The 204,615-nt window shown below is 37.9% G+C and overlaps 1 protein-coding gene and 2 pseudogenes across 1 annotated transcript; all 3 read right to left on the bottom strand.

The window, feature by feature from the left end:
* Positions 1-4,631: 4,631 nt before the first annotated feature.
* On the bottom strand, positions 4,632-185,554 carry BRAF (B-Raf proto-oncogene, serine/threonine kinase). The gene is made up of 19 exons (XM_046020461.1): positions 185,235-185,554; positions 102,580-102,681; positions 89,844-90,107; positions 73,156-73,259; positions 72,194-72,296; positions 67,606-67,754; positions 66,565-66,684; positions 61,637-61,796; positions 53,566-53,602; positions 49,820-49,956; positions 49,446-49,563; positions 46,655-46,739; positions 45,370-45,546; positions 27,636-27,682; positions 26,727-26,845; positions 22,902-23,033; positions 14,301-14,435; positions 10,588-10,741; positions 4,632-4,799 (listed from the first exon to the last, which is right to left on the bottom strand). Exons 1-19 carry the CDS (start codon positions 185,364-185,366, stop codon positions 4,777-4,779), a joined length of 2,298 nt encoding a protein of 765 aa, XP_045876417.1. The 5' UTR covers positions 185,367-185,554; the 3' UTR covers positions 4,632-4,776.
* Positions 150,784-150,967, bottom strand: LOC123952331 (annotated as a pseudogene).
* LOC123952436 lies at positions 153,626-153,720 on the bottom strand (annotated as a pseudogene).
* Positions 185,555-204,615: the final 19,061 nt, after the last annotated feature.

Genomic DNA, 204,615 nt, shown 5'->3' with positions numbered 1-204,615 from the left:
CCAGGTCACACCCACCGGCCACGTCATTAACTATTCCAACGCTCCCCCACCCCGCCAAAGGGGGCCCCAGAGACCCCGTCTGGTTTCCAGAGCACCCTGAACAGCATTAGCAGGACAGTCCCACTTATTTTGTAAACACGTCCTGGGAGGCAAGTTTACATTTTAGACTCTGAAAAATCACTGTTGAGGTTCGCAGCAGTACTCTTGAAACTGATAAACTCCAATTCTGTCCTCTACATTAGTTTCTTCCTTCTCATTCTTAAGAAGTATTTGCTGCCCAGCATATAGTACTTCTGACCCCCCAAACTACAGCAATTCTTTAAAATGTCTGTCAAACATGTCTGTTATATAAAAGTTCCATGCTTTGAAGAACCTATTGGAGTAGAAAAAGTTTCTCTAGAAATGTCACTGATCTGTAATTTTCAACCTAGTTGCTCTATGTGATAAATACATCTGACTCTACTAGGGATTATGTGCTTTAAAAAAATAATTTTGTTCACTGAAAATTTACTTGTGTGTTTGCTCATTTTTTTAAATGTGATTTTGGCTATAAACCCTTTAGTGCATTTGTCTCTGCAGTCTAAATTGCACTCTAAAAAATATTAACACAGCTGAGTTCGACCAGAGTGGCTGCTCTCTTTGCAAATCACTGATTTCTGCTAAAATTTAAGCTTTTTTTTTTTTATTGCATCTTGAAGGCACAGTAAAGATCATTTGGCAAATTGTCAAGGTATTTTTCTAGAGCCTCACCTATACATGTCAATGTATGACCTGTAAGTGATTTGCTGTTTATGCTCACAGTAAACGTTCCATGTCAGGTTACTCTTTTTTTTTTTTTTTTTTAATAGCCTAATGGTTGGAATCCGCTAGTCCCAAGGTGCTGATTTTCTAGTGCTAACAATGCCAACTTGGACGAAGAAGAGAATCATGTGGAATCATTCTACCCTCTTAGCTGGGCAGGCTCTCGATAGGAGTGTCTGTGCACGTGATGGAGCTACAACTAACTCATCATGAAGATGGTCCTGCCAAGCCTACTGAAGACTAAAATTCTATCACTGTTAGTGAACTGTTACTGTAACTACTTAATTCCATGCAGCTGACTTAAGGTGAAGATTCTGAGACGCACCCAGAAACAGATGCTGGCACCACTTGCAAGAACATTCAGAAACTCAAGAGCTCCATCTTTCGGTACTACTGCTGAAATGCATGATGCCCTTTAAGACAAAATAAGAGGGCTCAAGTACAAGTAGACATCAAAGTTAACATCTTAAATCATCTTCATATTCTAGTGCTCCTGACTTTTCCTATTTTAAAATAAATAACTATTCATTACCTCATTCTGAGGAGGTAGTATTTTGAAGAGGTCACCTGAACCCTGCAATGTGCTTCCAACTAAAGCCAGATGGGGTTGGCACAGGGCTGGGGAGTGAGTGCACAGGAGGGGCAGGTGAGGTCCTGGGAGCGGGGGCAGCAGCTCCAGCACCGGCTGCTGACTGAAAGGGAACACCGGGTGCCGAGAGGGCTAGGACTGCACCGGAGGAGAATCTGGGAAGTATTTACAGAGTTTCCGGTGGACAGTGCTGAAGTCCTGACTGCCTCTTTATAACTGTGTAATGCTCTTTCTCTCCCAATACCAACATACATATAACATATAACATGTATGTTATATGGCATTTTATCTTTTAGGCTGCCCCAGTATATCCTACAAGATCGTTAAGTGCAAGCGGGGACTGGATGTTCAGGAACCAGAATTTGACAGCTAGACAGAACCTTCTTTTAAGGTGCATAGAAGTACAAATGAGCACACTGGATTTTCTATTCACAACCTCTTTATAAACTACTTTTTGGTCCATGTTATTTCAGTGGCAAAAGTACTAGACCGTAAACTCCAGTTTGATGACAAAAAAGCCCACTGGGAATACTACATATTTTGAGACAATCTTTTACGTCTGCTCTCAAATTTTTCAGAAGGCTTCGCCTCTTCTTACCCAAAAGAAAACACACTATAGAAGGCACTGCAGCCACTTTAAGGAAAAGACAGGGAACTCCAACCTTACAGGATCGTCCACGAAGCAGCCGCGCACTATCTGTACAAATTATTCATAAAGTGCTTTGCACAAACAAGGAGTTCTTCCTTGTACCTTCTAGGAGCTCAAGTCTATCTGTAGTCTAAGCATCAAAACGTAAGAGGAAACCCCTTGATCATGTCATTTGTAAACTAGAGAAAAAACTATTTGATGGAAAAAAGGGATGAGAAATACAAGAATTTTATTTTTATTTTTTAAGGGCTCTATAAAAATCTCCCAAGACGACCCTGAGCCTGGCTTCTGACTGGGCACAGCTTCATCTGAGACCAAGTCTGTTCCCCCTTTTCAAGTGAGACAGCAACCTATTCTGAAGAGGCTGGAAGCGGACAGTATGTGGCCCTTCGGGTGCTAAGCCTCCTCCATCACTGGCACCCTGCGGTCTCCTGCCCCTCCACCCCGCCCCAGGCGGCCCCGAGGTCGTCCTGCAGCCAAGCCGCCCAACGAGCCGCCAGCATCGGCAGGCGCCACCTACTCTGCACGATCTGCCTCCTGCTCAAACCGAGACTGGAGTCTCAATCTCGGCGAGGGGAATACAAAAGCCAGTTGAAAGGCATGTCTGGGAATGTATTTAAAAAGAAAACTGATGCTTTTAAAAGAGAAGCAGCATTAAGCACACAAGATGCTCTTCAATCAGCATGAATCTTCGCAATTTCTGAATTTTGTTAAGACGCCGCTCTGCTCACATGGGACTTCAGAACACACTGGTTTTCAAACTCATTAACTTCAGGGTATTTTCCATTTTACGAGGACAACCTTTCCCAGGGCTTTGGAATTTTCAGTAGGCCTTCCTCTGAATACAGGTATTTTAGCAAAAAGCATGGAATGGCAGTGAGCGTAAGAGGCTGACAGACGGTGGGATCAATTACAATTTGAAATCTTTAAATAACAGCTTCTAATTCCCTGATTTATTTTATGGGCCCTAATTTCTTTAAGGTCTTGGCTACATAGCTTGGTTGGGCTAAGTACATTTGATTTGATTCACATCCCTAAATCCTGGCAAGAGATGCTAAGCCTCATGATAAGGGAGGTATTTGTCATTAATACGTCCAGAGTCACTTTGTTACTACTGCAATTTATGCCACCCTTTAGTAAAGGCCAAAGGAAGCTACGACTGGGTTCTATCTTCCACTTATGCAAAGATAAAGAATGATGTTTCTAATACCACAGCAACTCCTTCTATAGAAACAACTGATGTTAGGCTTCACACACCATCCGTTGGTCCCAATACACCTACAATTGCTCTATTCTCTACCTGGGGAACTCAGCTGCCAAATTACCCAACCTTTTGAAGACCAGGCTTGGGAAAAAAGGAAGAAGGAGAATGAATGGAGACACCACCATTTTTATTTTAGGTTGCATATTCTAGATAAAAGACTGGAAAGAGGATGGAGGATGTAGTGTAGAGTAAGTTGGAGGAAAACATGAGATATTAGCAAAGATGTTAGTGTGGATCCAGCAAGTACCATTAATTTAAAAATTATAAATATCTGTCATTATGCTAAGACTCCCCATATTTAGGTAGAGAAAAGGATAATGATCTTTCTTTAAAAGTTGTTTATATAACAAAAATACAATTTTCCAGGATATATAATTCTGGTGGGAAGTATTCTTTTATTCCAATTCAATTAAATCTGAAAATTATTTTCTTTTTAATAAAAATATAATAGAAGAAAACTCAGAAATTAAGACTTGTACCTTACATTTAAATTACATAAATGTCTCACACATTCAAAACTGTTATCAAGCAGTTTTGTAGGCTCTGAATCAGATACTGCCATGGCATTCTGCGCCCTGGACAAAGTAGCCATGTAAGTACTTGATGACTGGAAGAGCTTAGGAGGAAGATATCAACTGTATTTTCCTGAGAACTTGCTACATTGTGGAGGAAAAAAAAAAATCCCCAACACTTGTCTTCATTGCTGGACCCAGTGAGAAAGGAAGGCAATGTGCGCCAGCACTTTCCAGCCTGCTTGGTTAGGCAGACACCCTCAGTGAGCAAGGAAACAAAGGCCAGAAACCCAGTAGGTCAGGAAAAAGATGCAGCATTCCCTTTTCCTCTACACCAAATCGTATCTCCTCCTTGCCCCTCATTCTCCATTTAAATAAAAGAGCTTCACTTGATAGGGATTGGTCAAAGACTGGACATGCACCACACAGAAAGGCCATGCTGCATTTTTGTTCCATCCCTCAGAAATGAACCGGTGGTGACTAGGGAAAAGAGCTCCACGACAGAATCCCAGAACAGGAAAGAGAACGATGCTTGGCGACCGCAGCTGCCCCGCCAGGTGACCAGCCGCACACTGATCTGGCGGTTAGAAGGGCAGAGCTGACTGGCAGGCTCTCCACAGCCAATCTCCCAAGCTGTAGCAGCAGTTTCTTTCCATCATGCCTGACCATCAAAAGGTCAGAACTCAGGCTCTCTCCTCTTCCTTCCTGGGAGTGGGCAGACTTGTATGCACGTGGTATTTGTGTCGAAGAAGAAACACTGGCAGCAGAGAATTCTGGTTCCTAAAACATTCTTCCCTCTTTTGGTGGATGGGAAATTCCATTCTGTTCCACACCAGCTTATGCATTGAAAATTCTGTATCTTTAAAAAAAGATTTGAGGAACAGAACTGTGTTTTGATGTTAACAAATTGTACGAACACAAGACTTAAGAAATAAGAGTAGATGTTGCCATGGTGGTGTGGCTACTTGAAGGCTGCAAATTCTCCTGTAGAGGGAGGACAAGAGCTAATTTTAAAAAAGTTATCTCAAATAACCTAGAGACCTAGACAAGCCTCACTGAAACCTCACTGAAAGGTGACTCGCTATCATTACAAATCTAGTGACACCATCACTAATTTAAAAGCAAAAATGGCTGAAATACATACTTGATAATATGTAGAATATGCTTCAGTTCTATCAATTAAATACCGAGTCTGCAGGTAATTTCCCAGTTGGATTTTACATGCTATGCTGAAAACCATTCCAATGAATAAAATTTCTCAAAAACAGATTGTAAAATAGTAAGGTTGATTTGAATACTTAACCCCCAGTTATCAACTCATTTCCGTTATTATAATGCCACTAATAGAAAGGAAGAAGCAGGAATTATCCCCTATTTGCAGAAGATAAAATTAAGAGGTCAAATGATTTGTCCACATCACGCATTTGATTGAAGGAAAGAAAATCCAGACTATCCATTTTCTAGTTCACTTCCCCTTTCAAACCACCAAACAATTACATGGGGGTATGTGTCGTTGAACTTTCCTGAATTTGAGGGCTTTGTGCCATTATGTTTCACCCAGCATTTTGTTCATACCTTCTATTTGTGACTATAGGCTGGCTCCTCCCCTTACATGCACTCTAGCTGATTTCTGGGGGTTGGCTAGTAACCTACAACTATCAGAATGTAGCCGCCTTAACATTCATTTTCCGTAATAAGAGCCTGTGATGTGGGTCCAGTCACTGACACGAACAGACTCTTTCATCTAGGAGTGACCTGTCCACTCTGCCAGTAGAGTCCAACTGACTCCTAGAGGACACTGGTGTGTCCCAACAAACAGATTACTAATGACGGGCTGACAGAACCCTCAGATCGCAGGCTGATAATATTAGTGACTATCTGAATGCCTGCTACGCGCCAGATGCCTCACTGAGTGCTTTATATATGTTTCCGTCTAAGCCTCACAGTAACTGTAAGGCAGGTACTATTACTTTTCTTAATTTATGGAGGAGCAAGCTGGGAGTTTAGAATGGTGAGGTAATTTGCCTGTTATCTCACAGCTAGAAAAAGGCACTGTTAAAATGCAAGTTCAGGGGCGCCTGGGTGGCTCAGTTGGTTAAAGCCTCTGCCTTCGGCTCCGGTCATGATCCCAGAGTCCTGGGATCGAGCCCCGCATCGGGCTCTCTGCTCTGCAGGGAGCCTGCTTCCTCCTCTCTCTCTGCCTGCCTCTCTGCCTACTTGTGATCTCTCTCTCTGTCAAATAAATAAATAAAATCTTTAAAAAAAAAATAAAATAAAATAAAATAAAATGCAAGTTCAGGGGTGGGGGTCCTCAACAATGAATACATCCCTAAATAATTTTCAATAATTACCCATTTGTTTTCCCATTCCGGATATTATTACTAACTGGACTGCAGATAGTGATACTATCTCTTTCTATCTAAAGTATTCCTTCTACTAAGCAAGGAACCATGGTATTGTGAGTCAAAAGATCAAAGAAGGGCAAAAGAATTATTCTCATATTTAAAAATTAAAAAGACTGTGAAGGGAGTATGGCATTGATGGAAAAAAAATAGCCACATTACTAAGACCTCAGAGAGCCAAACATGAAGCACAAAACCACAGAAAGCTATTATGTTAGCAAAGACTCTAGAAATCTATAAACATTTATACTACCTTTGCTTATGGTTTGAAGGTTGCTATTTTTTCCACTATTTCAATACATTTCTTTAGAGCAATTTTCAGCATTCTAATTAGCAGTCACTGAATCTCGCAGAATCTAAATCTCATTAAAGGAAGCCAATGTGAAAATAGGATTTACTGAGAAATCTTTATTTTAAAAAATGGCTATTCTGTTGAATGAGAATATCAAAATCTTCATAATCTATTAACTGAGAATATCAAAAGTGATAAAATTCTAAGTTAAATCTTATATGCCACACGAAAAAATAACTTTAAAAAATCTTCAGATGTTCCTCACTAGTTATGATAATTAGACACTCCTCACCTTGTTGTAGTGTTCTACTCTATAAACTTAAATGTTAGCCTTAAAAAAAAATCACAAAACAACCTCCCAAAGTATAAACTCTTACCAAGAAACCCCAAATCAGACACCAATAAAGCCAACCCTGAAGATCACCCTACTATTGTCTACTGCTTCTAAAGGAAAGCAGTTATTTCCTAAAGAGACTGAAGGTCCAGGAATAAAAAAAGACAAAAAGAACTCAAAAGTTTATAGATCAATAAAATTAAACTCTTTCTATATATGTCCCTGAAATCATGGAGAAATTTAAGTAAAGATGGGGATAACAGGTAATGGATCTGCTTTTGGGGAAAAAACATATTCCTTCTTGCATATCTGAAAATTATCTATTATCATGCTACCTCCTATCCAATTTTATTTGAGGTAAGAATTATTTGAGGTGGAACATCCAGAATACTACATGACTTTGGAAATCTCGGTATTATTAATTTAATTATTGCCTGAAAAAAATCAAAGGCCAAAATGAAACTTTTTTTTTTCACTTGCCTCGTTGAGAATAACCTAAGTTCTATTTTTCATTTGACTTTATTTAAGATTAAGGTAGAGGATATGTGGGAAGGACCTGTGATTTCAGATACCTCAAATATCAAGATCTGTTTATTTGAAAGCTAAGGATTTTATTAACTAGTTTTAAAATACTACATTATTATCTTTTATTCCCAAATTGAATGTATTTCAGTGGCTGTTGATACATATAATTTGCTATATACTTCTTAAAGATTAAAATATGCTACAAAAAATCGATTTGCACAGAAATCAACCACCATTTTAGATGTGGGAGGCAGTCATTTGAAACCAGAGTAAGTCTCATTCTTTCTTTGTGGTGTCCTTTCAGGAAGTTTCAAAAGTATGATAAACATTCTGGCACAGACACACTGGATTTGTCAAATTCTTAAGAGAAATTACCATAGGAGAGATGAAATATTGAGTAAAATTTAAAAAGTGCTCTAGAAATGCTTAATAATTCTCAATCTGATAAGACTGTAACTAACAAAATGTTTTAGTCATGAAGTGCCCATTTCATAATATTAAAAAAAGCAGCTCATTTCCTTAAATTGAGGGACTCACTTGAGACAGCCATTTAAGCTGGCTGTGTTAAATGGTCACTATTTAAAGAGGAAAAGTTAACTAATGTTTTAGTATGTCAATGACTAGTACAATATTTAATATCTGAAAATAAAAAACCTAAAGCATTTGATTAAATGCTGTGATTCCGAACTACTTAAAATCAAGAAGAAAAATCGTAGTCCTCATCACTGACCAGTAAAAATTCTAAAATGTAAAACAAATTTTACAAAAACGGTTCCTGCTGAAAAAGGAAATCAACTTTAATAAAAATATCTGGGGGCTGACGTTTTAGGAGTAAAAGCGGTCAGTCACAAGAGAATGAACGTCCTTCTGTTTTAATTATCTAGTTAGAGAGGTTAACTCTACATACAGTTAGAAAATGTTTTTCTTTCTTTGAAGAATATATCTAAAATGCAGTATAAAAAAACAACAGAAAGGGAGACTACCATACGTCTTCTAATGTTCCCTACTTCTCCGCATCCGCGCTACCTAAACATCTCGCCCTGCCAGACTGTTCGTGTTCTTCCACCAACCTTCCAGTGGGCCCAGTTTGGCCAGAAAACTACTAGGTGATCCTCTGGAGGCACACTGGAACATGTGAGATGGCATAAATGACTTTCTGAGCAGTTCTAAGAGCTCAGCAATGCCCTCCGGCAAAGGAGAAGGAAAGGAGTCAAATGCAGATAGTGGGGGGCTGGCCAGTGGTCAGTGTGGGGAGTTGGGGGGGGTGCAAAAGGGGAGTAAGTCCAGAAAGGACAATCTGAGTGAAACAAGTACACTGGGGAACTACAGAAGAGCTGTATCAAGAAAAAGATCCTCTGACTGTTGTGCCTTAAAATGTCCAAACCTTTCGGCATTCCACAGACCGATGTAAGAACTCTGTTAGCTACATGCTTGCTATCAGTTCGTGATAAATAAAACCCCATTTAGTAATTACTAATAATCCTATCTTTAATATCACTAGAGGATTTGGAAATCCATCACTTTAATGTTTTCCAGTATGTTCCATTCTTTCATGCCTTTCTCATTCTTATTTTTGAAAATGCGAGACGGGTTCTTTTCCATTACTCTTGCCTAATTGAAAGGCGCGAATCAATTTTGAAGAACATGAATGGCATTACTTACTTCAAACTACTCAAACGAGGGGCAAAAGGTATGTCATGCTTCCTACTGAGAAGTTTTCCTGGATGAAATCTCATCCATTCCAATTAATCAAGTATTTCAGAAATTTACCTATGGCCCTTAAAAACTAAATTATCATTAAGGTCTTCCCAATTTTCTTCTTTATTGGCTTCTAAGGATGGTTTTTACACAGATGTCTGTGTGCCTGAATAACCCCAAACTGTCAGTTACATTTAAAAATCACCACAGTTCCAAACTGAGTGAAAATGTATCTACAAGGCTGGCTCTTGCTACCACCTTTGACGTGGAGATGGTCATTTCTTTGACGAGATGGCACTGAACTGTTTCTTTCATTTCTGATCCCCAGTAAGATTCTGGCTCACAGTAAGAACACACTGACTGCCACAGTACAATCATCTTCTACACAAGAAAATTTAAGTATCAGAAAGCACGACCAAATATTTCATACTGTGGGCTACAAGATCAAAAACAAAACCAGAAAAGAAAAAAAAAAGAAAAAAGAAAAAAGAAAATTAGCCTTCACTCCTAATAAGAACCTTGCTGGGCAAGGAACAGAAGGAGCACAGAAATTTTATGACACATGGATAACATGATTGTTAAAAGAGGCATCATGAGAGGTAAGTATAATCTAAAGTAATAATGATTTTTAAGAAGTCCATTACCTGGTTGTTTGGCAACTAAAGATATCTAAACAAACAAAGCCAAAACTTCTCACAGAATTCTGTGAAGCTTTTGTAGGGGAGGAGGAAATAATGCATTTGTAAGAAATTCAACTTCTATGTCTGTAAGACATCCTTGATATGTGGGGAAGTGTTATTTACAAGGAACTTCGGTTTTTAACACTTACCCACTAAAAACCTCAAGTTCAACGTTATCACTCATGTCAAACATGCCACTCCTCAGCAATACCTTTGGTTACCTGCACCCACAGCTTATAAAAAGAAAGTCAGTCTATTGCTTTGAGGGAATAAAGGACACCCATATATTCCAAATTATAGTACAAAATAGTTACAGAAAAAATATTTAGAATAAAAGTGACTTATTCAACCCACGTGACTTCTTAAATTAGATCTGTTTGGCTTGCCTTGCCTACACAGGCTAATCTACTGTCACCTTCCACCTGCAAGTCCATGCACGGGGATGTGCTGCTCCTGGGAGTCCCTGATGGACATGTGATAGCTAGTAACAAAAGGTGCATGAGAAAAGTTTAAATGAAGTTTAAAAATTAGAATAAGCCAGTAAACAAATCTGGAACAGGAAGGAAGCCCTCTGCAAGAGGCACTGCAAATGTTTAGCAATGTCTGTGCATTTTATAAAATGCATGGATGTTAAAAATCATATGCTAAGTTTACATTTTAGATTGAGAAATAATTTTATCTAGTTTTTAAAAACCTACATTCTCTGGTTCATCTTTTTTTAAAAAAAAAAGATCTTATTCAATTTAGCAAATATATAAGCAAACATATTTTCACTTCCTTGGTCCCTACTCCCCTCTACTGGCACACTCATTTAATTTCTTTCAGTGGACAGGAAACGCACCATATCCCCCTGCCTGGATGGGTGTTTTTGGAGAAGCACAAGCATATAGACTAAAATCTTCTGTTTGGAAGCCAGCCCGATTCAAGGAGGGTTCTGATGCACTGCGGTGAATTTTTGGCAATGAGCGGGCCAGCAGCTCAATAGAGGCGAGAATCTGAAAAAAAGAAAAAAAAAAAGAAAAAGAAAGTAGAATGAAAATCTAGGTGGTATTAATTTTTAAAATTCTCATCATACTTTATAAGAAAGCACCTGAAATCTTACACTTTGGTATTATCCTAAATGTCTAAAAACATACTGAATAAACTGGTATTTTTTCCTTACAAAGGAAATGATCAAACTCTCAGAGCTTTAATCTCTGTAAAATGAATGGGGAAAGTAACCTATAGTTAGCTTTTGTTTACATTTGAGATCATTTGCCAGCCTTGGAACAATAAATGATAAAAAATTTTAAACCAATGATATGCCTCTCACAGACCATAGTCCTTTTGGGGAAGAAGATGGAGTGTCTATCAGTTAAGCACTAATGACTTCACACAGAATCATCAGAGCAACTCATTCTTTAAGAACCTTAGTAATGGGAAACGTCTTCCACATACATGATTAAAAGTAGGACCCCAATGACCCAGGCTGCTAGTGACACAGGAGTGAGAAGTGACAGGTGACAATTCAAGAGTGGAGAAGACAGGCAAACTACAAAGAGACACCAGTACACAAAATGTAGAAACTGCATAGTGTAAGGTACAGAGAAATGGGTTATGACTCTTGAAGGCAGACAGTATGATAATGGACATTCACAATCATAAGACATACATGTAAAAGGCTTGGCACAATGCCGGGCATATATTAAGTACTCAATACAACTTTAGCAGCCATTACTATTATTATTTTTCTGAGCTATGAAAACTTTTTAAACAGTTAAACTGTAATCTGTATGATTAGTATAAGGCAAAGAAGCAATGTTACAAAACATTTTAAATTACAAGCATAACACACAAATAAAAATTCAAATAATACAGAAAAAGTTTAAGTCCTACCTTCCAGGGGTAACCACTGTTAAAGAGTCTATACTTTCTTCTGGACCTTTCCTATGCATAAACATGCACATATGAAAACAGAGCCCATCCCCACCCTCGTCACCATTTAAAGTGGTATCATACTACACATATTTTTCTGCATTGCTTTTCCTTCCCCTCACTAACATCCATGCCATCTAGATAGCTACCCTGATCTCTGTATCTTTAATTTTTCCTATTATGGTAAGTCTTTTTTTTTTTTTTAATATATATATCTGAGCACTTGTGGAAGCAGATTCTATAGCATACATTTTTAGGAGTGGAATTGCCAGAGCAAAAAGTATATATATTTCAAGTTTATGAATTCTACCAAGTCCTTAAAGGCCAAACTAATTTACATGCCCAACAACACTGTTAAAAAATTTATAAGGAGGGCTCTTCCTTACTTCCCAACACTGTTCCCAATGCTGGATATTGCCAATCTGAGAGAGAAAATAAAAATGTATTTCACTGTTACTATACATTTTACAGACTGTCACAGAGCTTTAAACATCCTAAATTTATTCAGCATTTATATTTCTTTGTGAATCACCAGGTCATATCCTTTGCTCATTTTCTATTATTATTTTTTACTTATTGATTTGTAGGAGGTCTTTGGATAATATCAATATTTATATTTTGTTATACATGCTGCAATTATTTTTCGTGTTTACCTTACAATATTATTTTTATTATACAGAAGTTTAAAAACTTTTAATGTAGTCACACTTACTATCTTTTCCTTTATTACTTCTGGATTTAGTCTCTGCTTATTAGGAAAGCCTTTCTTACCTCAAAGTTATAAAAATGACTTCCTATTTTTCAGTTTAGTTTTTTACATATAAATCTTTAGCCATCTGAAATTTGTGTTTAGCATGTGAAATGTGTATACAGTGTGAAAAAGAGATTTTATAATGAAAAATTAAAAATAATACTTAAAAGGAGTAGCCTTCAATAATCTCAAAAATGCAGATATGCATTTCATTTTCTGATACCATGCAAGGAATAAAATGTTACATACATTTAGAAATATGAACATTTTAACCCCTTTGATACCACTTAAAAAGTGGGCTTATCGGGGCATCTGGCTGGCTCAGTTGGTAGAGTATGCAAATCTTATCTCGGGGTTCTAAGTCTGAGCCCTACGTTGGGTGTAGAGATTACTTAAAAAAATAAAATCTTAAAAAAAAAAAGTGGGCCTATGGATATAACTTGCATTATTAATGTACATCAAGCAGGTTAAACAGGAAACTCTAGTACCTGGACTATAAAGAAGAGAACGTGGTACAGGGTCCTGCTAATATTGGCCAACACTACCTGTCCTTTTCCTTCGATAGTTTTAAGCCAGTGGTTTTCTGGGTTAAAAAAAAAACTACTCTTCCTCAAAGAAGTAGTAACTTAGAATTCCAATATGTAAAACATGTATCTACCCACCCTGAAAAAGCCTATGAGAGACTTGTTAAAATTATAAATTCTATCTTTAATTCTTCAGACAGGAATAAAAGATTCACTCATTCCTGTAGCAGTGACTTCTGTATAAAAGAGCCAGCTCGGAGGGGGTATTCAAAGGCATTAATAAGGTCCACAAAAGACCAACTCAGTAATTATGGGAGCTGAGTAATTACCAGAGGCAGCTCTTCCCACCTGAAAGCTGTACTAATTCATCAAGATCCACTTATGTAGAGCTCTCCACAACTTCATGAGCGTTATAAAAAATTGAATTTCTATTACAATATCTACAGAATCCAAACTTTCTAAGCTTGTTCAGATATTTAGTTTCAGTTCCTGAGGCTTATGAAAGATTGTTAACTTAAGGGCTTTGGCATTATACCATGAAAAGATAAAAAGCAATGGTAATTTTCCAATAATCAGAGAAAGGCAGACAGTACCAACAGGTGCCCTTTCTTTTTATAGAAAATATAAAGATCTGTTTGGCTCCTCCAAAAGACCTGGTATTAAAGGGACGCTTGGAATTTGTTTGTTTTACCACCAGGAAGAATTAAGGCAGCAGTTCTCAAAGTGTAGTCTGTGGAAAAACTATTTTCATAGTAACACTAAGGTATTATTTGCCTTTTTTATGGTCAGTATTCTACAAGTGTTAAGTGGAGTTTTCAGAGGCTAAATGATGTAAAATATTGCACTGCAACATAATGAATGCAGAGAATCCAGATGTCTTCTTTTTGCAGAGATTTGCAAAAAATGTAAAACAATGCCATTCTTTTCACTAATTCTGTTATCTGGGAAAATACTGTTCTTTTTAAAAAAAGTTAACATGTAATGATTTTATTATGTTTAAATAAACTAATAAGTATTTTTATAACTTAGTTTTAATTTCTAAAATGGCAATTATTACTTAAATAAAACAAAAGCTCTTTGGGGGCCTTCAATAACTTTTAAGTGTATAAAAGGGCATGAGACCAAAAAGTCTGAGAATGGCTAGACAAAAGCAAAGTCTTTTTGAATATTTTGTTCTGAGTTTTTAGATATCCTACCATACAACCTTTATATAATTATCTTTATGTGATTACTTATCTGCTGCCTGCACATAATCACATGAAATCCAAATCCACAAAGTACAAACTGTGTCCTCTAGAAACTATTTAAAAATCTGCATCTGAGTATTAGTCTGTCTCTTAAGTAACACATAAAGCTGCTTCTTACTTGGGGAAAGAGTGGCCTCTCATCTCTTTTCTTTTTTAGGCACTCTGCCATCAATCTCTTCATGGCTTTTGGACAGTTACTCCGTACCTTACTGAGATCTGGAGAAAGATATCCTCGTCCAACCATAAAAATAATCTGGGAAGAGAAAAAAACCAAATATACAACCTTATTGATAAGCCGAAAAACACATAAACATTGATAATTCAACAAGCTGTGTGCATTTATGGGTATTTTTCTGCATTACACTGTATGTCAAAAAAAGTTAAGAAACACAATGTCAGTATTCTGATTCCTATGTATCATATCGGGGGGAACCAATACTTAATGGGCTGTAAGCTGAAATCTTCCAGACCTGTGGAGTATTGTAAAGGTCTCCTAATTGCTCCCCAGGCTTCCAGCCTCTCCTCACGCAATCCATTTTCCATTGCCAGGGTAATCATGAGACACATTGGATTGTACCTCTTTTTCTACTTAAAAAGTAATTTACTGAGTACTTGCTGGGCATCACACTAAGCCCTTTATATATGTGTAGCAGGAACCAAAAAAGTTAACCTTTTCGCAGTTGTTTTGGCATCTGCATTTTATTTTTAAAGATTTTATTTATTTGACAGATAGAGATCACAAGTAGGCAGAGAAGCAGGCAGAGAGAGAGAGAGAGAGAGAGGAGGAAGCAGGCTTCCAGCTGAGCAGAGAGCCCGATGTGGGGCTCGATCCCAGGACCCTGGGATCATGACCTGAGCCAAAGGCAGAGGCTTTAACCCACTAAGCCACCCAGGCGCCCAGCATCTGCATTTTAAATTTGTTTGTTCAGGGCATGGAAGAAATGGGGCATTTAGTTATATAGGTCTGAGAAACAGAGCCTCCTCTGAAAAAAAAAGAAGGTAAACCACTTGGGAATTAAATTTTCTCTTTCATAAAGTAAAAAGGCTTGTCTTCTCTGGGTGCAGAGAGATACACTTTTTATGATTTTTTTTTAAATTTTATTTATTTATTTGACAGAGAGAGATCACAAGTAGGCAGAGAGGCAGGCAGAGAGAGAGGGGAAGCAGGCTCCCACTGAGCAGAGAGCCCGATGCGGGACTTGTTCCCAGGACCCTGAGATCATGACCTTAGCCGAAGGCAGCGGCTTAAACCACTGAGCCACCCAGGCGCCCCTTTTTATGATTTCTTAATTTTCTTAATTTTTGGCTCTTCTGAGAATGGAGAGAGACAGACTTTAGGAGTCTTGGGACTCTTTTGTAAAGAGAGAGGGATTTTGATCTTAGAGGGAACAAGTCAAACATGCACAGACCAGAGGCTGGGTGGAGAGAGCCAGTAAGAGATCCCCCGTTACAGACAGGGCAGAGCTTATAAACTTTAGGAACATTCAAGTCTGAAAACCTAACTTTACATTATTTCCTGTTTGGTGCCATAGTAACTGTTGTTGAACTATACGCTGATTTGCCCGAGCTTCACTAAAGCGGAGGTGTAAAGCTTATCCTCCTTTCCCATTGCCCCTGTCAGAATCACCCTTCTCCTACTTTATAAAAGGCTCACCTTCTCACCCACATGAAATTTAACAATAGTACACACTGCGCCAAGGTGTAAAACTGCTGGGGTACCAATGGGACACTTTCACATATTGGTATTTAACTAGGCTGTAATGAACGGGTGACAAATTCCTTTGCAAGACAGCTGGTTTCCAGTTCTTTGCTTTCAGCTAATTGTAAAATTTACTGATAAATTATTATATAATTTTTGGCACATTACAGAAATTAGTTCAAATTAACGGAGTGATACATTAATGGTAAAGAATTAATCTTGCCCAGAGAGAGGGCTGGCCTTTGCCTTTGCCTTGTGGGAGGTAATCCCTAAACCTCTGGCAGGTCCTGCCTGATAATAGTCCTTCTGTTTACCTGGGGGCCTTAGGCTGTGCCAGATGGTCTATGCTATCGAACTGATTTATAGAAGGGATGCTGAGTCAAGCAGTATCAGCTAAAACTAAGGTCAGCCACAGAGGTGGTCAACCACACTCACTCAGCCCGAGCCCTGGTGATAACTCTGGCAATACTTGCATGTTGTCACACACTGCCACCAGGAGAATCCAGTGCTATCCACAGTGACACTGGGAGAAGACAACCAGGACCTCCACATGTGGAACTCTCCTGGATTCTGCCCTTGTGCCTCTTCCCTTGGCTGCTGTAATGAATAGTAACTCTAAGTACCAGCAACCTGGAGGGCATTCTGAGACTTACTGGAAGGCTGAATCCGAGCGTGGTCTAGGGGATCACTGATCTGTGCAGATGAGTACAACAAACACCTGAATTTTCCATCTTTGTATCTACTTGAACAAGAGTTCCTGGGTGGCTCAGTGGGTTAAAGCCTTTGCCTTCGCCTCAGGTCATGATCTCAGGGTCCTGGGATCGAGCCCCACATGGGGCTCTCTGATCTGTGGGGAGCCTGCTTCCTCCTGTCTCTCTGCCTGCCTCTCTGCCTGCTTGTGATCTCTGTCAAATAAATAAAATCTTAAAAAATAAATAAATAAATAAAACAAAGGGACGCCTGGATGGCTCAGTTGGTTGGGCGGCTGCCTTCGACTCAGGTCATGATCCTAGCGGCCTGGGATCGAGTCCCACATTGGGCTCCTTGCTCGGCAGGGAGCCTGCTTCTCCCTCTGCCTCCGCCTGCCACTCTGTCTGCCTGTGCTCGCTCGCTCTCTCTCCTTCTCTCTCTCTGACAAATAAGTAAATAAAATCTTAAAAAATAAATAAAACAAAGAAAGGAACTGATGCTAAGTCCTACCTCATTTAGCAAAAGCCTATTTATCTACAAATGTATGAATGAACTGAAAAGAAAAGCCCTGTTCATTAAGACACACATTTCCAGTAAAATATTCCTTCTATGTTTCTACATATCAACACCTGCATTTTCATCAGTTATATGTTAACAATTATTAACAGCGGTATAATTCAGAATTTTAAAAATTAATATTCAAAGACTAAAGTCACAGGAAAAGATTTTTTCAAACTCTAAATGTAAATACATATTTTTGTTGCAAAGATGTGACTTGAACGGCCAGTAAGAAAAAGGCTTGAAAGCATAAAAAAATGTTAAAAATGTTTCTTCAAAGAGAAAAACTTCCAAAAATTAATGAATCTATTTTTTAAGCAAGTGATGGTAGGTATCAAGTCAGAATGGCTTTTAGATTTCACTGGATACACTGAAAAGGACATAATGGCTTTATTTTGAAATGTTAATATAATACAAAGGAAATCACATTCTTAAAAATTATTTAAACTTGAAGGGAAGACTTACCTGGATAATTCATGTACAGAAGATTTAAGTGTCACAGTTTAAGACACAATACAATCAGTAGTTCCATTTGAAATTCTGGGACTGACTACCTTCCTTCTCAAACCACACTCAGCCCTCCCGGTATCTCTGCCCCTTCATTCACTCCTCTGTGTGACTGGAGCAGCCTCTGCTCATCACCCTGTGCTGCCTCAGCAGACTAACAACTAACAGCAGCCTGTGCTTTATTCATCTTTGTATCCCTCTATATTCCACAGTGCTTCGCATACAGTAGTTTTGAAAAAAAAAAAAATTTTTTTTTTTAAAGATTTTATTTATTTATTTGAAAGAGAGAGACAACAAGAGAGGGAGCACAAGCAGGGGGAACACAAGTGGGAGAGGGAGAAGCAAGCCTCCCAGTGAACAGGAGCCTGGTATGGAGCTGGATCCCAGGACCCTGAGATTATGACCTGAGCTGAAGGCAGATGATTAATGCAGGCGCCCCTGAAAAATTTTTATTAAAATAACTTGTGTGTTGATAAGACACTTATCATTTCCTATCTCTTGTTTCCTGAGGTCTTATGCTTAGAACCCAGCCACCAGGGGGAAAAATAAAAAATAAAGAACCTAGCAACCATGCTGTACCAAGTCCATGCTTTCTACAAAGTACTCCCCACAGAAAGGCCCAGGTGGAGAAGAACTGAAGCCCCCAGCCCTTGGCCCTGACTGAGCTTCCAGTGGACAGCTAGCACGACACCTTGTAGGATGTGTGAATGAGTCATTTTGGAAGTGGATCCTTTAACACCCAACAAATGTACCCGAGGTGATACCACGTGACACAGAAACAAACCTTCCTTACTGAAGGCAGCCCAATCTGCAGATTCATAATTTGCTTCAGCCACTACACTTTGGGTGGTTTATTATACAGTAACAGTCACTGAAATATACTTAAAATAAGACCGAAGTTATCTGTTATTTTTTTCTAAGATGACAGAGCACTTCTGCTCCAAGAAAAGAAAGAGGACAGAGTGTCAATACACCTCGCTCAAATGAGTGCATTACTAATCCCAACTTAGAGAAGCTGCATTGAAGAGTGTGATTAGTGTGATCAGCAAGTGAAAGAGAAGGATCAAGAGGGGAATAAATGACAGCAATTTCTCAGACTTCAGCACTAGAGTAAGGAAAACAAAAGCCAATGTTATTCTGCAAAGTAACATAGAGATGGCCATCCCCTGAGGAGCTAAGAGATGTGCTTGAGGAAAGAATCTGATTTTTATACCGATAAGGAATTCTTTGGTTGAATTTCTTATTTTTATTAAAAAGAAAAAAGAGGGGCGGCTGGGTGGCTCAGTGGGTTAAATCCTCTGACTTCGGCTCAGGTCACGATCCCAGGGTCCTGGGATTGAGCTCCGCATCGAGTTCTCTGCTCAGCGGGGAGCCTGCTTCCTCCTCTCTCTCTGCCTGCCTCTCTACCTACTTGAGATCTCTGTCTGTCAAATAAATAAATAGAATTAAAAAAAAAAAAAAAGAAAAAAGACACCAGAAGAGGTAAAGTGACCAGGTCATGCAGGCCATGAGTAGTTCAAGGTCATTCTTTATACCGAGCTGCTTAATCAGAGTCCTGCTTTAAATTCGCTGGGAAAAGCCGCCATCTCAGACTATGGTGCGGGGAGCGTGTACAGGAATGGCTCCTACAGTGCACAGTAAAGACACAGTTGTCCTATCTCCTACAAAAAAGAATATTCCTAAATTTTCACAAAGAAGTCCAATCTGAGAGCCACAGAGATCATAGTAAGAAAAAGAATCAAATCAAGGGGGATAGATGGAGCAAAGCTTGGAACTACTTCACTGAAGGGTTACTGATTCCCAAGAGGAAATCCCACGGAAAGCGCCATTTGAGGAAAGCAGACCAAGAAGTAACGAAGTAGACCGGGGATGATGAGAAGAGTATATAACTCTTCTACCTCTTTTTTCTCATCAAACACCCAACGTGGCTTCAGACTGGCAAATTCCAGAAGGCTCTACCTATATTACCAGGAAGAATTAACTAGTAAAGGCCTTACCCTTCTGTTGGACACTCACTCACTTTTCCCATGGAGAGTAAGCCCTTGCCACATCATTTATTATATTCCCATGGAAGAAAAAAGCACTCAAAATGCCAAGAAGTGGATGATCGTACAACTCTGGGATGCTTTTATCCACATTTTGGAAATAATAATACCTGCTTCCACAATATAATTTTATTTCATTAAAACAAACGTATTCACTGGATTTCATCAAGATCTTAGATTCATAAAATTTTATTTGTAGTCTCTATAATAAATCAACTAAAACTAAATTAGAATTCCCTAGATTCCTATAAAAAAGTAATATGCAGGGTGCCTGGGTGGCTCAGTCGGTTAAGTGTCCAACTTCATTTCGGCTCAGGGCACCATCTCAGGGTCGTGGGATTGAGCCCCGAATCAGGCTCTGTGGTGAGCAGGGAGTCTGCTTGAGTCTCTCTCTTCCTCCCCCTCTGCCCTTCCACTCCTGTTCACGCTCTTGCTCTTTCTAAAAATAAATAAATAAATCTTAAAAAAAAAAAAAGGGGGAAGTACTATGCAAAAGAAAAGTAAACATGGCACAGGGTATGATGTTATATGGTTGAGTTAATGAGACTATAAAAGGCAGAGCACAGGAAACTTGCAAATTAGAAACAACCGTCCTGGGGCGCCTGGGTGGCTCAGTGGGTTAAAGCCTCTGCCTTCTGCTCAGGTCATGATCCCAGGGTCCTGGGATCGAGCCCTGCATTGGGCTCTCTGTTCAGCAGGGAGCCTGCTTCCTCCCTGCCCCCCCTGCCAGGTTCTCCCCCTACTTGTAATCTCTGTCTGTCAAATAAATAAATACAATCTTAAAAAATAGTAATTTAAAAAAAAGAAACAACCTTGCTATTCAGACTGCCATCATCAAATCAATCATCCCAGTTACCTAGGATGTCTCAAGTCCAATAGGTGCAAGGTTTCCATTATGTTCCTTAGCTAGCAGTTTGGTCTATCTTCAATCTAAGTTTCATGTAGGTTTAAAATACCAGGTAATTAGAAACCAGGTCACAGATTTTTTTAACACTCAAAAGTAGGATTCCACATTATAAAGTAGGATACAACATTCTAAAGTACATAGTGGTTAGAAAGACCAAACAGAAACTAAACAATTAGCTTTGTGCTGACTTGTGTAGAAACATACTTATTTATTTCTTTATTTATTTTTTAAAGATTTTATTCATTTATTTGAGAGAGACAGAGACAGTGATAGAGAGCTGAGAGGAGGTGGAGAAGCAGGCTCCCCTCTGAGCTAGGAGAACACTGGGCTTGATTCCAAGACCCTGGGACCATAACCTGAGCCAAAGTCAGATGTTTAACTGACTAAGCCACTCAGGTACCCCGGAACATAGTCATTTAAAAAAAATTCTTGAGAGGCGCCTGTGTGGCTCAGTTGGTAAGTGCCTGCTTTTGGTTCAGGTCATAATCCCAGAGTCCTGGCATCATGCCCCACATTGGGCTCCCTGCTCAACGGGAAGCAGCCTGCTTCTCCCTCTCTCACTCCCCCTGCTTGTGTTCCATCTCTTGCTTTCTCTCTCTGTCAAATAAATAAATAAAATCTTTAAAAAAAAATTAAAAAATTCTTGAACTATAAAATCAGGACCCTCTAGGTAAGAGGCCATATGGTGATTCAGTAAATACACACAAAGTACATGACAACTGAGATTACTTCTCTGAAACTACATGATAATTGAAGTTCTTCGTTAAGGAAGATACTCAGAGCTATTACCAAAAAGATAAGAGAGTTGAGCTGATGACCAAAATACATATACTACTTAAATGAAGTAACACATTTATACATTAAAAACCATCATTTCATTAGATTCAGAGGTTAAGACAAAACACGTAAAACATTCACACTTTTGGGGCACCTGGGCAGCTCAGCTGGTTAAGTGCCTGCCTTTGGCCCAGGTCATAATCCCAGGGTTCTGGGATCAAGCTCCACACTGGGCTCCCTGCTTGGTGAGGAGCCTGCTTCTCCTTTCCCCTCTCCCTACTGCTCCCTTTGCTTGTGCTTGCTCTCCCTCTGTCAAATAACTAAAATATTTTTAAAAATTCACTTAAAAAAATTTTTTTTTGGATTGGTGATTCTCAACTTTGGTATATATCAAAATCATCTGGGAAAGTTATTAAAAATGTAAGTACTCTGATCCTACCCATGGAATTAGAATCTGCTCCAATATCTCCATTTTTATTTTTTTTCTGAAAGAGGGAGAGAGAGAGAGCGAACGCACATGCACGAGAGCAAGCCCTTGGAAGGGGGAAGATGGCGGCGGGGATGGGGGAGGGGAACAAATGGAAAGGGAGAGAGAGAATCCCAAGCAGATTCCATGTCCAGTGTGGAGCCCTGTGTGGGGCTCCATCTCGTGATCCTGAGATCATGACCTGAGCCAAAATCAACGGTCAGATGTTTAACAGACTGATCCACCCAGGCGCCCCAGTATCTCTATTTTTAAACAATTACCCACGTAACTCTGACGCAACCCACAGCATAAAACATAAATATTATTTAACCACAGTTTATATCGTCAATCATCATCTTCTAATATATTAACAGCGGAATAGCTTCAATCTCTCTACACACGCACATGTGCACACACACACACATTTTTAAAATCATGATGTGTACAATGTAAAAACATCAGTAAAGACAATTCCTTTTTTTTGGTCAGTGTTAAAGTCCTGGTGACTCGAATGTGGCTGGGATGGAAAAGGCAAAGAGGTACTGTTCGGGACTCTGGGGAAGGACAGAGAACAGGAACTTAGGAAGAAAGAAGTAAAAAAAAATTCCCTCCTATTAAAATCCTCATTATAGAAAAATGAAAGCATGATACATTAGTCTTTCAAAAAAGGAGAAACCTCACTAATTTCAAAAGAACTGGCCACAAAGAAGCACACAGCCGAGTGCCTGCTCAGCACGACCAACAACAGAAGGCGAAAAGCCCAGACGCCGCCGCAGCAGAGCCCTTCCTTCTGCTTTGTGTGGTCAAGAGACGTGAGCGATCTCCACGGTGGCAGCTCTAGTTTCTAGCCAGAACATCAGGAGCCGCACTCCGTGACCACGCTTGGCACTGACATTTCAAGGAAGGCCTTACATGCTGTCACTGCCAACGGCCCACCAAAGGTTTCCACAACTGGCAACAAAGATCAAGATAACCTTCCTTCATGTCCACTCAGGACTCAACACTTCTACACCAAACTGCAGTCTTTATACAAACAGTAAAATAAACCCCAAGAGACCATAAATATTTACCTGGTCCCTGTTGTTGATGTTTGAATAAGGTAACTGTCCGGTCATCAATTCATACAGAACAATCCCAAATGCATAGACATCTGACTGAAAGCTGTATGGGTTTTTATCTTGCATTCGGATCACTTCTGGTGCCTGTTAGAACACAAAAAGAAAAAAATATTCTTGTTTATTCTTCAACTAAAAAGACTGAAAAGCAAATTATTGCAATTCCCAGAACAATGCTTTTGTCATTAAATAATCCATCTAATATGCAGTCCATTCTCTTATTAATGGGCAAAGAAATAAAAATTATTAAGAAAAAAGATGCTCAGTGAGCTCTGCAAGAGGCAGTATTACCTGGGATTCCATATGTTATTACTAAGACTTTATAATTTTATCAGCCATCCTCCTTCTGCACAAAACACTGTCACAAAATATTGTGCAAAATACTGCACAAAAATTGCTATCTGAATCCATCCCAGGACTAGCCCTGTCAATCAGTTCCCGTTTCCCATTCCTGATTCAATAAAGAAATACCAGACCTGTGTTCCTAATGGGTTTGGGAGTAGCACAACCACTACGCTGCCGGCCTTAGAATTTAAGTTTTCCCATTGGTACAATGGTTCTCGTCTCGGGGAACCTTCAAGACTGCCAAACTCAAACCTCTTTCCTCGTTCCAAAAGCATTATCAACATGAATGCTTTATTAACAAAAGTGAGAGACAGGAGGTCAATTTAGAAGTTGGTATAAAGATCCTGGCCTCTTGCTTCTTGGGCAAAGATACAGACCAAACCATAGTTGCTACATTTTTTACACACTTTAATTTCTTCTTGGCTGGGTTCATGAACTACAGCAAATGGTTGGCTAAATATAAACTTAAAAGAGTTCTTTCACCTTGCATCTTCTGTACTGTTCCATTTGGAAGAACTGGTTCACTAGAGAAATTGCAGAGGGTTAAGTAAAAGCTCTGTGAAAGCCCTGATACTTAAGCCTGAATTAACCGCATAAACGGCTGGAGGACGTGGGACAAGATTCCTGGTCACTGGTCAGACTATCTCACAAGGCAGGCAATGGCGCTCAGCCTCACCTGCAAATCACAATCACCTGCGTGCTCTTTAACCTCTCAGTGTCCAGACTACATTCCAGCCCAATAACGTAACAACATTACATCTGTTGCTGGGATCCAAGCACTGCTGATTTTTACAGCTCCCAGATGATTTTAATGTCCAACTGAGGTTGAGCACCACTGACAGAAATGTGTGGGCGATCCTGATGAAGGTCTACTTACTTTTGTCAAACATTTTATTGCTGACTGCTTTTAGTAATAAGGTACAAAATAAACCACATATAACTGTGATGTAATGAACAAGTCAGAATACTGAGAGGCTGGTTATGATACAGGCATCATTTTAAAAGCCAGAACACAGTTTTGAGAGGAACAGAGTAATAAATGAAATTTAATAAATAAAAAGAACTAAACGGCTTTTTAAAATTTAGTTTTATCTCTACTGTTGTTGGTAGATGGCTTGATGAAAAGTTGCATGTCATCTATTTATAAGACATGCATGACTGATCCTCAATTAATTTAGTGATTTAATTTGTCAAAAATTTCATAAAGATTTCTTTCCCCTCTAAGGTAAATAAAAAAGGTTGAGAAGAATTCAGATAATTACATAACCTTAGTTCTGACTAAACTGCTCTTTACTAGTCTATGGATGCTCCATATTTGTTTCTGAAGGCAGTATAAACCCAAAAGTTGAGTGTACAACCCAACAGTTAAGTGTACTACTGGTTAATCTCTTGTATTAAAGCTCAGCTTGCTTGAACAAAGGATGAACCAATTGACCTAGGTATCAACAAAATAGAAATCAGAAGAGAAAATACACAACTTTATGTGTAATAATCTGCTAACTGTATAAACTAAGATTTTTGAAAAAGAACAAATCTGGAGACTAACTGAGCCTCTCTCCCACACTAGTTAAAATAAACACACTTTAAAACATGTATTAATCGTTTCTTCTTAATTTTAGATTTTACAATTTCAGTACTTAAACTTTGCCAGTCTGGTCCTTCCTGGGATACACTGCTATCTTGTAACAAGATGTGTGCCTTAAAGGTGCATGAGATCCAGACTACAATGATTAATTAGCCTCTTGTTTATAAAATGATTTACTAAAACAATTAAAATTTATTAAAGAAACAAATCTAGCTAGTTCTAATTACTGAATCTTAGAAACAAAAAAGGCATTAAAAATCCATTAGTCCAACCAACATTAAAGATGGAGAGACGTGGAGGAGGTTAAGAAATGCACAGGTTGAGAGTCAAACAGAACACTAGAGTACAGATCGCCTAACTCTAGGTCCAATGTACCCCTTCCACCTTGTTATTTGCCTTCACTCCAGTTAATTTTTTTTTTTAATTTAAATTCAATTAGCCAAGGTATACAACATCATTGGTTTTTGATATACTGTTCAATGATTCATCAAGCTGGGTGATGGGCATTAAGGAGGACACATAATGTGATAAGCACTGGGCATTACACTCCATTTATTATTACAAGAAAGCATAGCTGAATTTAACCCTATGTTTACTTGACTAATTCAGATGTCTATCTTGCAATTCCCCTCTGGGAGACTGCTACAGATTCAGGGAATTTATGCAAATGCGGCTTCAAGAGCCCTTGCAGCTTCCCTGTTTCCAGATTCAATCATTTAAAGTTTCAAGTTTGGGGGACATTCTATATTTAACTAAGCGCAGTGGTTCTCAAACTTTTTGGTCTCAGAACTCTTTCAGTCTTGAAATTTACTGAGGACCCTAAGGAACTTTATGTGGATGATATCTATGGGTACTTAATTTATTTAAACATAAGTGGGAAACTTAAAATATTTAGTAATTTCATAAATAATAAAACAACAGCCATTAGATGTTAACACACATCACCCGTTTTTAATGAAAAGTGTTTTCAAAACTAAAAAAAGTTCAGAGAGAACAACAATACTGCAATTCTCTTTGACTGGTTTAACAGCAGCCAGCTATGGTCACATATGTGCTTCTGCATTCCATCTGTTGTGATATGTCATTCTAGTTGAAGAATATGAAGAAACATCTGGTCTCACACAGAGATGCTTGGGGACCTCCAAAAGGGCCTTAGGGCCCCTTTTGAGAACTGCTGTCTTAGAGGGTGATTCCTATACCTGCCCTTTTCACAGCCTGCTGAAAGTAATTGCACAAACGTCTTCATTCCCTTCTTTTCCACACAGCAGAAACAGGAATAAAGAAAAAGAAAGCTATGCAGGGCAGTACAAGGCTGACAGTGCTAAAATTCTTTTTTTTTTTTGGTCTTTCCTCTCCCAGCTGCCCCATAATTATAGGTTCTTTCTAGTCTAAAGGAAGTAACTTTCCAATTGAGGCTTAAATAAGACTGTGAAACAGCCTCTCTCTTAAAAGGAGTAGTTCTCTTAGTAAAAACCTTAATAATTGCTGCAGATCATACCTGCTGAAATTGCACACTCATTTTTTTTTTTTTTTTAATTTTGGAAACGGTACACAGAACATTTTGAACATAAAATATTTTAAGGAGACAATTCTGGATAAAATTTAAACAGTGTTTATAAAATACATATTTTCTTGTTTGAAATATAATGAAACTGGTTTCATAATACTCTTTTTAAAGATAAAGAAAAAATTAAAATATATTTACATAAAAAATAAGATCTACATTGATTTCTGTGAATACTGGGAATTATGAAAATACTACAGTTGAAACCTTCAAAGATCCTCTAGTAACTCAGCAGCATCTCAGGGTCCAAAAATTTAATTAATGGAGAAATAGCCTCAATTCTTACCATCCACAAAATGGATCCAGACAACTGTTCAAACTGATGGGACCCACTCCATCGAGATTTCACTGTGGCTAGACCAAAATCACCTATTTTTACTGTGAGGTCTTCATGAAGAAAAATATCTGAGGGGTAGTAAGTAAAGGAAAACAATAGATCCCATTTTCCTAGCAAAGCAAGCATTATAGAAATTTTAGGTTAAGTGATCTAATTTCTAGAATTCTGTAATATGATTTTCTTATTTTTGGTAAAACTGATACTCCTTTAAAAAGTACAGTACTTCATATTTCCTTTTAATGAATACGTTTTTTGTAAAATATGGTTCTATTTGGCCTATGTGACCTGCTTTTACGATTTTTAGGGCTAGAATGTGGTAGGATGAGGTGAGATGCTTTCCTACCTACATTTATGGGAAACCCTGAAACTTCCCACTAGATTTTAGTAGCATAGACCCAGATACACTTTTGGCACTGCTGGGAAAGCTACAAAGGTTCTTCACTGGAATGAAGTCAGCTGGTAGACAGGGTCTTGATCTGGGTTTATGGAAGAAGAAGAAACATTATGGTTTTCTCACCTCATTGTAAGTAAGAACCTTCAGGTACATCTCAACTACCGCAGAGCAGCATCAGAGCACTGAAAGAAACGAGTTGGTGCTGACGAATGTAAGCACACAATCCTAAGAGTCCTACTATTAGAAAGACTTGGCAGATTTTTTGGTAATGCTCCAATGTTCAGAAACCACAAGCATGTTGTAGTACCCTGCTTTACTATGCTCTCATGCAAACCCGCTCAGTAATTCCCTTTACGTTATATTGAACTTAGCATGAAAACTGTTTTTACATAATGTGAAGACAAAATGCAGAAGAAAAAGTCAGGATGTTTTCAAACTTCGCAGACAAATTTCAGGAAGGATACTATTACTCTTGAGGTCTCTGTGGATGATTGACTTGGCGTGTAAGTAACTGAAAAACAAAACATCATTTTAACCTGAGTAGGGGTAAAGACTCTGGCCTCAAAATCTATAGAACATATTTAGGGGTGTAAATAAAGACTTAATCAAAATCATGACACAATTGCAAACTGTACATTGTGATAACCCCTTTACATAAGAAATCTTAAAATAAACTATAAATGAATTTAGGATTATAGGAACATATTACTATTATGGTACAGCCCAAATCTTGTACTCTATTAAAAGACTGCTTTATCTTTTACTATTTACCAATACAAACCTTTCACTCCAGTCAAGCCTATTTATCCATGCTCTTTAAATATACCTTGATATTTAATCCCACCTCTGCGATCAATGCTCCCTTCCCAAACCCAACCCCAAATCAGCTTTCATTCTATTCTCCACCTATTCATACTTATTTTTTAAGATTGAACACATGTTTTAACTCCTGAATGAGGCTTTGCCATGACTAACTCAACTGAAAGTGATCTTTCACTGTTGAGTTATATTGTAATTTTTAATCAGCTTGATTCATGTATTTTTTCCCCCTCTATGGTCCATTTTCTTTTCAGAACGTAGATTCCATTAGAATATGAAAATCTGATCAATAATTTTAAAGGTAGTAATTATACATTCTTAAAATAACTTCTTAAAAATATGGAGGAGCTTTACCACACATGGTAATCATTCAATTAGTCTTACAATTAGTTACTAATGGCCACAGTAAATAACCCTGTTGTTAATTAGTCTAAAAATAGAGTAGAATAAGAGAAAATTAAATAATGCAGAATAACATGAATTTTCAAAACAAGCAAACAGAAACAGTGAGGAGCAAACCTGCTACATAATGTCTAGAGTGATCTATCTTAAAGTCAATGGTAAGTTTAAATTATCTAGGTTATCCCTAAAAACTGCTTTAGTTGAGTTCACTGAGGGTAAGAGTTGTGCCTAGTTTTTTGTTTAACCTCCACCTAACACAGTGCCTGGCATGTGGTAAGTATTCAACATGTCTGTTGAATCAACTACAATGAAGTGCACATAATATCCTAGTCAAAGTGATTTTTCTTCATTTAATACTGGAAAGGACAGATATATGAGACATCTAAAATTTGACAATGACCATTAGGAAATAAATTTTGCTTTAAAATGAGACTTTAAAGTTCAAATGGTATATAATCAAAATTATGTAATGAACACTTAAAAATTGAAGAATCATAATAATTAAGCTTTATTTATGCTTTCTCATCTTCATGTAAAGTTCCCATTCTCCCAAAGATCAAGGTTTTAAAACTTTCTTCTCAGATAAAATTTTCATTTCAAATGACTACTGATACAAAGGAACCCCTTCTCCTCCAATTACTCTCCTACATCACTGTGTACGTCCTCCACAGCATTTACCACTGTTGTCATGACTTCTTAAGCTCAGTCTTGCCTCACACTACAGCACATGGTCTCTCTGAAGTTGGAAGAAAATAAGGTATCAGTTATAGGTTTCATTTGCTTAAAAAGTTCTGCAGTGACACAGAATGGTACAGATGGAGAAACAGGGGCCTCAATCACAAGCTTTTTCAAGATGGGGAGACCATGTCCCAGTCTCCGTTAGCAAGAAAGGGGAGCAAGTGGTCACAGTATTCAGTGGTGGAGCTCAGTGCTTTGTCAGAGATCTGGTCTTTAGTGCATGGAAGAGGTGTTGGTCTTTGAATGGAGATTCTGTCTCCTATGAAATTAAAAACAGCAACAAATGGGTGGTAGATATGAATATGTGGAGGCATGATGAAGTTATAAGGGGAGATAAAGGTGTTCTTGATGGTGTCAATCTTTTCCGCAAGTCTGATACAAAGAAATAGAGCAAGAGTAAGATAGGTAGCAATTAACTAGAGGGTTGAGGAGAAAAATTTTCTGACCAGGAAAATACTAGATAATTAGCAAGATATGAATATGACTACTGAGCTAGTGATATAACCTTAGTAGAAGCTGGACAGCATAAATCTATTACAGACTAAAGTTGTATATAGCTGTAACTTGAAACAGCGCCACCTTATTCTTGTGTAATCCTTTATTGTTTATGAACTACTTTTCTTTTATATCACTTAATTCTCTTTCCGTAACACCTCTGCAAGAAAAGCAGTGAATAAGCAGAAATCCAGATCTATCTAATGGATGGTTCGAAAGAAAAGGTACTTAAATTCCCTAGATGGGAAAATGGAATGAGTATCATACCCCATCCCTGTGCATAATACAGTGTTCCAGCGTAATTACTACCCTATAGAATTCTATAAAGGCTGACACTAAAACATCATTTTGTAAGTACCAACCAGTTATAATGAAAGCTGACAAAGGAAAAATAACTGGTTGAGGGTACGGAAGGGAACAAGAAGAAATTAATTTTACTACAGATGACAAAGAAGTGTATCTATTATTTAGGGGAATTAAACTGGAGGCCCTTCTTAACTTTTCTAAGAGGTTAAAGAGAACCTTACAGGTTTATAAAAGCAGCAGGAAAGAAAAAGCATCCTATAAACCAAATGAATATCATATCCTTTCGAAAGGCTTCTCTTAGGAGTTTCTTTCCTTGAAAAAAAGAAGTATCCACATACAGAATCATTTAATCTGAAAGCTGGGCAATCGTCTAGTAAAATTTGTTCTTTCTACTTCTTTTAAGTTATTATCCAAGAATCAGTTTTCTAACATTCTTTTTATAGCTTAATATGATGCCCCAAGAGTAAATACAATACTCTGAGATTTGATCTGATGAACATAAACTAGAGTGACTCTCATCTTCATTTTCTCCTTGAACGTAAAACCTGAAACCATGAAACTCCTAGGAAAAAAACACAGCTAGCAAGCTCTTTGACAATGGTTTTGGTAGTGATTTTTTTGGATTTGATACCAAAAGCAAAGGCAACAAAAGCAAAAATAAGTGGGACTACATCGAACTTAAAGAGCTTCTGCACAGCAAAAGACACAAACTACCAACAAAATGAAAAGGCAACCTACCAAATAGAGAAAATATTTGCAAAATCATATATCTAATAAGGACATATCCCCAAAATACAAAGAACATGTACAACTCACTAGCAAAACACCCAATCTGGTTAAAACACAGACATTTTCCCAAAGAACACAGACAGATGGCCAAAAGGTGTCCAGCATCTCTATGTATCAGAGTAATGCGAATCAAAACCACAATGAGATATCACCCCACACCTGTCACATGGCTATTATCAAAAAGACAAGAAATAGCAAGCAGTGGCAAGAATGCAGAAAAACAGGAACTCCTGTGCACTGATGAAGGGAACACAATTGGTGCAGCCACTATGGAAAACAGTGTGAAAGTTCCTCAAAAAACTTAAAAACAGGATTATCATATGATCCAGCAATCCCAATTCTGGATATATATCCAAAAGGACTTAAATCAGGATCTTAAAGAGACATTTGCATCCTCATGTTTATTGCAGTATTACTCAGAATAATAGTGCCCACGAATGAATAAAGAAAATGTCACTCACACACACAAATACTAGGCGGCCACAAAAAAAGGATATCCTACTACTGGCAACAACATGTACGGACCCCAAGAGCATTACGCATCATCAAATAAGTCAGAGAAATACAAATACCACGTGATCACACTTATATGTGGAATCTAAAAACAAAACAAAATTCAGATTCACCTTCACCTTCCTTATGGTGGGTTAAAAACATTTTATCAGCCATTGTTGTGATTATTATGGCAGCCAGAGTCACTGTACTGACTCCTATTCAAATTACATTCAGTTACAACCCTACGGAGCTGCTGTTCCTGCCCTGCTCCTACAAGACAGTTTCCCCATCCTATATTGGTATGTATCTCTCTCTCTTTTGGAATTGGATGCTGTATTCTGTAGACATGGCCTATAATTCCAGCTTATTAAAATTTTAGTTCTCACTAAAAAATAAGTTTTAAAAGACCAGTGTGTTAATGAAGCCCTCATCTAAGTTCTCTGTAAATGTGCTAGTCATAGTCAAGAAAGAAATGAAACGAAAATCTCCTTCTAGCTTAGTAGTTTCAGGTATGATCATTATACAGTTCTGAATCCAGTTGAATTCTCCATGCATGTTGCATCTCTTGATCATATGTGCAACAGTATCATAAGAAATAACATTCAAAAACCTTGCTATAATTCAAATACTACGGCTATATGTGCCATAGTATTTGCCCGCTTTATCAGTCTATTTACAACAGCCAAGTGTCTCTCACTTAAGTTTACTGTTATTTTCTTCTATTTTCAACTGTCTTTCAACCAAAGAACTGGTCCACGAAACATCAGCATTTCAGTCCTCTTTCACTAATATTACACGGTTTCAAAAAGTACATCAGACTTCCCACAGCAAGCTCGCTCTCTCCTCAGCTAGTTACAGAGAACTCAGCAGCCGACTGGACTCGGATGCATGATGGTGGTGACAAGATGATATCTGATCCAAGCTGTTTCAATCACAGTCTCCCTCCTACTTTGATGCCCTCTAACTCCCCTCATAATCACAATGCGGAAAGTGAGCAAGACTGCAGGGAATGATATTCTGCTACTCCTCTGTAGTCAATAATCATTTAGAACGGTTAAAATCCCTAAGAAGTGAAGTTCACACATTTTTCTAACTGTGATCCAAAGTGGTCTAAATTCTGTTTTTAGAGTTTTCAGTTTCTTTTACTTTAAAAAAAAAAAACCAGATTTGAGGTACAACTTGTATACAACACAAAATGCATCCAATTTTATGTAGAGTTTGAGTTTTGACAACTGTATGCACTTGTATAATGACACAATCAACATGAAGAATATCCATCACCCCCCAAACTTTCATGAACTTCTGCAATGAAACGCACCTCAGTTCAGGCAACCACTGCTAGTGATTTCTGTTACGAGAGATTAGTTTTGTCTTTCCTAGAATTTCATATAAACAAAATCCATGGCTTCTTTGGATCAGCATAATGATTCGAAGATTCGCACACTGGCTGCACGCGGCATTACAGGGTATGGATATACCACAACTTAACCACGGACCTGTTGGACATCTGGGTTGTTCATTTTTTGGCAATTTTGAGTAAGATACTACAAACATTCAAGTACAAGTCTTTGTTGTTGACTTATGTTTTCACTTTTGGGTAAATAAGTAAGATTAGAATTGCTCATGCTGCAATTTTAACTTTAAAAGAAACTGCCAAAGTGGCTTTCCCATTTAAGATCCTTACCAAGAATGTGTAAGAGTTCTGGTTGCTCTGTATCCTTGCCAATACTGGGTATAGCTGCTTTTGATTATAAGCATTCTCGTGGGTGTGCAGCGGTGTCTTATAGTTTTAATTTGCCCTTCCCTAATGTCTAATGATGGTGAACATCTTTACATGTGCTCATTTCCCATTCTTATGCCTTTTTAATAAAGAACCCCAATCTTCTGTCCATTTTCTTGTTAGACAGTTTTTATTACTGAGTTGTAAGAGTTCTTATATGGTTCAGATACAAGTCTTTTAATTAGATAAAGTATCTTGCAAACATTTTCTTCAAATCTGTAGCTCATCTTTTCATTTTTTTAAAAACAGTGTCTATCTTTCAAAAGGCAAGTTTCAAATTTTGATTAAATCCCATTTATTAATTTTTTCTCATATGATCCTTACTTTTGTGTCTTAAGAAATCTTTGCCCTTCTTTAGACTACAAAGATTTTCTCCTATGTTTCTTTTAGACGTTTTAGATTTAGACGTTTTAGATTTTCAGCTTTTAGTCTTTGATCCATCTCAAGTAAATATTAATGTCTTATGTCCAGCAAGGGGAAGTGATTTATTCATTTATTCTATATGGATGTCCAGTTGTTCCAGTAATATTTGTTGAAAGGATTGTCTTTTCCACATGAATTGTGCCTTAGTGCCTTGTGAAAAAAAAAAATCAACTAACTCCTCTCTTCCTCCCAAAACAACTGACCATAGACCTATGGATATATTTCTAGGCTTTCTATTCTGTTTTTTGATTTATATGTTTATTCTTATGCCAGTATCACATGGTCTTGACTACAGTGGCTTTATACAAACTTTTGAAATCTAACATGAAATGTCCTTCAACTTTTTCAAAATTGTTTTGACTCTTCTAGCCATTGCATTTCCTTATACATTTTATGATCAACTGGTCAATTCCTGCAAAAAAAGCCTGCTTAGATTTTGACTGGAATTACAATGAGTCTACAGATGAATTTGGGAAGGATAACATCTTAATGATATTGAATTTCCTAACTCATGAACACAATGTTTCTATGTCTTTTTTGTTTCCTAGCTGGGACCTACATTAGAGAGGGTATAATCCCCCTTTGGAAAATCAGACCTTCTAAAGTAAAACCCTGGTCTAAAAAAACATAAAAGAGAATCCATTATAAACACGCAATATAAAAAACCATGTTGGGTGCCTGCGTGGCTCAGTCAGTTAGGCATCTGCCTTTTTGGCCCAGGTCATGATCCCAGCTGGGGTCCTTGATTGAGCCCCACATGGTGCTCCCTGCTCAGTGGGGAGTCTGCTTCTCCCTCTCCCTCTCCCCCTACTCATGCTCTCTCTCTCCCTCCCCCTTGCTTGCTCAAATAAATAAATCCTTTAAAAAAACCACATTACTCTTTGAAAAATTCATCTCAAACAAACACAAGTCCGAAATCAGAAGCACAGTGTGTGTGTGTGTGTGTGTGTGTGAGTGTGTATTTATAAGAGCAGGGTAGCTCAATGGAGGAAAGGACAGTCATTTCAATAAATACTGCTGGGATATTTGTATGGGGAGAAAAGTCTTTAACTGTTACCTCATACCAAACCCCAAAACCAATCTGAAGTGGATTTAAGACCTAAAACCAAAAGTAAAAACTATGAAACTTCTAAAAGAAAACAATTTCCACCACCCTCATGTACCCATATAGCATTTTAAAGTTTTCAGGATAGTTTTGCATCATTAAGTTTCATAACCTTCATGTTTCTTTGTGAGGTAAGCAAAAAGGCAATAATTCTACTTATGTTGATGGGAAAACCAGAGCCAAGAAGATTTAAATGACATAAAACCAGAGGGTTGTAGGGGAAAGGGCACGGGTTTTGAGCACACAAGACTTGGGTTCAAATTCTAACTACATCACTTACTAGCCATATGACCGTGGGTACATTACAAAATCCCTCTTAGCTTCAGATTCCTAACCGAAGAAATGGAGGTAATAATGATCTTGAAGGAGTTCTTTCTTTTAACACATGTTTAGTGAAAGCCCCATGAGTGCTAAGCAACAGCTGTTCTAATCTTGGAGATAAAGCAGAAAATTCCCACCCCAAGGTGCTTACATTTTAGTACAGAGACAGAAAAGAAAAAAGATGCATTAGTAGAATATACAGTATCCTCTTAGTGGGGAAATGCTGAGTTGCAGGGGTTGTAATTCTAGGGGAGGGAGGGCCTCTTTTCAAAGGACTTTTTGATTAAAACTGGAAGGAGAGGAGGGAAAGAGTCATGCTGATACGGGACAATAGTACAGCAGGCAAAGGAACCAGCAAGGGCAAGACCCTAAAGCAGGGCCCATGTTCTAGTAATGGCAAGAGGGCAAAGAGAAGTCAATGAATGGAGAGAGGTAATAAGAAAGCAGGGGGTTGTGGTGGCGGTTATTTTGAGGATAAGGACTTTGACTTTCTTTGAGTGAAATGTGAGGCACTGGAAGGGGAGAGGAGCAACGTAATCCGAGCTAAGTCCCGAAAAGACCATTCTGGGTGATGTGCTGAGAACCAACTGAAGGCAGGCGAGGGAGGAAGCAGAGCACTAATCCAGGGAAGAGGTAATGGTGGCTTCTGTCAGGGTGAAGAGCAGAAGGGTGATGCAAACTTGTGAGATTCTAGATACACTTTACAGAACGGAGTGAGGGGTGCGTGGTGGCTCAGTTGATTAGGTGCCTGCCTTTGGCTCAGATCATGATCGAGCACCATGTCAGGCTCGCCTCTCAGCGGGGAGCTTGCTTCTCCTCCTCTCTCTTCCTGTTGCTCCCCCTGCTCACTGTTGCTGTCAAGTAAATAAAAAAAATCTTGGGCGGGGCGGGGGAGGGAAGAAAAAGCACGGACAGGAGTTTATTTTATTTTTTAAAAAAGATTTTATTTATTTGAGAGAGAGAGAGAATGAGAGAGAGAGAGAGTGAGCTTGAGACGAGAAAGGTCAGCAAGAGAAGCAGACTCCCTGCCAAGCAGGAAGCCCGATGTGGGACTTGATCCTGGGACTCCAGGATCATGACCTGAGTCGAAGGCAGATGCTTAACCAATTGAGCCACCCAGGGGCCCCAGGACAGGAGTTTATAATAAATTGGTTGTATGGTGTGAGAAAAAGAGAGGAGGTCAATGGTAACTACAAAATGTAGACATTAGCAGCTGATAGAAAAGAGTTGCCAGTTACTGAGATGAAAGGAATGCAGGAAGGGCAGGTTTGAGGGAAAAGGTCAGGTCCTCAGTAGGAGACATACTAAATTTGAGATATCCATCAGATAATCAAGAGATGTGGAGGAGACAGTTTGGAGTTCAGAGGAAATGAAGGGGCTGGAGACTGGCATACAAATGGTAATTAAATGGTATTTCAAGCCATGTAACTGGATGAGATCACCAAGGGAACGGAGATTCCTGGAGGGTTCCAGTACTTAGAGAGGTTGAGGAGTTGAGGGAGGGCTAGCTGAAAAGGAGCAGTGAGTAGAAAGAAAACCAAGAGAATATATTTTAAAGCAGTGCTTCTCAAATTTTATCATGCATACAAACCATTTAGGGATTTTGTTAAAATACAGTCTCCAATTCAGTCGATCTGGGGTGGCACCTGAAACTCAGCATTTCTAAAAGCTCCCAGGTGGTACAGATGCCACTCAGACCAGATCCTGAGCAGTAGAGGATGAAAGATGGGTTTCACTAGAGAAGGGTGTGATCAGCCGTAGCACAAACAGATGGAGGGCTGTGCATCTAACCACTGATCTACTGAGAGGTCTTTCGTTGGAGTATTGGGGTAAAAGCCTGACTGCAGTGGCGTCCAAGATAAAAGGGGAGAAGAGAAATTATAGAGTGAATATCAACAACTCTCCTGAAAAGTTTTACTGTTTCAAGAAAAGAATGAGCTGATAGCTTGAGTGGGAACTGGAACAAGGAGCCTCCACAACTTTTTTATTATGAGCTTTTTAAGAACAAAGATGGAAAACAGTGTAATAATCACCCTACGATCACCGCCTAGATTCAACAGTCAAATGCGCATTTTAAGAGAGATTTTTTTTTTGAAGATTTTATTTATTTATTTGACAGAGAGAAGAGATAGCGAGAGAAGGAACACAAGCAGGAGGAGTGGGAGAGGGGGAAGCAGGCTCCCCACTGAGCAGGGAGCCCGATGTGGGGCTTGATCCTAGGACCCTGGGATCATGACCTGAGCCGAAGGCAGACACTTAATGACTGAGTCACCCAGGCGCCATGTAAGAAAGACTTTTATTTTATGTTTTAAAAGTGTTTATTTATTCATTTATTTAAGTAATCTCTACACCCAACATGAGGTTTGAACTCATGACCCTGAGATCAAGAGTTGCATGCACTTCTGACTGAGCCAGCCACACATGCCAAGAAAGATTTTTTTAAATAGGAGAAAATCCAGTAGATAAGGAAAAGCTGAAGATGAATAGGGGAGATTTACTCAAAAGATATTAGTGAGTAAGGGAAAGAGGGTGGGGATCTATCTAGCTCACTAAATGCAAGGGATGGCTTTCACTCTTACTAATAAGCCAGAAACTGAGCATGAATATAGGCGGGTGGGTAGATGTGGTGTGTGTGGCTGCTTTTCTTAATGAAAAGGCAAGCAAGGTCACCAGCTGACTGTTCTTGGCGGAGAGGTGTTGAAGGTTTGAGGACAGAGAAGGTAGGACATCATCTAGGAGAGAGGAAGAACAATCTAAAAAAAAAAAAAAAGAAGTGTGGTTGCTGTATTACATTAAAGGCCCACTTGAGGTGTTGAAAGGACTGACTAAAATAGAGAAGCAGCGAGGTGTAGACGAGTATACCCTGGAGCTGAAGTGTCTGGAGCAAGTTACATGATCTCTCTAAACCTTAGCTGCTTCGTAAGTAAATGGAGATATTAACAGGATGTACCTCACAAGACCGCTGAGGGCTGCATGAGTTAGTGTACATAAAAGACACACAACAATGTCTGGCCCATAGTTAAGTACCTGCTAAATTCCTTACCACATATGTTAAAAAAAAAAACAACAAAGACACAGTTGGTATCAAAAAACCAGAGGGAGAGTTTAATTTACTAGTATGTAGCAGAGATGGGGTCACAACATACTTATTGACTAGTAAAGATATATTTTCTGAGTGTTCTACAGTGACTATGTATAAAATAACTAAAGTAAAATAACTTTTACTTTAAAATTAAGAAAAACTGTACCAAAGGCAATCACTGTAGCAATCACTCATATTTCTCACCATAATCAATCCTGTTAAAATTTTTACACGTCAGCCTTTCTTCAAAGTTTATACTTATAAAAAACTTATCAAAGTAAAATACAACATGGAGTCTTTTTTAATTAAAAGACAGAAACAATCAGAATATTCTAGGTAAAGCTTTTAAAAAGCCCTTCTCTCCTTGATAGCTGCCCCCTTCCGCCATTCTTGTAGACAACTACTCCCGAATCTAGTGTGTGTCTACTAATCCCTATTTTAATACTTTTTTAAAAAAAGATTTTATTTATTTATTTGACAGACAGAGATCACAAGTAGGCAGAAAGGCAGGCAGAGAGAGAGGAGGAAGCAGGTTCCCCGCGGAGCAGAGAGCCCGATGTGGGGCTCGATCCCAGGACCCTGGGATCATGACCTGAGCTGAAGGCAGAGGCCCCAACCCACTGAGACACCAGGCACCCCTATTTTAGTACTTTTGTATGCACACACACACACACACGTGTGTGTGTATACCCGGTACTCCTAAAAAAATTATACATGTACATTTATGTTTTGTTTTTAAAATTTTAAGTGGTCTCATGCTTTAGCTTGCTTTTCTCACTTGACACTATATATTTTTTAAATTTTTAAAATAGATTTTTTTTATTTATTTGAGAGAGAGCAAGAGAGTGTGAGCGAGAGAGATCACAACAGAGAGAGAGAGATCACAACAGAGAGAGAGAGAGCAAGCACAGAGGGAGAGGGAGAAGCAGACTCCCCACTGGGCAGGGAGCCCAATTCAGGACTCGATACCAGAGCCCTGGGACCACGACCCGAGCTGAAGGCAGACACTTAATGACTGAGCCACCCAGGTGCCCTATATTTTAAAGCTGATACTGATACACACGTAATTCATTTCTGCTGTATTCATTTCTGCAATATTTTATTTATCCAAGTCCTCTGATGGACATTTATGTTTCTAATTGTTCACTTTTACATATTTACCTGTGACACATCTCTTTCTACACACATCTTTTTTAGAACAAAACCTGGTAATTCTTGGGGGTAGGTCAGGGATTTCCCATTTGAACAGAGACTTCCGAAGCGCCCCCAGCATGGCTGGCTGCATTAGGTGTGCGCCAGTCAGCAATTCCCCCCAGGTTTACCGACATGTGATTTTGTCAGAATTTAGGTATTTTGCCAATTCCAATGGGCAAAAAATAGTACTTCTTTGTTTTAGTTTGTATTTATCTTTCCTTTTTTTTTTTTTTAAAGACTTTATTTATTTGATAGATATACAGTGAGAAAGAGAACACAAGCAGGGGGAGCAGGAAAGGGAGAAGCAGGCTCCCCACTGAGCAGGGAGCCTGACACAGGGCTCGATCCCAGGACCCCATGATCATGACCTGAGCCGAAGGCAGATGCTTAATGACTGAGCCACCCAGGCACCCTTAGTTTGTATTTTTCTGATTACCAGTATCCTCTTTTCTGTTACTGTTCTTTTTTTTTTTTTTCTGTTACTGTTCTTATCCACTAGAAAATCATGTTCACTATAATTATTCTTTGATCAACTGGAATTGTTTTCAATCATAAATACACGTTCACCAATCTTTTCAGCTTTAATCTACCCTTCTATCTTTTTTTCAGTTAGGTTTATTTTTAAATAAGGAAGGCATGCTCTTCATTATTAAAAAATAAATAAATAAACCGTGAGAATTTGTCCCCAAATTATTTTTTATTATCTTTCTTCAGAATATAACACTTTTGTGTATAACAAGAGACCACAGCTTTGTCTTGATTTAAAATTTAGTAAATTTTCTGACAGAGCTAAATTAAAAATTATAGCATAAATATTATACAAAATTAAAAGTCCTGCAAAGAAATGGCATGACAAATTGACCATTCTTGAAATTTTTTTGGTAACAATATTCTTAAAATACCTTAGCCCTTAGGCTGAATCAATGACTGTCAGGTGAGAAGATGATAAACATACTGTACTGACCCTGATTCCTAGAGTGGGACTGTCACTCTCTACCCTAAGAACAGCTCTGCTTTCTACAGGGAAACCGAGGAACCAGAAATGATCCTTCACTGATAAAGACAACACAACCACAAAGAAAAAATGTCCCCCATCTGCTTATATCCTTTAATCCAATAAAGGTGACACACTTGAAACTCCCAATGATTCAACTTTCCTAATTACTGAAGGTTTTATATGATGACCGACTGTAACCCCAGCACCTCATACAATGACTTAGTATGCTCCTTAATCTGCTATATCCTCTGACTTCAAAATACATTTCAGAAAGGAGTCACAAAAGATCAACAACATCTGCAAAACACTCAGGGGGCAGACTCTTTTAAATGAGGGCTTTGCAGAGAAGTTATTATTATTATTATTATTATTATTAGGCAGCTATTTAAATAGTCTGTGGACTGATCGGTTAGCTACATTTAGCTTGCTCTGTCCTTTGTGAAATGATGCTGGAGGACAGGGAAGGAGGGATCAGACATTTAAAAGTTTAAATAACTGCAAAGCATATAATTTGCACTGGACTAGGATATTAACATTTAAACATTGTTGTTGTTGTTGTTATTATCCAAATGTTCCTTATAAACCATCTGTTCTTGCTTTCTGAATAAAAATTCTTCTTTTATCTCTGAGGAAATGGATAGATTTTGGGGGGAGAGGGGCATCTCTGCTCCTTTATTGTGTTTGTTTATCCCCAGTTGCCTTTTTATTTTAAGATTTTATTTATTTATTTGACGGAGAGATCACAAGCAGGCAGAGAGGCAGGAAGGGGGGAAGCAGGCTCCCTGCTGAGCAGAAAGCCCGATGTGGGGCTCGATCCCAGGACCCTGAGATCCTGATCTGAGCTGAAGGCAGAGGCTTAACCCACTGAGCCACCCAGGCACCCCGCCTTTTTATTTATTTTTATTTTTATTTTATTTTTTTTGACAGAGAGAGAGATCACAAGTAGGCAGAGAGGCAGGCAGAGAGAGGAGGAAGCAGGAGCTTCCCTGCGGAGCAGAGAGCCCGATGCGGGGCTCGATCCCAGGACCCTGAGATCATGACCTGAGCTGAAGGCAGCGGCTTAATCCACTGAGTCACCCAGGCGCCCCCGCCTTTTTATTTTTTTAAGATTTTTATTTATTTATTTGAGAGAGAGAGAGCATGAGAAGGGGGACAGAGGGAGAGAGAGGAAAGGGAGAAGCAGACTCCCCATTGAGCAGAGAGCCCAAAGTGGGGCTCAATGCCAGGACCCTAGGATCACGACCTGAACTGAAGGCAGATGCTTAACCAACTGAATCACCCAGGTGCCCCCCTCATTGCCTTTTTAACTCCCATTTGTTTTGGTCTCTGTCACTGGCATTCAACACTTTAACACCTGATGTTTGAGAGGCAGAGATCATATCTTATTCAGACTGAGTGAAGGTCCAACGAACTGCCTGAAAGGTTTGAGTGTACAGATGGGCTTCTTCTTTTCGAACTTTCCTGTACTGGTCTAGTGGAATGTCTGATGTCACTACCTCTGGGTTTGTCCTCTTGGCTGGTAAGTTTCTTCAGAGAAGACTCTCCCAATCTTCTGCCTGAAGGGGCAGGTTTCACTGCCAGCATTCCGGGAATCACCGAAAAGAGAGTGCTGGGGGACTCTCCATTCATCCTTCAGAAATCAGTCACTCAATCCTCCTGTTGCTGGCAAAGTACCCAAGTCCCTGTCCCCAGTCCAGACATAACTGGTTTTCCTTTCTCCATAAAAGTCTACTGTCAGGGAAGGCATGAGGCAGTCACCCAGTGTCACACAGTGGGAGACGGGATTCAGAGAAGACTGCTTTCTCACTTATGTGCTGTCCCTCTTCTGAAGATACCTGACATTGCCAATTCCTGAGACTTCTGAGGGATCCCTGGTATAAATAAGGCTGGTTTTCATTTCCCCACTAACAACTAGGGATTTAGCTTTTTTAGGTGTATTAAATCCATTACCACTTCTCTGTCTACTTTCTGGCTTTCAAAACTCTGTTTTTGTTTCCTTCCTCTCTGTTGTCTCCTTTCTTGTATGTTCAGGCTTAAAACAATTCCTTGATTATAGTTTCAGTGGAGTTTCAAGAGACAGCAAAAATTTGTCACCTTAACTAAAAACCCACATCTGCCAAAGCCTTTGGAAACTAAAGATGTGTTAGTATATTTAACTACAGTTGCGTGTTACTGTCTTATTAAGAATGGGAAGGAAAAACAGGAACTATATCTTCTTTGGTTAAAGCTGGTAATAAAACCACTCTTGCTAGAAGGCTTAAAATTTACAATTCATACTTTTTTAGCTATTAAAACTGGGATAAACTGATAGGACAATCTGCATTCATAACCAGGTATACTCATTATATAGTTGGTTACCAAGTACTTCAGAGTAGACAGAAGTCAAGGTTATGCTTATAAAACTCAGACTGTACAGCAATGGGAACATATTGCCTCTTCAGTGACTATTCCCCAAACTACAGAACTACTCCATTTTGATAATGTTATATCTGTGGTCACTTGTCTTTATCCCAACTGGCAGTTCACTGCCCCATCACAATTTCTCTTGTGTTTTTTGTTTGTTTGTTTGTTTTGTTTTTTTTAAGATTTTATTTATTTATTTGACAGAAAGAGACAGTGAGAGAGGAACACAAGCAGGGGGAGTTGGAGAGGGAGAAGCAGGCTTCCTGCTGAGCAGGGAGTTCAATGTGGGGTGCGATCCCAAGAGTCTGGGATCATGAGCTGAGCCGAAGGCAGATGCTTAACGCCTGAGCCACCCAGGTGCCCCCATCACAATTTTTTTTCTTTTTTAAGATTTTATTTCTTTTTTTGACAGAGAGAGAAATCACAAGCAGGCAGAGAGGCATGCAGAGAGAAAGGAGGAAAGCAGGCTCCACGCTGAGCAGAGAGCCTGATGCGGGGCTCCATCCCAGGACCCTGAGACCATGACGTGAGCCAAAGACAGAGGCTTTAAGCCAATGAGCCACCCAGGCACCCCCCACCTAACATCACAATTTCTAATACGATTCTTTGTTGCTTCTGTGTATAGCAAAAGCCTTTCCCTTTGTTATTCTTTTATTACTCTTTGGCTATTTTCCCTTTCCTTGTTTTTTTTTTTTTTTTAAATTTTAAGATTTGATAGAGATCGAGCATGAGTAGGGGCAGGAGCAGAGGGAGAAGCAGACTCCCCGTTGAGCAGGGAGCCCAACACGGGGCTCAATCCCACATGATGCGTCAAAGGCAGATACTTAACCAAATGAGCCACACGGGAGCCCTAACACTTCCGTTTTGATAGAGAAAGATTTGGCTTCTCTCTCCCAGAAGGTAAACCTATCAATAATATGTGCAATCATTCTTTCATTTTTTCATTTAACAAATATGTATTGAGTATCTATTATAGGCCAGGCCCTGTCCTAGGCATTAGGGATAAAACAATGAGCAAAACAAAGTCCCTCATCTCATACAGCTTGTATTCTAGTGGGGGTGACAGACAATAAACAACTATGTCATATAGAGCTAGGCCGTAAAACAAAAAGGGAAGAAGTAAAAAAATGACATAGGTGGGGCAGGAACACTAGTTACATAAGATGATGACACAAGGCTTCTTTTATTTTTTTATTTTTTAAAGTAGACTCCTCGCCCAGCATGGAGCCCAACACAGGGCTTGAACTGAAGACTCTGAGGTCAAGAGCTGAGCTGAGATCAAGAGTAAGATGTTTCACCAGCTGAACCACCCAGGGGCCCTGAGAAATCTTCTTTTAAAAGGTGCTATTTGAATAGAGACAGAAGGGAGAACCTCTATGGATATTTGTGGACTAAGTATCCCAAAGAGCAAAATAACAGGTACAAAGGCTATAAGGAGGCAGCAGGCTTGGCTTGCTAAAGAAACAGCAAAGGGACTGTTGGGATGGGAGCAGAATAAGCCTTTTTTTCTATCAATGTTTACTATTTTTGCCAGGGTTTACTCTCTACAAGAGTTGAATATACCTTTCAGATTTGAACAGACTCAGATTCTAACTTATATGAGAGGCTGAAATTGTTTTAAGTCTAGTGGATAAGTGGGACTGTTACTGAATAGGTAATCATTTGCTGCAATAAGCATTTTGGCTGAACACAGGCTTGTAAACAATCCAAATTATAGATATACTGCCTAGTTTGGACACAAAGAGGGTGACAGTTCAGCGGGAAGATGTAAAAGCCAGATCTGATTTTGAGTCCTGGTCTTATGCTTACTTGCTCTGTGATCTTGAGTCATGGCCCTAGTAGCAGAACACAGATACACTTTCACCCTTTTATTCTAATTTTAAAATGTAAAAGAAGCATAGTGAATATGGGGAAATAATAATGGCTTGGGAGTAGGAATTTGAATTAAACACCTTTACTGCTGCTTATTAAATGCGTAGCCTTAGACAGTCATTTAAAAGCCCAAATTTCCTTATCTATAGAAGCAAATAAAAATATGTACTTTATAAAAGCATTATAAAGATTAAATGACATAATGACCTATGCACGTGAAAGCCATTTGTATACTATAAAATGTAAATTTAAGATACATACATACTTTTAAACTACTCATAGAGCTTTCAAACTTGTATCTTACCCATTTAAAATTCATCTAAATGCTTTCAAAATTTATTAAGTTTTACTTGATTTATCTTTTCATTTGTACTTCAGAGTTGCATGCAAAATTTATCCTTCCCAGTTGGTTCCCTATTTTGACGGATGATAAATTCTATTCAAATAACCTTTGATTTTTTAAATTACATAGCAAAATTCAATGGATATGAACAACTCAGCTTGAAATCCCCAAAAAGGGTCAGAATGCAGATTTTCATTTAAATTTATTTCACTCAGATGGCCATTTTGTAATAATAAATATGGGTACATGGTGAAAATAATTTGAAAGGATAACTTAACAATCATTTTGTACACTTCAGTAACTATTAATGACTTTTCAGTAGGGCTTTTTTGTTTTGTCTTTGGTTTTTTTGACCTGTTTTCTGTTCTGAACCTCCACTGCTAAACCACTGCATGCTAAACATAAACTTGCAGTCATGTATTTGTTATCAAATACTTGATATACATTTTTGAAGACTGTACAAGAGGTACTATTTTATTTCTTAATATCACATGATTAGACATTAGATAAAAGTGTCCATTTGTTACCAGACGTAATTTAAAAAGCAACCCAAAAGAGTATTAGCTAAAACCTTTAAAATACCATCAGTGGTCTCAAAAATATTTTACAAGAGTTTTAACAGAATGGAACTTACTCCATGCCCTGTGCAGTCTGTCGTGCAATATCTATAAGTTTGATCATCTCAAATTTGGTCTCGATGATGTGGAGATGGTGATATAAGCTGGAGCCCTCACACCACTGGGTAACAATAGCTAGTTGGGGCTTTGTTGAATAGCCCATGAAAAGTAGGATATTCACATGTCGAGTTTTCCTGTAAAAGGAAAAATGTCAGTAAATACTAAAGGTTGATAAACTTCAGGAAATCTTTAAAAAGTCCCAAAACAGACTAATTATCAGTAAGATGATGTTAGAAAAAAGTATTTTAAAAAAGACAACAGAGGGGTGCATGGGTAGCTCAGTCGGTTAAGCATTCGACTCTTGGTTTTGGCCCAGGTCATGATCTCAGGGTGGTGAGATGGAGCCCTGCCTCCTGCTCTATGCTCAGTGGACTCCTCGCTCAGTGGGAAGTCTGCTTGAGATTCTCTCCCTCTGCCCCTCCTTCCACTCGTGTGTGTGCACACACTCTCTAAAATAAATAAATAAATCTAAAAAAAAAAAAAAAAAGGACAATGGGAGGATAAATTAAGAAATGACTTTAGGAATTGTCTAGTCTAACATCCTACCCCTTTCAGAAAGGCCTTAAATTTCAATATACTTCAGATATGCAACTGGAGGTTGCTTAAATACCTTCAGTTATGTGAAGTTCATCCCTGAGATTGTAGCTTATTTCCCTCACCCCCCCCTTTTTTTTGTTTCTTAAGTGATTCTAATCTTTGAATTCTTTGGGGTTGAGAAAAAATCATTTCCCTACAACTTCTAGCACTGGCTTTCCTTTTCTGTTCTCTGGAATAAAATAGAGTAAGTTTGTATCCTCTTGAAAATAATGGCTTTCAATGGACCCCAATACCCTGAGTTCTGTTAACTGTTTTTCCCCTAAGTTACAGTATTAGAATACCCCTCGTCTCAGTTGTCCTTGCCTAGATATACTTTAGTTTCTTAATGATCAAGTTCCAGGGCTTGATACAATCTTTAAATGTGTTCTATAAATTTAGAATTTTGAGAGTATTATTTTGCTAAGTGGTGGTATGCTTTCCCATGAACAGAATATTTTATTTCTATTAATTCAGTCTAGAATTAATTTTTCCATCATTTATACCATAGAACACTGTATACCACTTGAAGAATATAAAGACAAAATATACTCATACAAACTCGATTTTACTCACTTCTGGTAAAACTGTAAAGCCACCATCAGCTGTCACTGGGAAAGAGAAGATGAAGGTAACTTCTCTGGAAAAGAGTAATTCGCACATGCTCACCTGAGTACTCCTACTTCATTTTTGAAGGCCTGTAACTGCTGAGGTGTGGGTGCTGTCACATTCAACATTTTCACTGCCACATCACCTAAAAAAGAATTGTCATTCCGAATGTCACTCCATTTTTTCAAACTTAAAAAATATTAAAAAAACCCTGTTGGTTATTTTCTACTAATTACCATGGCCTAATTTCCATACTATTATTAAAGAGTAAACAATGATATCTCAATTTCCCAAAATGCATTACTTTTCTAAGGATAAAAACTAAGGGAACGAGGGGCGCCTGGGTGGCTCAGTGGGTTAAGCTGCTGCCTTCGGCTCAGGTCATGATCTCAGGGTCCTGGGATCGAGTCCCGCATCGGGCTCTCTGCTCAGCAGGGAGCCTGCTTCCCTCTCTCTCTCTCTGCCTGCCTCTCTATCTACTTGTGATCTCTCTCTGTCAAGTAAATAAATAAAACATTAAAAAAAAAAAGTTTAAAAGAAAAAAAAACAAAACTAAGGGAACGAAATTCCTATATTAGTATTTCAAAAAACCAATGCAGGGGTGCCTGGGTGGCTCCCGGCTCGGCAGGAAGACTGCTTCTCCCTCTCTCACTCCCTCTGCTTGTGTTCCTTCTCTCACTCTCTCTCTCTCTGTGTCAAATAAATAAATAAAATCTTTAAAAAACAAACAAACAAAAAATCAATCCAAAAAAAGGGCCAACATTGTTTTTCCCCTGGAAATTTAGTTTAACCAATTAAGTACCCATGGTATTTTCCTAGTTATTTCACAATATTAAACTAGATGCTTTTATTAACTGAATGTTGAAACTACCGATGACAGTCCCAGTGAAGCTTGCCTGAAAGAGAAAACCGCAAAATTTCCTTATCAGAGTACTTAACATGTTTTTCAAATCCACAGATCGCATTCTTTTGCTTAGGAAAATTATTTAAATTATAATTTAAAAAAATTTCATGTGAAACAGGTAGAACTCTTACACATTGCCAGTGGATGTGTAAAATGGTACAACCACTTGAAACATCTACGAAAATTGAACATATGTATATCCAGTGGTCCCACAATTCTTTCCTAGGTATACACCCAGCAAAAATGAAACATCTGTTCACCAAACAATATGTACTAAGAATATTCACAGCAGCAGTACTCGTAATAGCCCCAAACTGGAAACTATTCAAATGCTCATCATACAGTAGAGTTCGAAAAAAAACAAACAAATCACAGTTATAGGCACATAATCAATACTACACAGAGGGTGGCTTACGACCACACACAATAATACAGATGAATCTTGCACTGTTTTGCAGATATACTATACTCTGATGTAATTATTGATTTTTCCTGATTACCAAAGTAATATAGTGAAAAAAATTTTTTTAAAAGACTGTATTTATTTGACAGAAAGAGACAAAGAGAGAGAGGGAACACAAGCAGGGGGAGTGGGAAAGTGAGAGGCAGGCTCCCCACTGAGCAGGCAGCCTGATGCAGGACTTGATCCCAGGACCCTGGGACCATGACCCGAGCCAAAGGCAGATGCTTAACAACTGAGCTACCCAGGTCGCCCGTGAAAAAATATTTTGAAAACATAAAAAAATTAAAATCTCTGATAATCTGTTACTCAGAAATGATCTTTGTTAACATACTGATATATATCATATTAGGCTTTTATATGTATGCAATGTGAACATTTATGAATACATATGAAAAGATAACCTAAAAAGACACATACTAAAATACTGATGATCTTTTTTTTTTTTTTTTAAGATTTTACTTATTTATTTGACAGACAGAGATGATAAGTAGGCAGAGAGGCAGGCAGAGAGAGAGGGGGAAGCAGGCTCCCTGCTGTGCAGAGAGCCCGATGCGGGGCTCGATCCCAGGACCCTGGGACCATGACCTGAGCCGAAGGCAGAGGTTTTAACCCACTGAGCCACCCAGGTGCCCCTGATGGTCATTTTTAATTTTACGTTATATTTATTGGTAGGCAGTATCATAATATGAAGTATTATACATGCTGCTTTGTAAAATTCAATATACCATGGATACCTTTCTGAATCAACAAATATAGATCACACTGTTTCATGCTTATATAATCATATCTGGAGATTATCAATTCATCCTGTCCTCTATTAATAAACAGGTAAGTTTATTTCCATTTTTCATTAATATTAAATCTCTAATGAATATACTTGCACATACATTTGTTTGTTTCTGTTCAATTAGTTGTAGTTCTAAACATGGAATTGTTGGCTCAACACAAATATGACAAACTGCCCTCCAGAAAATTTGTAACAATTTATCTTCCTACTAGCAGTGCCACAATCACAGCAATAAACATGATCAAAAAAAAAAAAAAAAAAAAACAAACAATCTGTTCACTTGAGAAGCAAATAATGATTTCTGGTTTTTGATTTTTTAATTCTTTGATAACTAAAGAGGCTAAACATTTTTATATGTTTACTGGCTATTTCCTCCTTTGGAAAGTATGCTTTTAATGTTTATTTGTGATTTATAATACAAAGAAAACCAGCAAAAAGACTTCAAAAAGAAAAAAATCTCGAGGAACAGCTCTCCTAGAGAATTGTCATCTTTAAAAATTATTATTCTAATGAGTCCTGGTTGCTGTGAATCCAGTTTTTATTTCCCATAGTTTTTTAAGAAACCCTTTGGAGGACTCTTGAATCTGAATAAAAGAGCTTAATGTTGCAACCAGTAAATATTCCCTTTGATATTTTTCTATTGAAATTGTTAAACATGTCCTATTTTAACTTGTGTGCAACTGTGTTAGATACATACCATGCCACTTTCCCTTGTAGACTGTCCCAAATGACCCGGATCCAATTCTCTGTCCCACTGTGATCTGCCCATCAGGAATCTCCCAATCATCACTTGAATCCCGTCTACCAAGTGTTTTCTTGATAAAATTTGAGCAGAAGTCAACCCAAAGCAAACAAAAAAGAGAACAACAATCAGTGTATAGGAATCCTTTAAGCAGAAAACTTAAAGGATTATATATAATAATTATATTTATTTCATTAAGGGAATTCTGTGTCACATATTGACATATATCATACATCATTATACATCATATAGTCTAAAAGGTGGTATTACATTTAGCTATGACTTGTAAAACAAAAGAACTTAAAGGAAAAAAAGATATATATTCTTACCATTCGATTCCTATCTTCTGAGGATGAAGATGATTTCCTTTCCCGCTGAGGTCCTGGAGATTTCTGTAATGCTTTCACATTAGTGAGTGAGCCAGGTAATGAGGCAGGGGGGGTGGCAGACAAACCTGTGGTTGATCCTAAGTTAGTGAAACGAAAAATACATATATTAAAGGAGGATCAAGTATATTAATTTATTGGGGGCCGAGGGTGGGAAGAAATTTAGACTTCTTTTAAAAATGCAGATAGCTTTAAATACATACCTTTTGGAAATGACGGCCAAAAAAGAGCCTCATTTGGTAATTTGCACTACCATTTCTTTAAGTTTTCTGGCTAATTTAATGACTTTTTTTCTTAATTTAATGACTCTTAAAACATCTGATTACAGATACAAACTTTGTTTATTGGTACAGAGTCCAGAAAAAAAAAACCTTCTAAAATAAGAGTTCAATACTACAACAATACTCCCAAGTTTTGGTTTCTTTGATGATTAAAAAAGTAAAATCAATTTAAAAGCTTATATATATGTAAAACTCTGTAACTATTTTATGTTACCCTTTATACCTAATAAATATAAAAACAGATGGAAACTCCCAAAAGGAAATATACTATAATAATGGCCTTAATGTTAAGAATATCTGGCTCTATCATTTTAGTCACTAAAACTTTAAAAATCCTATACTGTTTAACTATACTATTTAACTCTTAAATAGTTGTAAATATTGGTCAGTTCATTGGTTCCTGGATTCCTTTTCTACTAAACAAAGATCCTTTGTTACCCGCTTAACAAACTAATATAAACTAATTAATTAATTAATGTAAACAAACCCAAACAGGTTTCTCAAGATTTTCTGAAAAATTGCTACCTGTACAGAGTGAGAACAAAGTGCATGCTATGGCCTCTTGGCCAAGTTGCTACAAATGGAAATATCCTATCAACCAAGTGAGCCCAGCAGATACACTGAAAGTAGACTCAGGGGGCAGGGCCACAACCTTTTCCAAATGCAAAGCAAAAATCCCAAGTTCATCTACTGGGTTTAGAGGGGTTCAGGCCAATGACTCCTAGCAGGGCCTGAGTATAGCTAAGTAGAACTGAGATGTCCCATAATATTTGCATATATAGAACAAAAAGATCTCCAGAGAATCTTTTCTTTCTTTTTCTTTTTTTTTTTTCTCTTAAGAAAATTACTGTTTGGAGGTAGGGAGGTGTCACTATCTTTCAAAGACTAAGGATACACCAATGCATACATCTCAATCTTAAAACTACAGAATTTTATCATTACTACATCACACATGTCATCACATAGAATTTCCATGATGTAACTTGCAATTTTTTAAAAGAAAATGGCATCTGGAATGTCTGTAACTAGAGGATAATCCATTTTCACTGACAACTTTCAACATCCTAAAGCCTTAACTGCCTGCTCAGGCCTCACATTCCTATCTACTGAGGATGGCACTCACTCCTCAGCACTCAAGATTTCTAGCCCATTCTGTGGATTTTATGAGCAAGAGGTGGGCCAAGAGAGCAAAAATCTGAGACACCACCACTAAATTCAGAATAAGTAACCAAAAGTAGCAACGGCAGTAAATGGAATTCTTTAAAAATATCTACAGCAAGATATGTCTGAATTTTGACTTAAATCTTTAAAAATCAAGAGTAAAATTATACTATTAACTTTCTCCCTCATATTAGGGCATAAGTGAGAGCATCAATCCTCAAATTTTCTAAAGCATGCTAAAGTACCCCAAATATATTATAGACCTTTTTTAAGGCTCCCTACCTTTGATTTAATATAAAATGTACATGTCCTACATTTAAAAAAAGAATACTGCTCTTACAGAAAAATAAAGCCAAAAGTCTAGCAAAATCTCATAATAGGAATTTCCATTTTTACTTTAAAAACCACACAAATCGATAACAAACATTAACAGTCATGAAGGCTACTGCCTAAATGGATTAAAATAAAAGTAATTCAAACTGAAGGACACCCCCGCCCCAACATACATTATTTATTGCCACCCACTGAGTTTAAGAAGTTATCAAGAGCAAAAAGTAAGTGATATAAACAAAAAACAAGATGGACATCTCAGCACAGAATTTTCTTGCTTTTAGAAATTTATGACGGATAGCATACAGAAAGCTCGTGGTAGTGAGTTATGTGTGAGGCACATTCAGAGCATTCCAGCCAGGCCAAGCAGAAATTTAGTACTGAAAACTCTCACACTTACAAACACACGCCGTGAGGGTGAGGCACAAACAGTGTCTGTAGTTTATATTTAGTTTGCTTTGGGTGAAAACAAGAAAGAAGAGCCCAACTACCTCTGAACACTGGGCCAGGCTCAAAATCAAACACTATTTCACTGGGGACAGAATGTAGGAGGGGACTGGGAGTCCGGGATTGGCATTTCCGAAGACAGCGCATCAGCTCGTTCAAAGGGGCTGTTAGAAGAGAAAGAGAGGGGCAGGCAAACACAGGAAGACAGACACAAAGAAGAAATGAAAGAAGTCATGGGAATAAATGAGCTGAAGCCTGCTTCACAAAGTAATTCTGGATGTCTAAAAATTTCTGCTTGTTTTCATAAAATCCCAATGACTTTTTATAAAGTGACTCATAACAAGGACAAGAAATGCCATTTGATTTTTGCTACTAGGCAGGCAGTTTGTATGACTAAGTTAACTCTGTGATGCTAACATGATGGCAACATTTAAATGCTGGATGTATTGGGCAAAATTATCAAAAGCCACAGTCATTAAGACATATGAAAGTCAAACTTGCAGCAACATTAATTGGCAGGTTCACGGAATAACAAATGGAAAAAAACCACAACTTTTTTATACAACATTTATTCAATATAAAGTATCTTTAAGTCTGGGCTTAGATATTTTCAAGATAAAGCAGGCCACAGTGAAGAGACTGACTCTCAACAAGATAAACAGGTTTGCCAAGTCTTCCTTATTAGACAGAAGACAGCTGAAAAAGCAAGCATGGAGGACCACCTGAAGAAATCTTTATGACAGTTTCAAATATCATTTTTGGGAAAACCTTAGATGGGGCAAAATCTTACTTTAAAAGTACTTTCTTAAGCAATGTTTTATGTCCCCAATTTTCACAGAGTGCTAGAGTAAATATTCGATGAAAATTCTGCTAAGAAATTTCAACTCAAATTCTCATCTTATTTACTGGACGAATAAGAGGACAACAGGATTTCTCTTAGGGTTCATTCTATATTAAGTACATTTTGAATCCTTCTAGAAACCTGAAGAGTAGACACTGACAATTCTATCAAACTGAGAAGTTGTGACAGGCAACCTAAGGGATTCTCCCTAAGAATGATTAAGGAAAATCAAGTTTTAACTGATTCTAAGCTCAATCATTAACAAGTAGAGGTATTAGCGGAGGCTCCCACAGGAAATTTAGCATCTCGAGTTTTGGAGATGGTTAGAACCCAGTAGTGGTTAAAATAGTTAAGGCCCTCTCTTTGATGATTTTAAAATTGTGGATAATATATTTAAGACTCCCTTTTATGTCCTCTTTTTCTCTACTCATCTTATAAATCAGTTAATATTGTATTAGGTATAAATGACAAATAATAAAGTAAAGCAAAAAATATTTGAGGGTTTCTCTACACATTTTTCTCTGTGTCTGTGTTTCATGATAGAAGCAAATATAAAGGAGACAAGCAGCAAAGCAATCGCATTTTTCCCTGAGTTTTTTTTTTTTTTTTAAATGGAAATCACTACTTACCTCCGTCACTACGAAACCCTTGGTCTCTAATCAAGTCCTACAAATAAACAGTAATGGATATTTATTCAAAGCATATGGTAAGAAAGTAATAGCAACACTCAACTTTTCACTAACCATTAATAGAAAGGTTAATTCAAAATAATACCTATCTTATAATGACTTCACAAAACAGAAAGAATATGAAATTAGCTGGTGAACCTGATTAACATTTGGAAGCGCCTACCAAACTAACCCTATATTGAAGGGATTATTAGTCCTGATCAAATGCTGAAATCCAGTTCAGGCTATTCAAAACCAATGGCTGTGTCACTTCTTAAAAAAAATTCTAACGGCACATGTTAAGAGCCATAAAATGTTCATACCCTTTGATCCTGTAATTCCACTTCTGGGAATTTTTCCTAAGGAAATAATTCAGAAGAAAAAATGATATGCACAAGGATGTCCAGTGCAGCATTATCCATCATACTAAAAAAATCAGAAATAATTATTTCCCTATTATAGACATACCAACATTTGGGTTGAGTAAATTATGGCACATCAATTTAGTAAGTATTACGCAGCTACTGAAATAATTATGAAGCTTGTATCATGAAACGTGTTTACAATATGATAAAAAAATAAATGTACATTGATCACAATTATAAAAATACAGATGTGTAAGGAAACATGAGAAGGGAGAAAATAAAAATGGCTCAAACAAGGGTTTTGTTAAAACCTGTCTTTTTTTTTTTTTTTTTTTAATATTTTATTTATTTGAGAGAGACAGTGAGAGAGAGCATGAACGACGCGAAGGTCAGAGAGAGAAGCAGACTCCCTGTGGAGCTGGGAGCCCGATGCGGGACTCGATCCTGGCACTCCGGGATCATGACCTGAGCCGAAGGCAGTGGTCCAACCAACTGAGCCACCCAGGCGTCCCTAAAACCTGTCTTTATGATTAAAACACAGCTTTTCACAACAGACAATATTGGGGGTGGGGAGCGAAAAGTTTACTGGCATTGCTTGGACCTTCACAGGCAGAACCTCATTTTTTATCCAGTTTAACTGACATATGAAGGATCGAATAGCCCCAAATGTCTCTAAACAGGCTCAAAGGCTCTTTGCAAAGAGGTGGCTTTTTGTTTATATATTAAGACCTACAGTAAATTCTACAGAAGCGTTTCTATCATGTATTACATAAAGCCATCAACATCTTCTACAGAATAACCAACAGATATTTCTGTATCTGGCAAACAAGGTGCTAGGCATTAGGGGTTGTGTGGCTACCAATAAATACAAAACCTGAGTGGTGTCACTCACTCTGTGTTCTTTTTTTTTTTTTTTTTAAAGATTTTATTTATTTATTTGACAGACAGAAATCACAAGCAGGCAGAGAGAGAGGAAGGGAAGCAGGCTCCCCGCTAAGCAGAGAGCTCGATGCGAGGCTCGATCCCAGGACCCTGAGACCATGACCTGAGCCGAAGGCAGCGGCCTAACCCACTGAGCCACCCAGGCGCCCCTCACTCTGTGTTCTTGAGAGAGTTTGTAATCTAAGTGGAAGAAAGACATGCAAACATGGAAGTTAAATAATAAATGAATAGCTTAAGAAACTAAAGAGGTGCCAAAGAGGCTTAGTTAACTGCCAAATAAATAGTATGAGTGAAAGAATTTTTTTTTTTAAAGATTCTACTTATGTATTTGACAGAGAGAGAGCACAAGCAATGGGGAGCAGCAGGCAGAGGGAGAGGGAAAAGCAGGCTTCCCGTGGAGCGGAGAGCCCGAAAGGGCTAGATCCAAGGACCCTGGGATCATGACCTGCGCCCAAGGCAGATGCTTAACCGACTGAGCTACCCAGGTGGCTCAGTGCTATACAAGTTCAAAGGATAAATAACTGTAAGACCTTATCACTAGTGAAGCATTTCAAGAGATGAGCTATTATTTGGGGTCTGAGGGATAGACAGGAATGTAGGGAGGCGGGAACCAGAGGACCCGTTGGACAGAAAGAATGAGACAAAGGCAGAAAGGCCACATTGCTTTCCTTTTTGCTACACCAGCCTTGTGGCTCCCCATAACCAGGATCAGCCAATTTTGGCTTTTTCCACTCTTCCTGCACCATAAGCTTCCACTTTTAAATCTGTTCTTAAAGTTCTTTGACAACCTTTTTATTTGTTCTAGGTCAAAGAGGATCTTTTATTATTCCAATACTAGCTATCTCAAACTCTTTCTCATCTCCTGTAGTTCCTTTCTTATTATTTTTTCCCTTGAGCATGATAGAGAAAACAGAAGCCATCAGAGAACATTCTGTTTTGTCCCTATATTTATGAATATTTGCATGGTAATGTTAGCTACAGTTTCTGAATTCTTACTATGTGCAAGGCACAATAAGAATTTTCAATCCACTCTAAGAGGTAGAAATTGCTAGCTTCAAGGTTAAGTCATGTGCCCAAGATCATATAGCCTATAAAGAGCTACAGAGCTCTAGCTATGTCCATCTTTGATTCCTCATAGCCTCTGAGGAACATTGTTTCCACATTAAAGGAACTTTACTATATCAATTATTCCATAGCTTGTTATTTTCAATCTCTCACTTCACTTGCTTCTTTCCCTCAAGTTACAAATATGCATTAAGACTCTCACATTAAGGGGCACCTGGGTGGCTCAGTTGTTAAGTGTCTGCCTTAGGCTCAGGTCATGATCCCAGGGTCCTGGGATCCAGCCCTGCACCGGGCTCCCTCCTCGGTGGGAGGCCTGCTTCTGCCTCTCCCGCTCCCCATGCTTGTATTCCCTCTCTCGCTGTGTCTCTGTCAAATAAATAAATAAAATCTTCAAAAGAAAGATTCTCACATTAAAAACAACTGTCCCTCAACCCTGCTTCAATCTACGGCCCCTTTGTTATTCCTTTACAGCCAAGCTTCTCAAAACTGACACTTAACTCACATCTTGGCCTGCCTTGCTCTCCCCCATCAGTCCTCTAAAACAGTTCTCAATGAAGTAAAAATGACAGAGTGCAATAGGCATTTTCAGTCCTTCTCACATTTGAGTCTCACTAGCAACTAACATCAGCTACTTCAACATTCTTGAAGTCCCTTTTCTCCCTTTGGCTTCTGCAACACTACTTTCTCTTACTCATATTAAGTTAGAATTAGGAAGAGCAGCCCACAAAAGAGACACAGAACGACAGTCTCTGCCTGGACCTCAAATGTTAATAATATTCAATGGGGCCACATATTCTATCCTTTTGGCAATTTACATATACTCTTTGAGTAATAGTTACACTCATGGTTTTAACTGACAAATATGCTAATTACTCCAAAATCTGTATCTCTACTCAAGGTCTTTATATTTAACTGCTACTGGACTTCTAAACCAGTGAAGTCCCTCAGACATCTTAATAGTTACCATTTTCATTTCTACAAGTCCTGTTCTTTTTCCTTTGGTATTTCCTATCCTAATGAATGGAATGAATATCATCTATTCACCCAAGCCAGAGAAATCTCGGCATTATCTTCTACCTTTCATCTCTTTCACCTCTTTCTTCTATTATTCACTTCTATTCTTCACTTCTTTCTTCTATTACTTTACAGAACAGTGGTTAAGCATAAGCAGGAAAGAGCAGGTTTTATACCCCATTTCAATAATTTATCAGTGATGTGATCTTGAGACGTTTCTTAACCTCCCCAAATCTAATTTTCTCAACAGTAAAATAAGAATAAAAATAGTACTTAATCCATGAGTATTTATGGGGACAGAATAAGAAAATTTATGTAAAGCACTTAGTACACTGCTTGCCATAAAGTAAGCATTCATAACAGTAGGCATTTTCAATATCATTCCTAACAGTCTTGCCTACAAATCTCTCATGAATTCAAAAGATTCTTCCAGAATAGAGCTGAGCACTTTCTCTCCCACTCAAAATTTTTCGAACTCCCTACTACTAACTCCTACAGAGACCTTAAAGTAAGACACAACGCCTTTCAGTATGGACTCTACCTACCTAGTTTCTAGTCTTCTACCATTCCCCACCCTTCTCCTGAGCCCTAAACTCCTACAATATCAACTATTAATTACATCCCATGCAAAGATACTTCCATACTTTCACACGTATCATGTCCTTAACAACCGTCCTTTCTTCTAAAACCCCCACCAAGTGTCCTTAATCAACTCCGACACACTCACCTTTTACAATGTGATCTAAGTGTTATGCTTTCTCTGTTAAATACTCCTATATACAAGGTAGAGTTTACCCTCTTCTTCATGTCTCTTTATTTATATGTCTGATTCACCCATTAGAATGTAACCTCTCTGAGGTCAAAGACTGTGTGCTAATTCATCCTTAATTCCCAATTCTGTCATACTGCCTCTCTCAGAGTCAGTACTGTCAAGTATGTCAAAACAAGTCAAAACAATCTTGTTTAGTAGAATGATAAATGATAAATGATGATTGGAGCTGAATGAAATGACTTGAATTGAATGAAAATGCTAAAGAATTTATACATTATCTTATAATCAGTGCAAAGTCAATAACGTTTTGGAACAAGGAAACAGAGGATGACAGAGGTGTAAAAAAGTCCAGAGGGTAATAGTCTAAAAGGATGTTAGTACTGAAAGTAAAAATGACTGTAATTTTCAACATCATGAGAACAGACCTAACTGAGAAGATTTTATTTTATTTGTTTTAAAGACTTTATTTGACAGAGAGAGAAAGAGACAGCAAGAGGGAACACAAGCAGGGGGAGTGGGGGAGGGACCAGGACTCCCCTTGAGCAGGGAGCCTGAGGCAGGGCTTGATCCTCTGGGATCAAGACCTGAGCCACAGGCAGATGCTTAATGACTGAGCCATCCAGGTGCCCCAAGATTTGATTTCTTATTTCACAATCTCATTATTCCCATACTTCCTTCTCCTACTTTTTTCTTCCTTTGTATTCAGGTCTAGCTAGATAAAGGAAGACCTTATTAGTTGAGAAAAATCGGTATTAGGAAAAGGCCACTTAAAATGAATCCAATAAAAATAGAGAAAAAATTTGAAAGTAAAAAGTGGGAGGGGAGCCTTGGTGGCTCAGTTGGTTAAGCCTCTGCCTTCAGCTCAGGTCATGATCTCAGGGTCCTGGGATCAAGTCCCGCATTGGGCTCTCTGCTTAGCAAGGAGCTGCTTCCCCCCCTCTCTCTGCCTGCCTTTCTGCCTATGTGATCTCTCTCTCTGTCAAATAAATAAATGAAATCTTAAAAAAAAAAAAAAGTGGGAAAAAAGTCCAGAATTTAGAAATTTATCTTGAAAAATGAAATTAAAATCTATAATAAAGTTTTACTTTTACATTTAGTAAATTTTTTTTTTTTTTTTTTTAAAGATTTATTTATTTATTTGAGAGAAAGGGGGTGGGGGAAAGGAAGAGGGACAGAGAGAATCCTGAAGCAGAATCTACATTGAGTACTGAGCCCGATGCAGGGCTTGATCCCAGGACACTGAGATCACGACCTGAGCTGAAATCAAGAGTCGTCCATGCAACTAACTGAGCCACCCAGGTACCTCAGTAAACTTTAAGTTATAATTTCAAATGCTAATTCTTAGACTTTTTTTGTTGTTGTTCTTAATACAAAAGTTGTGATAGTACAAACTAAAATCCTCAATTTCATATTCATCTTTTACATCACAGGCATAATCATTTTTATAAAAATTGTAGGCACACCTGGGTGACTCAGTCAGTTAAACGGCTAACTCTTGGTTTTGGCTCAGGTTATGATCTCAGAGTCCTGATATGGAGCCCTGTGTTGGGCTCTGCACTCAGCAGGCAATTTGCTTGAGGGTTCTCTCCCTCTGCCTCTGCCCCTCCACCTGCTCATGCTCTCTCTTTCTCTAAAATAAATAAATAAATCTTTATAAAAATTTTAGAGGGCTTCATCAATTCCCTGAAGGGTCTCTATCAATCCTTTGATACTTAAATCATTTTCATTTGAAGAGCATATTATATTGTCATTTCTCTGCATCTTTTCTATTGTTAAGTGGACTAATTTATTTCTACCGAATTTCTTATTTCTCAGTGGCTTTTTGTAATTTCAGTAGTTCTTCAAAGTCCTTTTTTACTGTCTTCATAAAAGCTTTAAAATCTTTCCTTTTTGTGGGGGGGGCAGATTTGCAATCAATTTGCACTATGTTTTCACTGAAATGTTGGATAATAATGTAAAGGGACTGGAATGCCAACTGGTATTAGATGGGGAGGGATGTTTGTGGGGGAACTAATATTAAAGTAGTCTGTTACTAAGTGAATATTTTCCTGTTAGGACAATTTTTTGCTTCTCCACTCAACCTCATAACTATGAGGACTCACATAAGGAATACCTGTAAAATGAGAAAAATTCCCATCTTCTAACACACTAGTAATCACCTCACTAATTCTAATACCCTGTTTACCTGGGGAAACAGTTTTAACTTCCTTTTTATTTTTATTATTTATTTTAACTTCCCTTTTATTTTTATTTCTTTTATTTTTTATGATTTTTTATTTAGTTATTTGAGAGAGAGACAGGGAGAGAAAGCATGAGGAGAAGGTCAGAGGGAGAAGCAGACTCCCCATGAAGCAGGGAGCCTGATGTAGGACTCGATCCCAGGACTCTAGGATCATGACCTGAGCCCAAGGCAGTCGCCCAACCAGCTGAGCCACCCAGGTGCCCCATTAACTTCCTTTTTAAATACAAATTACTTTCCAAGGCAAACAAACTTGATGGGTTTTCTGTTTTGTTGCTTATTACAGAGATTAAGGATAACCAACACTCTTTCTATGAAAGCACAAATTCTGGGAGAAGAGACTCCTAATTCTTTTTTTTTTTTTTTTTAAGATTTTTATTTATTTATTTGACAGAGAGAGATCACAAGTAGGCAGAGAGGCAGGCAGAGAGAGAGAGAGAGAGAGAGGAGGAAGCAGGCTCCCTGCTGAGCAGAGAGCCCGACGTGGGACTCGATCCCAGGACCCTGAGATCATGACCTGAGCCGAAGGCAGAGGCTTAACCCACTGAGCCACCCAGGCGCCCGAGACTCCTAATTCTAAGACCAGGATCCTCAGCCCACTACAGCTCAGGTAGCAAGGGCAACTTATTATCTTCTGTAACTCAATTATCGGATTATCCTATAAAGAAAGTTTTGTGGAAATGAAGCCACACCCATTTGTTTCTAATGTATTTTATCTGGCAGCTCTCACACTACAATGACAAAATTCAACAGCTGTCATTAGAGACCATATGACCCATAAGCTAAAGTATTTACTATTTAGCCATTTAAGAAAAAGTTTGTCGATCCCTGGTCTAAAATATGGGAAATTTCCTGTTTCATACTCTAACCCTTTTACTGAAACAATCATTTTTTTTGATGATCATTTATGCATTTAGTTCTAAGATGGGCCAAGTGAACTAATATTAGGAATGGTTTCTGCTGCCAAGAAGATTTAATTGAAGAAGCAACTAAGGTAAGTTATAGTGTGCAAGATAAAACTGGAAAAGTAAAAACATTGAGAGTGACCAGCCAGAGGGTGGTTAAAATAACTGATATAATGATTACACAAGAGAAGATACATTTTTAAAAATGAAAGATTAAAACCTAATGAGAAACTTTACCCCCAAAATGCAAATATTCATGATATATAGAGAGATGGAATACAATGGTATAGTCAAAAAATAAGGAAGTAAAAGGTAGTTTTTTGTGTCTTGTACATAAAGTAATGATTAGTTCTTAAGGGTTATTAAACTCAAAGTTGTACTTTTAGAAATTTAGATAAAGATCTCAAATTGATCTTAATAGAAAATCTGCAGCTGTATTCCTATTTTGTTACCATAAAATGGCCAAGGGACTATCTGTTAAACAAATGAAGATAAGATTTTTGCAGAAACAATGTCATAAGGAAAAAATCAGAACAACTCCATAATTCGGCACCAGTTAAGTATTTAATACCATCAGAGAAGATGACAAAGCTTTTCCGATCAGTAATTCATGAAAAGTCTATCAGTAATAATAACTGACATACATTTCTGATCTATATTATAAGCATAGCACCAAAATAAAGAAATACACTCGAATTTTTTTTAGTTCTAACAATGCTGGATTACTTACATCAATATTGACAGGTTCTATTGTGTTTATATGCACATTTGGAGCTGATGAGGACCGGTCTCGTTGTCCAAATTGATTTCGATGATCTTCATCTGCTGGTCGGAAAGGCTGTGGAATTGGAATGGATTTTGAAGGAGACGGACTGGTGAGGATTTGGGGCCTGGAAAAATCAAGTCATTGAAAGATAAGATTCAGAGCAACTTTACAGAGATAATAACATTAAAAAAATGGATGATATAAAGATTTCCTTGTAAAGCATTAAAAACCTAGCAGTAATTGGGTTAAAAAAACTAATATATGCCTACAGCTAATACTGACAAAGCTGCTTTTGCTCAAGCAGATCCTCCAGGGACTATGAGTGGTAACTGATTCCTTTTTTTTTTTTTTAAGATTTATTTATTTGACAGAGAGAGATCACAAGTAAGCAGAGAGGCAGGCAGAGAGAGAGGAGGAAGCAGGCTCCCCGCTGAGCAGAGAGCCTGATGTGGGGCTCGATCCAAGGACCCTGAGATCATGACCTGAGCCGAAGGCAGAGGCTTAACCCACTGAGCCACCCAGGTGCCCCTTCTTATCCAAAAAACTCCAGGGCAATCTACAAAGGGTGAGAAATTACCTGTGGTTACTCAGCTAAAGGAACACTCTAAAGTTACACAAAAATCTCTGAATAGTATCTGCTATTTTATTCTACGTTTATCTTTTCCTGACAGCCGAAGTTACTAAAGTGAGATTTTTATGCAAAGTATTAGGAAATTATGAATATTTTGAAAATACACCTGTGGATTTCAGGGCCTGAAAGATGTATCTGTTGCTTTACATAGCATTGAATTAAAATCTTGAACAACAGCAAAAGACCATTTGCAAATCCAAAAGATGACCCTTATAGTGTTATCTCTCATATTTTAAACTTTTTACCATGTCCAATAACTGAGCAACAAAAAGAATCATATGTTAAGCATTAAAGCAAATCTTTTTAAAAAATTGCTTTTTGATGAGATCATCAAAATAGGTAACAGAATGATCTATTTTGGTACTGTAGATAAATAACAAATTCTATGATATCTCCTGGCCCACAAATGAACCTGGCACTCACAGAGCACACTGAAGTTTTGTGAAGAGACTGTAAACATCAGTGAGGAGTCTAGGTCCCTCAGAAGGGATAGCCAAGGAATTGGGAAGGGGGTATCACGTGATAGAGGAGGTACGGTTGTCTCAGTGAGCTCCATCAAGACCAATGAATGACACAATGCTAACAGCCTCTCCATAGAGATTGGTTATCATTCCATCCCATTTTATGCAATCTCTGTAATAAGTGGTTATTAAGACATAGCCAGAAAGACAATGTGGAGGAATACAAAGACATTTTATGAGTGGACAGGGTTTAGAGAGGAATTGGAAGAAAATATAGTACAAAAGGAATAGACAGAGGTTTGAAGGGCCAAAGAAGCCAAACAATGACAAAAAGTTTTTTGTTTTTTCTTAAAGGTTCTGAATAGGGGTGCCTGGGTGGCTCAGTGGGTTAAGCCTCTGCCTTTGGCTCAGGTCATGATCCCAGAGTCCTGGGATGGAGCCCAGCATTGGGCCCTCTGCTCAGCAGAGAGCCTGCTTCCCTTTCTTTGCCTGCCGCTCTGCCTACTTGTGATCTCTCTCTCTCCCTCTCTCTCTGTTAAATAAATAAATAAAATCTTTAAAAGGTTCTGAATAAAGCATGTTAACAAAACCTGAACCACACCAGTTTACAGTTTGACTCTCTGAAGAGAGAGGGCAGAGAAGGAAATTTTGAGTTTATCTGTTCTTATAAATGGAGTCCACTTAGAACTGAAATAAAATAAAAGATTATGTACTTTAAAAAATTAGTATCACCCAATGAGAATTACAGGCTAAAACTGATGGATCTGGCCTTTAGAAAAATTACCATGCTCCACTTGTCCTTTTTACTTTATTAATTATTGAGAAATTTTTAGTTTTTGACAGGGCTCTCTTTTGTTTTAGGCAGCCAATATATGCCTTGTGCTGAGGTATTTTGGGAACAGGTAAAAGAATGTAAAAATGACAAAACTTTTTTTTTTTTTTTTTAAGTTTTGGAAAATGCACCTACTTTGAAAAACCATAGCTGATTTAAAGTCTCAAGTCAATAGCATAGTTAGTTTAAGTTAGGACTTAAAAGTGGAAAGAGCTTGAATTAACTACGGTTGTAGAAGGAGTCTAATTAATATAACTGACGTAGCACAGGCCTAAATGACAGCAAGTCAGCAAGTTAGACAGCAAGTTACTAAATTAAGATTTTTGACTTCAATGTATAGTTTTATAAAAAGCAGAACAAGTATTCAAAGGGCACTGGTCCAGAAGTAGGAAAAGCAAAAACCTGGATTTAATATGAGAGATTTTATTACCTAAAGAGAAGAACAGATATACAAGAAAGAGATGATATCTTGCATACTACACAAACTCAGAAAGAGTCTATTTGGCAGTTGGTATCTACCACCACCCAGTCGAAGGCATATACAGTCAATCTACCTAGCCCTGACAGCAACTATATAACTCTGGATAAAACTGCAAGTATCTATGTCCCGGTACCATTAAACATCTGAGTCATGTACTAATCCCATGCTTAACAAAAGCAATCTTTGGATTATAATTTGGTTTGTCATAAATATCTTCTAAAAGCAGACAGAGTGCTGGTCCATCCAACATACGAACTTTGGTCTATACACAGCTTTATTTCTCATGGAAATGAATTTACCTGGAATTCTGATTTAGTCTTTTCTAATTCCAGTCACTGTAAACCAGTTTATCTCTAATAATTCTCATCATTTGTGGGAACTGATAAAATTCAGTTTCCATACTGGGATGTCTTTACCTGGACCAAGACCATTTACACCCTATGAAATATGTTGGGAGCCAGCAAACTGGTTTTCTCCCAACACCTCTATCTATTTTCCTGCAAACCTCTTCGAAGCAGTATTACATTAAAAAGAGAAAAAAATTTTACCTTTAAAACCCTTCAGCAAATTACCAGTTAGTTTATATCTCATTTTCAATCTAGAATATTAAGTTTTTTTAAGAGTATTAAAAGTTTTGAAGCAAAGTGACTACTGTTCAGCAATATGCAAATTTTAAAATACTGACTTTTCAAATACTCAAACACCCCATAGCATTTTTAAAAAGCAGAAAAGGAGGTACAAACTGGCCAATGTATCACTTCAATATGTCTTGGTTGCATCCATTATTATATGTATTTCATGAGCACTATAGTTGTTATAAGTACTATTAACAAAATGCAAAGGAACAGCAGTATAGACAGGACTGGCTTCTATCTTTTCATAGGCACATACAGACACTTGTGACATAAAAGCATCAGGAAAACGAAAGTTAGAACACCTTTCCTATCATTTGCTCAAGACCAGAATGTACTTCAGTTTAGTTATAAATAAAATACTCGTGGCATAAGCAAATGGTTCTCAGTTTTAAGACAGCAAACTTTTAGTGGAAGGTAACTGTCTGGATTAGTACCAATATAAACCTTCAGAAAGAACATGTTAATTTCATTGTGGTGTTCTGTAACTCTGCTCACAGAACTGGGACCTGCCAGGAGTAAATGCCATAGCCAAAATATTAATTAAAAACCAGAACAAACAATAACAACACTTTGATCTAAGAAAGACCCAGGTACTATAAAACTAATCATAGAGACAGTAGTGCATAAAAGGACTCCAACAGACCAGGTAACTGTTACAACCTGACCCAAAAAAAAAAAAAAAAAAGCCTGCATTTTCTAGTGTTCCAAAGTAGATAAAAACATCCAGTCTTTAATATAAATCTTTTGCTAACTTTTCCAGCCTATGAAACCTTTAGAAAGGTTGGCTTTGTAAAATTACAGGTCTCAGGATAGTCCACTTATTTTTTTCTGTCTTTAGGCAGAAAAGATAGCATTACATTGTAAAGAGAGGAAGGAAGTAGGGTTCAAACTGACAATAAATATTCATGATCTTAACTAATTATCTCTGGAATATTATAGAACAGAATGGCATGTGGGGACATTTTTTTAAACATATGCTTCCAAATACAGCATAATTTATTCTGTCTCAAATCCAAAGGTAAAGAGAATGCAGACCTATGTAAGAAATTCTCCAAAACACTAATATCTGTTACTCATCATCATCTTTTTTCCCCTCTTTGAAGCTTGAATATATGATGCAATTATATCATCTTTAAAGTCAGTTTTACCTTTATTTTATATTATATATATATAATATATATATATTATATATATATAATATATAATATATATTATATATTATATATTAATATTTTTCTTTACACATATCCATCCCTTCTCCCCATTCCCTTTGTTTATGCTATTTCTCCCCTACCAACCCACCACCATGCTTTTTATTCCCTGGATTCATTCAAATTCTAGAATTCTTCAAAGTTCAGTTCAAATCCCATTTCTTCATTAAATATTTTTGACTTCTCTCGCTTTTCTCCTGTTTATGGGAAACATGATCATATTTATGTCCTCACATTGTTTAAAATATCATATCATCTGAGAAACTGTAGACTATAATCATATACAATTTTTAAATTGTTTGCCATTGTCTCACTGGTCAATGCTACTTTTCTAAACTGGAATCATATACTTCTATATTTAATATTACCTAATAAAGTGATGAGCACAAGGCAGGAACTCTAAATGATCTGTTACTTGATTTTTTTCCAAGACTGGTCCTGAAACAGTCTATGTCAGTTTTAACCACATGTTTCTTAACAAATGCATGTACGAATTTGCCTGATGTGATAAAGTAAGTCACCTGAAGAAAAATCCTTAATTTAACAATCCAAGTAGTTGGAAAGGTTTATAATTAACCAAAAGATCCAAAAGAAACCAGCTCAAATAGCACTGTCATTGAACAGCAGGAGTCAAGTCATACCCAGTAGAATCGGAGGGGGGAGCGGAAGGGGATGATCCAGATGTAAGGGCAGTCTCTGCTATGGAGGCCTCCTCCTGTGGTATTGGGTGGTGTTCAAAGAACTTGGAGACAAACAGCAAACTGTGAGGCAAAAACAGAAACAAAACAAAACAAACCTAACTTGTGCAAAACCCAGAAGCTTTATACACCAGAATACATTACAGAGTTAACAGAAATATTTGGATCAAATTCTACTTTCAGAAATGACTGTTAAATTCAGTTAGTTGTGTTTTTGCCTGAAGGCTTATTTTTTAAAAAATTACATTGTACTTTGAGAAGCAAGCTTATAATCTAAAACTAATTGCTCTATACAGCGAATTTCTATATATTAGAGGGGAAAAATCATGCTGTATGGTTAAGGAATTAGAAGAAAATATATCTACCCTCTCAGATTACATCATTATAACATACTTTATAGAGCTGAATTCTCTTTGCTCAAGTGACTGAGAAAAGTAAAAAGACCTTAGCAGCAGTAGCAGCAACAACAAAAAAGATTACAATAGACTTAGTCTAGTCTATTACAGAAACTCTGGCATAAAGCAAATAGAAATTTTAGAAAGAGATACACTGGGTACAAAGATTTTATATCTTACTTTTAAATAAACTGGGCAGGGGAGGTTGAAGGAGAGAAAGAGACAGAGAGAGAAAGAGAGAGAATACATATAATTTATAAAATAGTGACAGAACCAGAACCCCGATCTGTGATCCAAAAATACAATGGTTAACTTAATTGAAATCACACCCACTCTCCTCCCAAAAACCATCTAAAAATGATGCCTATGGGCAAGGGATCTTTATTAATTAAAAGAGGGTATAAGACATAAATGAGATGTATAGCTTAATCAGAATTACAATTCAGGAGAGCAGTATTGGCTATACTACAGCATATTCTCCAGGCATCCTTTTTAAATTACCCATAACTCTACTGGACAGAAAGATACACTAATTTCACATAAAGAAAAGTAAAATGTCGGTAGAAAAGAGATTTTTTTGATTACTTACTCAAGTTGGTCATAATTAACACACATCAGTGGAACCTCTGTACTACAACGCTGGTGAAATTTATAACCGCATGTTTGACAGCGAAAACCCTGGAAAAGCAGCTTTCGACAAAAGTCACAAAATGCTAAGGTGAAAAAAGTTTTCCGTACCTGCAAAGTAAAAAACACCATAGAGAATTTCAAAACATGCAAGAATCTTCTCAGAAATCAACTTATTTATTCTCTTGCTTAAAATAACAAATCTTTAATATGTTCATATCATGAGAGTGCCTTACATAAGAAGATATTAAAATGAAAACCGGGGGAGGGGTTCAAGAAAACAGATGGACTATATGTATTTATCTCCATCCAATATACTATTATAAAACTCAGAAGTCGAGAAGATGTAAAGTGAGTAAAAGACTGGAAACTATTTTCAAGTTTGACTCCATCAAAGTCAAACAGAGATGATAAATAGAAGGAGGGATCAGGGATGAAAGGAAGGGTAAGGGCACACTTTAGTAATTGTACAAAGAAAGGAGTTAAGAGATGCTTACTGGTGCTGACAGAACAAGAAACAATGGTATCCTTCTATTACTTAAAGTGACAAAGGTATCCAATAGAGGAAGGAACCTGCCCAAAAAACCAATCAACCAACACAACCAACCAACCAACCAACCAACCAACCAACCAACCACCACCACCACCACCAACAACAAATCACACTGCAGAAGGGGAAGAATGAAGAAGAAATGTAATGCTACAAATGAACTAATTCCCTTTGGAATCAATAAATGGTGGCTGAAGTTGGTAAAGCAAGGACTATGGCTTAAAAGTAACTACTTAGTGATGGGAAGATAATCACTCAAAGAGCTTTCAAAACAGAAACTAACAAGGCTACAGGACAGGAAAATCACCTAAAAGACAGTAAGAACCACTTCTAACTAATTATCGGTTTGTTAGAGGATTAGAACACCTAAATTTGTGAACACTCCTCTCCAGGAAACTTAAAAGGCAACATGGAAGAACTCCATGTCAGAAGGCAAATGACATACACAGAGGTCACATAAAAGAATTGTGTTAGGGAGGCTCTACTGTGATAACTACTGAAGCCAGAAATTATTTTTAGAGTATCTGTTTTGGGTATAGAATAAGCAGAAAACATAAGAGAAACACCAAAATGTTAACAGAGGCTACTTCAGAGTGGTGAGAGCATGGGTGATTCTATTTTGTCCTTTGTCTTTGCTGTGTGTGTATATATATATATATATTTAAAGATTTTATTTATTTATTTGACAGACAGATACCAGTAGGCAGAGAGAGAGGAGGAAGCAGGCTTCCTGCTGAGCAGATAGCCCAATGCAGGGCTGGATTCCAGGACCCTGAGATCATGACCTGAGCTGAAGGCAGAGGTTTAACCCACTGAGCCACCCAGGCACCCCTGCTCTGTGTATTCTTTATTCACCTTTTCCTCAGATAGTTTTCATCACTAACAATAATAAGAAACACATTTTACATCATGACCCAGGACACCCATATATTCAGACACTAGTATTTACCCTGACTATATATAATATACATCAGGACTTCCTATTATATGGGAATGTTTTTTCTGATCCATTAAGTTGATTTCAATACCCACAGTTTACCAAATTTTTTTCAGTAAACATGCATTTAACAGGATAAAAAGTTTTCAAAAATAATGTCTCATCAAGAAAATGACAGCATATCAGGCACTCAAGGCTTTTTGAGAACATTCAGGTAATTTTAAGAGTGCCTCTTGTTTTCTTTACCTTTTGGTTTATGTATCACTTTCTAGGGGATACAAAGGCAACTGCTTGTTTTTAGTTTTGTTACTGTTCTGTTTGTCTCTGGATATAAAAGAAATTAGAAAATCTTTAACATTTATGTGGCTAATATTTGCCAAAACAAGTGTTTTTTTTGTATTTTTGCAGAATTTCGGAAAATAGAGCACAGAAAAATACAAGACATGTTCCCAGGAATCAGCATTTTACAGTCTTCTGATCCTCTCCTATCCTCTCCATTTCTCACTCACCTAATAATCTGTTAAGTTTCATGAAGGTCTAATTTCTCTTTTCATTAATCTACTCGCTTGCAGTCTTTCTTCCAGCTACTGATTCTACTTGAAAACTATGTGTACCAGACTATTTGTGTATGTGAAGAAAACCAAACAGGGCAGGAGGGGAGGAGAGAAGAAAGCAGAGAGAAGCGGAAATGAGGAGAAGCAAATGTGGGAATGCATTTGAGTACAAATTGTGACATATAATTGGACCTGGGAATATACCTTTATCAATAAAAGTGATTACAGGAAGGTGCATTTTCTTGTTTTTCTACCTCTCCTGCTGCCTCCACCCTGGCAGTTCCCAGGGACTCCTGAAATGTAGGCAAAAACCATAGGAACTGCTTTTATACCGGACTCTAGGAAACCGGGAGGCATAAGCAACATTCCTTGAGTTGCCAGGAAATCCAGCACAGAGAAGCAAATGAATTCTCTCTCTTAAGTAGAACACTTGCTTTTACTCTTGCCTCTACATGACACTCAGTGCAACTGTTCTAAAGCACAAATCCAATCATGTCTCCCTTGCTCACAATCAATTTCCAATTATTTTAAAGGGGTGGGTAACTCTTTAATGTGCCTTACAAGGACTGCTAGGAGCTGGATTCTTCTTACTCTGCTGGTAACTCCTGCTACACTGTAACCAGCCCCTCTCCAACTTGACACCATTCCCCCTGAACTTCTTTCAAGACTGAGAAGTCCCATGCTTTCTTCCTGTTTTCCTTTGGTGAGAGTGCTCTTCCCTTCCCTCCATCTGTTATTCCCTTATCTCTCGGGCCTTAGCTTAGAGAGTTCTTCCTTTGGGAAACTTTCCTCACTCCCCAAAGGCTAAGTTGGGAGTCTACTCTGTGCATCTACTGTACTTTATACATACACAGTAATTAAGAGTGTTTATGAAATGTTCTTATCAAAACATCTTTCTGTCTACTCGAAGGTAGGGATATTGTTTGTTCTTATTCATTGTCAGAGTCCCAGATCAGACACCGTGTTGGCAAATGGAAAGTTCTTAATAAATATTTAGTGGCAGGGCTTCAACTGTGTTGTGAGAATTTCCATATTCTGGAACTGGGCTACAGCTTGCTTTCATTATCCTCTTGCAGCAAGATCTTCCTGAGGCACCACTTTATAACACCATTTTATGGTTAACGACTTAGGTCTCTTACCTCCCAACTACTGTCTAGCCAAGAAAAATAATTAGGAAAAAGGGTAGCAATCTTCATGAAATGTAACCTCTACTGTTTTTGGATTCCTAAAAACTTAAAATATCTTCAGATTTATCCACTTGAAATTCTACAAATTAAAAAAAAATCAATTGTAATGAACTTGCCAGGTCATCATTACAAATCTATTCGCTACATAGTAAATCTGACTGACAACACTCATTGAAAAGATGCCTTATTGAAGCACGAATTATTCATCATTATTCACCACTAATGGAGCCCTGAAAACACAAATCCCCAGGGAAATCAGCTCATTACTTGTCTGCTTTAGGAGTCCAGCTATACTGATCACCAAAGCACATGGGAAAGCACTTGAGGCCGAAAGGGAAGCAATAACTAGCTATCTATCCACCTAGAAAAAATACACTATGCTCAAAATTCCAATAGGAAGTAAGAAAAGCATTCCTGCCTTATAGATCATTCTACTCCTGCCTTATCCTTTCAGAGGGTAGGTTCTCAAGCTCTGGGCACTATATCCTCATCTCTAAGGTGGAGATGCCCCACATTCCAAGTACCATGCTGGTGACACTTAGCTTAGGCTAGATTCCAGCAAATGCAAACACCAGATGAAGGGAGAGGTCTTCAAGGAGAGCTAGTCCGTTTCCATTAACTCACCCTTCAGAAACATTTACACAAGTGTATCAAGATGTATGCAAAAAGATTCTGTTTAGCCCTGTACAAAACAGATTTTTAAAAAAACCTTAAATGTCTATTAATAGAGGATGGTTAAATATGAATATACTGAATTCATATTCTTATGGACTATTATGCAATCGCTATAAACATAAAGCCAAGTGTACTGATGTGGAAAGACATCCACAATGGACTGTTTAATCTTTTTTTTTTTTTTTTTTGGTTAAGGTGAAGACTATCACACAGAACAGGACTCCGTTTTTAGTTTTAGGAAATAAATGGAAATGAAGGGAAGGGAGAAAAAAAGAGAACGGAGAGAACTTTGGGCTCTCAAAGTATAAGCACATGTTTGTACAAGCAGAAAGTCTGGAAGACTACACAATAATTAACAAGTGTCTACCCTGTTAGGTATTTTCCTTTTCTCGTCTGATATACTTTGTACCATTCAGATTTTCTTTTCAGCTCTTTTTATTGAAAGACATCTATTACTTTTTCAAATTAAAAAGAAAATAAAACTCTTTAGTTTAAATACACATTTTTTAAAGAACAGAACTGATTTTCAACTTAGGTAAAATACCAGTCTCAAAATTATGCATCCATATTTCATATTCCCTAAACAAAAATTCATACGCAAGAACCTGAATGCTTTTGACATTTGGAAAAAATGTGAAAGTACATACAAAGTTGTGTGTGGTGAGCGGGACATTTTCCAACACTTCGACATGTAGCTCCTCTCCAGTGAGCCAGGAAATATCAGTGTCCCAGCCAATCGGTTTCTTCTCTCTGAAAAGTGTAGACACAGCTCTTCTTGGTTATCATATCTAAAAATCTTCATATACCTCATGCTGAAGACATGAAAATTGGTTATTGAGGGGCTAGTAATGGTGAGGGAGATTTGGCTCCCTGGTCTTCCATCGTTAGAAATTTAAATGGCAATAAATTAATTTTTAAGTTTACCCCAAATAAATGTATCACTCTTGGACAAACAGCAGGGTAAAGAGATGTACTCTTTTCTTCAAGCCAGCTCCAGAAAAGACCTACAACAGCAGAAAATTGATTGTTCCTAGGGTCCCCTCCTCAAAAAAATAAAATAAAATAAAATAAAATAAAAAACCAGAGGTACGGATTTATCTATCCATTAAAAAAAAAAAAAAAAAAAAAAAAAAGAGCACTCAAGGGACAACATGCCCCCAAAAGGATATATATGTATTTTTTTTAGATAGGATTCACGATTTGGCGGGGGGACGGGGGAGATATTGGCACAATTTTAGATACTTTTCTGAAAGAAAAATAGTTTAAATATAAAACGTTAATTTTGATAAGCCTTTTGTGAAACTATGAGTGTATATTAAAAAGAGGGGAATGGGGAAAAGTCCATTATTTAAATAAGCCACACTGAATCTCACACTCCAAATAAAGTCATTTGATCAGAGTAACAAACACTATCATCACACAAAATAGCTAATGTTAACTCCTCAAAAGGCCTGCAAGTTTTCTTAAGGCTAACTTAATATTTTTTTTCCAAAGTTAAATTTCAATACCCTAGGTTTGGGTAAAGCTGCTACAGAAAACCTGGAAGTTTAATGTGTGAGGTTTTCTTTTTCCTTTTTAAAGAAAATTTCACATCACATACAAACCATACCCATCCTGAATTCTGTAAACAGCACAGCACTCTGGGATTAGACCTCTCATCATCAGAGCTTTCTTTAGACTGTCTCGGACTGTAACTCCACATCTTGCAGGTACCTATGGTATCATAAATATACGGTATGAGGTAAAGGGAATAAATCATACATTTTTTCGCATCATTTTAAAAAGCTCAATACTTTACCTTTATAACATCTTTAAAATATCATATGGATTAGTATGTCAGATACAACATCATTTGTAACGCTAACTTGCTATTAAAGAAAAATTATGACTCAAGTATCTACTTTCACCAACTTTTAAAGCAAAATTGAATTTGCTTTTTATTAAAATGAAGTATTTTAACATATAAAAAGAGAACAAAATATAACAGATTCCTATGGACCCATCACTGAGAAATAACATGTCAACATTTAAAGCAAAAGCAATTAAAATTATAATTTGAATATAGTTGACACACATTGTATCAGTTTTAGGTGTATGGCACAGTGATTCAACTTCTCTACACATTATGCTATACTCACAAGTGTAACTACTATCCATCACCATACGACACTATAATATCATTGACTATATTCCCTAAGCCTTTCATCCCCATGACTTATTAACTGCATGACTGGAAGCCTGGATCTCCTATTTCCCTTTATCTGTTTTGCCTATCCCTGTATTCTCCTGTCGTTTAGCAGCCATCACTTTGTTCTCTGATTCTGCTTTTTGTTTGTATTTCTATTTTCATTTTTATTGTTTTTCAGGACCCTCCATACTGTTTCTCAGTGGCTGTGCCAAATTACATTTTCATCAACAGCATATGAGAGTTTTTTTCCTCTACGTTCTATATCCTAACACTTCTTTCAATTTTAGTGATTCTGACAGGTGTAAGGTGTTATCTCCTTGGGTTTTGTTTTTGGTTTTTTTTTTAAGATTTTAAGTAATCTCTACACCCAACACGGGGCTCAAAATGATGACCCCAAGATCAAGAGTCGCATATTCTACTGACTGAGCCAGCTAGGCAGCCCCCTCATTGTGGTTTTGATTTGCATTTCTCTGATGATTAGTGATGGTGAGCATCTTTTCCTGTGTCTGTTGGCCATCTGTAGGTCTTCCTTGGAAAAATATCTATTCAGGTCCTCGCTTATTTTTTAATCAGGTTATTTGGAATTTTTGGTGTTGAGTTCTATGTTCTTTACAAATTTTGAATATTAACCCCTTATCAGATATATCATTCACAAATATCTTCTCTCATTCAGTAGGTCACCTTGTTCTTTTGTTGGTGGTTTCCTTCGCTAGGCAAAAGCTTTTTATTTTGGTATAGTCTCAATAATTTATTTTTGCTTTTATTTCCCTTGCTTAAGGAGACATACCTAGAAAAATGTTGCTAAGGGTGATATCAAAGAGATTACTGCCTATGTTTTTTCTGGGAGTTTTACGGTTTCAGGTCTTACATTTAGGTCTCTAATCCATTTTGAGTTTATTTTTGCAGATGGTATAAATAGTCCAGTTTTTCCAACACCATTTATTAAAGAGACTGTCTTTTCCCCATTGTTTATTCTTGCATCCTTTGCCATAGGTTAATCGACCGTAAACCGTGGGTTTATTTCTGGGCCCTCTGTTCTGCTCCATTCAACTATATGTCGATTTTTTGCCAGTGCCACATACTTGGTATGACCACTACAGCTTTGTAGTATATCCTGAATTCTAGAATTGTGGTATTTCCAGCTTTGTTGTTCTTTCTCAAGATTCCTTTAGCTATTTCCGTGGTTCCATACAAATTTTAGGATTCTTTGTTCTAGTTCTGTGAAAAATGTTGGTATTTTGATAGGGATTACATTCAATCTATAGATTGCTTTGGGTAGTATGGACATCTTAACCAAATCAATTTCTCCAAACTATAAGCATGGAATATCTTACCATTTGTTTGTGTCACCTTTAATTTCTTTCATTAATGTTTATAGTTTTCAAAGTATGGGTCTTTTACCTCTTCGGTTAAGTTTATTCCTAGGTATTTTATTCTTTTTGGTGTAACTATAAATGGAATTGTTTTCTTAATTTCCCTTTCTGCCACTTCATTACCAGCACATGGAAATGCTCCTGACTTCTGCGTATTAATTTTATATCCTGCAACTTTACTGAATTTATTTATTACTTCTGGTAGCTTTTTTTGTTTTGTTTTTTGGTGGGTCTTTATGGTTTTCTATGTACAGCATCATGTCATCTGCAAATAGACAGGTGAACTTCTTCCTTACCAATATGGATGCCCCATTTCTTTTTCTGGTCTGATTGCTGTGGATAGGATAGGACTTCCAGTACTATGTTGAATAAAAGTGGTGAGAATGGACATCACTGATTTGTTCCTGATCTTAGGGTGAAGGCTCTCTTTTTCACCATTGACAATGATGTTAGCTCTGAGTTTTTCAGTATCTTTCCTCAAACCAACTTTTTTGAGTTTTTATCCCAAACAAATGTCAAATTTTGTCAAATGCTTTTTCTTCACCTATTTAGATAATCATATTATTTTTATCCTTCACTTTGTTGATGTAGTGTATTATGTTGATTGTCTGTGAATAATGAGGCACCCTTGCATCCCTGGAATAAATCCCACTTAATCATGGTGACTGATCCTTCTAATATATTGTTGAATATGTTTTGCTCATATATTGTTGAGGATTTAAAGCAAAATCAATGTAATCCTTCAATCACACTAATGGTCCTTAAAAGATGTCTTGCTATTCTTAAACATGGTAGGAATAAAATACTTATCTTAGTATGTGTAATTGGTATTGTTGTTTACTTGCCTAACATCCCTATGTTTTCTGGGAGCCTGCCCTTCACTAAAAAGCCACATGACACCAGTAAGCATATTAATCAAGGGTCACTGCTTTTCTGGCTACACGAGACACAAGCTGGGAAATCAGTTTCCCATATCCTTGGCACAAGCTACTGATCCAGGGCGAGATATATGACCCAAACAGAGTTTGTCCCTAAACTGACTAAGCATACTGGCTGAGAAAGTTTCTGTTTTGACTATAGTTACAGTGTGCCAACAGGACAGAAATCTGGAGCTGTCCGTGGCCATCCTCCCTACTACACTGAGAAAATCTAGTTACAGAATGAAGCTAACCAAGGGAGAAGCAGAAGTAACATCAGGAGTGTGGAGTGAAAAGGCATTGGAAAGAGATAAAAATTATTTTTCTGTATATCCTGTCTTTTCCACACATGTCCCATCCTTCCAGATGAATCTGAATAATTTACAACTGAAAAAGACTGACAAATACAGTATCCACTCAAATGAGGCAGTGGGAATTCAGGTTGGTCAGTTTTTAAGGGGGAAGGGGAGTGGAAAGAGAGGTGATGTGTTAGTTACTAACAAGAAAATTCAAGGGTCCACTCTTAAATCACTAAAGTACTTAGCAAACCATAAGTTGCCAAAGAAATTGAAAATCTTTGGGCTACAGGGGAAAAACTGTAAAGGTGAATATAAGACTGGACCTAAACAGTACACTGAAGAAGGAACAATTCAGAAATCCACATTAGGACCTACAATTAGAAAAAAGAGGAGACAGATTTTAGTTTAATATAACCACCATTCAAACCATCCAGCAAGAGAAATTTTGGAGAAGACATGAGGGAACAGTCTCATCACTAGAAGTACTCAAGAGCCTGGACTGGTACAGTTGATTCTCTTTATTTGTGGATTCCATATATGCAAATTTGTCTCCTTTTTTTGTGTTCTCAAAACCAATATGTGCAGTGCTTATACAGACATGCACAGAGCAGTGAAAAATCTAAGTTGCCCAATGCACACCTTCCCATCTGAGGATGAACAGGAGATACCCTGCCTGCCTGTTCTCACTGTCAGACTGTAAACAAGTGCCCTATGCCAGGAGGCTTTTAAGCTAATGGACCCTAGCCAGCTGTGAAGAAATAAATAACCTAGGGGCCAATATACAAATGTCATTTTGGCTCATTTATATAATAGTAACCCTTTATTTCCCTTAGAAGCAATGGTCTAATATTCTTTAATTCTGTGTTTCTGGTGAATTTATAGACCATAACTACTACAAATATTAAAAACTGGCTGTACCTTCCAGAAATAATGAACAGAGAGAAAGTTCACTTTTACCCTTTGCTACTCATATTCTGTATACTTCATGCAAAAACCTCTTTATTAGCAACCCTATCTCTAGTTTTAAGCCCTATCCCATGTCACCAGAGGAATCTTTCTAAAGAAGGTATTCTTTTTTTTTTTTTTTAAAGATTTTATTTATTTATTTGACAGACAGAGATCACAGCTAAGCAGAGAGGCAGGCAGAGAGAGAGGAAGGAAAGCAGGCTCCCCGCGGAGCAGAGAGCCCGATGTGGGGCTCGATCCCAGGACCCTGGGATCATGACCTGAGCCGAAGGCAGGGGCTTTAACCCACTGAGCCACCCAGGTGCCCCCTAAAGAAGGTATTCTTAACTTGTGCGTGTGTCAAAGACTTCTGAGAATCTGGAGCGCCTGGGTGGCTCAGTCAGTTAAGCTTCTGAGTCTTGACTGTGGCTCAGGTCATGATCTCAGGGTCATTAGACCGAGCTGCAAACATCAGGTTCTGTGCTGGGCACAGAGTCTGCTTCAAATTCTCTCTCTCCCTCTGCCCCTCCCCTGCCTCTTAAAAAAAAAAAAAAAGACTTCTGAGAATCTGAAGAAAGTCTTAGATGCTCTCTCTGAAATGTAAAATTTCAGAAGGCTCACCGAACCTGAAGCTCATGTATCAACTGTTGATAGGCTCAATGAACTGAGATTTAGAACTCCATTCTAAAATGTCATTTTATTTTTCAGTAGACTGCTCAAATTTTTCAGTTATTTATAGGGCAAAATTCAAATACTCCTCAAAATCTTCCAGTTCCTTACAGGGAAAATTTAAAATTCTATAACATGGCATATAAGGTCATGAGTGAACCGTGGCTATTTACCACACCTCTCAGTTCCCTTGGTAATTTCCCTCATGCACTCCTGTCATGTATCTTCTAATATAGGTATGCTTAATTCCAAAGAGTATGTATATTTCATCAGCAGACAAAATACCTTCTACTCTCATTAATAAGGGAAAGTCACAGTCAGTCCTTCATTCCACTACTGTAGGCTGGTTTTTAAAAACTATTTGCTCCTTCATTGATAGTGCCAGTTCAACAGACTGACAGACCAATGGAACAGACCAAAATAAACTCTAATATATAAAGGAAATTAAAATAAAGGTAGTGTCTGAAATAGGGTAAAAACGTCCACGTTGAGACAGTTGAACTAGTTTAGGAAAAAGGTTCATCCGTACTTCATACTGTATACTAGGGTAAACTAAATGAATCAAAGACTTATTAAGTGTTGAAAAGAAGGAAGGAAGGAATGAACCATAAAAGTACTGGAAGAAAACATGGCAAAATCCTTTATAACCTCAAGTTAAGAAGGCCTTTATAATTATGATGCAAAATCTGCAAAAAAAAAAAAAATGGTTAAGTTCAACTACATAAAACTAAGAGCTTTTTTATAAGGCAAAACAAACTATAAGCAGTCTAAAGACAAATATAAACCATGAAGAAATATATTTGTAACCTAAAAGCAGTCATAAGGCAAAAGCAAAGTGATAAAAACTATCTGCACTCACTTAACATTAATGTAATCCTCCTAATATGCAGAGAGCTGAAAATTTGAGATTTAGACTAGCAACCAATTAAAAAAATGGGCAAAGTATATGAAATACAGTCTATACAAACAGAAGCAGAAATGGCGTTCAAACATGAAAAGGTGGTCAACCTCATGAGGAGCGAAGCAAACTCAAACTTGTCAAAATATTTTTTCACTTATCAGAGTGGCAAAAGTCCAAAAGCTTGCTAACATGTTCTGTCGATTAGGCTATGGTAAATACGCATCTCACACACTGCCAGGGGCAGCGCAAAATTAAGCAAGACCTACAAAGTGAAATTTTGAAGTATCTATCAGAAATACACACATAAATTTCCTTTTGATCCAGGCAAGCATACTTTTAATATAACTATAGTATTCTGGGAAACTAGAGTATATCTATACATTGAAATCTATAGGTATAAAAAGAGTATTTAAAAGTTCTCTATATATGGAAATGGAACATTTCCAGGGTGGTCTACATAAACATTAAGATACAGAATGATATATATGGTAGGATGGCTTGTGTACACAAAGAGGAGTGTGGAAATGAGAAAAAAAATATTTTTGTATTTGCCTGTAGCTACATTTTAAAAAACCCCAGATAATATACATACACACCCCAAAGAAAACTAGTGACCTAAAAAGTTCATGGAACCTAGATGTATAGAATATAGAAACAGGGTAGAAACAAAATTTCTTTATCTAAATACCACATGAAAGAATTACCTGATTGAAAAGAAAAAGGGGAAGAGAGGTTTGTCTCATATTTACAGGCTGAAAAGATACTTTCAAAAGAACCAGGTTTATGCACCTTCTCCAGATTCTAAAATTAAATGTCCTTGATTAGGCTATCAAAGCAGGAACAATTTTTCTCTATCGACTTTTTAAAAATAAGCACCCTATCTTAGTAAAAAGCTAGAGTCAATGAAATTGCCTAAATATTTTTGCAAAGGATAATTTAGACCAAAACAAAATACATTAGTCTAAACTTTCACATCAGTTTTTTAAAGTGAATATAAACCATCTTTTATCAATGGGTTCATGGGACTCACTACACTACTCTACTTTGTATATGCTTAAAATTTTCCATAATAAAACGTTTTCTTGGGGCACCTGGGTGGCTCAGTGGGTTAAGGTCTCTGCCTTCAGCTCAGGTCATGATCCCAGGGTCATGGGATCGAGCCCCGCATCAGGCTCCCTGCTCAGGCAGGGAGCGTGCTTCCCCCAATCTCTCTGCTTGCCTCTCTTTTTTCTTAAAAAAAAAAAAAAAAAAGATTTCAGTAAAGTTTAAAAAATAAAAGGTTTTCTTAAAACTTGAAGACCTTCTTAAAGGAGTGGCCATCAAAATTCAGGAGGCCACCAATATTATTACATATTATTTCAGCTAGTAGATTAATTTGGTAGTTTAAATTCTTTGTAATGCAGACTTTACTATATTCTTTAAGTAAACTTCATGATACCTTGAGATCTTGTATAAACTGGCACACATTTGCGCGCACGCATGTGTGTGTGTAGTGTATAACAAAACTCCTGCTTGTTCATTGGAGGCGACTAAACACAGATTTTAATATACTGTCCTTTATACTTTTCCATATGAATATATTTTCTAAATACGAAATTTTAAAAAACCTTATGAACATTCTTTTCTAAATGTTAAATTGGTGATTTGGTCACCAATTTTTAATCATGGTTTTTTGTTTAGTACTGGTTTACAGCCATAAAAGAAAACTTCTAGTAGCTAGCTACTATCACATTCCTAGTATTATAATCCTTTCATTTAGTCTACCTTACTTTTACTTCCCAATCTCAGACTTACTATAGTAAGAGAACTATAGTTCTCTTTTCAGACCCAAAATGCATTCCATTTTATTCCTATAATCTCTACTTTTCTTTCTCCTTCTAAAATATATATATATCTAATCTTAGAACATGCACCTTTTGCTATCTCTACAAGAAATAATCCTGGCTATTCTCTCTTTTTTGTCCAATTTCTATTATTAGAACATTGCTCATCAACTCTGGTAATTATTCTTATCTCAAATCTATGGTATTTTATTTTGCCCCAGCATGCCATGTACAACTATTTATAAAAAGAAATTCTTTCTCCAAAAAAGATATATGAAAGCCAATAAGCACATGAAAAGATGCTTGATATCATTAGCCATCAGGGAAATGCAAATCAAAAGCACAATGAGACACCACTTCACACACACTAGAACAGCTAAAATCAAAAAGACAGTAAATGTGCGGGTGAGGAGGTGGGAGAAACCAAAAACCTCATTCAGTAATGGTGAGAAGTAAAATGCTACAGCTGTTTTGGAATATATTTTGGCTATTCCCCAAAAGATTATTATATCCAACAAAAATGAAACACACACCCAACAAAATGAAAACATATGTCCACACAAAAACTTGTACATGCATGTTCACAGCAGCATTATTCACAATAGCCAAAAAGTGGAAACAACACTCAGAATGGGTAAATAAAATGGGGTATATACAAACAACAGGATATCATTAGGCCATAAAAGGGCATGAAGGACTGAATCACACTACAACATGGATGGACACTGGAAACATGCTAAGTAAAAGAAGCCAGTAACAAAAGAGCACATGTTCCATGATTCCATTTACATGGAACGTCCAGAATAGAAAAATCTATAGAGATAAAAGGAAGTAAGTTCTTGCCTAGGCCTGGGAAGACTGGGGAGAAATAGTAAGTGACAACTAATGCATATAGGGTTTCTTTTTTGGAGTCCTGAAAAAGTTCTTAAATTGACTGTGGTGACATTTGTGTGACTCTGTGAATAGACTAAAAATCACTGGATTGCACCCTTTGCATAAGTGAATTGTATAATATGCGACTGAAGTCTTAATCTATAAAAAAAATTCTTTAAAGTTGTGAATTCTAAAAGGCATGCTTAGGACAAGCCGTGTTTCAGGGTAATTGGGTGAGTCTAATACTTTGTTAACCTTTTGTTGTTGAATGATGTATGTATTGAAAAGTTTATATTGGGGCACCTGGGTGGCTCAGTCGTTGAGCGTCTGCTTTCAGCTCAGGTCATGATCCCAGGGTCCTGGGGTTGAGCCCCACATCAGGCTCAGCGGGAAGCCTGCTTCTCCCTCTCTCCCTCCCCCTGCTTATGTTCCCTCTCTCGCTGTCTCTCTCTCTGCCAAATAAATAAATAAAATCTTAAAAAAAAATAAAGAAAAGAAAAGTTTATATGAATGAGGGTATCCCAGGCTTAAAATACTTTAAATTTTATTAGATCAATAATAGTATCTTCTAAATTTTAACATTCAGTGTTGGCCAGAGTCTCATGGTAAAAGTAAGTCTCACATACTATTAAAAATGTATGCTAGTTGGGGTGCCTGGGTGGCTCAGTGGGTTAAAGCCTCTGCTTTTGGCTCAGGTCGTGGTCCCAGGGTCCTAGGATCAAGCCCCGCGCATCTCTGCTCTGCAGGGAGCCTGCTTCCCTTCCTCTCTCTTTGCCTGTATCTCTGCCTACTTGTGACCTCTGTCTGTCAAATAAATAAATAAAATCTTAAAAAAAAAAAGTGTATGCTAGTGCATACATTATTCAATAATTATTTCTAGGTATCTCTTTTTTTTAAGTTTAAAAAAAATTGTATTTATTTATTTGACACGGAGAGAGAGAGAGATCACAAGTAAGCAGAGCAGCAGGCAGAGAGAGAGAGAGAGAGAGAGGGAGGGGAAAGCAGACTCCCCACCGAGCAGAGAGCCTGATGTGGGGCTCGATCTGAGCCAAAGGCAGAGACTTAACCTACTGAGCCACCTGGGCGCCCCTTATTTCTAGGTACCTAACATAAAAATACTCCAACAGTGTTTAAGGACACAGGTATTTAAATGTATATTACAGTATTACTTAATTATCCAACATGAAAAATGGCTAAATAAGTTATATATAATCACTCTAAACAATAATTTTAAACATAAGAAAGAAACAGCTCTGTGAAAAAAATATTTAAGTATAAGGTAAAAGGTTAGTCTTTTTCTCTTGCCAGACCATGACCCTCCTCATCCTTAACACTTTTTTCTCTCTTTAAAGTCTATTTCATACAATACTTAGATAGCACTACCAGTTTTCTTTTGGTTACTAACAGCTCTTCTTTTTTTTTTTAAAGATTTTATTTATTTATTTGACAGAGAGAGATCACAAGTAGGCAGAGAGGCAGGCAGAGAGAGTGAGAGGGAAGCAGGCTCCCTGCAGAGCAGAGAGCCCGATGCGGGACTCGATCCCAGGACCCTGAGATCATGACCTGAGCCGAAGGCAGCAGCTTAAACCACTGAGCCACCCAGGCGCCCATCTTCTTTTTTTTTTTTTAAGTTTTATTTATTTAAGTAATCTCTACATCCAAGTGGGGCTCGAACTCATGACACTGACAGCAAGAATCACATGTTCTTCCAACTGAGGCAGTTAGGTGCCCCGTTTCTTTTTTTTTTTTCTTTCTTTTTTTTATTTTTACAAAACAGATCTGAGGTTTAACTACCTACAATAAACTACATTAAGTATATTGTTTGATACATTCTGACATTATGAATATGCCCATATAATCATCACCACATTCAAGATAATGTACCCCAATACACCTTCTCAACGTTTTCTTGCACTCCTATGTAATTCCTCCCTCTTGCCCCAGGCCCAGATCCAGGCAAATACTGATCTAACACTGTCACTATAGAACAGTTTGCATTTTCTAGACTTTTATGTAAGTGTAAAATGCATATTCATTTTTATCTGGCTACTTTCACTTAGCATGGTTATTGTTAGATTTATCTATGTTGTTGCATCTACCAGCAGTGTATTCCTGTGTACCACATGGTACTCCATTTTATGGATATACCACAACTTGCTTAACCATCTGTTGATGAGTATTTGGGGCTAAGAACAACTCTGTACAACTCTGTGTATGGACATATGCTTTATTTTCTCTTGGGTAAATACTTAGAAGTAGAATGGCTGGATCATACACTAGGTGTATGCTTAACTTTTTACAAAATTGCCAAACTCATTTTTTTAAATTGTGGTAAAATACATATAACATAAAATTTAGCACCTTAACTATTTTTTAAGTACACAGTTAGCTGTGGTAAGCACTTTCACACTGCTGTGTAACCAAAAGCCATGACTCATTTCATTCTGAAAAATTCCAACTCTATAACCATGAAAGAACAACTCCCCACGTCCCCTACCCTCACCCCTTGCAACCACAATCCCATTTTCCCTTTCTATGAATTTGGCTACAGATTTGACTATGAATTTGACTAGGTAACTCAAATAAGTGGAATACTACAGTATTTGTCTTTATGACTGACTCATGATTCATCAATGCTATACAATGTGCCAGAATTTCATTCCTTTTAGGGTTCAATAATATTCCGTTGTATGCATACATCACATTTTGTTTATTCATGCATCTGCTGATTGACACTTGGGTTGATTACACATTTTTGGTTATTATGAATAATGTTGCTATAAATATGGGTGTACAAATAATCTCTTTAAAACCCCTCCAACTGGGCGCCTGGGTGGCTCAGTAGGTTAAGCCTCTGCCTTAGGCTCAGGTCATGATCTCATGGTCCAGGGATTGAGTCCCGCATCGGGCTCTCTGCTCAGCAGGGAGCCTGCTTCGCTCACATGCTCTCTCTCTGCCTACTTGTGATCTCTCTCTGTCAAATAAATAAATAAAATCTTAAAAAAAACCAAAACCCTTCCAACTCCTTTGGGTATATATTCAGAAGCAGAACTGCAGGAAATATGGTAATTCTATTCTTAGTTTTTCGAGGCACCATCACACTGTTTTCCATCGTGGTCACACCACTTTACATTCTCACTAGCAATGCACAAGGGTTTCAATTTCTCTACATTCTTGCCAACGTGCTATTCACTCTTTTCTCTTTCCTCCTCCTTCTTTGTCTTTTCTTTCCTCCCTCCCTCCTTCCGTTCTAGATAGTAGCTAATCTAATGGGTGTGAGGTGGCAGCTCATGTGGATTTGATTTGCGTATTTCTAATGACTACTGTTAAGCATCTTTTCATGTGTTTGTTAGGTATTTGTAGATCGTCTTTGGAGAAATGTCTATTCAAGTCCTCTCTCTTTTTCTTAATTGGGTTGTTTAGGGGTGTGTGTGTGTGTTTGAGTTGTATGAGTTTTTAAAAAATACGTTCTGAATATTAACCCTTCATCATAGATATGATTCACAAATATTTCCTCCCATTCTATAAGCTGTCTTTTCACTCAGATGATTGTATTCTTTTTCTTTTCTTTTTAAAATTTATGTCAGAGAGAGAGAGAGAGAGACCACAACCAGGGGGAGCGGCAGACAGAGCAGGCAGAGGGAGAAGCAGGCTCCCCACTGAGCAAGGAACCCAATGCAGGACCTGATCCCAGGACCCTGAGATCATGACCTGAGCTAAAGGCAGATGCTTAACCAACTGAGCCACCCAGGAGTCCTGATTATGTTCTTTGAAGCACATAGTTTCTAATTATGAAATAGTCCTATTTCTCTATTTTTATGTATGTTGCCTGTGCTTTTGGTATCATATCTAAGAAACTACTGCCAAATCCAGCATTGTGAGGCTTTTCCTCTCTTTTATTCTAAGGGTTTTGTAGTTTCAGCTCTTAGTTTATATCTTTGACCCATTTTGAGAGAACCTTGCATGTAATGTAAGGTAAGGGTTCAACTTCATTGTTCTGCATATGCACTATCCAGTTTTCCCAGCGTCATTTGCTGAAGAGACTGTCCTTTCCCCCAATGAGGGGTTGTGGTGTCTGTCAAAGATCCTTAGACCATATACATAAGAATTTATTTCTAGACTCATTATTTCACTGATCTATATGCCTCTATGTCTATGCTATTCTGTGGGTTTGTACTAAGTTTTGAGATCAGAAGTGTGTGACCTCCAACTTTGCTCTTTTCCAAGACTGCTGGCCCTTCAGGACTCCTTAAGCCTCCACATTAAGTTCGGGATGGATGTTTCTATTTCTGCAAAAAAAAGCTGTTGGGATTTTAAAAGAAACTGTATTAAATAAAAGGAACTATATTAAGTAAACTGTATCAAATAAAACTGACATGTTTTACAAAGTGACTGTACCATTATATATTCCCACCAGCAGTGAAAGAAAATTCCAGTCATGCCACATTCTTGCCAATAAGTTGGTATGACTACTCTTTCATTTTAGCCATTCTAGTAGGTGTATGGTATTATCTTGAGTCTTTAATTTGCATTTCTCCAGTGAGATGTTGAGCATCTTCTCATGTATTTACCTACTATCTACCTATCTTCTTTGGTGAAGTTATCTGTTCAAATCTTTTGCCTATTTTCTGAGTTATTTGCTTTCTTATTATTAAGTTCTAAGAGCTCTTTGTATACTCTGGATACACATCCTTAATCAAGCATGTTTTTTGCAAAGACTAGTCTGTGGTTTGTCTTTTTACTTTCTTAACACTGTCGTGCTCGCTTCGGCAGCACATATACTTTCTTAACACTGTCTTCTGAAGAGCCTAAGTTTTTAACTACAATGAAGTCCAATTTATGAATATGTTACTTTTCATTCCTCCCTTTGTTTTCAACTTTATTTCTAAATTAATTTTTGGGTAGTTCTTTCCAGCAAAGCCTGGGAAAGGTAAATTCACATCTAGAAAGGCCTTTATTGTACTTTCAACTCATACTTAGCTAAGCAACTTACAGCATTCTAAATATACTAGTCTATTGTCTTCTGGCTTCCATAGCTGCTATAATGAACATTTTTTGATAATCTTGAGATTTTTTTAAAGATAATTTTTTTTCCTGAATGGGTTTAAAATACTATCCTATCCTTTCATTTTATTGTATCTAGGGCCTTTGTTTACCAAATCTTTAGATTTTTATCTTTCACAAATGATAGCCATCATTTCTTTGAATTTTGCTCTACTCCTTTCTTTCTTTTTTCTTTTAAGGTTTTATTTATTTATTTGACAGAGAGAGATCACAAGCAGGCAGAGAGGCTGGCCCGGGGTGGGGGGGGGAAGCAGGCTCTCCGCTGAGCAGGGAGCCCAATGTGGGGCTCGATCCCAGGACCCTAAGATCATGACCCGAGATGAAGGCGAGTCCTAACCCACTGAGCCACCCAGGCGCCCCTTTTTTTTTCTTTTGAAGATTTTATTTATTTATTTGACAGAGAGAGAGAGAGAGAGAGAGAGAGAGCGAGCGCACAAGCAGGTAGAATGATAGGCAGAAGAAGAGAGAGAAGCAGGCTCCCTGCTGAGCAAGGAGCCCTATGTGGGACTCGATCCCGGGACCCTGGGATCCTGACCTGAGCCGAAAGCCGCCGTTTAACCAATTGAGTCACCCAGGCATCCCATATTTCTATTCTCACTTTCCGGAACTCCTCTGAGGCATATAATGAAACTGTTCACTCCATCTTTCATATATATCTCTTATCCTCTCTGTTAAAGTTTTTTGTTTTTTTTTTTTTTTACTCTCCTTCCTTGCTTTTTAGAGCTTACTAATTTTCCCTTTCATCTACTTTTACCTCATGTACTTAGTTTTTTAAAATATTCTGATTTTTACTTAGCATTTTGATACTTCTTCTGTAATACGCTGTAATTACTTGACATACTGAGATTTCATTTAAAGTTACCTTGCTACTTCCTTTTCCCCTAGTGACAACCGTTTCTTTTGAACTTTGTTTTTCCTTTGGTCTAAGTTGTTTGAATTTTCCCAATTCAATTACGAAAAATTTCTCTCACAGAAAATTAGAAGGAATGATAAAAATTGACATCCAAATTCTACTTAGATTCTGAATTTTTTTTCTTATTTATTTTCTCTAACGCTTCACTTTCCATCTTACCATTTGAAATGGAGTTCCAAATTGATTGAGATAGGAGTAAGAATAGTGATGACTCCTGAAGGTGATTACTGAATTGGCGGGGGCATGGGAGAACCCTTCTCAAGCACTAGAAATGTTCACTATCTTGATGTCTGCAGCAGTTAAATATGTAGAAGGTAACTCAACTGTATACTTGACATTTGTATACTTTACTGTAAGCTGTATTTCAAAAAAGAAGGTGGAAAAAGTCGTAGGTGTCATGACAATTCACCCCTAAATACTGAAAAATATATTTCCTAAGAATAAAGACATTTCCCAGGGCGCCTTGCTGGCTCAGTGGGTTAAAGCCTCTGCCTTTGGCACAGGTCATGATCTCAGGGTTCTGGGATGGAGCCCCGCATCGGGCTCTCTGCTCTGCAGGGAGCCTGCTTCCCTTCCTCTCTCTGCCTGCTTGTGATCTCTGTCTGTCAAATAAATAAATAAATAAAATCTTTAAAAAAAAAAAAAAAGAATAAAGACATTTCCCTACATAATCACATAACCTGTTATCACACTCAAGAAAATTAATAATTTCATAATAATGTATTTAATCAATGTTCACCATTTCCCAATACAAAATGCCTTTTATAGTAGCTCTTTCCCATCCTAGCTGAAGCTAGAATCACAAACTGCATTTGCTTACAACTCTTCAATCTTGTTTAGTGTAGAATAATCTCCAATCTTTTCTGTCCTCTGTGACACTGAGTCCAGGCCATCTGTCTTATAGAATGTCCAAATACTGAACCTGTCTGTTTCTTCACGGCACTTAACTTTTTCCTTTATCCCCTGTATTTCTTGTAAAATGGAAGGTTCAGAAGCTTAACAACAGTCATCTTTAGCTAGAATACTTCACAGATGATAAGTCATTCACTGAGTTTAAAATTTTAGGACCACCTTGAAGTTCTATTTGGTTCTTTCTTTAGAGCCCTGTTGTTCTTGAGTCTTCTAATGCACTGATAAACTCTTTCCCTGTGTATCTTATAACATGGGATTTTGAGCTTATCAGTGGGCATTATCTATGTGGATTCCATAAGCCCCAGATAGGCCAAAGAGATTTTGCATTTACTTCTGTCTACTGCCTGACTGCTATTACTTCTCCAGGACCAGTTGTTGGGTTGAAAGCTCCTGGACAGCACCCATAAGTATGAATATGAACCCCACACCATGATGAGGACAGGCCTGTAATTAAGAATTAAAGGGAAACTTTAACCTTTATCTGGACTGCCAGTGAAGACAGACAAGTTTCATTGTTATTAATGTATACTGAGTAAGTAGATTTTCTTCTAGTTCACCCTTTTGCTGAAGGTAAAGCTCTTCAAAGGCTCAACTTTATGTGAGGATCCGCATTCCAACTACCCTTTGTGACACTAGTTGAAGGCCTAGTCTTGCATCCCCACACACCGACACTCGCATCCCTTTGCTGCACAAGGTGACAAACTGACCTCACTGGAGGCCACTGTAGCATTTTTTCCATGAAAATCAAGCATTACTACTAAGAGGGAAAAAATTAAAACTACTTTGATTTCACTTGATTTGGAAATGAAAAGGTTTTTTATTAGTTTCAAAAATAATCACATACATTTTTAAAAAGTAGTGATGTATACAGGTGCATTATTATTAAATCTAATGACAGTACTTGTTGCACTCAAGGATTATAGACCACCCATAAAATTGTGCAGATTTCCCTGCTTTAAATGTTACTTAGAATACTCTGTTCCAATGGTAATACTTATCAACAGAAGTTATGTAAACAAAAAAAATATCAAGCACACTAAAAATCCAACATTTGATCGTAAGTCCAAATAGGGATTTCTCAAGGGCAAAGAACAAAGCTTACCTGACATATGTTAGACAACAAACAAGATCAAGTCTTGAAATTCTTTTTGATTCTACACTCATACTAGACTTGAGTGTGGTTCAAGTTTGGTAGACAGGTTAAAATGTTAAATCAGACACTAAACACAATACTATTTGTTCCAGTTAAGAAACACAGACAGTGGCACCAAATAATTATGTTTCTTTAACTCCTGCTTGAAATGGATGCTTCCATTTGCATGACCACGGAGTATGGTGTGGTAACGTATTTCAGTTTCAACAACTACTCTTTCTGAAAAACATAAAGAAAAAGCAATGATGATATTAAAAGTTGACTCACCACTGTCCTCTGTTTATTGGGCAGGAAGACTCTAACGATAGGTTTTTGTGGTGACTTTGGATTGCTCCGTGATACATCTGTGGGATTTTGAAAAACTGAAAGAGATGAAGGCAGCACTGAAAGGCTAGAGGAGGAAGAAGATGTAACGGTGTCTGTTGATGCAGAGCTAGAAACAGAAAAATCAGTTCCATTCCCCAGGGATTCCAATAACTGTTGTTCTCGCTGTTGGAGGGCATCTAGCTTGCTGGTGTATTCTTCATAGGCCTATAAAATAAAGCAGACTTACGTTGAATCTGGACTTTGTCCTGACAATAACAAAAGGAAGTAAGAAATTTAAGCCTGATTTATAATCTCTTTATAATCTAGCTAACAGGGTTTTAAGTTAGAAGTTACAAAATAAATGCTAAAAGTACTATAGTACTTAATACTTCCACTTTTAATATTTATAAATCTTTTGTGATATTACATTGCATTGAGAAACTGAAAAAAAAATCAATATCTAGAATAGCCATGAATATTAATTTAAAAAACGCAGTCTTTACAAATTCTGGTCATACTGCAATTTACCTTCCACACCACGTATCTAACATAAGATAAAATACTATATATATATATATATATATATATATATACTACATCAAGGGTTAAGTACAATCTCTCTTAAAAATTTATTTTTTTCCAGAAAAGTTGTAGGCATATAAAGTTTCATACCTTTCTCCCTTTCAAAGAACAGAAGCAGAGGTTGAAAAGATGAGGTCTTAGAAGAGATTTATCAAAAAATAAGACTCTGGTAGGTAGAGTGTCAGATCTCCCCATTACCACCAAAAACTCAATAGGACTTAAAAGATGTGTAACTGCCACCTTCTTTCTGAAAGAGCTGTTAGTTAAAATACTTTATTCTCCTCACTATGGATCTCTGATGATCCCATCAAATACTGCTTAGAGAATAAAATTCTATCTAAAAAGATGGTTTACATCCTGCAGTCAAGAAAGTCTGGGGCCATTATCCATCAGGGTTTCTTTCTACAAGTTTCATTTGACTAAAGCTATAAAGTCAAATGACTACATAAGATATCATATTCTAAAAGTAACAAGAATTTTGAAAACAGTTAATATTGAAAGTAAAGAGATGGAATGAATTGGAATATATCTATATCTATATCTATATCTATATCTATATCTATATCTATGGTTCTTTAAAGCAGTGGTAATCACTCTCCCCCCCACCATAGTCCACCATTTCTGTCTACCACCATACATAGATGAGTAACTACAAACATTTATAAAAGGCTACAAAGGAGAATCAAAGATTTTAAAATGGCATTTCCTATCCCTCAAAAAGTTTATTTTTGGGCTGCAGAGAAGCAGGTGGATGTATTTTCATTTAAGTGCTGTACATGAGAAAAAAAACATTTCTGATACAAGGTGAGAATGAGGAAGGAAGGAGCCTCAAAATGTTAGGAATTAAGTGGAGTTAAGTGGGGAGAAGAGAGTACTGCGTACAGGAGAAATCTGCCATAAAGTAAACAGGCAGGAAATTCTGTGGTGGCTGCGTGGCTCAGTGGTTAAGTTACCAACTCTTGATTTTGGCTCAGGTCATGACCTCAGGGTCCTGGGAAGAAGTCCTCTGTCCAGCTCCATTGTTCGTGCATAGTCTGTCCCTCTCCCTCGGCTCCTCTCCCCCCACCTCCTGCTCTCAAACAAGTAAAATCTTAAAACAAAACAAAGAGGTAGGAAATTTTAAGGCACAGAGAGAGAAGTACAGACTAGTCCTTTTAATATCTGGGAAATAGTAATGGATCAATATATGCTTGTGGTATTTAAAAAAAACAGCAAGAGAGGGAAGCAAATAGTTATGACTGGGAAAACGGGTAAAGGACTAGCTTGTAGAGGGTGTATATACCATGCTATGAAGCCTGAACTTCACTCCACAAGCAAGGGAGAATTATCAAAGGTAGAAGGGAATGAAGGAGAATTTTATTTCAACAAAGACCACTGCACTTACTATGCTAGCTCTTAAAATATAATTTTCAAGAAAAAAAGAGGAAAAATACTAACCTGAGCCACTGAGGTAAAGGGGCCTAAAGTACATCAAAATGCCCTCTCCTTCAGCCTACTGGATGCCCTATCCTGATTCCACACATGTTTCAAAGCATTTCAGGACATTATAACCAAATAAATTCAAAATTTTCTAAGCTATATTTTGATTTAGCTTTCAGTTGCAAGATGTAATTACTTAAGGGCATCTCTTTCAATATGATCCACTTTTTGAGCCTTTAAAATCAGTCAATTAAGGGCTGCCTGGGTGGCTCAGTCAGGTAAGTGTCCACTCTTTTTTTTTTTTAAGATTTTATTTATTTATTTGACAAAGAGACAGACATTGAAACAGGGAATATAAGCAGGTTGAATGGGAGAGGGAGAACCAGGCTTCCCACTGAGCAGAGAGCCCGATGCAGGGCTTGATGCCAGGACTCTGGGAACATGACCCGAGCTGAAGGCAGAGGCTTAACAAATGAGCCACCCAGGTGCCCCCCAAGCGTCCACTCTTGATTTATGTTCAGGTCAAAGATTTCTACTCAGGATTCTCTCTCCCTCTCCCTCTGCCCTCTCCCCTGACACTCATTCTCTCTTCCTCTCTCAAAACAAACAAACAAAAAACAAAAACAAAAAAACCCCAAAAAGCAGAAAGAACAACAAAAAACCCCAGTCAATTAATAACAGTGAACATACATGTGCCTGGCACTGTTTGGGGCTCAAACTACAAAAATAAAGACTGACAGAATTCCTAACCTTGGAAGAACACACACAAGTAGTCTACGTGATAAAATGATCTCCTGTGTAGATCAAATCTTATTTACTATCATCTGGACAAGTACATTTACTACACAAAGTTAGCCTTAGGAAAAGTAATAAATGTAAACAATAAATTCTTAGGATGTTACTTATCAAAATGTTAGTCTTAGTTTTTGAAAATATACTGTTCCCTCCATTATGGATTACAAACTATTTCATTGCACTTATCAACAGCTCTTCCTCTTCTCAAGTATAAAGCATTTACTTATTCCACCTACCTCATCCTCATAGCCAAAATCTATCAAGGCACTTGTACCTGTACCTGGCTTGGCTCGTTTCTTCCCATTACTCCCGCTGCATTCAGTGTGGATTACTCTTTTAATGCTCCTGCCTTGAAGTTATCTAAATATCTTATCTCTAAACGTATTTATTTTCACTCTACCTTCCAGATCCACGAGTTCCAAACGATGACAAGATCTCAATTTGTAACTTACCTTGTCTCTGAGCACACCTTCTTAAGTTTCCATCTCACTAATACATTAATCTGTTCAGTTTCTTTGAGTGGGGCCTTCCTTGTCTTAATTCCCCTTCTTTGTGGATCACTATTTCAATAATGCCACCAGTAACATCTCTGATTCTCTGGCTATTTCTTATTCTTTTACCAACATTTTTTTAAACAAAATTTTATTTATTTATTTGACAGAAATCACAAGTAGGCAGAGAGGCAGGTGGAGGCGGGGTGGGGGGAAGCAGACTCCTCACTGAGCAGAGAGCCCGATGCGGGGCTTGATCCCAGGACCGTGGGATTATGACCTGAGCTGAAGGCAGAAGCTTTAACCCACTGAGCCACCCAGGCACCCCTCTTTTACCAACCTGCTTGTCAAATACAAATATTAAGTAAATCCTACTTGAATTAAATTATGCCTTTCTTTTTCTCGGGTTACTACACACTGCTAAAGAAGACAGTAATAAGACAAAGCCAATTATTTCCATAATCAATTCATGGAATTAGTCCTTCACATGACTATCTGAAAATTTTTCCTTATTTTTAGTATCATCATATTATGTTTTTCACAATACTTACTCCAACCTTTTCTAAGCTTCCTTGATTCCTTACCTTCATCCCTCAATCTTTAATTCACTCAGAAAAAAAGCATTCAAATTTACTCTAAAGATCAAAGCCATCAAATAAAAGCTTCCTCTTCTTTCTTTGTCTAAGCAATTCCCCACACCTTTCCCAATCCCTCTTCTGTTCTCAATTTAGTGTTGGCACTGAGCGTTTAGGGTCTCAGGCCCTGGTACACTGTAATCCCTATTCTCTCTTACATCTTCCAACCTCTTCCTCTGTTTCCTTACCCAGCAAATGTGAACACGTCTTCCCACATAAATGCACACCTCAGCCACCAACACTGCTACCAATAAAATTCTTGTGGTTCTTCAAGATGTTGCAGATCTAGATACTTTTTCAGAATGCAGCTTGCCCCAAACCCTCTATCTCATCAAAATCCTACTTATTTTTCAAGGTGCCTGGGTGGCTCAGTCAATTAAGCATCAAGACTCCTGGTTTCAGCTGACATCATGATGTTATAGTTCTTGGGATTGAGCCCCATGTCAGGCTCCACGCTCAGCGGGGAGTCTGTTTGAAGATTCTCTCCCTCTGCTCGTCCCCCCATGCAGATTCTCTTGTGAGCTCTATCTCAAATAAATAAATAAATCTTAAAAAACAAATCCTATTTATTTTTCAAAGTCCAATTCAAAGCTCTGCTTGATAAAACCCAAGAGGTATTGTCTTTACCTCCTTCAGAGTATTACCACGTTCTTCTTTATATGACTATTTCTTTCTCATGTATGAAAAAACTTTGTGAGGTTTAAATGAGATAATACAAGTAAAAGAAGACTATTACAGAGACTACCATATAGCAAAAACCCAATAAATATTCTTATTAGTAATAATAAGAAGTACTGGTAATTCCTGTTGTGTTTATTATTGTTATCACTATATTACTTAACTATGTGAACATGATTCTACTAAATTATAAGCTAGTTGAAGGCACAGATCATGTCAGATGTTTTTGAATTAAATAAAAGGGTACAGGGGTGCCTGGGTGGCTCAGTGGTTTAAGAGCTGGACTCTTGATTTCAGCGCAGGTCATGATCTCAGGGTTGTGAGACTGAGCCCTGTGTCCAGCTCCATGCTCGATGTGGAGACTACTTAAGATTCTCTCCCCCACTCTCTCTGTCCCTCATGCCCAACCCTGCTCATGCTCTTTTTCTCTCTCAAATAAACAAACTAATTAAATAATAAAAAAGACAAGAACACTTAATATCATTAAGGTAACAATATTCCCCCAAACTGATTTACAGATTCACTGCCGTCCTTATCAAAATCCCAGTGGCTTTTCTGCATAAATGGACAAGCTGATCTTAAAATTCTTATGTAAGTGCAAGGTACTCAGAATACCCAAAGTAATTTTGAAAAAGAACAAAATTGGAGGATTCACATTTCTTCATTTCAAAAGTTACAATAAAGCTACAGTAATCAAGACATGTATATTGGAATAAGGATACACATATAGAACAACATGAGAGAAATGAGAGTCTACAAGCAAAGCCTCACATTTATGGGTAACTGATTTTCAACAATGGTGCTGGTACCACTGAATATCGACATGCCCAAGAATGAAGCTGGACTACTACCTAACATTGCATTAAAAAATTAACTCAAAATGGATTAATCATATGCATAAAATTTACAGCTAAAACTACAAAGCTCTTAGAAGAAAACATAGAAGTAAACCATCATGATGCCAGATTAGGCAATAATTTCTTAGATATGATACACTAAAAGCATAGCAACAAAAGAAAAAATAGACAAACTACACTTCTCAAAATTAAAACTTCTGTACTTCAAAAGACACTACCAAAAGAATGAAAAATATATCCTACAGAATAAAAGAAAATATTTACAAATCATATCTGATAAAGATCTATTATCCAGAATATACAAAGAACTCCCACAACTCAACAATAACCCAGTTTAAAAAATGGGCAAAAAATATGAATTCAGATTTTTCCCAAGAAGATACAGAAATAGCTAACAAGCACGGGAAAAAGATGTTTAAAGGGATCTCTGGGTTATGAGACAGCCCCACATGGAGCTCTGTGCTGGGAGTGGAGCCTGCTTAAGATTTTCTCTCTCCAGGACGGCTGGGTGGCTCAGCCTTTTAAGCGTCTGCCTTTTTGGGTCAGGTCATGATCCCAGGGTCCTGGGGTCAAGTCCCACATCAGGTTCCCTGCTCAGCAGGAAGTATGCTTCTCCCTCTGCCTGCTGCTCCCCCTGCTTGTGCTCTTACCCTCTCATGCTCTCTGGCAAATAAAGAAAGAAAATCTTAAAAAAAAGAAAAAAAAAGATGCATAACATCTTTAGTCATCAGGGAACTGCAAATCAAAACCACAATGAGACACCAATTCACAACTACCAGCATGACTATTCAAAAAACAAACAAATAAAAAAATGAAGCAGAAAATAAGTGTTGGTACTGATGTGGAGAAAGTGAAACCCTCATGCACTGCTGATGGGAATGTAAAATGAAGCAGCCACTTTGGAATATAAGTCTGGCAGTTCCTCAAAAAGTTAAAAACATCAAGTTAGCACAGGACACAGCAATTCAATCCTTAGGCATATAACCAAGACAACTGAATACATATGTTACACAAAAACCTTATATATGAATGTTCATAATAGCTTTATTCATGACAGCCAAAAAGAAGAAACCCAAATGTCCAACAACTGATAAATGGATAAATAAAATGTGTATATCCATATGATGGAATAAAAAGGAATGAATGCTACACTGATTGCTACATGCTACAACAGGGATGAATTCTGAAAACATTACACTAAGTGAAAGCAGCCTGTCACAAAATGCCACGTCACATATGATCCCATTACATAAAGTATCCAAAAAGGCAAATCTATAGAAATACAAAGCAGATTAGTTGTTGCTAGGGGGCTGAAGGAAATGACTGCTAATGGGTAAAAGATTTCCTTTTCAGGTGATGAAAATATTCTGGAATTAGTGATAGAATTGATGATGATTGCACAACTTTGTGCATATACTAAAAAACCACTGAGTGGTACACTTTAAAATAAAAAAGCAAATCTTATAGTATGCGAATCATTTCTCAATTAAAAATGGGAGGAAAACTATCTATGGATTTACTTTAGACAAACAGGAAAAGCAGTGAGATAAAATTTTTATTTTAAAGATTTTATTTGAAAAGAGAAAGATCACAAGCAGGGGGAATGGGCAGAGGGAGAAGCAGACTCCCTGCTGAGGAGGGTGCTAGACCTGGGACTCAATCCCAGGGTCCGTGGATCATGACCCGAGCCAAAGGCAGACACTTAACCAACGGAGCCACCTAGGCACCCTGAAATTTTTTTGTCATTAGTTCACTAAATTTATTCTTACTAAACTTCATTTTAAAAGATACAATGAATCTTGAAGACCATTAAATTCCAGGTGGTATTTAATGAGCCACTCTTGCATTCCACAGGCAGCACCTTGCTTCCAGTATTTTCAATTGTTTTAATAAAATTTCTCTGCATTATCCTGGATTCTACTAAAAAGATTCAGACTAAAGTTCAAAAAGGCTGTCAGCATCATTATAATGATAGAGCAGTTAAGAGTAGAATCTGAATTCAGAATGTCTAGATTCAAAGCTTGGCTATACCATTTACTAATTGTGTAGCCTTAACCATGTTATTAAACTTCTCTGTGCTTGAGTTTCATCTTTATAAAATGAAAATGAGAACAGGAAGTATAACTCATAGGGTATATTGAGGAGTAAATATTCTACTATATGCATGGAACAGTGCCTGGCACACAGCAAGTACTCAATGAATGTTAGGAGCTACTACTGTTATCACCTATCTGTCTGCAGGGAACCCTAGCATATATGTAAATTCTGTGGTAGCTAGGACTTAGTTTTTAACTCTAGATAAGTAGGGTGATTCCAGAAACACCATTCCTTCACTTCTGGAATCCAATATATATCAGGTCCAAAAAGAAGAATCCACTACTGGAAGAACATCTAGCATTATATCTTATACACAGAAGGCATTCAAATGATTTGGTGGGTAAGTGAAGAGAAAAAAACTGGGAGAAAAAGAAAAAATCCTGGGAAATGACTTATCTTTTCTTCCTCTGGACGATGATTTAAAAAGGGAACCAAAGATTAAAAAGACAAATTTAAAATTCTTGAGAGTACTATAGCTCATTTCACTATAGTTATCATCAAAGGAATCAGCAGAATTTTTATTCACCAGTAAGAGAAAATCTAAAACTTAAAAGCTTAAATAAACACATTAAAAGTTTTAAAATAAATTACAAGAAAAAAGATAAGAGGATTTCTGATGATAATATAACCGAATTCACTCTGTTCTGCTACAAGAAGAAACATGGGGATAGCTAAAGATGTTTCCTACAGAAACATCAAACATACAGGAAACATTATTTCCTACGTTGAAATGGTATGGATTGACATAACTAGCGTAACTTCTACTTGCCAGTCTCAAACTAATCTAAAGCCAAATTGTGAAAAGGGAAAAAAGTCACTTTTTAGCCTCTTATTTGAAGAAATGTAAACATAGTCCTGGTATAGGGATATATGTGACCCCATTCCACCTGATGAGATGTAAAGGAAAAGACTTGTAGGGGATTTGAAGGGAAATTTTTCTTCCTTGAAAGAACTCAGCACACAAGAGAGCCTCTATGATCCCAGCTTCCTCTCTGAGGTGTCCTATGAGAACACACAAATCTGCTGCAGTCATGACCGAAAAACCAAAGGACTATAGAGATCCACCCCAGCATCTGACAACTTCGAGCTGTAAAACCAATGTTAAAATAGTTTACTTTCATGCTTCTTGTTATTGGAGGGGAAAATAAAACTCCTATTTGTTTGTGAAACTTGTGACTAAGTGGTTTTTTGTGTTTCTATAGCTAAAAGCATTTGTAATTTTTACAGATCTCCTAGAGTTACTCTCTAATTTTTCTCATCTTACCTTTAATATCTTCCATCTTTGTTTTTATTCTGCTTTCTAGAGATTTCCTTAACTTTATCTTACAACATTTATTTATATGCCCAGAGACATACAAACACAGATATATTTACATTTTTTGCTATTATACTATTTTAATTATTTTGATAGCAAGAGTTCTTTCTTGTGCTTTATTAAGACTTGTTTTAGAACAGCCATGAAACAAGAATGGACTGTCTTCTCTTACCTCTGATGTTAATTATAGTTATTTTCAGGTTTTCATCTGCTCTATGCACTGTTTCTGAGTTCCTTTTGGTCATTTTTGCTATTAGCTTTCCTGTTAAAAGTCTTCTTCCAATATCTGGTTATTCTTAGCTATCCATTTATATTTAAGACTTAAGAGCTCTTAAGATGCCAATACTACCCAAAGCAATTTCTGAATTCAATGCAATCCCTATCAAAATCCCAATGTGTTTCAGAAACAGAAAAATCTACCCTGAAGTTCATATGAATCTCAAAAAATACTGAATAGCCAAAACAACCCTGAAAAGGAAAACAAAGCTGGAGGTCTCACACTTCCTGATTTCAAAACTTATTACAAAACTATAGTAATAAAATCAGTATAGTATAAACTGGCATAAAGTTCGACATAAATACCAGTGGAAAAGAAAAGAGAGCCCAGAAATTAATTCTTACATACATGGTCAAATGATTTTTGACAAGGGCACATGTCAAACCTATACAATGAGAAATGACAGTCTTAACAAATGGGGCTGGGAAACTGGATATACACATGCTAAAGACTGAAGCTGAACTCTTACCTTATACCATACAGAAAAACTAACTCAAAATGGATCAAAGACCTCAACATAAGGGCTAAAGCTGTAACTATGTATCTTAGAAGATGGCAGAAAAAAAGCTTTATGACACTGGGTCTGGTAATGATTTCTTGGATGTAACACCGAAGGCACAGACAATAAGAGGAAAAATAGGTAAGTTAGACGTCATCAAAATAAAAAAAAAACTTATGCGCAAAGGACATAATCAATAGAGTGAAAAGGGAACCCATGGATTAGAAGAAAATATCCGCAAATCATGTGTCCAATTAGGACTGATACTCAGAATATATAAAGAATTCCTAAAACTCGGGGCGCCTGGGTGGCTCAGTGGGTTAAAGCCTCTGCCTTCGGTTCAGGTCATGATCCCAGGGTCCTGGGATCAAGCCCCGCATCGGGCTCTCTGCTCAGTGGGAAGCCTGCTTCCTCCTCTCTCTCTGCCTGCTGCTCTGCCTATTTGTGATCTCTGTCTGTCAAATAAATAAAATCTTAAAAAAAAAACTTAAAAAAAAAAAAGAATTCCTACAACTCAACAACAAAGTAAATAACTCCACTAAAAAATGGGTGAAAGACAGACATTTATTTCTCCACAGAAGAAATACAAATGGCCAATAAGCACATGAAAGATGCTCAACATCATTAGTCATCAGGGAAATGCAAATCAAAACCATGAGATACCACTTCATACTCATTAGGATGGCCATTATACACATACACAAACACACACACACACATACAGAAAGTAAGTGTTGGCAAGAATGTGGCGTAATGGGAGCTCTTGTATGTATTGCTAATAGGAATGAAAAAGGCAGCTGCTGTGGAAAACAATATAGTAATTCTTTAAAAAATTAAATACAGAATTGCCACATGATTCAGTAACTCCTCTTCTGGGTATATAGTCAAAAGGAGTAAAATCAGCATTACTTATGACAACAAAAAGTTAGAAACGACCAACCACTAGTGGTATCCATTGATGATGAATGGATTAAAAAAAAGTGCAGTATTATTTAGCCTTAATTAGAAAAGAAATTTCAACCCATGCTACAACACAGATGGACCTTGAAGACATTATGCTAAAGGAAACAAGTTAGTCACAAAAGGACAAACACTGTACAATTCTATTTATCTGAGTAGTCAAATTCATAAAGAAACCAGAATGGTGGATCTCAGTGGATAACTAGGAGACTTGGTTTTTCACTGAAGGGCCTTCACATATCAGTACCCAGAGACCTTTTCCCTGGGCCTTGTCAACTTTCCTTAGGGAAAAATACTGTCATCTCCAGGCAGGCTCCTCTTCATAGTATTTCAAGTAGTGTAAGTTCCATGTTTATTGTTTGTAATCCCATCCCCTGAGAAAAATACAAGCTGCATGAAGACAAATATTTTTTTTTCTATATCCCCAGAGCCTAGAAAAGCATAAAAATAAACAGGCACCCAATAAATGCCTGCTGAATGAATGAGTCAAAAATTTATGGAGCACTCCATATGTATCAAGAATGATGCTATTTTGTAATTATAAACTTAATGAAACCTTCAACTACCACTGTGTGATAGTACTCCCATTTTACCAACGAGATGAGGTATAGGAAGGTTGGGTAACCTAACTGCAGAAACTAAGACACCGCTAAGATTCAACCAAAGGGCCTGTGTGACTCCAAGGTTCATTTAACCACGACATTATAGTGCTTTCTACACAGAAATTGTGTAGTGTTTGTCCCTGTAAATAAGAATCTACATGCTAATGATATAATCTATGAGGTATGCTCTGCTGTGTATTATCCTAGTTAGATGTAATTTGAACAGTAAAAAGCCCAAGAGTGTGAGTGTGGAGGAGGCAGTGAACCCCGCTATACTCAAACACGGTTATTGATATAAATGTATCACAACTAAGTGTGGGGGGAAGTCTCCCAAGACACTAAGTGGCTGGCAGAAAAACTGCTGGTTAAGTTGTCTAGTTCTAATTAACAAAGAATTACTTTTTTCACCAGATCTGTGTCCTTACAACTCCTGTTCTTGTCCTTCTCAGACATAAAAGTAAATCAGAACAGGATATTAGAAAGTACACTAACTAGTCTTCAGAGGTATGAATTCTAGTCCTAGTACTAGTATCTGGCAGTGTGCTCTGGGATAAGCCATATGAAGAAGACAACAAACAGTTTATTAGTGGTTATTTCTAAACTTCCAAATTTATTTTAGAAATGCAAACTTAACTTAGATTTAATGTGCCCTTTACAAGCAATTAGATTACTAAAGTAGAAATTTAGTTTAGGAGTCTATCAATCCATGCCTAAAAATCTCTGGCATCTGAAGGCAAATGGTAATCTGACCATTTGTAATTTAGGGTTATAGTCCTGTATGACTAGCAATTACAGTTGGAGCTGGCTTTCACAGACAGGCAGCAGGAGCAATGGTGAGCAGTGTGGGCTATGAAGCCCCACTACCTGGATTTCCTAACAGCATGCTTATCATGGAACCCAAGTGACTTACAGAAGGAAGCAATCCCAAGACAGTTTATCTGTGATTGTAATAGTAACTACACCTCAAAGGATTAAGAACAATGACTAACTACTCTATAAATTTACAGTGATGCTCAAAGCTTGATACAAAAGCCTAACATCACTATTAAACAGTAAAGCTAGGCAATTTTGCTATTTAAATACTATATATTTTACTTATTAAGAAAGGAAAAACCAATTTGGGGAGAGATTTGTTCTGGAAAAAAGATATTTTACCAGGAAAAAAGGTATTTTACAAAATTTGCCCCATTTCCTATGGGGCAACCTCTATGCTTTCCCTCTCTCTCTTTTTTAAATAAATTTTTCACCAGGGTAATATTTTTAAGCTTGTACATGACTTCTCCTTTAGTGTTGACGTTTTCCAAATTACAAAATATTGCATATGATTGTAACAAGTGAAAAAAGATTAAGTTTAAGAAAGATGAAGGTAATTCACCTTCCCCTTTCTCATCTCATCCCCTAAGAGAGACAATATTACCAGTACAAATGCTTGTGATAAGTTCATGGTTTTATTTTCAAAATTACAACAGATAGGATACTCAATAGCTTACCTCCAGATATATTGATGGAGGATTATGCTCCCCACCAAATTTGTCCAATAGGGCTTCTATATGTTCCTGTGTTAACTTAATCATTTGTTTGATATTCCACACCTGCAAAATATTTTAAAAGAATGTAAGTAAAAATCATTTAGGATATGAATTAGATATTTTAATCAAAATACTGTAGTAACTGCCAGTGTTCTTTGAAATTTAGGGCTTAGAGACCTGTTTAATATAGCAATTTTCCCCATTTATTATTAAACATCTTGGGCGCCTGGGTGGCTCTGTGGGTTAAAGCCTCTGCTTTCCGCTCAGGTCATGATCTCAGGGTCCTGGAAGCACCGCATCGGGCTCTCTGCTCAGCAGGGAGCCTGCTTCTCCCTCTCTCTCTGTCTGCCTCTATGCCTACTTGTAATCGCCGTCTGTCAAATAAATAAAATCTTAAAAAAAAAATCTTAAAACTCCTTTCTACACTAGTAATACAATAAACTCTCAACTGTAAAAGATTCAAGTAATACATAAGTATTCAGAATAAATGATGAAAATCATTTTCACCTTCCCAAAAACATTAAGTACAATTTACAGTTTATTATGTATCCTTTCCACATCTCCTTTTTATTCAAGTAAATATCATAATATATACACATACAAAATATACAAATACGTAAGTATATATATAAAATATTATTTTTAACACTTTTTTCACTGAACAGCATGCCTCAAAATTCTTTCTATGTCAAGACATACAATCTCACTTCTTTAAAACTGTTAAGTATAGATACATTCATTTTGTAATATTACAACACTGCTTATCTCAATGGGGTCAAACTTCAACAGCAACCTAAGAGTGAGCAGACATAGGTGATTTTAGGAGAAACAATTTCCACATCTTTGACGTCTACATGTACTCTTTCTAACTGAACTGTTTTGAGAACCATTTCTCCTTTTTTCCTCTCCATTTAAAACCACCACATTGTAATTCTCCACTCTATAAAAGAAAGGCAAAATTCTTATCCATCTTGAATCCTATTAAGGTGCATTAAGCACTATTCTGAGCTGTAAAAACTTCGAAGTAACTAACAAACAAGAGGTAAAAATCCCTTGAGGGACAGCAAGTTGTGGGGGGTTGATTAAAATCAGGCCTTTATCAATTAAATAAATTCTTGGCAGGGTTCTAAGCCTTATTCATTTAGCCAGCCTGCCAGCCAGCCAGCCAGCCTAAAATTTAGAAGTCAGGTGGTTATACTACATGCACATATTACATGTTTAAGATAAGGAAGTCAGTTCTTTTTCCTTGATGAAGAACGAGTCCAATTTATTTGGGGAGAGAACGTGCTTCGCAAATTATACTATATGCTAGGTACTCTATGAGTTTTATGATCTAAATCTGGAATTCTAAGGTGTGACTAAATATGAACAACACAAATACAATACACACTAGAAGTTACGGCCTTTTAAACAACTGCTATAATTTTAAAATGTGAGATAAATAAAAATGTCCAAGAGGGAATGGACAGATAAACAAGGGGCTTTTAGGACAGATGGTTTATTTAATAATTCCTGTACTAGAGGACATTTAGATTATTCCACTTTTCTCAACTTTAAACAATGCTTCAATGAATAGTTCTGAGCTGCCTTTCTGGGAAAATGTACACGTTTCCCTTTTAGATATCACAGCACAGGATTCCTGAATTGAAAGTTATGTGCATTAAAAAATTTAATAAATGTGTCAAATGGCTTCTAAAAGAAAAAAGGTACTAAGTCATAGCCTCATTAGGAGGGTCTAAGTCCCCTCCTAAGTTCCCCCATAATCTCATCAACACTGGGTATTATCAAACTCTGAAACTTCTGCCAATCTGAAGAAGTTGCTTCAACTTCTTTTTCCCAGAAAACTGAACATTTTTCATGATCATTGGACATTTACATTTCTTTTTGGTAAATTCCCTATCCATATTTTTTTTAATTCTATTTTTCCTTGTTGATATATAGATACCCTTTAGTCTAGATATTTTATATATTAATCCTTATCCTCCTCCAAATGCAGTCCAAATTTAAAATCCAGCTCTGTCCCCCCAACTCCAGACTCTTTTTGTCCAACTGCCTACTGACCATCTCTACTAAGAGAACGAACAGACATCTTAAAATTAACATATTCAAAGACTAACTTCTGATCTAACCCACAACCCTCCCCAAATTTCTTTTTCCTACTGTCTCTTCATCTCAGAAAATGGTAATCTCCTTCTATGATGAGTTCATTGACCACCCAGGCAGAACAGCTTTATGATCAGAATTTCAGATCCTAAAACTGATTATGTTTTTCATGTCTACTAGCTGCTCTGAGATCAGAAACATGTTCTATTCATCTTTTGACTCATCACTAATCTTGAGTCATAGTCATAAACAGGTATTCAATTAGTACTAAAATTCAAGCTGTCTTTAGAATGCAGGAAGAGAGAAAAAATTAATCCTGCTTCAGTGATTCTTTCCAGTCCAGCAAACTGAAGACTTTATAACCCACAGCAACCTGCCCCCCCCTTAAAAACTCCATAGATAAAACTCATATGCAGTTAGGGTAAAGAACCACTCCCCCAAGGGATGGGAGAAAGGGAAAAAAATGGATTAGCAAAGGAGAATGAGTATGAGGAAAATGAGGGAATAGAGCTGATTAAAACTAATTAGAATAAATATTTTTTGCTGGGCAGTAGAAAATGACTGGTTTGGTGACAGAGGGCAGGGCCAGACCATGAATGTCCAGATATAAGATTTCTTATCTCCTCAAACAAAAGTAATTTTATATCAAAAAAAATGAAGAAAAATCACTATAAGCCCTACTTGAAATTAGATTCTTTCAGATTTCCCCAGAAGAGTAAGAGAAAGAACTTGGATGATAGTTATAAAATAAAAATATATTTAAAAGTAGAATAAGGAAGGGCGCCCGGGTGGCTCAGTCATTAGGCATCTGCTTTCGGCTCAGGTTGTGATCCCAGGGTCTTGGGATCGAGCCCCACATTGGGCTCCCTGCTCCGCAGGGAGTCTGCTTCTCCCTCTCCCACTCCCCCTGCTTGTGTTCCCTTTCTCACTCATGCTCTGTCAAATAAATAAATAAATAAAATCTTAAAAAAAAAAAAGGTAGAATAAGGGGAGCCTAGGTGGCTGAGTTGGTTGAGCATCTGACTCTTGACTTTTGGCTCAGGTCATGATCTCAGGGTCCTGAGATCAAGCCCTGCAACCGGCTCTGTGCTCAGTGAGGGGGTTCTGCTTGGGATTCTCTCTCTCCCTCTGCGCCCCCCATCCCTTGCCACATATGTGTGTGCGCATCCGTGTGCTTTCTCTATTTTTTAAAAAGTAGAATAAGATATTGTAAAACTAAAAGGAGATAAAGTTTTGGCCTTAATATGCCTTCTTAGAAAAAAATGAAGGAAATCTGTTTCAACAATCCTAAAAGGAAAATGTAAGAATTAAAAACAAAAACAAATTTAAGAAAGGTACTAGATTTACTAGATTTCCTCTCCTGTTTTGATCTCTTCAGTGGACCATAGCAACTAAATAATTATAGTAAACAATCGATCACATCTAGTGACTTTATAAATGGCAAGATTTCCTCCCCCTAAAAATGGCGAGTATTTTTTTAAAAGCCTACCTCTGAAGAAGCCTATGTTAAAAAATAAATTCAGACAAACTACTAAGGAAGGAACTACAGGGAAACAATGATACAAAAAACTACAGCCACTGGCTTCCTTCCTCTTGATAAAAAGGCATCAAGTCCAGATTATTATATGATTGGTTTCTATAAAACCTTTAAAGAAAATATAGTAACAATTATTAATAGATGATAGCATATAAAAAAGAAAAGTCTTCCAAATTCATTTTATGAAATTAGCAAAATCTAGATATTCAAACCTGACACAGATAATACAAAAAGAAAAAGAAAACCACAATAATCCAACCTGTGAGGACAGAAAAACTTTTTTTTTTTTTTTTTTTTAAAGAGAGGGAGAGAGGGAGGGAAAGGCAAAAGAAGAGAGAGGGGCAGAGGGAGGTGGGAGCAGAGGGAGAGGAGAGAGAATATTAAGCAGGTTCCACGCTCAGCACAAAGCCCGATGGGAGTGTGTGGGGGGTGGTTCGATCTTACAACCCTGAGATCATGACCTGAGCAGAAATTAAGAGTCAGACCCTTAACTGACTGAGCCACCCAGGTGCTCTGGATAGAAAAACTGTCTTCCCGCTCCCTTCCCCCAACCTTTCTTTCCCTCTCGCTCTTTCTCTCAAATTAATGCTAGTCATTCATCAGAAATCCAGGGAAATAATACCTTAACAGGTTGAAGGAGAAAACTACAGATTATAGATGCCAAAAAAATGACTATTACCAAAGATAAAAAATTTAAAATAAATAATTAAAAAAAGAGAGACATGGTCCTAAAGTTTCAGAAGAATCGCTACAAGAATTATGGTACCATAAGCAAAAAGGCTAGAGCATCATTCAGTGAAAAAGATTCTGAATAATTCCTCTAAAATAAAAAAAAAAAAAAACAAATACATCAGCTGAAGAAAGAAATCAAAGCTAATAAATTGCAGACCAAAATATATAAGGAAGTTTTTTACTGAGATAATTCTAAAATATCTCCAAGCTTAAAGATAGCACATATAAAAAGGAAGCATGAGAAAATGATAAAGACTTGAAATTTTAATCATATAGTCATTAAAATAAAACTTCAGTTGAAGTAAACAGATTAGAACTGAAGAAAGAATTAAAGAACTGGAAGAGGAGTCAGAGAAAATTAGCCAAAAGGCAGAGAAAAATGAATGGAAAATATGAACAACAAAGAAAGGAATTTAAGTAAATTTGGAAGGTTAAACAGACAATGGGAGAGATATCTGAAGAGAAGATGGCTGTCATTTTCCAGAACAGTTGAAAATAAAAATTACTCAAGAGTAGCACAGTGAGCCGGGGAGGGGTGGAGAGGGTGGTTGGTTATGGACATTGGGGAGGGTATGTGATATGGTGAGTGCTGTGAAGTGTATAAGCCTGACGATTCACAGACCTGTACCCTGGGGCAAATAATACATTATATGTTAATAAAAATAATAATAATTTAAAAAAGAGTAGCACAGTGAGTCCTGTGTCCTGGCCATGACAGATAAAACTAAATCCACAACCGTATAGGTTGAAGTTGAAATGCATAAATGTTCTTAAAATCAACCAGAGAGAAAAGAAAAGAAAAAAAAATCATATTTCTTAACAATAAAAGAAGCCAGAAGATAATGAAATGACTTCAAGATACAAATGAAAACAGCTGACAACCTAGAAAAAGGAACTAAACCCAGAATAATGTAAAAGAAAGAATGGCAATGGGTATGGTAGACTGATCAACAGCCCCCAAATATCTACATTCTAAACCCCAGAACCCAAGTTACCTTATATGACAAAAAGAATTTTGTAGATGTAATTAAGTGTCTCTCTCTCTCTCTCTTTTTGCAGTTAAGTATCTTGAGTTAGGGAGATTATCTTGGATGGGCCTTAAATGTTACTTCAAGCATCCTTATAAAATGGAATTGGAGGGAGATTTTATACAGAGGATTAGATACCATGAAGATCTACCAGAGAGATTGGAAGATGCTACACTGCTGGCCCTGAAGTTGAAAGAAGGGACTATAAATTAAGGAGTCCAAGGAATCCAGTTCTAGAAGCTGGAAAAGGCAGGGAAATATGCTTCAGAGGAAAAGCAGTCTTTCTGATACCTTGATTTTGGCCCAGCGAAACCCACTTTGGACCTCAGGCCTTCAGAATTTTTCAGAGAATATAGTTGTGGTATTATAAAACACGAGGTTTGTGGTCATTTCGTACAGCAACCGTAGGAAACTGATATAAACGGGGAACCTAGAAACTAATAAACACAAGGAGAAATCTAAATAAGCATAAACTAAATAAAACAACAAAAACACTGATAACAACTATTGGGGGAAAATGGCCAGCACTAAAGCATTCTAAGACCCACCTACTATTCAACAAGAGGGATCCTGGAACATCTTCATGTGCCAGACAGATGTCAAAACAACACAGGAGTCAGCCTAAAGGCAGTCATACTGCCCAAATTTGGAAGATAATCAGCAAAAAGAGGAAAACCCACAATTAACTGCAACAGACTGCATACATAAAATAAAAACTCACTAGTCCATAAAAGTAAGAAGTATGTTTTGGGCGACGTTTGCCACCACTGTCAGTGACTATTCCATCTTTAGAAAACTAAACATTACTAGAAAAGAATCACGAATTTATCTTGCCTTTTTGGGGGAAAAATTCTACTTAATCCCGTTTGATGTGGGAAGCCCTCTTTACAAAAAAAATGCCGGCTAATATAAAATCCCTGATTCAGGAAAGATCACAGGAGGCTAAAGCCATTAGGTGAAAAGCTGATGAACAGGGTACATATAATGTTAAAGCATTTCCGCATATTAAAGACAAAGGGAAACACACACCTTTACAAGGAGATGTAGCTTAGAATCATTAATAGAGGGACATAATGTTATGCAACATAAATGACACATTATCTATCACCCATGAAGTATACCTGCAAGACATTTATATAGAATCAAATCAAATCAAATCTTTTATACTTAGCTTCAAATTTAGAAGAAACAGGCTAAAAGTACCACAATGAAATAATCAGGAAAACAGAGAATATGGGACACTCTACAAGACATTTATCGCTCTCCTTGAAAGTCAAAGCCATGACAACCAAAGAAATCCAAAATATGAGACATTGCAGGACAAGTGTCCTGGTCTCTAATAAATCATGTCATGGGAAACAAAATGGTGGGTGGTCAGTTGGAGACTCTAAGACAACAATTATTAAAAAACAACTAATTCAATGCATGCACAAAAAGGAGATCTTAGTTCAGGGATGGAGGACAGTCATAAAAAACACTTAGGATAATTGTGGAAATTTAAACATGGACTTCATGCAATTATGGAATTGTTAATCTCCTTAAATACAATATTTTAGACAGGTAAAATAATCTTCCAGGATCTATAAATCTAGCAAAATGTTAACTGTTGAAGCTAGGCAGTATAAGTAATACCTATGTAAGTGTTCATTGTACTGTTATTTCCACTTTTCTGTGGGTTTGAGTTTTTCCCTAAACTTTTTATTTCATTTTCCTTTAATTCTTCCCAACAATGCTTTTTGTCTTAAAGTCTGTTTTGTGATACAAACCTACGTACACCAGCATTCTACCACTAGGTGCCTGATATGTCTTTTCTCATCTTTCTACCTTATTATTATTATTTTTTTAATTAAATCGGCTCCATGCCTAGCATGGAGTCCAACATGAGGCTTGAACTCAGAACACTAAGATCAAGACCTGGGTTGAGATCAAGAGTCAGACATTTAACCGAATGCGCCACCTAGGCACCCCCTCATCTTTTTACTTGCAACCACTGTGTGTCTGTTATAAATGAATTATGCATAGTTCTTTTTGCTAGTCTGTTTTGCTTTAAACATATTTATCTGTTTCAATTAAACAATTTAGTTCATTTACATTTTTGTGGCTGATTTATTTCTATCATCTTATATTGTGTGTTTTCCACTTACACTGCTTTTTCTTGATTTTCTGACTTTATAGAACTGATCAAGTTTTGTTATTCTTTCTTTTTACCTCTATGTACATGTCACATTCCAGGCCATAAAACATGTTTCACAACTATATTCCTTTATCATATTATGGTTTTCAAACCATATTCCTTTATCATGAGGTAATTAATTTAGAAATCAGTAACAAAATCTGAATATATTTTGAAAAGTTCAACATTCACTTATTTTAAAAATCTTGATATTAGGGGCGCCTGGGTCTTCGGCTCAGGTCATCCCAGGGTCCCAGGATTGAGTACCGCATCCGGCTCTCTGCTCAGCAGGGAGCCTGCTTCCCTTCTTCTCTCTCTGCCTGCCTCTCTGCCTCCTTATAATCTCTGTCTGTCAAATAAATAAATAAAATCTTAAAAGAAAATCTTGATATTAGAAATAGGGATCTTTTAACTTAATAAAATACATCTATAAGAAACCTGCAGCAAAATATCACAGTGAAAGGTCAGGCGTAAGACAAAGGTACCTGTTATCACTGATATCATACAGAGGAGGTTATAGTCAATAATAAAGAGAGAAGATATGAAAAGGGACATAAAAATCTTAATAGTAGAGATAAAAATTTATTTGTAGGAAATATGGTATCTGTAGAAAAGCCAAAGAGAACCTAGAAAGCATTAGGGCTAATAACTAGTATCTATAAAAACTAATGTAGAATTAGTTTATCAAGATGACTGGATATAAGATGAAGGACACAAACATTATATAGTATTCCAATGCATCGGCCAGACCCAATTAAAAAAAGATGCCATTCAGGGTGCCTGGGTGGCTGAGCTGGTGAAGTGTCTGACTCTTGACTTTGGCCCAGGTCATGATCTCAGGGTTATGAGATCCAGCCCCACGTTGGGCTCTGTGCTAAGCATGGGTGCTGCCTAAGAGTCTCCTTCTCCCTCTCCCTCTTCCTTTGCCCCTCTCCAACCTCCCTCTCTAAAATAAATAAATAAACATTTATTTACAAGTTTAAATAAATTATCTAAATAAATAAATAAATAAATAAAATGGGGGTGGGACCCATGCCCTTCACAATAGCAACAAAGACCATAAAGAATCTAGGTATAAATCCTTTAAAAAAAAAAAAAAAGATTATTTATGGGATGCCTGGGTGGCTCAGTGGGTTAAAGCCTCTGCCTTCGGCTCAGGTCATGATCCCAGGGTCCTGGGATTGAGCCCCGCATCAGGCTCTCTGCTCCGTGGAGAGCCTGCTTCCTCCTCTCTCTCTGCCTACCTCTCTGCCTACCTCTCTGCCTACTTGTGATCTGTCTGTCAAATAAATAAATAAAATCTTAAAAAAAAAAGATTATTTATATTTAAGTAATCTCTACACCCAATGTGGGGCGCAAACTCACAACCACAAGATCAAGAGTCACAGGTTCCACCAACTGAGCCAGCTTAGAGCCCCTAGGAATAAATCTAATAAAAGATTTGCAAGACTTTGGTAGACAGAACAAGAAAATAATATCCAAATGCGTAAAAGAAGATTGAGAAGAGAAACTCAGAGGACTCCGGAGGTTAATTTCTTCCTCTCAGTACCTATCAACAAGTTGACTCAGCAGGTCTGAGTTTACTTGATGCAAGAAAAGACTAATGAGACACAGAGCTCCCTTTTCTAACAAGGCCATTTCATCAACCTCAAAGTTCCAATTATTACTGAGGAGCCCCTTCCCTGGTATATGAACTCTAGTTATGTGTACTCTAAGTACACATCTATGTGAAGATAATAGAGCTCAGGGGATTGTGTGTGCTCTGGCACTTCCTGTTTCCCACTAAATCTTATTTCACATTTATGCTATGTGATGCATGTGTGTAGGTGCATGGCCCAACCCTTCATGTGACAAAGACTAATATAAATGCCCTTTAGTGTGAAGACTCAGTATTATAATAATCTCAATTTCCCCCAAATTAATTCAGTGAAAGACAATAAACAAAATCCTGAGATTTTTTTCCCCCATGGAATTTGGCAAACTGATTCTAAAATTCTTACAAAAGCACTGTAAAATGATAGCCTTTTAACTATTTTAAATAATGAGAATAAGAATGTACCATATATACAGTAAGACTATCCATGTTTCATAGACTGTATAATAAATAATTCTGGGGTAACTGGCTATCCTTATGGAAAACGTCAAATAATCCAATAGAAAAATGGGCCAAGGATTTATGAATAGGTAGCTGAACTAAAGAGAATTCAGACTATCCAACAGACATGATAAAATAAATGACCTCATGGGGCCCCTGGGTGGCTCAGTCGGTTAAGTGACTGCCACTGGCTCAGGTCATGATCTCGGGGTTCTGGGATCGCGCCCCATCGACCCCGTCAAGCTCCCTGCTCAGTGGGGAGTGTGCTTCTTCCTCTCCCTCTGCTCCTCCTCTTCCTCATGTTCTCTCTCTCAAATAAATAAAATCTTTTAAAAATTAAAAAAATAAATGACCTACTCAATAATCAAAGAAATGCAAATTAAAATAAATCATTTCACACCCATGAGACGGGCAAAAAATTTAGGTCTAACCACATACAACAATAGGTGCTTTTCAATTCTACATGTGTTTATAATATAAATGCAGGAGAATAAACTGGAAATAGCCCGTTAAGCTAAAGATGGGCAATATACTATCATCTATCTGTGTCACTACTAACATATGTATAAGAAGTATTCTTTGCAGCAACATTTATAATAGCAAAGTATTAGGACCAACTAAGAGAAAAATGGGCAAAAAAACCAAAAATAAAATAGTATACTAGGGGCGCCTGGGTGGCTCAGTGGGTTAAAGCCTCTGCCTTTCGCTCAGGTCATGATCCCAGGGTCCTGGGATCGAGTCCCGCGTCGGGCTCTCTGCTTGGCAGGGAGCCTGCTTCCTCCTCTCTCTCTCTCTCTCTCTGCCTGCCTCTCTCCCTACTTAATAAAAAAAAAAAAAGTATACTATATATAAGTGAAAATGAGGAACTAGAGCTAAATACATTGACATGGATACATCTAAAAAAGTAACACTGAATGAAAAAAATCAAGTTCCAAGACATATACAGCTTTAAAATATGCAATTAATATTGTTTATGGATATACACCCATGGCAAAAATTTAGAAGTGAGGGGAAGTAGGTGGGTAATGGAGTAACTGGGTGATGGGCATGAAGGAAGGTGCCTGATGTGATGAGCACTGGGTGTTATATGCAACTGATGAATCACTAAATTCTACCTCTGAAACTAATAATACACTATATGTTAACTAAATTGAATGAATTTATTTATTTACTTAAAGGTTTTATTTATTCTACAGAGAAAGAGAGAGCGTGAGTTGGGAGGGAGGTAGAGCAGAGGGAGAGGGACAGATACCGTGCTGAGCACAGAGCCAGATGTGGGGCCTGATCCCACAACCCCAAGACCATGACCCAAGCTGAAATCAGAAGTCAGTTATACAAACAACTGAACCATCCAGGTGCCCCTTAACTAAACCGAATTTAAATTAAAAAATTTAGGGGCGCCTGGGTGGCTCAGTGGGTTAAAGCCTCTGCCTTCAGCTCAGGTCATGATCCCAGGGTCCTGGGATCGAGCCCTGCATCGGGCTCTCTGCTCCGCAGGGAGCCTGCTTCCTCCTCTCTCTCTGCCTGCCTCTCTGCCTAGTTATAATTTCTCTCTGTCAAATAAATAAAATATAAAAATAAAAAAATAAAGCTTTGCTTGACCTTCGCTTTGTATCAGTCTCACTCCTAAATTAAAAAATTTAGAAACATGCATGGGTATGATAAACACTAAACTCAGGATAATGGGTACCTCTGAAGATGAAGAGGGCAGGGAACAGGATCAAGGGATAAGCTCTGATTACCTTTGATGGTCTGTAAGGTACTTTATCTGTGTCTGTAATTTTGTTTAGAAAATCTGAAGTAAATATGATAAAAGACTTAATTCAACAAAACTGGCTTACAGGTACATGGATAATGAACATTATCTTCTTTTAAAGATTTCATTTATTTATTTGTCACAGAGAGAGAGAGCACAAGCTGGGGGAGCAGCAGGTAGAAAGGGAGAAGCAGGTTCCCCACGGAGCAAAGAACTGAATGTGGGACTCATCCTAGGACCCCAGGATCATGACCCGATCCAAAGACAGACACTTAACTGAATGAGCCACCCAAGGGTCCCAAAATTCAACATTATTGTACTTATGCTTTTCTTATGCTTGAAAAAAGAAGGAAGGAGAGAATGAAGAAGGAAATTGAGGTGGTGAGTTGGTTAGCTCCTAAAAGCTGTCCTTCCACTTATAATTAGGGTAGCCCTAAACCTGCCAACTCCAATCCTTGTGCTCCAGAAAAAAAACAACCAATGAATACACAAAACTTAAAGAGAACTCACAATCAGACTTCTCATTTACAAAAGTCTAGACCAATTTAACTGCAAAACCCTCTAATCAACTTAGTCCTTTATTCATGGATATGAATAGTCAAGAATCACAAGATATGAACAGCATGGTAACTACAATTAATAACACTGTACTACATATTTGAAAATTTCTACGAGACTAAATCTTAAGAGTTCTTATCGCAAGAAAAAAAACTGTGACCATGTGTGGTGACAGATGTTAACTAGACTTACTGTGGTGATGATCTGTCAATATATACAAATGGCAAATCATGTTGTATACCTAAAACTGATACGTCTATTATATTTCCATTAAAAAAGGAGGGCACCTGGTTGGCTCAGTTGGTAGAACATATGACCCTTAATCTTAAGGTCCTGAGTTCAAGTCCCATGTTGGGTATAAGCCTATTTTAAATTAATTAATTAATTAAGTCAATCTCTGTCTTTTAAAAAAAAGAGAGAAAGAGAAAAGAATCACAAGATACCACGAAAATCCAACAGAAGGAAAGAAAAAGATCACAAAGAACAGAATGACCAGGCAAGGAGAAAGTGGAAATACTGTTATAGGAAAAAATTTCAGAAAGGGTAAATATCAATGAGTAAAGACCATGGCAGCAATCTGTAATATAAAGAAAAAATAAATAAAGGTAAAGAAAATTCCAGAGAAATAGAGCAAAACAAAACAAAACAAAAAACAGAGATGGATAATACAAGTAAAATGTTGGTATGTTAAGAACATAGCCAGGAGGTTCAAAATTCATTTAATAAGAGTTCTAAATACCTGAGAGTGTTTTGCTAAGTGAAGTAAGTTAGAAAAAGACAAATACCATGATTTCACTTGTATGTAGAATCTAAAAACAAAACAAATGAACAAACAAAAAAGCAGAAATGGACCCATAAATACAGAGAACTAATGGCTGTCAGAGGGGGGATGGTGGGCAAAATGGGTGAAGAAGAATAGGAGGTACAGGCTTCCAGTTGTGGAATGAATAAGTCATGGGGATAAAAGGTACAGCATAGGGCATACAGTCAATGGTATTGGAACAGCACTGTATGTTGACAGATGGTAGTTATACCTGTGGTAAGCAAGCACAACACAGAGTTGTTGAATAACTATATTGTATACCTGAAACTAATACAATGCTGTGTGTCAACTATATGTCAATAAAAATTTTTAAAAATAAAAAAATCGGGGCGCCTGGGTGGCTCAGTGGATTAAGCCGCTGCCTTCGGCTCGGGTCGTGATCTCAGGGTCCTGGGATCGAGCCCCGCGTCGGGCTCTCTGCTCTGCGGGGAGCCTGCATCCTCCTCTCTCTCTGCCTACCCTCTGCCTACTTGTGATCTCTCTCTCTCTGTCAAAAAAAAAAAAAAAAAAAAATCAATGTTTCTGATTCTGGAATTTTTACATATAGGCAAACTACCAATCAAGTATAAGGGTAAATGAAATCTTTCTGGACATGTAAAATCTCAAGAACTTACTTCAATAGGAATCATAGGTCTGAAAATATTCCTATCCTTTGACTTAGCAATTCCACTTCAAGGAATTTTCCAAATCTCCTGCAAAACTGGAAAAACATAGTAGGTCCTTGGTCCTAGCCTTTAAAAAGATAAGTAAGTCACCAGGTGAAAAAACATCAACTGATTTTTGAAAATGGCACTACCTTTACATACAACAAAGCAAACAAAAAACATGAACATGAAAAAACTGGTCTAAAAAAAAGGAAAGGAAAACATACTCCATCAGAAGTAATGTTTCAGAGTAAAAGGTTAAAAGATACGAAGTGTGGTTTTAGTAAAGTACGTATGGTAAGCAAGAGGCACATGAAAACAAGAAGAGGTCAGAAAAATTAAGCAAGAAGCCAGATTATAAAGAAGTCCTGAAAACCCTGGTAAATAGTTTGGATTTTACACTAAGTCCAATGAGAACCCAAACTCTCAAAACTGGGTACATGTGTATGACTGTGCATGTGACATAATCTGATTGGTATCTTATTATTGACAATTATCATCCCATTTCCTAGATGAGAATATTGTGGCACAGAGGTATTAAGTATTTTGCTCACAGCCACAGAGCAGGTAAACAATAAGGAGTCAGGATTTAATTCAAGATAATGAAATCCAGAGCAGTAAATATTATAATGGCTTTAATTATCACTCTAGTGAAGAATGGATTATAGGAAGGTGAGAATGGATGCAAAGAAGACCAGTTGAGATTATGGTTGTAGGCTAAGCAAGAGATGACTGCTTGGACTATGGTGGAAGCAATGGAGAAAAACTGAATTTGGGATATATTTTAAAAGTAGAGAAAATAGGGGCGCCTGGGTGGCTCAGTGGGTTAAAGTCTCTGCTTTCGGCTCAGGTCATGATCCCAGAGTCCTGGGATTGAGACCCACATTGGGCTCTCTGCTCCGTGGAGAGCCTGCTTCCTCCTCTCTCTCCCTGCCTGCCTCTCTTGCCTACTTGTGATCTCTCTCTGTCAAATAAATAAATAAAATCTTTAAAAAATAAAGTAGAGAAAATAAAACTTACTAATGAATTAGATATAGGGAAGGGGTGGGAGAGAAAAATAAGAGTCAAGAGCCAAATTTTGGTATAAGCAACAGGATGGACAATGATGCCATTTACTGAAGTGGGGCAATCAAGAGGGAGAGTCAGCAAGCATTATGTATCACCACCAGCAGAGGTCAATGAAATGATCAAGAAGGCAAGCTGGCCATGCATTTTAGAACTCAGAAGGAGAGATGAGGCAGGAGATACATGTAGGTGTCACAGCACAGTAATAAGCAGATTTCCAAGGGAGTATAGGCAAAGAATAAACCATAAGGCCCACTAATATTTAGAGGACTAGTAAAAAAAAAAACAACCAGAAACCACAAAAATGATTGAGAAGAAACAGACACTGAAGTAGGTGAAAAACTATTCAGAGAGAAAATTTATTGGATAAAAACTGGAACAAGAATAATGAAAGAAGACACTAAGAAGGGTGGAATTTTATATATCTGGTCATCACATTTACACACATTTGCAGAAATACCTGACCTGGGAGATAACACAGCATGTTTGCAGGCTAAAAGGAACAACGGACAGAGAGGGAGAAACTGATGATGTGGAAGAGAGATGCTAACTGCAGGAAAGAAGCCCCAGAGATAGTAAGAAGAGATGGAACCTGAGTCACAAGAAGAGGAATTAAACTGTCAGGGAAGGTCTCTGATAACAACTGAAAGGAAGACAGAGAACACGAAGGCCAATGCAGATAGGTCTGTAGATTTGATGGTGAGATAAGAGCTGCATCTAACTTCTCAATAAAGTTTGAGGTTAAGCCCACAGATGAGAGTGAGCTGTAGAAGTTCGCAATGAGTGGAAACGAAGTCTTAATAGGGAAAGTGAAGCAGCAGCAGCAGCACTGCCAGCAGACACAGGCCTATTGAGGTTTATGGCATAAATTTAAAATGGTACATACAACTGCCTGAGTGTGGGCAGACAGAGGGCACACAACTGGTATTTTGTTAGGCCCATAAAATGAAAGGGGAGAGAGAGTCAAGGCTATTAGTAATTGTTATAGCCATTTCCTGGTCCTAAAGTTGGTGGGTTGTGAAAAGGCAGTTTCACTTAAGATGGCTGAAGAAGTGCTATAATCAGGGGCCAGACAGGTGTCTGGAATCTTCTTAAGATTAAAAAAGAGGTTGGTGGGTGGGGGTGCCTGGGTAGCTCAGGTCATGATCTCAGGGTCCCGGGATAGAGCCCTGAGTCAGGCTCCCCGCTCATAGGGAACCTCCTTCTCCATCTCCTCCCTGCTCATGCTCTCTCTCTGATAAATAAATAACATATTTAAAAAATAAATAATAATAATAATAAAAAAGAGGTCGAGGATTTAAGAGTTTATTGATCATAGTTCCACAATAACTTTGGGCAGGTGAGTGAGAAATACAAAGAGGGAAGTAGTATTCCTGAAATCAATAAGCAGAAAGTTCCTGCCTTTTCAGTTAAACTTGAAATTAATCTAAAATTATCCAAAATGGAATAAAAGGAGGAAAGACTTTTTGTTTTTTCCTGTCTAATTAACAGCAGATATACCTTAGTAGTTTCAGGGATCCTGGAAAAACAAAACATAACAGCACCAAAAATGAACTATTTTATTATTATATTTTTAAAAGATTTTATTTTTAAGTAGTCTCTACACCCAACTTGGGGCCTGAAGTCACAATCCCAAGATCAAGAGCTGCACACTCCACCAACTGAGCCAGCCAGGTGCCCCTCCAAAGTAACTATTTTTAAACTGTCCATAAGATCATGCACTAAATTTATTTAACTTCAAAAACAAGTCACTCTCACTTCTCCAAAACCCTGGAACACCATTCCAGAGCACTGAGCCTTACAATTCTACAGTAAAAGATGTATGGGAAAACATAAATAAATAACTAGGGCATAATGGCCTATTAGGACTGTAAGCTCAGTGAAATTAAGATCATTACCACATTGATCACTATTTTATTCCCAGCACCTAAGAACACTAGCATGAAGCAGGCAGTTCACAGGTCAGAGAAGTAGGAGCCAACTTAGTCAAAATATTTTCCATCTTTCTCAAATGGAGCTCCATGAAAGAATTCAGTCCTAATGCACCAAGTGTGAGTCCACGGCATCTCTCTGATGTATAGAGAATGTTGCTTATATGACTCTCAGAAGAGGCACAGTTAAAAAATATGTTCATAAATTTTAGGTATTTTTTTAGTAAATCTGAAATAATAATATTTTGTGAAGAGCACTTGATGGTATGTGAGTGTTTTCAGAATACAATACTACCATACACACACTGGAAAAATATCACCTATTTCCTTCGCTTCATGGGCTTTTCCCCTTCCCCCCAAAAATACACTGTCGAGTATTCAACAATCTTACAATTTCTCTCTCGGTATAAGATCTCTCCAGCTTCTAATTCCATTTTCCCAGTGCCAGGTACTCTAATAACAAGGGTTGATAGGAATATTATGCCAATAGAATATTGTGTTTTTCTAGCATTTACTTTGTATCAGGCCCTATTAACACACATTGTATATATTAAACTGGCTCAACTCCCCCTAATAACTCAAGTTATTTAGTTTGGAACTAGTATTATCCTTATTTTAAAGAAAAGCAAACAGGTGAAAAAACAAACCTGGCCCAGGTCAGACAGCTAATCAGTGGTAGAACAACTGTGATATACTGCATGGCCTGTATGTCTATGAGAAGACCAGAAGCCTCCCCCACCCCCCAGCCCGATCTGCTGTGTCACTTTCCAGTTTCAGCTACCTGTGATCCACCACAGACTGCAAAGAGCTAATCTTCCTTCTGACAGATTGTCAGAAGGTCATTAGTGGCCTAAAGCTACATCACGGTGCCTGTCACTTCATTTCATCTCACCATGGAGGCATTTTATCATCTCACACCGTCACAAGGATAAGTACAGTATAAGATAATGTGAGAGAGAGAGAGAGAGAGAAAGAGAAAGAAGAGACAACACATAACTTTTATTACAGTATATTGTTATAATGAATTATTTTATTATTAGTTCTGTTGTTAATCTTTTCCTGTGCCTAATTAATAAATTAAACTTTATCACAGGTATGTATGTACAGGAAAAAACTAAGTATATATAGGGTTCAGTACTATACACAGTTTCAGGCATCCACTGGGGGTCTTGGAACATATCCTCCATGGATAAGGGGGGAAGTGGACTATTTGAAGAAAAATCCCATCATCAGGTAATTAAACCAAAATCCTTGACATTGTAGTAGAGGAAAGACAAGCACAAAACAAACATAATATGTCAGATGGTGATTAAAAGTTCTAAGAAAAATCTAGCTGGAAAGCAGGAAGGAAGGGTGTGGTTATTAATTCTATAAAGTAGTTAGAGTTGAAGGACTCACTGATAAGATAATATACGAATGGAGACCTGAGGGAGTGAGGGAGCAAACTTGCCATGCAGGTGTGTAAAAAGAAAATCAGACGGAAAATAAATGCAAGGCATTAAGATAGGAGAACGGATTGGTGACAGGCTGACTGCATTCATGACCCCAATTAATGGTTTCCCTGTAGGCATACATTCTGTTCAGAAACTTGCAATCCCTTTCCACTCTAATCCCTCTCCAAGTGACTTGTTTCAGGCAACAGGATTTAAGAAACATGACCCAAGCAGCAGCTTAAAATGCAAACACAAACTCTTTGCTTTCCTGCACAACTGAACTTGCTTGCCCATATACCTATGCCTTGCTCTGAAACACATTTGGGCTAGCCTCCTAGAACCAAGTTGTGCCATTCAAGGCCATCCTAGACCAGCTAGCCTTTTTTTTTTTTTTTTTTTAAAGATTTTATTTATTTATTTGACAGATAGAGATCACAAGTAGGCAGAGAGGCAGGCAGAGAGAGAGAGAGGAGGAAACAGGCTTCCCGCCGAGCAGAGAGCCCAATGCGGGGCTCGATCCCAGGACCCCGGGACCATGACCCGAGCCGAAGGCAGAGGCCTCAACCCACTGAGCCACCCAGGTGCCCCCCAGCTAGCCTTCTTAAACCATCAGTTTGGCCAAAGAAACTTAAAAGAGCTTAGCGAAGGTTAGCTCAGCCCATGTCCTGCTAACAGATTCACAGTGGTTGTTTGAAGCACTAAGCTTTGGGGTGGTTTGTTACACCATAAATAATACACTGTGTTAGAAGAGCACAACAACATACAACAGAACATACAAAAACTTGTACATGAATCTTCATAGATGCATTATGCACAATTAACCAAAAAGGAGAAACAACCACTCATCAACTAGTAAATAAATAAAATGTAGTATATAGCCATTCACTGGAATATTATTTGGCAATAAAATGAAATAAAATACTGATATATGCTATAACATGAACACATCTTGAAAATGTACTTATTAAAAATAATTAGAGTGGAGAACTTAAATAAGAGCTAGATATCTACATTTGGAATTAAATTAAAAGGCCTGGGCTAGCTATATAAATCTGGAAATTGAGAAGTAACATGATTTTCACTCATTCTAAATGACACTTTTTCTTTTACATTGTAACAGAAATCAGAATGCATCTTATAACTGGTGACATCTTAAAATTGCTGTTGTCCAGATGGTGAGCACAATGTAGTTCTCATTGTTCTCACCCTACACATGTACAACTTGATGAACTCTATTCAGATGATCGTCAGTAAACTAACTTATGAGCATTGTTGGTATTACATATGTTGACATTAACTGCCACTGTAAAATACATCCAGAAAGATTATGTTTCTCCATTGAAACAAAAGTTATTATGTATGCAGAAAGGCATAAAACAAGAGATGGCTGAGCATAAATTTGATATGGGTGGAAGAGGTAAGTTTAAAAAGTGAAAATAAGCTCTGAAAAAGTTTAATTTTCTATTTTTTCATGGTACATAAAACACTGTATCTTACAACCAAATGTCTCTCTGATTCAGTGAAAAATAAGAGATGATATTTAAGATTATAAAATGGAAGACCCCAGGGCAAGATCCTACCTCATCATAGCTCTTCCGTCATAGGAGAATTGCAAAAATTTAGTGAGATATTTATAAAGCACTATGCAGACTGCTTAAGACATAATTAAAAACACACCCATTAGGTACTGATATCACCATTAAATATTTAAAGGCCCACAACAGAAGTTCTATCAAATGAGCAGTTTCCACAGAATGTGTACTAGCCAGGATAGGCTACATTATGCTGTGTTAAGGAATCCCCATTATTTTTGTTCCTGCTATCTGTCCATTTCAGAGAGACCGGGAAGCTCCGATTATTTTATCTGAATATTAACAGTCATTCAGGAATTCAAACTGAAAGAGCAGCCACCATTTTGAACAATGCCAATCACTAGGCTTGGCAGAAGGGGGATGGGGAAGCTCTGGAGGAACTAATACTGGCAATTAGACATAAGATATGAGGAGACACAAGACACGGCTGTTCATAACACACTGAACCGAACTAGCCACATGGCCTTCTGTGTAACCAGAATAGGAAAATTGGATATAGGAAAGAAGCACAAATGATTACCACAGAAGACTGATTTATCTAGAAATATACATATATATATATATATAAGAAAACAACAGAAAGGGGCGCCTGGGTGGCTCAGTCTGTTAAGTGGCTGCCTTCAGCTCAGGCCATGATCCCAGGGTGCTGGGACTGAGCCCCGCATTGGGCTCTCTGCTCAGTGGGGAGCCGCCTTCTCCCCTGTCTGCCGTTCCCCCTGCTTGTGCTTACAGTCTCTCTCATTTGCTCTGTGTCAAATAAATAAATAAAATCTTAAAAGGAAAAGAAGAAAACTACAGGAAGATAACCTGACACTGATGATAACTACATGTCATAGAAGAAATAAGGAAATATATTACATACATCTACCAAACACCATCCACATTTAACAGCCTTTGCCCCTTCTTTAAATCCAGTATAGTTAGCATCCAGCATTATATGGGTTCCAGGTGTACAACATAGTGATTCCACAATTCTTTAAACCACTCAGTGCTCATCATGATGAATGTACGATGACTCCCTTGCATCTATTTTGCCCATCCTCCACACCCAATTCCCCTCTGGTAACCTTCAGGTTGTTCTCTATAAAGAAGTCTGTTTTTTTGGTTTATCTCTCATTTTTTCCTTTGGTTTTTTAAATTCCGCACGAGTGACATCATATGGTATTTGTCTTTCTCTAACTGACTTATTTCACTTAGCACTATGCCCTCTAGATCTGTCCATGTTGTTGCAAATGGCAAGATTTCATTCCTTCTTATGACTAATATTCCAGTGTGTATATGTACATATATATAGGTATGTATGTATAAACACACACATATATGCATACACACGTGTGTATCCATATACATGTGTGCACATGCATATATATGTACACACACACCCCACTTCTTTTACCCATTCATTTATATATGTATATATGTATATATACATGTGTGTATATGCATATATGTCTGTATGCATGTGTACATATGTGTGTGTGTATATATATATAAATATATACACATACATAAACATATATATGCATACACACACCCCACTTCTTCTTACCCATCCATCATTGGCCACTCAGGCTACTTCCATAATTTGGCTACTGTAAATAATGCTACAATAAACAAAGGGAGGCAAGTATCTTTTCACATAAGTTTTTTTAATATTTTTTGAGTAAATACTCAATACTGGAATTACTGGATCACATGGTAATTCTCGTTTTAAAATTTTGAGGAACTCCATTCTGTTTTCCACAGTGGCTGTACCAGTTTGCATTCCCACCAATGGTGTACAATGGTTCCTTTTTCTCTAGATCCTTGTCAACACATTTCTTGTGTTTTTGATTTTAGTCATTCTGATAGGTGTGAGGTGTGAGGGATCTCATTGTGGTTTTGATTTGCATTTCCCTGATGATGAGTGATGTTGACCATCTTTTCATCTGTCTGTTGGCCATCTGTATGTCTTCTTGGAAGAAATGCCTATTCATGTCTTCTACCCATTTTTTAAATTGGATTATTTTTTGTTGTTGTTGACGTGTATAAATTCTTTATATATAAAGATACTAAACTATTATCTAGTATGTCATTTGAAAATATCTTCTCCTTTTCAACAAGCTGTCTTTTAGTTTTGATGATTATTTTCTTCAGTGGACACAGCTTTTTATTTTGATATAGTATCAACAGTTTATCTTTGCTTTTGTTTCCCATCCTTAGGAGACATATCCAGAAAAATGTTGCTATGGCCGATTATCAGAGAAATTACTGTTTATGTTCTTTTTTAGGACTTTTATGGTTTCAGGTTTCACATTTACATCCTTGATTGATGCTGAGTTTGTGTATGGTGAAAGAAAGTGGTCCAGTTTTCCCCACCTCATTTGTTGAAGAGACTATCTTTTCCCCATTGCATATTTTTGCCTCTTTTGTCAAAGGTTGATTGACCATATAATCATGGGTTTATTTCTGGACTCTCTATTCTGTTCCATTGATCTATGTGTCTACTTTTGTGCCAGTACCATACTGTTTTGGTTAACAGAGTTTGGTAGCATATCTTGAAGTCTGAGATTATGGTATCTTCAATTTTGTCATTCTTCTTCCAAAACTACTTTGGCTATTCAGGGTTTTCTGTAGTTCCATATGAATTTTTAAATTATTTTAGTTCTGTGAAAAATGCTACTGGAATTATGATAGGGATTGCAGATTGCTTTGGTAGTGTGGACATTTTAACAATAATTGTTCTTTCAATCCATGAGCATGCAGTTATCTTTCCATTTGTTCGTGTTACCTTCAATTTCTTTCATCAGTGTTTTATACTTTTTGGAGTACAGGTCTGAATTTCCTTGGTTAAGTTTATTCCTAGGAATTTTATTATTTTTGGTGCAATTATAAAAGGGATTGTTTTCTTAATTTCTCTTTCTGCTCCTTCATTATTACTGTGTAGAAACAGAATCAATTTATGCATACTGATTTTGTAATATGCAACCTTACTGAATTCATTTATTAGTTCTAGTAGTCTTTTGGTGGAGTCTTTAGGGTTTTGTTTGTATAGTATCATATCACCTGCAAATAGTGAAATTTTACTTCTTCCTTACTAATCTGGATTTCTTTTCTTTTTCTTGTCTATTGTAGTTAGAACTTCCAGTACTCTTTGAATAAAAGTGGTGAGGGTAGACATCCTTGTCTTGTTCCTGACCTCCACAGAAGAGCTCAATCCATTCCCCAACCACAGTATGATCTTAAATGTGAGTTTTTCCACATGTGGCCTTTATTATGTTGAGGTATGTGTCTATAAGTCTACTTTGTTGAGGGTTTTTATCATGAATGGATGTTGTACTGTCAAATGCTTTTTCTGTATCTATTGAAATGATCATATGGTTTCTATCCTGTCTCTTGTTGATGTTATACATCATGTCAGCTAATTTGCAAATACTGAACCACACGTGCACCCTGGAAATAAATCCCACTTGATATGTGAATGATTTTTTCAATGTATTATTGGATAAGATTTGCCAATGTTTTGTTGAGGATTTTTGCATCTGTGTTCACCAGAGATATCAGCCTGTAGTTCCCCTTTTTTGTGGTGTCTTGAATTGGTTCAGTATCAGGGTAATGCTGACCTATCAAATGATTTGGAAATTTTCCTTCTATTTTTTGGGAAAGTTTGAGAAGAAAAGGTATCAATTCTTCATTAAGTATTTGGTAGGGACTACCCTGTGAAGCTGTGTGGTCCCAGGTAATTGTTTATGGGCAGTTTTTCAATTACTGATTCAATTTCATTGCTGTTCTGTTTTGGCAGACAAATTTCTGTTCCTGTTCAAATTTTGCACTTCTTCATGCTTCAGTTTTAGAAGGTTACATGTTTCTAGGAATTCACCCATTTCTTCTAGGTTGTCAACTTTGTTTCTATGTAATCCTTCATAATACTCTCTTACAATTCATTGTATTTCTGTGGTGTCAGTTATTATTTCTCCTCTTTCATCTGTGATTTTGTTTGCGCTTGACCGGCAAACAAAACGTTTTTGTGTTATGAGTTTGCGGCAAACTCATAACCTCATGGGGTTTCCATGTATGTAACAGTCTTTTCTTGCTGCTTTAAAAATTCTCTTTATTACTACTTTTTGCCATTTTCCCCCAAAGACCTTGTTCATTCATTTGACAGAGATCACAAGTAGGCAGAGAGGCAGGCAGAGAGAGAGGAAGTGAAGCAGGTTCCCTGCTGAGCAGAGAGCCCAACGTGGGGCTCAATCCCAGGACCCTGAGATCATGACCTGAGCTGAAGGCAGAGGCTTTAACCCACTGAGCCACCCACGCGCCCCTGCCATTTTAATTACTCATGTGTCTTGGTGTGGTCTTTCTTCGGTTGACTTTGCTGAGGCAAATCTCCTGGATCATATTAGAGCAGTTTTCAGCTATTATTTCTTCAAGTAAATTTTCCGCCCCCTTTCTCTCTCTTCTTCTGGGATCCCTATAATGTGAATATATTATGACTGATGGAGTCACTTAGCTCCCAAAAGTCTAGTCTCATTATGTGTTATTTTTTCTCTCATCTGCTCAGCTCGATTACTTTCCATTACACTGACGTCTAGATTGTTAATTTGCTCCTCTGTTTCCTCTAGTTTGCTATTTATTCCCTCCACTGTATTTTTTATTTCACTTACTGTGTTCTTCATCTCTGATTTTTTTTTTTTTTAAAGATTTTACTTATTCAAGAGAGAGAGTGAGCACAAATGGGGAGGAAGGGCAGTGGAAGGAGAAGAAATCTCCCTGCTGAGTGGGGAGCCTGATGTGGGGCTTGGTCCCAGGACTCTGGGACCATGATCTGAGCTGAAGACAGAAGCTTAATCAACTGAGCCACCTAGGCATCCAATTGGTTCTTTTTAAATCTCTTTGTTAAGGGTCTCACTCATGTTCTTCATTCTTTTCTCAAGTCCATTCAGTATCAACACGATCATTCCTTCTCAAATAGGTATATTACTTAAAACCCTTTGGTTTATCTCTTTGTGATTTTGTCCTATTCTTTCACTTGGAACATATTCCTCTGTCTCCTCACTTTTTCTAACTCTCTATATGTCTGTTTCTGTGTGTTAGAAGTCAGTTTCATCTCCTGCTCTTGAACATAATGGCCATATGAAAAAGAGGTCCTGTAGTGCCCTTCAGTGCAATGTCCCCTGTTCACCAGAAACTGGCACTCGAGGCGATGTGTCCTACGTGTATTGCCCATGCTGTGCTCTTTTGTCCTGGTCACTTTTTTCCTTTAGTCCAGTCATCCTAAGAGGTTCTCGTTGCCTACTCTGGGTAGTGTTTAATCCTCAGCAGAGGTCATGTACAGTTTTAACAAGGTGTGCACTGGTCTCCTTGTGAAATGAGACTTGCCTGTTGCAGCTGCCACCCCACCGGGAGCAAGGGCTGGCCTGGGTGGGTGAGGATGCAATTTTAACAATACGCACCTAGGGCTTCTGCAGGGTGTGCCACCACAGTCTACCAAAACAGAGGCTCTGCAAAACTTGTGGGTAAGGAGACATGGTGTTGGCAAGGTTTGCACTGTTCTTCTTGGACAGGGAACACACAGTGCCAGGACTTGAGGTAAGGGGGTGGATGGAGGCATGACTAGAAAGGCAGATCCACTGAAGCATAGCGAATGGGGCCTGGCATAAGCAGGTTAGAAAGTGAATGTTGGGAGCAGTGCTCGTTCACACAGGTGGCTGTATATATAGTTTATGCTGGGGGCAGGGGAGGGAGATGGCACCTGCCAGCTCCTTTGTTCCTTAACCAACACTACCCCTCAGGGACACACTCTGAAATGAGTAAAGTACTCTCCCCTCCCAGTATATCCTTGGTATTTTTCAAACTATTGCTTCTACGCTATAAGTCTGTAGGCTGTCTGTCCTGCTATCTCTTTAAGGTCAGGGACTCAGCATCCTATCACCCTCCAAACTCTCCCAGAGCCATAAAGCCCACTGTTTTTAACATTCTAGGCATTAAGTCCTGCTTCTGTATGAATTCATGAAATTCGGCCCCTTGCTTTCAACACCAAGTTATGGGGATTTGTCTTTCCCATGCAGCCTCCCCCATGTCCTATTCTGCTTCCCCCCATTCTCTAAGCTATTGGCTTCCTACCCCATGGATGGCCACAGTCCATTAAACTTCCTACTGCATCTCCTCCCTTCTACCCTCTTCATTGTGGCCTCTTCTCTCCCTTTAGTTGTGGAGTTTATTCTACCGTCTTCAGGTCATTTCCTGGGTTACATATGCTGATGAGAGTATTACTTTGTTGTTGTACCAGTGAAATGAACTTAGGGTCCTCTTACTATAACATCTTCCCAGCCTCTCTTGTGTACCACAAATTTTTTTTTCTTTTTAGTTTTTATTTAAATTCCAGTTAGTTGAAATACAATGTAATATTAGTTTCAGATGTACAGTATAGTGATTCAATGTAAACTTTTAAGATAATGTCCTTCAATTAAAAAAAATGAAGTTAATAATTCCTTCCTCTGAGGGTGCCTGGGTGGTTTAGTCAGTTGAGCATCCAATTCTTAGTTTCAGTTCGGGTCATGATCTCAGGGTTGTGAGACTGAGCCCTGTGTCAGGCTCTAAACTCAGCAAGGAGACTGCTTGAGATCCTCCTCCTTTGTTCCTCCCCAAACCCCACTCTGTCTCTCTCTAAAATAAATCTTTTAAAAAAGTATTAATTCTCTCCTCTACATACCTAAAGGAATCTATTGTGATAACCAGAAAACAATACACCTTGTGTTCACCTCAGCAGCACATATACTAAAAAAACAATATGCCCTTCTCCATGAGCTGTAATATGGCGATGGACTTCCTTATTTTAACTTTTAAGAAAATTTAAAACAGGAACATTTCAAAAATACTATTCAAAACTACATTTTTTTTTTTAAACATTCCATTTATTTGACAGAGAGAAACCACAACTAGGCAGAGAGGCAGGCAGAGAGAGAGGAGGAAGCAGGCTCCCTGCAGAGCAGAAAGCCCCATGTGGGGCTCGATCCCAGGACCCTGGGATCATGACCTGAGCCGAAGGCAGAGGCTTTAACCCACTGAGCCACCCAGGCGTCCCTCAAAACTACATTTTAAAATATGCTACTAACATAATAAAAAACTGCTTTAAAAATATGCCAAGCCATTAAAAAAAAGCAATTCCCTACTGTCTCATTAATGTTATTAATTTTAGTTTCTTTCTGAGACTTCTTAACTTTTCTTAAAACTATAAGGCCCTACCTGAAGAATTTGCCCAGCTCCAAGGTTCCAGAAAATCTTAACTTCGTAAATCCTTACAGGTAGCTCTCTTCACTTCCAAATTTCTAATGAGTTCATCCTTCTGACTCAGGTAACTAGAAAAAAAAAGGCTTTAGCCTATATTCCAACTGCTCTAAATTTCTGCTTTCCTGAACAAAACAAAAAAAAAAAAAAAAAAAAGAGAGAGAGAGAGAGCTGCAAAAAGTATTTCTCTGCCTCAGTGTGAACCTAAATGGCTATCATTTCATAGTCAGATTAATTCTCTTAACATAATATTCAAAATGTACAGGAAACAATTCAAAATTATTCAACACACAAAGAACCAGGAAAATGACCAACTTGCATGAAAAGACAACCAAAGGATACTAAATCCAAGATGACCCAAATGTTTAAGTTATCTGACAAAGACTTTAAAACAGCTATAATAAATATGCTTCAATAAGTGATCAAAAATACTTTGGGGTGTCTGGCTCCCTCAGTCACTAGAGTATGTGACTCATGATCTCAGGATTATATATTTGAGCCCAACATTGGGTGTAGAGATTACTTACAAATAAAATCTTTGAAAAAAATACTCTTGAAACCAATGAGAAACTAGAGAATCTCAGCAAAGACAGAAGAACCAACAGAAAACTTTATAACTTAAAATTTAAATAACACAAATTTAAAAACCCAATGGATGGACTTCAAAGCAGACTGAAGATAGAAGAGTCAGTTAACATGAATACAGATCAACACAAATTATCCAATTTTAAGAGTGGGAGGGAGGAATTTAAATTAAAAAAAAATAGAACTTCTATGGTTCTATGGAACAACAATAAGATTAAGAGTTGTGTCACTGAACTCCAAAAGGAATGGAAAGTGAACAGTAAAAAATATTTGAGGGGTGTTTGGGTGGCTAAGTCAATTAAGCATACAACTCGTGATTCTGGCTCAGGTCATAATCTCATGGGTCGTGAGACTGATCCCCTCACCATCTCTGTGCTCAGCAGGGAGTCTGCTTAAGATTCTCTCTCTCCCCCTCCCTCTACCGCTCCCTCCACTCTCTTGCATGCTCTCTCTCTTAACTAAATAAACAAACATATCTTTCAAACATTTTTGAAAAAATAATTGTTGAAACTTTCCCAAATTTGACAAAACATGTAAAACTGAAGAGTCAGAAAGGTCGGCAAATCCCAAAATGGATAAATACATAGAAATAAACACAAATAAATAATTAAATGTTGAAAACTAAAGACAAATATCTTGCAAGCTGATAGATAGAAATTACCCATAAACTGTAAAAGAACAACATTTCAGATGACTACAGATTTCTCACTGGAAACCATGAAGACCAAAAGAAAGCAGCACATTTTCAAGGACCAAGAAAAGAACTGACAACCTAGAATTCTCTATCCATTGAAAATATCTTTCAGCAATTAAAACAAAGATATTTTCAGATAAATGAAAACAAAGAGAATTTGTTGTCAACAGACCTGCTCTGTAAGAATTACTAACAGAAATGGTAAATGTAATATATGAATCCTCACCTCTTACATTCTTTAAATATGTATAATAGTTGAAAAAGAAAACGTATAACACTGCCTAAGGGGGTTTGTATGAAGAGAAATGTAACATCCACATCAACAATAACAAAAGGGGACAGGAAGATAAAGAGACCTATATAAAGGTAAAATTTCTAATAATGCATTTAAGGGGATAAAAAATTCTAAGCAGACAGTGAAGCTTTAGTATGTATATTATAATCTCATGAGCAATCACTAAGGAAATATACACAGGATTACCACACAAAGGAATTTTTATTTATTTTTTTAAATATTTTATTTGACAGAGAGAAATCACAACTAGGCAGAGAGGCAGGCAGAAAGAGAGGAGGAAGCAAGCTCCTTGCAGAGCAGAGAGCCCGATTCGGGGCTCGATCCCAGGACCCTGGGATCATGACCTGAGCCGAAGGCAGAGACTTTAACCCACTGAGCCACCCAGGCGCCCCTACCACACAAAGGAATTTTTAAACTGAATACTAAATAATGTACAAATAATCCAGAAGAATGCAAGAAAGGAGGAAGAGAATAATGAAAAACAGAGAAAACTAACATCAACTAAACTGGTAAACCTAAATCCAGACATATCAATAATTACATTAAATTACAGTAAATGGCCTATAGATACAAATTAAGAGGTAAAGACTGACAGAAGAGATGAAAAAATACCCAACTACATGGTGTCTACAAATAACTCACTTTAAATTTAATGACATAGATAGCATAAAAGGATGGGAAAATACCTATCACGCAAACTAAAAATAAAAAAAGCTTTACTATGTTAATATCAGATAAAGAAGACTTCAAGGAAAAAAAAGTAGAGAAAAAAATGACACTACATAATGATGAAAGAGTCATGCCACAAAGAAGATACAAGTATCTTATTGTGCACCTACTAACAGAGCTTTAAAAAACGTAATTAAAAACTCACAAAATACGAAAGGAAAACAAAGTCACAATTATACTTGACTTCAACACTCCTCTTTCAGTAACAGAACTAGCAGAAAGACTAGTAGGATACAGAAGAAATGAGTATCTTCAATCCACTAGATCAAATTACATTTACATAACACTACTTAACAACAGAATACAAATTCTTGTAAAGTGCACACAGAAAATTCACAAAGATAGATCATATGCAAAATCATAAAACAAACCTTGACAACTTTAAAAGAACATAAACTATGTTCTCTCATCATAAAAGAATTAAACTAGAAACAAAGATAATTGGGGTGCCTGGGTGGCTCAGTTGGTCAGGTTATCTGCCTTCCGCTCAGGTCATGATCCCAGGGTCCTGGGATCAAGTCCCACAGTGGGCTCTCCCCTCGGTGGGGGACCTGCTTCTCCCTCTCCCTCTACTTACTACTCTGCCTACTTGTATTCTCTGTCAAATAAATAAATAAAAATCACTAAAAAAAAACCCGAACAAACAAACCAAAAAAACCAGAATTCGAAAACCTCCAAAACCCTTGGAAATTAAACAACACACTTCTTAATAATCCTTGGGTCAAAAAGAAAGCCCCAAATCAGAGATCATTATGCTTCATAGGCAAAGATGCAAAAATTATTAACAATGTATTAGCAAATAATCCAGGAATTATAAAAAGAAGAAAAAATGCGAATACAACATGCTGAATTTGTAGGATGCTGCTAATGTAGTACTTAAAGGGGACTTTATGCCATTAAATTTCTATCATTATATTAGAAAAGTAGTCTCAAATTCATCTTAAAAAACTAGAGAAAAAGCAAAATAAACCCAAAGATAGTAGCAAAATAAACCCAAAGAGCAGAAATCAATTAAATTTTAAAAAGAGGGGAAAATACATTTTAAAAACTAAACTGTTAGAAAAGACAGTGGGGGACACCTGGGTGGCTCAGTTGGTTAAAAGTCATCATCTTCAGCTCTGGTCATGATAGCCTGCTTCTCCCTCTGCCTCTGCCACTCCCCGTGCTTGTCCTCTCTTGCACTCTCTTTCTCTCAAATAAATAAATTAATTTAAAAAATTAAAAAGACAACAGGCTCAAAGAGGAAGCATTTGTGCTAACCCCAAAGCATCATCTGAGACTTAATACCTGACAAAGTTGCAGTTTTGGTCTGCCCCAGAAATGCAACCTTAACCGGTCAGCCAGGAATACCTAGTTAGTAATTTACCCGATAGACCCATGCTGTCCCCGCCCCCCAGCAAAAGAAAGTGACCTTGCTTAAAAAAAAATCAGCTTTCTGCTGGAATAATTTCCTTGTCCTACCTCCTTCTGCCTATAAAAGTCTTCCCTTTGCAGAGCTCTTTGTAGCTCCTTTCTGTCAGATGTGACGCTGCCCAATGCATGAATGGTTGAATAAAGCCAATAAATTTTCTAAAATTTACTCAGTTGAATCTTGTTTTTTAACAAACCAAAGCTAGTTCTTTAAAAAAGCAATAATAAAAGTTTATAAATCTCTAGTGAGAAATACAAAGAAAAAAGAAAAGACACAAATTACCAACTAATTATCAAAGAAGAAACTAGAGACTCTCAAAGACATTTAGAGATTGATAAGAGAATACTATAAAAAACTCAAAATGTACATAAATTCAAAAACTGAAAAGAAATGAACCAATTCCTCAAAAACCACACACACACACACACAAAACCTCCTACAAGGTGGAAGAGATAATCTCAATTTCCTAAAACCATCAAGGAAATGGATTATTTTAAAAACCTTCCTTAAAAGAAATCTCCAGATCCAAATGATTTCAGTGACAAGTTCTATAAAATGTTTAAAGGAATAAGAAATGAGACTAATTCTACACAGTGTCCTCCAAAAACAGAACAAGAGGGAACACTTGCCCACTCACTTTATAGAGCCAGCATTCCCTTATACCATTGTGAAAGACTGTACAAAAAAAGAAAACCACACACCAATCTCACTTTTGAATATAAATGAAAAGTCAAAGAAGAAATCACAAGGGATATTAGAAAATACTTTCAGAGACATGAAAATGAAAACACAACATATCAAAACTTACAGGATACAGCAAAAGCAGTCCTCGGTAGGAAATTTATACTGTAAATGCCCCCCCCATATATACAAATTAACTTAAATAAATGACCTGAACATAAGAGCTAAAACTATGAACTCTTAGAAGAAAACAAAATAGGGGCGCCTGGGTGGCTCAGTGGGTTAAAGCCTCTGCCTTCGGCTCAGGTCATGGTCCCAGGGTCCTGGGATCGAGCCCCGCATCCGGCTCTCTGCTCGGCAGGGAGTCTGCTTCCTCCTCTCTTTCTCTGTCTGCCTCTCTGCCTACTTGTGATCTCTCTCTCTGTCAAATAAATAAATAAAATCTTAAAAAAAAAAAAAAAGAAGAAGAAAACAAAATAGGGGCTCAGTTGTTAAGTGCCTGCCTTCAGCTCAGGTCATGATCCCAGAGTCATGGGATTGAGACCCTGCCATCAGGCTCTCTGCTCCGTGGGGAGCCTATTTCTCCCTCTCCCTCTGCCACTCCCCCATTTGTACTCTGTCAAATAAATACATAAAATGTTCAAAAAATATATTAAAAGTGGGGAAGAGCAAGAGGGCAGGGTGGAGAACTAAATTTCATCTGGTCCCAAGAATTCAGCTAGATGGTTATCAAACCATTCTGAACACCTACAAACTCAACAGGAGATAGAAGCAAAGAATACCAGCAATTCTATGAACAGAAAAGTGACAACTTTCTGGAAGGTAGGATGTGTGGAGAAGTGAATTTGAGGTGATACATAGGAAGACAGACTGTGGGGGTTGGGACCCTCTGTCACCTGGCTACTGGCAAGTGCTAGAGCAGTGGAACACAAAATCAGAACTTGTATAAGTCTGCTCCACTGAGGGACATTGCTCCAGTGGCTAACTGGGGGGTGGAACCCTAGCTGGGACAGTGTGGTCTCAGGACCCTGAGGTTCACAGAAAGACCAGGGGTACCTGAGTGTGGCAGAGCTCCCAAGAATCATCATGGGAAAGCTGGCTGCAAAGACAGGGCTGAGGAGTGGGCTCTCAGCTTGGGGTTGTCATAAAGCGTGATCTGTGGCACAGGTGAGCCCCTGTTCTTTTGAGCAGGGACCCAACAAGTGGCAGATTTGGGGAGATTCCCATTCCTCCCCCGAGAGGAACAGCAGGGGAGCACATTGCAGGAATCAGCTGGGTTTGGAAACTCCAAACAGGGTCGTGTGCCAGAGAGAGAAATGTTCTGTCAGAGGTTGGGTGAGCATAGAGTGTGGCCAGAGACCAGGAAGACAGGAGTGATTAACTGCTTTTCTCTGAGGGCTCACTGAGGAGTAAGGCCCCGAATTCTTGGCTCCTAACGGGCCAGAGATTGGAGGCCACCATTTTCCCTCTAGTCCTCCAAAACTGTATGTACAGAAAAGCTTTCAAGGAACAAAAGTTACTGAGAACAAACCTAAGCAGATTAATTAGCCTGGCCCCTGGCAAGGGTGGTGCAATTCCACATCAGGCAAAGACATTTGAGATCACTGCAACAAGCCCCTCCCCCAGAATATCAGCAAGAACATCCAGCCAAGACCAAGTTCCCTAATCAATGACCACTGCAAAACTCCAGTGATAGAGGAATACACCACACAGAACTCATGGCTTTCCCCCCATGATTCTTTAGTCTTTTAAAGTTAATTTTTTTAAATCTTAATTTTTTTCTTTTCCTATTTTTAAAAAAATTATCTTTCCTTTTTCAACCAACATCTTATCACTTCCTTTTTTTAAAAAGATTTTATTTATTTCTTTGACAGAAAGAGATCACAAGTAGGCAGAGAGGCAGGCAGAAAGAGGAAGGGAAGCAGGCTCCCTACCAAGCAGAGAGCCCAAGATGGGGCTCGATCCCAGGACCCTGGGATGATGACCTAAGCTGAAGGCAGAGGCTTTAACCCACTGAGCCACCCAGGTGCTTCTTATCAATTCATTTTTAAAGATCTTTCTAAATTTGCATTTTTATAGTCATATTCTACCCCTTCATTGTATTTAACCTTATTTTTTTGTATACAGGTTAAGTTTTCTTTCTTCAAAATTTTGGGATACAGTTTCTTCTAGCAAACCAAATATACCTTACATCTAGTGTATGGCTTTGTTCTAGTCTCTTGCCTGATCACATTCTCTTTTAAAAATTTTTTCTTTCTTTTTTCAATGAACTTCCTTTTGATTTACATCTTTAGAATCATATTCCAACCGTTCATCATATTTACCCTTACTTTTTTTTTAAATTTGGGAGGCAGTTTCTTACATCAAAATACACCCAAAATCTACTGTGTGGCTCTGTTCTATTCGCCAGCCTGATCATATTCTTTTTTTTTTTTTTTTCCTTTCTTTTCTCCCCGGTTTTGGGTCACTTCTGATTTGCTTAGTGTATATTTTTCTGGGGTCGCTCTTACCCTTTTAGCATTTTGTTCTCTCATTCCTCTATCCTTTTCTGGACAAAATGACATAATGGAGAAACTCACCAAAAAAAAAAAAAAAAAAAAAAAAAAAAAACAAGAGGCAGTACTAACTGCCAGGGACCTAATCAATATGGACATGGTAAGATGTCAGAACTAGAGTTCAGAATTACAATCATAAAGAAACTAGCTGGAAAAAAAAAAGGTACTAGCTGAACTTGAAAAAAAGTATAAAAGATACTAGAGAATCCCCTTCTGGAGAAATAAAAGAACCCAAATCTAACAAGTCAAAATCAAAAAGGCTACTAATGAGGTGCAATAAAAAAGTGGGAAGCTCTAAATGCTAGGACAAATGAGACAGAAGAGAGAATCAGTGATATAGAAGACCAAGTGATGGAGAATAAAAAGGCTGAGAAAAAGAGATAAACAACTACTGGATCATGAGGAGGAGAATTCAAGAGATAAGTGATACTATAAAATCAGACAATATTAGAATTGGGATTCCAGAAGAAAAAAAGAGAGAAAGGAGGGTAGAAGGTATACTAGAGCAAATCATAGCAGAAAACTTCCTAATTTGGGGAAGGAAACAGGCATCAAAATCCAGGAGGCACAAGGAACCCTCCTCAAAATCAATAAAAAAATAGGCCAACACCCCATCATCTAATATTAAAACTTCCAAGTCTCAGAGACACAGAGAAAATCCTGAAAGCAGCTCAGGACAAGAGGTCTGTAACCTACAATGGTAGAAACATTAGATTGGCAGCAAACCTATCTACAGAGACCTGGCAGGCCAGAAAGGACTGGCACAATTTTTCAGAGCACTAAATGAGAAAAATACGCAGCCACGAATACTGTATCCAGCCAGGATGCAGTATGTATGTCACTGAAAACAGAAGGACAGATAAAAAGCTTTCAGGACAAACAAAAACTAAAAGATTTTTGCAAACACCAAGCCAGCCCTATAAGAAATATTGAAAGGGGTCCTCTAAGCAAAGAGAGAGCCTGAAAGTAACACAAACCAAAAAGGAATAGAGACAATATACAGTAACAGTCCCCTTACAGGCAACACAGTGGCACTAAATTCATATCTCTCAATAGTTACTCTGAATATAAATGGGCTAAAATGCCCCAATCAGAAGACACAGGGTATCAGAATGGATAAAACAACAACAATAACAAAACAAGACCCATTGATATGCTGTCTGCAAGAGACTCATTTTAGACCCAAAGACACCTCCAGATTTAAAGTGAGGGGGTGGAAAACCATTTACCATGCTAATAGACATCAAAAGAAAGTTGGGGTGGCAATCCTTATATCAGACAAATTAGATTTTAAACCAAAGACTATAATAAGAGATGAGGAAGGACACTATATTATACTTAAAGGGTCTATCCAACAAGAAGATCTAACAATATTAAATTTCTATGCCCCTAACATGGGAGCAGCCACTTATATGACCAATTAACAACAAGACCAAAGAAACACATTGACAATAATACAATAATAGTAGGGGACTTTAATACCCCCCTCACTGAAATGGACAGATCATCCAAGCAACAGATCAACAAGGAAATAAAGGCCTTAAATGACACATTGGACCAGATAGATTTCACAGATATATTCAGAACATTCCATCCCAGAGCAACAGAATACACATTATTCTCTAGTGCACATGGAACATGCTCCAGAATAGATCACATCCTGGGTCACAAATCAGGTCTCAACTGGTACCAAAAGATTAGGAGCACTCCCTGCGTATTTTCAGACCACAATGCTTTGAAACTAAAACTCAATCACAAGAGGAAAGTTGGAAAGAACTCAAATACATGGAGGCTAAAGAGCATCTTACTAGAGAATGAATGGGTCAATCAGGAAATTACAGAATTAAAAAATTCATGGGAACAAATAAAAATGAAAACACAACTATTCAAAATCTTTGAGATGCAGCAAAGGCAGTCCTAAGTATATAGCGATACAAGTCTTTCTCAAGAAACAAGAAAGGTCTCAAGTACACAACCTAACCCTACACCTAAAGGAGCTGGAGAAAGAACAACAAATAAACCTTAAACCCAGCAAGAGAAGAGGAATAATAAAGATCAGAGCAGAAATCAATGAAATAGAAACAAAAAGAACAGTAGAACAGAACAACAAAACTAGGAGCTGATTCTTTTTTTTTTTTAAAGATTTTATTTATTTATTTTAGAGAGAGAGATCACAAGTAGGCAGAGAGACAGAAAAAGACAGAGAGGGAAGCAGGCTCCAAGCTGAGCAGAGAGCCCAATGCGAGGCTCAATCCCAGGACCTGAGCCGAAGGCAGAGGCCCAACCCACTGAGCCACCCAGGCACTGCTAGGAGCTGGTTCTTTAAAAGAATTAGTAAGTTTGATAAACCCCTGCCCAAACTTAATCAAAAATAAGACAGAAAGGACCCAAATCAATAAAATCATGAATGAAGGAGGAGAGATCACAACCAACACCAAGGAAACACGAACAATTATAAGAACATATTATTAGCAACTATATGCCAGTAAATTAGACAATCCGGAAGAAATGGATACATTCCTAGAGACGCATAAACTACCAAAACTGAACCAGGAAGAAATAGAAAACTTGAACAGACCCATAACCAGTAAGGAAATTGAAGCAGTAATTAAAAAACTCCCAACAAATAAGAGCCTGGGGCCAGACGGCTTCCCAAGGCAATTCTACCAACCATTTAAAGAAGAATTAATACCTATTCTTCTGAAACTGTTCCAAAAAACAGAAATAGAAGGAAAACTTCCAAACTCATTTTATGAGGCCAGCATTACCTTGATCCCAAAACCTGACAAAGACCCCATCAAAAAGGAGGATTACAGACTCGTGTCCCTGATGACCATGGATGCAAAAATTCTCACCAAAATACTAGCTAACAGGATTCAACAGTACATTAAAAGGATTATCCACCATGACCAAGTGGGATTTATTCCTGAGCTTCAAGGTTGGTTCAACATCCGCAAATCAAGCAATGTGATACAATACATTAATAAAAAGAAAGAACAAGAACCATAGGATACTCTCAACTGATGCAGAAAAAGCATCTGACAAAGTACAACATCCTTTCCCAACTAAAAGTCTTCATAGGGTAGGGATAAAGGGCACATACCTCAATATCATAAAAGCCATTTATGAAAAACCCACAGTAAGTATCATTCTCCCTAAGGTCAGGAACATGACAAGGATGTCCACTATCACTACTGCTACTCAGTATAGTACTAGAAGTCCTAGCCTCAGCAATCAGACAACAAAAAGAAATAAAAGGCATCTTTAAATACTGGGATTTTTGTATCCCAAAGACACAAATGTAGTGGCCCGAAGGGCAACTGCACCCCAATGTTTATAGCAGCAATGTCCACAATAGTCAAACTATAGAAAGAGCCTAGCTGTCCATCAACAGATGAATGGATAAAGAAGACGTGATCACACACACACACACACACACACACACACACACACACACAGGAATATTATGCAGCCATCAAAATTTGAAATCTTGCCATTTGCAACGACGTGGTTGGAACTACAGAGTATTATGCTAAGCAAAATAAGTCAGAGAAAGAATTATCATATGATCCCAATGATATGAGGAATTTGAGAAACAAGACAGAGGATCATAGGGGAAGGGATGGAAAAATAAAACATGATGAAACCATAGAGGGAGACAAACCGTAAGAGACTCTAAATCTCAGGAAACAAACTGAGGGTTGCTAGAGTGGAGGGTGGGTAGGAGGGATGGGGTGGCTGGGTGATAGACATTGGGGAAGGTATGTGCCCTGGTGAGTGCTGTGAATTGTGTAAGACTGATGAATCACAGACCTGTACCCCTGAAACAAATAATACATTATATGTTGTTAATAATAATAATAATAATAATAATAATAAATACATATATACTTAAAGTTAAATTCAAAGGGTTCCCCAGATCAAAAATATTCTGGGCACTGATTAAATGTTCTTGATTTTTTTCCAATATAAAGACTAAAGCCAAAACAATTTACATAATCAATACAGCAAAAATTTATACAATTTTTAAAGTTGACAGCAAAAGAACCAAACAGCTCAAAAGGCCAGATTCACTTTTCTGCTTATCTTTGATTATTGCCAGCTTCAACATACATAATGGACAGTAAATACAGCTAAAGAGAAATAAAATGGAAGACAGTACCATCATGACAACTGTGTGAACAAATTAAACTCTACTAGTACACACTTTAAAATGATTTATCAGTCATTTAAAGCCCACCAACAGATGGCTTATATGAACAAATTCAGGAACAATACACAGAAACTACTGACAGTGGTATGTGAGAAATAGAGCTCTGTCAGAATGAAAGTTAAAGTCATATGCTTTTGTATTTTTAAATTTTGGGGGGAAATTTTCAATAAAAACTAGTTACAAATTTTTAAAATTATACATAAATTTAAAGCCATAATGAATCAGTGCAGTCACTCTATTAACAGGTTTTTGTTGTTGTTTTTTGTTGTTGTTGTTTTTTGCATATCAAGGCCAAGTATTAACCAGGTAAAGAATTTATATTCAAATAGAAAGGTTAAAGATAAAATGTTTAACTACGGAAATCTACTTATTTAAATAAGAAAGTAATATTTCTGAAGAGATATTCCCGTATCAGATAAATCTGATTATTCTAGAATGTTTTGTGGTTATTTTTGGTGGATCCAGTTTATGTCATCCTACTTTAACATTTAAGGAGAATTTTCAATAGTAATACACACTCGGGGCGCCTGGGTGGCTCAGTGGGTTAAAGCCTCTGCCTTTGGCTCAGGTCATGATCCCAGGGTCCTGGGATCGAGCCCCACATTAGGCTCTCTGCTCCGCGGGGAGCCTGCTTCCTCCTCTCTCTCTGCCTGCCTCTCTGCCTAGTTGTGAATTCTCTCTGTCAAATAAATAAAATATTAAAAAAAATAGTAATACACACTCATGTGCATTTTATGATCTTACACATATTTTTTGGTGCATAATTCTGTGAATTTTATTGAAATTCAATTAATTTGAATTTAATTAATTAACAATGCATTATTAATATAATTAACATATGTATTATTTGTTTCAGGAGTACAGGTCTGTGATTCATCAGTCTTATATAAAACCCAGTGCTCATTACAACACATGACCCTCCCTAATGTCCCTCACCCAGTAATCTTACCCATACTTTAGAAATAAGCCAGCTAACTATGGATCACAAAACAAAAAAATAGCCCCAAATGATGATGTTCTGAAATTTCTAGGAACATACATCATTCTACATCTAACATTCTAAACTTGAAAGTTTCTATATTTTTCAAGTAAAATACTGATACTGGACCAATCCAGGACCATTTCATCCACAGACTTAAAACACACACACACCTCGTTCCACATAAGTCAAATAAGGACATTAAAAAAAAAAAAATCGGGGGCGCCTGGGTGGCTCAGTGGGTTAAAGCCTCTGCCTTCGGGCTCAGGTCATGATCCCAGGGTCCTGGGATCAAGCCCCACATCGGGGGGGGGGGGGGGGGGGGGGTCTCTGCTCAGCAGGGAGCCTGCTTCCCTTCCTCTCTCTCTGCCTGCCTCTGCCTACTTGTGATCTCTCTGTCACACAAATAAATAAATAAAATCGTTTTAAAAAATTTAAAAAAATTTTTTTAAAAATCGGTTTGTAATTTTCCCTTCCACCTTCCCTCAATTCTATGACTCTGAAGTAATCAATGTTAACATTTTGAGTCATGTTCTTCCATATTTTTCTTTCTGGCTTTATGTTCTTTTTAAAAACAAAACCAGGATTATACCGATATATTATTACTTGGCAACTATCCTCGTTCTGGTAATTTTGTGTTCAAGTTTACTCAACCATATATTAAGACATGCATATTCTGGTTACTGGAACATTTTGCTCAACAATGCTGCAGCACACAATACTTAAACATTATATATTTACCAGGGCTTTTATTTTTGTGAGATAGATTCCCTAAAGGGTAACTGCCGTATTAGAGGATGGACACAAACATAGTTTTTAAAATTTGTAGTAAACATTAACATATACTTTTGCAAAAGGCTTTACAAATTACTAATCCTTTTTTATTCTTTTTTTTAAGTAGGCTCCATACCCAGCATGCAGGTCTTGAACTTCCCACCCTGAGATGAAAACCCAAGCTGAGACCAACAGTTGGACACATAACCGACTGAGCCACCCATAGAGCATCCCTAGAAATTAATTAATCAGTACCTGTATCTCAATCCTATCAACAACTCAGTCTCATCATACCCAAACAGGTGCTGATAGGTTGCTGATCTTCCTATATTCCAGCTAACAAGTGATGTTATTAACTTTTTAAAATTTTTCTGCTATACACCAATGGACAAAATGGTAATCTTGCTGTTAATACCTTCCTGGGACACGTGGGCAGCTCAGTTGGTTAAATGTCTGCCTTCAGCTCAGGTCATGATTCCAGGGTTCTGCAATCATGAGGCCCACATCAGGGTACCTACTCCATAGGAAGCCTGCTTCTCCCTCTCCCTCTGCCTGCTGCTCCCCATGCTTGTGCACTCTCTGTCAAATAAATCAATAAAATCTTAAAAAAAAAAAACCCAACTTCCTTTTCTACTAATGAGAATATCTACTCAGATATTATGAATCTGCATGTTTAGTTTTATGGATTACAGGTTTGTATCTTTTGTCCACTTCTAATGTAGTGTTGTTTTCTTATCAATTTGTGAGAGCTCTCTGTATATTAGAACTGTTAACCCTTTGTTAAGTGTCAGGTTTTGTTTTTTGTTTTTTTTTAAGATTCCTTTTTTTAGAGAGAAAGAGAGGGAGAGAGAAGCTGGGGGAAGAGTAGAGGGAGAAGTAGACTCCTCACTGAGTAGGGAAGCCGATGTGGGATTCCATCCCAGGACCCTGGGATCGTGAGCTGAGTGGAAGGCAGACACTTAGCTGACTGAGCCACACAGGCGCCCAAGTGTCAGGTCTTCCATTGTATATCACATCTTTTCCTTTTACATGCACACTGTTTTCTTACAAAGATCCTGAAATTTTATATATTCAAATGTGTCAATCTTTTCCTTTATACTTCCTGGATTTCCTTCCTACCTTGCTTATTAGTTCTGCTCCATCCTCTGAATTGAGAAAAGCACTAGAGCTTTCTAGTGGCTAAGAACATGGGCTTTGTGGTCATAATACTTTGGATTAAATCTTATTTCACCATTAACTAGTTTTGAGTACTTGGGCAAGTTCCTGATTTGTCTCCTTGACTATGGAATGGGAATGATGAAAGTACCTACTTCATAAAGCAGTTAGGGGAGGGATTAATTTAATATATGTCAAAACCTTAGAACAGAACATACAGAATTACTCAAAATGTTATTTTAAGTGAGACCTAGAATTAACAATGGTCCTCAAACTTTACCATGCTCAAATTCACTAAACAACTTGTTAAAATATAGACTGTAGAGCCTCATGCCCAGAGTTTTGATTCAGTATATCTGCAGGAGAGCCTGCATTTTTAAAAATAGGGTTCCAGGTAATGCTACTGCTGCTGATTGTGGGCACCTCCCTTTTAGAACTGCTTATTCAGAATTAAAAGAATGTTTCTTTGTCTCTAAAAAGTTAATGTTACAGTACATGGGATCATTTTTCTACAGATGTTGATTTCCAATTTACTTAATTACATCTCCTTAGTGTACAGATAGTGTACATGGGATACGTATCTGTATTGGTTCCTTTTATATGTGATAATACCATGGCCAAATATGGGATTCTTAAAGGCACTTTTTTCTTTTCCTTCTCTCCAAAGAGAGAAATGCCAATGTTGACTTATATTTCCTTTCTGGTCTGTCTATAAGCTTCTGATCATCTGTAACCCTGATACTCAGGAATCTCATCAGGAAATGTAACTTTTGCTTGTTATTTCTTCTTTCTTCAGCTCAGAGATTAAGTCTTCTATTTTTTACTTCTCTATCTGCTTTTTTCCTTCTAGAAGTCCCTTTGTTCATATATTTATTACATTTCCTGAGTATATATTCTAAGTCACTCACATTTTTACTTATGAATTCCATTCCTGTGTATTTTTTCTTTTTTCACTGTCAAATACTAATGATTAATCACTTATGTACCCAAGACTATTCTAGGCTCTAGACACATAGCAGCAAACAAAATCCCTGCCCTCACAGAATAGTATAAATTCAGGTAGGGGAACAGACAAATAAGAAAACAAACATATCACTTAATTTCCAACAGTGCTTTGAAGAAAATTCAATCTAGGTAAGGGAGAGAGAGTAGAGGAGAAGTTCTTTTAGAAAGAGCAGTTTGTGGTCAAGAAAGGTTTTGTCAGAGGTGATTAACACTTGAACAGACAGAATGACCTGGGGAAGCTTGGGAGAGTACCCCTCAGGCAGAGAAAAAAACAGCAACTACTGAGAAAAGCCCTAGGTTAGAAGTGTACCTTGGAGATCACGAAACTCCCCACCCCCGCAAAAAAACAAAGAAAACCCCCAGGACAGCCAATGTAGCTGGTGTTAAGAAAATGCAGAGGTGTAAAACAACAGTTCTCAAATCTCTTGGTCTTGGGATCGCTTTACACTCTAAAATTATTGAGAATCTCTAAAAGCTTTTGGTTATGTGGGCTACATTTATTGGTATTTACCATACTAGAAAATAAGACTGAGAAATAGTCAAACTATGCATTTAATAAGAAATCTATAATGTAACATTTTTTAAAGTACATTGTCCAAAACAAAATTAGTGAGAAGAATGTCACTTTTACATCTTTACAATTCTTTTTAATGACTAGCTTAATAGAAAGCTGGACTCTAATGTTTCTACATTAATCTACAGCAATAACCACACATCAATGAACAGCTGGAAACTCGTGAAACTAATTTTACACTCATGAAAATCCAACTAAAAATTAAATAACATCTTGGTATGTTTTATATTAATAACATCTTGGGGGCACCTGGGTGGCTCAGTGGGTTAAAGCCTCTGCCTTCGGCTCAGGTCATGATCCCAGGGTCCTGGGATCGAGCCCCGCATCGGGCTCTCTGCTCAGCAGGGAGCCTGCTTCCTCCTCTCTCTCTGCCTGCCTCTCTGCCTAGTTGTGATTTCTCTCTGTCAAATAAATAAAATAAAAAAAAAAGAAATTAAGGAGAGCTATATTAATAACATCTTGGTATTTTCATATTCCTGTGGATCCTCTGAAAGAGCCCTAAGAGCCGCTGGCTATCCCCACATTTTAAGAATCACTAGTTTAGAAGATAAAATGACAGAGGCTGGCAGGGGCCAGATTTTACAGACCTTGAGAATCATAGTTAAAAGGTCTAGGTTCTGTTTTAAATGAACGTGGTTTTCTTTTCTCTTCTTCTTTTTTTTTTTTTTAAAGATTTTATTTATTTGAGAAAGAGAGCATGAGGGGTAAAGGGGCAGCACAGGAGAGGGAGAAGCAGGCTGACACGACTGGATCCCAGGACCCTGGAATCATGACCTAAGCCGAAGGCAGACACCGAAACAACTTGACCAAGCCACCCAGGCTTCCCTGAAATGTGGTCTTCTAAGCAAAGAAGTAACATAAATTACATCTTAAATGATCACTCCCACTGCTATGTAAAGAAGAGACTGTAAGGCAGCAAAACCATTTAGAAGGTTATTGCAGGAACTAGGTAGATGAAAGTAGCTAAGACTAAGGTGGTGGCAGCGGAAGTAGCGAGAAGTGGTAGGGCAGTTCAAGATCTATTTCAAAGGCAGTGCCAATGGAACTCACTAAAAGATTGGTACCTGGATATGAAGAAAAAAAGATCTTACTTGATCTTGTAGCACACAAATTTGGTTCTTAGCCATGATTTCATTTTTTCAGTGTGTCTCTGAAATTTATACATTTGGGGATTAGTTCCAGAGAAAATTCTCCTGGGTCCATGTTTGAAATATGTCCTTTCTCAGATTACTTTTTACCACTTGCCCTGCTATCATCTTAGCCCAAGTGACCATCCTCTCTCCCCTAGAATCTCCAATGATTTGTTCACTGAACTCACAGATGATTAGAGTAAAAAGAAAACAGGAAATTGTGGATAATGCATTTTAAGTATGGTTGACACAAGCAAAAACACATGGAACTCCACTCAAAGCATTTTAATCAAACAAAAGGCTTTGGCCCTATATCAAAATACAGGCATAGGACAATACATTTTTATGTTTTAAATTAAAATATGGTATTTATATCTTTTTTCGTTAGAAAATTTTCCACTTTAACCATCTTCAATTAACAACCAACTGCTGGTACTGATTGCATAGTACAAGCATCTACTTAAATAGCAAATGTAAATAGCAACACACTTTTCCTTTGCTCTTAAAACAAAGGACATCTCAAGTTCAAAGATCACAGCTGTGGAGGTAATGCATATTAATAATCTGTGAAAACTCAAATAAACCTTAAATTGATAAAAATATCCAAACAAGAAAATGAGATAATTATACATGTAGTTCCTATAAACCTTTCTAGTAGTTGTAAAAAGAACAGAATGTCTGTAGCTCTATTTAAATATAAGCAAGTTCTAGATCCAAACCTCCCTGTTGCTTTTGTCAAGTTTGTTTTTTTTATCTCAAATGAGGAATAACGGTATTATTTCTTCTTTTTTTTCTGGAGTATAGCTGATACACCATGTTACCTTAGTTGCAGGTATGCAACATGGCAATTTGACAAGTTTATACATTATGCTATATTCACAAGCGTAGCTACCACCTGTCTCCATACTGTTTTTTTTTTTTTTTTCCTTTTTAGCACAACTGAACCACCTGCTTCAAAAGAGAACACGTAAAGGATAGTTTTCCTATAGCTCTATGCTACAAAAAGCAAAGCAAAGCAGTCATATGTTCTTCCTATTTCCTTGCCATCCTTTGGCAAACATTCTGCACTGTAATCTTGAGGAGTCTACCTTTAATACAGTTAAGATTTTAACCACTACATTTGGAATCCACCATAAGATGCCCTTCTGTACCATCTTATTAGATCCTGTTTAATCACACCTTATAACACCATGTTACTCCCCCAGGGCAATTCTGTTTTTCCTCCAGGTTCCTTTATTTACTTCTCCAGTTAGCTAAGTGAAGTTATTTTAAGAACTGACCTTTAAACTATGGTATACATTTTTTTAAGGCTTCTAAAATGGGTATTTCTAACTATTTAACATTGTTTAAATACTCAGTAAACGTGTGGCACTGTTGGAGTGTCAGAAATATAAAACTCAATGTACTGGAGTTACTTTTATTTAAACTATTCTAAGCCAACATTTTGTTCCAGTTCCCTTTTCTAAAGATGAATAACCACACAATGGATTATTCTGGCTTTCTCCCTTCCTGATAAACTATTATATATATTCAAATGGTGATTACTTAATTATATACTGATTTATCCACAAACTTCTTTGCCCACTAACTAGAACTAATCCAAATATGTTGTGTATGTAAAATAAAGATAGCCATTTTATTTCTATTGTTCTGTGCCTATCAGGTTATAAGTCAGGTTATAGTTTTACACACACACACACACACTCAACTCATTTAATCATTACAACACAGTAAAACAGTATGCATTTCATTTCATAAATGAGTGATAAGGTTCATTAAGGTTAAGTAGCTAGCCCAAATTGACACCAAGAGGGATTTGAATCCAGATTTATCTCGCACAGTAATAAGAAAGAAATATGGTATCTTCAATAAAGGCTTCAAACAAATCACAAATTCAATGACCATTTACAGTAGACCTTGACAATAAAACAGGATTTAACCAACATAGCCATTATATGCAAAGAACTATAGGCTTTGGAGACATGGGGATAATCAGACTCTATTTTTTTTAGGTAACAGTTTAAAAGGAGATATAAGCTATCTTCTACTTTCCTAGAAGACCCCAATTTAAGTCAGCTCCCCATTACAGAAGTTCTTAAACTTTCCTAGTTTTTTTTTTTTCTTCTCTTCTCTTTCTGCCTTTCTCTCTTCTCCTTCCTTCCTTTCTTTCAAGATTTTACTTTTCAGTAACATCTACAACCAACATGGGGCTTGAACCTACAACCATGAGATCGAGTTGCACGATCTACCAACCAAGCCAGCCAGAAGCCCCTTCTTAAACTTCCTGGTTTCAGAATCTCTCTATAATCTTAAAAGTTATGGAGGACTTTTCAGAGCTTTATTCTTGAAGGTCATAGCTTTCAATGTTTACCATATTAAAAATTATAACCAAGAAATTTTTATATTTAATTCCAAAACAACAAAATAATGAAAAGAGAAAGTGCTATTTCTTATATTTTTAATAATATCATTACTATCTGTCTTAACAGAAGACATCTGGATTCTCTTATTTTCTGCCTTCAGTCTGTTGCACTATCACACATTTTATCACTGGATCCTCATAAGAGAATGAGAGTGAAAAGGCAAACAAATGTCTTAGTATTATTATGAAAATAGTTCTGAACTCAAGGACCCTTCAAGACTTCCTTCATAGCACTTTTCAAAAATGTATAATTACATTTGTGTGCACAGATTTTGTTCAAGGTCTGTGTTACCTCTAGATTATAGGTTCCACAGTGACTGTTTTTGTACATGAGTATGTCCACAATGTCTACACACTGTGTCCAACACCTAGTCATCACAAAAACATCTACTGAATTATCATACTATAATAATATAAAGAAATGATTGTGGTTAAAAGAGGGTAAATGGGCAATATGTGTCTGGAGACAAATTTGGAAGGCTTCTTATTTGACTTGGATCCTAAAGGATACTTAGAATTTTGTTAAACGTGGGTTGGTGTGGGTGGGTGTAAGAGTATTCCAGTCACACTAAACAATCATCAGTGGCATCTAGGTACAAGTTATGGTCATAATAAGTCTTGTAATAGTACAGTTTGGCTACAGCGTAGGTAAGAGTTTAGGAGGAGATATCCGTAATAAAGGTAAGTTGAAAAATCTTCAATGAAGTTTGGCTTCTGTTTTAGAGACAAAAGCCAAATAGTCAACATTCATGGTTTAATTCCTTATACCACTATTTATTAGATGGGCTTGGATATGTTTATTCCAGATCTTAATTCTGCTCATACTTCACATGGCTATTGTAATGTATTTAAGAGATCATAATTTTATGTGTTATTTTGTTTACTGTCATTACTCTAAACCATTATCCTTTCCCCCTGAACTACTACTTACAAAGGCATCTTAAGAAAAAAAAAAAAAAGATTTATTTATTTGAGGGAGAGAGAGAGAGAAAAGCTGCGGGGGAGAAGCAGAGGGACAAGCAGATTCCACATCAAGTACAGAGCCAGACTCAGGGCTCAATCCCATGACCCCAAGATCATGACCTGAGCCTAAATCAAGAGTCAGGCGCTTAACCAACTGAGCCACCCAGGTACCCCTACTTACAAAGGCATCTTAACCATTTCTTCTGTCCAACTCCCATTCTTCTCTCACCCATTCTCCATAGTCAGAGTGAAATCCCTAAAACACAAATCTTATCACATTACTTTCCCTGCTTAAACCCTTTAATGGCTCCCCAGTGACTCACAATAAAACCTAAACTTTTTAGCAGATTACAAGATCCTAAATGATGCCATAATGCCTACCTCCTGCCTTATCAGGCACTATTCTTCTCATCCCTTACTCAATAAACTCAACCACACTGACCTTCCAACAGAGCGGGAAAGCCTTTACACAAGCTCTTTCTTCTTGGAAAACTCTATCCAGCACTTTCAAAACAAGCACAGCTTTTCCAGATAGAAGAGATCTTTAGATCTCACTTCCTCAAAGAATGCCTATCCTGATCACCACCCCCACCCCACCCCACCCCCCCTGCCCCCGGTCTATACTGGATACACATTTAACTCCAGAGTACCTGGCATTTTTTCCTTTGGGCATAAAATCACAATTCAGAATCTGGGTATATGTATTCTTTAAATAATTTGTTTAATGGACATCTTCTGATTACAGAGACCACATCTAAGCCGGCACATACAGTAATTTTTTTTAAAAAATTGCAGTTTTTATTGTTATAAACGGCATTTGATCTGATTAGACACATATTTTAGATGTTTACTCTGGCAACAATGTTTAGGTCAACTAACAAGCCAGAGAGGCACTAGAGGCAAAGAGTACCATTAAAAACATGCCACAAGGGCGCCTGGGTGGCTCAGTGGTTTAAGCCGCTGCCTTCGGCTCGGGTCATGATCTCGGGGTCCTGGGATCGAGTCCCGCATCGGGCTCTCTGCTCGGCAGGGAGCCTGCTTCCCTCTCTCTCTCTCTCTGCCTGCCTCTCTGCCTACTTGTGATCTCTCTCTGTCAAATAAATAAATAAAATCTTAAAAAAAAAAATGCCACAATTATAGGTAAGAAGTAATGAGAGTCTGAACTACTGTTGATAGATTTAATATCTTCACAATAATCCTGTAAGGTAGCAAGGAGGAAGCTAAGGTTGTTCTGAGGGATGTAAATACACGTTCCATAAGACAAAGTTTTAAAACTTTTCATATAACAATACAGCAATGAGTTTAGATGACCAACCTCACAAAGTTAATCACCACAACTGTAATACTGAAGTGGGTACAAAAGAAACCCCTTTATTCAATGTTTCAATTAGCAATAATCGCGCCTCGGATAAACCTCATTGGCTACGATACTGCCACTGCGCAAAGCTAACCCCTTTATTCAATGTAATAAAGTCTTGTGGTTGGGTAACTGAAAATGTTCGTTAAATCAGAGAATCATAAGCAATGATAGAATCTTAAACAACTTATTTCACTTAAAAGTGTAAAATGAACAGTTATTGACCAATCCTGATGTAGGGCAAGGGATCTTCCTTTAAATATAACCCACACCTAATCTGAAGGCAAGAATTTTTTTTTAAAGGGAACTACCAGTTACCCTGATACATTGGTTAAGTGTAAGTCAGTTAAGAGAACTTAAAACTATTTTTTCCTTCTGAATACTATAGTTGAAATGATGCAAACTGAATAGTAATTTACAATGTGATGGCCAAATGCATGATTTACGCCTAGGAGGGCACAGAAGAGACTCTTTATGAGGGTTGTACGTAGACAACATTATGTAATAATGTATTCATCAAGAAAATTAACAAACATCCAGATTTTTCATATTTACTATTTACAGAGCCACCCTGACTTAGGGTTATAGATAGATATGTCAGATACAGTTAAGAGTATGTGGAAGACCCGGCATTCCACATAGCAGAGCGCTTGATGGTGGTGGTGTTCTCATTCTTCTTTGCACATTTGTCTACTGTGACATGCTACAGCTTAAATACTGAGTTAAGTAGACGGTTATTATCTAGTTTTAACTAAAGTAAACCTTATGAAATAGACACGAGGCTTGAAAGGAACTCGTACCAAAAAATCTCAAACCTCCTACTGAACCTAACACTACTGCTGCTAAAGGAAACGGCAAAGCTGCCATGTTGAGTGCTCCTAGTACAAGCTTTTTGGCAGCCACAATACAGAGACTAAAACAATGATCTGATCCAGTGGTTCTCACCAGGGTGACTCTTGGCAGTGTCTGAAGATATTCTGATCATTAGAATTGAGGGGAAGATACTATTGGCACCTAGTAGGTAGAGACCAGGGATATTGCTTAACATCCTAATGTGAAGGACAGCTCCCCAAGCCAAGAATTATCCAGGCCAAATGTCAGCAGTGCCCAGTTTGAGAAATCCTGACCTAACTGGATCTGATAAGAAACTAGCCAGTTTTAAAAAATTTTCCAGATTATTCAAAATACATATTTGTATCCACTATCATTAATGATGAACCTTTCCATAATGGTGTAATGGCCTGAGATATTAGCCAGAGATAAACAAAACCATCAAAATTCCCTTCATTTTTAACTTAGCTTTTAAAAATTTATTTTTGTACAGAACACACGATTTATAAGACCAAAAGAGATGTAGTGGGGGTAATGAATTTCACTGATAATACAAAAATTTTAAAAGTCTGAAGATTCAAACAATGAAAGCTAATAAAGAGATATCAGTATATTAACATAAGTAGAGTTTATAAAAATTCTAATTTAAATTCCTGGCTAAAAGAATCTGGTAAAGAAATGTTTTATCCTCGGCCACCTGGGTGGTTCAGTCGGTTAAGCATCTGCCTTCGGCTCGGGTCATGATCCCAGGGTCCTGGAACTGAGTCCCGCATCAAACTTCCTGCTTGGCAGGGAGTCTGCTTCTTCCTCTCCCTTCTGCTCATGCACGTGCTCTCTCAAATAAATAAATAAATAAAATCTTAAAGAGAAAGAAATGTTTTATTTTTTAGAACAAGCACAACCCAGGATATTAAACTGATTCAAGATAATGATCCAGATTGAAAACCATCAGCCAAGGTGCCAAAGTATAAAAGAGAACATGAGCTGCTAATTGTGATTAACAAACTCCCAAGAAGAATAACTGTACATAATACAACAGTAAATGGGGAGGCATTACAGAGCATGGCCTCTGTAGTCACAGTGTCTGGGTCCAAATCCCAGATCTTCCACATAAGCAATGTACCCCCGGCCAACTTGCCTAACTTTTCTAAACCTACTACTTCATCTACCAAATGAGAATTATAATATCTAATTCTTATGACTCTTGTGAAAATATATGGTATAGCATAATAGTTTAGATCACAAGCTTTAAAAACAGAACTTCAGCTCTGACACTTATTAGCTCTGTAATCTTGGACAAAGTACTTAACTCCCAAGTGTCAGTTTCTTCATCTCTAAAACATATATTTAAATTAAAATTACAAATTTTGTTATATAATCATGTAGAGAAGAGTTGATAAACGTATCTAAAGTTTAAAGAATGACTGTAAAGTTAAGAAACAGCACTGTCAGTACCTTAAAGGCTTCCCACGTGTCCCCTCTCAATTGTATCTACAGTTTGCCATTCCGGGGGTAAACACTATTACTCTTCACTTTCATGATAATTATTCTCTTGATTTTCCTTATAATTCTGTACCTCTATTTGCATTCCTGAACAATACAGTTAATCCCATGTTGCTGAACTTTTTATAAATAGAATCATGTTGCATTTGGGGCGCCTGGGTGGCTCAGTGGGTTAAAGCCTCTGCCTTCAGCTCAGGTCATGATCCTAGGGTCCTGAGATCCAGCCCCGCATCGGGCTCTCTGCTCCGCAGGGAGCCTGCTTCCTCCTCTCTCTCTCTCTCTGCCTGCTTGTGATCTCTGTCACATAAATAAATAAAATATTAAAAAAAAAAAAGAATCATGTTGCATTTAATTTTTTGTGACTTCTACTGTTTGACTAGTATTACGTTTGTGGGATCATACACGATGGTGAAGGAACTGTTTTTTCCTGGTCCATTTGAACTAAGTTTTTATTAAACTAGTAAGAACAGATAACTACACTTGATCTTAGCCAAAAGGCCAAGAAGTGATGAACCAAATTTTTATTCCATAAGTGAATACACTATGATTTACCTACATAATCCACTGCTGATAGACATTTGGATTTCTTTCTAGGTATTTTAAATGTTAAAATGAATAATGCTGCTATGAAGAGTCATATCCACATGACTCCTGGTCCACATATCCAGATTTTCTCTAGGGCAATGGCTGGTTCTCAAATATTGATTCCTATACCAGTAGCACAGCATCACCTGGGAACTATCAGGCTCCACCCCATGCCTACTGAATCTGAAACTCTGGGGGCGGGCCCAGCAGCCTGTTTTAACAATCCCTCCAGGGAATTTTGATGCACACTCAAGTTTGACAACCACTGGTCTAGGTTAAATACCCAGGAGTGGTATTGCTGGTTGTAGAACGCCCTATTATTTTCCAAAGTGGTTCTCTAATTTATACTCCCACCAGCAGTGGAAGAGCTCCACTGCTCCATATCCTCACCAACACTTGATCTGTTTCATTTCTGCTCATTTAATCTGTATAAAATGTTCTCCCATGGTTTTAATTTTTGTTCTCCTGTCGATGAGATTAAGATCTTTGCATATGCTTATTAGTTATTATTATTATTTTTTTAATTTAAATGCCTGCTCCAGTTTTTTGCTCTTTTTTCTACTCGGTGTTATGTCTTTGTCTTAGTGATTCATACTTCCTTAGGTATATAGTTCATACCAGTTGTCCATTCGTTAAGATTAAGTTATTTGTGGCCTCTATGCTGGGAAGTCTCTCTCATTCTCTTTTGGATCTTTCACTCTGGAAAAACCCAGCTGCCACTCAGTGAGGTGACCCTGTGAAGAAGGGCATGTGAGTGAATTTGGATGTGGATTTTCTTAAGCCCCTGCCACAACCATATGAGGCGGAACAGGAGATTCTCCCTCAGTCCCGCCTTGAGAAAACTAAGGACCTCGGTGACTTAGAACCACCCAGCTGGGGCGCCTGGGTGGCTCAGTGGGTTAAAGCCTCTGCCTTTGGCTCAGGTCATGATCCCAGGGTCCTGGGATAGAGCCCTGCATCCGGCTCTCTGCTCCGCCGGGAGCCTGCTTCCTCCTCTCTCTCTGCCTGCCTCTCTGCCTAGTTGTGATTTCTGTCAAATAAAAAAAATATTAAAAAAAAAACAAAAACAAAAAACCACCCAGCTAAGCTGCTCTCAGATTCCTGACCCACAGAAACTGTAGGATAAATGTTTAGTTTTCAGATGTTAAACTGTGGGATAACTTATTACATAGCCATAGGTAATTAATACCTGTATATTACAAATATCTTCTATTCTGTACCTTGGTCTTTTCTTAGGGGGTCTGAATAAACAGAAGTTTCTCTTTTCAGTGTTGTCAAATTTATTTATTTTTATGGTTTTCAGGTTTGTTTATTTTTTAAAGATTTATATGAGAAAGAGAGAGTGTGGGGATGGGGAGCAGAGGGAGAAGGAGAGAAAGAATCTCCAGCAGACTCCCCATGGAGCACAGAGCCCAACCCGGGACCCCAAGATCATGACTTGATTTGAAACCAAGAGATGGATGTTCAACCAACTGAGCCACCCAGGTGCCCCTGGTGTATTCAGTCTTAAGAAATCCTGCCCTGCTTTGAGCTCATAAATGTATCCTCCTTTACCAAAAAAAAAAAAAAAAAAAAAAGGCTTTCTGGGGGCACCTGGGCTCAGTCAGTCAGTTAATGTTCAACTCCTGGTTACAGCTCAGGTCATGATCTCAGGGTCCTGGGATCAAGCCCCGTTGGGCTCCCTGCTCAGTGGGGAGTCTACTTGTCTCCCTCTCCCTCTGCTACTCCTTCTCTATATCTCTCTGGAATAAATAAATCTTTTTTCAAAAATAAAATAAAAGATTTTCAAAAGCTTCCTGAGTTCATCTTTCTGTATTTAACCTTCCATCTACCAGGAATTGATTTCTGTGCATAGTAAGAGGAGTTCAACTTCATTTAATACAGTAAGCAAGTGTTCCAAACAAGTATATCCTTTCCCAACTAATTCACCAGCTAATATTCACCCATAAACCTCAACATAAGCATATAAAATTCATTAGCAAGCTCTATCTACTTTGGCTCACCTGTCATTTTGTTACTCATCTTCCCTTTTCTTTTTGTAGGCTCCTCAGACACCTGACACACAGGCTAGGCCTCAAAACCCAGGCTTGTGGGACCCTCAAAGTCACCCTCCCTCATGCACTCTCCAAGATCACATAATTACTCAAGACATCATTCAGAAGCAGATCCTCCCTCCCTTTCTAACAAGGCTGTAATCCAAGTGACATTCTTAAGGATCTATTTAAAGTAAAACCTGCCCACTTCTAAGTTTCATACTGTTAAAAGAAATTAAAACTAATAAAAGAAAATATAAAGAAAAAACAAGTGGATATTTTTTTTTTTAAAGTAGGCTCCACGCCCAGTGTGGAGCCCCAAGTGGGGCTTGAACTCACAACCCTGAGATCAAGAGTTGGATTGACTGAGCCACCCAGGCACCCCATAGTCAGGAAAAATTTTAAATATAAAAATCAAATAATAAAATTAAAATGGTAAGTTTGTTGGTAGTCCTGGCATTCATGTGGTATTTTGCAAAGTGGTATATTAAAAATCTTAGCTATCACTAGAAACGGATCTTTGGGTAAGAGTCATGTCCGTCACATGTTCACTAAGGTAATAACCAGGGCCCAGCAGTGCCTCATATGCAGCAAGCATTCAAATTTGTTGACTGAAAAAATAGATTAAGGAAGTCTTATCTTACTGTTCTTTAATAATAACTTGTCAATTCTTGCCTCTTTTTACTTTCACAGAAACTATTTATCAAGTTGTCAAGTTCCACAGAAAAGCCTACAGACATTTGGATTTCAATACATCTACTGATCAATTTGCAAAAAACTGACATTTTTTACCATACTAACTCTTCTAACTCATTCTTAGTATACAGTATGTACCTTCATTTATTTAGGGCTTCATGTATGTGTCTAAATAAAGTGCAATTACCCTTTTTTATAAAGGCATGTGTATCTTAAATATTTAAAGTTCACTTTAAGTATCTCCTTTCCTAGGAAATCTTTCTGTCCTCCAACCCTTAAACCCATTCTGAATTATGTACTCTTCTTCTGTGATTTCTCGGTACCTGGGGCACACTTTCAACATAGCACAGTGTCCTTAACTCTTGGTTTGCTCCTACCACTAGACTGTAACCTCCTTGAGGACAGAGATGATCATTTCTGTATCACAGCACCTACCACACAACCAGCAAAAAGAAGCTCAATATTTATTTTTAAACTTTAAGCAAATGAATAAATGTTCTCAATGAATATAAAGTACAAACTGTCTGATAAGAAAAAGGACTACCATTTATTGAGTAGCGTCTATGTGTTGGGCACAATACTACACTGAATGCCTACATGCATAAGCGTCCAATTCTAAAAGTAAATCACCCTTCTGACATGTATTTTATAAAAACCTAATGTTAGTTGTCCCATCATGTAATGGGCATCAGGAATACTGTAGTGATAGTCCTTAATCACCTAGAGGTCAGAGTCTCATAAGCCTCAGTAAGAAAAGCAGCAGTCTTCATTCATTCAGGCTGTTACAAAAATAATACCATGAACTGGGTTAGCTTACAAACAAGAGAGTTCGTCACAGTTCTGGAGACTGGGATGTCCAAGATCAAAGTGCCAGCAGTTTTAGTGTCTGGTGAAGACCCATTTTTGCAGTTCATTGATGATACTTTCTAGCTAGACTCTTGTATGCAGGAAGGGATGTACTAACTATCGGAGCCAGAATCCCAATCAGGAGGGCTATGCACAGGAAAAGTAAGGAGACAGGAGAAATGAAAGATGCTCTGGGGTTTCAAGTATAAATTATGATAAATGGAAAATACTATTACAAGAGGGGAAGAAGTAATTTAAAGGGAAAGATAACTAATTCAGTTTACAACTTGTCTTTGTGATGTCAGTGAGACATTAAGGTACAATACTCAGACCACCACTGGAAATGCAGGATGGACACACTAGCTCAGAGGGTAGCCTGATTGTTAAGGATGCATAGTGGCCTATGAAAGAACAGATTCAGTTGTGCAGTAAGAAATGGAAGACTGACTTTCAAGAAGTAAGGTCTGAATGCCGAAGACAGGCAGTCAGTGACCAGAAAGAAAAAACAAAAGCTCACAGGGTATCACAGTCAGGGAAGGCATTTTTGATTTCGTACAGGATGACCTGGATACATCTGAAGGCAAACAGCAAGTAACCAGTGTCAAAGAAACATCTAAAGGGGGTCTGTGTGCGCATGTCAAATAGTGAGAGGGTAAGGATATGAGATAAAAGGAAGAGACAGATTGTCCTGTGCTGTCCCAAAGGACTAAACTAGGATGATGTTAGAACCCAGAGACAGAAGTTCAAGAAAATATATTTTAGCTTCATATTATGAGATATTTCAGGGCACCTGGGTGGCTCAGTCAGTTAAGTGTCTGCTTTCTGCTCAGGTCATGATCCCAGGGTCCTCTGGGATCGAGCCCCCATCGGGCTCCCTGCTCAGCAGGGAGTGTGCTTCTCCCTCTGCCTCTGCCTCTCCACCCAGTTCATTCTCTATCACTTGTACTCTCTCTCAAATAAAATCTTTGATGATGACGATAATAATAATACAGATTTTTTTTTTTTAAGATTCTACCGATTTGAGAGAGAGAACATGAGAGGAGGGAGGTCAGAGGGGGAAGCAGACTCCCTGGTAAGTAGGGAGCCAGACATGGGACTGGATCCCAGGACTCCAGGATCATGACCTGAGCCGAAGGCAGTTGCTCAACCAACTGAGCCACCCAGGCGCCCCTAATAATAATAGAGATATTTAGCAAAAGAACAAACTGCCTTATTAAGGAAATTCAACTTAATACTTCATGATTTGTCAGGGATGCTACAGAAGAAATTCTGTACTGTGTTGAGAGGTGAGACTAGGTTCTTTCTACAGTAAATTCTGACCTTTCTCATGTTAAGCAATTACTCCCACTCCCCCTCCTCCCAGCCCCTGGTAACCTCTATTCTATTTTCTATCTCTATGAATTTGCCTATTCTAGATATATTTTATGTAAGTGTAATTACACAATAGTTGTCCTTTTGCGTCTGGCTTATTTCACTCGCCATAATGTTTTTTTCCTTTAAGATTTTATTTATTTATTTATTTATTTATTTATTTCTGCTGAGAGAAACACAGCAAGAGATGGAACACAACCAGGGGCAGTGGTGGGGGGGGTGGGGGGGAAGAAGCAGGCTTCCCAGGGAGCAGGGAGCCCAATGAGGGACTCCATCCCAGGACCCTGGGATCATGACCCGAGGTGAAGGCAGATGCCTAACGACTGAACCACCCAGGCACCCCACCATAATGTTTTCAAGGTTTCCCCATGTTATGTCATGTAACAGAATTTTTTCTTTTTTTTTTTTAATTTTTATTTTAAGTAGGCTCCATGCCCAATATGGGGCTCAAACCTACAACCCTGAGAACAAGAGGCACATGCCCTACTGACTAAGCCAGCCAGGTGCCCCAGAACTTCCTTTTTATGGCTAACACTACATTTTATCTATTCAAACACTTGGACTGTTTCCACCTTTTCTCTATTATAAATAATGCTGCAATGAACATCAGTATACAAGTATCTATTCAAGTCTGTTTTTTATTCTTATGGGTATTTATACTTGGAAGTGGAATTGTTGGGTCATATGGTTATTCTACTTTTAGTTTTTGAGGAACTTCCACTGGAATAACGTTAATACAAAATTCACAATGAGATTCCAATTCAATGCCCATGAGAATAACTATAATCCAGGGAAAGGAAAGGAAAAGGAAAATAGCAGATGCTGGAGAGGATGTGGAGAAACTGGAATTTGATGATGGGTGGTGGGATATAAATGGAAGACTTGTGGGAAAACAGTTTGGCAGTTATTTTGATATATGTCATAACATGGAGGACCTTGAAAACATTTCACTAGGTGAAATAAGATACAGAATGACAAATACTATATGATTTCACTTATATGAGGTACTCAGAAGGGGCAAATCCATAGAGACAGTAAACAGAAGAGAGGTTAAGGGACTGGGGAGGGAAGAAGGAATTATTTTTTAAGTGGTGGAATTTTTTTTTTAATTGGTGGAGTTTTTGCTGGGGATGATGAAAAAACTGAGGATATAGATAGTGATGGTTAACAACACTTTGAAGGTACTTAATGCCACTGAACTGTACCACCTATAAATGGTTAAAATATTAATATAGTTTTTAAAAATCAAAATAATTAAATGTTAAAAGATTCTTTGAGCCAATAAAAATTTATTAATAATTATAAACCTATTAATTCATCTGTTTTAATCATTAAACCTGTTTTTTTTAATTAATCAGGATCCAATGCAGAAAAGAAAAAGCTATATATTAGATATTTCAACCAGAATGGCATTTATACAAAGACTAAGATGGTTGTCATTCAAAATACAGAAGGACATTTAAAAAAAAAAAAAGGAAGGAAGGAAGGTAGGATTAAGAATCAGGAATAGCGGGGCGCCTGGGTGGCTCAGTGGGTTAAAGCCTCTGCCTTTGGCTCAGGTCATGATCCCAGGGTTCTGGGATCGAGCCCCACATCGGGCTCTGCTCTGCGGACAGCCTGCTTCCTCCTCTCTTTCTCTCTGCCTGTCTCTCTGCCTACTTGTGATCTCTGTCAAATAAATAAATAAATAAAAATCTTTAAAAAAAAAAAAAAAAGAATCAGGAATAGCCACTGGAGCGAGGAGATAAAGGATACGCTGCAAGCCAGGGGTCTAAAAACTACTGCCATTACTGCCTCTACATTTCCATGAAGCTGGTATTAAACACTGGAATCTCAGTCTAGATACCATAACTGCTTCTATTCATTTAAATCTCACAACTTTGCTAACCACCCAAAGCAGCAGCAAAAACAAGTTTCCCTGCCCTCTTTGCCTTCCATTGTGGGAATTCATCCAGTGAAGAGAACCTAAGCTGCATTCACATTTGATGAAACGGAGTTCAGGAAATGCGCTGTATTTCCTCACTTGCAAGATGTTCAAGTATTAGAAAAGTGAAAATTGGGAACATTTATTGTACAATCAGTAACATCTCATGGTTAATTGGCAACATTTTATTTTAGAAATATAAAATAATAGTGAATCTCAGAATTTATACCATCTTAAATTTAATTTAAAAAATGCTAATTTTAGGGCACCTGGGTGGCTCAGTTGGTTGGGTGACTGCCTTCGGCTCAGGTCATGATCCTGGACTTCCAGAATCGAGTCCCACAACAGGCTCCCAGCTCTTTGGGGAGTCTGCTTCTCCCTCTGACCTTCTTCTCCTCTCTCATGCTCTTGCTCACTCATTCTCTCTCAAATAAATAAATAAAATCTTTTTTAAAAAATGCTAATTTTAGCTTTCTAATAAAAACTCTAAAAGCTCTCTAAATAGGGGCACCTGGCAGGCTCAGTCAGTGGAGCATGTGATTCTTGATCTCAGGGTTGTAGGGTTGAGCCCCATGCTGAATGCAGAAATTACTAAAGGAGCGCCTGGGAGGCTCAGTCCTTAAGCGTCTGCCTTCGGCTCAGGTCATGATCCTAGAATACTGGGATCAAGACCCACATCGGGCTCCCTGCTCAGCAGGAAGCCTGCTTCTTCCTCTCCCACTCCCTCTCTCACTGCCTCTCTGTCAAATTAAAAAAAAATCTTTAAAAATAAAATCTTAGGCCTCGGTGGTTCAGTTGGCTGGGTGGCTAATACTTGATTTCAGCTAAGGTCACCATCTTAGCGTTATGAGATCCAGCCCTGAGTCGGACTTCACACTCAACTCAGGCTTCACACACAAATGGTAGTCCCCTTGAGATTCTCCCTCTCCCCCATCCATTCCCACCTCCCCCCTAACTCAATCACATTTGCTCATGCACTCTCTCTAAAATAAATAAAATCTTCAAACTAAACTAAAATCTTAAAAAAGAAAAGCCTTTCAAATAAAAACATGTTCTCATACTATCTTCTAAAATCTCTGTATTTTTGTATTTCACATCCAGGCATTTAATGTAACAAGAATTTTTTTATCATTTTGTAGTTAAAGTCCAAATTAATTTTCTAGTACCATTTATTGAAAAGGGCATTCTTTTCTCACTAACCAACATGTATCTGTCATATATTAAGTAACCTAAATTTGTCATTCATCAAATAAACTATAATTATAGATTTTCTTCTGTTTTGTTTCACTGGTCCATCCATCTATCACTAGACTAGACTACTCACAACAGTGTCTTAATTACTATACTTTGTAATAACTCTCAATAACTGGTAAAATAAGTCTCCCCATACTGTCCTCTTTGAGAACGTCTTAGCTACTTTGGCCCTTTATTGATTTTCCAGAGAATTTTAGAAAGAATCAGCTTTTTAAGTTCCACTCGAAAAACAACAAAAACAAAATAAAAAAACAAATGAACCAACCAACCAAAAAAAATAACTTAATGCCTTGACTGGAATTATATTAAATATATAAATCCATGGGGCGCCTGGGTAGCTCAGTTAGTTAAGCGACTGCCTACGGCTCAGGTCATGATCCTGGAGTCCCGGGATGGAATCCACATCAGGATCTCTGCTCGGCAGGGAGTCTGCTTCTCCCACTGACCTCTCTCCTCTCGTGGTCTCTCTCCCCCTCTCAAATAAATATATAAAATCTAAAAAAAAAAAAAAAAAAAAAAAGATTTAAAATATACAAATCCATTTGGAGAATAAGATCTATACAATATTGAGTCTATCAATCCATGTACATGGTATTTTGCCCCTTTAGGTCTTCTTTAATTTACCTCAATAGGCTCATTACACTTCATTCCACCTCACACTCAGACTTTTTGTCTGGAATCTTTCTGCCTAAGTACATCCCTCATAATTTCCCTTAGAAAGGGCTGATGGAGTTTGTTAAAATAAACTTTTACCTCATCCTTAAGGGACAGTTTCACTAAGTACAGAATTTATAAGTATACATTGGCAATTATTCTGAAAAAAAAAAAAAAAAAAAAAAAAAAGACATACCTTTCTTTCTTTTTTTTTTAAGATTTTATTTATTTATTTGACAGAGAGATCACAAGTAGGCAGAGAGGCAGGCAGAGAGAGAGAGGAGGAAGCAGGCTCCCCACAGAGCAGAAAGCCCTAGGCAGGGCTTGATCCCAGGCCCCTGGGATCATGACCTGAGCCAAAGGCAGAGGCTTTAACCCACTGAGCCATCCAGGGGCCCCAAGACATACCTTTCTGTTGAGAAGTTAGCTATCAGTGCATAACTCCTCCTTTGAAAGAAGTCTTTTTTTTCTCTGGCTGCTTTTAAGATTTTTCTCTTTGTATCTGGGTTTATGCCATTTCACTGATTTGTCTGGGTACAGATTTCTTTTTATTTATACTATCAGAAATTCATTGAGCTTCCTATCAACTGATTTCTCATCAGAACTAGAAAATTTTCAGCCAGAAATAACTCTTCAAATATTGCCTTTGCATCATTCTCTTTCTTCTCTTTATGAAACTTAGATTAAATATGTTAGATCTCACTCCATCTTTCTTATCATGCAATCTCTCTTCAATATTTTCCATTGTTTTAACTCTTAGCAGTGCAGTCAGGAAAGTTTCTCCTGTCTAATCTTCCAGGTAACTAATTCTTTTCAGTTAGAAATAATCTGCTCAACCTTTCCCTTCAGTATATTTGGCATAGTTTCATTTCTGCACTTTGTATTTGGTTTTCTCAAGTTTACTAAGGAACTTGTTATAGTCTCTTGTCCTCTGCTTGTCTTCAAATCTGTTTTTTATTCTTTAAACATAACAAGTAGCAATTGTTTTAAAGCCATCTGATATTTGAGGTTTTTCTGGCTCTGTTTCTTATTCACAGTGGTATTTCCATGCATGTTATTATATTTTCCTTTTTAAAAACTTATTTTGAGGTATATGAACATAAAGCAAACTACACATTTATATGTCAATTACATCTCCATTAAAAAACTACAGAAATCTTGGGGCGCCTGGGTGGCTCAGTGGATTAAGCCGCTGCCTTCGGCTCAGGTCATGATCTCAGGGTCCTGGGATCGAGCCCCGCATCAGGCTCTCTGCTCCGCAGGGAGCCTGCTTCCTCCTCTCTCTCTGCCTGCCTCTCTGTCTACTTGTGATCTCTCTCTCTAATAAATAAATAAAATCTTTAAAAAAAAAAAAAAGAAGCTTTAAAAAACTACAGAAATCTTAAATTATATTACTTGAGGAATTCTATAAACATATATCATGTTAATTTTAACCTGTGTGTGTTTTTTACTACGCTTGGTTACTTGTGACAGTGCAGTAATTACTGCCCTTGAAAAATTATTGGTGGCAATCCCGTTCAGAATGTAGGGCCTTTTTCCAAAGATAATTTGCTTTCCTTCTGACAGTCCTTGTGAGTACTACCAGTTTGAAACCAGGAATTATGATAAATGGTTTGAGGGTCCCTGACCACCCAGGCAAGACAAATCTAAGCCGTTAATCAGCGTGAGAGCTAAAACTGTGGTCACAACTTGAAGGATTTATTTTTCTTAATTTCCTTTTTCTTCCCCTGCTCCAAAGCCACAGCCCCCTAGATACAGGAGTGGGCAGACAGTTTAGTTCCATTTCACCCTTTCCGAATAATGGAGCCCTTGGGATACCATCTTAAAAGAGAGTTGCTCTCCTTTTTGACTCTCCCTTTGGACGAACTCTAGGCCCTGACTTCTATCCTCTATATCCCATTAAGCATACCAAAACCAAAGCTCAAATCTAAATAGATTGGCAACTGCCCTTAGACAAAAGCTACTTTATCCTCGACTTATTTCCCCAGGTTCCTGCCTTTTTCCTAGAATGTAGTCTTGCAGCTGTCTACTCCCTTTTCAGCTCTTTAATTCCTTTACAATTTTTTAAAAGATTGTTTCCAAAATTTTAGTTGTTTTCATCAAAAGGGTTGATCTGAAATAATGCAATCCACCATTACTGAAAACAGAAATCAATTTCCCCTTTTTTATGACAACTATTTTGTAACACCCCCATACCATCCTAAAATTAAATACAGAGAGGGCCTGCCTAAGTGAAATTTTAAAAGTCAGTAACACCCTAATTGTACTTTTAATCATATGAAAGAAATAAATTAGTAATACAATGATATTTCAAAATGTGCATGCTACTATTAAAATAAATATACTGAGGGTATCCGATGCTTGTATCTACACAGAGAGTCACTACAACTGTAGTGGTTACCACTACAGACTGAGAGGGAAAGTATCTGAGTCACCCAGTCGTGTCAAAGTGGCACTGCCGCCGATTTTGTGATTTTCTGAAGCGGCAAAGAACTGATAAAGTTCTGATCAGAAATTTTAATATTCCTAAAATTTATGTGATAACTAAATGCCTGCAACTTTTCATGTATATTAAAACAATGCCTCATACCTAAAACAAAGTTTGTTTCTAAGATCAGATCACTATTACCACCGTTTTCACCAAAAAATTCCAAAAAATAACTCTAAGTCCTGTGGTTATTCAAACGATTCTTAAATGTGCAGACTGTCCTGAACACTCAAGAGAGCTGACTTCCCTGGTCCTTCCTCATTAAAGGCTAATGCCACCCTCTTCCCCCATATTGGTAACAACCAAAACACCTCCAAGTATTTAAAAACTGCCCCCTGGGGAAGAACTGCCCACACGCAGACCCACTGTCTGCAGAAGACAAAGAGATGCATGACCAAGCTCCACCTTTATGGAAGGAATTACTGCCCAGCTATGAAGACAGTCAGCAGACAGCTTCCAAATGTCACCTCCTTCACAGCCCACCTTAACTGCAGCCCACATCCAAGCAAGGAGGCTCAGCCATTTGGCTCACGTCCTTTTGACAGGCAATCCTCAGTCCAAAGCTTCACACTAATAGGCAAAAGATTTATGAGGCCCATATCACAATGCAATTTCATCCTGTGCCCAATCCTGTAACTTGCCTCTTCCTTCACAGGCGTTGATTCCTACGAAATACCATGCACTGCAAACAGCGTCTCAGTATTTACCATCAAAGAACCCAAGCTTCAACAGTGACATAGTACATTTTACTGCTAAGTTTTTCCATAAATATTTTTGGTGGTTTGACCTTTTCCCATATTGAATCTATCTATCCTATAAACCCTTACCAATTCAATCATCCTTAAACACTGGTTTCATAATTTAACTTTTTTTTAAAGATTTTATTTATTTGACAGAGAGAGCACAAGCACGGGGAGCAGCAGGCAGAGGGAGAAGCAGGCTCTCCACTGAGCAGGGAGCCTGATGTGGGGCTCAACCCCAGGACCCTGGGCCTGAGCCGAAAGTAGATGAAAGCAGATGCTAAACCCACTAAGCCATGCAGGTGTCCCTCATCATTTATTTTAGACCTCCAATTTCATCTCACTGCATATAATACAAAGCTAAATTTTTTTCAGTCTAGAAGTACCTGGGTGGCTCAGTCGGTTAAGTGACTGCCTTCAGCTCTGGTCATACTCTCAGGGTGCTGGAATCAAGCTCCAAGTTCAGTCAGGCCTCCTGCTCAGCAGGGATCCTGCTTTTCCCCCTCTTTCTGTGTCCCCCCATCACCCAACCTTGTGCAAGCTCTCTCTCCTCTCTCTCATAAATAAATGTTTTTAAAAATGTATAAATTTTTTTCAGTCTATAACTATTTTCCACAATGCAATCCTGTCTAGTAAAGCCAAATTTTATTTCATACAAGTCACTCAACTATAAACATGACGCTCCTGTTCCTTAAACAGAAGTACCATATATATTTCTAACTCCAGTTCTTTGCAAAGTCTATTCACACTATCTATAATATCTTTTTTCCTTCCTTCCACCCATCTAGGTTAAACACTAACTTTTTTTTTCTTTTTAAAGATTTTATTTATTTGACAGAGAGAGAGAGGGAACACAAGCAGGGGGAGTGGGAGAGGGAGAAGCAGGCTTTCCCCTGAGCAGGGAGCCCGATGCAAGGCTCAATCCCAGGACCCTGGGATCATGACCTGAGCCAAAGGCAGACGCTTAACAACTGAGTCACCCAGGTGCCCCTAAACACTAACTTCAATCAAGACCTCATTAGCCTACAAAAACATTCCATTTCTGAGCTCCTCCATCATCCACTCAGGCACTTAATCACATACTGCCATGTGCATGCCCTGTTTCCTCCATCAAGAGTGTTATCTTCTAGGGGTGCTTGGGGGGCTCAGTCCAATTCTTGTTTTTTGGCTCAGGTCATGATCTCACAGGTAGTAGGACTGAGGTCCACATTGGGCTCTGCACTCAGCAGGGAGTCTGCTTGAGATTCTCTCCCTCCCCCTCTACCCACCATTACCACACGCTCTAAATAAATAAATACACCAAATCTTTAAAAAAAAAAAAAAAGGTGTTATCTTTTAGAAGCCCCTCCCATATGAAATCTCCAGCACAATTTCAATATAGCAACTTATTAAGTGGAACTACTTTGGTTGAAGCAGAGATTGCCTTCCCGCCCTCCACAAACCCAGTGAGTCTCTTCCTTGCTACTCTTAACCCTCAGAAATTCTTTGAGGTATCCTCACAGTACCCAGTTTTTCAGTCTGAAAGAGAAGCAAAACAGAACGACAACAAAAACCCTAGCTTTATAATACTGAATAACTTACTGCTGCATAAACCAGAAAGCTATGGTTAAGAACAGAAGTAGAAAAGGAAACTGCCATATTCCACGTGAGGGATAACTACTGGGTCTAATACTACTAAGAAGGAGCACAATAATTTAAGTGGCAGTAAGTACTAAGAAGCAATGAAAGATAAATATGAATTCCACATAAGACTCGACTTAAAAAGGTCCAGAAGTAGCCAGTAGTAATATGTGACTATTTAATCATATAAATTTTAAAATCCAACTCTTCAGTCCTCCTATACACATTCTGAGCGCACAGTAGCTACCTGTGGACATATTCGACAGCCCCAAACATTTCTCGTGACAGAAATTCTGACTGAATGACAACGGTCTAAGGGAATGCAAAGATACCAACAAAAAACTACTAACACAGTAAACAAAATGATACCAAGTATACTTTGACATATTATGAAACCAAAAAGTAGAAGTACCTAAGTAGGCCTTGAAAAAAGGTTAAGGAAGGCTTCCTGCAATAAGTGAGCTAAGTCCGAAAGGTCTGGATAGGGTGATGACAGGGGAAGGAATTTATATTTCACAAAGCAGGAAAAACATGAGCAAAAGACAAGTCAAACTTGGAGAGCATTTGAAAGAAAGTAACAGGAAAACAAGTGCTTTACTGTACAGTTAAAAAATTAAAACGCGGGATGCCTGGGTGGCTCAGTTGGTTAAGCCACTGCCTTCGGCTCAGGTCATGATCCTGGGGTCCTGGGATTGAGTTCCACATTAGGCTCCTTGCTCGGCAGGGAGCCTGCTTCCTCCTCTATCACTGCCTGCCTCTCTGCCTGCTTGTGTGTACTCTCTCTCTGACAAATAAATAAAATCTTTAAAAAAAAAATTAAAACACAATGGTGAGGATGCTATTCTATGTAGACAAAATAAATATTCAATAAAATTTCAGTACAGAAAGAAGCAAAGAATTGTTTTTGAAAAGAAAGTTAGTAACCATACTTCTCCAAATTCAGTTTAAATTCATGGCATGATAATGGCAGGTACTTCATGAAGAAGTAAAAATTCATGTTCTATTTCCCAATGATTCCATGTCTGTGAGTCAAAATGAGAATGACTCATATCAATTCTTAAACTACCTTGGCAAGTTACTTTGATCTGAGGACCTGTACCACAAAGTCGGAAGTCCCATACTGTGTCTGGACAACAGGTAAAATAATTTAATACCGCTTATCAATTTTAGTCTTTGTCCCTAGTCCATTCACTCTCATGTGTCCCCAAACAACTTTAAGACCTTCAGCTCTCTTCTTAAAGCACATATCCCCATGACTCACTCTCAGCTGGTAACTTGAGCTTTACTGAAAAAGGATAAAGCAATTGGAAGAGAACACATATGGACTCTCATCATCACATGTACCTACCTATCATATCTACACTCTGCCTTACCACTATTATCATCAAGTATCCATGCGCCTACTGAGAGCCAATCCTTCCACCTGCACACTAAATCCCTTTCCCTCTTTCCTTCAGAGAGGACTCCAGCAGTGTCCCCCTCTCCCTCACCCTTCCTTCTCTCTCTCCAGAAACCATTAATGTTTTTCACTGTAAGGATTCATTCCTATCACCATATGTCTTCATTTTTTTTAATCATTAAAAAAAATTCCACGACCCTACTTCCCTCACTAGCTATTGCCCCATTTCTCTGTTCCCCTTTATAGGAAAATTCTTCACTACCTTCACTTCCCCTTCTATTCTCCCTTAAAAATCACTCAATCAGAGTGATGCTCTACTTTTTTGTTGTTGTTGTTTTTAAAGATTTTATTTATTTACTTGAGAGAGTGAGAAAGAGCACGAGAGGGGAGAAGGTCAGAGGGAGAAGCAGACTCCCCATGGAGCTGGAAGTCCAATGCAGGACTCGATCCTGGGACTCCAGGATCATGACCTGAGCCAAAGGCTTAACCAACGGAGCCACCCAGGCACCCCTCGATGTTCTATTCTTGTCTAGATCACAATACCTCTACTTTGTTAGCTCCAATGACGAATTCTTAGCATCTTACTTCACCTAGCAGTATATACAACTGACCACTCTCTATTAATGAACTTTCTTCACTCGATTTCCTTACTGGTTGCTCCTTCTCAGGCTCCCCTCTTTTCTCCAAACTTGGCCCTCTTTCTTCCTATCTATGCTCATTCATAATCACATCAATATCTATGTCATCTATGCCATCTATGTCATTCATAATCACATCAATATCACAGCTTTAAGTGCCACCCAAATCCTAAATTTGGGGTTTGCTAACTGCTATGACAAATACACTCAAAAGGCATAAGGACTCAAATACAATGAAAGCTAATTTCTCATCCATCTAATAGTACTAGGCTGTTGAAAAGGTCAGCAAGGTGGTCTTTACCCATGCAGTATTCAGAAACCTAGGCTAATGGTCAATCTACCATTTACAACATAGGGCTTCCAACTTATCCTAGGGATCATCATGCCTCAACCAACCAGAAGGGAAAAACAGGAAGGAAGGTGTTTGTATAGATCAGACCTAGAATTAGTGTATATCACATGTGTTCATACTACATTAGCCAGAACTTAATCATATGACCGTGACACCAAAGTACTAAGGAGAAGTGTCTAAGTGTATACTCAGGAAGAAAGTAAGACATAATATGGCAAACAGTTTCTGTCACTAGTCCTCACTCCCAAACTATAGATATTTCAAACTTAACATACCCCAAACTGAATTCTTAATCTGTGCCCTCCTTTCCCCCTTGACACCTCTCTTTCTTACACACCTCACGTTCAACCTATCAACAAATCCTGTTGGCTCTACTTTTAAAATCCAGAATCTGATCATTTCTCAATCCTTCTACTGCTACCGATGTGGTCTAAACCACTTTCTAGGTAATTCCAAAGGCTTCCTCCCTAGTTCCCCTACATCTACCCTTATCCACTTACAGTCTGTTCTCTATATAGCCACTGGAACATTTCTGTTCGTAACTAACTCCTGTAACTCTGTTCTGAGTGCTCAAACTTTGAAAGGCTACCCATTTCACTTGAAGCAAAAGTCAAAGGCCTTTGGTCATGCTTCTGTTCCCCCTCCTACTCCAACACCTCTTAGATTTCACCTCCTACTACTTGCGTCCCTTCTTTAAGCCACTGCAGCAACTTTGACCTCCTTGCTGTTTCTCTAATAGGCAAGGTACATTCCTGACTCAGAACCTTTGAATTTGGTTCTGTCTGCAATGCTTTTCCTTTACCTTCTAAAATCTTTACTCAGTATTAACCTTCTCAACTAAAGCCCTACCTTAATCTCCCTATTTTAAATTGCAAAACTTGTCCTGTTTTACTTTTATTTTTCCATAGTGCTTATTACTTTCAAACATACTATATAATTTTCTTTTTGTGTGTCTGCCCCTCTCCCACTACATAAACACACCTCCACAGCATATAACCTAGATAAGGGTAGAGATCATTCAAATGTACTCCTAAGCACCTAGAGTACTACTTCTTATATTGTAGGCACTCAAATATTTACTGAATACTTGAATACCTACTGGCCTATGAAATGACTTAATACAAAAGTCAATACAGTTTTAGAAGGATGACAAGAAAAATGGTGGGTCATAGCTTTAAAAATATCAAAGTCTAACACAAGTCTTAACACTTATATTTTTCTTATAAAGTCATGAGACTTTATAGACTTTAAAGACAGTCTCCGTACTATCATATTAATACATTATGCCTCTTGCCTATGAAATGCTTTGTTAAAGTATCAATATGTTGGCACTTTGTTTCTTTAACTTAGTACTGGTTTAAATCAACAGTCAATAGTTCTATCAAACAATCAACATTTAAACAGTCCTATCAAAGAGTCCATCAATAATCTTATATTAAGAACCACCAAAAGTTTGTAACAAGTAAAGCCATGGGCTGTCACTGAACATTCTAAAAAATGCCATAAAGACTTCTGAAAGGAAAAGTTTAATATATTTTTTGTCTTGAAAACAGAAAAATAACCCTACTATAATTCTGTGAAAGCTTTTACATGTTCACCATCTCTTTTTATTCTCATACCACTTCATATGGGAGGCAGAGGGAAAATCAAGCAGTGTATGAATGGCTATGACACAGAAAAGCTGCCGTTAACTATTTAAACCGTTCTTTCAAAGACCCACCCATGATAACCAGTAACCAAAAATTTCCTTCTTTTTTTTTTCTTTGAGAGAGTGCATTTGCAGTGAGAGGTAGGGGAGGTGCAGGAGAAGAGAGAACCTCAAGCAGGCTCTACCAAGCCAACTCAGGGCTTGATCCTTTGACCTAAGCAGAAATCAATCAAGAGCGGGTGACTTAACTGACTGAGCCACCCAAGCGCCCTTCCTTCATAAATACATATAGAAACTTAAGTGTCAAATTCAACTGCAGAAAAATCCTCTGTAATTGTGTTACTAAAAGATTACACTACACTAAATTTTCATGCATAATGAAACAATTTAAGATTATGTAATTTAATGTTAATATGAGAAGACACCTGCAGGAGGAAGATATAGGTGGAATATTTCAAATGTTAGAAGCATGTAAAAACTAAGGGGAAACGAACACTTTCAGTGGTTGTACAACAGAAATATAACGACTACACTGGATTGTCATCTCTTCCCTATTGAAGTTCTGATACCATGCCCATGGAAATACAATCGTGTAAGAAACCAACTTTGAGCTATTTAGGAATAACAACAGTGATTTACCTTTTTATAGTAAAGAAAGTTATAAAGGCAATAACTGGTATTCACAGAGGATAAGACGCTTTTATAATGAATAGGAATTAAATAGCCTCCATATAACATTACCAGAAATTATGCTAAGAACTCTAAAAAATAATACCTACATAAGACTCTTAAATTAGTAATTGTTTGTTTCTTCTCCTCTCAGCTACACAAAGATTTCTAAGTAGAAGATATAAACTTTTAAACAGAGGAAAAGCAATTAGACCCAGGCTGACAATATAAAACATATAGGTTCAAAGAACTATTTATAATGTTACTGTTGGAGCTGTTAATCTCCTTTAATCTCAAAATTCCATCTAGGGGCACCTGGGTGGCTCAGTCAGTTAAGCCACCCACTCCTGATTTCAGCTCAGGTCATGATCTCAGAGTCCTGAAATCAAGCCCCATCTTGAGCCCCATGTGGAGCCCCGCATCAGGCTCCACGTCTAGCTCCATGCTAGGCATGCAGTCTGCTTAAGATTCTCTCTCCCTCTGTCCCTACACCCTCCTCACACTCATTCTGTCTCAAAAAATAAAACTCCATCTATAAGGCCAAACAAATTTATTTTCCAAATATTGTAATGTAGAAAAAACAGTTTAAAAATCCTACAGCAATAGGGGATCACACCAAGCAGTATTTTAAACTGCTTCAAAATACTCAAAGTGATGAATTTAAGGCATCTTAAAATTTCAATTAATTTGAGCTGTTCTAAAAAGTCACTTTTTATTAATTTAACAGTTATATATTTACTACAAGAAAAAATTAAGAATAGAGTATTTCTCAATTTAAACACAAAGTATCTTTTACAATAAGGAAAAGCTTTTCAAATTTTTTTTAAAGATTAGGGCGCCAGGGTGGCTCAGTGGGTTAAAAGCCTCTGCCATTGGCTCAGGTCATGATACCAGGGTCCTGGGATCGAGCCTGGCATCAGGCTCTCTGTTCAGCAGGGAGCCTGCTTCCTCCTCTCTCTCTCTGCCTACCTCTCTGCCTACTTGTGATATCTCTCTCCGTCAAATAAAAAAAAAAAAATTAAGATTTATTGATTTAGGAGCACCTGGGTGGCTCAGTGGGTTAAGCCTCTGCCTTCAGTTCAGGTCACGGTGTCAGGGTCCTGGGATCAAGCCTCGCATCAGGGTTTCTGCTTGGCAGGGAGCCTGCATCCCTTCTCACTCTGCCTGCCTCTCTGCCTAGTTGTGATCTCTCTGTCAAGTAAATAAATAAAATCTTAAAAAAAAAAAAATTTATTGATTTATTTGAGAGAGTGTGCACAAGTGCCAGACGGTGTGGGATGGGTTGGGGGGCTGAGGGAGAAAAGCAGACTCTCCAATGAGTGTGAACCCCACAGGGGTTTCCATCTGAGGACCCTGAGATCATGACCAGAGCCCAAATCAGGAGTTGGACACTTAACCAACTGAGCCACCCAGGCACCCTAGGAAAAGCATTAAAAGAACAAAAAACAACAACAACAACAAACCCTAAAAACCACTAATTTTGGAACAACAGTTGAAAATGGTCTGCCAAAATGCTGAGTTTCTCTCTCCCTGGAAGGGCAGTTTCAAAATTTGAAAGGTAATCAAATACAACTGGAATAACACTCCTTGTAACATGAACAAAAGTCTAGATGGTATCTACCTTACCAACTGTCACATCGCCCTGTACTAGTCAGGTATTTAGGACTTATGAACACATTTGCTGATTTGTTTGCTTTTCAATACCTAAATGAAAAGCATGACCAGAAATATTTTGTACTGCAGGGGCTCCCCTTAAGCTAAGCCATAAAAAGCTTTCACCAGTGTAACAACAACAACAACAACAAAAAAGATGAAGGATCCTATGTGCCCCAATGAAAAAAGGTAGAAATATGACCAACAACTACCATATGCGCTATCCTTAGTAAAAACAACTTAACGATGACTCTAAGATTAATAAAGGTGCTAATTCTGGACGGTCACAGAATATGACATGGGTTTCAAATGAAAGAACTCTTAAAATGAAGATGGAGAATAACACAGTATTAACTAGTATATTCCACCAACTGACATTTTCAGTGACTTCTCTGGTGAGCTTAATATAGTCACTTTCACCTGTATGCATTTTCATTAGTTAATATTTTTGCAATATGGGGGTGCTTGGGTGGCTCAGTCATTAGGCGTCTGCCTTTGGCGCGGGTCTTCATCCCAGGGTCCTGGGATCGAGCTCCGCATCAGGTTCCTTGCTCTGTGGGAGGTCTGGTTCTCCCTCTCCCACTCCCCCAGCTTCTGTTCCCTCTCTCGCTGTGTCTCTATCAAATAAATAAATAAAATCTTCAAAAAAATTTTTTTAAATAAAAAAAAACTCTGCAATATGGTAAAAAGGACAGTATTGACTTTTTTTGTGCAACCTACTGAAACATCCCCTTCATTTCTTATAGAAAAATTAATTTTGGATATAATAGGTTTTCTTTACCTGCCATTTTTCATGAACCTCCCCACCAAATAATTCAAGATAGGAGTGTATTATTTATACATAGTAGTGAATCTTGGGATAGAAAACACATTTGAGAATAAGAAAATTATGGACCTTTTCCTCCCAAAAGTATAGTTAACACAAGAAATTTTAAAAAATCAAAGTTTAAAGTTCTAGAAAACCTAAGAATTGGATCTACCTAATTTTAAGAATTAACTATAAAGCTATAGTAATCAAGATGGTGTGGTACTGGCCAAAGAAGAGACATAGAGGTCAATAAAAGAGACTACAAGTATAATCAACTGATTTCAATAAAGGTGCCAAGATAGCCCAATAGAAAAAAGTTTCTTCAACACCTATGAAACAACCAGGCACCCATATGAAAAAGAATGAAGGAACTTTAACCTCTACCTCACAACATATATAAAAATTAACTCCAAATGGATCACAGACCTGAATGTAACAGCTAAAACTGCAACATTTCTAGAACAAAAACAAGGGAGAAAATTTAAATTTAATGATCTTAAGTTAGATAAAGATTTACTGAATAGGACACAAAAAGCAGGAAACATAAAAAAAAAAAAGATAAATTGGACAAGGTAATTAGGAAAATGAAAAAGACAAGCCACAGACAGGGAGGCTGTGCAAAACATATACTGATATACAGGACTTATATCCAAAATATAAATATAGTGCTCTTACAACTCCACAAGAAGATAAATATTGATTAAAAAGATTTAAATGGGAGGGGCGCCTGGGTGGCTCAGCGGGTTAAAGCCTCTGCCTTCAGCTCAGGTCATGATCCCAGGGTCCTGGGATCGAGCCCCGCATCGGGCTCTCTGCTTGGCTGGGAGCCTGCTTCCTCCTCTCTCTCTCTCTGCCTGCCTCTCTGCCTACTTGTAATCTCTATCTGTCAAATAAATAAATCTTAAAAAAAAAAAAAAAAAAAAAAAAAAAGATTTAAATGGGAGACTTAACCTAAGAAAATATACGGATAGTAAATAAGCACATAAACAGATGTCCAACAACATTAGGTATTAGAAAAATACAAATCAAGACCACAATGAGCAACTATTACATACCTACTTGAATGGCTAAAACTAAGAACAGTGACAATACCAAATCCTGACAAGGATACAGAGTAACTGCAACACTCATTCACTGTAGGTGACAATACAAAATGGTCCTATTTTGGCATTTTCTTTCTTTAATTCCAGTGTAGTTAACGTACCTTGTTATATTAGTTTCAAATGTACAATACAGTGATTCAACAGTTTCAAATATTACCGGGCTCATCAAGAGTTAGTACCAGTACCAACTCCCTGCTGGTAACCATGTTTGTTATCTACTGTTAAGAGTCTGCTTTTGGGGGTGCCTCCGTGGCTCAGTTGGTTAAGCATCTGCGTTTGGCTCAGGTCGTGATCCTAGAGTTCCAGAATCAAGCCTCGTATCAGCTCCCTCTTCAGCAGGGAATCTGCTTCTCCCTCTGCCCATAACCATGCTCTTGTGCTCTCTCACAAATAAATAAATAAAATCTTAGGGGGGGAAAAAAAGTCTTTTTTTTTTTTGGCTTGCCTTTTTTTTTCTTTGTTTTGTTTCTTAAATTCCACATAAGTGAAATCATACAGTGTTTGTCCTTCTCAGACTTATTTAGCATTACAGGTCCACGTGTGCTGTTGAAAATGGCAAGATTTCATTCTTCTTTATGATTAATACTATTCCCATGTCCTATATATACACACATAACACACCACTTATTTATCCATTCATCAGTGTTGGACACTTGTGGTGCTCCCATAGTTTGGTTATTATAAATAATTCTGCAATAAGCACAGGGGTGCATATATCTCCTCAAATTGGTGTTTCTGTACTATTTGGGTAAATACCCAGGAGTGTGATTACTGAATCACAGGGTAGTTCTATTTTTATTTTTGTGAGAAATCTCCATACTGTCTTCCACAAGCAGCTGCACCAGTTTGCATTTCCACAGAGCATGAGGGTTCCTTTTTCTCCATATCCTCGCCAACACTTGTTGTTTCCTGAGTTTTGATTTTAGCCATTCTGATAGGTGCTGTGTGATAGATCTCATTGTGATTTTTATTTGCATTTCCCTGATGAGTGATGTTGAGCATCTTTTCATGTGCCTATTGGCCATCTCTACGTCTTCTGTAGAGATATGTCTGTCCATATCTCTACCCATTTTTTTAAATTGGATTGGCAGTTTCTTATAAAGTTAAATATAAACTTACCATACAACCCATCAATCAACCCTGCTTCTACGTTCTTACTCAAGAGAAATGGAAACCAATATCCACACAAAAACCTGAACCCAAGTGTTTATGGCAATCTTTATTATAATTTCTGAGAAGTAAAAACCACCCTACTAATCAACAGGTAAATGTATAAATAAATTGGGACACATCCATACATCAGAATATTACTAAACAATAAGCAGAAACTAATTGGTGATACATACAACATGGGTGAATCTCAAAAACATCAAACTAAATGAAAGAAGCCAAATACATAAACCCCATACTTGCATGACTTCATTCATATAACTTTCTGGAAAAGGTAAAACTAGAGATCAGACCAGTGCCTGCGAAGAACTGAGGGTCAGGGAAGGGGACAGAATGTGGAGGAACTAGGAACATTTGAGATGATGGAAATGTTCTGTGTCTGGATTGTGGCAGGAGTTGCAGGATCATTTACATTTGTCAAAACTCATCAAACTGTACAGTTAGAATGGTACATTATGGTATATGTAAATTACAATCAAATCAACCTGATTTTTCTCAAAAAGCATTTATGAACTTTCTATATACCTCTAACCTACACCTTAATTTCAGAACCTCTAGTATAATTCAGTCTCCCCTAGACCAGGAGTCTGAAAACCCTGGCCCATGAACTAAATCTGCGCCATCATTTATTTTAATACTAGCCCATGAGACTAGTTTTACATTTTTAAATGCCTGAAAAAAAAATCAAGAGTACACACAACACATGAAAATTATATGAAATTCAAATTTCAGTGTCCATCAGTTTTATTGGAACAGTCATGCTCACTTGCTTACACAGTCTAGCTGGTTTTGTGCTATAATGCCATTGTTGAGCCTGTTATTTTGACAGCAACAAAGCAGTTAGGCCCATAGTGCCTAAAATTTTACTATTTGACCCTTTACAAAAATATGTTTGCTGAACACTGTTAAGGCACATGTTGATGAAATTTCCTACACAGATTATTACAACTGAGAAGACTCATGCCAGTACACATCTCTCTTCATACAGAGAAGCTATAAAATTTCTACAGCCATAAAACACTTCTTTTTTTTTTTCAAGGCAACCAACATGTAAAGCAGAAAAATGAAGAACTTCAAGAGTTAAGATGTAGGGGGACTGAACACAGCCTTCAGTTAACCTCTGAAGGCCTTTGAAACCCAAAAACAACGTTTTTAAAAATGCCCTTTGGAACCAACTGGTTGTCAACCTAGTAAACTGACTTATAAGTAGCATAGAAAAAGAGAACTGCAGGGCACCCGGTTGGCTCGGTTGGTTGGGCCATGCTCAGGTCATGATCCCAGGGTCCTGGGATTGAGTCCCACATGGGGCTCTCTGCTCAGCGGGGAGGCCCTCTTTCTCTCTGCCTGCCTCTCTGCCTACTTGTGATCTCTGTCAAATAAATAAATAAAATCTTAAAAAAGAAAAAGAGAACTGCAAAGTACAGAAAAACAGAACGCATCATATGTATTAAGTTTCCATTCACTATTTCTTTCACTAAAAATCTGAGTACCTATGTGCCAGATACTGTTGCAAAAGGTGAAGATTAAAAAAATGTTCAGAATAGACAAAATCTATTCCTCCTATGTACGTATTAGAGGAACTTAAAACCTGAATTTCTCACAGTGGTACCCTACCCTGTAAAACTACCATCCTATGGAACATTTGTCCCAAAAGTGCTGTCAATAACTACAGCCACATTACAAGAATGAAAATGATGTTTCATCTGATGTTACAGAGCTTCCAGAAGACAAAGTTAATTGAGTTCAAAGCAATTTTTATATTCTGTATCAAGGATATTCCCAAGACCCAGAAAGGAATGTAATGTTACTGGGCATCAATTTCCCTCTATATGCATAGTCCTGATATGAGAAGAAACAAGACTAATAGTTTTTTAAGCCCAAGAGAAAACATGGAAACCAAAATAATCTCAGAGGGTAGAGGGTAGAAAAAAATAATTGCTTAATGTTAGGGTGTAGGCTGTATTAAGCGTTTCTTCTACCATGCTAATTATGTATGATAGTAAAGTAGGTTGGTAGCCAAAAGAAACTAAAAAATAAAGACTACCTCCCAGAATACGTCAATGCCTCCAGCAAATATTTAACAAAGGAATGGAACAAATGAGACTTTTTGGTTCTTATATTAAGTTATCTATAACATTATGACTACAGAAGCACTGCTTACCTTTAAAAAACAGAAAAGCTCCTATACAGGCTCACCTATTTTGAACTCAGTTCTCTAACTATTGCTAATCCTGACCTTACAGAATAACCAATGTAGGTAAAGCGGAGAATGAGTAGAAGACTCAATTCAACTTCTGAGGAAGACAAAATCAAGTAAGAATTACTGATAAGAGGGGCGCCTGGGTGGCTCAGTGGTTTAAGCCGCTGCCTTCGGCTCGGGTCATGATCTCGGGGTCCTGGGATCGAGTCCCACGTCCGGCTCTCTGCTCTGAAGGGAGCCTGCTTCCCTCTCACTCTCTCTGCCTGCCTCTCTGCCTACCTGTGATCTCTCTCTGTCAAATAAATAAATAAAATCTTAAAAAAAAAAAAAAAAAAAAAAAAAAAAAAAAAAAGAAAAAAAAAAAAAAAAGAATTACTGATAAGAAAGGCTCACTGTAATGACAATTTGAGGAAGAAATATAGGAAGCATAGCAACATACTATATTTCCTAAAACAAGGGGATTGTGATACAAAATCTTCATTAAGGACACAGCTAAATTAATAATATCAAGGTGTCTAAAAAAACAAAATGCATTTTCAATTCTAAAGGCGAAGACAACTTTATTACTGGGGGAAAGGAAAAAGGAAGAAAGCTAAGCAGCTGCCTCATTCTTCAACAGGTAAGCATGAGGTCTTAAGAAAATGTTAAAAACAAAAAATAACAATGCAGCCTGCTCCTTTCCTCTCTTCCCCACCATTCATAGAACATAGGTTAACAATTGTTACAACAGCTTCCTATTCATCCTTATCAGGAAAGCAAAGGACAGAGAATTGAGAAAAGTCAAACTTCTCTGGCCTGTTATCCAAATATAATTTTTCTGGCCTATTTTCCAAACAAGATTCAATCAAGTTTGCTCTTAGGTTTACTACATTCAAAGATCTGAGCATCCAGCACCAACATTCCTTTCTTATCTGTTTACTGATAAATGATTCCTTTAACAGCCGTCTGTGTAAGTGACTGATATCAGATAATTTTCTAAATAAAAGGAGTGGAAGCCTGAAGAAGTGAAGGAGAGAGAAAGAGTACACAAAGAGACAAACAGAAATGCTAAAGACGGGGGCGCCTGAGTGGCTCAGTGGGTTAAAGCCTCTGCCTTCGGCTCAGGTCATGATCTCAGGGTCCTGGGATCGAGCCCCGCCATCGGGCTCTCTGCTCAACAGGGAGCCTGCTTCCCTTCCTCTCTCTCTGCCTGCCTCTCTGTCTACTTGTGATCTCTGTCTGTCAAATAAATAAATAAAATCTTTAAAAAAAAAAAAAAAAGAAATGCTAAAGACAAACAGCTCTTTTATAGTTATGCTTAACAGGTACGTTCTTTCCACCTTCAAAAATCTCTCTCTGCCTGCCTCTCTGCCTACTTGTGATCTCTTTCTGTCAAGTAAATAAATAAAATCTTTAAAAAAAAAAAAAAAACCTAGACAAAGTAGTAACAGCAAAACCACACTACACAAGCACACAGTATGCTAACGGGACTACCCCCTTTTAGGAGTATGAGGTAATCCAACCTGGTTTCACATGGCTCATAAAGATGTGTTTTAATACACTGGACCACAAGATAAAGAAGATCCCATCCCAGAATACTGCTTAGTCAATGATTATAATTACACAACTTAACTAAGGCTGGTGATAAGAGATCTTGAAAACAGTGTAATTTTAATTGTAATGCAACTGCAAGAAGCTCCTTCTACAGAAACATAGCAGAAGAATAGTTCATAAATATCACACTCTGGTAGAACACATTTTAAAAAATAAATGTATTTATTTTTTTTTTTTAAAGATTTTATTTATTTATTTGACAGACAGAGATCACAGGTAGGCAGAGAGGCAGGCAGAGAGAGCGCAAGGGAAGCAGGTTCCCCGCTGAGCAGAGAGCCTGATGTGGGGCTTGATCCCAGGACCCTGAGATCATGACCTGAGCCGAAGGCAGAGGCTTTAACCCACTGAGCCACCCAGGTGCCCTTAAATGTATTTATTATACCATATAGTCATGTTATCCCATATTATACCATATGGTCATGGAAAGAATCATTGGGGAAATATAAATGGTCAGAAGTAAAGGTTTAATGCCTAAAGTGTAAGCACATTCATTTCATAAATATATAATAAGCTCCTATCATTTACCAGAATATTCTATTTTGATACCTACAAAGTACAAATACAGGACATGAAATCTGTTCACTTCTGAAAACAATTTAAAAACTAAAATCTACATTCTATGTTCAAAATATTTGATAACAAGCAGTTAAAAAAACTCTAATATCCAAGAAAAATGATTAGTTTTAAAAAATCACAGTATTACCTAATGAAATGTAAAATATTTTGCTATATTAAATCTAAAAATATTATAAAACCACATATACTGTATTATAAACATTTAAAAAGTTTTGGATACACACCAAAATGTTTAAACTAATTATATCCTAGTGGCAAAATTACAGATTTTTTTTTTGTACTTATAGCTTTCTAACTTTTCAACAATGAATGTGCTTTCCCCCTATAGTCAGAAATTTTAATGCAGCTGAAATTTCCCTCTGAGAAACTTTAAAAACAAAAACAAAAAACTATTTTACTGTTAGGCAAGGGAATTCTTTAGTATAAAATGTGTCATTTTACACAAGCATAACTTCATCTGTTTCCATGCACTTGGCAATTAATTATATCTCTTCAAGTACACATAAGGAAGATAGTTAAATATAAAAGACCACAGTATGTATCAGTCTGTACTGGACTAACAATACAACTTCAAATTTTAAATGATTTCTTGGAGGAATTTCTTCTGCCATCCATAACATTGATGTCTATATTAAAAAAAGATCCACCTTTAATCATTTATTCCCCTCCTCTCCGATGAAAATACCTTTATTATCAGCTCCTATAAGAAATTATAGAGGGAGGGGCGCCTGGGTGGCTCAGTGGCTCGGGTCATGATCTCAGGGTCCTGGGATCGAGCCCCGCATCAGGCTCTCTGCTCCGCAGGGAGCCTGCTTCCTCCTCTCTCTCTGCCTGCCTCTCTGCCTACTTGTGATCTCTCTCTCTGTCAAATAAATAAATAAAATCTTTAAAAAAAAAAAAAAGAAATTATAGAGGGAAAACTATTCATCACTAAACATTAAAACCTTAGAGGCGGCGGCAGTATAAAACACTTCTAATTGAATTTAGTTAGAGGAGTATCCTTTGTAGTTTCAGGAGATACCAATATGCTTTCCAATGATTGGCAAATTTAAACTTAAATTCATTAGTGTAGTGGTTCTCAAACATTGATACATGAGAACTGCCCAGGAAGTGTGCCAAAATACTGACACGGCGCTCTCACCTACTGAATCAGAATCTTGAGTATAGAATTCAAAAACAATCTGGCCCTTTCAAATAAGATAGCAGAGACTGTACTTAACAAGACTTCTCTACATCATTGCAAACTGTTCTACTAAGTATTAAAGTTCTCAATGTAAACAATGTTATAATCAGAGAATTACAATTTCATGACCCATACCCATTAATTTATCCACTCTTCTACTCTGTAAGTCTTCAAAGTTACAATTCAACAAAACCACACATACACTACCGAGTAGAGTAAAGCAAGCCCACAGGCACCTGTGCCTGGTAAGACAAAGGCGTATCCGATTCATGGAAAAAATAGACAGCAGATGTGACCCCTAGTATTTAGCTATTAAAAACAATGTATCCTAAAAATAAATTTCCATGTCAACGGAACAAAGCTGTTTATAAATAAGAAGGAATGTGGAGGTGTGGGGAAGACAAGAGGAAGCTTCAGCAAGTCAAGAACCAAAAGCCAGGAAATAAGGCCAAATGAATGGTAACGGGCGACTAGGAAATCAGAATAAACTAGGAAATGGAAGAAGGGGAGAGCTCTATCCTTAGAATCCAAGAAGTTGGGGAAAATGAACAGATGTTAGAGGAAACTGATCCAAGCAAAAATGCAAACTAAAAATTAAGTGGAAAGTTGTGCAATTACGGAAGGAAAAAAGGAAACAAGATGGGATCAGGAGGGAGACAATCCATAAGAGACTCTTAATCCCAGGAAACAAACTGAGGGTTGCTGGGGGGTGGGCGGTAGGGATAGGATGGCTGGATTATGGGCATTGGGGAGGGTATGTGCTAAGATGAGTGCTGTGAAATGTGTAAGCCTGATGATTCACAGACCTGTACCCTTGGGGCAAATAATACATTATATGTTAATTTTTTTTTTAAGGTTTTATTTTATTTATTTATTGGACAGACAGAGATCACAAGTAGGCAGAGAGGCAGGCAGAGAGAGAGGAGGAAGCAGGCTCCCTGCCGAGCAGAGAACCCGATGCGGGGCTCGATCCCAGGACCCTGAGACCATGACCTGAGCCGAAGGCAGAGGCTTTAACCCACTGAGCCACCCAGGCGCCCCAATTTTTTTTTTTTTTTTAAAGAAAGAAGATATGAAAACTTTAGATCAAATGATGGTACAGAACACATAATGCGCATAGATGGAGGTGGTATAAGAGGCTGAAAAATTATTACTGTGGGGGCGCCTGGGTGGCTCAGTGGGTTAAGCCGCTGCCTTCGGCTCAGGTCATGATCCCAGGGTCCTGGGATCGAGCCCCGCATTGGGCTCTCTGCTCAGCGGGAAGCCTGTTTCCTCCTCTCTCTCTCTCTGCCTGCTTGTGATCTCTATCTGTCAAATAAATAAAATCTTTAAAAAAAAAATTATTACTGTGAAGAAACTAGAGCAAGCATATAGGATGAATTTCCAAAGTAAAGATGATGAAGCAGGAAAGGGAGCATTGCACAGACAGAAGAATGAGGCGTTGAGAATTGGGAAACCAAATGTAAGCAGTAGGAAGGAAAGAGAACTTTGAGCAAAGTCAACGGAATAACTCACGTTATCTAATCAATTACAAAGCACAGTTATTATACTAAATATTATCTCATAATTTGCAAAGTATAATAAAGCGTGTTATTTTATACAGTACAACGCCGAATACTAAATGGAATAAATTTTCCCTAAAAACCGAACGTAAGTAATTTGACAAAGTGGTAAGAGGCTGAATATTGCAAAAAACAGGCCGAGAGAAGGAGAAGCCAAAGCGGGAAAAGTGAAAGGTAAAAACTGGGACAAAAAGGAGGACAACAGAAAGAAATCAATCAAATCTATTTTAAAATGGGTAGGAAAAAATAAAGAGGTGTGAATATACAATGGAAGACTAACCAGAAAGTGCCTGTAATGCAAATGAAACCTGATGGAATCCTGACAGCTTCAGAATTCAGAAAGTAAGGAAGGAGCTCCAAAGCGTCCAGACGGACTTGTAAAGATAATAGATAACAATGTTAGGGAGCAGTAGAATGATCCAGAGGGCCTAAGAGAACTAGGATAAGAGAGGTGCAAAAATGGTTTTAAGCAGAAACTAAGGCTAGAAGGCTGGCAGGTCCGACAACCGGCAAAAGAGCGGAGCAGCAGATGGGAATGGGTTTGGGGGGGGGGGTGGTTACCACTCAGCGACAGAGCACAGAACTGGGGGCCTGACACCGGGATAAAAAGGAGAACGAAAACAGTGGGATTTAAGGCTGAAAAAGTAAAGATTAAATCAAAACCATCCGCTGGGTAAAACAGGTGAAGTGACATCCCCCAAACAAATGGAAAAGTGGAGGGGAGGGCAGCGGCCTGAAAACGGGGACCTCAGGGAGAGAAGAGCGGTATGATGCGCCCCATCACTCCCGTGACCATGTAATAATTACAACAGCAACTCAAGCTGGGGTCCCGGCCCCGGCTACTAACCTACATCTTTTCACCTGGATGCCGCCACCCTTTCCTGCCCGCCCCCCCACCTCCAAAATAATGAAAACATCGAAGAGACGAGAGCCTGGCTACCTTCAGCCAGCCGTGACCTTCTCGGACCAACCCTGAGTCTCGCCCCCTACTGATAGCCTCCTGCTCAACCAATGCTGCCCGAATCCCCCAAGCTGGGGTGCGAGTCAGGGAAACCCTCCTGGGCCACTGTGTGTGTTTACGTAGCGAGGAGCTGCATGACGGAGAGGGACAAGGCGGGGATGCCCATCTCCCACCCCGCAGAACCCAAAGAAGGAGGTGGCTGAGGGCACCAGAGCCCCCACCGCCACCTCGTTCCCCCAAAAAACACCAGCCAGCCGAGCCCAGAGCTCGGAGGTGTGTAGGGTGCGCCGGCACTCACCTCCTCGGGAATGGCAGGGTCCGCAGCCGAAGAGGCCGCGGCGCCGGCGCCGGCCTCGGGCTCCATATCCCCGTTGAACAGAGCCTGGCCCTGCTCCGCGCCGCCGCCGCCGCCGCCGCTCAGCGCCGCCATCTTATAACCGAGAGCCGGGGCCGGAGCGACCGCTGCTGGGCGGGGAGGGGGAAGGGAGGCGGAGGGCGGGGGGGCGGGGGGAGGCGGAGGCGGAGGGCGGGGGGCGGCGGGGAGGGACGGCCGGGGCGGCGCCGGCGGCGGGAGGGCTCCTGGGCCACCTCAGGAACCGGCCCGCGGCCCCCGGCGCAGCCGAGCCTGAGGGGATTGGGGGAAGGACGCTAGGCGGGGGGCGGGGGAAGGGGGCGGAGACGACTAGAAGTCGCCGCGGCAACGGCGTCACCCCCGTGTCACGGCCGTGACGTCACCCGGGTGCGTGACGTAATCCTAGGAGCGCCCTCGCGCCGTCGTCAGGGGAGGGTTCCTTCCCCTCCTGCCCACCGTCGCGCGCGCACGTTTCCTCGGCGCCGCGGTTTCCATGGCTCCGGTTTCCTACTTCATTCTCTTCTCGGTCTTAAACCTCTTCTGTAATGTGGGATTTACTAGAAGAGCATGGGTGGTGTTGGAGGAGGAGTTAAAATCCTAGAGGGAGGAAGACGGGAAAGCCCATGCTACTTGTGTTTTTTCCATTACAGCGAATGTGTCATAAAAATAAGATTTGAAACCCCACGGTGGAAACATTCAAGGAGAATTTGATAGAAATATATTTAAGAGCAGCTAAATCATCAGAATGATTTTTGGATCCGTTTCATTAAAGGATCTGGCCTGTTAAAGTGGGTCTAAGTGGAAGTCTAAAAGCTTATCCCCATTGTTGAGAAATAAAACGTTTTCTTTAAGTGTGTTTTTCATCTTCCAGTCATTCTGGAAATGGAAAACTTTCCATATGCTAGTGCCTGCACAAGGCACGGCATTCTAGACATCCGAAGCATCAAAACTTTAATAATTTTTATTTTCAAGATAATTATTCAAAACATTTTAAATACTAGGTGCCTTGCATGAACAGAATATTCCAAGGTGTTAGCTGTGCAAAATATGCATGAAAACAAGAGGGGAGTTCAATTCCCTTTGTCAGGCCCAATTACAGAATGAAATTAAAGAAACCCAATTCAGGGGTGCCTGGGTGGCTCAATGGGTTAAGCCGCTGCCTTCGGCTCAGGTCATGATCTCGGGGTCCTGGGATCAAGTCCCACATGGGGCTCTCTGCTCAGAAGGGAGCCTGCTTCCCTCTCTCTCTCTCTCTCTGCCTGCCTCTCTATCTACTTGTGATCTGTCTCTGTCAAATAAATGTTAAAAAAAAAAAAAAGAAACCCAATTCATTATTAAAAATAACGTTTATCCTAAAGGAAAAGGGAATATTCAAGGGAAAAAAGGAATGGAGAATAGAGGAAAGGAATATAATGTTATTATAGGAATATAAAGGAATATAAGTTACTGTGCGCTCCTGATGGTGTACAGTTTTAATCACCAAAGTAACTTAAACATCAAGTCATGAGAAGCTTTGAGTGAACTACGTTTTTGACTTCCCATGTGGAGGGAAGTCACCAGTGACCTCCTTACAGTATTCACCATGGTTAAAGAGAACGAAAGCTGTCCTACTGACTCCTGAAGCTGAATGTCTGCATATTGATGGAGTCACTGTGAATCCAGGTACTCTAGAGGTAAGGCATTGTGTGTGAGGCTGCTTGATTAATCAGAATACTAATATTTCTCTACAATGAAAAATGGAAAGTAGAGCCTATCAAGCGGGCATTATAAACTTGTTAGCATTGTTGTACTTTTTCTTCCAAGTAGAAAAGTCTCCTTGAAGAACTAAATATAAATCGAGGCGCCTGGGTGGCTCAGTGGGTTAAGCCTCTGCCTTCAGCTCAGGTCATGATCTCAGGGTCCTGGGATCGAGCCCCGCATGGGGCTCTCTGCTCAGCAGGGAGCGTGCTTCCTCCTGTCTCTCTGCCTACCTCTCTGCCTGCTTGTCATTTCTGTCTGTCAAATAAATTAAAAAAAAAAAAAGAACTAAATATAAATCAAAAAGACGTTTGGCCATAAGAGACTCTTAATCTCACAAAACAGAGGGTTGCTGGGGGAGGGGGTAGGGAGAGGGAGGGTGTGGTTATGGACATTGGAGAAGGTATGTACTATGGTGAGTGCTGTGAAGTGTGTAAACCTGGCGATTCACAGAACTGTACCCTTGGGCTAATAATACATTATATGTTAATAAAAAAATTTTTTTTAAAAAGAGGTTTGGCAAAAGTAGAGTAAATGAAAATTATCGTAAGGGTTAATGTCATCAAGCTATACTAGTCTGAAGCACCCTTCTCTACTGTAAGGACATACTTCTAAAGTGACCAAAATAGCACCATTAGCCAGTCATGGCACCTTTTATCCTTGATTTTATCAGAAACACAACTTGCAGCACTTTTTTTTCAACAGTCCTATTTCTTTTTTTTTTATCAGACCCTAAAAAATTATGTCATTATGACACTTCCTCATAACGTTCAAAGTTCTAAGATTTGTTTTCATTGGTTCCATTTTAAATTATAACCTTCTTTATCAGCATATCCTGTGGAGAAATACATAGTTATTTCTCCACAGGATGACTGATCTCATCCATTTAATAGTGATTCTTCTTAGGTTCTATTCATTCAATATTTTCTGACCTTGTCTTTAAATTCTGGATATATCTTATTTGATTCCCCTAGGCTATTCTAAAGCTCCTACAGGATCTGGATGGGAAAATATGGGAAAGGCATAAACTTTGGAATACAAAGATCAGTATCAGCATGCCACATCTTGGCTGTATAATCTGAAAGAAGGTAAGTTCGAATCTCTGTTTGTTGTTGTTGTCTTAATCTATAAAAAGAAGGTGGTAATAATGCCAGTCCAGCCTGCCTAACTGTATCATTGCAAAGATCAAACATAGATTTTCCTTTAACAAAATATGACAACCTTCTCAGTCAGAATTCGGACAAGGCATAGCAGAGATGGCTTGTCTCTGCTCCATGATGTCTAGGATCCTCAGCTGGGAAGGCTCCGTGCCTGAAGGTGTCTCAATGGGTGGAGACTGGAATAATCTGGAGGCATATTTCCTCATATGCCCGGTGATTGAAGCTGGTACCTCAGCCACAATACCCAAGCATTCTTTCCTTAAGTGGCTTGAGCTTCCTTATAGCATGATTGCTTCAAAATAGACTTATTACGGGGCGCCTGGGTGGCTCAGTGGGTTAAAGCCTCTGCCTTTGGCTCAGGTCATGATCTCGGAGTCCTGGGATCGAGCCCCACATCGGGCTCTCTGCTCAGCTGGGAGCCTGCTTCCTCCTCTCTCTCTGCCTGCCTCTCTGCCTGCTTGTGATCTCTGTCTGTGAAATAAATAAATAAAATTTTAAAAAAAATAAAACAAAATAGACTTCTTACAAGGCAGGTAAGGGCTCCAAACGCTAGTGTTCCTATAAGCAAGGTGAAAGCTGTATTGCATTTTATGACCTAGCCTCCAGAATCACACAGTATCACTTCTGTTGCATTTTATTTATTTATTATTTTATGTATTTATTTTATTTATTTTTTATCTTATTTTGTTTATTTTGGATATAGTAAGTCATTAAGTCTAGCCCAAATTCAAGGCAAAGACGTATAGATCCTATATGGAAGAAGTGTCAAAGAATTTACAGTTGTGTGTGATTTACAGACACGTTGTGTTTAGAATAAAGAACTAGCTATTCTAGAAATAGTTACTTATCCTCATCTTCTCCAGAGGGGATTCTAAACTCAAATTCTCCCCCTTTTTATTACTGGGAATCAACAAGACCCATATCAGTATATTAATGAAGAAGACTTTACCTTCTTTCTTTAGCTTCTTACCACTGCATGGAACAATAAATGCGGGTTCTTGACCATAGAGTACAGCCAGTCTTCTCTGGGGTACTTCCTGCCCCTGCAAATCCCAGTGCTTCCATAGGCAGGATGCTGTGCTGAAACTCTCTACCCAAAAGTATGGTACTGTGTTCTTGGAGCATGTAATGGGCCAAGCCAGTTTGTGATCTGCACAGAAACAGAAAAAACACCTCCTCCTTGTGCTATGGTGTATCATATGGGCATCAAATCAGTATTACCTTGCATTCTAAAGTTTTATAGTTTATTTTTTAATACATCTATTTTTTTAAAAAGATTTTACTTATTGATTTTGAGAGAAAGAGCACAAGCAGGGGGAGCAGCAGGCAGAAGGAGAAGTGGGTTCCCTGCTGAGCAAGGAGCCTGATGTAGTACTCCCAGGACCCTGGGATCACGACCTGAGCCAAAAAACAGATGCTTAACTGACTGAGCCACCCAGCTATCCCATATGGACAGTTTAATCAATGCAGTTCTTTTAGGTTTTGTTCACAGTCCCCTTATGCCCTTAGGCATTCCTGTATCACAGGAAGCTAAAATACACATCTAGGTGAGGAGCATTTCTCAGATCTTTGCTCCAGTTAATGTCTGGGACACCAAGAAACCTTGCTGCTATGCCTGACCCTCTTTCAGTTTATTTCTGGCTTGTGTTTCTGTCTTGAATCTTGCGTTCTACTAGGTAGTGGATAGTCCCACTCATCATCTGGACCTGCCCAGTCAGGTCTGATCCACATTAATGTGGTCAACTCCTAGAAAACAAGCAAGCAGCTTCTAGGAAGTTTCTACAGCTCCGACCACATTCAGTGATATATAGCTGATTACAATTTAATGTTTTTCTTTATGAATCAAGGTCATCATGGTGAATTACACATCTTGTATTAATAGAAGGCTATTCTCAGAAGCTATTTAGGTATGAATAGAAAATAGAATCATAGAGTTGATGCAGGGCAGCCTTCTTGCTGAGAGATACTTATCTTCTCAGTGGAATTTCAAACTCTATCCAAATGTGATGGGGACCTCACTAAAATAGTACATTAAATGCTAACTTTTTTTTCTTCACATTGAATTGAAACCCTCCTCTTTATGATATCTATATTCTGGTCTGTTTTGCCTTTAGAGGAACACAGGACAAGTCTATTTCTTATTCTGTGTAACTGCTTTCAAATATTTGAAGGGAGTTCTGTTCCCTTTAGTTCTTCCTCAAAGCATTTTCTCATCTTCTGTGTACTATTCAATTTTCCTCTTAAAACGTGGTCCCAGTGCACCTCTGTGGCTCAGTCAGTTAAGCGTCCACCTTCAGCTCAGGTCATTATCTCAGAGTACAGGGATCAAGCCCTGCATCTGGATCCCCACTCAGCAGAGACTCTGTCCCTTATCCCTCTGCTGCTCCCCCTGCTTGTGCTCTCTCACTCTCTCTCTGTCAGAAAAATAAAATCTTTTAACAAACAAACAAAGAAACAAAAAAAACCAAAAAAACACGGTCCTTTGCATTGAACACCATTTCAGATTTGCTCCAACTAACAAAGAATAGAATCTCTGATTGCAATAACCTAGGACCCATGCTTTTGTTAATAAAATAAAAAACCATACAAGCAACCCCACCCCCATTATTGGTACCTATGAAGCTTGGAGTCAACAAAACAACTTTGTGATTGTTTTATTTTTAGTAAAATGCTATTGCATCAAGCCTAGGTTTTCTCTCACCCCTATCGTCATGTCATGAATTAGGTACTGTTGTCATCCCCTCTACTGAACTCACATTCCTCAGGATTTTTTAATTCTTGAGGGAAGACTTTCCTTTGAGATTCATGAAATGTATTAGATATTATATTTCTTTCTTTTTTGAATTTTTAAACTAATAGCTTTATTGAGATATAATTCACATATGGTATGGATTTAAAGTGGACAACTCATAGGGTGGCTGGGTGGCTTAGTCACTTAAGTGCCTGACTTGATCTCAGCTCCGGTCTTGATCTCAAGGTCTCAGTCTCAGGGTTATGACTTCAAGCCCTGTGTTGGACTCCACACTGGGGGTGGAGTCTATTTAAAAAATAAATAAATAAATTAGACAATTCACGGTTTTTTTCATTTTTTAAAATGTAAATTCAATTAGTTAACATGTAGTATATTATTAGTTTCAGAAGTAGAGTTCAGTGACTCATCAGTCTTATGTAACGCCCAGTGCTCATTACATCACGTGCCCGCCTTAATGCCCATCTCCCCATTATCCCTCCCCCCATTCCCTCTCCTCCAGCAACTCCCAGTTTGTTCCCTATGATTAAGAGTCTCTTTTGCTTAGTCTACCTCTCTGGTTTTGTTTTATTTTTTTCCTCCCTTCCCCTGTGCTCCTCTGTTTCATTTCTTAAATTCCCCGAACGAGTGAAAGCATATGGTAGACAATTCACTGATTTTTAGTATATCCATAGAGTCAGGCAACCATCTTCAAAATTAATTTTAGAACATCTTCATCACTCCAAAAATTACCCTAGATATTATATATATATTTTTTTAAAGATTTTATTTATTTATTTGACAGATAGAGATCACAAGTAGGGAGAGAGGCAGGCAGAGAGAGAGGAGGAAGTAGGCTCCCTGCCAAGCAGAGAGCCTGATGCGGGGCTCGATCCCAGGACCCTGGGATCATGACCTGAGCGAAAGGCAGAGGCTTTAACCCAATGAGCCACCCAGGCGCCCCTATTTTTTAAAAGATTTTATTTATTTATTTGATAGAGAGATCACAAGTGGGCAAGGAGGCAGGCAGAGAGAAAGGGAGAAGCAGTCTCCCTGCTGAGCAGAGAGCCCGATGCGGGGCTCGATCCCAGGGCCCTGGATCATGATCTGAGCTGAAGGCAGAGGTTTATCCCACTGAGCCACCCAGGCACCACCCCTTGATATTATATTTTTAACATTTACCAAAGGATGTTTGTATCAGTATGTTATTTCATCTTATAACATCTTGCTTGTACTACCCTTCGTGTGTTAATAAGATAGAGTTCTTCGAAATATTCTTTGTGAATTTGATAATTTGGATAATTAAAATTTTTTAAGTTTGTTTTTATTGCATGGTACAGTAGACTATACAGTATGCTACCTTTTGGCAAGAAGCAAGGGGAAGCTGTATATATAATGAAAAGTGCACCTGATAAGGGATGAGTAAGAATGGTGTAGAGAGAATGAGACTTCTCTGAGTATATCTTTTAAGATAGCTTGACTTTATGGGACATGTGAGCAAGTGAATAAAAGTAAAATCTAACCAAATGAACCTAATGGTATATCAAATTCATAATGTAACCACACAGAAAAAGTGATTAATTCAAGTGGCTTTTGAATGTCATTTTCTGACTATGGAGTATAATGAACTTATGCCATGTTAAATTAGCTAAACTGGCACCGTTTGCCAGAATCCTCTTCCATCATGTGTGACCTGCTCACTCACTCCAAAATATATCCCCTGAGATGGTCCAGAGCAAACTCTCTTCACCAGCGCTGTATGATAATGCATTTGTGAGGGGAACTCTTAGAGCTCTCTGCTGGCTCTTGTCGGTAAGCCAGAAATAACAATAATTGCTACCCTTTCTATGGGAGGCATGTTTAACTCTGTGATGACAGGCTTCTCCTGCAGGACCCCCATCACTGACACTGTAATGGCAGCCCAAGGTAGTAACAGTCTGACTTGTTCTCAGTCCCTCCTCATAGTTTCTAGCTCAACCTTACAGATTTCATTTTTGCCTTGTTTCTCCCACTTTACCTCTGTCTTTCTCTTCCTGACTGTCTGGCTGAAGATTTTCTGGATCCAGCAGTGGACCCACAAACACCAGCCTCACCTAGACTGTTTAACCAGCTCCATGGTTGCCTGAGACCAAAGCTCTATAATACATTCTTTTTAAAATATATATATTTTTAATTTGTTTACTTATTTATCTGAGAGAGAGAGAAAGAGAGAGAGAGAGCACAAGCAGGGGGAGGGGCAGAGGGAAGGGAGAAGCAGACTCCCCACCGAGCAGGGAGCCCACTGTGGGACCCTGTCTCAGGACCCTGGGATCATGACCCGAGCTGAAGGTAGACGCCCAACCAAATGAGCCACCCAGGCGCCCCTCCGTAACACATTCTTATTATTTATGTATCTTAACACTTTTGCTTCTGATTAAGTACTGACTGGAATATGTTCCAAGAACAAAATGCACTACAAATGAATCTTTAACTTTATTAGGAGGCTTATTATTGGTAGTGATACTGGTTTTGTAATTCTTTTTTTTTTTTTTTTTTTGGTTATGTAATTCTGAAACAATTTGTATTTATTGCGGATAGAACATATGATGACGTTGGGAATCAAGGTTCTTACTGTAGAAAAGGGTAGAAACACATTATGAACAGAAGTTGAAGAAGAACCCTGTGATGCTAGATTCAAATTGTAATAATTGTATTAATATAAGATTTAGAGAAAAATAATGTGTCTGTGAACATGCGTGTATGTATAGTTTAAGAAGAATATATGCTAGTTATTATACAGAGAAGATGATAGAATTAGAGATGTATACTATATAATACATATACCATGTAAGTGTATATACTTATAAATGCTTATATAATCTGTATCTGTATTTACATTTATACCTACATATAATATATATATTTATATGTGTACTATATATATATGGTGTGTGTGTGTGTGTGTGTATAAATATATAGATGTAGATATAGATTAGCTCTGTGCACTGAAGAGGGGCCTGGGAGTTTTCAGTAGATATACCGGTACCTGGTTCTTGATTTTGAAATGCCGTTCTCCACTGTAAGTAATAAGGGCTCCTTTGAGAAATGGCTGATTCCAGATCTGGGGCAGGAAATGTATAAACTGAGCTTGTACAGTATGCATCTTGGTGTACTCCAGAGCAAGGGCATGGTAGAATTAGGAAGAAATCACCATTTTGCCACTGCCAGTGTAACAATTACTCCAGGTGGGGACCATTAATAGTTGCTGCAAGTCTTACTGGGTAAAAGAGTGTTGGGGATCAGGGCAGTTCTATGGTTTCGTAATGCTACGACACAGACCTCTCACTAATTATAAAGGGGGAAGAGCACATTTACAATAGCAGTCCCTCCATTAACCAAGCTGATGGGGGATAATTCAACATTATGCGACAAGTCCTGATGCGGTGCACTGTCTATGTGGTATTGGGGCCAAATAATGTTAAACTGAACATAACCATGAGGAAACCATGAAATCCAGAATGTGGGAGATTAGAGAAGACAAACAGCTCTAACTCTTCAAAAATTCAATATCATGGGAGCACCTGGGTAGTTCAGTTGGTCAGTCATCGACTCTTGATTTCAGTTCAGTTCACAATCTTGGGTTCGTGGGATTGAACCCCATGTCAGGTTCTGCACTGGGCATGGAGCCTCCTTGTCCCACTCCCTCTACTTCTCCCGTCTCCATCTCTAAAATAAATAAATAAAATCTTTTAAATTAAATTTTATTTTTTTAAAGATTTTATTTATTTATTTGACAGAGAAAGAACACAAGTAGGCAGAGAGGCAGGCAGAGAAAAGCAGACTCCCTGCTGAGCAAAGAGCCCGATGCGGGGCTCGATCCCAGGACCCTGAGATCCTGACCTGAGCCGAAGGCAGCGGCTTAACCCACTGAGCCACCCAGGCGCCCCAATAAAATCTTTTTTAAAAAAAGATTTTAAAAATTCAAGATTACAAAAAGCAAAAAAGTCAAGGGCAGAAAGTCAAAGGAACTGTTCCACATTAAAAGACATTAAAGAAAAAAAGAGATTAAAGAGCTTTAACAACCAAATGTAATGAAATTTAACTGAATACTGGGTAAGATAAACTAGAAGAGACATTTTGGGACGATTGGGGAACTTAAACATGAGTTATATGTTAAATAATAATTATGAATGAATGTGAATTAATGTTGATATCCTTATTTTTATAAGATGAATGGTGAAGTGTTTAAGACTAAAATACTGTTATATCTGCAATTTACTTTAAGATGGTTCAGAAAGAAATGGCGATAAAGAAAAGGCAACAATTTATTGACAATTAGGGAATCTAGATAAAGGATATGGTCATTTGTAGTATTATCTTGACTTTTCTGTATATTTGATATTTTTTAAAAACATGTTGGAGGGGTGTTCCTGGTTGGCTCAGTTGGTAGAGCATATAGCTCTTCGTCTCAGGGTTGTGGGTTCGACCCCCATGTTGGGTGTAGAGATTACTTAAAATTAAAATCTTCAGGGGTCCCTCGATGACTCAGTCTGTTGAGTGTTCAACTCTTGATTTCCACTCAGGTCATGAGATAGAGCCTCATGTCAGGCTCTGTGCCCAGTGGGAAGTCTGCTTAAGATTCTCCCTCCCTCTCCCTCTCCCCCTCTCCTGGTGCTTTCACCCTCATTCTCTCTCTCAAATAAATAAACAAATCTTTAAAAAATACATAAAATCTTTTATAAATGTTGGAGGAAATTTCTTTTTTATTATATAAAAGCAGTGCATATTTACAATAATAAAACATTGTCATAAGTTTCCAAAGGAATGTTTTTTCAGGCAATTAAAAACTTGCTAGTCATCTACTACTATTAACATTACATTAAGGGGCGCCTGGGTGGCTCAGTGGTTTGGGCCTCTGCCTTCAGCTCGGGTCATGGTCTCCGGGTCCTGGGATCGAGCCCCACATCGGGCTCTCTGCTCGGCGGGGAGCCTGCTTCCCCCTCTCTCTCTGCCTGCCTCTCTGCCTACTTGTGATCTCTCTCTCTGTCAAATAAATAAATAAATTCTTTATAAAAAAAAAACAACAAAAACATTACATTAAGTTTTACCTTCTTCGTAGCTTTATTGTCCTCTTACATAGGATTATTCCTGAGAAATCTAGTTTTATAATGCTTTATATTTTCTGATATAGTGGACTTAAACCTTTTTGTGTCATGATTCATAGATGATAAGAAAAATTTTTGGTGTGTCTCATTCAGGTTTTAATAAGACGCTATAATGTATCTCTACATATCAGATAGGGATCTCCTCTTATCTTAAATGTTGTTTTATTACTCTACATATGTATTTGTAATACACATTTGTTATAAACATTTGTAGCAACACCTCTCCTGGTAACTTCTTGTTCTTAAGATATATTTATGGTGTCTTATAGTTCATTTCTTCTTCATTTCTTTCGTTCACTCAACAATACTTACTGGATACCTACTGAGTGCCAGGAAATATGCTAAGCTTTTATGTAATCTGAATAATGAGAGTCTCAGATTTTTTGTTGGTTTGTCTTAACATTTACCATTGTTCTGGGAGAGCCTTGTATACAGTAGACTGTTTCTTGTTTTTTGTTCTTAAGGCAAGTTGGTTATTTTTTATTTATTTTTTCAAAGAGAGAGCAAGAGAGTGACTGGGAGCCGCAGAGGAAAAGGGAGAGCGAATCCTAAGCAGGCTCCATGCTCAGTGCAGAGCCCAACATGAGGCTCAATCCCATAACCCTGAGATGCTGACCTGAGCCTAAATCAAGAGTCTGAGCTTAAACTGATTGAGCAACCCGTGCTCCCCCACAGTAGACCGTCAAAGAGCAAATATCTAACAGTTCCCAACTGTTATAGACATCACAACCATCACTGTCATGTTTAAGGTCTCTAATGCTGATGTTCAAATCTGTGTTTTGCTTTGTGTCTTCTTCTGAGATATAGAGACCTTTCTGTGAGATCTTGCTTCCTAAATCACAGAGAAAAAAGAGGCATTAAGACATGAATTCTCTATCTTCTAACTCCCCCAAATGCAAACGTCTATGCATATTTTAACCATTCTTATCTTCTTCCCTACCTGACAGTATGAGGTGTTGCTCCTCTTTCTATATTTGTTACGGTTAGCTGTTTACTTTTTCTTGAAAATCTCTAATGCCTGAGATTTCATGATCCCACACGCTCCCGGTTCTTCTCAAAAAAGGTCAGTTCTTTCTTGGCTTCTTTTTGGGTTCAGTTTTCACCATTGGGAGTTTCACTGGGGAAAGAGGACTCCATCCTTTACCCATTTCTTTCCTCACAGAACTCCTTTACCCTTGTACCCATCCCATAGATTTTATTTACAATGATGACTTCTAGATGTGTATCACAGTCTAGATAACTCCACCGGGGCTCAAACTCTAGTATCCAACTTCCTACTTCAAGTCTCTGCCTGAATGTGTCACAGGCACTACAAACTCCACAGATCCCAGACTGACCCCTACATTCCCCACTTTATGCTCTAACAGCTGCTCAACCTCTATTTTTCTTTTTTAATTTTAGTTGGTGCCACCACCTTTTGACTTTCTTATTTAAAAATAAATACGGGGGCGGGGACACATGGGTGACTCAGTGGATTAAGCCTCTGCCTTCAGCTCAGGTCATGATCTCAGGGTCCTGGGACCAAGCCCCGCTCAGACTCTCTGCTCAGCGGGGAGTCTGTTTCCGCACCCCCACCCCCACCTGCCTCTCTGCCTACTTGTGATCTCTGTCTGTCAAATAAATAAATAAAATCTTTATAAATAAATAATAAATACTGGGGCACCTGGGTGGCTCAGTTGGTTAAGCATCGAGTCTTGATTTTGGCTCTGGTCGTGATCTTAAGAGTCGTGAGATTGAGCTTTGCATCAGGCTCTGCACTGAGCATGGAGCCTGTTTAAAATTCTCTCTCCCTGAGGTTCCTGGGCGGCTCAGTGGGTTAAAGCCTCTGCCTTCGGCTCGGGTCATGATCCCAGGGTCCTGGGATCAAGCCCCACATCTGCTTCCATTCCTCTCTCTCTGCCTACCTCTCTGCCTACTTGTGATCTCTGTCTATCAAATAAATAAATAAATAATTTTTTAAGATGTTGACAAAAAAAGATTCTCTCTCCCTCTGTCCCTCTCACTTTCTCTCTCTAAAAAACAAAAAAAAGTTAGAAAAACGATAAATACTAATCCCCCCCAAAAGCAAGAGAACAACTAACTACCTTTTGGGGGTGATGGATATGTTTATTACCTTGTTTATATTATATCCCAGATGTATGCCTATGTCCAGGGGACTCATCAAACCTGGGTGGCTCAGTGGTTTAGGCCACTGCCTTCGGCTCGGGTCATGATCTCAGGGTCCTGGGATTGAGTCCCGCATCGGGCTCTCTGCTCGGCGGGGAGCCTGCTTCCCTCTCACTCTCTCTGCTTGCCTCTCTGCCTACTTGTGATCTCTCTCTGTCAAGTAAATAAATAAAATCTTTAAAAAAAATGTACATATTAAATATGTACAACTTTTTGTATATTAAATTTATCTCAATAAACTTTTTTTTAATTAAAGAAGAAGATAAATACTAATTTCATATTCTCTGTTGCTAATGTAACAAAAATCTTTGAGGTAATCCTTGTAATCTTTTTAAATATTTGAATCCAGTTACTTTTGAAGTTTTTCAACAACATATTGGCAAATGTATGTCTTTTCACCTTCGTATCTTTTCCATATTGGGTGTCCTCCTCAGAAGGAAATCCGGATTTTTCCTTTTTAAAACTCTTTTATTTATTATTTGGTTACTTTTTTAACTTTTTTTTCCAAGATCTTGGTTTCTGGTTTTGGCATCTGTCAGGATTACTTCTTGCTGTTATTATAATGAATCAATATTGGGCTTAGTCAAATATTAATTTAACAATTTGATAAATATATTTATATATAACTGGGTGTATATGTACCTGGGTGGCTCAGTTGGTTAAGCCACTGCCTTAAGCTCAGGTCCTGACCCTGGAATCCTGGGACTGAGTCCTGCTCCCTGCTCAGCAAGGGGTCTGCTTCTCTCTCAGACCTTACCCCTCTCATGCTCACTTGCTCTCATTCTCTCTCTCTCAAACAAATAAAGAAAATCTTTAAAAATAAAAAATAAAATTTGTAAGCAGGAGACCGTAGGTGGGGGCACAGTGGTGGCAGATGGCCAGGCTGGACTCAACCAGATGCTATTACTGCTGCTGATTTACAGAAGATTAATAATCTAGACAGTAGCTTCATAATATTACTCCACCTTCAGAAGTTTTTCGGTCTATGGATCCAGACTGAAACTCCCAACCTTGTATGGAAATGTGCTTAGAGATGTCTCTAGCTAAAAGTGAGTAAACTAAAGCCAAGACTGACACAATAAAGAAATTTAAAACCCTTCTGCTTCAAGAACGGGTGGCTGAGTATTGAAGCATCCAGGCTGGGGATCACCTGTCTTCACAACTAGTTTATTTTTACTGGGTCTGAAGGTATCTACTCCCTTCATTGAATTGACATGCCTCTTACAAGGTGTTTGTGAGCAATAAACACTATTAAAGGTTTTTTAATAATGTGGAACTGGAGCAATTACTTCAAGGCCATTATAATTTCCTCAAGACACTTGTCCTTGTAATTTGACTTTGCTGGATGTTGAAAATTTGAAGTAATGGGAGGTATAAAATCAGTTTTCCTTTCTCTTTCCCTGAAGATTTATTTCACTGGGAAGTTTACAGCGTATAGTTAGTTACACATCGTTGGGTATGATTTATTTAGTTATTCTCTGTGGAAAATAAAAATTAAAAGTTATGAAGTTGCATTTCTAGAATGGGTCTAGATATAAAGCAAGTACCCCATTTTTTTCATCTCAATACATTACATACATACATGCATATATAAAGTTACAATTAAAATAACCCCAGATCTTAAGTGTTCTGGTTTAGTTATGTGTTTCTTTGCCCTTTTGGATGACAGTTGGAGAAGATACATGGAGATGTTGGTGCATTATGCATGGAGGCGAATTATACCTACCAGTTGCTTATTTCTGTGGCAAAGAAAGATTTAGTTGGTGGGAGACAGTGTTGAGAGTTGCTTACAGGAGATGAAGAATAAATGGAGAAAAGCTGATGGGATATTTTGATGAGAGTCTTTTTGTGGTCCTGGACTTGAGAACCTGGAAAGCAAAGTCCCATGGGATGTAGAAAGCAGGACTTTTTCCCCATATCTGCACAGAACCCAGCCTGTTTTGGCAATGTGTAGACAGTGACTCTGGGACTACCAGTGGGCTGCATCTTTGGCATGAGTAGTGGAGAACCTGCAAAGGGCAGGTTCAACAATAGCATGAGTTGTTCTCCTTCAGACAATGTCAAACACAGTGGACAATGGCCAGGAGCAAACTGAAACAAAGAGGAAGAACATAGTAGATCCCAAGTGGGAACTGGTTTGTGAACACCCGAAAGGTGCAGGGTCAATGTTACATTATTGTAGGGACACCATTCATATTTTGTTCAGTATAAATCTCAGTTGTGCTTCAGGGAGTGACATTTACCCAGGACACAATATCAATCACACCCCCTGGAATTGGGCAATGTGGCTGCCTGGTCCTGGGAAGCATTCCTTTTGGAGACTCCCAGAAATAATTACAGGCTTCTTTACATGGGCTGCTGAGGTTCAGACTGCCAACTGGTAGGGACTTAAACCATTGTGATTTTGAATTTTCAGTTAATATGTCTTCATTTTAGTCATATGGTCTAATAACATCTGGGAATCCTAGCTGCTTGGTTTTGTACTGTTCTTGTCAGATACTGCTGTGTTCTCTTATAGCAGGGGCCCAGCTGGAGTCTAAGCAGTGTTCCAGATTCAAGTGTATTTGGAGGACTGGTGGGACATGCCCGCCAGTAGCCCATTTACATGAGGGTTTGGAATGACTTGTAGATGGGTCAAGGGCCATGAGCCAGGGTTGCATAGAGTGATTCTGGTAATAGTATATTATCTGTATTTAGATTATTCTCCATTCTTGCAGTTTTTACTCATACCCGAGTTTTGAGGTAAATCTACAAAAAGGTCACATTTAATTTAAATCTGTTCAGTATGGAGTTGAAAGCAAACTCCAGTGGAAGAATCACAGTGCGGACCATTCTGTGGTGAGGCCATGCTATCTGAAGGAGAGAATTATACATCTTTTTTTTTTTTTAAGATTTTATTTATTTATTTGACAGAGAGAGATCACAAGTAGACAGAGAGGCAGGCAGAGAGAGAGAGAGGGAAGCAGGCTTCTCGCTGAGCAGAGAGCCCAATGCGGAACTCGATCCCAGGACCCTGAGATCATGACCCGAGCCCAAGGCGGCAGCTTAACCCACTGAGCCACCCAGGCGCCCCGAGAATTGTATATCTTTGAGAAACATTTCTTGGCGCGTTACTGGGCCCTGATGGAGACAGAATATTTAACCATGGAGAACCAAGAGTCTATGAATCCAGAAATGCCCATTAAGGGTTTTATCAGTTCTGCCAAGTTATAAAGTCAGATGGGTCCCACAGCATTCCATCAAAAGATTGAAATGGTATATTTGATATCAAGCTTGAACAGAACCAAAAGACAGAAGCAGGTAGCCTAGACCTTCATGTCACCCACCACAATTACACAAGTACCCCTCTCTTCACTCATACCTATGGCCATGTTGTGGGAGAAGGTTCTGTAAACCAGCTAAAGAAGGAAGGAAAAGCCCAAATTTGGCTCATGGATGTGTCAGCTAGGTAAATAAGTAAAACCTGATTATGAATATGGTTGCATTATGTCCACATTTAGGGATGGCCTTAAACAATTGTTGGCAGGGAAAATCTTCCCAGCAGGCAGAGCTATGAGTGGTACAACTGATACCCACTTTGTAGGGAAGGGAAAGTGGACCAAGATGAGAATATATGCATATTCTTGTGCAGTGATCAGTGATCAGGGCCCTAAGACGGAAAGCGTGACAGATTGGATACAAGGAAATCTAGGAACGGGTCTTGTGAATAGACACACAGGAGAGTTGGCACAAAGTGTGCAGATCTCCATATCAAATGTTCATGTCCTCCAGGAAGCACTCACCATGGATAAGACATTCAGCAGCCAAAGAGACCAAATGATTAGGCCATTCAATGTCAGTCAGTCTACATCATAGGACATCCCAGGGCTGACACAATGGGCACGTGAGCAAATTGGCCATGGTGGCCGAGGCTGGGGTTATGCATAGGCCAAATACCTTGGCCTCCCATTGCCAGGGTTGTTCTAACTACTGCTGCCAACCGGTCATCTCAGAGACCAGCAGTGAACCCCAGATGTGGCATCGTTTATTGAGGATACCAATTGGTGACTTGGGGGCAAATTGACCACATTAGGCATCTTTTGTTCTCCCTCGGTAATATCAAAAATAGCTAGCAATCTCTCAAAGCCAACTAATAGAGCTCTCTATTTTTTTTTTTTTTTACAATGGAACAAAGCTGAAGAAAATACCCTTTTAACATGTAATCTTACTCGTTGATGCTTTTACTCCTATGGGATATAAAACAGATGTGACATTACTTGAAAAAGGTACAAACAACTGTAATTTAAATAGATACTGCCAATTGTTTATTTTTTAAAAAGCCTCTAATGCATCCTATTTCCACCAACAAATATGTGAGACTCTCCTTCTCTGCACATTCTTGCCAACAACAGGCATTATTTTGACAAATAGATTTAAAGTGATATCTTCTTGTCAAGTACATTTCTTTAAGTACATTTCCCAGACCACTAGCAAGTTTACTATGTTTTTATGTGTTTCTTGATCATTAGATTTTTCTCTTCTGTGAATTGTCTTCATATGTTTTGCCACTTTTCTACTAGTATCTTATTCTCTTTTGCCTGAGTTTGTAAGAAATTGTTATATATTATGGTTATTGAATATCTCTCCTCTTTACTATAAATATTTTCTCTGAATGTACTATTAGTTTAAATTATAATACCTCCTTCGCATTTATTCATATGAAAGTTGAAAATATTTATAGAGTCATATATGTCTATTTCTTTCTTTTATACGTTCAGGCTTTCCAGTATCTCCTGCCTGTTGATAAAATATGTGTTTTCCTCCAAGGATTGATTAATTGATTGGCTGGAGAGGGAGGTGGGGGGGAGGCAGAAGAAGAAGGAAAGAGAATCTTAAGCAGGATCCATGCAGGACTCGATTTCATGACCCTGGGATCATGACCTGAGCCAAAAATCAAGAGTCAGGTGCTTAACATGTGAGCCACTGAGGTGCCCCTTTCCCCTAAGGATTTTGTTATTTGATTTTTAAGAATTTTATCCATTTTGTCATTTCTTTTTATAACTGGCACAAGATAGAGATCTAAATTTATATTCTTTAGTGGGTGTTTGCCTGTCTCAGTCAGGGGAGGGGAGCATGCAACTCTTGACCTTGGAGTCACGAGTTCAGCCCCATGTTGGGCGTAGAGCTTACATTAAATTTATTTTCTTTCAAATACGTAGCTACTTGTGCTAGGCCCATTTATTAAATAATTCGTCTTTCCCACAATGATTTCAGCCACCCCCTTTATCACATATTACTTTTCATATGTATGCAAAGATCTCTTTGATTCCTATTCCATTTCACTGATGTGTTTGTCTAACCTTTTATAGCTCTGTAATAATTTGATAACAGTTACTTTCCAGTGTGTTCTAATATCTGCTAAGTCTCCCTTCACTGTTTATTTTCTATACTCAGTCATTTATTTTTCCATGTAGCTTTTACAGTTATTTTGTCCAAGTGCAACTTGTACCCATACTCTATTAGAGTATTAATTAGAATTTTACTAAATTTATACATTGTTTTGGAAAAATTGACTTTTTAATAATATTAGTATTCTCATTCAAGAGCATAAATACATTTCCTTTTGCTCAGAGATTGTTTTATATTCTGAAATGTGATGTTATTATTTTTCTCATTTACATTCTGTGCTTTTCTTGTCAAATTTATCTTTAGGTGATTTAGATGTTTTTCTCTTATTATGAATGGAATATTTCACTTCATTTCCTTTTCTAAATACTTATCAAAGAATAGAGAAAAGCCATTAATTCCTATATGTTTAGCTTGTCTTCAGTCATCTTACCAAATTCTTTTATAAATTTTAGTATTTTTTAACCACAGCTCTTGAAATTTATCTGTTTTCCCCCCTAAAATTTATACCATTTTTCCTGTCTTATTGAACGTACTAGACTGTCCAAGCCATCGTTAAATAATAATACTGATATAGCATCCCTAACTAGTTATTGAGTTTAATGAAGTGTGGTGTTTTTCTACTTTTCCTGTTTCTGTTTCCCTGTTGGCTTTTGGTAAGTAGTCTACTAGGGCTTTCTTCTATTTTATGTAGATTTTCAAAAATTAGGAATGGCTAGTGGATTTTATCAGACATTTATCAACACCTATTGACATGATGATATAGTTTTTCTCCTTTAATTTGTTGATATAATGGTTATATTGATAGAGTTCCTATTACTGAATCATCTGAAAAAAAAAGCCTTGATTATATTACTGTATAAAATGTAATTGTTTGGAATTGTGTATCTATATTCATAAGCTAGGAAATGTGAATCAATTATATTCATAAATGAGACTGGTCTATAATATTAATGTTAAAATTGGCTGACTTCATAAAATGAATTAGTGGCTTTTTTGTCTTTTCA

The sequence above is a fragment of the Meles meles genome, chromosome 10 (genome assembly GCF_922984935.1).
Source record: "Meles meles chromosome 10, mMelMel3.1 paternal haplotype, whole genome shotgun sequence".
NCBI classification, from domain to species: domain Eukaryota; kingdom Metazoa; phylum Chordata; class Mammalia; order Carnivora; family Mustelidae; genus Meles; species Meles meles.
The sequence above is the reverse complement of the archived record's forward strand: the minus strand, read 5'-3'. Positions and strand labels throughout refer to the sequence as shown.

What these genes read in the sequence shown, in the direction of transcription:
- BRAF (XM_046020461.1), bottom strand. Translation starts at nt 185,366, where the DNA reads ATGGCGGCGCTGAGCGGCGGCGGCGGCGGCGGCGCGGAGCAGGGCCAG. An exon ending in CCCCCCTCCGATTCTACTGG is followed by an intron (nt 61,797 to 66,564) that starts GTATGACTTGAC and finishes TGATTTTTCCAG; the next exon opens with GCCCCAAATCCTCACCAGTC. An exon ending in CAGAAGATAGGAATCGAATG is followed by an intron (nt 49,564 to 49,819) that starts GTAAGAATATAT and finishes AATTTTATCAAG; the next exon opens with AAAACACTTGGTAGACGGGA.